This window comes from Pinus tabuliformis, chromosome 5_2 (assembly GCF_031772625.1).
Source record: "Pinus tabuliformis cultivar Carrire ecotype Pingquan chromosome 5_2, CPIR1, whole genome shotgun sequence".
In the NCBI taxonomy this organism is placed as follows: Eukaryota; Viridiplantae; Streptophyta; class Pinopsida; order Pinales; family Pinaceae; genus Pinus; species Pinus tabuliformis.
This window is the reverse complement of record NC_142306.1, coordinates 378345111-378633468: the sequence shown is the minus strand read 5'-3', so window position 1 is coordinate 378633468 and position 288358 is coordinate 378345111. Positions and strand designations below refer to the sequence as shown.

Genomic DNA, 288358 nt, shown 5'->3' with positions numbered 1-288358 from the left:
GCCAACATGCAAAGTATTGTACCAAACTTTTGAAAACTTGTTTTACCAGCATGAGGTAAAATGCTTATTTATTAATAAGACCAATTTTGCCAAATATACAGAGGCAGATGAGATATATAGAAAAATTATCAATATCTAATTACCAGATGAAGAAAGATGGGAAAAAATCAATGATTTACTATAGTAAAAGGATAGTAAGTTATAAATCTCTGGTAAAAAGTGAAACAACTGGGTAAAAGGATATTGACAGGTCAACAGGATTAAAGTGTATCATATGAAAGAGTATCAGGGGAAAGGATAAATTAAAATAGAGCATCCAACGTGAAAGCCAAATAGCCTAGCAGCATAAAGGGCTAAAAATCAAAGTCTACATCCAACAGAACCAAAATAAAAGGGACAACATGAAACAATTCAATAGTTGTCTCTATCTTCTTGCAAGAAGATATTTATTTTTCCTAGATTAGTTTTGAATACAGTTTCATATATTTTGTAACTCCTTTTGTATAAATACTTCAAAATTTGAAGTGTTAGGGTGGATTATTTTACATTTGTAGACTTATTTTGATCTTGAACCTAAGGGTGATTTTACCATTTTCAAGTCAACAAACTGGAGCAAGTAATAAAATCATTTCGCTACAAGTTTCATGAGATGAGCGATTTGCAGTGAAGTACTTTCTTTTTGTGATTTTCTTACTATTATGTTTTTTCATAATCTTAAATGTGTTCTAAATTATAAATGAATTAAATGGAAATATCACTGAGAATTTGTTTAATTACACTTTGTTTGTACAGTTAGTCATCTACATGTTTTTCTTTGATACCCGGATTTGAGAACCCTTAATTTCTCTCCCATCCTAGTTGATTTATTTCATTCTTTCCAAAATCCAACCAGGGAACCTTTAATTTCTCCCTAGATTTGATTTGAAGCCATTCACCATTTAGCCTTTCAGATCTGTAGTAACTTATCTATGTTGCCCTGTAGACACTGCTTTTAGAACTGAATCCAGTCTTATTTGTCAGACATCCGACTCCATAGCCCAATGGTAGAAGAAAAACCTCTGTTCATCTAAGTAAAGTGATCCCGCCACCAAATTTTCAAAACAAAACCCATGTGCAAGAAATAACTAGCCTAAAATCATCTTAACTAAAACAATGTTAAATTATAAAGAGAAAGCCCTCTCTGAGCATTAGGAAGGCTAGGTCTTGATCTCCAAAGTTGGTTTGTGGTTATCTTTGGTTTTTCTTTCTTCATACTTCAAAAGAAATATCAGAGTGATAACATTTCTGGCGACCATACTGGGGACTTCGATCTTGAGTCTCATAAAACTTTAAGGAAACCTTAAATTTAATCTTGAGCCCCTTAAGGTCATTATCTGAAGTAAATTTTCAAAAAAATTCATAAAAATAGTTTAAAAACTTAAAAGTATGGCTCCTAAGAAGATTCACTATACGAGGGCAAACCCAAATCCAAACCCTACAACTATAGTTGATGACCCAAAGAGAATTTTAAGACAACCAAAACTCAATCCAGTAGTATCAGGTGAGTTAGATCCAATTCACTCCCCGAGGAATTGTCAAGTTTAGAGGACATCCATTTTGATTTGTCATTTGACCTCTCATTATTCAGAAGTAGATATGATAATGCAATCCATGAAACAATATTAGACACTGGGTTTTTTCAGCTCATTGAATCAAAAAGGATTATTCATTCAGATTTAGATAGATTTGTCATTGAGACTTTTTACAAGATAGATGCTTGGGCTTGTAAAAGTATACATAATATAGGTGATTCTTACATTCAATAATCTGTTAAACTAGTTGCCCTTACTACTACCGCCCCTAGAGTTTCTACACAAACTTCAGTCACTGTAAATACCCCTTATTTTACCACAACTTCACCAATTGTATCTACCACAATTCAATCACCTAAAATAGTTATTAATCAACCATCCTCATCATCATCTAGTTCACCTCCATCAGTTTCAAGTCCTACCTCAAGCACCATGACTCTACACCCTAGTAAAGTCAGAATCACAACAATGGAAAATCGATATGTTCCTCTTGTTTTACCTGCACAACTCCATGCCATGCTTGCAGATTATCGGAGTAATATTTTCTTGTTTGATGCTACTAGTCATTACACTACCCAACAACATGTAAACAAGATCTCTGACTTTTTTGAGTTGCATGAGATAGATGAAGCAGATGTCCAAATGAGATTTTTTGCCCAAACATTAACTGGGGATGTTAAGAAATGGTTCAAATCCTTTCCTACCAACCATATTGCAGACTTAGCCAATTTTCATAGGTTGTTCATTGATAGATGGGAGAGAACAAAAAACCCATTAAAAGTACTTTCTGAATATGAAAACATTAGAAGAGCTCCTAATGAGTCAGTTCAGGACTATTGCATTAGGTATTATAGTATCTACAATGCAATTCTAGCCAACATTAAGCCTCCACTTGACCTAGCATTAATCAATTTTCTTCATGGTTTTGATGCTGACATGTCATACCAGCTAAGGGAAAGAAACCTTGAAACACTTGAACAAATGCAGAGCAATGCTTTTAGTGTAGAAGCCAACCTATTAGCTAAGAAAGCACAAATGAGGAATGAAAAGGAAGTTGTATTTAAAGAGGAAGCTTCCACTTCAGATGGAAAAGTAGATATTTTAGCTAAGAGTTTAGAAAGAATGATGGATAATTTAGAAAACATGGAGAGGAAAAATCAATGGGAGAATCAACAACAACAACCCCCAATAAGAAACCCAAATTTTAGGAAGAACCCTAATGCTGGAAAGAATGCTACACCAAATCAACAGATTAGGCCCCCCTTCCAAGAGAATTATGTTGAGGATTCACAGAACCAAGAAGGAGAGGATGATACCCAGATTAACTTACTAGAAACTAAAGAAGAAGACAATATTTTTCTTACTCAAGGAGAGTAGGAGTTATATATGGTTTAGCAGTTGCAGTTAGAATCTAGTAAAGCCTTTGATTTTAAACAAGGATATGAGTAAGTTATATATGAGGTACATAAATAATATAGATTGAGAAGTAAAAAGAATAACGAGACTCCCATTAAAAGATCCATCTAAACCCATACTAAGATAATAAAAGAAGCTCCAATTAACAAAGTGTTACAAATCCTCCCTAGGGGAACACCAGAGACTTCAACCCCTAAAATTGTAGATATAACCTCCACTAAAACCAAAGCAAAGACAATTACTGAAACAATCAAAATAATAGAAATCAAGGCAAATAGTAGAAACATAGACTGAAATTCCTAATATTGAGGAACATAATAAAGACACACAAACTTCACATATTAAGGAAGATCTAAATCAAACAAGCAAACATTATCTTGCTTTCAACATCAAAACTGAATTAGCAAAATTAAAGATCAATATAGTTGTTGCCTGGTCAAAAAGTATAGCCATTGGATATTCTACTCTGACTATCTAACGAGCAAGCTAGATCTAATTTGTCAACTTGTCCTGATGATGAACCATACTGGTTGGTTCGAAACGTGTTGACAAATGAAATATCATGTGATTTACGCCAAAAAATTCTCTCAAAAACGACATGGATCATAGAAGCCTCAATTCAACAAAATTAAAGGTATCAGTTCCTTTGACCATACTAGTAAATAATGAATCTTATAGGTCACAGATAACAGAAACTTTAAACATAGGAGAGGGAGAGGATTCTGTTAATCTGAATGATGATCAACCTGAACTGTTGTTTGGCCCTAAGGCCAGTGGTATTCATCAACAAGGGGGAGTTCATCCTTTTTACATTAGCCTAAACATTCATGATAAAATACTGCATAACGCAATGTTGGAATCAAGGGCATCCCACAATTTGATGCCAAAGGCAATAATGGAAAGACTGAACCTAGACCTTACTAGGCCATATATGAATTTGTTTTCTTTTGAGTCTATGGCGAGCTCGAGTATTGCAGCAATGACGGTGTAACTCTTGGGACTCCCTACATTACTTTTATCAACCTGGTACTTCATAACAAACTTGGAAGCGACGGTGTTGTATGCACAAGTACTAGCTCTTACTGCAGGCTGTCACTTGATCAGCTAGCACAAGTTCACTAGGAGCTTAATCCAACTTCTATGAGTTCTCAGAAGAAGCTTTTAACTATGATGGAAGAATTCTAACTCGAATGAGGCTAGTCTATTTGTAGAAAGAATATGAAAACCGAAAGGAAACACAAACCCTAGCAAACCCTAATTTTACCCACTAACCCTACTTTTGCAAGAAGAGAGATGAAACTACCGAAATGGATTCCATTGACTACTGAAAAGGTAAAATGATGTATTCAAGCTAATTTTGAAGGAAAATATGGAAAATTCTTCTTTTTGTAATTTTGAGCAATCTTATACAGAATTATTATGCTAGTGTTTTAACTATTTGTGATTGTGCAGAGGTTTGATGGTGAGGGGAGATGGAGTGGGCATTTGCAGGAGGTTTGGAAGGTGTGGAGAGGACCTATGGAGCCCCTAGTACCCTTCTAGATACTTCCACTATGATCAGACATTGAAAAATCACTCGCACGAACTTCTACAGGAGGCTACAGGGGATCTACAGGAAGTTCTACAAGAGGTTCTACAGGAGGAGGCCGAAAGTGGATTTTGGAGGTTTGAAGGTGAAAAAAATGGTGGGAAAAGGGAAATTAAGGCTGTATGGGGGTGTCAATAGGTTTAGGAATCTGTCAGTGAAGACCAAACATGAAAGAGATGGTTGGATTTGTTCAAAGGTCAAGGAAGCAATTTTGCACAAGAACGTAGAAATTAGGGCAGTTTGAGAAAGGATGGAGAATGAGTGGAGGAAATATTGAGAGATGGACAGGAGCGGGTTGTGTGATGGAAGAATGATAAGCTGGAGTGTTCTACAAGTGAGCTGCACACCTACTTTTCAGAATTGTCCCAAGTAAGAACTAAAAAAACAGAGTTTTACCTATTTTGACCTAATTCTGACCTAAAAACCAGAAAAGGGTTGAACAAAACTTTACGGACAAGAAATTATGCAAGAAATCCATGGAAAATGAACAATAATATATCTAAGCATGTAAATACAACTGATATCAACTTCTCCAACTCAAAATCTCACACTAGCAATTGCAGTCGAAAGCAAAAATAGTGTTTTGGTGGCAGCAAGAGTGCCTTGGTCTCAATTCATGGTCCGAAGGAGGGATAAAGGAGATCAAGGCCTACTTGGTAGCTTTTTTGTGGATCTTTTTCTATTATTGTAGCAAACTATCTAATCAACTTGAAGCAAGAACAACTATTCTAATCATTAAAAACTACCTAAGTAACAAAGCAATATTTAACCTAAACAACAGAAAGTATTTCATGAATGCAAGAAAAAAACATATAAATACACAAAAGAGGTGATGGGCACTTGGGTTGGGCCCAACCACAAGAGCTATAGCCCCCTAGGAAAGAACAATGCTAGTTCAAAGTTGGATTCACCTTCATTGATAAAAAAATAATAGTTATATCATAAAACTGTCTGCAAAAAGAGCTCAAAAATGAGCTGAGTACAAGGCTGCACTAAAGTGCGAAAATAAACTATCAAATGGCTAACATAATGAGGCTTCAAGCCTTCTTATTTATATAAGTGAGGACTCCCAATAGTCCTCCTAAACTTTGGGGACTCGGCTACCTAAAACTGCAGATAACAACAACTTCACTAGACCTCCTCGGTTGCCCCTTGGAATCATCATTTGTGGGTTGTTGTACTCCGAGCTATTGATGGAGAACTCGAGGAAGGGGTCATTTAATGTAGGAGATACCCCTCCTATAAGTCCTCAGCCCTGTTTCTTCGCGTTTGTCTGCCAATCTGGTCATAAATTCCTGGTCTTGGTCCAAAAATGTCCAAAAATATGCAATAAACACTCATTAGACTTTATGGTAAAGTGACTATCCCCATTCATTTAATTGACATAAATATACTCAAAGAAATGTACAAAAATATGGATAATGGTGGATGAAATGAAAATAATAGGCAAAATGAGCCCATATAGTTACCCATTTCTGGGGCTCATCATCACCCCCCGCTGAATGTGTTGCTCATCCTCTGAGCAACTAATCTAGTTCTTCATCTTTGATAGCTTTAACAACTTCCCTGACATCCCAGGCCTCTAAGGTGATGTCCTCTTCTCTATCATGAAAGCCTACTTTTCTGTCCACTTCCTCCCATTATTTCTGTTCCTCCTCCTCCTTAACCCCCTCCAATAGTCCTAGCAATAGTGGAGGACTGATCTTAAGACCAATCAAGTTGGCTTTCAAGTTTTACATTGATTTTTTGTATAGGGGTACTCTTCTCATAGCTTCCCTCATTGTAGTTGGGGAGTGATACTCCCTTATATTTAGGCTATGGGACAATGTATTCCATCTTCTTGTGCAAGCATGAAGGCAATTATCACCAAATAGTCTTTCCATATCTTCAAAGTGAGCAATATCCTATGCTTGCCTTTCAACATAGTCAGGTGCAATCTATGGGTTGTATGCAAGGTGCTGGTGGGCATATATGAGAGTTGAGGGATTTTCTGGTTCTTCCCTTATCATGAGGGGCTCACTTAGCTCCTTGGTCATAATCTTCTGAATTTCTACTGCTCTCTTTTCCTTGTGGCTTAACCAAGAAGCCTTAGCCATGAGTTATAGGTCTCCTAATGTAGCATTTGGATCCCATAGATTCATGTTAGGAAGTGCTAGGTTGTGTAAATAGCATTCTGCTAACTTGGCTTTATCTTCAGCTGAGCTATTATCACATAAATGCATAAACTAATTATAATTATGGAATGGGATTGTGCCGCTTTGGGCCAATGTTTTAATTTGGATTTGGAGCCATTGGTCTTTAAGATACAATGCATAGGATCTAGCTGGTTGTCTACGTTACAAGGATTCCATTGCCCAGCTAGGCATGCAGGCCATTTGGGCTTCTTTTTCGTGCAATTGTTGTCTTAAAATCTTCACATCATTTGCTGCTTCAGACTCTTTTTCTTGCAGTTGTTTCATTAGCATTTCAACGTCAACATGTGGCTCTCCCTCTTGTTATTGTTTCTCTGTTACTTCATTGTCTGTTAGGGGACCTTCTTGCTCTTGCTGCCCTCCCAAGATGGACATTCTATCTCCCTTATGAATTTCCTGTTGCTGTAATTGCTTTTTTAGCAGTTTATTTTCTTCCTGTAGTTGGGCTCTTTTACTGCTCTCTATGTGCCTTACCATGGCCAACACTCCTCTCAATTCCTTCAGCTTGTCCTCCATGTGCCCTATGTCTTTAACTCCTTTATCTTTAGCAATTTGCATCTAGGTGTGGGTTCTGACGCTTTCTTTTTCTAATTCAAAGAATAGAGGCACAACGAATTTTTGTGGGATGATCTTCCCACCTTCTAGCAGATTGTAATAGGAGTGTAAATTAGGCTGAGGGCTTGGTTCAGGTATTTCTTTAGCCTTGCCTTCCCCTTGTGGTTGTTCTGCTGCCTTCTCTTCTAATTTTTTAGTTTCTTTAAGCTTGGCTAGTGTTTCTTGTAGAGATGTTTCAGCTTCCTATAAAACTGCTTTTGAGTCCATCAACTTGATTCTTTCTTTCTAGATAGATGTTTTGGGACTTCCCCTCTCATAGGTGATAGAGATATTGGAGGGAGATTTTGCCCTCTTTTCAGTAGGTGTATCCTCAATGACAATTGGTTCCTTTGATGGTGTCTGGGGCTTGCCCACTTTAATCCTGGTGCTACCTTTGGCTCTAAAATACATAAAGGTTTGCCTTTTTCTTTTTCCCTTTTTTTTTGCTGGAGTGCTTAATGCACCAAGCACAGCTGCTGCTTCCCCTGCCAATGTTTTAGGGGATGTTTCCTTCTACTGTTCTTTTCCTTCATCTCCCGTAGCCTTTCCTATGTCTACTATTTCTGCTTGTGTCTCTGCTATCTCTAGTGGTGTCTTCTCTTTTTCTTGTTGGGTCCCTGCCTTGCCTATGGAAGTCTTCTTTTGGGATTTCTTGGGATTTTTCTTCTCAGCCTTCGTCCTTCTTCTCTTCTCTATTTTTGAGGTTGTCCTCTTTTCTACCTTAGGCTTAGTAGTAGTTTTGTCAAATTTCTCCTCTTCTTTCTATTTCTCCTTTTTTTTTCCTGATGTTTGAATTTCTTGTGCTTTCTCATTACTGTTCTTCTCAAGTTCCTCAGTTTGCTCCTCCTCTTGACTACTGGATGGGCTAATGTCCTCAGTCAAAGTTTTGATGTCATCATCTCTAGACATATTCCTGAAAATTTCCCAAGCTATGGGGATGGTATATGTGTGTAAGGCATCTTCTACCAACAGCTTGATGAGCCCATGGTAGGCTAGCTGGTCTAGTACCTCTGCATTTAGCTTGGTGCCACATTCTATAAAAGACTAGAGGATGAAATATGGGAGACTGAATTTTGTAGCTGGAGGTAGGTCCATCCCATATCTCAATTCATGCAACAACCTGAAGTGATAACCATAAATTATGCTAAACCTCCCTTCACATGTGATATACTTCATTATTTCACAACTGACTTCACTCCATAGAGGAGGCAATCTTGTCCTTCTGACCCCATTTTTATCCTCTACAGGATGCTCCTCAAGCTGAAAAAATGTCTTCTTAGCAACCTTTCCCAATGATTTCTTCTCCTTGCTCCAAGGGAGCCCAAGTGCAAGACCTGTGATTCTACAGACGAAATTAGGTGTAAGCTCTAGGGTCAGACCCATAAAACTGACTATAGCATGAGTTTTCGAATGGGGTCTTAGGGAGATAAAAAATTCTTCAGTCACCTCCTCATCATATCCACGAATTCTTTCAAAGAAGGGTATCCATTTTTCCCTGGTGAAGATGGCCACCACCTTAAGGTGCTCATACAATTTTCTGGAGTTCAAAAGTTCTTTTCTCATGAAACCTCCTGGCATGGTGTTCAGTGCTTTTTTAAAAATTTGCTCAGGTGAGAAAGCAGGCAAAACTGAAAACAGAGGGATAGCTGAATTTTGTCTTTTTCTAAAACCAGATAAGGAATTTTCCATGTGCTTTCTCCTTAAAACATAAAATTGCAATATTTCCCCTATTTCAAACTACTTTTATCCTGAATTTGATTATATGCTTTTGGAAATAATTTTTTTTTTTGATAGAACATAGGATAAATAACACAAGGTATTTTCAAAGAGTAGATAGATATGAAAATTCGATTTTTTCACACACAGGTTGGTTTCTACGATTGCATGTGTTTTCTTTATAGTAGAATGTGAGAAAGAAGAAGAAGACTTCAAATGCAGAGAAGAAAATAGAGAACTGTGTAGAACTCAGAGAAAATATGCAGGTAGACTTTTAATCTTCACTTTCCTTTCTTTCAACCCAATGTTGTGTTTTTAATCCACCACTTTATACAAATAAGTCATATGCAGAGAGGTTTCCCGAGCCTACCTCATTTCAAGCTCGAATTTTAACAAAAATCTCAAGTTTTCCTTCTGCAGAGCTATTCTCTTCCCTTCCTTTAGAAATCTTCCGGCTCCTATAGAATGCAGCAGTGCTCCTGTAGAGCCTGATAGGCGGGAGGGTTTTGAAAAAAATGGAAAAAAACTAGTGGAAGATGACTGTTTTCTGTTCTGGAAGTGGTAGGTCAATACTACAGTTGAGAACGTCGTGAATGAAGAATGAAACAAAGGGTGGCGGAGGCTTCGACTGCATTGTCCTTTAACTGTTAGCGTAATCCGTGGTGAGGAGGTGAGGTTGCTGGATGGGTACATTATCCCCATCTGGACCATTAGTCCTATGTCACGGTCATAATGGTTCTGCATGCCACCTGAACCGCTATCACCTCCCTTACTCCAATTATACGCCACCACCACTACCAGTCCCGAATGTTTTTTCCCGAATTGACATACCGCAAGTGCTGGATACATATCTGATTGGTAGCTTGAATTTGACAGGACTCATTTGAATTCCATGAGGGTGTATAACTGAACGATAGTGGCCAGTTAGCTAGCCACTGATTCCATTTAATCATGACCATTCCCACAGTTCATGTAGATTTGAAATATTATTCATGCAATCGAGGAATAGGTTTAGGCATTTACCTACCCAGTCTCTACTGTGTTATGCATATTTTTGACTTTGGCACTTCATTTCCTCGTTGTTATTGTTGCTTGCACTCTGCATGCTCAACCTTGGGCTTATGATGATGATCTATCATTCAAACATTGCCCCTTGCATGCTTCGTACATCCTTCTATGCTGACCCTGCCTCTAGAGTATGTTTCTCAAAGGGATCATCTGCTACAGGAATCCTGTAGGATTTCCTGTAGCTGCTTCTCCTTTTGAAATTCAAGCTAATATTTGAGTAGGGCTAAAACTACTGAAGAAGATCTCGACTAAAAAGCAATCACAGCTAGAAGGTATCAGGTAGGAATGAGTAAAAATGCTACTGATCTTATTTGTCATCAATTTTTTTTTCTTTGGTTTGCAGAATGAAAGAAACAAAATTTTTGTATGTGGTTGTGCAGGGACAAAAACAAGTGGAAATGTGGGTGTACAGGGATGGAATAGCGAAATAGGAAGATGGATGGTGGTAGGGAGGTTCATAAGCCTCATAGAAAAATTTCCAACCCTCGGGTCCTTTTCTAAGATTTATTTTGCCCTTTCTGTAGTTTCTACAGGATCTTCCTATAGAATACACAGAGTTTCCTATAGGATGCGAAATTTCAGAACAAATGAGACCAAAACTTGGGAAAGGATAACAGTGATGCCCCAGGGGATGGACTGTGAAGGGTGCAAGTAGTCTGGCCATGTCTTTTTCCTCTTGTGCGACCCTCCCGCAACCTCAAATGACCTTCCTGCAACCTGCAATTTATTCATAAGAAGTTAGGTTTCACTACCTGCCCTGGGCGCGTCCAAGAGGTTTTCACCCAGGGATGTTTTATTCCATTTTATTTTTTCTTCTATTTTTTCTACTTTTTTTTTTTTTTTTTTTTCTTAGGGTGTGGGTGGAGTGGAGACAGGGACCTGCTCCAATACCAACACTAATTTACCTAGAGTCTCAATGAACTCCTGCTTGGAAAGGGGCTTCCTGTAGATCTTCAATCTATGCCCATTGACGAGCATGGGGATGGATCCTTCATCAATGGTCCGAATAAGGACTGAACCGTTGTCATTGCATTTTTCTACTGTATATGGTCCCAGCCATATTGTCCTCAACCTGCCCTTGAAATCCTTGTATCTCGAATCAAACAACAGCACCCAATCTCCAGGTTGAAATTGTTTCTCTTTGACGTGTCGGTCATGCCATATTTTTCTTTGAAGTTGGACTATCTCTAAGTGAAAAAGGGCCTGCATTCTCTGTTCATCTCATCCATTTAGCTGAAGCAATCTTTCCTTTTGTGCATGGTTGAGATCTAGGTCTAACTGAGCTGCCCTCCTTAATGTGTTATATTCATTGGATAGCAAAGCCTTCTTCCCATAGACCAGTTCATAGGGTGTGAAACCTATGGTGGTTTTCCAAGAAGTTTTATAGGCCCAAGTGGCCTCAACCAATTGGTCTGCCCAATCTTTTTTGTTGCTGCGTACTACCTTAGTTAGAATCCCTTCCAAAGCTCTATTAGTGACTTCCACCTATCCATTTGCTTTCAAATGATAGGGGGTGGAACTTCTGTGCTTAATCTTGTGATATGTAAGCAGGTCTTCAATCAGATTGGAGGTAAACTGACTTCCTTGATCTGTGACTACTTCTCTTGGATAGCCAAACATGTAGAAGATATTTCCCTCAAAAAATCAACTACCTTTTCTTCTATTGCTGCTTTGATTTCCCTTGTTTCTGCCCACTTTGTTAGGTAATCCGTGCACATAATGATGTAAGACTTATGTTTTGAAGGAGGGTTGATAGGACCCACAAAGTCCATGCCCCACTTATCAAATGGCTCGAAAGTCACGTGAGGTTGCAAGGGCTTCTCATCCTTTGGAGTAGGTTTCCCCATCCTTTGACATTGGTCACATCCGCTGATGTATCTCCTGACATCTTGATGAAGAGTGGGCCAATAGTAACCTACCTACAGAATTTTGAAGGCAGTTCTCTTTGCTGCAAAATGACCCCCACAGGGCCCATCATGACATGTTAGGAGGATGTAAAAAACTTCCTCCTCCCTGACACATTTCCTCAAAATTTGATCTGGGCCAAGTTTAAAAAGATTGCCCCCAATCCAAGTGAATGGGGCACTTTTCCTCATGATCTTGCTCTTCTCTTTTGAGCACATATGTGGCGGAAACTGTGATGAAACCAAATAGTTTTCTATATCAACAAACCATGGAGAGAGTACTCAAATAGCAAATAGGTGTTCATCTAGAATTTGATCATCCACCATTCCTTCTTCACCTGCACGCAGATCTAGTCTAGACAGAAAATCAGCAACAATGGTCAAATCAAATTGCTGCAATAAAAGTAACCATTTAATGATACAAGCCTTTACATCAGTTTTATTCATAAAATACCTAATTCCAGCATGATCAGTATGTATGAATGTTTGACTGCCAATGATGTAGTGTCTGAACTTGTTTAGGGAATGTACTACAGCCAAGAGCTCTTTCTCTGTTACAGTGTAGTTTAATTCTGCCTTGGATAGGTTTTTACTGACAAAATATATGGCATACAGTGCTTCTCTTCAACTTGTCCTAAGGCCACTCCTATAGCCTTGTTCGAGGCATTTGTGTGAATGTGGAAAGGTAGGGCCTAGTTTGGACCTATCAAGATTGGGGCAATTATCAGCTTACCTTTCAAGGCATCTAGAGGCTCTTGACAATTGTCAGTCCATATGAACTCAACATCTTTTCCCAAAAGACCAAACAATGGAGAGGATAGCTTGCTAAAATCTTTAATGAATCTTCTATAATACCCTGCTAAGCCTAAAAAACTCTGAACATCTCTTACCTTTTGAGGAGGTGGGACCCTTTGGATGATAGCAATTTTGTTGGGATCCATCTGTAATCCTTTCTGAGAAATTGTATGACGTAGCACAGTCCCTTCATTCATTAGGAATTCACATTTATCAAGACTGAGGGATAGGTTCATCTCAATACACTTGGCTAAAACTTTCCTCAGGTTAGTCAAATCTTCTTGGAAGTTAGAACCGTAAGGGGTAAAGTCATCCATATAGATATCCACTGAATCATGAACCAACTGAGGAAATATGCTCAGTACTTGTCTCTGAAAGTGGCAAGAGCATTGCACAACCCAAAGGGAAGGACCCGGTAGGCAAAGGTACCCCATGGACAAGTGAAAGTGGTCTTATCTTGGTCTTCTAGGTTGATTTGGATCTGGTTGTACCCACTAAACCCATCTAGTAAGGAAAAGAACTTCTTCCCTGCTAAGCCATCTAACACTTGATCTATGAAAGGCAAAGGGAAATGGTCCTTCTTGGTGGCTTTGTTGAGTTAACGATAATCTACATAGATTCTCCACTTCCCAATTTTCTTTGGCACTATCACCAAAGGAGAAACCCATTCACTGTCAAAGATGGGGTAGATAAATCCTGCATCCAACAAATTTTGTAGTTCTTCTTTGACAATGCCCTTAAGTGCTAGATTCATCCTCCTTTGAGGCTGACTGACTGGTTTACAATCCTCTTTAATGTAAATGTGATGAGTACACACTAAAGGGTGAACTCCCTTCATCTCCTTATAGCTCCAAGAAAAAGCATCCAAATGGTTGTTCAATAAGTTACACAGCTCCTTCTCTTGAGAGGTGGATAGGGCTGAGTTAATCTTCAAGGTTCTTTCTAGGCCAAATTCCACATTCTTAACTTGGAGAGAGGTCGGATTAGCCACAAAGACATCAAATAAAGCATTGGCTTGGGTTTCTTCCACCAACTCTTCTAATGGAAACACACTGGTGGAGTGGATTTTGAATCAAATTCTGAATACGATCATCCTCGATTTGAGGATACCCCTTGGTAGCTTCCACTGCGCACAATGGTGTGGAGTAGACTTCATCCTCATCTTCCTCCTCCAACCAGAAAGGTAAGTCTTGTTCTAGCAGATGTTGGGTAGGAGGATATAGGACTAGCTGTTTGGACATATGCCCATTCTTAATGGTCATGCTCCCAACTCGGCAATTAATGTAAGCATCTGCAGTAGCTAACCAAGGCCTTCCCAGGATGAGATTATACCCACTGAGGTTTGCCGTTGGCTGAAGAATCAAGAAGTCAACAGGGTACTCCCAGGAATCAATGGAGACCATGACAACTTCCACAATCCCCTCAGGAGTCACAGTGGAGTGGTCTGCCAACTACAGTACTGTTGAGGTCTTTCTTAGGGAACCCTGGAGGTTGAGTTTGAGCATAGTGTCCCTGGTCATTACGTTAATGGCAACCCCTAGATCAATCAAGATGTGGGGGATTATGGTACCATTGATGTCTACATCGACTATAGGACTCCCAGGGTCCAGATATTTTCGACAGATTAGCTGTCCCAACATCAGGACGGATAGTTTTCCTATAATATTGATAGTTGGGGCATCTCTATTGTGCATGTCTGGGTGCCTGAAACACTTTTTGTTGATCAACTTTTTGTAGATTGGTAGATCTCTTATGGCCTAGAGAAGTGGTATTTTTACACAAATATTTTATTTCTCCTAGAAGTTCAGTTTCTTCTGGGGTCAGTTGTGTGGCTCCAGTTAGTCTCTCAGGAAAGGGTGGAATGGCTTTTGGATCACTTTCTTATTTTTCTTCCTCATCCTCCTTAGGAGGAGGTTGGCTATCTGGGAGGACCTTCCCATATTGTAGGTTTATCTTCTTAATCTCCACAGCATAGGTAGGGCATGTTGTTTCTCCAGTATATACCTGATGGGCTTGTCTGTTATTGGGGTTCGAGTTCGGTTCAACAAGTATTTGGGGTTGTCTTGGAGGAGCAGGAGGTAATGGTTGTGGTTGAGCAGGTGGTGGAGGAAAAAGAGTAGGAGGAGAGTTGTATTTGGGCCTCCACCCCTGATGAGGTGCATTCCACTGAGGTTGTGGCTGAGCGTGAGAATGAAACAAATGAGCAGTTGGTTGAGTATTATATTGAGATGGATACGACCAAGGAGGGGGTGTGGACCAGGAAGGATGAGCAGGGGGACCCAAAGAAGGAATGGGAGTGGCTTGATTGGTGTTGTAATAAGTCTGGGATGTCCCTTGCATTCCCTGATGGTAAGGTTTGGGTCCATGTGGCCTCCTTTGGTTCATGAAGTAGAGTGGTTCAGTGGCTCCTTCAGCCCCTTGGTACATAGCTTTAAATCCGGGTAAGGAAGGTCACTGATTTGTAGGATGGTCTTATTCACAGAAAAAACACACTTCTACATAATGCAATGGACATTCGTTTCTAGGATGCTTCCTATTGCACTTGAGACAAAAGACGACCAAAGCCCTCTCGGCTTCCTCTTACCTCTTTTGGATTTGCAAGGTATCAGTTTGCATGGCAATAGTCTGTCTCATCTCGCTTTTGAAAACTTCCATCTGATTTGCAAATTCAATTTTAAGGAATGAACGAGATAAGGGGGTACTAACTAAAGGTTGACTTCCCCTACCTCTTTTTCTGGCTGCCCTAGAATGGTTTCTAAACACAGTCTTTATGTCATCATAAGGTAGCTGGTAGATGTCTCCCCTAGCCAACAAATGGAGCGTATCTAGAAGGTCTTCAGGGACTCCTCTGAGCAGTACCAACTTCAGAGATTCAGGATCAAGTGTGCACCTGGCCCTTTTATAACTGATTTGAAACCTATCTTCATAGTCTTCTAAAGATTCATCACTTCCCATGGTCATTCGAAAGATTTTTTCTTTTGTATCCTTTGACCTACAGTAGTCGTAGTATTTGTTGTTAAAGGCTTGCTGCATCTGAGCCCAAGTTGTGATACTGTTTCCAAGTAACCCCATGAACCAGCATAGTGCTACATCCTTGAGGGTAGAGCTAAAGAGTTTCAAATTTTGCTCATCTTCTGCATAGTCATAGGTTCGACAAAGGATAACAAACTCAAACACGAAGGTATCAGGGTCTTCAATAGTCAATCCATGGAAGTGAGGTAAGGCTAAGGGACTTATGTTTCTCATCTTTGTGTCCCCATTGGTCTCTAGGATGGGAAAGGCACCTTCTATTCTCTCCCCATTTCCTCTAGCATTTCTGTTTTCAGCCATGGTCTTACGAGGAATGGTTTCTTGCTCTTGTTTTGTTATAGGATCTTCATATATCTCTGGAGGTTCACCTGTAGGTTCTTCTGGATCACTGCTACCAAAGAAGAGAGAAGGTTGACTTAGTGATATGGTGGGGGTGTTGGGTAGGCATTTTCCTGAATTGTCTCTGTTCCTATGAAGCATGAAAGGAAATCTCTTTTTGGGTAATTTTTTGTTTCTTTTTCTACTTGTACCTGCAAAAAATGAAATGGATTGACCAAAAATTTCAACTAACTAAAATCTATCTTGCTGAAATGAAAATGAAAAATTGAAATGAAAGCAGGAAATGACTAATCTATTTTGCTGAAATGAAATTGTTGAATTGAAATGAAAGTAGTAGAGGACTAATCTATTTTGCTGAAATGAAATTGCAGAATTGAAATGAAAGTAGGAAATAGCTAAACTACGCTTGCTGAAACAAAATTGCGGAATTGAAATGAAAGCAAGAAACGTCTAATCTACGCTTGCTGAAATGAAATTGTGGATTTGAAATGAAAGCAAGAAATGCCTAATCTACTTTTGCAGAATTGAAATGAAAAAAACTACTCTACTATTGCTGAAATAAACTACTTAGCAGAAGGTTGCAGTAGAAAATAGAAGAAAAGTAGTAATCACAAAATACTCTAATGCTTCCCCAGCAATGGCTCCAAAAATATGGTGAGCTCCAGTATTGCAATAATGATGCTGCAACTCTAGGGACTCCCTACTTGACTTTTATGAACCTGGTAGATCGTAACAAACTTGGAAGTGACGGTGTTGTATGCACGAGTAATATATCTTACTGCATGAAGTCACTTGATCAGCTGGCACAAGTTCACTAGGAGCTTAAGCCAACCTCTATGAGTTCTCAGAAGCTTTTAACTATGATGGAAGAAAGCTAACTTGAATGAGGTTAGTATATTTGCAGAAAGAAGATTAAAACTGAAAGGAAACACAAACCCTAGCAAACCCTAATTTTACCCACTAACCATACTTTTGCAAGAAAAGAGATGAAACTACTGAAATGGATTCCATTGATTACTGAAAAGGTAAAATACATGTATTCAAGCTACTTCTGAAGGAAAATATGGAAAAAACGTCTTTTTGTACTTTTGAGCAATTTTATGCAAAATTATTACGCTGGTGTTTTAACTATTTGTGACTGTGCAGAGTTTTAGTGGCGAAGGGAGATGGAGTAGGCATTTTGCAGGAGGTTGGAAAGGTGTGGAGAGGACCTATGGAGTCCCTAGTAACCTTCTGGAGACTTCCACTATGATTGGACTTCGAAAAATCACTCGCATGAACTTCTACAAGAGGCTGCAGGGGATCTATAGGAAGTTCTACATGAGGAGGACGAAAGTGGTTTTTAAAGGTCTGAAGGTGAAAAAAATGGTAGGAGAAGGGAAATGAAGGTTGGATGAAGGTTTCAACAGGTTTAAGACTATGTCAATGAAGATTAGACATGAAAGAGATGGTTGGATTTGTTCAAAGGTCAAGGAAGCAATTTTGCACAAGAACGTAGAAACTAGGGCAGTTTGGGAAAGGATGGCAAATGAGTGGAGGAAAACTTGAGAGATGGACTGGAGTAGGTTATCTGATGGAAGAATGATAAGTTGGAGTGTTCTACAAGTGAGCTGCACACCTACTTTTCAAAACTGTCGAAAGCAAGAAATTAAAAAAATAGAGTTTTACCTATTTTGACCTAATTTTGACCTAAAAACTAGAAAAGTTATAAAAAGAACTTTATGGAGAGGAAGTTATACAAGAAATCCTTGGAAACTAAATAAGAACGGATCTAAGATGTAAGTACAACTGATATCAACTTCTCCAACTCAAAATATCACACTAGCAATTGCATTGGAAAGCAAAAATAGTGTTTTGGTGGCAGCAAGAGTGCCTTGGTCTCAATTCATGATCCCAAGGAGGGAGAAAGGAGATCAAGGCCTACTTGGTAGCCTTTTTGTGGATCTTTTTCTATTATTGCAGCAAACTATCTAATCAACCTGAAGCAAGAACAACTGTTCTAATCATCAAAAACAACCTAAGTAACAAAGCAAGATTTAACCTAAACAACAGAAATTATTTCATGAATGCAAGAAAAAAACATATAAATACATAAAAGAGGTGATGGGCACTTCGGTTGGGCCCACCCACAAGAGCTATATCCCCCTAGGAAAGATCAGTGTTGGTTCAAAGCTGGATTCATCTTCATTGATCAAAAAATAATAGTTACATCACAAAAAATATCTGCAAAAAGAGCTCAAAAATGAGCTGAGTACAAGGCTGCACTAAAGTGAAAAAATAGACTACAAAATGGCTAACCTACTGAGGCTTGAAGCCTTCTTATTTATACAAGTGAGGACTCCCAACAGTCCTCCTAAACTTAAGGAACTCGGCTACTAAAACTGCAGATAATAGCAACTTCACTAAACCTGCTCGGTTGCTCCAAGGAATCATCATTTGTGGGTGGTTGTACTCTGAGCTTTTGATGGAGAACTCAAGGAAGGGGTCATTTAATGTAGGAGACACCCCTCCTATAAGTCCTCAGCCCTGTTTCTTTGAGTTTGGCTGCCAATCTACTCATAAATTCCTGGTCTTGGTCCAAAAATGTCCAAAAATTTACAATAAACACTCATTAGACTTTGTGGTAAAGTGACTATCCCCATTCACTCAATTGACATAAATATATTCAAAAACATGCACAAAAATATGGAGAATGGTGGATTAAATGAAAATAATAAGAAAAATGAGCGCATATAGTTACCCATTTCTGGGGCTCATAAGTCTAGCTAGGTTAAATGCCTTGGTCTAATCAATGACTTATGTGTAACTCTTGTCTAATGCCCTGCAAAGAGCATTTTAATGGAAATTGTAGTTGCAGACATCCCACCGAAATATGGAATGTTGCTATCTCATTCATGGGGAGAAAAACTGCAAGGATCCTTGCAGTTGGATATGTCTTATGCCACCATATTTGTTTTTGGCCAACCGAGAAAATTATATAGGGAAACCTTGATGAAATACATGGTCAATAGTGAGGAAAAACCACCAAACGTTCCCATATACTCCACGCATTCAGATATGGACTCGTTTATCTTATTCAATGCAAAAAATGATAAAAATGGAATCATAGCGAAAGACCTAACATATAGAACAACTGATAGTGAGAACATATTTCTTGAGTCACTTTGGAATTTAAACTTTAATGGGTCTGTCAATAGGTTAGGGGCTGGTGCAGGAGTGTGGATCCATAATATGGAGATTAATCATGCTGAGGGACATGCTTTCATATTGAACTTCAAATGTACCAATAACATGGCCAAATATGAAGCCCTAATTCTAGGGTTACAATTGGTTAGGAAATTGGGAACCAAAAGAGTTACCAACATGGGAGACTCAAAGCTAATTATTAAATAGATTAGTGGAGAATACTCTGTCAACAACACTAGAATTGGTTGATATAGGGACACTGTGCTAGACTTGATCAAAGATCTCCTGGTATCAAACTTTGTTGCCATTCCTAGAAAACAAAACTTGTAGGCCCACGGTTTGGCTACTTTTGATAGTACTTGTAAGTTTCCATTTCAACCCAACCATCAGTACACTACAGAAGTCAGACATAGGGCTATTATACCAGAGAACCTGAAGTATTGGCATATTTTCTCCCAGGATTCTCAGATTTATGATTTGATGAAAAATGAAGGTGAATTTCAAAATTGCAAGATAGATATTGACTATACAATAGACAATAATATAGAAACTAGCATAGATGTAATATTTCAGACATAGCTAAACCAACTAAATTTACTAGAGTATAAATAGATAGTTTAGAGAATGTAGAGATTGAAGAAATAATGAATGATGATCGTGAGATTCTTAATTTGAAAAATAATTTTTTGCCTAAAGGATTAGTACCTTTAGAAGATTTGTTTGACTCTAATGATGAAGCTAGGAAACCCAAAATGGAACCTCTGAGAGCTAGCATAGAAGAGGTTAACATAGGAACTGAGAATAAACCAAAACTCATCAAAATATAAAAATACCTGTAGAGGAAAAAGTTAAATACATAAATCTGTTTAAAGAGTTCCATGATGTATTTGCGTGGAGTTATGAAGACTTAAAATCTTATGGCACTAGCATAATCCAACACAAAATACCTCTAAAAGGGAGATGATAAACCTTTCAAATAGAAAATTAGTAGAATAAACCTATTCCTTATGCCCTCTATTGAGAAGGAATTTAAAAGAATATTTGATGCTCAAATAATAGCCCCCATTAGATACTCAGACTGGATTTCAAACTTAGTCACAACTAGGAAAAAGACAAGTGAAATTAGGCTTTGTGTAGATTTTAGAAATTTAAACAAGATCTCACTAAAGGATAACTATCCTCTACCAAAAATGGACCATATACTGCAAAGGGTAGTAAGTTCATCTAGAATTTCACTGTTAGATGGATTCTCTAGGTATAATGAGATCTTAGTTCAACCTGAGGACCAAGCCAAAACTACATTTACTACTCCTTGGGGTACCTTCATGTACTTGAAGATGCCTTTTAGATTAATGAATGCAGGTGCCACATTTCAAAGAGCTATGGATATATATTTCACCAAGGAGATCCATGATTTCCTAGTAGTATACCGAGATGACATCACAGTCTTCTCTAAATCTAACAATGAACACCTAGATCACGTGAGAAGAGTATTTATCAAATGTAGAAAATTTGGGATTTCTTTAAATCCCAAGAAAACACTCTTTGGTCTAGAAGAGGGAAATCTGTTGGGGCATATCATATCTAAAGATGGGATTATAGTAGATCCTACTAGAATAGAGGCCATTTTGACCATTACCCATCCTAGAAACATTAGAGAGTTATAGTCATTTCTAGGCAAGATAAACTTTCTTAGGAGATTCATTTCAAATCTAGCAGAACTGATTAGAGAGTTAAATAACATGCTAAGAAAGGACTCAACACTTAAATGGATAGTGGAGGCCAAACAATCCTTTAAAGCCATCAAGGAAGCCTTAACCAAGACTCCTGTCCTAATAACTCCTGATTTTAACAAGGATTTTATAATTTTTTCTTTTGCTTCGGAACACACCATTGCAGCAATATTGCTGCAAAATAACAACCAACGATATGAACAACCAATAGCATTTTTTTGTGAATCCTTAAGAGATGCCACACTCAAATACAATATCATGTAAAAACAAGCATTAGCCTTAGTAAAGGCTATCAAAGACTTTAGAGTATATATTCTGTATTCTCACATTATTGCTTATGATCCGAATTCTATAGTTAAGGACATTTTGACACAGAATGGGCCTAAAGGGAAATGAGGCAAGTGGATTGCCACAATATTGGAATATGACATAGAGAGAAAGCCAACTAAGTTTATCAAAGGCCAAGGTTTAGCCAAACCCATGGCTTAATCAAACTGTCAAGCCCTTAATATAAACTTCATTATTGCCCTTGATGATTAGGAAGAGATGGCGACTCCACTAATCAGTGAACCTATTACTAATTCACCCTAGTATGTAAATATTATATTTTTATTACAAATTTTACAAGATCCTCCTGGTTTGACAAGAACTAGAGCTATATTTTTGAAGATGAAGTCATTAAAGTATTGTATTATCGATAATGCATTGTTTTGGAACGACAATAGTGGTATTCTTTTGAATTGTTTATTGAAAAATGAAGCTGATAAAATCATGCAGGAGTTTCATGTAGGGGATTGTGGAGGACACTTGTACTGGAAGACTACTACTGACAAAATCCCAAGGACTAGTTTCTACTGGTCCACTTTGCTTGCAGATGTTAAGAAACATGTGTCCTCCTGCCATAAATGTCAGATAATTTAGGAAAAGAGAAAAATTTTACCCTTGCCTCTTGAACCAGTTTCTATTGAAATGCCATTTCAAAAATGGGGGTTAGACTTCATTGAAGAAATACATCCAGCCTCCTCAGCTCAACACAAGTGGATTCTAACAGCCACATACTATTTTACCAAATGGATAGAGGCCATACCTTCTAGGAAAGCCACAAACATTGTCATAATATCCTTCCTAGAGAGTAATATCTTGTCAAGATTTGGATGTCCCCAGAAGCTCATTACTGATAATGCAGCTACCTTTAAATCAAGGAGAATGATAGATCTCTATACCAAGTACCACATCACCCTTGGCCATTCCACAACCTATTACCCTCAAGGTAATGGACTAGTAGAGTCATCAAACAAAAGGTTGGCCAATATCATTAAAAATTTTCTGGAAGATAAAAAAAATGCATGGAACAAGAAGTTAGTCAATGCCTTATGGGAAAATAGACTGACTACTAAGAAGTCCATTCGAACATCACCCTATCAGCTGGTTTATGGGATGTGTTGTACCTTATGAAATCAATTTCCTGGCTATGTAGAAATTGTGCTTAAGACATTAATGTTTATAGATATTCTCACTTATTTGTCACTTAATTTTATGTAGTGTTCTAAAATGAAGGACCTGGGAAATCTACTTTTTAACCCTCAATACTTAGGTGACAAGAAAATATCAGAATTCCATTTGATTGTTGAATATAAATGATGAATGAAGAAAGATTGAATAAGTCATAGACAATATGCTATTTTACATAGGATCTACTATTTGTGACACTTGTAGAAGTTATAGATAATATGTTGTCTTACACAAAAACTACTGTCTATAACTTAGAAGAATTGCAGAGGTGTGAACTTCGAGTATAGGAGCACCCTTTTAAGAAATTTTAACTTCATTTACGTAAGCAAATAAAGACCTGCAACTTCATTACCATAGTTAAAGGAACAAAACATAAGATGACACATATTAGAGAAGTCAGAAAATCGTACCCAACAATGTATGGAAAACTTCTGATTCTTTCACTAATCAACGGTTGTATTAGAAATTCAGTGGCCTGGTATCCAGGTTCTCCAAAATTCGAACCTCTTATGTGTAAATTTTCCTATCTTTATACATTATAAGACAGTTGGTGATCACCAAAACTATCAAACTGCTTAACTATTCTCCTAACTGTCTAAAGTAAAAGTTATTACAGAATATTACATAAAGGATAAAAGACACCTTGTAAATAAAATAACAAGAAGTAACATAACTTAGAAAATTATGATGACTATTAGCTTTTCAGATCTGTTGCTTGGCTGCTGATGAAGTTTCTCTGTAGATGCTTTAATAATGATTAAACTATTTTAATCATAATAAATTGTATTTGACAAAACCCCGTGCATGGACCTAGGCCCACGTATGTATCGAGAGTGTTTTGATTGGCTAAAACACAAGGAAACCTAGCCAATCACTGACCCTTTGAAGTTTTAATCATCTCCCTCTAATTTTGATTATTTTTCTTAAACAACAAAATCGACTTATTTACGCGCAGCATAGTTTACCACAGAACCGAAAAGGATTAACAATCTGATTCATAAACCTGTCGAGTACACCTTAGCTGTACGTGAACCATCTGATCACTCATCCAATAAACGGTCTGATCCTTTGGAACTCATGAGACTTTAAACCTTTTTGAACAAAACCTTATCAAGTCTTCCTTTTCGACGCTCCATTGACTCTCATACGGACCTGATAGGAAATATAAACTGCCAATTAATGATCTATCTGCTCCGATTTTAGTGATAAAATCTGATTAATTTTCCACAAGATATCTATCGAATCCCGTCTCCTTCGATGGATGGCTGAGATTGGCCCAAACTTGAGTGAATTAAGCTTTATTTCATATGTCATCGCGTCCAATTAGTTACCCACCCGATTGTCGTCAGATCTGTGGCCTGTTGATCGAATGGCCTAGATCTTCTCGTGGGTTCACATCCAAAAGCTGTCCTGTCAATCAAACATAACTCTTTATTTCTTTTAAAATTTGTGGGGGTAAAGAATGTACAAGAGCTTCATTGAGGTTGAACCCCCACAGTAATTTTGGGCCACACATTGTGGTCAACCATACTAACATCACGCTCAACTGCAGGGGTTGAGCTTTAATTAATCCTCATGCTCATTTCTTCCTCGGAGCACACCTCATCGTACTCATCAAGTTATCACTCGATCGTGGCCTTTGAACCTACATGACCTTTAGACAATGGTTTGATTTTTCTTTCTTTTTTATTTTTCTTTCATTTTGTGATAAAACTGAAAATAATACTTAAATAACAATGGACGCTACAACATGATGGATGCAGGTTTTCGATCATTCTTGGGAGTGCCAATGATGAAGATCATCCAGGAATTACAGGTGGAACCAAGTGATATTCATATAAGAATAAATCAGACCATAGACCTGCAATATACCAGAGAGGAAGTATATGTAAAATCACAGGTAATCCAGGAAAAATTCAAGAAAGTCTTTTATAAAAAGACTAAAGAAGATGATTTTTACATAGGAGATAAGGTCCTTAAGTGGGATTCAAGGAAAGAAGAGAAAGGCAAGCATGGAAAATTTGAATTTTTTTTTGGCAAGGGCTTTATGTCATTTATGGCTACAGAGCCAAAAATGTCATTTTCTTAAGAAATGTAGATGGATCAGATCTACTAGGATGACCTGTTAAAGGTAGGATGCTGAAGCATTATTTTTCCACTAACTCACAATAGTTCACTTTACTTTGCATCATTGTACATAACATTGCAGAGTGTAGATTGGATTGGATGGTAATCCTTTGAAGTTGAAGCCCAGAGAGAAGGCCCTGAGCTTTGAAGGATTCATTGTCATAAGTATCAATAAAGTAGAATCACAAAAGGACACTTCACAAGGTAAGTACAGTCACAATTCAAAGGCTACTAGTCTTTAGAGTTCTTGACATTTCACCATAAAATTCCATCCCCATGTGGAGCCACTGTTAGAGTCCTATAGTGATAGGATTCATAATTTTGAATTGGCTGAACTTAAGTCTTGTAATATTGTACATATCTTTGCTTTCTGCAAATGTTTTCCATATTAAAACAAAAAAATGTAAAGAGGGTATTTCCTAAAAGAAATATCAAAGGAAAAAGAAAATAAGAAAGGATCAAAAATGAAAAAGTATGAACCCCAGACAAAAAATAGATCATGAAAGTGTGCAAGTCCAAGTGCCACTACTTACTTTATTGTCTTAAATAATCGTTGTGTGCAGATTGTCATATATGCCACAACCCATGATAGTCAAATTGTTTAATCTTGACTGCTTCATGCTTTGAATTTCATGTTTATAGTTAGAGAATTAAAATATGACCAAACTGTTTAATCTTGGTAGATTAGTTGCTAGGTAGAGAAATAAAAGGAGCTCATCAATTTAATTTGAGCCCTTGGAAGATATAAGGTTAGAAGTGGATAGTTTGTTACATAAAAGAAAAAGGAAAGAACTTAGTTTGCTAACTTAAGTGCACCCACCAAAGTGAATAAAAAATGTTAGGGTAGGTAAAAGGGTAGGTAGAAGAAAGGTTGTAGAAATAAAAGTCATTTGTAACATAAGCACTACTATCATGCTTAACTATGTGTTTTAGTGTGCAGGTTACAATTGTCAAAGTGAAAAGCAAGTTCATAAGCTGATTTGCCTAACTTCCCCTTCATTACATTTCAAACCCCACTATATACTTACTAATTTCCCTTTTTCCCTTTCATGTCTTATGGAAACCCCTTTTCCCTTCATTTTCACTCCTACCCCTTGGTTTCACACATTCCTTGGTCACTTACTTTCAAAATTCATTCCCCTAAGTGTGAAATCCTTCTCCCCTTTGAAAAATCATTTTTCCCTTTGATAAATTACCCAAAAAAATAACTAAACCTCTTACCCTAACATTTATTCCCCCCCCCCCCACATTACTTTATTAACCTCGGAAATTCATTTTCACCCGTTATATTCCATAAACCCACATTACTTCATAAACCCTCAATTAATATTTGGTTAATTACACTGAAGCACAATTAACTGTGGGCCCCGCTAATTCCTGCCCCCATCTCCCGTCATGGCATCTCTGCCATTTGATGACTGTTGGATCATCCACCCCCAAATCCAACAACCCTCACCCATATCATGCTCGCTCAATTCCCAACCTTTATCGGCCTCAGAGCACGTGATATGGGTGGTTTTTCTCAGGCCCATTTTGCTACATGTCAGCCTCAGGCATAGATCACATTCCCTCAGGAAAATACCACTAAACCCTCATAAGTAGTGCGATACCCTCGTATAATGCCTTCCTGCCATAAAGCAAAACTGCCACTGTTCACTTAATTTCCTCGCCAATTCTAACTGCTTTCAGTTAAAAGCCCTCACACCCCATTTTCGCCCTTTTTCACTTGTTTTCTTTGCGAAGCCTCCAAAGAACACATGTGCCCTTAGAGCTCCTGCGACCAATTACCAATTACCAGATACCTTCCGAAACTCCACCACAACACACCTGAAAGCCACAGAAGCCTCTGTAAACCTCCATTTAAAAGCAGTTTGCAGCCCCAACCATAAATTCTAGGTATTTAAGAAGAAAACCAGAACAACCCTCTCATTTAAAGATGTACACTAAATTCATGAAATAACTGAATGAATTTAATTGAATTACCTTTAAATTAAGAGTATTCCCCCTCCTAAAATACCAAAAGCCCTACCTACAAACTGCTAATACCCTACCCTTATTATAGAATTATCAAAACTTCACTTCCAATAGCTATATAAACCCAATATCGACAACTAATTACAAAAATGGCTGCTAAGACTTTTCTAGATGTCAGACCACTGACAACCCCTCATTTAGACATTGACCACTTGGCCCTGGCAGACAAAGACTCCCAAATCAAAGGTACAGCCACCCCACGCCACCTTCTGAGAATCCACTGTTGGGCCAAGGATAGGTTCCTTAACCACGCTGATGATATAAATCTTTGGGAATCCAATCTGCCCAAATTTACATTTCGAGAAGTCCATCCATTGGCAGACATAATACATTTTTGTCATGCCTATTACATTCCAAGCCATAAGGCTATTGAGGCACCAAACCATGAAATATTATTCACCATTACAGCTGAATCAATCAACCAAATGCTACAAATCCATCCTTGTCCTAATATGACCCATCTGTCCATTTGACACGTGTTGGACCTATACATCAAACTGGGCCTAGACAAGATCAAACAAATATTTCATAATTTCATCATTGAGGAGTGCCATACTCCTAAAGGCATTCAACCCTATGTTACCACTATTTTTTCAGAGACTAGGAGGAGAATAATCACCATTATTTGATGCATCCTAGGATTCACATCAGACGAATTTGTGGATGAGGTCATCATGGCTTTCTTCTCCATTTTCACTCCAAGCATGCCTACTACCATTTTGTATGATTATGCCCAATTCATTATAGATGGAATGCATGAACAACTCACTAGACTTCCCACTGAAAGAGTTTTCAAATACTCTTCAGTGTTGTTTCATATGTTCCTCTATTACGAGACAGATAAATTCCCTTTGAATATCCAGAAATTGGACACCAAGGGAAAGGAAAGATTAGTTATCTTCTGGACACCCTTGGTCCAGAAGTTTTCCACCTCATACAAAGACTTCATAGACTCTTTTGTATACGCAGTTATGAACACCCTGACTTCTAAGATTTAGCCTAGAATCAACCCAAAAATTAAAACAATACTACAACTTGCCAAGAATAGCAAAGTGGGAGACTGGTACCTCTACCAGAATCACACTGAAATCAGGATCTATGTTCTAAGCTAGCCCCCTACAAATTGCCTAAATACCTCCGAAGGAGAATATTTCCCCCTAAATAATTCAGGAAAATCATAAGTGCAGATGAGGTCAACTTCCTAGCTGCTAGGAAGAAGACATAGTTTAAGATGAAAAACCAAATGGGCCCATTCATATGCAACACTAGAGAGGCTGGATCCAAGGCTGATAAGGTTCTCCAAGAAATGAAATTCAGGAATAGTTTCATCTGGCATTATGACCCTCATGGGGTTATAAACAAGCTCAGACAAAAGGTCGAGTTGGGACCTTACATCCACTACCCAAGACCTGGAATTCAAAAGCATGATAATCAGTCAGAATGGGTAGAAAATACATTGATTGAAATGGACAACATAGTTGTGGATGTGGATAACACCATGATTGATTTAGAGAAACAATTTGACCAAACCTATTTCCTGCAAGTTCCAGAGTTGGGAAATCTAATGAAAATCCATCCTATCATTCGGACCCCTCTCAATGAGGAGAAAGATACTAAAAGAAACAAGGAGGAAGCATCAATTTCTTCCATGGAGACCACTCATGAGCAATTCAACTAAACAGAAGGCCCAAATTGAATCTCATGTCTGAACAGGAGGAAAAAATTGCATCGAAAGAAATCATTGACACTGAGGTGATGGGGCAGAGCAGTAAACAGACAATAGAGACAGTTGCATCACCAGAAATGTAGCAACCATCTACTTCCAACTCACAGATCATACAGAGACAAAAGAGTGTGGAGGTGTCTTCCTTTGTTAGGCTAGCTGACAAAGAAACAAATATCAAAGAAATAATTAAGGAAATAAAAATGAGGAACAAAAAGTTGAAGGTAGACACATATGCCAAGTACCTGAAAGTGACACCACCAAGCCAAAATAGATTGATGTCATCCTTTGACATCAAAGAAGGAAAAATGCAGGTGTCGTTGCTATAGCCCACTGTACAGTAGCCCAAAACCTCAGAAAACTACAAGAAGAGCAATTTTGAGGTCTTGGCCAGGGATGTTCATCCCATTGATCAGATCAAATTTCACAAGACTGGATAAATGATCTACTCCACCCTCACAACAAAGGCCATGGAAACATTCCAACTGAAAGATTCATTGGACAATGTGACAGCCTAGTACAAACTGGAAAATGCCTCCTCCAGTGCCAAAGACACCAGGATAAAGTCCTTCAAGGACCTGGTTATTGAAGCAAGACATGACCCAAAGGACATCAAGGCTTTTGAACAGTTAATCAAGAATAAGAATGAGGATATTGAAGCCCTCAAGAAACAACTCAAGTTTCCTTATTTATAGCACCCACAAACAAAGGAAGTCTTCGAAAGCCAGACAAATCATGAAGAGATGATGGACTTGGTGCTGCAACTCAATGACCAATTGAAGAAGATGGGAAAGGAACTAGATAGCTTGATTCAACTCAAACAAGCTAGTATTGATATTGCTCCTCCAATTATCATTCCAGGAGTGACCACAGTTGTACCTTCCACTCTGGTAGCATCATTATCTCCCACTGGTCCAATGGCCACTGTATTTCCAGCATCAACTTCGACTACATCAACAACATCATCAACTTCGACTTCATTAGCAAGAACATCAATAGCAGCGACCTCCACAAGTGAAGAAGCGAACAAGCTGGTCAGAGAAATGAAAGAAATGTCAATTTAGACCAATGAGATAAACAAATTGAAAGAGAAATTCAAAACAGCCTTGAGATAGATTGCAAACTTTCCCAAATAATGTATAAGGAAGAACAATAAAAGGTTGCAAGGATGAATGAGAGGATAAAGAGCCTAGAAAAAGAACTGACCTTGAGTGAACCAATAGGAAAAGCTAAAGAGAAATTGTGGGCCAATATCATTCTCTGTCAATGATATTTGGCCATCTATCCTAGCCATTTTTTAGCATATTAATTTGATTAAGGAAGCAATAGAAGCCATTGAAAGGGTCAAAACAGAACTTCAAGATATGCTAGAGGAAGCAATAAGAATCATCCACTTCCTCAACTCCAAGACTAAATATGAACTGCAAGAGCTTGAGATACCTGATAAGACAGGTACCATTTTAGAAGTCAGAAAAGTCACCACAAAGAGGAATTTGATGTTAAATTTAGAAGATAAGTGTCAGAACATGCCGCTAGCCATTGGCAGGTTCATGTCTAAGTTTGAGTTGTTGAAGGAAAAGGGATTACCTAATCCCTTAGTTATAAATGACAAATTAGTGACACATTCAGATTACAACAAGAAGATCAGAGAAGTTGCAAAGCACAAGTGATCACTTCATTTATGAAGTGGATGCCAACTTGCAAATTCTTGTACCAAACTTTTGAAAACTTGTTTTACCTGCAACATGAGGTAAAACACTTATTTATTAATAAGCCCACTTTTGCCAAATATACCGAGGCAGATGAGATATACAAAAACATGATCAATATCCAATTACTAGATGAAGAAAGATGGGAAAAACTCAATGATATACTATAGTAAAAGGACAGTAAATTATAAATCTTTGGTAAAAAGTGAAACAACAGGGTAAAAGGATATTGACAGGTCAGTAGGATTAAAGTGTATGAGATGAAAGAGTATCAGGTTAAAGGATAAATTAAAACAGAGCATTCAACGTGAAAGCTAAAAAACCTAGCAGCATAAAGGGATAAAAATCAAAGTCTACAACCAGCAGAACCAAAATAAAAGGGACAACATGAAACAATTCAATAGCTATCTCTGTCTTCTTGCAAGAAGATATTTCTTTTTCCTAGATTAGTTCTGAATACAGTTTCAGATATTTTGTAACTCATTTTGTATAAATACTTCAAAATTAAAAGTTTTAGTGTGGATTATTTTACATTTGTATAATTATTTTGATCTTGAACCTAAGGGTGATTGTACCATTTTCGAGTCAACGGACTAGAGCAAGTAATAAAAGCATTTTGCTATAGGATTCATGAGATGAGCCATTTGCAGTGAAGTACTTTCTTTGTGTGATTTTGTTACTTTTCTTATGTTTTTTCATAATCTTAAATGTGTTCTAAATTCTAAATGAATTAACTAGAAATATCACTTAGAATTTGTTTAATTAAACTCTGTTTTTCATAGTTAGCCATTTACATGTTTTCCTCTGATACCCAGATTTGAGAACAATTAATTTCCCTCCCATCTCATTTGAATTCTTTCATTCTTTCTAAAATCTAGCCCAGGGAACCCTTAATTGCTCCCTGGATCCGATTGGAATCCATTTATCATTTCGCCCTTGAGATCTGCAGTAACTTATCTATCTTGCCCTATAGATATGATTTTTAGAACTGAATCCAGTCTTGTTTGTCAGACATCTAACTCCATAGCCCAATGGTAGAAGCCAAACCTTTGTTCATCTAAGTAAAGTGACCCCACCACCAAATTTTCAAAACAAAACCCATGTGCAAGCAATAACTAGCCTAAAATCATCTTAACTAAAACAAAGTTAAATTATAAAGAGAGAGCCCTCTCTAAATATCAGGAAGGCTAGGTCCTGATCTCCAAAAGTGGTTTGTGGTTACCTTTGGTTTTTCTTTCTTCATACTTCAAAAGAAATATCAGAGTGATAACAAGACCTATGAAATATGGAATTAAGACTGAGGCATTAAAAGAATACTTGAAATTAAGGTATTGAAAGTTGATGCTTGGTAGTGTGATCCATCATAAGGTTGTTGGTTACATTGGACATTGTTGTCATATAATCATATCCATTAGACATTCTCTTTGTACAACCATTGAACATGTTGGGGACAATTTGTATTGCTTTGGATCTTCAATATCTGATAGGCATTCATAATGTGGTCAATTCCAATCATCTCCATCTATATAAACTTTTACTTTAGGAATGATGTTCAATTATTCCATATTTCATATAGAATTTGAGATTTGCAACCTCTTTTGTACAAGATACCTTGTTCGATCTATACTACTTCTCCACCAAACAATAACAACAAAGAGCGCAAACTTGCATTGGAAAAAATATTTTCTAATATAGATTTTAAACTTAATTCGTCTACTCTCTTTGGAGGTAGGAATTGATATGGATGAAGGATGCGTATTTTCATGAGGGAATACTTTCATAAATTAATTTAATGACATTAGTTAAATTTGATGATATCTCTGTAGAATTACTAGAGATCTATTATTAAATTATGGATTACTTAAGTTTTACTCTATTAAGGCTATAAATTGAGATGGATACTTTGTATCCCTTATTGAGTTTTCATTGGAGAAGTGAAGAATTAATTTTCATTGGAGAAGTGAAGAATTAAGTTACTAGGTTCTTGGTTTCATATTTTAAAAATCTTCCTTGTGCTTGGCATGTGTATTTTCAATGTGTCTAAATAAACATTCTCTTAATTTGCATGACATAAATCTCTAGATTTATAAATGTATATTAAGGAGAAAGGTATCCCTCACCATTATTATCATGATTTATGTCTAAGTATGTAAATGATAATATTTCCCAAAAAAATATAATAATGATAGTATTATTGGTATTTCACATAATACTTCTTCATTCCCCAATAATTTAATCAAATTCTGGCATCTATGTAATCCCTTTAGCCACTTCTAGTTTCGTTAAACTTTAATGTAATTTTAAAGAGTTTATTATTGTTAATACTACTTATATTATATTTATACATTTAATATATAATCCTAACAATGTTCACAATGGAAAAAGAAACTCAATTATAGCATGAAAATAAGATAAAATATATTATTTTTAATAATGATAAGACTTTGTTTTTTTTGAATTGGATCTATTTTGATTTTCAAAATGATTAAATTATAAAAGGATATACAAATTATAATATAGAATCAAATACAATATTACTTAACTTCTATAACCATATATATAAATTATAATATTACTTAACTTCTATAACCATATATATAAATTATAATATTAAATGAAATGGGACATTATTACTTAACTTTTAATAGTATTAGAGAGAACAATTTTACCTTCCACTATGAATGAGAACGAAGAATGTACCCGTATTTACATATTTATTTGACTATTTATATTTCCAAATGAAAGTCATATATAAAAAATTAAAATATTGAATCCAAAAAATTTAAAATTTATGAATGTTTAAAATTTTCAAAATATCAATATACATGAGGCTATAATTTTTTACCTCGAAAAAGTGCAAGCAAATTTGAATAGGAAGCACACCAAGGCAACGCAATCCGGCTTTTAAGCTAAAGTATAGACTTGGATATGAGATGCCTCTTACATAAGCTCCCATTTCTACAATATTGTATTACATGAATCTTAAAATAAAGTACTTAGGATTCTTGCTGACTCCAAGGCAGTTTATTGTAATTTGACTTTTCATTTTATCGTAATTTGACTTTCTAACATTTGAGGTCATTGTTCGTGAGATATCTGGTGTAAAAATCTCCGATATGTAAGCATATCGCACCATTTTCCAGCTAATATCAAGCTATGATGTTGACATTTGTAGGTTCTTTATAATTCTGATTAGCAGTTGCACAAACCATTGCCTTTCCATTCATTGCTCTTGTTGAATGAGGAGAGAAGATTTAAAGTGGACCTCTTTCCATTCTTATGATATCAATTCAAAAAATCATTGGACCTGTATGTTCATAAAATTTGAACTATCAACCTCGTTAGGCAATCAATTGACGCAAACATCTGATTCGTCATCAACGAGGTTGCCTTATTCAGAACTGGGTAAGCAATATCTTCTCCCTTGCAAGTCCAAACATAATCCAGTCTTCCCAGATGCCAGGTACATAGAATGCTACTTCATTCACACCACGACGCATTGATAAAGTGCAGTTCCACTCACTCTCACACAGGCTGTGCCATACAATAAAAAATATAAAAAATTGTGCTATTCAAACAACCTTGTTATCCTTCTATTGCCTAGGAAACATTACAATCCTATCTATTCCTACACACAACAGAACACAAAAGTCTTCTGTCATTATGAATAGTTGATAGTACATGCACTATCAATGAGTCACTCGACAAAGGAAGCAAAATAAAATTTACCTGTTTCCCTTTTTATACCTCTCTTTGAAAGAAAGTTTTCCTCCCATTTATGTTCTCTATATATAGTCAAATTTTACCTATTCAAAGGTCTTTTCCAAGGTTTTGATATGATTCATCCAATTAATTAAAATTGGCGCATTAAAATCATTTTGGCCCTTGACTTGTTCTATAATTCCCTTGGCATCTCTATCGATCTGTATCTAACCATTTTTTCGCAATAAACACACCCCAGAATACAATGATTTATGCCTTACTATTGGTTCCTTTTCCACCCTTCCACTAGAAATGATAGATTGTATTAGCCTTGATGTAAATAACAACTCCACATCCACATCCTCTATTAGCACATGCCCCATCAAAGAAGCCCACTGGATATGAATGCCATGTTTCTCTAACCTTGATACTCATGTCGCCTTTGCTTCTATGTATCTGTCCATTCTCGTTGAAATAGGTTATAGTATTATTAATGTCCTCTTGTACCTCCAATCTTTTCTGTTCAAAGATAATGACATTGAACCTTCTCCAAATAGTCCATATGATATATAAAGGTAGTGCCTTGAATTCACTGTCTTTGATCTAAATTATGATACTTGATGACAGCTTATGTACAACTCCGTTTGATGCAATTTTAAAAAATCCCATCACTCCCTTCTATATTTCCTTTGCATATAGACACCATCTGAAGAGATTATTATTATACTCCTCACCCTCCCCACACAAAAGGAAAATTCCCGAACCCTGAAACCCTCTCCTTTGAAGATTCTGCCATGTCAATGTCCTATTAAGAATGGCTAGCCAACAAAAATGTTGTATTTTATTATGGATGTTTCATTTCCATATGATCAAGTAAATAAGTGGGAATCCATATCCCTTCTCCACATCTGGAATATTCTTATATATGTATTTTACCACCTAGCTTCCTTTCTTAATTGTTCCTACCCATCCCATCCGGTCCTCATTATTGTTTAGAGCAATCCCAACATTTCCAAGGGTAGAGATATAATCCTCCCATTGACCAATGCATTCTAAAGGCAATTCCAATTCCTCTGCCTTATACCATTCTCGAAGATCCAACTGATTAGGTCTGTAATGAATAATCTGATTAAGATGACAAATCTATTTATTATGAATATGATTGAGAATAATAAATGGTAATGAGTGGTTCCCCACCATGCCCATAAGAGCATCTAATCCCACTTTAATCTTAGCTCCATCACCCACCCACGAGCACACATTTCCCATTAAGATTTCTAGCATTTTGAACATACTACTCCAAATAAATGATCTATGAGTTTTATTTCTTGCCCCATTAGTGATCCAAGTCAAAAATGATTGGCCATGCATATATTTTTCCTTAATAATATTAGCCCAAACACCTTCTCCTACACATTGTTATATATTGGGAAACATATTTATTTTCTCACTTTCAAAGGCTTAGTGAATGAATAGTTATATCGAAAGAATTCTAAGGTTTCTATCTTTTCGTGCCTTAGAATTTTTTTATTTAGTTTTGGAATTATTAAAGATCTATTCCTAGGGAGTGGTGTCACTTCTTATAGAATTGGCCAACCCTACACTTCATCCTGATTCCTGATTATCTTGACTACCTAGTTTGAAGCCAAAAAGACAAATTATGGCCATTAGTTGTGTTTCTTCAATTAATGTGGATTCACTAACGATCTAGATAGATAAAGGAGTAATCATAGTTCACAAGAATTGATTGCAGAAATGATTTCATAGGGTTTCTATAGCCTGAATGCAACAATGCTTATTTATAGGACAATTTTTCCCTGCAAAACGTGAAGGTTTTGACAAAATGTTTAATTATTTAGAATACAAACTATCAATATCAGTGAAACATCAGTAACTCGTATAGATCTCTATGGATTTGATAAAAATGGAAATGAACTCCTAAATGAAGCATATTGGTGTCAAATTTATCCTCCTGAATAGTCCAACCAGTAGAACAATGAAGACAACTTTCTTAAGTCACTGGAGAAATTCTTTCAAAAAAACACAACTACAACTAGTATGTGAATGTGTTGTGTACACTATAAAACCCTTCACAAAGTTTACATAAGAAATCTATTAAGTGCAGTCAATATGAGAATCTGACCTAAACCTGAAAATGTTAGTGTTAAATATAACATTGAGAGTTGTTTTTCGATGACCCTAGTACTTGTTGTAAGTCTTTCTTTTATTGTTGAATCTACTCTAAGGAGCTCTTGGACCTTGACAAGGATTGACAAGGATTGAGAGGTGGAAGACAAAGATGAGAATAAATTGGGAAATAGAAATGGGAGTGAATTTTCTCGTCACATCACTCGGTAAGTAGGATACAAACAATAGTAAATGACTAAACAAAAGTAAACTAAAACTGACTATGATAGCTAGAAGACAACATTTCTCCAACACGTTCCCTTAATTATAACAAAAAAAAGTTATGGTCTAAGTCTCAGCTACGTTTACATTGACTTAAAAACCTTAACATGGACTCCTGGGTTGGATTTCATTTTCCTTTTTTTCTCCTTCCAAATCCTGTATACTTCGATTTGCTTCAGCTTTGTATTTTTTTTTGTATCTTCAAAATTTGATTTCTTCAAGTAGATAAGCTCTTCCATTCTTTTAACATAGAAAATTATTTGAGGTTCTCCATAAATGTCGTCTACTTGTCAAAAAAACTACTTCTATGTGGATGTTGGAACATGCCATCTTTTATAATTTTCTCTTCATTATCAATCTTTTTATTATCAGTTTTCTACAACATGAATCCATAATAAAATTTTACTTGAGGACTCCAATACATGAAAATTTCATTAAATATTCATTTTCTACTTCGCTCATCCTATTTTCAACATTCCTTATTGCAAATTCTATCTAGACTTCTTCAAAACATGGTGTTTGAAGCCATTCTTCCAGGAAATTTAATTCTTGTTCAAATTTTGTTGCTTCTTCCATGTCATTTTCTTCATGATATCCTTTTATTGCAACTAGAAGATGATTGCACAGTTTTCCCGCACTCTCAAAACCAATGTTAAGTTTATATGAGATAACATCTACATAACCATATTGATTAAGTTATTTTTTCTCTGCAGCAAGAGATTTTTTCTCTTCCTCTTCCTTCTTTGCCTCTGGCGTTGCATCATAATCTTCATTTTGTAGTTCTTTCACAACTTTGTTGTTCCAAACATGTTTTCTTCCACTTGGATTCCATACACAAGTGGGATTCTCTCACCAAATAACAACATATCAATGAGATGTTTTTTTGCATTATTGCAACCACTCTTCACTAGCTAATTGTTGTTCATAAAAGTTAAGATCAAGAATTTTAATTGTTGAATCCACTAAACCATTTACTACGTCAATGCCAACTTTACTGTCATCAACAACATTTGTCGCTGGATTCACTAAATCATCGTCAACTTGTGACTGAGCATAATGACATTTACAAGAATCTATGTGCTCTTTCTTTGTGTCTAGTAACAAATTATTATCATTGTCTTCCACTTTCAAGTAGGATTCACCAAATCTTCATATTTCTATAGATCTACTACTATAGATCCACTTTCCTTTTCAATTTCAACTTGATTACTCCCACTTACACCAAAAATCCTCTTAAGGCAATCCCAAGCCTCCTTTTTTTCTTTTGCATCTATAATGAGGGAAGAATGTTGTCATATATGCCTTCCTTTATCAATTTTAATGCAAAGGCATTCTTTTCCCTCTTCGCTTCCAACTATTTCAAATAGATCTCAAACAAATCTTATTTTTTCTTTGAATTTATCATCCTCTTGGATTTTCATGTTTATTGAGCACTCGCTAATGACGATTCAATAAGGAAATATACCTGCAAACATAGCGACTTCCTACAATCAAAGGCCTATCTCGCAGCTATGCCTTTGTAGTGGCTTCTTTGCTACTCAACTGATACAAAATAAGGATTCTAGAGGCTGATGTACCTCATTGGACATTTAATCACTTTTTCCCAACCCTAATTTAGAGAAATTCCTTGAGATATTTTGATGGATAACACCCCAATAGGAACGTAAATACATTATAGAAAGCCTCGAACCACTTTGTCCCAACCCTAATTCAGAGAAATTCCTTGAGAATGTTTGATGGATAACACCCCAATATGCACATAAATGCAATCTAGAAAGCCTTGAAATTGCATAAGTGTGTTGCGGCATTGCACCCACTCATAAAAACATTGTTGGGAAGATTATTTGGGTGAAAAATTCACATATGAAGATAACAACATTAAGGTGATCTTAGACAGCCATGGGAGGAAATAGACAATCTAACACTTCTTGAAAGAAAAATAGAAAAAAACCTTCTATCAAGGTTTAGGGGATTAGAAAGTGCCACTATGTAGTTTCTTCTTTTTAAACATGCTACAAACACCACATTGCTCAACCAACATAAATATTTATCGTGATGTCATTAGAAGTAGTTCATTACCTTATGGACGATCTTCAATACAACCTTTTGCGGGGTTTTTCGATGGAACCATTCTCATAGTTAGAAGGTGAAACATTGTTATGGATGAAAACGATGTTGTAATGATCAAATGGGTTGTATTTTGTTCATGGAATGAAATTAAGATTCCCTTTTTCTTCCTTGGGATAGGTGTAATTAGCACTTGGAGACACTGCAGGCTAACTAAACTGTCATGAAAAGTAATGAATATAGAAGTAGAAAAGGGATGCATATATACTTGAATTTTTTTTTTGGGTCTAATAAGGTTTCCAATATTTATAAATTCTACAATTCACAAACATAGATTCTAGGGTGTTGGATTTGTATTTCCTTTATTTAATTTTATTTTGAGTATGGATTGTAATATTGCAATATTTTATTATTATTTATCATTTTTATTCTTTTTGTAGCCTTTTTAATAACTTTGACCGGGCATCATTTTCATCTACCTTTTAATGCACCTCTAGCAGTTTTATTAATTCCTTAATGCATTAACATTATTTTTTTTTTTAGACGAAGATCGGGTGCTATATATTAGACTGAAAAAAAGAAGGCAGATTGCCATACATAAGATGCTTTAAGAGCGTTTTGAATCCAAGGAATCACAAAAAATTTTCTTTCCTTGATTCGGACTTTAACTTGACTGTCCCTAGTGCTACTTATACTACTGTAGATTTTTATAAACTGCCGACCCCAAAATTTGCATCTGCAACACATGACTAGTCAATCTCAATGTGGCTCATCTTTCTTGCAGTTGATCCTTCTCGATCTTGGTCAGTTGCTACCGGCTTTTCGCTGGAGGAAGAAGTCGCCTCTTTATTTTCTAGCATGTACTTGAGGATAGAAATCCTTTCCTCTGCATGACTGCATCTATTTTGTAACTCGCTATACTGTTCATGAAGTGTGTGCACCCTGTGTAAAAAAAGATTCACCTCAGCTCTATATTTTTCGTGGAGGATTTTAGCCTGGTCTTCAAGCCTAGTTTCCCAGCTGCGCACTTGGTCCTCCAATGCTCTCTGTTGAGTGCAAACTTCTTCAAAATCGGCTTGCAGATCCCTATAATGAAAAAATTGCTCAGGACGCTCCATTGTGCCCTTTGAGTGGTTGCTGGAACTATGTCTTTGTTTATCTCCGTGCCTCTGAAGATTTATCTTGCTAACAGCTCTGCTCTCAAGATTGCTAATAGCGCTGGGGGCTTTAAACTCGGATTGACAGAAGCTATCACAGTTAACTTCAACTGGATTTTCGCTCTGTATCCTACGAGAATATGTTTCAACTGTGGGATGTTGAGACTGCATACCGAGAATATATAGAAAATTTCCCTGATTATAGTGAGGGGAAGGGGTTCTACGCATCCCAATATTCCTCTGCCCTTTCCGACACAAATCTTGATCAAGATCTATTATTTGATAGCGAGGATGATTTCCTTCTTTGTGAATCCTATTTCCCATGCTCTGAGCTGATTGCCTGATCGAATTTCTGATGCAGTTCCGTTCAACCTTATCTGTTCTGCCCTCTGCTCTGCTGATTTGCTTGCAGTGGCAGATTCTATTGGTTACAGTGCCCCAAGTGCTGACTATGTGCGTGGTCCTCATGGCAGTGGATGGGTGGACGAGATATCATTGCAGCTGAGCTGGCCTTTGGGGTGTTCACAGGCCTTGCTGGCATATTTGTCCGCATCTTTGTTGAGACCCCATAGGATATGGTAGTATCGGGCCTCCTCCAACATACCGTGCAATATCTGATTCCTGATGTTGATTTGTTGTAGAAGAGTATTTGGCGAGCTCTGCATTTTCACCATGAGCCGAATTATAATTGTAGAGTCGCCGAAGACAATCACCTTTTTGATGCCCAGCTTGATCAGTTGGGTGAGGCCTTGGAACAAGGCCAGTCCCTCAGCCCTGTTGTTGGAAAGTTCACCCAGCCCCCATTCATAATGCAAGATAGATTCTCCATTGGCGTTGCAGATGAGGCCTCCTGCTCCTGCTAGGGCAGGATTGGATTTTGAGGCACCATCGAAAAATAGGTAGAAACTGTTGCAATTGCTCAACCAGAGAGCAAATTCTTCTTCCTTGAGCCTCAGTTTCCAAATGTTTGTTGGCTCCTTTGCTTGCAGATTTCCTTTCCTTGGTTCCTGTGCGTTGATAGTGCTACCATATCCATAATTTATCAAGTTTCCTTCTTCTACACTGTAGTTGATGTCCTCGATTTTGCCTTGGGCGCGGGCTGTAACAGCTTCCACCGCTAAGCTCTTGGCTTTGTGACACATGAATCTGATGTTGTATCCTTTGTCTTGAAAAACCTTCTTGTTTCTGGCTAACCAGATACTCCAGAGAAGAGTTAAAGGTATTGTATTCCATATCCGCTGTGTTAACTTGCTCTTCTTGCTTTCCCATGGGCAAAGTTTCTTCCAGTTGTAGACTATTTCTACTATGGACGCTTTTGGATCCCATGTGACTGCCCCTACTGAGGCCATATCTTCCCAACATTTCACTGCTACTTGACATTCTATGAACAGGTGTTGCATTGTTTCTTCAGCTTGGCAACAATTTGGGCATCTGGAAGGGCCCAGAATGCCCCTTTTTTGAAGGTTTTCAGCTGTGAGGATCTTACCTTTCATGAGGAGCCAGAAAAAGAATTTAACTTTAGGAGGGGCTTCCGCCCTCCAAACCAATCTCCAGTGACTCCAGATGGCCTGAGGAAAGGCACTTTCACACAGTTGGTAATATCCAGCTTTAGCTGTGTAGAGGGTTCCCGTAGGATCCCATCGGTAGCTGTCTTTTTTCCCTCTTTGAATCGGAGCTTTACTGTGCAGATGGTTCTTTAGTGAGAGGACACTTGTTTCTAGGTCCCTGGGGTAATCCGGAAGAGTCCATCCAGTCCAAGCTTGGGAGGGATTTCCCTATTGCGCAATTTGAGCAAGACTCCAGATTCCTCTGCTGTTCAGCCAATTTATGGCTGGGGTTGCATCTATGTTGCATCCAATAGGGCGCTGGCCTAGGATTCTATCATTGGAGATGCTTATGATGTTCCCCCTCCTGGGATTTTTGAGGTATGTTCAACCATAAAGGGAATGATTTTCTTCCACAATTTCCAGATGCTGGAGCTGGCTCTGTTGGGGATGTTGTTCTCTAACAGCTGGAGTCTATTGCTGTTCAAATACTTGGCTTCTAGAACTGATTTCCACCAAGCTGTGTCACCTGAAATTAGTCTCCAAACAATTTTAGCCCCGAGAGCGAGGTTCAGTAATTTTGGAGACCTTATTCCAAGTCCTCCTTTCTCCTGGGGTTGGATAACATTCTTCCAATTAACCAAGTTGAACTTTTTCTTCTCCATTTTTCCTCCTTGCCAGAGGAAGTGTCTGAGGGCTTTTTCCATTTTATGATGGAAGGCCATTGGAGCTTGAATCAAAGAAAAGCGGTAAATGGGTAAAGAGATCAAACCTGATTTTAGGAGAACGAGGCGTCCTGCTGGATTCAGCCACATAGATCCCCATTGCTGAATTTTCCTTTTGATTTTGTCCAGGATTTCATTCCAAGAGTCAGCCTTCAGAGGTCCTATACTCACTGGCATCCCTAGATAGGTGAAGTGGCTCCAGTCTAGCTTGTAAGAAACCCCTAACGTGTTAGCAATGCTGTGAATGGTGTGATTTGCTGCATTCCATCTGTAGATGCAGCTTTTAACTTGATTGACTTTCCCTCCAGAATAATCCATGAATTGATCTAGGATCTTTTTGAAACGCCTTGCAATGGTATTCGAGGCTCCTCCCATCAACAGGGTGTCGTCTGCAAATTGGGAGTGGTTGATATTCTTTGTACCCTGCTCGAATTGGATGCCTGTAATTAGGCCTATTCTTTGATTGTGATCCAAGGCTTTGCTAAGGGATTCAGCCATAATAATAAATAAATAGGGGGACAAGGGGCAGCCTTGTCTGAGGCCTCGGGAGGATTGAAAGGCTGCACAAGGTCTTCCATTCACCAAGGGGGAGATCCAGGGTTTTGAGATACATGCTTTGATCATGTTAATGAAGGAGGTATTGAATCCCATTTTGTGTAAAACTGCAAACAGATAGGAGTGCCTTACCCTGTCAAAGGCATTGGCAAGGTCAAGCTTTAGGACAAAGCCTTTTTCCTTTCGACTAATACTAGAGTGAATGGCCTCTTGAACGAGGAGAATGGAGTCCGAGATGTGTCTGTTGGCCAGGAAACCTCCCTGATTTTCTGAGATTAGAGAGGAGAGATGAGGCTTGAGTCTTGTGGACAAAATTTTTGTGATTATTTTGTAAGCAGTATTGCATAAGGATATGGGCCGAAATCTAGAGAAGGTAGAGGGCTTGTTCTCTTTTGGGATTAGAGCTAAATATGTTGAGTTGGTATAACCCCCCAATTTGCCTTTCCTAAGGACCCAGCGTATCATCTTTAGAAGGTCCTTTTTAATCAGATGCCAGTATTCTCTTAAAAAACTAATTGGAAACCCGTCCGGACCTGGAGCTTTGTCCGGATGGAGACTCCAGATAGCTTTGCGGATTTCTTCCTCTTCAACTTCTTGGGTGAGCTTGCTGTTCATTTCATGAGTTACTTCTCGAGTCATGTATTGAAGAAGGCATGAGTAGTCTTCCTCACTTTTGTCCTCCGTTAGAAGATTTTTGAAGTGGGTGGTTGCAGCTGCTTTTATGGTGTCCTGGGTCTCATAGCTGTTCCCTTCGCTGTCTTGAATTGTGCTCACTGTATTCCTTGCTTTTCTGACTATAGCTTGCTTGTGGAAGTATAAAGTATTTTTGTCTCCTTCACGCAGCCATATCTGTCTTGATTTTAACCTCCATTTGATCTCCTCATCTCTTACTGTTTGCCGTAGCTGGGTATACAATTTTATCTCTGCTTCTTTTTCTTGATGGGAGAGTCCTACCTCTTCAATGGTTTGTTGTAAAACCTCGAGATCTTTTTTGATGACTTTTTTTGTCATCTCGGGTTCCTGATAGTTTGCTTTTGCCCATGATTTAAGGGCCTGCCTCGTTTGCTTCAGCTTTGTTTCCCAAATGAATGATGGGGAGCCTTCAACATGCTCGAGCTAGGCTTGCCTCACCACTTCTCGAGCAGCAGATATTCGGTTCCAGAGAGAGGAATATTTAAAGGGAATGGGTCCGAGCTGGCTATGGCTATGTAGGGTAAGCGTGATTGGGTAGTGGTCCGAGGCTGAGATATTGAGGATGTCAGACTGACCGTTGGAGAAGGAGGATAGGAATGCGATGTTAATGAGGAAAAGGTCAAGCCTTTCCATAATGTTGCCAGCTCCTAAACGCCTGTTGCTCCAGGTGTACCTTCGATTCTTGGGCTTTATATCTACCAAATCTTTCTCTTGCATTATTTGCTCAAGCCGGTTTCTAAAAGGGTTTGAGCTGAAATTTCCTCCTCTTTTCTCATTGGAATGCATGACCAAGTTTAGATCCCCTGCTAAGATGAGGTTGTTGTCATGGTCTTCTTCTAAGTTTGCCTCAAGGGTATTCCAGCTTACTTCTTTTTCTCTGTAGTGATTCGGTGAGTAGACATTGTATATTTTAACCTCTTTTCCATTTCCCCTGCTTTCCAGTTTTACACTTATCCAGTTCTGTTGAATTTTGGTGGAGTTGCAGCTCCACTTACTATTGTCCCACATTGTTAGGATGCCTCCCGAGGCTCCTCTTGCTTCGTTGGCGCAGCCACAGTATTGCTTTTGCTGGTTGATGAGTCTGCTGATTTCTGTTTGATCAAGCTTTGTCTCTTGGATAAGGATAATCTCAGGCTTTTCACTTTGTATTAGCTCCTTAAGGGCCTCTTTTTTGGAGGGGTGCCCTAGTCCCCTGCTGTTCCAGGAAAGCATTTTCATCATGATTTACCGTTGTTGTGGAGAGGTGCTGGCCTCTCTTTGCCTTTGTTGTTATTCTCCTTGTCCAAGATTCCAAGGATGTAGGATTCTATAGGCGTTTAAGATCCCATTGCTATATCTTTCTGTGCGCTTTCTTCTCTGTGTTGTTTAGCCGACTTCCTACCTGGTCCATGCTTTTTTGGGATGTCGCTGGACGCGCCATGGTCCTTAGATGAGCTTCTGGTGATCCTTGTTGAAATGGTTTCGGGGGAGGGCTGGGAGGAACGAGGGGGGGAGGAATGGATTGGCTGATCAGATGAGGGAGGATCCTGATTGGGCTCATCTTCAGAGAAGGCAGCAAAAGGATTGGATGAAGGAGGGATGGAGGGATCAGTGGGTCGAGAGGGGGAGGGGGGATCATTTGAAGGGGGCTGCTGAGAGGATGAGGGGGGATACTGGTGGGATGAGTGGGGATGAGAGGGATGAAGGTGGGAAGGTCCCGGGTCTTCAGAGTCTGCTTGCTTCAAGGATGAAGACGTTTTTTTCCTTTTGACCGTTTCCCATTGCAGCTCCTGCTCTGATGATTCGACATTTATAAGTTTAGGGCATCTATTAGCAAAATGTCCATATTCGTGACATACCTTGCATTTGAAGGGTATCTGTTCGTAATCCAGCTGTTGAATATGGCACCAGTCGTCCACTTTCAGCTTGATTGCTTCCGGTAGTCCGCGTCCCAGATCTACTTCAACACAGATTCGCGCACATGCTTGCATGTTATCCTTGGGTTCACTGCGGTCAATATATTTTCCAACCGCGTTTCCTATTGCCTTGACCGAATCGTCGCCCCAGCAGTGGAGAGGAAGATGGGGAAGCCTGACCCAAACAGGGATAGCACTCGGAATGTCTAGTTCTAGATCGAAGTCCGGGGTCCATTTGTTGAGATAGAGGCCCCTAGAATCCATGAAGTAAGGCCCGTTTCTGAAGATTAGGTCCTTATCCTCCTTGGTTTCGAAATGAAAGGTGAAGAACCCTCTGCCACAGAACCTGATAGATATTTTTCCTTGAATCTTGTCTGCCCAGTTTCGCTCAACCCATCTTTGCACAGTTTTGGGTGAGGGCCATAGTCTTGTAAACTGACCGATTAATCCTTTCTCCGCCAGTGAGATGGCTGCCATGCGAGGAATGGTCGGAGGCAAAAGAACTTCCTGAAGCACATCTAGTTTCTTTACGAACTTGGTTGCTGTGGGCCTTGGTCGTTGTTGAGGCAGCAATTTAACCAGATTTGAAAACGCATGTTGCAGATCTGGATCCCCACCAGGAGGATCCGGGGGTTCCATTGGGATGATCGAAGGTGAGCGGCAGCAGCGATCTCAGGCCGCGGGCAGGCTCAAACGCGCGCGCGCAGAGCAGCAGCAGCGAAGAATTTTCTTATATATATATATATATATATATATATATATATATATATATATATATATATATATATATATATATATATATATATATAGATATATATATATATATATATTAATTAGAGCTCAAGTGGATCAAACGCCCTACCACAGGGCCAAGAATGTTACTCGCAGAAACCCGTCATGCATTAACATTATTGGTTATTGTTTCTTCTTTGTTTATCTTAAATGTAAAAAGTCACTTATTTAAAATAAACATCACATGGTGAGCCTTTAATCCAAATACTTTGTTAAGCATTCTAATATTTTCTTTTGAGTTTTTAGATAGATCTAGTTGATGAACTTGAGTATTTGAAGGCTAGCCCTGAATAATTGATTTTTCGTTACCATCTGTTAATTTTCGAACTCCATTCATTTAATTCATGCTTGATGGGTTAGAGTTTATGTACTGCTGACTTCAACTCATAATTTATGCTAATCAAATGTAGTTGTAGTGTTACTTCCAAACATATTCTATTCAAATTTAGTTGTAGATTTACTTCTCGTGTCAGAATATTTCCTTACAAAAACCCATACATTGATGCGAATAAATTGTAGTTACAATTTTGCTTCTCATGTCTGAAAGTTTCTATCATTAAGTTTCTCCATATTTTACTATATGTGCTTCCATGTATACATTCTTCTACATGTTATAAGATATGATTATCTAACTTGGATTGACAAATAAATGTTGTGAAATTTAGCCCACTAGATAACCTAACAACCAGTACGGTGTACAATTTTTTCCTTTGTCTGAAATTTGTCATGTAACAACATGTGACATAATTTTTTTTCACTAATATGATGATGCATTTTGGATTGTTGGTTTTTGTCTTTTCTGATAGAGATAATACATTTAATTAAAGGGCGTTAGCTCAATGGAAGAGCACCTACCTTGCAACCAGGAGGTTGGTGTTTTGATTCCATCGTACTGTAATATGAATTAGTCACTGAAGAAACACAAATATTCACATTCTATATTTTGTTTCTAAAGAAAAAAATTTAGCGTCTATGGAGAGACAATAACTTGGATTAAAGATATAATGTCTCTATCGAGACAATAATACTTGTCTTCTATATTTTCTTTATAGAGACAATTTCTTAAGACAATAATTTTAGACAATTGAATTGTCTCTTAAGAGACAATAATACATGTCTTCTATATTTTCTTTATAGAGACAATTTTTTAAGACAATAATTTCAGACACCCACGTAAATAAAACATTTAAGATAATTTATAAGTTTTGTTTTGTCTCAAGTTAAGACAATTTTCTCAAGAAATGTCTTAAATATTATCTTAAAACACCCCTAGTAGTGTGAGAAACTAAAGTCAACCATAGTAAAAGATAGTCGACCTGGATGAAGTTGATTTGTGTTGATACACTCTTGTTGTGAGTAGGGATGTTAAAGCCACCAGTAAACTCTTCTTTCTAAAACTCCTTCCTCAACTCGTGGTTATACAAAATTAGAGTTCCTACAATTTCCTTCCCACATACTCAACACTCACATATATAGTTTTTATCTATGTTTATACTTCAACTAATTTAATATCACACCCTTTACTTAATCAAAAGAAAGTGTATCCTTATAGGATTAACTACATGTAACTAAACCCTACAACTTGATAGAAGGCCCCTCTTGTGACTTCCTCTCCTTTTCCCAAGATTCTTTCCTCTTGTGTGCTGGTGACTGCTTCCTTCCTCTAAGCGGATTCCTATGACACTGAACCATGTGGGATTCACTGGGGGAGAAATACTATACAATGTGGGTTCATATTGGGGAATATATATTGAGGAAGAAATGACATAATATATTGAGCATATAATAGGGGGTAAAGGGTTTTATATTGGTAGGTATAGAAAGTAGAGCTCAAAGTTAATGAAAAAATATAAAAGGGTATAAAAAAAATTATAATGAAAAAATGGATAATTAAAATATGTAATGAAGCTAGGGGTTTTTAAAATTAGGAAGATGTATTTGGTTCCTAATGGTAGGGGGTTAAATTATGTGACTTTAGAGGTATTTTCCAATATGTAGTCAAAATAAGGGTAATGTTGAGTATGCCATGAATGCACATGATATGTCAAGGTATGAAACACTTGATATTTTTGAGCCTACACCATTTTTATTTTTGCTGCATGAATCCCATGGTTTTAATTGAAATTAGTGTGATTTCTTCTCATTTATTATAAATTTCAAACCCCTTTTCTATGGGGTGAAATTTGAACCCTTTTATGGTATTATATAAACTAACCAATCTAAAAGGTCACAAGTTCTCCATTCCTTTCAATTTTCTTTATAAATATAACATAAATGTAAATTACTGAGGGTGCACCTAAAACACACTCCCTAAATTCCATTTCTTATGTCGATTAGGTATGCGATTTAGAGTTAATATCCCTCAGCTCATTATCAAATGAAAACAAGAACAACATTCAACTAGTCAGGTCAGCCAATCGGTCCATTCCCAAAAAAATGTTGAGCTCACCCGAAAGCCTAAGTGCTTGAAGGTCAGGGGATATATGCGATCACTGTCCTATTATGCATGCGTCCAATATTATTTTTCTGGCCCAGTTTTATTAACCTTGTGCATGATTATTTGTTTATTCTTCATCAATTGATGATCTAACTCTTATATATTCTCCAAAATCAACCTTACACTCATAAAACGAGAATCTCTAGAATTTTATGCCAACTCAAATTTCTTGGTTGACTTACGATTATACACAAATATTTGAATGAGGTTTACTTAAGCCACTCCTTCACTTCATTTCTTCTACCAAGCATATTTTCCAATAAAATCAATGGATTCTCTCATCTAACTATCCAAATTGAGTAAATTCAAAATTACATAGTGGAATAATACATAGAGTAGAATAATACCATATTCATTCCTTCATTGCAATTATGTACAACAAGACTTATGAGGTTCCTGTTTCAATATATTCTTGAAAATGCACTAGGAGTTTCTTCCCCTATCCTACAAACATCTCTTTTTTGTAAAATAACACTGCTCACAAAATATTTGTACAAGAATAAAGAATTAGACAACTAACCAAAACTACCAGATTTTCAATTCTACAATTGTTACATTGGAAAAAGCCAACTTGGCTAGCCACTAAAACAGCATAACAACATTGTATACCAATTGGAATTACTACAATGCAAAAAATGGCTATACTAAGAAAAAATATTCCCCCTACAATTTCCTAATTTCTGAAAAAATAAAAAATTCTCCTAAAACTTAAATGGCTATATTAGGCCTTAAAACAAACGATTTTCCAAGGGTGATTCTCTTGCACCAGACTCTGCAGGTGGAGAAAGTTTCTACATCCTAGTCAAATGTATTAAAAAATCTCCAAAATACCAAAAAAAATATTGTTGCTACCCACATATATGATCATGTTGTTGCTTCAGCCTTGATTTCAGCTTGACAAGATCCCATACTTGATTATGCAATGTGTCATTTACCTTGTTTACGCAATATTACATAGTTAGCTTGATATTGAATGTAATCTTTCTTTCTCAATCCCAAATTATTCTTTGTAGTTTCTTCACCCCTTCCACGTTGATGTAGTTCCCTCTAGCTGGCCAAGTGTTGAAACTGATCTCTTTGTCTTTTCCATTGTGTCATCTTTTAGGTACTTCGCTTATCAGCATCACTACTTCCTCCAGCTCCTTGTCTAGTCTACCTTCTTGCTAGTACATACTGCTTCTACATTGCCGTTATAAACTATTTTTATCATTCAACCTCATGAACATATCCCAAGATTGTAGGATTTCATTCTCCATCTCATTACATCCTTTGTTATTGGATTATGCCAACATATTCCATGTTTTATCTATGAATAATAAATAAAGCATGTGCTTATAATAGTAAATATCTTCCCCTTCATGGCCTTCAACAAAATACATCATGAAAATATATTGTCCCATATTCTTTGTTTGTAATTGAAATGAATAGTCATGGGAAAGACATGTCTCATGATCCTTCTAATCTTCTTCTAATAACATTTTTTGTGCCTCCTCTGCATCTTTTACTATGTTGTCCAAAGTATTCTTTCCACGCAAATGTTTTGAGGCTTTAAGCACCTCAACTCCCTTCAATCCATTCTTCCCACAGTATTCGTCTTTTGGGGTTAGTGATAAAGTGTATTCCCTAATGTTGGGTAAAAATTTTCTGGTCCTTTCTCTTAGGGAATGGCAGGTAAAATATTATTTTTCAGTGAAAAATTTTGTTTTCATACTGCAACTTCACATTTTCACTAATCCTTCTCTTCCTCATCAATGTTTTGTACAAGAATTGCAATATTCGTTTCCCATTTTTCTTCATTCATCTCCATGGTACATGTTTGCTATGTCAAATTTTTTGTTATCTTTATGAAAGGTCACTTGTTTCTATTCCCATAATTTTGAATTTTGGTCATATCTACACATACAACAAACATGTTACAGAAAACATTTTCTCTCCCCTGACTTTTTGTTGCAAATGTATGGGTCTTTATCTCATCAGGAAAATGAACCCTTCCTTAAACCCTTTCTCTACATCTTCCAACTTCCTGAATGATACTCTTGTCCTTTATCCACACAATCAGTGCTCGCCTTACATAATACTTCTCACCCATGTCTCAATCTGCTCCTTTTTGAGGTAATTCTATGTACCATTATTCATAACTTCCTTCATAATCCAACCTTTTTCTCTCCTTGATTTCTGTAGATAGTGGTGTCTCCTCTTTGTCAATAATAGACTCTTGGTTGTCCTCTTGTCCTTTGCTTCCTTTAAACTCCTTTGGATTTGATTTATTGTACTATACTCTTGGATTTTCACCATCTATCCCTCCATCATCTTCATACTTAACCAATCCACAAATATGATAAACATGTGGTTTCTTTTCTTTTCCTAATTTCCATTTGTCTTTAACCCGTAACAAAATATTTTTAAAAATTACCCAATAAAAACTCACTAAGATAAGACATAATGAGTCAATTATACCAATGATGTTATTCTTCCCCTCACAAACTTGGAGAGTGTTAGCCTAATCTTCTTCATGGTCTTCATCCGCATTTTCTTTATGAGATAACTCTATATATCCTCCCTCTTTGATAGTTACTTGAGTTTGTTCTGCTATTCAATCAACTTCCTCTTGTGGTTCTTAATTATCATAGCTTATTTCCTCTTAGAGTTCAACATTCTCCACAATCCTTAGCACCTGTTCATCTACATGGTACTTTGTACTAGAAATTTTAGACTCACCCAAACAATTAGACAAAATACATTAATTTATTTTTCCTCCTCATTTTATGTTGTTGACATTATTTTCTTGTCTCGAACCAAGAAAATCATCATTTCATCATCCACATCATCCTCTCCTAGCAATTATCCTTACTTTGGTAAATATATGTGAACTTCCTCTCCTTCATACTCAACAAACTTGAGTTCTTCCTTCACTAATGATTCACTCATGCTTTTCATTTGCAATATAGGCCACTTCATTTTCTTGCTTCTTTTTAGTATCCATCCATATATTTGGTCCTCTTGAAGCAAGTTTATCTTCTTGTTCTCCCTATTTCCATGCCTACGATATGCAAGGATCGTTAATTTCTACTCATCTTCCTTGCTTGAAATACTTGTATGTTAGAGATGGACCCTAACATGCCGCCCACCCCCCCAACCCCCCACAATTCAAAAACAAGCTTGTCCTCAATGTTAAGAGATGTCTAAGTTTTTGGAGAATAGTTGTTGGTTCCCATGTCACATCTTCTAGTAAGGTGTAATTCTACTTGATGAGGAATTTCTTGATAGTGTAGCCATGAATTTTTCATTGCTTGGAATACATGACCTTATCCAAATGGAGCCAAATAGAACCTCCGTCATCCAATTTAGGGAGTATGGTCTGAACCTTACAATTATGCCCCACGACTTTTTGGAGACAAGAGACATCGAAGAAGAGGAGGATTTTGGAGGTGGTTGGAGATGCCAATTTATAGGTGATAGAGCCAATACGTTGAACCACTTAATAAGGCCCATAGAATATCGGAGCTAACTTTTGGAAGCCATTTTCTTTGATATATTTCTAGTTAGAAGGCCATAGTCGAAGAAACACTTAGTCAACCACTTGAAAAGAAATTTATGAGCGATGTTGGGAAGATTTTTGCTTCATCAAATATTTCGCTTAATGGATATTATCCTTCAAAAGAGTGATCATAATGGCTGAGTTGTGAAGAATATTATCAACTACCTACACATTGGAAGATCTTGGGAGATAAGAAGTTGGCGAAGGTGGGAGTTGGAAACACACCACCTTATACAGTGTCATATTTATTTCTTTAACAATTAGTATTATACAACTATTCCATTAAAGGTAACCATTGCGCCCATTGATGATTTATGTCCAAAGAAAATCATCACATGTTGGTCTCCACAAATTTATTTACCACTTCAATTTGACCATCTGTTTGGGGGTGATAAGCTATACTCATTTGGATTTGTGTGCTACGTAATTTGAAAATCTCCTACAAGAAATTACTAGTGAAAGTGGGATCTCGATTAGACATAATATAGGTAGGCATGGAATTCTATTTGAAATTTTATCCATGAAGACATAAGCCACTAGAGCTAGTGTGAATGGGTGAAGTAGGGAACACAAGTGGATTTATTTGGAGATTCGATCAACTAACACCATGATGACTGACTTGTTTCCTCATTTAGGGAGACCTGCAATGAAATCCACTGAGACATTCAACCATATAAAGAAGGTAGCAGAAAGGGTTGTAAGGTTCCTAGTGTCTTCATTGTTTCACCTTTGTTGCACTGACAAATGTCACTTTCAACCACAAATGTAAGAATGTATTGTTTCATCCCTTCCCAAAAGAAAACTTGGCATGCACGAGCATAAGTCTTCAGAAATATCGAGTCTACTGCAATGAGTGAGGATTACAGGTTCGCTAGGATGCATCTTTTGATAGTGGAGTTAGGGGAGGGAACCAAAAGACCTTATATCACAGAATGTATTCCTACCAAATGTAACCCATTGGAGGGTTAGGATCCCCTTGTAACCTTAACTAGGAAAGAGATGGAAGGGAAAACCATTTTTTGTGTGCTTCCTCAATCCACGATGGTATGGTACAGGATAGAGATAAGAGGGTTCCATCCTCTTCATATTTCTTAGATAAGGAACCTACCACAACATTTTTGCAACCCTTCTTATAGACTATCTCATAATCATATCCCTACATTTTGGTAATCAATTTATTTTTTTGCATACAGGATAAGAATTTCCCTAATAAATAATTTATACTATAGTGGTTAGTTCTGATATGGAAACATTGTCGAAGAAAGCATGGTGACCAAGTGTCTATTACATTTAATATGACCATTAGGTCCTTCTAATATGTTGATTGACCCAAATTATTGGCACTTAATTGTTGGCTTATGAATGAGATTGATTGACCCTCTTGCAATAATAATTCTCAAATGTTGGTCCCTGAGGCATCACTTTTGATCAGAAAAGGATTTGTGAAATCTAGGAGGGCCAAAATTAAGGTGGAACACACGCCCTATTTGAGATCCAAGAAGTCCTATTGAGATGCTTCTATCTAGAGGAATGCATTTTTATTTAGAATATTGGTTAGGGGTATGGATATGAGCCCCATAATTTTTGACAAATTTGTGACAGTATCCCGTGGGACCCAAGAATCCCCACAAACTTTTCCATGTCCAAGGTTGTGCCCAATATTGCATTGCCTAAATATTTTTTGGATCCATTCGTACTCCTTCATGACCCACAATGTGTCCCAAGTATTCCACTTCTCCCATTCCAAAATAAAACTTGGAAAAATTTACAAATAATTTATTATGCTTTAGAAGTTTCAATATCCAGTCAACATGTTGCATATCTATTTCCCATGTTTTGTTGTAGATGAGCATATCATGAAAAATGACTAGGAAAATATTTTTGAGATATGGATTAAGAAGGCATTCATGAGACTTTTACAGGTGGATGGGGAATTACAAATACCGAAGGGCATAACCAAAAATTCATGGTGACCTTCATGGGTTTTGTAAGATATCTTGGGAATGTTTGGTACTTTCATTCTGATTTGGTGGTAGCCTTAATGAAGATCCAACTTGGTAAATAATTAGGCACCGTGGAGTTCATCAAGGATACCATCGACTATGGGAATTGGAAACTTACCCTTGATGGTGAGTTTTTTCAACGATGTAATCTTGGGTCACATGCACCACTCCTCATCCTTGTTCAAGACCATGACCACGAGGGACGAATAAGGGTTGATTCTCAAGCGAATCACAATTTCTTCTAGTAGTTCCTTAATAGTATTTTCAATCTATTTTTTTTTTTCAAATGGATACCTATAGGGCTAGACATTGGGCGGTTGGCTACTTGGAATGAAAGGATGCTATGATCATGCTCACCTCAATAACAGGATACTTCCTTGGGTTTTTTCAAACACTATTGATGGTGACTCAATACCTTTTACATATCTAGATGAATATTGGTAGGGCTTGATTCAATGTCCTAAATTGCATTTAACTGGGAAAATACACCATGGTGTCCCTTTTTAAAAATATTCTCCATTCTATGTTAGATGATAATAGTGGGGGCACTCTCTTGGAGCCCACAGAGCGTAGGAGTGTGTCCTTTCTATTTGAAGCTCATATATAGCTCTTCAAAGTCCATGGTAATGGGAACTATTGTTTGAAGTCATTAAACTCTAAGGATGATGTCTCAACCTCCCATTCTAATGGAAAACATGTATGTTTTAAAGTGATAGTCCCCCATCTAGAGCTTTATATTCTTAGAATGGCCTTTACATTTCATGTTCCCCCCAGATATAATGACCTGAAGATTGAATACTACCTGCACAAAACAATGCACAACCTCAACAAATTGTTTATGGAAAAAATTATGCATGTTGCCATTGTAAATCAATACCACCACTAATCGATGCTCAATAAGGCCTTTGACTTTAAATCTTTGTCCAAATGAAATATTTGCTAATGCATGTTATGATATAGTAGGTTCATTAGGTGTTGCTATAATACCTATTGTAGTATATTTGGGTTCCATTTCCTTGTCCACAGACAATTCATTATGTTGGTCCTCATCGTCAGAGCTGTTTTAAGTAGTGTTAATCTGAATGAAATTTATTTCCTTGAATTTCTGACCTAGGGAATTTCCATCACTATACTAACATATTCCTTCTCCTCTCCTTTCAGCCATTTTAGAGGGTGACACTTTTTCCACCTTAAGGGTTTCGGTGGGGCCATTAGTTGGGGTGGGACGAGCCTTTGATTTGACTGAAGGACAACTAGATTGGGTAAAAATAGAATTTTTCCCATCTAACTAAGCTTTGTGGCAAGATTCCAACCAGGTAGTCGGTTGATTCATTCTAGCATGTGATTGGATGGGTTCCTTGAGGCCACTGATGAACTTTCCAGATAAAAGTTGTCCCCTAGGTACTTTGATCTAGATGGCTAGTTGTTCAAATGTCATGATGTAGTCTCATAATGTACTACTTTTCTTTATCTTCCTGAGGCAACCCATAAAGTTAGAGTCCCTCTCAAAGTAGGAAAAACTGACTTTAGAGAACACATTCAAAGTTGGCTTTCTTGCGTAGCATTTCTATTGCAATTGGAACCACTACTAACATTATTGTTCCAAATAAAGAGCCCCCACATGGATTTTCATTTCATCATCCCAAATATTGTTGAGATGAAAATAATTTTCCATTTTTTCCACCCATACTACATGGTTGGAACTGTCAAATTTGTGGATTTCAGTCTTGGGTGTTTTATTGCTATAATATTGGTGACCTCCATGGAAATGATGATATCCCTCATATCAATGGTGGCTATATTTTCCTTCTAGGCTTCCATCCGCATGGTTAACCTCACTCGTGGATCTTTTATCCTTGAGGTATTTTTGTATGGGTGGCAAAGCCTCGTTAATAACAATGTGGTTTTTGGAAGTGAGGTTTTCTTCCAGGTCTTGAACTCTTTTCTCAAGGTTTTCCATAGCTTGAGCCCTCATACTTACCATACAATTGGCTTGGTCAAAAAAAATGTTACATAAAATTGGTATGACTACAATGGGTGCGAGACAGGGAGTTTGTTAATCAAGGTCACTTGGAAGCACTTCTAAAAATAATGGGACCAAAAGAAGGATGGATTCTTACTAACAGATGATATCACTGCAATCAACACATTGTTCTTAATCCTTTGGGTTTGGTTTCTTGCAAGAGAAATTTTTGGACACCAAACATTTTCTTTTACTAGAATAGGAGTATTACTCCGAGTTGATCAATATTGCGGTGGTAGAAATCCAAAAATCTTGATACTGTAAAATGTGTAGGAATTTGGAAGTCCCACTGGTCTATGTAATGACAAGAGAAACCCCAATTTATGGACATTGTAAAATATGATTTATACTGCGACGAAAAAAACCCCAACTACTGGATACCATAAAAACTAACCTGTACTATGATGGAATAAACCCCAACTGCTAGATACTACAAAAATTGATTTGCACTACTAAATTAGAAATCCCAGCTTTTGGATACTACAAAATGGGACAACCAATCGACAAAAGAGAGGGAACTATAACAACAAAAGAGTCTTGAATTCTATAATCATAATATCCATCAAGGGCCCAACAATATTACTTGGTCTAATACTTCAAAAGTGCTAACTAAGGAGGATGGACCATTCCCTTAGTTGTACTACCCAGGTATGATACGTACATGCAAGTAATCTCCGTGGACTATAGTATTAAGATAGACAATGACTTATCTAGTGTTAGTTTCAATGTAAACATAGGGGTCTTTCAATATACCATAGGTACTTCAAAGTGCAGTCCATGTACATGTGTTGTTTGATGCACTACTACTCAAAAGGGTACCAACAAGGGTTCTAAGGGAGTCCAATAGATGTGACCACCTCTTATAGTTCCTACATGTATTCTTCCCTAACTATAGGTTCTTGTGTGTAATGATACATATCTTTAGTTTAAAGACACAGGAACATGTCTCTAGCCTATTTTTTTTGTTGTTGCTAAAATTGGTGGTGCAACTAGCACGTGAAAGTTCTTTGATACTACTTGTATTATGCCTAACCTGCAAAAAAGATCAAAGAGAGTAATATGGAAGAAATACCACAGAAAAGTACACAACGTGATGATAGAAATAGAAATATTCAATTAAGATATTCTACAATGTTATTCACTTGCCTCTTCGAGGGGGAAACCTCCAATAGAGCATATTTAATTTACACCAACAAAAGATAACACATCTCTTACTATATTTGATGCTATATAGTTTCATGAGACCCAAAACCATAACTACTCATGCTCCCTTGCATAGTATAGTCTAACCACTTTATTTATTAACTGTGGCCAACTATAACTAATTGCGGTCCCTTTTTTATAATGTGGGACAACCATTTACAATGTTTATTTCCTTTATTTATTAGACCAACTAATTATGACTCTTATGGGGTTCCTTGAGTTTATTACATTAGTAAAGAAGTTAGGGTCGAACCCTAACAAATAACTTATAGTAGGTTTCAACTTGATCAAGGCACTAACCTTTAAAATGTAGTGGACTTCTTTTCATAATCTTTCAAACTTGATTCACAAGCTCAAAACACAACTAAATCAACCCATTCTTCAACCATCATTCTTCAACATCTTCTTGATCGCAAAACATGTTGACGAGTTCAACAACATATTAACAATAACCATAACCTCTTCTTCTAAAAAATATGTCTTCATGAACTTGCTCATTGCCCTTTTCTAATCACAAAAATTCTAACCAAATCCCCTTTTTAAGATTTAATTTTTTCTTCTAAATAAACCATAAGAACAACATAAAAATTAATTGTTCTACAAAACACACCTTTTTGGTCTTGTTCCTACAAAATGCACTTTTTAGGAACATGTCTACAAAATGCAAACCATTGATTTGTTAGTGATTAAAAGAAATGTACTTTTGAGGGAAAAAATAAATTTTGGCACCCTCGGCCAAACAGAAACTCCTAACCTCCTGTGAATTGACAAAACTCATCATCAACTACATTTCTATATTACTTATTTAGGGCTCACAAGGGATATTGTCATCAACACTTACGGTATTAATCAAGTCATACAATGAAGAGTCACATCATACCCATGAAACTAATCAAATCACATAAAAAAGAGCCACATCATATGCTATTAGTCACAATAGAGAGTCATGTCCTATATTTGGTACCAATCATATTATACCACTAAGAGCCACATTATCCTGGAAGAGCGATTTCATACACATTTGTGCAAATCATACACCGAAAATTGAGGTCATAGATATTGCACCAATCATATGAAGGGTTAGGCCATTTTGCGACGAGTGCCAAGTCAAAATTTATTTCACCAACCATGGAAGGCCAAGTCACACTGAAATGAGGGCCAGGCCAAAACTTGTTGTGCCAATCAAACAACAGAGAACTAAATAAAACTTCCACACAGAGTAGACCAAAACTTATTGCACCATTTATACCATAGAGAAAGAAATAAAACTTATCGCACTTACAATACCATATAGAACTAGGTCAAGAATTCATGAGGGCAAAACCAAAACATGTTGAGAAGTCATAACATAAAGAACTAGATCAATTTGCCATAAGGGCCAGGTTAAAAATTGGTATACAATTCATACCATAGAGGATTTGATCAAAATTATCATGTGAATAATACTACAAAGAACTAGGTGAAGCATCCACAAAGGCTAGACCAAAACATTTTGCGCCAATCAAACCATATAGATCCAGGTCAAACTGTAATAAGGGCTAGACCAAAACTTGTTGCACCAATCATAACACAAAGAACCAAATCAAGCCGCCATGAGGGCCAGAGAAAAACTTGGTCCAACAATCATACCACAAAGAGCCCATATTACAATGAGGGCTAAATCAAACTTATTATGTAAATCATACCACAAAGTCGATGAAACTTTTATAATAGAGAACCATATCATATCAGAGAAGATAATCTCAAAGGCCGCAACCTCTAAGAGACAAGAAATGCACTGCCTCATGCATTTCAAGAAGGCAGAGCCTTTCCTTGTTATACTAGGTTATTCTAAATTCCCTATCACCTCATTTCATGTGAATATGTATTTATATGAATACATGGGCCTATTTTGGTATGGGGTTACATCAAGAACCTTCATGGGACCAAGTTGTGTGACCCAAACCTAGGGGTCCATTACCATTCTTACGCTGGCATCGTCATAATGTGACAACCACCATGTCACACTTTTTTAGTGGTGCCACGTGTCACCAAAATTACCATTTTAGCATGCCACATGACACCTTTTTGTGTTTCCATGTCATCATAATACTCCACATCATCACCCTTATTCCAGTATCATAACCCCATCTGTCATTGTACTTCCACTTGTCCAATCTGAGTATGCCACCTATGCATCCAAATCTGTGGGCCACATCACAATCATCTACATTAGGAGGGTGCATTTGGCATCCATTTACACCTTCCATGTGTCATGATTTGATTTTCCCATGTGGTAGAAGTCAAATGAAATGGGGACCATGACCTCTGCTAAATTGTGAATAATCTATCAGTCCATTGACTGTTAATGAAATCTAGAACAAGGAGATGTATGTGGAGATGCATGATGTTTAAATCAATAATTAGTACAAAATTCCATGTGCCGTCTGCCATTGAATTCTTTGCAAAGATATAGATATGATCTCATGATGCAACATTTAACAAATTTGGTTTTTTTAATAATAAAAAAATCGTGTTCTTCCCATTTTTGGCATTGCTTCCTTCATGTTGACTTATCTTCTCATCAAGGAAGTGTTTGACCAAGTCTAATAGATCGCTAGAAAGGTCCCGAAGAGGATTATCAAACCATAACATCCATTGATTCATTTGAACATAATATCTTCAACATAAAATCAATAAACTTTGGGCAACTTCTTCATTAGTTGATGTGATCTTTCAAGTCATCAAACCAACATACTCAACAATTTTCTTCTTTTGACTTACCCCTTGACATCAATCACAACACTATGTCTAACATGTGTATTATAAACCAAGTAAAAAATGAGTTGTCTTTTTTTCTTAAGTCATTATGATGGTGAAATTTAATTAAGGTTTTATTGATAGTGAGAGACAATTTTTATAATTTGTGATATTGTGATATTTACATTTAACTTGCCCTTTACTAAAATTCGTTATTTTGTAATAAAATTGAAAAAAAAATATCATTAATTTGTCAAATATGTATTTAATTTACATTAATTTATCAAATGTGTATTTAATTATATTATTTACATTTACCATTTTTTTAAATTAAAAAGATAATTTTTTACTCATAAGCTCACTTTTTAATATATTTTAAAAAAACGTGCATATTCAATTTATTTATTTATTTCTTAATTATATTTTAATTATTTCAAAATTTAATAATAAATATTGAAATTAAATTTCATCTCTATAAAAGACCATTTTTATTTTTTTTGTTTTATATTTTTATAAAGCAAAAAATAGAATTATCTTTTTACAAAAATAATATTTATAAATTTCTCAAACATTTAAAAAATTTAATTAATTAAAATAAATAAATCCAAACAAACAATTACCACCATCTAGTAAAGAGTTCGGAAGACTAAATCTTTTTTGAAATTATAACACATTAAAAGTTAATATTTTAATTAAAAACCTATAAATAAATCGATGGTTATGGTTTAATTGATATTTTAAAATTTCAATCAAACTACAATCTCTATAGGAGGCTTAAATGCTTAAATTGATATTATTTTTCAATCTAGGATTTGAGAAAATGTATTTGGCAACTTCATATATTTAGAAGGCTTAAATTGACATTATTTTTCAATCTAGGATTTGAGAGAATGCATGACTCACCTTCATATATTTACGAAATGTTAAATAATAAATAATAAGTAAATTTCTTAGATTGATAATATATATAGCTCTGTTTATCAACTAGTTTACCTATTATTAGTCCCTGCCATCTGGCATCCGGCAGGGACTATAGTAACCGTTCGGAGGGCAGATAACATTAGTTTGCAGGGTTTTTTAGTGGTATTATTAGTTATATTCTAAAGTTTGCAGTTGAACTTCTGTTGGCCATCTTATTTGGCCTCTTCCCGAGGCGGAAGAGGCCGGACCATAGCTTAAACTGGTACTTACCCACAATCAAGTGGCCCTGACCGTGTGCGGTTTCGTTTTAATGCTGACATTAATTCCTTAATGTTTAATGTTAAGTGCGAATGGGATACATATGCTAAGTTGCTTGTTCTTTTGCAGGTGTCGGCCGTATGCTGAAGGTTTGCATGGAGGCAGCTGTCATGCCATGCAGATTTCGTGTGTTCGGTGGCCTTCACCGCCTCATTCCTATTTGAAGGAGCATTCCCTGCATAATACCAGATTGCAGAAACGTAATTCTCTGGCAGCAGCGGCATCTGCGCAATAGCAGCGCAATCCAAAAGAAGAGGCGAAGCCCGCAAGCGTCCAGGGCAACGCTTGTTTACCCATATCCGCCTTCACTTTGTGTTACCCTTTGATTATCTGCTCAGTTTTCTTCTGTCCATCCTTTTGAGCCTTATCTCTAAACTGCTGCAGGGTCGTGCGTGAAGATCAGTGGAGACGGCAAGGGGAGTCAGCTTATCAAGAAGAGCTGAAAAAACCATTGATATGTAAAGGTGAGGATAAACTACACTCTGTGCGTTCAAATTAGACGTTTTTACTACTGCTTTCAAATTAGACGTTTTTTCAGTAAAAGAACTAATAATAAAAATTCTCGGAAATCAAAATTTGCCAATATAGTAAGGAAATTTGCCGAAGTACACTTTGTGTTACCCTTTGATTATCTGCTCAGTTTTCTTCTGTCCATCCTTTTGAGCCTTATCTCTAAACTGCTGCAGGGTCGTGCGTGAAGATCAGTGGAGACGGCAAGGGGAGTCAGGTTATCAAGAAGAGCTGAAATGCGTTCAAATTAGACGTTTTTACTACTGCTTTCTGCTTTCAAATTAGACGTTTTTTCAGTAAAAGAACTAATAATAAAAATTCTCGGAAATCAAAATTTGCCAATATAGTAAGGAAATTTGCCGAAGTATGGAAATATTCAGCGGCGTGTTACCCTTTGATTATCTGCTCAGTTTTCTTCTGTCCATCCTTTTGAGCCTTATCTCTAAACTGCTGCAGGGTCGTGATGATACCTTTGATGTCGCTGAATTTTACAAAGAAAATCAATGCAATTATAGCGACGACGATAAAAAGGTCTAGAATATGAGGAATGCTAACTGAAAGAAGTAAATTATGCCTGGAAAGATTGAGATCGATATCGTCTTCACGCTGATTTGCATCTGCGGGCGCCGTATCCGTGATCGCTCTGCTGTGTTTCTTACTTGTTCCGCCGCCTTCTCCTGCCATTCTGCTAACAATATACTGTCTAAAACTACAATTCCCGCTTCTGGACCGCCAAGATGTACCGCCAATCCATATCGAATTACATTTAAGAGTTCCTCTGCCTTTCTAGTCATCCCAAAAGCCAACGAACCATTGAGGGCAATGTTTAAAGCCTCAATTCCTCCATGTCCACCATTGTTCTCAGTACTGTAGAAGCAGGGACGCGCATTTGTGTTGATGCAAGACTCAATATTGGCGCGGGCTTCATCCTATGCGGCTATACTTCCACCGGGATGGCTACGTCTCTGCAGATCCAGACGACCCACTGTGGGGAGGTCACGAATGGCGCTGGAATTTTACAAAAGTGCACGAAGGGAGGTCTGTAATGGTTTGTGTACGAAATTTAGGGTCTCTTTCATCAAAATTGCACTGTAAAAACTACAGTACTGGTTATTTTCGAAGATCCAAATCAAAATATAATTTATGATTCAACGTGATGTTCTCTTACCTCAGAGCTTTGAAGCAAATGCCGTGTGGTAATTCTGATACGAGTATGGCTCTGTATCTGCAACAGGAACGGGCGCAGTGGGTTTGTAAACAATTCTTTTATCGATGGCTATGGGCTCCCATGGCACCTTGGAAACAGGAGCAGGAATTTTAACCCTCGTCCTCTGTGGTTCTGTGGGGTCTGAACCTTTCTTAAAGGCAGGAATTTTAGTCCTCGTCCTCTGTGGCTCTGTGGCGTCTGAACCTTTCTCAATGATGGCCATGGTATTTGATAACGGCCCCGCCACTTCAAGACTGCAAACCTGCACGGGTCGAGTCATCCTCTGCGAGGGGTTATAATAACCTCTGCTTCCCGGCACCGGTTGGCCCATTGGACCAACGGCATTCATCTGCTGTTGCAGCTTGGAAGATCCTGCGTGCACGAAGTAGAGGGTTCTAGATTTGATGGGCACGTGGTTTGCATGCAAGCCTCGAGTAACATTTGTCGCTGTCGCTTTTAAAATATAGCTAAAATATTGACCCTTTAAACTATGCTCTTGTATTAATTCACATCAATTTGTAGTTTCATAGTTCCCCTTCATGATTCGTATAGTTGTTTCGTAATTTTAACGATATGTCGCCTTGTTATATTTAATGCGTGCAGTTGTGTCATAGTTTCTTTAATAAGTTATCACCTTTGGTGATTTTACTTTAATTCAATAAAAAAAATATTTTCTCTATGGGATGTGCTTCCTGCCTTCTGTTGATATATCTAAAAGAAACAACGAGTCGGCATTTGCGTTGAATTTTTATTTTTTCGTTCTAAGTGGATGTAATTATAATGATATTTTTATAGAGTTCAATGCGATTAGAACTCTGTCCTATCCAAATCACTGAGCAATCTCTACAGCTTTGGTGTTTATTTTCCAAGCTCGCTCATTAATAACCTGAAAGAGGCACAGTTTGCAGTGGGTAAGTTTATGACCGAGTTCAAGTTAGGATATTGAAATATGTACTATTTCAATTTTAAAAAATGCAAAATCATAATTATTTAAAAAATAATTACATAAAGGAAAACGAAAACAACTAAAAGTAATATAATCTGAATGCTAAAACTCTAGTTAGCCTAGTTTGACTGTCATTTCTTCACCTTACGTGCCGTAAACTCTAGTTAGCTTGTCAGAAACCAACCTTTATCCTTACATATATATTATCATCATTACCCCTCCTAAGTTCAACATAGTTAGTTCTTAACAATGATCTTTATATGTTATTTCCTTATAATGTATTGAATATCATTACTATACCCATACTCTCTCCATAACAACCTTGGCTCATGGATATAATATCTATTTGTATTATGAACTACTTCGTTCTCTTTTATTTACAGTTCAACCTATGTATTCAATTCGTTTACATGCGATATAAAAAAAAATCACCAAAACGGACTTTATAGATTACTTTTTTGCTACTGCCTTCTGCCAGGCGAGATCGATCAACGTGATGTAACGTGCCTGCTTTGGCAGGTTCAGTTTCTACGGTTAAGATTTTCTATTTAGATCTAATTGTAGGGAATGGTTAGGGTTGATATAAATGACTAAACCTACCTCCCACACCTCATTTGGTTCACATTGATCCCATTACACACAACCATAGGGCCACTGTTATTTTTCTAGTATCATAAGTTTGCGGCCTATTTCTCAGCCTTACAACTTCAACTAATGCATGTAGCAAGCAAGGTTTTATTTGTTGCTTGGAATCGCTAGGTATGCCTTTAATATTTCTATTAAAAGTTCAATTTGTCATTTTTCAGCGTTCATAAATTTGAAGTATTCCTCCTTGTATTTTCCATAGTTCTTCATTGTCAAGAAGAAATCGTTGAATTTAAAAGATTTGGATCTAGGGTGTGTTTTATGGCCAGTGACGTTGGGTTTTTTTATCAGTTGTTCTCCAGAGGTAAGCACTAAATGTTGTTCTTATATGCAATTCTGTTTCCTTAGTTCTTTAGGGTATTTTTACTAACCTATCCATCATACTATTTACAAGCGCAGTGCAGTTAATCATCTTTCAAGTTTCCTTGGCCATTCACACTGTTAACGATGCCTTGAGACGCTGCAAATGATCTCTGCATTCGTGCGCCACGCTAAGTCAACTTGATGCAGGGACTCGCTGCGTCGCAGCTGGCCTTGTTTATTATTTCAAAACACTTAATTAAAAGCTAATAAAAATTCATGATTTTCTTGAGAAAATTCATGATTTAAAACTTTTGAAACATATTTTAAACTCTCGATCACAGTTCCAATCGTAGGTTTTCAGGAAATGTATGGCAAACCTTCATAGATCCACGAAATGCTATGTTAGAATAGTAATTATATCTATTAGCGAAGAGTATGTACTATCTGTAATCGACTAAGTGTCATGTTATTCATAAAATCAATTTAAGCTTGTGAAACATACCCCAGATGAGGCCTATCATATTTAACTGGAACGATCATTTTGTTTAAAATTTTATAAGGCGGGAAAGCAAGTTTTGAACTTCGAACAAGTAGAGAAGAAAGATTAATCGACACCAAACTTTGGAGATTTCAGCGTCACCTCCGAATTTGTAATTCAATAGTAAAGCCATAAAGGGAACTTGCTTTTTGATATTGAAATACAAAATGATGGATATCATTCTGAAAGGGATTTATTGAGTATAGTAATGAAAGGGACCCTCGGCCTGCTACTCTGACATTTAATAAGGTCTTTCACACGCCTATGCCCTGGATATGAGTGATGGCGATCGAATTACAAATAGAAGCTGCAAAGAGTGCAAGGTTTGTAGTGAAAGATACGAGGAAAGATATTGAGCTTCTCGGTTCTGAAGGCTTAGTGAATGAATAATCGTCTCGAAAGCTTACTAAGGTTTCTATCTTTCCGTGCCTTCGAAATTTTTTATTCAATTTCCAGTGAGTAGTGTTATTTATATGGAATTGGCTAATTCTTGGGAAGCTTTTTTACCTTGCGGATTTCGCAGATCCAATGTGTATAGAATAATGTCAATAGTTTCCGAACTTAAGCTTCCGTATAGAATAATGTCAATAGTTTCCGAACATAAGCTTCCACGATTTATATCTTGATTTTGACACATGTTTTAGTAAAAATCACATTGCCGAAATTTTATGGAAGCGTCAGGACGATATATTTTTCTCCATACCAGTTAAATACACAGAATATGTAATGGAAATAAAGATGCTCATATAGTGGAAACTACATCCTGATTAACTTGACTAATTCCTAATCCCGAGCCACGGAGCTTGACCACATGCTTTAAAACAAGAACCTCAAGCGACAACGTCCCTGCCGTTATTTTCGAGATGGGCAATCCGTGTAATGTGCGTGTTGTTTCCTGTATTCTACTTCACTGCAAAATCAAAATCACATTCCTATACCCTTTGTACCCTGGGAGAGTATACCCTATGGAGAAACTAGAGACAAAAGAAAAATATTTTTGCATAAAAATGAAGTATACCTTATATATCTATACAAGTAAATTGTACGAATAAATTTTTCATTTAAGGCTAATTTTCGAACCATTCATGATCGTTCTTTGCACTGTGTTGTCATGGCTGGTCAGTCTAACACCACCCCACAATGGAAATGTTGAGCCTATTATATCATGAGGTGCATACGATCTAGGACCCTTACCTGCTCAAAATCAATAAAATAAAAAACAAAAGTTCAATCCAATGAATAGGTTGGTTAGGCCTTGCCTAATGGCCAACCTTTTCTTAGAGCTGTCTAATCAGATTGAATCAAGTTAGGTCACAGAAGAACAGATTTTGAATCACAAGCCTAAACAAAATGTGGGATATCGTCTAAATATTCTAATAGCAAGCGTACATGTCTCAGAAATGAATGTTCACTATTCCAGTATCAATTTTCAACTCATTGTCAACCAACGTAAGGGCATCCAAAATTTATGGCTTTATTATAAGATTCTGAATTTTCTTCATATGGATTTCACTGGACTAGCACATATTTTGGCCGACGTGAGGCACTAGTACAAACATAATGTAGTTTTTTATTGTCCATGAAAATCGCCTTGGTTACAAGGATGAGTTGGAAGACTGTCACAGGCTCCGGGTCACTTACATCATCATAGACGCACAACGAGGTTATTACTCTGCACACAACCTGACTGTAAATGCAATGTTCCGGAACTATTGATCTCATGTCATTCATCTGCAGGAATAAAAGTGCAGTAATAGAAATTAAATAAATTGCTTTTATTTTTCCATTGAAAACCCCACCGTGGTTTCTCCATTGAATGCAGATTATTTGGTGACCACACGCTCTCCGTGCATGTGATTTCCTCCTTGATGGGTTTAATATATCTTTATCTGAAACCCGCTAATAACGTCCTGGTTACATATATGTTTCTTGTAAGTGTATGCTTCCACATAATGGTATTTTAAATTAGAACAATTACATTTATCGTTATGGTTGATATAGCTGGATAAGTTTATATGAAGCACATGTACTATCATATTTATCAATATATATTTTATTAATTAAAAACCAGTTATGTAATTTTTAATTATTTATAACAACCACATTATTTTATATATATTTCAAATTATAATATAATTAACATATAATTATTCATATACCTTTAATATATATAACATAATAATAATAATTATCTATTATTAATAATATTTATTTATCATTCATATATTAAAAGTATATGGATAATTTTCAAGCATCTGTGATCCATATTACATTAAGAAGAGTCTCTTTGGTAGAAATTACATTGAAGAAACTGTTGCCAACGCATTTCGAACAAACTAGTATGGTTCATCATAGGACCACATGAAGATGCAAATCATAGCACATGCTCAAATAGAAGGTGATGTAGAGGCCAAAAGATCATGTAATGGCTAGTTTATGAAAATTAATATTTTAATAATAAATATTAAGATCAAATAATATTCATATAACGACTAGTTTAAAAATAGTAATATTGTAATTTATAATAATAATTAAAATTAAAAAAAATAACAACAATAATATTAGTATTAATTAAGAAATATGGAGAAAAATGTAAACATTAAGAAGAAACAAACAATCAAAATCAACCAAATAAAAGGAACAGAGTAAAATAAAATAAAATAAAACGAAATAAAATAAATAAAGAAGAGTTAAGGCCGGATTAATGAGTCAAGATCCTATGACAAAAATAATAATTAAAGTAGACTAAAATTAAGATTAGTATTCTTAAACTTGTCGTTAGAGGAATATTATTTGATTTTAATAATCATTATTAAAATATTAATTTTCCTAAACTAACTGTTATATGATCTTTTGGTCACTACATCGCTCTCTATTAATGTCTGTGCCATGGTCTGCATCTTCATCTCGTCTTGATGATGAACCACACCAGCGGGTTCGAAACACATCGACCAAATTTTCTCCTCTGTGCTTTCTATTGAAAAGACTCTTCTTAATGTTATATGGATAATATTAATGACATAGATGATATATTAAACTAAAATATATTATAACATAACATACTTGTATATAAACCCACAAGAATAATATTATGAACCCTTCAAATTAATATTATAAATCCAAAGAATTAATATTATGAACCCTTCTGATTAATATTATAAAACCAAGGGATTATTAATAGTATAAGCCCGAGGGATTAATAAACCCAATGACTAACATTATAACCTTGAAGAATTGATATTAAAAACAGAGGGGATTAATATTATAAAGTATTGGGATTAATAATATAAACACTAGAATAATATTATACCATAGGTATGTGAACTCTTAGACTAATAAACCCAAGGGATTGATATTATAAACTCAAAGTAATAATAATTCCAAGGAACTAATAGTAAAACCCCAAGGGATAATAAACACGAGGGAATAATATTAAATCCAAGGGATTAATATTATAAACCCAAAGTTTAGGAGCCCTAAGATAAACATTATAAACTCTAAAATAAACATGGCTGACAATGGTTGATTTTCATATTGATATAATCTTTGCTAAATGCAACGTTGGGCATTGGTTGACCATGGTTGACTTTCATATTGAGATAATATTTGTCACAATGTGATATTGGACCATGGTTGGTGATGACTAATAATATTTTTCCATTGCTAACAATGGTTTATCATTGTTGACCATGGTTGACAATGGTTGACCATGGTTGACTTACATATTGAGACAATTTGTGTCAAAATGTAACGTTGGACCATGGCTGACCTTGATTATAAACCCCGCTGATTTATGTTAAACCCAAGGATTAATATTACAAACCTTATGAATAATATTGTACCCTAGGAATATGAACTCTTAGATTAATAAACCCAAGGGATTGATATTATAAACTTGAGGGATTGATATTATAAACCTGAGGGAATAATCAACCCATGTGGTTAATAATAGACTACCAAGGATTATACACCCAAGGGAATAATATTAAACTCAAGGGGTTAATACTATAATACCAAGGATTATAAACCCAAGGGAATAATATTAAACTCAAGGGGTTAGTACTAGAATACCAAGGATTATAAACCCAAGGGAGTACTATTAAATCTAAGAGATTAATATTATAAACCCAAGGGATTATAAGCCTAAGGGGTTAATATTAAACCCAAAGATTGACATTATAAGCCCAAGGGATTAAAAGCCCTAGGATTAATTAAACCTTAAGATTAGTATATCAAATCTAGGATTAATATTATAAACCCTAATATTTTAAACCTAAATATATTATCATACATATTACTGATTAATATTATAAACTCAAGAGATTATTGATATTTTAAACTTGAAGGATTAATAAATCGAGGGGGCCAATAATATTATAAAATTAAGGGATTAATAAACCCAAGGGATAAAAAATTCTAGGATTAATACTATGACCATAATTGGTTTACCAATGTTTGACCATATTCATTTGTAAAGAATAGTGATAATAAACCCAAGTGATTTTAAACTCTAAATGTAATATTATGAACCAAAATAAAATCTAATTTATTCAATGTCACAATGCGACATTGAATAAATTGCAATGTAACTTATCATTGTGAAAATGATTGTCACACTGTGATGTTGGATAGATTTTGTATACCATTAGAACACCACACTATTAAGCCAAAAGGATTATTTGTTATAAAATCTAAGTTATTATTGATATTTTAAACCAAGGGATAAATAAACCCAAGGAACTAATAATATTATAAAATCAAGGGATTAATAAACCTAAGGGATTAATATTATAATCCCAAGGGATAATAAAACCAAGAGAATAATATTAAACCCTAGGATATATATTATAAACCCAAGGGTTTATAAACCTTAGGATTAATATTATAAACCTAGTGGAATAAAAGCCATATGATTAATATTATAAGCCCTACCGTTATAAACTTTAATATTATAAACCATAAACCCAATATTGTAGACCATAAGAAAACATAATCCCTTAACCCAATATTATAAATGAGAATATTAAACCCTAATTTACTCAATGTCGTAATGTGAAATTGAATAAACTGTTGACAATTATTGTCAGAATGTTTATTACATTGTGATGATGCATGTCACACTACGACGTTAGATATATTTTTGTACCGTTCTAATGTCACAATATTAAACATGACAAATGATTCATTATTAAACCTAAGAGATTATTGTTATTTTAAATCCAAGGGATTAATAAAACCAAGAGAATAATAATATTATAAACTCAAGGGATTAATAAATCCATGGGATCAATATTATAAATCTAAGGGATTAAAAAACCTATGGTTAATAATATAAGCACTGCAATTATAAACCTTAAGATTATAAACCCTAAGTACAAAATATAAATTAGAATATTAAACCCTAATTTATTCAATATCACAAGGTGACATTAAATAAATTGTAATGTAATGTATCATTGTCACAATGATTGTCACAAAGTTTGTCGCATTGGGACGATGTTTGTCACGATACGAAGTTAGATAGATTTTCATAAAATTCTAATGTCACAATATTAAACCGAAGAAATTATGGATTATTAATCCTAAGAGATTATTGATATTTAGAACCCAATGGATTAATAAACCTAGGGGACTAATAATATTATAAACTAAAAGGACTAATAAACCTAAGGGATCAATATTATAAACACAAATGATAATGAACCCATGGGAACAATATTAAATCGTAGGATTTATATTATAAACCCAAGGGATTAAAAACCCTAGGGATTTTATACCCTAAGATTAATATATTAAACCTAAGGTTAATATTATAAACCCTAATATAATAAAACCTAATATGTTATTATACATATTAGAGATTAATATCATAAACCCAAGGGTTTAATGTTAAAAATACAAGGGATAATAAACCCAAGGGAATAATATTAAACCTCAGGATTTATAGTATAATCTAAATGGATTGTAGACCCTCTAGATTAATATTATAAACCCCATGATTATAAACCTTAAGATTATAAACCCTAAACCCAATATTATAAACTACAATACTAAAGCCTAACTTATCCAATGTCACAATGCAACATTTTTTTTTTTTCTGAGTAAAGACTAATTCTATTAAGAAAAAGAAGAGTATAGTACAATCAAGCTTGCAAGCAAGGGAAGCAGAAAAGCAAGGGAGCCGAGGGAGATAGGCTCCACCTTGCTCCTTGGCGAAAAATCAGGAGAGGGCTATAGAGAGCATGGAATAACAAAGAACTGTAACGAAGCAGAGAGAACTACCGTGCTGGGGTTGTTACAGTCACACGACTTTTTTTTCCTTTTTTCTTGCTTACTTTGACCCAGTCAGTGGAGTTTGGCTGAGCCGAAACAAGTTGAAGACTGTTCTGCTCTGGCGGCGAAATATCCTTCTCAGAGTCTGAGGATGAAGTAAAATGAGAACGTTTCTGGGATAGCTGAGAGACCGAGGGGTTTGACGGATCGTTCAAGGGAGCATCCAGCGGAATCTCAATATTCTGCCCATCTGCAACAATTTCCTCCTCATCCGAACTGGAGGAATCTGAATCGTCCATAGGGGGAGGGGGCGCACAGGGGTTCCAACTTTTGGACTTGGGCTTGCGCTTTGGAGTCTTCTTTTTGTCGAGGTGCTGGGGACAGGAACTCTGGAGGTGTCCTGTCTGATGACAATGGCGGCAACGGAATGCTATATTCTCGTAATCCAATGTTTGAGTCCAATGGAAATCTCCATGCTTGAGATTAATCTGATCCGGCAGTCCTCTACTTATATCTATTTCTGCACACATTCTTCCATATGTATAGAGCGCATTTTCCCTCCGAGAAGAATCTACAGCCATGTAGCTTCCTAAAGATTCTGCAATTGCTATGAAGACCGAGACATGCCATAGATGCGCCGGAAGGTTCGGAAGCCTGACCCATATGGGAATCTTGGTGATAACAGCTGTAGAAGGGTCGAAGTCTGGAAACCAAGGAGTAAGAAAGAGCCCAGCCGAGCCCCAAAACCAAGGGCCTCCCGTTAAGGCTTTCTGGTAATCTTCATTTCGGTCAAAAACCACAATGAAGAATCCTTTTGAACATAAATATATCTGGCTTTTTTTAGTCCAATAGGTATGAATCCATTGGTATAAATCTGATGTGCGAGGCCATAGCCCATTGAATCTGCAAACAAGTGCGGATTCTGCAAAAAGTTGATGGCGCTCATCAATCCCAGGATGGGAAAGATTGATGGAAGGAATGTCCTCTGATTTGTCTACCAAAAAAGGCTTTGGAGCCTCAAATGGATGGCCTGCTGATGAAGAGGGCTGAGAATGGGCAGAATCTTTGCGGACAACATCTTTAAAAGAGAAAGAAGGGGCAGAGGAGGTCTGCCTGAAGGAACCCCCCCTCAAACGAAAAGTGGCTACAATAGAGGCATCCCTCTGAATGCTGTAATAAGAGAGAGGAAGGGTATTCATGAGTTGCTTACCCTTGTATATCAGCCTGAGGCAAGCTGAGGGGATCCCTAGCCGACCTTCCAGATTTTGCAGAAGGTCCTGCACAAGATCCGTTGGGCGTGCCCAATGCATGTTTGTCTTGCCCAGGAGGTTGACTTGGATCTGGAGAACCTGTGAATCTTCATGCAGATCTGGTTCAGATCTGGCTCCTCCTACCCGACCCCTGCACTTACCAATCTCCGATGAGAGAGAGCTGGAGCTTTGAAGGGCCTTCTCCTCCTGAACTTGCCGCAGGGAAATGAGCGGTGAGGAGGGGAGGGTCCAAAGATTAAAGAGTCTGTCAATGCGCTCCGCCCAGGAGGGCTTCCGGGTGATCCATCCAGGCAGATCCAGAAAGCTTGAAAAATTTTGCAGATCTAGAAGAGGGTTATGGCTGTTCTGGGGGAGCCAAAAAAGCACTGCCCAGAATGGGCTTCCTTCCAGAGCATAGAAATTCTTCCTGGGGGCCGCTGCTTGAGGATGGACAAGAGAATACTTTGCGCGATCCTCCTTAGCCGCTTCACTTTCGCTCTGATGGGGATGGTTTGCTCGGAAAGTAGCTGCACAGGTCCACGATCTGTCGGCTGCAGGGTCGAGGGCTGAACAGCTGAGGGGTGCTTTCAGTAAATGAGGGAAAGCAAGCATATTGGAGATGGAAAATACCAAAAAATCGTGGATGGAACGCGCCTCTCCGAAGGCTGGAGTGACAGAAGTGAGGTTGACCAGGAGCTCGTGGGAGGAACACTCCTTCCCTTCGTCTGCAGAGCCGTCTCGATGCCAGACGGCGGCCAAAATCATGGAGGCGGCAACACGATTAGGGTTCATCTTTCGGTTCCTACGCCTTCTCTCCTTCCACGCTATGTGCAAATGTATTGTTGTATGTCACAATGCAACATTGAATAAATTGCATGAAATGTATGATTACGAAAATGATTCTCACATTGCTTGTTGCATTGCGACAATTCTTTTCTTGTGACACTATGACGTTGCATATATTTTTCCAGCATTCCAACGTCAGAATATTAATCCCAAGGTATTATTGATTATTACACCCAAGGGACTATTGATATTTTAAACTAAGGGATTAATAAACTGAGGAGACTAATAGTATTATAAAATCAAGGGATTAATAAATGAAAGGGATTAATATTATAAACCTAAGGGGATAATATTAAACCCTAGGATTATATTATGGAGTAAAGTGATTATAAACCCTAGGATTAATATTATAAACCCAAGGGATTTAAAATCCTAAGATTAATGTTAGAAACCCTACCATTATAAATGTAAAGATTAGAAACCCCAAACCCAATATTTTCAACCACAAGAAACCCTAACCACTGAACCCAATATTATGAATGAGAATATTAAAGCCTAATTTATTTGATGCTCCAACGTAATGTTGAATAAATTGTTGATAATGATTATCACATTGTAACAATATTTGTCACACTATGACGTTGGATATATTTATGTACCATTTCAACATCACAATGTTTTAAAACCTAAGGGATTATCGATTATTAAATGTTAGGGATTGTTGATATTTTAAAACCAAGGGAGAAATACACCCAAGGAACTAATAATATTATAAAATGAAGGGATTAATGTTATAAACCCAAGGGATAATAAACCGATGGGAATAATGTAAAATCCTATGATTTCTATTAAAAACCCCAAGGGATTGAAAACCTTAGGAGTAATGTTACAAACCATATGATTATAAATCTTAATATTATAAACCCTAAATCCAATGTTATATACCATAATATTAAACCTTAATTAATTCAATGTTGCAATGTGACATTAAGTAAATTGTAATATAATGTATCATTGTGACAAGGATTGTCACAGTGCATGTCACATTATGACGACACTTGTCACAATGTGATATTGGATAATTTTTCGTACCATTCCAATGTCACAATACTAAACCCAATGGATTATGGGTTATTAAACTTAAGATATTAATGATAATATTGGCATTTAAAACCTAATATTATAAACCAAAATAAATCCTTATCGCTAAACCCAATATTATAAATGAGAATATGAAACCCTAATTTATCCAATGTCACAAAGTGATGCTGAATAAATTACTTACAATGATTGTCACATTGTTTGTCACATTGCGATGATTCTTGTTCCACTATGACGTTGGATAGAATTTCGTACCATTCCAACATCACAATATTAAACCTAAGGAATTATTAATTAATAAACTTGAAAGATTATTGATATTTTAAAACCAAAGGATTAATAAAGTCAAGGGAGTAATAATATTATGAACAAAAGGAACTAATATACCCAAGGATTAATATTATAAACCTAGGGATAATGAACTGATGAAAATAATATTAAAACTTAGGATTTATATTATAAAGCAAATGGATTATAAACCCTAGGACCAATATTATAAACTTGAGGGATTAAAAACCCTAAGATTATTAACCAATCATAATATATAAAGAAGGTCAAAATGACCCAATTTCTAATTATTGTCATTCGAAAAAATTGAATATTCAACTTCAACTACGAATTTCATTATTATGACCTAATAATGATTATTAATATTTAATGTTACAAATGCATTAAATTTGAAAGATTAATTTAATACTAATACTAATATAATTGTAAAATTATAATAAATTTAAATCATATATAATAAAATAAAACATTCTATTATCAATCAAATTTATACTAAACATATAAATTAATAATTTTAAAGTATTACTTTAACAATTTCAAAATTATTTATAAACTATCACTTTAATATTGACAAAGCACATAGTGTAAATTAATTTTTTAAGGATATTAGGGTTCTTTCTAAATATTTATACTATTTTAAAATTTCATCACATAATTGTAAAATTATTAACCATACATATTCTTATAGTGTTTCTCTTGGCTGTACAACCTCAATTCGGTAAGAAAATTATTGAATCCTTTTAAAAATATATATTTTATTATATTTGAAGAAGTAATTCCATTACTATTTCTCTATAATTTTATTCGATTGAATATTTAATATTATTGATTTTCTAAAATTATATATTCTATTGCCTTTGAAGAAAGAAGTCATTCCACTACTACTTCTCTATAATTTTATCTGATTGAACATTTAATTGGTTGCAACAATATCATAAATCGAATTCGAATTTGGATTTGGATGACTCTCATGTTTTCCAAGCCAATATATTTCTTTTCATATTTCTCAAAACTTAAAGTACATGAACCTAAATGTCGTGTAAATAACTAAAGATTCAAAGATATATTATCGTATATTAATTTCGAATAAACCTTTGTGGGAAAAACCTAATGAAATATTTGGCATAATTCAAATTTCTCAAATCAAGTCTAACAATAATTCAATCAAAAAATATATTCTACAAATCCACTTTACGAATGAACCATCTAAGAAACATTTTGAAAGAAATTAATATCGTAGTGATGCTGCATTCTTTGGTATGCTAGTATAGATGGTTCAAAAGAAAGAAAGTAGCAACCTAACAAATATAATTTTCACATAGTTTTCGAATAACTTTGCCACCGTCTTTAATATATTAATTTATTAGAAATCAAAGGACTAGCATTAGCACCATTTAAGATGGCGACATATATCTCATTTAGGATGGTGGAATATATAGTAATAGAGAACAAGCTATCTATAAAGTTAAGTAGATGTTCTTTTTACCCAAATTACGTTATTTTCACTAAAATTAGATTCATTACATAGTGCATATCATTTTAGAAGAAGGAATAAGTATGGATTAAGAAAAAGCAAAAGAAATTAGAGGTGAGATAATATTAAGAAATGTCATTTAAGTAAAATTATTTGTGGGATTATTGTATTGTTTATTATATTTTATTTTTAACCATGGTGAATTGGTAATTTAATGGAGTATTTTTTATACGGTCCAAGGTCAAACCTTATTGTTGCCACTATAACACCAAGAATATATCCAACAATGTGTGAGCCATATATATCAGGAATTTAAGACTTAGAAAGAGTCAAGAATCGTCGAGGGTGGGGGAGCCTACTTGTTGAGCCTTATCAAAAGGATCCAAATATATCCTCCAATGGCATTTGAAACCAGGTGGAGGGGATAATATTCCATCATGCCAACAACTTGGTAATTCCATAAGGAGACATTGTCAATCACCTTTTTGCAAAATAATGATGTGAAATTTAAATTAGTAAAATGTGAGAAAAGTTTGCAACACTTATTGATAGGTGCATATATATTGAATATTGTTGATCCAAATTAAGAAATAATTGTGTGCAATAATGCTTGCAAATAAGGGCTTAGCGGAGTTCTTATGAAAAATTCTTATTTTGTAGGTTATAAGTCTAATAAATTAAAAATCTATGAGTAAAATTGTCGGACTGCACGGGTAGGACCGTGTGTTTCATATATGGGGGTGAAGGTATAAAAGAAGGACTCTTCTTATTCTGGACATGATTGAACGGGTACTTCTTCATCTTCTTCTTCTCCTTCATCTGTTGGGCAAATGGGGGCATTCTATTCTTCGTTGGTTATGTGCTAAAATGGGGGACGTGGGATAACAGCAAACATAGAGGCAAAGAATCCCACTAATACCATAGAGTTGGTAGTCATGGTGCATACATTAAATGTTGTGGAGAAATTACATTGTGACAAATAGATTGGATTTGAATATATATCATATTGGTTTGAAATACTTATTCGAATAACCAACCTTTAATGTAATAAAATTAAGGTGGTTGTAATTCTTAATTAAATATGACTTCAAAATAAACCACATCACAGGAAAATGGAATGTGATGGTTGATGTACTGAGTAGCAGAAGAAGTGTGGTACGTGTTGTAGCCATAAACGTATATAGTATATATTTAAAAATTAAAATTTGAGGATGAATATACAAATTAAGAGTATATACAAGTGAAGAAATTTCCACGGCAAGGAAAGCTATAGCCAAGGCATAAAAATTATGAGCTAAAAGGTGATGGAATTGTTATCTACAGGGGCAAAATTTATTTGCCAAATTCACAATAGCTTAAAATTTTAGTTCTTAATGAAATTCATGGTGTTTATTATGCTAGACATGTAGGTCAAAACAAGACCATTATGTTCATAAAAAAATTATGTATTTTTCATTTGGCTTAAAGAGATATGTGGTTTCTTATATATCTAAATGGTTAATGTCCAAAGGAAAAAATATAAGCATGGAAACAAAGTTGGTTTTCTTTGAAAATTCTTATTTTAGGATGGAAATGAGAAAAAATCACCATATATTTCGCTACTAAATATTCATAAAAAAGAAGTAACATAATTCAATCATGCAAGTAGTGGACAAGTTAACGAAATCAACTCATTTTATTCCTATTAACATAAATCATAAGGAAATAGTCATACCAAAAAAGTATATGAACGAAGTGGCCAAATTACATTAAGTGCCAAAGGTTGTCACATCAAACAAATATTCTAAACTTGATACAAATTGTAGGAAAATAATATTCAGGTGGTTGGGTATATATTTGAACTTCAGTACAACCTATAATCAATAAAATATATGGGAAAATATAAATAGTTAATATAAATTGTTAATTATATTATTGAAGATATGCCTAGACTATATGTATTGGATAGACCATATCAATAGGAATATTTTATTCATAGTTTAATTTTCCTACAATAATAGGTATCATATATCAATAAAAATGAATCCATTTGAGGTATGATATGGTGGATAATGCAATACACTAGTTAGTTGGAAAAATTAAGTCGATAGAGTGCTTGGGCTAGAGATGCTAAAGGAAGTAATGGAACAAGTAATAAAATAAAATAGAATTTGGAGGCATCCCAAGACCCACAAAAGAGTTATGTAAATTGAGGTGGATTAAACGTAGAATTTCAAGTGGTTAGTCAAGTATTTTTCAAACTCAAGCTAAAGAGGAGGTCATTGAAATCAAAGAGTTGTAGAAAATTTGGAGTTATAGTTATTGACCTTTTGAGAGGTCATTGACATCGAAGAGTTGTAGCAAATTGGTAGCTAGATTTATTTACCTTTTGAGATATTGAGTATAATTAAGCCAATAGCATGTGAACTTACATTACATGTCTGCATTCATTTCTATAATGTATTTATGTTTCATTATTGAAAGAAAACGTTCATTATCCTGACCATGTTATTTATTGGAATATGATCTATTTGGATGTCAAAGAAGAATTTTGGGTTGAGTCATTGCCTATATTGGATTGGAAAGCCAAGGATATTCTCAACAAAACCACATGCTAGTAAATTTTGAGTGGATTTTCTACAACCTTAAGTACACTATGTGTAACTCAAGGATGCCATGTAGGAGACATAGTCACAATTGTTTAGAAATGCCACTATATAAATTGTATGTAATGCACCATGTGTAGTATTGTGCATTATGGATAGCATACACCTTGTCATCCAATATTCATGAGATAAACTAAAGTCGAAAATCCATTTTTCTATAAAAATTGAGTTTTAATATCCAATCAAATAGAAGTCATCCACATTAGAATAATTGAATATAAAGTTTTGAGTTCCTTTCAAGTATTTAAAAACTCTTTTTATAGTAGACCATTTCCCTTCACAAGGCTTATATCTCGAATGAATTCCAACAATAGATGAAAAGCATGGTCTAGTAGTAGTGAGGTAGATAAAAATTCTCATAAATTATCCTTACTTGGTTGCATCCTCAAAATAATTCCTTTCTTTTGATGTGAGCTTCAAGTTCTATTCCATCACAATAGATAAAGGTTTGCATTTAGTCATGCCAAACATATTCAACAATTCTCTGATCATTAATTTCTTTCAAAGAGGAATATGCAATTTGGATGTTAAGTCATTTCAATGACCAAGTAGCAAGGACAGTGTTCCAAATTTTTTATCTCAAATTCATTTTTCAACTCTTTATTTATAAATGAAACAAAGTTTTCATTATTTCCTATTATCAAGAGATCATCTACATATACCACAATATATACAATAATATTTCAAACTTTGTTGACAAATAAGGTTTTATTGTAAGTTTAAAGTCTCAAGAGTTCAATTTCAAGAGATGCTCGGTTAACTTTTCATACCACACTCATGGTGCTTATTTTAGGGCATATAAGGATTCAATAATTTCATATAATTTCTATTCATTTCCCTTCACAAATAAACCTTCTAGTTGAGCCATGAAGACATTCTCTTTCAAGTCTCCATTCAAAAAATTAATCTTCACATCTATTCTATGAATTTTCCATTCATTCTAAACTGAAAAGGATAAGAGGGATGGAATGCTGGTTCAATTTTTTTGTGGTGGAAAAAGTCACTTCATAATCAACACCTTATTTTTGTGTAAATCCTTTTCTCATGAGCCCTGGTTTGTACTTTTCAAGTGAGCCATCTAAGTTGTACTTTTTCTTGTAGATCCACTTGTAGCCAATGAGTTTGCTTTTGAATGGATGGTCTTCCAACTTGCATGTTTCATTCCTCACTAGAGCATCATAGTCCCTCTACATTGCTTCTTTCCATTCACCATGAGAAGCCTTGCAAAGAAGAATAACACATCTTAGGTTGTGTTGGTTGAAATGGAAAAGAGAGCTAGAGTTGAAAGAGTTGTTTAAGTGGTAAGTGGAATTGTTGCACTGGGTTTCAGAGGTACAATTTTCCCTTTGGGTGTCATAGCTCCAACTTTAGTGTAGCCTACTATTTAGTCCTATAATAGTAATGTCGAAGGATGGGAGGAATATTCTATGTTAGTATCTATGTATGTTTCAGTTAAATATACATTTTTTATGATTATGTGTTTTTTTATTACTAATTCCTATCTGCATTTATGTGCTATTTCCTATTGTGCTATGCATATTATAGGTTCATTCATATTCATGATTTAAGCATGTATATGTCGTTAGGCATGCAAATTTGATGTATATGTATGACATATTTACTTTTATGGTATTAGACCTATGAAATATGAAATTAAGAGTGAGGCATTAAAAGAATACTTGAAATTGAGGTATTCAAAGTTGATCCTTGGTAGTGTGATCCATCATAAGGTTGTTGGTTACGTTGCATAGTGCTATCATATAATCATATCCGTTAGACATTCTCTCTGTGCAACCATTGAACATGTTGGGGATAATTTGTATTGCTTTGGATCTTCAATATCTGATAGGCATTCACAATGTGGTCAATTCCAATCATCTCCATCTATATAAACTTTTACCTTAGGAGTGATGTTCAAGTATCCCATATTGCATATAGAATTTTAGATTTCCAACTTCTTTTGTACAAGATATCTTGTTCAATCTACACTGCTTCTCCACAAAACAATAACAACAAAGAGCGGCAACCTGCCTTGGAAAAAATATTTTGTAAGATAGATTTTAAACTTAGTTCATCTACTCCCTTTGGAGGTAGGAATTGATATGGATGCATCTTTTCATGAGGGAATACTTTCATAAATTAATTTAATGACATTAATTAAATTGATGATATCTCTATAGAATTAGTAGAGATCTATTATTAAATTACTGATTACTTAAGTTTTACTCTATTAAGGATATAATTGAGATGGATACTTTGTATCCCTTATTAAGTTTTCATTGCAAAAGTGAAGAATTAAGTTACTAGATTCTTGGTTTCATATTTTTAAAATCTTCCTTGTGCTTGGCATGTGTATTTTCAATGTGTCTAAATAAACATTCTCTTAATTTGCATGACATAAATCCCTAGATTTGTAGATATATATTAAAGAGAAAGGCATCCCTCACCATTATTATCATGATTTATGTCTTAGTATGTAAATGATAATATGTCCCAAATAATATAATGATGATAATATTATCGGTATTTCACATAATACTTCATCATTCCCCAATAATTTAATTAAGTTTTGGCACCTTTATATCATCCCTCTAACCACTTCTACTTTGCTTAAACTTTAATGCAATTTTAAAGAGCTTATTCTTATTAACACTACTTAGGTTATTTTTGTACATTTAATATATAATGATAACAATGTTCACAATGGATAAAAAAAACTCATTTATAACATGAAAATAAAATAAAATATATTATTTTTAATAATAATCAGATTTGTTTTTTTGTTTTAATTGGCTCTATTTTGATTTTCAAAATGATTAAATTATAACCAAATATACAAATTATAATATAAAATCAAATACAATATTACTTAACCTCTATAACCGTATACATAAATTATAATATTAAATCAAATGGGACAATATTACTTAACTTTTAATAGTATTAGAGAGAACAATTTTACCTTCCACTATGAATGAGAACAAAGAATGTACCCGTATTTACATATTTTTATTTGACTATATATATTTCCAAATAAAAGTCATATATAAAAAATTTAAATATTGAATCCAAAAAAATTTAAAATTTATGAATGTTTTAAATTTTCAGAATATAAATATACATGAGGCTGTAATTTTTTACCTCGAAAAACCGCAAGCAAATTTGAATAGGAAGCGCGCCAAGGCAACGCAATCCGGCTTTTAAGCGAAAGTATAGACTTGGATATGAGATGCCTCTTACATAACCTCCCGTTTCTACAATATTGTATTACATGAATTTTGAAATAAAGTACTTAGGATTCTTGGTGACTCCAAGGAAGTTTATTGTAATTTGACTTTTCATTTTATCGTAATTTGACTTTCTAACATTTGAGGTGATTATTCATGAGATATGTGGTGTAACAATCTCCGATATGTAAGCATATCCCACCATTTGCCAGCTAATATCCCCACATTAGTAGGTGCTTTATAATTCTGATTAGCCGTTGCACAAGCCATTGCAGTTCCATTCATTGCTCTGGTTGAACCAGGAGCGGGTTCAAGGTCCAATGGGAGAGAAGATTTAGTGAGAACCTCTTTCCATTCTTACAACACGAATTCAAAAAAGCATTGCACCAGTATGTTCATAAAATCCGAGCTGTCAACCTCGTCAGGCAATCAATTGACGCAAACATTTGATTCTTCAGCGACGAAGTTGCCTTATTCTGAACTGGGTAAGCAGTATCTTCTCCCTTGTAAGTCCAAACATAATCCAGTCTTCGCACATGCCAGGTACATAGAACGCTACTTCATTCACATCACAACGCATTGATAAAATGCGGTTCCACTCATTCTCACACAGGCCGTGCCATAAAATTTTTATTTTTCAAATTTCAGGCCTTTATTATCCTCAACGGTTTTTCAATAGCGTTAATGGTACTTCAAATTTTTTTAGCGGAGGTGTTAAAAATTTAAAATGATAATTGCAGTTACTAAACAAAGATCATTTTGCCACCTCCTTAAAACTCAATTTTCAATCACTTTAAGTTTTCACTAAGTTAGCCTCTCCATCTAGGGGCTAGTTCAATATGAGGCTCTATATTAGTATTGGAGATTGTAATCATTGTAGGCCCTCTTCAAGATTTTTCATTCAGGTTATCAGGCTTATTAATAATTAATATTATCATTAATTAAACTAATGAGAATGGATAGTTTAATGAATGTCTGCAAATTTATATATTTTTACTTTTATGGATAGAAATGATATTATAAAACAGGAATATTATATTTAAATGGAAGAATGTACTTATTAGTAATATACTAATTATAATTAGTATATTTACTAATATACTGATTATAGAAATGAATAATTTTGTAAAACCAATAAAACAAAAACAACCAATTCCATAGAAGATATTGAATATAAAACTATGGTTTTTAAATAATTTTCCTAAACTAAGTCATATGATTATATCTTACCTTATTCATTTGAGAAATGAAGATCAAAAGCTCTTCTCTGATGATCTTCAAAATTACATAGGAAAGAGTTATTAATCTCATATGAAAACATCATAGACCTCCTTGCTCACTTTTAAAATTATCATCGTTTTGAAATATTTAAAGTTTTAAAGATCCTTAAATCTCAATATATTTTAATTTACATTCATTTTTTCAACATATTTTAGCAGTTTATGTCAAAGGCAATTGATAATATGAGTGCATCAATCTGCATAGAGTTGTTACAGTTGTTTGATGTTTTACATGCAACAGGTTAATCATCAAATGATTATGCCATGGAGAGGGAGACGAACCAGCCCAAAGCGAGGTCAAGATGGAGTCCAAAACCAGAGCAAATACGGATCATGGAAGCTATTTTCCAATCTGGCGTTGTGAGTCCTCCAAGAGAAGAAATAAAAAGAATCAGAGCTCAGCTGGAGTTGTTCGGAGAAGTTGGAGATGCTAATGTGTATTACTGGTTACAGAACCGAAAGTCCCGATCGAAGAGAAAACCATGACTGCCAGCTGCACAATGATCTAAATCTAGGACTCAATCTGGGACCCTTTCTTCAACGTCATCTCCCTCAACATCAACATCTGTCCATTAAAACTGTCGCAAAAAAGTGTAATAGTCCAGCAAATTCCATGCACAGTAAAATTGGAGATGAATATCACTCCACTCCTGCAGTGTCAGTTTTTTCATTTGCCCTGTACAAAGAAATGAGTAAAACATCAACACCTTCTTTATCTAAAACATTGCCAAGCAGGCTAACATGTTGTAAATTTCTGTTTATTTCAAACACAAAAGAAATAGCACAAAGAACAACGCTCTGTTTCTAATACAGGATCTTTATTAGAAAACAACAAAAAAAAACTGTTACAAAATAGTCTTCCTCTTCAGAGGGATTACATCAGGAACGCTCCAGTTCCAGAAACCAATTTCATTATCTCAGAAAACTAAAGGTTCAGCACTGTTGTGCATTGCAGAAGAAAAAAAAAAAAAACTCATTCTCTAATTCTACACACTCGTTTTTGCTTTTGCACTTTTTTTTATATAATGAACAACACAAAAATATCTTACAATACGTGTTGCTTGTGCCCATACTTCCGTAAAATAGAAAACAATAAAATTAAAAATTTCACCTACATTTACCAACCGTAGTAAATATCATTAATTACACGGCTGAAAATATCTTATCGGAATTTAATGCATGGCTTATCATAATATCGCACCATCGCATCGGAGGAAGAGAAAAGATGTGCCACCGCTTCCATAACCGTTGAATCATGCGATTTGCGATATGCGATCAGATCGCATCGCGAAATCGCAATCGCAAACAATCAAAGGTTCGCAGTGAAGGTTGACAAGGAAATGTGCGATATGTGATGGGATCGCATCGCAGGAAAAAATCTGCAGGTTCGTTGAAGTAAAGTCGCTGCTGCTTTTCAACTATCAGCTTCCGGCAGTTTGAAATTATCATTCCAACAGTCCCCTTTAATTTTAACTGCTGGGTTTTTCTACATACCCAGGCATGTCCTGAAATGATTGAAACTTTTCTTTCCCAATGGTTTTGTCAAGATGTCAGCTAACTAATCCTTTGTTCTGCAGTGCTGCAAAACAATTTCACCATTGTTAACCAATTCACGTATGAAGTGAAATTTGGTGTCTATGTGCTTTGTCCTTTTATGGAAAACAGATTTTTTAGACAATGCTATTGCTGAGCTATTGTCACAGTAAATGGTTGTGCCCTTTTCTTGTTCATGACACAAATCTCTGAGAACTCTTCTCCGCCATACTGCTTGGCATGTTTTTGTTGTTGCTGCGACATACTCTGCCTTTGCTGTTGACAAAGACAAAATAGGTTGCTTCTTAGAAGCCCATGAGATGGCTCCCGATCCTATATGAAACACATATCCAGATGTGCTTTTCCTATCATCAACACTTCCAGCCCAATCACTGTCAGTGTAACCTATCAACATGAAACTTTCAGAAGAGGAATATAAAATACCAAACCGCTTCGTTCCATTTACATACCTTAGAATCCTCTTGGCTGCGTGCCAATGAGTCTCTTTTGGTCTTTCCATAAATCTGGAGATTAAACTCACAACATGCACAATGTCCAGCCTAGTTGCAGTCAAGTACATAAGGCTACCAACTATGCTCTTGTACAATTTTGGATTAAAATCCTTGCTACTGTCTTCTTTGGTCAATTTCAACCCAATTACAGTTGGAGTCACAGCTGCCTTGTTGTTCTACATGTTAAATCTCTTTAACACTGCTTCCACATATTTAACTTGAGAAATGAAAACACCATTTTCACTTTGGTCTACTTCAATTCCAAGAAAATATCTTAAGAAGCCTAAGTCAGTCATTTCAAATTCACTTTTCATGACTGCTTTAAAATCAACAATGAGAGAAGCATCATTGCTAGTAAAAATCAAATCATCTACATATAAAACAACAATAAGAATCTTACCGTCATTATCCTTTATGTAGAGTGTGGGTTCACCATCACACTTATCAAACCCATTGTCAATCAGATAAGCATCTATTCTGCTGTACCATGCTCTTGGAGCTTGCTTCAACCCATAAAGAGCCTTCTTCAGTTTGCAGAATTTATGCTGCTGGCCTTCAACTTCATAGCTTGGAGGTTGTTCAACATAAACCTCTTCTTTTAACACCCCATTCATGAATGCAGATTTAACATCCATCTGATAAATCTTCCATTTGTGTTGTGCCGCAATAGACAACACTGTTCTGACTGTTTCCATCCTTGCTACTAGTGTAGAGCTTTCATCAAAGTCTTTGCCTTGTTGCTGCTTGTAGCCTTTCACAACAAGTTTTGCTTTGTGCCTGTCAATCTTGCCTTCAACATTGCTTTTGGTCTTATAGACCCACTTAACTCCAATGGCATCTTTGCCTTCAGGGAGGTCCACTAACTCCCATGTTTTACTCTTCTCAATTGCACCAATTTCTTCATTCATTGCTTTAATCCATTTGTCTTCATTTACAACATATTCAAAATGAACTGGGTCATCAACATGACAATACAAAGCAAATAATGAATTCAGACCGGTATTGTTACTTACCTCTCCTTGTTCATAAATCTCATTCAGATTTCTGAATCTTGGTCTTCTTGGTGTGCTTGGAGTTCCATTCGAACTTGAAGGTATTTCAGATCCCTGTGATGTGCTTGGAGAAGCACTACCTTGACTTCTCAAGGCTATTCCAATTCCAGCTTGTGGTGTGGTTTGTTGTACTTGCTGTGGTGGAGGAGGAGCCACCAAGGAAGGATTATTTTCTGTTGTCCCTTCCTCTACTTCTTCGTGAGACACTATTGTTTTCACATTCACTGTCTTCTCTAAGCTTCCATACCAAGCTTCATCTTCAATGAACTGCACATCTCTGCTTACACTACAACAAAACCAGCGATTAGCGTCCCTTTTTACTTCTTTTCTTGCATCTAGAGCCCATTTTTGGTGCTATTTGCATCCATTTATCAAATATGGTGCAAAAATTGACACAAAATTTGCATCAAGTTTTGCACCAAATCTTACACCAAGTTTAGCACCAGGTATTGCAATAGGTTTTGCACCACGTTTTGCACCAAATTTTATGCCAAGTTTTGTGTCATCCTTTACACCAGGTTTTGTTCTAGGTTTTGCATCAAGTTTGGCACCTAATTTTGTTTGACATACTTTTGCATCCTCATTTGCATCCACTTTTTGCACCTACACTTGCATCAACTTTTGCATCGACTTTTGCATCCTTTTTTGCATCCTTTTTTAAATCATTTTTTGCATCCATTTTTTCATCCCTTTTGCGCCAAGTTTTACATCATGTTTTGTGTCTAGTTTTGCATAAAATTTTGCATCTACTTTTGTTGCATCCACTTTTCCCTCTTGTTTGGCATCCATATTTACATCCTCTTTTGCATCTATTATTGTACCCACTATTGCATCTAATATTTTTGTGCCACAATTAGCGCCTAGTTTGGCACCTCCTTTCGCACCCACTTTTGATTATAATTTTGCATCCTCATTTGCGTCTAGGTTTTCATCAACTACTACATCTATTTTTGCATCCCTTTTTGTATCCAATTTTCGACCGGGATTTGCATCGGGTTTTGTGTCTCGTTTTGCATCTACTTTTGCATCGACTTCTATTGCATCCACTTTTGCACACAATTTTGCATCCACTGTTGCACCCATTTTAAATTTCACTTTTTGCATCCCTTTTTACATCTTCATTTGCATCATACTTTGATTCTTTTTTTGCATCTATCATTACATCCACTTTTGTTATGCCACAATTTGCACCATGTTTTGCACTCACTGTTGTATCCACGTTTGCTTCCAATTTTGCATCCATGTTCACATCCTCTTTTGCATCAAATATTGCATCTATTTTTGCATCCACTTTTATGTCAGGTTTATGCATTGGGTTTTGCATCTCATTTTGTATCTACTTTTGCATCTACTTACATTATATCCATTTTTTGCATCCAATTTTGTTTTGCCTGTTGCATCAATGTTTGCTTCCACTTTTACATCCATTTTTGCATCTTATTTTGCATATTTTTTGTCTATTGTTACATCCACTTTTGTTGCACCATATCTTGCGCCTACCATTGCAACCACATTTGCTTCCACGTTTGCATCCCCTATTGCATCCACTTTTGTTTCATCCATTTTTTCATATACTTTTGTTTCCGTTGTTGCATCCACATTTGTTTCACCACAATTTGTGCCAAGTTTTACACCTACCATTGGACCCATGTTTGCTTCCACTTTTGCCTTCATGTTTGCATCCAAGTTTGCATTGACAACTGCATCTACTTTGGCATCCACTTTTGTGTCAGGTTTTTCATGTTGTTGTGCATCTACTTATGTTGTATCCACTTTTCATCCAATTTTACTTCTATTGTTGGCCCCATTTCTATGTTCGCTTTTGCATCCCTTTTCCAACACTCATCATATTTTCTGCATTGATGATATTCCTTATGGCATTGACAATTATGAACAATTGATGACAATGTCAATAATATTGACAATGATGAAAATGAAGATGATGGCGATGACATGAATTGTGATTATGATGATAAAGACGATAGTGGTTACAATGACAATGATGATGATGGCAATGATTATGATGATGACGATGCTAATGACGTTGGGGAATCTTCCCAATTTTAGATGTTGTCATTGTCATAATCATAAGCATTATCTTTGGTGTCATGATCATCATTCTCATCTAGGTCATCATCAAAAACAATAATGGCATGAATGATGATGATGCATGATTACAACAATGTCGATAGAAATTACATTAATGATGATGATGGGGATGATAAAAATGACAATGACGATGATAATGGTGGTGATGATGATCATCATCGATCATCTGTCAAAAATAGAGTTGTTATTTCTCTTACGTATATCAATGTGTCCTAAACAACCCTTTTCTAGCACTGATCACATTTTTTGGGTTGATGATATATCTTACAACATCTACAATTATGAACAATTGCAAACAATGTCCATAATGATGATGATGATGGCATGAATGGTGATTATGATGATAATGTAATGATGGCAATAAAAATGACAAGGATGATGGTGATGATGATGACAATGATTATGATAATGAGAATGACCTTACAATCTTATGGATTCGTGAACAATTACTAGTTTCAATACCATCTTCTGGATATGTATTACTATCATACTTTTTAAATTTTCTGTCTCTCTTGAGGTATCTTACTATAATGGTGTTGTCAACACTAGAAAGATATCTTGTTGTAATGGTGGTTCTAATGTTAGCACTAGCAAAGTTTAGTAGGGAGGATGCTACTACAAGAGGAATTCCTTCTAAGTGACTATGGCATTCAAAATGAGGCTTTATGGGCTGCTTGTTAACACATGTTCTCATGCTCATATAAAATTAATGTGAAAAGTTGCTTTAATTGGTTCCCATGCATAATTGATATTGATAATGGGGTGGTATAAAATTGTAATGGGCATATCCGTTAGTTAGTTATGATGGGTCAACAACATTGAAACCATCCAAGTGACATTTCACCTTGGAACAATCGTCGCTCGTGCGAAAACACGAAGTTTATGTAAATGAAAGTTGTGATTGTAGTGGAATTAAAACCATCGAGAAATATCAAAGAAGACACTGCCTACCAGTTTTGAAAGACACACAAGGCATTGAACAACTATTTGCGTTAGGATGTAGTGAGGGAATCGAAGGAAATTTGGCAGCCCTAAGTTGCCATTACTATTGTCAATCACACATTCAATAGTAACCATAAAAGGTAGCCACATATAAACAGAACCTCGAGGTGTTGACAGTCAGAATATATTGTAATAGCTTTGACGTATATATAGTTTTGTGTTTAGATGAGAATGAAGTGGGCTTCATCCAGGGTTCGGCTCAATCCTCGTCCATTCCATGCAGTGGTGTTTAATTCGCCAAGCAAGAGAATATTACGTGAGTGTTCAGAGTTAAATCAACAGAAATCAAGGACGTGTGATTGTCAAATTATTGCTCCTCCCTTATGATTGAGTGCTTGATGCGATGGTCATTATCCTTGGGTGATACTTTTATTCCCCATTTTCTATTGAAAAAGTAGTGTTTTTCTGTTCGATTATGATAGGATTGGATGAACGCCGGTTTGGGTGGATGTAGACCCATGTTTTTTTGTGGTGATCTTCAAATGTCTTGAGGATAAGAAAAAAATCCTTGACCAAGGTCCATGGTTTTGGGGATGAGTTGGTCTTCTAGTGAAGCCATGGTTTCCCAACTTCAATCCTCTCACTATGTTGCCAATGACTACTCTAGTATGGGTAAGATTCCCAGTTTTCCCATTCACTTTACCCATCTAGATCTCTTAGAAAAAGTGGGCAATTTCTTAACACAGGGTTCAAAATTATTACAACAATATACTCATTAATCACTAAATATGTCATTTGTAGGAATTGTAGTTAGGTGGGGAGGATAACACTCCTATCCATTTTTAAAGCTACACCCAATTAATAAGTTCTCCATGTGCCACAATAAATGCAATTTTTATGACTATAGTGACACATCCCTCGAGATTTCCTTCCACACAAACACTTTTATCCATGAACTAAAGAGTGACTATTTCATTATTATATTATACATACATGTTAATATAAGCATTAAAATTTGTATTCCTTTGTAAAAAATGCTAGTCCAAGAGATACATTTGATCACCTTGTCTTGTATCCAATATCTAATGTTGACCCCTATATCCTTAGATCTAGAGTGAAGGTTTCATTTCTAATGTTGTGTTTGAGCTTAAATTCTAATTAAATATTTGGGTTAGCCAAGGTCATTACTTAACTTAATGGCTTTGCAATATACAATGTATCATATTTTTTTTAAGTTCAATTGGTGAGATATGTCTGGGGGATTGAACTTTCGATCACTTGGATACACAAGGGCTTGCCAACATGCTTTTTTCCAATTGTGCTACTACCCTCAGAAAATATACAATGTATCATATTAACATCCACTTAAACCAAATTGACTTTTGGGACACATGTCTCTTTGATGATGAAGGGAATCCAATTATGTGATGTCAAACACATTCCCTCACAAACACTCACAAAGACCCTACAATTTTTAGGGTTCGAACCTAGGTTGTCTGTTATGAAACCAACTCACAAAAAGATAGAATAGATAGATCAACAACTTAGAAATCAGCCTCTTCGAGGGGGCAACCTCCTTTACATCACACAAAAGAACAATTATTGGATGATACAAATGACAAAGCCTCATTTCTATATATAGGAGTCTAAGGGGTCACAATATAATCAAAGTCAACATAACAATAATAATATAAGGGCACAAAAATAACAATAGTGGGCTTCTATGGGGCACAATAATAACAATATGGGGACAATAAGGGCACAACAATAACAATAAGGGCCACAATGACACTAGTAATGGGGGAATCACTAGTGTTATAGGGACCTAACATTGTCTATATCGAAACACTGTATAATTTTGAATTTATTTATTGTAGATTTGTACATAGATGGATATTCCTTTCTTTGCATTTATCTTTTAGACCTCTTGCTTTCACCAATTGATTTAGAGCTTATGGAGTCTCAAGTAGCACCAATCCCCTTGCTTTTATTGGATTGAATAACATGATTTCTCTTTTGAAATCCATAATATCTCATTCACATGCTTCCTATTTCTCCCATAAGACTTTAGCACAGACTCCATGATCATGTTTGTGTCCCTCTTAATAACGCACTCCTTGGAAGGGGCCATAAAATCTTTTATTAGGACTAAACTTGGATGTCTCTTCTTTCTTGCCCTTTGATTCTTCATTCAATCATACCACCCATCAACTTGTTATTTTTCCATTTTTCTTATAATGACCTTTGTTGTTGGGAAGGTGCCTTTCAAGTATTTTGTCTTTGCATATAGATACACATAAAGTATCATTATTTTAATCTAATGGACGTGGTTGTTAAAATCACCAATATTTAATTAAATATGCATTGTTATACCTTTGCTCAAGTCAACTTCAATTCAAATTCTAACACATGTGTGTATACCCTTCCTTGCTTAGTTTGTATATTGTTGTAAGTCCCCAATATATTTATGTTGGCTTTTGAAAGATCATCTCATCCCAAAATAAGTAGGGGGGATTCAATATTCAAATCCGGCAGAGTGGGGTTGAAGAAATGGATATTGAAGATGGATTCAATTATAGAAACTATATTTTGAAAAAAGGTTAGTTTTGCCCCAAAAACAAAGTCCCTCCTTTGAGACCTTGCCACAACTTCCATAGTTGTGAAATTTTACAATAATAGAACCTCTAGAGTAGAGGTTTACCATATACTTAGAACTTAGGTTCGAATTGATTTGATTCTTGAACTCTTTAGATGATGACTAGAGATCATTAAATATATAGTTTGAAGCGTTTGCTTGTAGTTATTAATGAACTTGTTAACCATCCATAGATGAATACTTCCCTTGCACATGTGCTTGATTTTGTCAATAATGAAAGAATCCTACTATGTTTTTGGAATATTCGACAAGACTACATCTTTAAAATAAAGAAGATTCAATTCTTAATGCTTTGCAATCCTGTAAGAGGGAGGGACAATCGAAGTCACGCAGGAGGAGGTATTCCCTTTGTTTAGCGAAACTCTACAGAGATAAAGCACTAAATGCAAGATTAACCCCTTGTTTATGTGATAATTAGGGAATATATATCTATTCTCTCAAAGATTAGTCTTATATATTCAAAAAGAATTTCTCATTTATTCTAAATAACACTTAACACTGTTTATAGAATAATTTCTCACCATTACAATCACAATAATCATTTTTCAAGGCAAAAAATACATCAAAACTTTTTGAATATGCAAGTAGATAATCTCCACAAATGAAGATGAAAATATATTTTGAGCATGTTTAAAGTGGATTAAAATATAATAATAAAAGACACAACAAAAATCTTGATACAATAATAGCTCAAATAATTATCTTTAACAAAAATCTATTAAAAATTACTATAAAATTATAAAATGAAATTAACATTAATAAATAGTCAATTAATTTATATAAAATCCCAATTTAATAATGAATAATTACTTAATTCTTTAAGTTCCACTTCAAAGAAAGCATTGACACATCAGCTAGAGAAGGTGCATTATTGTTTTGGAGTAAGAGAAGGGTGCATTATTGTTTCGGAGTTCTATGTCCGTCGCATCAATATTTTATTTGATGTCCCCAATTATTTTTCCAAAGTAAAACTATTATTCAGCTTAAATAATAGAATGTATAATATTTCAAATTCTATAAAATGTATAATATTTCAAATTCTTTGAAAATCCGTTTTACTGAAACACAAATATATGGCCGTCGATGACATGATCGGACGGTAGATATTCTATCCCGCCTTTAAATTCAAATCCTCTTGGTAGTTTGGCGCCATTGCGCGTATCCCTCTCAACGAGCTCAGTAGCTCGCATATGAACAATCATGGTTTGCAATCGCATAAACATTGCCCCAGAATCGATCCACGAGCCACCAGATCTCTCTCTGCACGACTTCCAACAGTTCATCTGCGTTTCTTCGTGGTCAAAACGATTTCAGAAAAGGTATTTTTCTGCAAGAGAGTGCTAAAATTGCAAAGCGCCATTATTTTCTTGTCGCCGTCATGAATCCTCTATGCCTTGTCCTAATGAAATTATTTAGAGTTATTGATTGGAAAAATTTGCCACATTTCAACTTTTTGGAAATATTTCAACTTTTTGCCTTGCAGTTCATTCCCCAATGTCACTTCAGGAGCACACAGGTAGTGATAAAACTTGGGTCTAGCATGCAACTGATTTCTCAGATGGGGAACTGAAGGAAGAACTCTTCTGCATTCATCTTGGCTCTGTAGACAGTGAGCACTGTTCTTAGACTCTTCTAATCCTTGTTATGATCTTTTCTTTCTGTCTTGTATTTTTCTTTGATAAAATCAATGTTTGAGTACCTATATTCTTGGATCATTTCATTGAAGGGTTGATTTTGCATATGTTCTTAGGATGCTTTTGTGCAGATTATAGTGGGTTGGTAAGGGATCCCCCTCCCCAAACACCCTATCAGCATAGTTAAGACTTGAGTTTAGGGTGGCTTTAATTATCTCTGGTAATAGAAAATGATACAGAGGATTGTGCATAACCCACCCCTTTTTGATTCCAATAAGCAGAGGTGGTCACTATGGTAATCCGATTTCAATTTGTAGTTAGAAAATGGGGTCACAACTTTCCATATTTTTTGTTTTGTTTTGTCTTTTTACATCAAACAATAGTATATTTATTAGAACCATAGTCAACTAAACAAACAGGAAACAATTTATTTGACAGGTGGAAGAAGTGATAGGCTTAGAGCAATTGAATTGTAGGGCATGCTTCTTGACAAATTGATGAACAGATGTCTCCTTACTTGAGATTTAGGTTGGCACCATGGCACCATCCTGTCCATCATTATACACTAATCTTGTCATTATCTTCTTCACTGTGAATGACTGGCCTGTTCCCTGCAAATAGATATGGGCATAGAGGAGCCAATCCAAGAACAGTAATCTCTAGCACAAGACAATATTAATGATCTAAATACCTAATCCTAAAGCTTGAGTTTGATTTTTCTCTACTGGTTCTGAATCTCTGATTGAGAATCTCCCACTCGTCATTACCAAACCTTCTCCTTCATCATTGGCATCAGCTGCACTGCTGAGGTACTTTGGTTGGTTGTCATTGGACTTGAGAGCTTGAAGTTTCAAATGATTATAGTAACAGACAGCCAGAAAAGCCAGTCCACACCCACTCAAGTTTATGACTGTAACCTTTTCATTTATTACAGACAAAGATTATGTTATGAGCAGCTAGTCCTTGACAAGACCAGCAACATTCATAGTCAAGGTTGAAGTCTTTCCTATCAGAAGAAACACTGCAAGATTAAGAGCCAAGGCACAAGCAAAAATGTCATGTAATCCAAATCAAAGGAAGAGACCCTGATTATCAGAAATGGGTATTCTACTAAGGCCCAGGGGGTGCTGAGAAAAACAAGGCAATAAGGAGCAAGAAAGATGTGATGGGATTCAACTTAATCCCTTTTGATGTTCGTGGAATTTTTATGAGAACCAATTGGGTAGTCTCACATGCAACTGCACTTAACTGGAGAATCACCTCCCATGCATTCATCTTGGCCTCCCCATAAGCTGAAATAGTAACTCCAATGGATATGGCCAACATATTGGCCTCGGGCTCACCTTTATAAGCTTCTTTCTTTAGGGAAACCACAATCAAATACAAAACAATGGGAATTAGAGCTTTCAGCATTTGAAATAATGATATTGAGAGGAAAACATAGGCAAAATTTGAAAACCAGAGACCCAAAGAATACACTTATCAATACTATGGGTTCAACGAGCTTGAAGACTCTTACAATAGCAACAACCAGTGTTGAGTAGAAACCCATGTGAATCATGGTGGGACTGATCACACTAAAGTTGTCAAGCAATGGCAACTCCAATGGATATGGCTAACATATTGGCCATGGCCTCACCTTTATAAGATTCTTTCTTCAGGGGAACTGTAATCGAATGCATATCAAATGGGCACAAGAGCTTTCAACATTTGAAATATCGATACTTTAAGAGACATGCACCAAGGGCTGCATCATTTAGGATTTGTACTCAGTTTAGGTGTCATATTCAAGGGGAAGTTGTTATGCTTTCCACCACTTCATAGATTGTTAGAGTGATGAAACAAAAGAGGCTCCCTCTTGAGGCTAGATTATGTCATTCATATCAGCTGTGTTGTTGATGTCCTAGCTCAGCCAGGTCTTGCCAAAACTCTGTTGAGGTTCAAAATTTATTATAAACTAAAATGTCTTCACAAGAATTGACCTCATAAAATGCCATAATCACAAGATATGCCATACATGGCTATGATTATGGCTCGCAAGACCCTTAGACTTTGAGCAATGAGGCTCGCAACATCACTTATGATTATGCACTCTACAATTCTGTGACCAGCTGAATGTCAAGCAATTGAACCGCGATTTAAATCTTATTTTGTCAGCAATAAGTACTATACTTTGTCTTTATTTAGTGTAGAGAACCAAGCACTTATTCTGCTCATCTATAGAAGGGACAATGGTTGTTTGCCTATGAGGTATAAGGAAATCCTATCAGATGTTTTGTATTTTCGTAAGGAATTGAATCATACTCCTGCACACTGTAACATTCATATATATCAACCTGTAGAGGCTTTAATAACACCTGGTATTCTGGTTAGTGATTTTATTGGACCTCATGTGCATATCCTACATGCACAGGATGGACTATTCATATGTTACAGGGTATTATTCTTATTATTTAGGGTGCACATCTTCAGGTGCTCAAGAACGATTACTAGAACAGTCAGTTAATTCTGCAATTTAAAGGATGAAAAAGGAGGTTATAGGAGTCTAGTTTTGGTTCTCATCCACAATGTCACACTAGTCTTCCTGGGCATGGTTCTCATGGTTTAATAGTGACTTGAGGAGTCATAATACCACAGATCACTAAACATGAACAGATAAGGTAGCCCAAGGACAATAGCCATCTTTACACATTAATTAACAGGTCTTACATTAATTATCCTAGGGGGTTTTAATACTTCCAGATGCTTAAAAAACAGTTAGCAGAGCATTCACATTACACATTCCAGCAATCTTTTCTATAAACCAACCAAATGCAGTCAGGAGAGCCCTCCTTTTAAACTATACAACCTTATTGTTAGTATGATCAACCTTATTTTAATATATAGTGTGACAAACCGTATGTGACAGGCAGGTTAATATTGTATGTGTTAGACTTGATTTTTCTTCTAGTTGATTATGAGACTCTGTACTCAAGGTCATAAGAAAAAAAAATCCAAAACCTTTTAGCTAGTGAAGTATAAGTTCCTGAAAGTTAAATAGTAACTATCTCTATCCAATTACCCACTGTGTAGGCAGGCATATCATTGATTTTAGCAAGCCTTAGCATTTTCATGTCTACCTGGATAAGGAAGCAAAATACAAACGAATAACTATCTTATCCCTGGTTGAACAGGACAGGTAAAAACCATTGTTTCCTTAAATTAGTTTCATCTTTTACCCCTATAATAAGTTATTGTGTCAGGTTTATGAACTCATCCCTGACACACATGAAAGTCACATGTAGTTTCAACAATGGTATTGATAAATTATAACAAATTCTTGTACAAGAACATTCTTATTGTCGTTGCCTCTCAATGCCAAGCAGATGTTGCAATGAGAATTTTGTCCAACCATCCAAAATAGTAAATACATAGCTCCTCCTTCTTCCTTAGTCTTATAGCTATTTCAATATGATTAACAGAGCAAAGATTTAACCATGTCCTTAACATTAGCACTGAGATGATATACACTAAATCCTGCCATAGTCACTCTAGCTCTCCATTTTCCAGTAACTTCATACCTCTCAATCCTTTCTTCTCCCTCACAAGCAATTATGTTCACTGTGTTGAACTCGAATGAGGCATCCTATCAAGAGGGTTATTGAGCCTACACAATGAGGGCATACAACACAAGAAGGTTATTGAACCTATATATCAAGTTTTCCTAGGTTGGAATTAACCACAAACCGCTCTCATTCCCTCCAGCTCCTCGCTTTATTGTAGCATAGCCTCACACACTAATGTGACCTTCCTTTTTAATGCTAGAAGGTCGGCTTGAAACTAGTGACATTGTCATGGGCATCTATCACTTGTAAACTCGGTCACAACTCCAGATACCTCAACAACTATTGGCATCTCGTCCATGGGTGGCTCCTCCTCAACAGATGGCTCTATGTGTGTAGGCTCTATCTTCTCCACCAAGGTGTCACTTGGGGCTATCAAAGAGGTCTCTAATAAAAGTGACTCACGTGCCACATCAGGTATATCAATGTGCTCCTCACCATCCCGTGGGCTCTCAGCATCATGCTCAACCTCCTCCTCTAGCTCTTGATATATGAATCTAGGTCTCCACCAACAAAAGTGCCCCCTGGTCTCACCCTCTAATTGTCTCTGTCCTCCCTGCTCCCTTGTAGGAGATCTGGTACCCTGATCGCTTTCCCCACATGATGTAGATGGTTGCACCCCCATGGTCTGCACACCCCTCACGTCTCTGCTGTAAGGGTGAGGATGGGTTTGCTCTGTCACCCTCCTCAACTGGGACAACCTCTCATCGTTCCAATGAATTCTACCCTAGAATTTATGCATACTGGGTTTCCATTGAGCCATGGGTTTGTCTCTGATTTCCCTCGTCATTGTGCACTCATACCCAAAGCTTCCATGATCTTCTAGCTAGTTTCTCACAGCTGGGCTAGGATCATGCTCTGATACCACTGTAATGTTCCAAACTTAAATAAACAGTGATATGCAAAGAAAAAATGGTTTACAACACAAAATTTTAAACAATCAACAAATGCTCATAAAAACTCCAGAAGTAAGAACTAGCTTTGCCATTTTATTAATCAATGGAGCAAATACAATAGTATGGAGAAATGAACCTAGGCTTGCCTCAATGGCAAGTGTGATGGAACCCAGGTGATAATATTGTTGAAAATAGCAACAAGAAATGATAAAAATAGAATCCATAATATTCGAATTTTAATTTGTCCTTGAATTAAAATTGTGAATTAAATTCGAATTTAGTCTCACCAGCTGCTTGGAAATAATTAATTAATTGATTATGGATTAATTAGTTAGAGAAATTCAAGTTAGAAGTTTTTCTGCAATCATGCAATAGTTAATCCTTAAATTAAGGAGATTATACATTAATTAAGGAGATAAGATTGAGTTATATTTGAGTTGTAATTAGTTAGCTTAGTTTACTGAGTTAAGTCCAGTTAAATTAGTTCCAAACTATTTGAGGAACTAATTGTGAGTTCAGTCAGTTAATGCATGCATCCAACTAGTGTACTCCAGATAATTGAAGATTCTCTCATCAAAAACTCATGCATGTCTATTCTGAGAAAGACCCAGTTGAGCTAAATGTCAAGGACACATTACTATCAGTTGCATGAGTTTTCCTGTAAAGGAAACTCATCCATGCAGAAGGAATAAGGTTCCTTGAGGATTGCGCAATTTTACAAGGTGTGAGATCAGTGTGAGTGATCAATGTTACACTTGGTAACAATAGGATCAACTAGGAGAAACAACGCAAGGAAATAGGAGGCTTGGAGGGTAGAGGAGAAAGTTTGTGAGAAGCCTTGTTTGCCTGTGAGCATCCATGAGGATTGTACTGAGAGCTGGCTAGCAGTGGGAGCTAAGGCTTTGTGTAATTCTGAGATATTTCCACCTTGTATGATAATACAGATAGTGGGGTTTTTAGCTAAGGCTTTACCCTGAGTATTCTTATGTGTTTCATGTGCATCAATTCTTCTTCTGGTTATATGTGTTCCGCTTGATCTTGCTCAAATCTATTAAGCTTCCGCAAGTTTGATTATAGAAGTAGATTAAAGTATTTTGCGTTAGTTATATTGCATTATTAGGTTGATCTACAGTCAAAATTTCTACAAATACAATGATCGCAAATGTTGGAAATGACTGCTCCTCTAATTCTCTGCGATACTAAGAAAACTACACTACTTGCTGGAAAGGGACTATAAGAAACTCCACCTACAATGCTTAGAAAATGCTGCAAATTTAACCTCAAGCTCCTTGAACAAAACCCACAAAAAGCAAAAAAGGGTTCGACCTATCTCCGAGCCAAAGTTAAACCCACAAAATGGTGTGAATTCCCCAGTTAACTGGTAATTCACCCTATTATAAGAATTAGGATTTCAGGCCCTAATAACATCTGGAAAATTCTGAAATTTTAACCATGGACTCCTCTCAAGAAACCCAAAAAAACCCACGAAGGAATTTCACTGGTTTAGACTTCTGAAATTCGACCCCCTTGGAGCCCAGCTTCAGCAGCAACTGCAAAACTCGGCCTGCTGGAATTTGCCTGTAAATCCTCTCGGAAATGGACCCAAAGTGTTGGACTAACCTCTGTTATGAATCCTTTGACTTCCCAGATGGGCTTTCGGCCTATGGCATCTGCTCCTTAGATCCAAGAAATCGCTGGATTGACCCTCTACGTTGTCCCCAAGCCCAGTAATTCAAATTGCTGGGATATTGGCTCTGCTGGCTCCAAAAATCATAAGAAATGTTGGCCCTTTTCTTCTCTCCCAGTTCTCTAACTCTCCCGGAAAATGCTTGATCACTGATAGCTCCAAACTCCCCCTGCGTATTCTCTGGCTAGCCAGAAATATGCACTCCCTATTGTGGCTGAATGGTAGTGCTATAACACACTCTCAAACTCCTGAAATACTTATGGAACTGCCTCTCTAGGGCAGGCACGAACGGTCCCTCGAAGTAGAGGTTGAATCTCTTGCTTGAGAGATTCATGGCTAAACAACCAGTTGACTCAACTAAATGGCAGGGCGAACAATGAAGTAATTTTGATTGCAAGGTGTAAGAATGAAACCAAATGAGAGCTCCCTCCTCCTTTTATCCTTGTGGGTCTTGCTTGTCTCATGTGGGCCCCTCCATCCAACACTTCGAATTCCCTCTAAGACATTTGAATGGCCTAGTTCAAATTCTCATGTGGGTGGCCCCCACCTGCCACTAGCAACCAAATTAAGTCAAATTTCCTCCTAAGTCCCTAAGTTGAAAATGCTGGGTTCTTTCCCTTAGCCAAAATTGTGCAAAAATGCGTGGAAACACCCTGTTACAAATTTGCTTGAGAAGGGACATGACAATTTTTATCATTAGAGTTCTCATTTTGACGTCATAATTTTAGTTAAGTCGATGACTATGTTTTCACCTACCAACCAATAACAGAATAAATAAAACCTACTTTAAAAAACAACATTTTAATACTAAATTTCTCAAACTATATTAATATAAGGTAATCTAAGGTATACAACTTTGAATGACACCCTATATATTAACTACTCAATCATTGAAAACAATCCCTGTATATGTCCCATAAGAATATAATAATGTATCTTTCAAATGTGTTTAGGTGGTTTCAAGATGGTTGGAAGGTATGTTAATAATGTATCTTTCAAACAAACCATCCCTATATGTGTCCCATAAGAACATAATAATGTATCTTTCAAATGGGTTTAGGTGGTTTCAAGATGGTTGGAAGGTATGTTAATAATGTATCTTTCAAATGGGTTTAGATGGTTTGACAAGATGGTTGAAAGGTATGCTTTTGCATTCTCCCTACCTAAGTTCAAATTCTCGATTAGACTCTAGTTCATTATGAAAATGCTATCGAAGTAGATGCCCCTTGTGAGTGAAACCTCCTTTATGAATACATCTTTAAACATATCAAATGTTGCTAAGTCATACATTTCTTGCTAAACACCTCGCATCACTTCAGTGGGAAATATGATGGTGGAAAAGAACTGAATAAGCTTGGGAAGAACGGGTGTGTACATTTTGCACGTCTGGGGTAGTGGAATCAGAAAAACATTTCATTTTGGAATGTGATGCATTCAAAGACATGAGAGAAAGTTATGGGAATATGTTAACATTGGTTTATTGGCACTGTCTTTTCAACGATGGGATTGTTCGAAGGTTGAGCAAGCTCATCATCAATTTGAATAAAAAAATGGAATTGCAAAAAATGAAAAACAAAATACTAATAGCCCCATAAATTATTTTTAGTCGATAAATATTAAAATATCATTTCATTTCCTTTCTCAAACCAAGTCATAATTTTCTTTCAAAATGTTGTCACTAAAATAAATCTATAATTACCTTAGTATCTACCCATTATTGATTCCTCGATTTAAAAAAACTAAAAAAGTTTCAAACAAATATACCGTTAAAGGGGCTTGAAGTGTGCATTTCCTCCCTACAATTGTATTAAATGTAATTGATATGTCCTAACGCATCCGGTACGAGGGTTTTAATCCGCTTCACCTATTTTATTTCGAGTAAAACGCCGTGGCGGGAGGTCGCGATACAACTCAACTCGAAAGGAATTGGATTTAGGATTTTTTCACTCTGCGGAGAAACAATGAAATCGCCGTGGCGGGAGGTCGCGATACAACTCAACTCGAAAGGAATTGGATTTAGGATTTGTTCACTCTGCGGAGAAACAGTGAAATTGCAAGGCAGGCTGGTATGGATGACAGAGGGAACGCCGCTCCAGCTGTGCAAGAAGGCGGTTATAGGGTCATTGTGAGAAACAATGAAATTATAATAGAGAGAGGGAATGTCGCTCCAGCTGTGTAAATCAAGCATGAAGGCGGTCTCAGCGTCTTTTTGAGAGACAACGAAACTATAATAAAGAGAGGGAACGCTGCTCCAGCTGTGCAAGAGGATCGGATCCGTTTGATGGTCAGAGGCCAGGTATTTGAATTATAACCTTGATAAAAATAAAAAGAGGCCGACGATGCTTTTTTGGGCAAGGAAAGCTTTTTAATGGTATTCTCAGGGTTTTTTTTTGGGTCTAAGGTTCTGAGAAGCTTTTCATAGGTTGCCAAAGCTATAAATTTGTCTGCTAACCTTTTGACCGTACAAATTTCTGTTTTAATATAGTATCTAAGTTCTGGTTATTAATTCTACCGGCTTAATATCTTAAAAAAAGGGTTTCTACCTTGCTTATATAACCATCATGAATGCTTCTGGTGATTTAGCTTTTCTGTTTTGCTCGCATAAATTCAAAGCTTGATCTCATATTTTGGTGACTTTCCCTTTTATTTTGGTATTCTTCGAGACTTGTGTTACATATTGTTTTTCTATTTGTTCAGGTTCCACCCAATTGTTAGCTTATTTTGATGCTTCCTATTATCACTTTGTCTCAAGCATGTCTTCCCTATTCTAGGAATACTAAAATGTAGTGTAGACTGATTTCAACACTCGTGGAGAATCCCTTGGCTTAAGAAGCTACGGATGGTGGGTATTTATTCCGACAGTCATCAAAGACTCGCACCAGATCCCAACTGCTTGAAACAGAGCATTAAAAGGTGAAATTTCCCACGAGGTTAAAACATGTCTCAGAGGGATTTGAACCTCCGTGGGTGTATGAAACACCCCTCTTTACGGGAACCAAGCTCCTATTGATTATTGTTAACTAATTGCTAAATTTTTGTCTAATTGTTGCTTTTTGTGGACTTCTGTCGAGTAATTTTACTATGATGAATCAACTAATATTACTTGCTGCATTTTATTTTGCTTTTGATCGATATTTGGATGCCATGGAATATCTTTTTTCTTTTTCATCTACTAACAGTTATGTGGTTAACACAATAATTTTATTTATCAGTAATCATCTGGAGATCCAATTCCTCAGTTTTTCTTTTCTTTGTTTCTTATTGGACCTAGATCTTGCCCTTCTAGGAGATATTTCTATAGAAGGCCAAGCAAATAATTTTAGATAAGATAATTGATATATATGGGATATGAAGGGCATGCTGCTACCCTCTTGAGCCTGGCAACGAGCTTTTTTAAATTTAAGGAAATAATTTGGATTTTCATGAATTTTAAGTGGGATAGATGTTAAATGGAAACTTTGTTCTCTTTTTTGTATTAAATGCTTGCTTCTAAGTTGCATAAATGTGTAAACATCTGAAAGTTTCTGAAACGCCTGAAAATGTGACCCCTTCAAAATGGAAATGTGGGGGAAACCCCATATTTTTTTTTTAACTAGAACAAGAACATTTGTATCAATGAAAATCTGCTTTGTGAATGCAGCAGTTACATCAAAGGAGGAACTATTTCCATTTGTTAATTCACAATCCTATCCATCTTTGGAATGCCCACTATGTCAAAATTTTGAGTTCCTTTATGTCAAAACTATTATTCCTATATGTATATACTATATAGGCACCAAAAGAACATACAAAATTTGAAAGCATTTACAGACCAACATGCTAATTCTCGGGAGGAGGGGTGACATCGCCGGGTCCAAATCCCCTCTTCTGAGGGGACACTGTTACATCTAGATCAGGAGAATCTTGAGCTACATTGCTAATGACATTGCTTGAGAAAGTGGATTCGGAGGTCTGCTTGTCGGGTGGAGTTTGTAGGCCTTCAATTTGTTGACGAAGACTAGAGAGTTCATCCTCAATTCTGTGCATCAAATTTCGATGTTCAACCAATAACTCCATAGCAATAGCCATACTAGATGAGGCACAAGGCAAAGAAAGTATTCTTGGGTTAAGGGTTTCTAGATAGTGGATAGCTAGAGGAGGCAAGTCACGTATGTGCATTTCAATATCCAAATTTTGTTTAATTGAACAACTACATAGGTTTATGGTAAGCCATTTGTGGCCATAAACCAAATTATTCCTCTTGAATGTTTTGGCCTTGGTACAATTCCAACCCTTCCACAAGGTGACAGGGGATTGCAGACCTGACTTGATAAGGAGGGATTAAGGATGAGTTTATTATGATTGGTAAGCCTGAGCCAAAATTATTAGAACTAAAATTGAAATTGAGACTAGATCAAAAATCAGTAAAAAAACAATAATGAAGAACTATTCAATCTGTCATGGGACTGTGCAGGTGGGTTTAGGTTCATCGAACATTGGTCTGGATTGGACTCAGTTGAAAAGGTGTTGAACTACTCGGTTGTGAATTGATTTAGGACCCTTCACTTGATAATTGCTTCAAATTGGTTGAACTTGATCCAATCTAAGTGGTTTTGATAACCTTGGTTTGAACTTTGAATGACTCTTTTTAGCACAAGGCGAGTGACCTAGTCTTCAATTTGTGAGTAAAAATGCTTTTGTTTGTGTTAATGCCTCTTGAAAAATTGAAATATGTTTATCCTTAGCTTTTATAGTTCAAGAATAGCTTGATAGCCTTCTAGGTTCTTCACATGCTTTGATATGGATAGGGATCAAAGGCCCTTTGATAGGGATAATGATAGGTTTTGCCTTTGAGCAAAAGGATAGGGATCACTATAAGGAGTATTCATCGAAAGACAAACCAAAATTGAACCTTTGGCCTCTCTATTTCAAGAATAGCTTGATAGTCTTCTAGGCCCTTCATATGCTTTGAGTGACAAAGGCCTTTTTTATGTTAACCATGGTTGAGATGATAACATGAGTTTGTAGTTTTAAGTCATACCATGAATTCATGCCGATAGGACAATTTTACACAAGAACCTTCGAGGCCTCATTTCTCTAAGCCACTAATAATTCAATTTTTGCACAAGGCCTAAGCTTGGGTATGCGTTTTGATAATCCCCATGGTCCCTAATCATTGGAATGCAATAAAGTTCTGATTTTTCTGTAAAAGCTCTTACTACCCTCCATTTTTACTCGTAGCCACAAATTGTTTTCTCCACTGATTGAGCGGAATTGGCAAGAGGAAGAATATATATGAATAGTAGTAAGGATTTTAGTAGAGATTTGGGATTTGGTAGCTAGGGTTAATGGCTTGGTGAATCATTTTCAATTTTCTTTTGAACTCTTTGGGTGACCATCTTGTATAATTATTTGAGGGACCTTTGAAAGTTGATTAGGATGCCCAGAAACTTAAATATTTGACTTGAATGTATTTGAATCCCTTACTGATCTGTCATTCAAATAGAAATGTTGGCTTTGTCTAAAACATTTGGTTTTGGTCCACTAAATTATAGTTCTAGAGGCTAAGCCAAATATTTGAAGACAATTTATCATGTAGGTTATTGATTTCTATTCCCCTACAAGATCTTGAGAAAAAAATCATCGACAAAGTCCCCATTGACTGGTTGCCCAATTCACTATTCAGGAGACTGATACCTTTAGTTAATCCTTGGCCCTTGTGAGAGATGAAATAACACAAGGCCCCAACTTCCATCTCACTTAGACTATAGGAGCTGATGAGTATCCTTGTTGGAAAAATTGAAAGAGTGCAACTTGTTCAAATTTACTACTGTTCATTGAGAGACATTCTTTCCTTTCAGAAAATAGTTCCCATGACACTAGGGAAGTTGGGGCCAACATTGAGATCCTCGAGCATAGCCAGGATGAAATGCCGCTCAACCCTGTTATATGCTTTTTGAAAGTTAATTTTGATGAATAAAGCGTTGAGGCTTGAGAATCTGAATCACTTGAATCTTTCCCATATGGCTATAATATTGCCCAGAATAAATCATTCCCCAATGAAGGCTATTTGTTCTAGATGTATGATCTTAGTAAAATGTGCTTGACATGCATGGCTAGGCCTTGGCTAGAATCTTGTAAGAGACATTGAGGTGGGTGATCAATCTCCAACTTGTGATAAGGTCCCTAGACTTGGGGATGAACCAAATGACACCTTTGTTTACATTGTTCCCTTAATGATTGTTATATAGGCGTTTTTCTACACTTGAAGCAAGTTTGGCATGATAATGTCCTAGGATGCCTTATAAAATTCACACAAAATTATCCAATCTAGATGTGTGTGACTGCAAAAAATGTTGCAAGTGAGCAGTTTTTAGGTGATAATAGATGATTTATCCTCTGCCGTATTTGGCAAGGTAGTTTTCAAAAAATTTCAGATCAATGACTACTCAAACATCCTTTTTTGGTTTCAGGAACCCTGTGAGCTATATCCATACAAAGTCTACATGACTACCTTTGTTCCTCAATAAGGCCTAGAGATTGAAATTCCATGTCGTAGTAAGAGACAAATTGTTGTTGATATCCTCCTATTTGTTGGGCTTTCCATTTGGAATACTGATTGTAGATATCTTCTTTGTAATCAATTTTGATGTTGAACACTTTCAAAACTGAATAAAGAGATGAGAACTGAATAAAGAGATGAGAATTGTTGTTGAGGAGGAAGAAGACAGGAAAATACAAGAGGTATAAGTCTTTTAAGATAGCAGAGATTGAATAATATTATTAGTAAAGAAGTAGCTAAGAAATCAGGTTAAAGGAAATACAATATAATACTCAACGATAGGAAGAAAAAGGTAAAAGAGAGTATTATTAAACATTGAAAAATAATCATAAAGACAAGAAGATTAAAAAGTTTTAACTAAAATAAAATTAAAATTGAATTGATGTTGAAGGTGAGAACGAGTAAACAAGAAAATGTAACTAAAAATAATATTCTAATTAACAAAGTTTGACATTGATAATAAATGAAAACGTGAATGGAATAAATAAACCAAAAGCGTTAATCAACAAGTAAATGAGAAACACGTGGGAAAGTAGAAGGGTAATAAAACATAAAGAAGTACCTAAATAACTTGAAAAAAATATGTAATGAAAATAACTAGGAAGAAGGGGTCAAATAATAAGAAGATAGGTAGATACTGAAAAGAGGGAGAAAGGATAGAATTGTAAAGAAAAGGGAAATAGATTAAACAAAAGATAGGAGAAGACAAAATGGTTATGGAGAAATAAGAATGAGGAAAAGGATGAAGCAAAGAGATTGAAAAAATAATAAATCTATTGAAGGGATAAGGAAAGTGGGAGAGGGAGGAGTGAGGAACAAAGGCAAGGGAACAAAGTATGTGAGATCTTTATGGGCAGAAATGTGATAGATGGTGGGCTGCTAAGGTTGAATGAGCTTGAAGCCATCTTCGCGATTCAGGTTATTGGGATTTCTTTTGTTCTTATAGTTTGTTAGTGTGATGGTTAATTTTGGCTAAATGTGTTGGTTAAGCCTAGTTTTATTTGCATTACCAGTATGGTAATGTCTTTTAGACCATGGTAAACAAATTGTTCACTCACTATAATTGTAAAAGTCCTAAGTAACTTCAACACCAAATGGAAAAACCTTATCAAAACATCAATCTTTGAATCCTACAATCTACAAACATATACTGCAGAAAAATAAAAACAATGAGTACACATATCTCAACTCTCAATCACATCTATCTTCTATGGAATATGGAAAGAAGAAAATACATCATAACAACTGAAAACCAAAAAATCGCTAACCAACACAGTGGCGTGCTGTGTGTTTTCTTTATAGAATAGGAAGGCAAAGGAAGATACAATATATCTGGTCACATGCATGAAGTGCTCAAGGTAACTCAAACAAACCCTAACCCCCATCCAATCACCTAGTGTGCCTAACTGCATGGATCCATGTGACAGTTAAGTATACCTCAACTGGATGATGAACTGGAACATGCAAGCGTGGATCCATGTGATAGTTAAGTATACCTCAGTTGGATGATGAACTGGAACATGCAAGCATGGATCCCTTTCCTTATGAACTGCACCCTTGCTCAACGTAATTCAAACAAACCCTAACCCTCATCCAATCACCTAGTGTGCCCAGCTGCATGGATCTGTGACAGTTAAGTATACCTCAACTGGATGATGAACTGGAACATGCAAGCATGAATCCCTTTCCTTATGAACTACACCCTTGCTCAAGGTAACTGAAACAAACCGTAAACCTCATCCAATCACCTAGTGTGCCCAGCTGCATGGATCTGTGTGACAGTTAAGTATACCTCAACTGGATGATGAACTGGAACATGCAAGCATGGATCCCTTTCCTTACGAACTGCACCCTCTACCCAAACTGGATTTTTACCCATGCAGGTATTTGTGCCCTACCTAAGAATAGACATCTGAAAATTCATTAACAGTGAACAATGGACAAGAATAGGAGAAAAATTGTAGACCAAGTACTCAAGATTTTTCATTAATATCAGACTGTTTGGTAATTACAGTCAAACCTGAGATTCAATCGCAGGGGCTCGAACCATGTTTCACTGAAGTTTTTACACTATTGAATTCTGTCTCCTTGAAAAATGCTCCCTAGGCCTGAGCATGCATGTACATGCTGTCCACAATAGGATAGAAATGAGGTGTAACTCCTTCAATATGCCCCACGCTGTCCACAATAGGATAGAAATGAGGTGTAACTCTTTCAATGTGCCCCGCATCAGAAAATGCATATTATCCATAATCGAAGGTGTCACCATTACCATGGCTGCTTGCCATCATCATTATCTTATAATAACCTCTGCAAGTCGTTGTTTTCCATTGAATGAATTAAGAATACACACTCTTTCAAATGCATGTGTCTTTTCCACGAGATTGCCCTGAGATTCACTGTTCACTTGCTGCTTGAGGAATCTGATCTGAGGTGTCATCATTACCATGGTTGCTTGCCCTCATCAATCTCCCATAATAACCTCTACAAGTTGTTGTTTTCCATTGAATGAATTAAGTATGTGCGCTCTTTCAAAAGCATGGGTCTCTTCCATCAGATTGCCCTGAGATTCCCTGTTCACTCACTGCATGTGGGATCTGATCCTGCATTGGTGTACACTTCCACATTCCTAGCTCTTGAAAATTTGCAAAAGGAGGTTTGAAAGAAGTGTTTATACTCTTGACCAAAATAGCAGACTCTCTGATCCCTAGCTGATGCAAACTTTAGCTGAATTGAGATCCCCTGCAATTCATGCAAAATATAGTTTCCTAGTTTCCTTGCAAGCTTTGTTTAAGGAATGAAAAACTGATTTAGAAGAAGAAATCATCTGTGCATGTGTATGCTAAATTTTAATATATTTTTCTGCTATTTATTGTTTTACAGCTAGTGTGTAATGGTAGCTGTGTTCAGAATTTATATTTCTCTGTTAATTAAATTCTGCAATTGATTTATTTGATTGAAGAACACAAGGACAGCGTCACTGAGGGGAGGAAAATTTATAATAACTTGTGATTATTAGGCATGGTGCATTGTTGTCATGGCTTGGGAGGTTTCCATCTATCAAACAACTCTCAATTCAAATAACCCTTGCAACCATGGAAACAAAGAGTCATTAGAATCAGTTTTGCAACCATGGTACTTTAAGATAGATTAACTGGATTTTTTGAAGCACCTACCACTTGAAGGGATGTGAGGAGGCATCTGGTGGACTTAGAGGGGTCCTAAAAGAATCCTTTGGTATGCAGGAGAAGTAACCCATACCTCGTTCAGATTTTACATTTTAGGTTTATTTTGCTTGAGCAATTTCTTTTTGTTAGCTCCACTGGTGGAGCCTTAATAATAAATATTAAGGATGTGGGTCCAAAGTTTGAACTGTAGTCACTGCTGTGATGATTCTGGTTCTGTTTCTTGGAGAATTAATGCTATTCTCAACCAAAAATAATTATGGTCACTATTCTCCCAAGGATATAGGTAACCTACCGGTGCCAAGAGGGCTGAAATCAGGAAAAGTGACAATACATCTTACCTAGATTATCATATTGATATTTACTGTGACTAGATTGATTCATTATCCTTTTGGCTGTACTTACCCATGGGTTTTATTTTGCTCTTATTACATTCCTGAAAGATTTTCGGAAGATCTCAAAGCGCTCTTCTTTGTTTAATCTGTTTGTAATGATTGTTTTCCAAAATATGCTTGCAAAAATATGCTTGATCTCGCAATTGACTTTTGCCCCCACATTCAGCAGAGTGGAGATGATATTATCAAAATTTCATTAGATAGGAAAGCAGATCATCCTCATTCGGGTGCCTCACATAGTATATCATACAATTGGATCCTTTCATGAGCTTGACAATTCCAACAATGAGCCAATAGCTTGCCCCCCCTGCCCCTCCTCATCAGGGTTAGAGGACATTGACATCATCCCATCACTCTCTTTTGCTTAGCACCAAGCTTTCCAGATTACCAGTATAGACTCTCCAATTGTATCTCTATGTTTATGCTACTTTTAGATTTCCAGTGCATTATATATATATATATATATATATATATATATATATATATATATATATATATATATATATATATATATATATATATATATATATATATATATATATATATATATATATAATCAGTTAAACTGTGTTTAGGTTGAGATCAGCTCCAATGGTTGATGGAAGAATGATTTGTCTAATTGTAGGATGTTGTCAATAGGTTTGTGCAAGGCTCTGTCTCACTAAGTGCCTTACGGAATAATTTTTACCCTTCACAAGTGGCTCCCACTCTCAACCCCTCTCCATTAAATCGACCCCTCTCCATTAAATTTGAACATGAAATTTCATGAGTTAAATCCAACACAAACTACTTGATCCACACTAGATAGGTTTATTCTATTGTTAAATTTGAAAATGACATTTTATGGGCTAAATCCGACACAAACTGCTTGATCCACACTTGGTAGGTTTATTCTATTGATATATATATATATATTTGTTATGGTTACACTTAAACTACACAATTGTCTTTGTTATATTTTTTTAACTTTATTTTTTCTCACTTTAGGAGTTACTTTTAAAACAATGCATTTTATTTATTCTATTGTTGTATAAATATTTTTGTTTTGGTTACACTTTAACTACACAATTGTCATTGTTATATTTTTAAACTTTATTTTTCTCACTTTAGGAGTTACTTTTAAAAAAACACATTTTATTTATATTGGATATATTTTTTAATTCCATTGATTTGTTTGTATCATCATTGGTTGAAGATCAGCGAAAGTAATGTGGTGTCTGTGGCAGAAGATGAGCTAATGCGCATTCTCATATTGATGCGAAACTTTGTGCCTGGATATAAGCAAATTGTTGAGGGTGATTGGAAAGTGGCAGCAATTTCTTACAGGTCATATGATCTAGAAGGGAAAACTATTGGTTCTATTGGTGCAGGGCGTATTGGCAAAGAACTACTTAAGCGTTTGAAGGTATTCATTCTTAGGATCTAGTACTACTTCATGATGTTGCAAACTTCTTTTCAAAAATCAGTGCTCCATAATTCTTACGCATGCATGTTGTTTGTTTCAAAATTTCAATCTAATAATAATAAACATTACATGATGTTGAATTGAATTGCGTTCCTTTGTACAGCCCTTCAATTGTAAGCTTCTTTACCACGACCGTCTTTCTATTGGACCCGAATTGGAAAAGGAAACTGGAGCAACATTGGAGACAAATCTTGATGAAATGCTACCTAAATGTGATGTACTTGTCATTAATATGCATCTTTCTGACAAAACTAGGTGCGCCTTATCACAATTTCATAAATAATCTCTCCCATTATTCACTCAAACATCAATAGCACCTATATATTTTGTACAACTTGTGAACAAAAACCTAATTATTGTTTCTCTTGCCCTTTCCTTTTGGTTACAGTAGGGGAATGTTAAACAAGGAAGGTATTCTCTACCAAGCCTAGCTTTTCTCTCAGAATCTTAACATCCCCTTTGCAAAGGGTTTCATTAGAACGACAACAACCAACATTTAAAGCATGTCTCCACCCATCCTAATTAGAAATACAATTTTGGGTTCTCTACTAATTTTCTCCACACCCATTTAATCTAACAATGGCCATAGAGCATGTATATTTATACTTGTGTGTTGGAAAGACCATTTTATACTTTAATGTTTATTATTTTTGTTTTATTATTATTACTTGAATTTCTTCTTAACAAGTGGTTGTGTTTCTTTTGGTTTTAGTGAAAGTATGGGCTCCAATGTTGGCTCTCTTATTATGGAGTATAATTCATCTTTGAGAATTTTTCAATTATTAAAGTAGGTTAGTCAATTGCTTAAAATATTAAATTTATTTCAAAAAGTTTTTGTTACTTTATAGGTTAGACACTGGCTTGAAATATTAAACTTATTTCAAAATGTTTTTGTTACTTTATAGATAAGGCGTAGATTTCTTGGCTCTATGATGAAAATAATGAAGGGAAAATACATGTTAATATGTTACTTGTGCTCTTTTACTGAAAAATACACTGTGAGAGAAAAATGTATATTATGCTAATTGAGGAATGTTTTTCACTTGTCGAACTTATAGTATTGAATTTAACACACTAACACTTTACAACAATGAACTAACAATATTCATGATGAAAATATCAATATCGAAGATTTATCTGCATAATGAAAAAGACAATATGGAAGATTCCAATCACGTTCCAAGGCATTTCTTAAAATGTGGATGTGACAAAAGGTTGTTGTGGAAGTTGTTGTTTGTATATGGAAAGTTTCTTGATCATTGTGTATAATCCTAATGTTGATAGATATGTCTACTAAATGCTTCCAGTTAATGGGGCATTGATTTGAGCATTCAATATATTTTTATTCTTTATCAAAGTATTCTTTTGTTGTATTTGTATTTTTCAATTTATGCCTTACGGCGTTTCCTTTGCAACATCTGGTGCAAATGCTAGTATATCTTACCTCATTTTATGGTTAACATTGTATAACAAAAACATGCGTTGTGTTATGTAATTAATACTAACATGTAATATTGATTTTTTTTGTCAGAATGCTATAGGTAATGATTGCCAAGACGATGATCCAAATTATGTTCAACATATATCCGGAGATGATGAGGATGAGGATGATGGTGGTGAAGGAGGAGATGATGATGATAGTTGTGGTGTTGGTGATGATGTGGATCAGAGTAATGAGGATGGTCAAGATGATCATGAGGATGATCTTGGTGGTGGTAGCTAGGCATGCACATGCATTGTTTTTTATGAAGAAATTATTGTGTAGAATGACATTGTTATGTTTAGATGGGTGTTGTGAATTTACCCTATATCAATGAGACATTTTGATTTTGTAATCATACGATGAGTTTGATTTATGTATGTTGTTAATTTATCGTAGAATAACGATATTCATGAAATATTTTGATTTGTTAATCATATTTGAATTTTACTTGTTTTGATTAAAAATAATACTGATTTTATTAGTATTATGTTGCTATTTTATACATGTTTTGAAAATTGTTAATGACACATTGTTATTTTTTGGATGGATGTTGTCACTTTTTCTTAAATTTCTTTACAAATGATTTTGAATTGTGATATCTGCTTTAATGATATTTAGAAACTATCATATATTTCACTATGAATCTATAAAGGGGGTCATATATGTAAAGAAAAATATACTCTATATAAGAAGTCAAATGTGGATGTAACCATGGATGCAAAATTGAAAGTAAAATTGGATGTTAAACTAGGAATTAATACAAAATGAAAACAATTGACATACAAAGTGTTTTAAATTAGAAGTGAAAAATTGTGCAATAGTTGACACAAAGAAGGGAAAAAAACATGGCATACAAAAGGATATCAAAGTGGGCAAAAACAAGGACACATAAATGGGCACCAAATTAGATGCAAAAAAAGACAACAACTAGATGTAAAATAAGATGCAAAGTTGAGCGTTAAAAAGAAGCAAAAAACGTTACAAATTAATATGCCAAATGATGATGCAAATAATGGTGTAAATTTGGGATGCAAACTTGGGTGCAAAAAAGGAAAATAAAAAAGATGTAAGAAAAGACATAAAACAAGATGCAAAATGGGGCTGAAAAAAGGTGAAACCAAGGATGCCATATTGGATGTAAAAAATGATTCCTAATCACATGCAAATTTAGGCTCAAACTCAGACACAAAATTATATGCAAATGTGGACACAAAATGAGGCAAAAAAAGATGCAAATTTGGATGGTGAAAACGATGTAAAACTAGACACCAAAAAAATGCAAAATTTGATGAAAAAGTCGGTGTAAATAATGGTGCAACATTGGACACAAGTAGACACAAAAAAATGGTGCAAAAAGGGGCATAAAATAGCTTAAAATTGGATGCAAAACTTGGTGCAAAAACAAATACAAAAGTAGACGTAAAAAATGGCTCTAAATTGAATGTACCATTAGACACAAAATAAGATGCAAAGGTGGACACAACACATGACTCAACATAAGATGCAAATATAAATGCAAATTTGGATGCTCAAAATGATGTAACATTTGTTGTGGGGAAAAGTATCCGACTCGGATGACCCTATCCCTACTCTAAAGGTGACAGTCTTTAGCAACAACTGAAAGTAAAGCTTTGATATTTTCCTTTATGAAAGTACAGAGAGAAGGAAGAAAAGATTAACCAACCTGGTGTCTTTCGCTTAGTCGATCCTTATCCTCTCTCTTTGTCTCTTGTTCCCAGCTCCTTGCTCTCTTTGCCGGTCCAGCTACACACAGATCCTGCACAAAACAAGAGAGGAAACTACAAGATACATGTACTCATAACTGATGCATGGATTAGAGTGAATCAAATATACAAGTAAATACAACACATCAATGCAATACAAGTATATAGGAGAACATGCAAAACTTTATTGATAGAAGTAACAGGGTTCTGAGAAGGTTACAACCATTGATGGCTCCAATCCAGCAGCACCTCCCCAGCAGCAAGAACTCTCCTCTTCACCTCTAGTAAAACAATCACCCAATAGCTCTAACTGTAAACCAATAGCACCTCCTTGCTTTACACAAAATTCCAGCCTCCTTAGACCTCATAGAAGAGCTCTATATATAGGAGAGAAGAAGAGAGGATGAGTCAGCTTGAGGCTGGCATAGAGCTGACTAGTGTCCTCTCCCTCTTCAGTTAATCTTCAGTTCTTGAGTCCACTTGGAGATCCTTGCTTACACATGGTGATCAAGTACCTCTTACTCATCACAGGGCGAATCTCATGAACCAATTGTCAGTTTGGAAGCTTCCTGGGCAGTTGACACTTTGCAGAATGACTGTGCCACTTGGCCAATCTCGCCCAGCGCAGGTAGCCTTCATTAGATTTGACTTCCAGTGCAGGTACAAGGAGGAGCAGTTGCATTCCAGCGCAGATGCTCAGTGGAGCAGCTGACATGATCCAAAATTAGCCTGTTTTGAAGTGTTTTCAGGTGGAGAACTGATTGGAAGTGCTGTTGTTTGATGACCTTGTTCTTTTAGGGGTAAGAACAACATGTTTAGGGACTGAGGATCCCTGTAATTATTGACATTTCATGCTCCATGTCGCGAGGCACAAAAATGTCTATAACAGTTGCCCCCTAAAGTATGAGGCCGTTTATTGGGTGAAATGCTTTATCTAGAGGGTCCGAAGTTCATTCCAGTGCTGAGGAGGCGCCCTGTAATACAATACAATACAATACATTATTTTTCATTTTGTTTTCATGATCTAGCTGAGGCGGGCATTCCCATGCTCAGCTTTATAAATACATTTTGGTACATATGACAGACGATCGTCTGATGGTAGACTGATAATTCTCTGCTGAAATTATCATCCTTTGAGTAGGATGATCATCTGCCGCAATGATGTACATGACAAATGCTTTTATATTTCCTGAATATGTATCGCAGCCCGGATGGATGAAACTAGATCCGGGGTCTTCAAACTCGTTCGATCTTCACTCTAAGTACAAGTCGATCCATGTGAGAATTTCGCTGAAGTCGAACATGGAAAGACATCGCTTGATTACCGGTCAATGATGAAAACCGTTAACAAGCGCGAGAGGAATCACTAATAATGATAATGACCCTCAAGGTACTGCAGTACAATTCACGTGGCGTGAATAAAGGACTTGGCGTCGAACGCCACGCAAAATCTTCTGGTCGAAGGGCATTGATGTATACCTGTCGCCGGAAGTGAGAAACTTGCCATTGAGGCATGCAAGCTTCAAAGTACTGATGGGGTTGTTCCTAGATCAACTTCTTGGATAATGAGCTGAAGTCGACAAGAAGCGATCCGTCAAAGGAGGGCCTTAATGAATCCCACATCAATGACACGGAACGGAGCTAATGATTTTAGTGGAGGTGAAAACAAACTGTGACATATGATTCAGGGTGGCGATCATGAATGGATGAAGGATAATGTATAGTAGTGGATGGGACATGGTTGACACTTTCAGAATGACCCCTCTTGAACATATAACGACACTGATGCGATGGATCAGTAGCATTACCCCAAATGTGGATGGTTTGGCGAGGACCATGGTGATGAGACCGGTGAATGAAACAACCCAACCCGATGTGGTACGGAGGAAAAGTGTCATGTTCAAGAGTGACTTGCTACCATTAAACTTTGATGTTCTCCCAATTTTTCCCCAGTCATTTCTGACCAGTACCTCTTTATTTTTGTCAAGCTTGAGGAGGATAACATATGCTTGTTCTATAACCTGCCCTTCGGGCAAGCCCATCGCTATGATTTAACGAGCTTAGCGATAGGGAAACTTGTTCTCGTCTAAAGACAAGTTTGTCGCTATTTAATCATTTTAACGAGTTTAGCGACAAGGAAAACTCGGTCCTTTTCATTTTTAGAGAGTCTGAAAAGGTACAGAAAGTTAACTCCATAATTCCTTTTTCGTCAGCTAATCCCTTAAGTCCGAAAAAGTATAAAACAATACAGAAGGGATGGCTGTTCGGTACTTTTAACGAGCCGAACAAGACAAGCGCTCGATCCTTTTGTGCAATAATCCCTCAGGTCCAAAAAGATTAAAATTTAGAGGAGGGATAGCGTTCCGGTCATTTAACGAGCTGGAAGGCCAAAACTCGGCAAACTTTTCATATTTTACGAGTCAGTGAAAAGAGCTCAAAGAAGACTCGTCTTTTGAGGAACGAGTGATAAACAGGGATAGCAGCAGATTCCAGGTACAAATTGGAATTTTCCAATCACGGCAGTGTCACAAGGATGGCTAGGTGAAATCACTCTTCGCAGCTGTTTCTCAAAAGAGGTAAACACACAAATGGAGGTGAATGATCGGCCAAATGAATAGTGGAGGTGATGGATGAAAACACGATCAAGGTTCTTATGGCTGATGAATTTACAATCTCAAAAGGTTATTTACCGGGATAGGTTCATTTTTTCCATGACCTTGAACTCTGGTGGAAACTTTTGCTCATACTTTTCTATTTTTTAACGAGCATAAATTCAGTCATAAAACTGCTCGAATTTTGCGTTTATTTTTTAACGAGCATGAACTATATGCTAAAACTGCTCGATATACCAGTCATAATAAGAACGCCTCCTATGAGATAACTATTTTTTAAGGAGCTTTATCTCATAAAGCTATGCTCCAATTTTGGCAAATTTTACTTTTGCCCCACAGGCTTTCTTCATGCAAGGTCGGAAACGGCTAATCCTACGAGTTTAAAGGGTTAGACCTATAGGTTTAAAGGGAGGACCTAAAATTTTAAAAAATAAATAGTCGTCCCTTGCTTACATTCCAAAAGTTTGCATGCCCCCAGGTACAGGATAGAATTTCGAGGCTGCCCCTCCTCTCCTCTACCTCTGCTTTTCTTTGGGTGTTCACAGTTATTTATCATCTTGCTAATCTAATGTTAACGATACTTGTCTTCTCGTTATTTTAAGGGGTCTTACGCAGTACTCAGGCTTCCCGTTGGCCCACTTTTAATAAACAGCTATTTGTGACAATAGAAGAACACTACTCAAAGACAAAACATTGGTATTATTGAGGGAGGCTTGCCTCTTTCTTATTATCCGAAGAGGGTTCTATTCGCTGCCGCAAATCAATCTCTTTCTTCGGCGGTGTCTATCATTGGGTTGTCCAAAGATGGTTACCCTCTGTCACAACAATATAGTCCCCTACTTTGTAGGCTGCCCCTGCTTATCCTTCAAAACATATGTTTTAATGGGCGAGGCTTGAATTCAAAGATGGTTACTATTCGTCGCGATAAGGGAATTCCTACTTGGGCATTGCCCACTTTTTTAGACAAAGGTGAATGACTCTTTTGCCAAACACATAACTTTAACAAAAGAACACTATTCCAGAACAACCCCACTTCCTTCCACGGACGGGGTACGGACTAGTCATATTCTTCTGCGGAAATTCTTCCTTATACCCGGGGTTTCTTCTGCCCGAAGCAGACCAGGGTGCATGCCCCCTGGGTCCTAGTCTTTCTTTCTGAATCACTCGCACTCATCGGGAAGGAGGACTGGGGGTGGAGGCGAATCTTGAGTGAACAGACCATTTAGGAATGGTATTTGACTATTTGCGATGCGAGATCCCGGAAACGAAAGTTGGTCTACGAGCTTGACCACCCTTCCTTCGTGTGGAAAACACATTACTCTAAAGAGTGAGGAGACTATCGCTCCCATGCAATAAATATAGTCGCGTCCAAGGAGTAGGTTATAATCCAAGGGTCCTTGGATGACCATCACGTTCAAATTAATGGTCTTCCCTTTCAATGTAACAGGCACATTGGGGAGGATTCCTAATGGTCGACTGGTTCCTTTATCAAAACCTGAGAGATTTCTCAACTCAGGTAAAAGCGTTGGGGAACCCAGTGCTTTCCAAGCAACAGAGGAAAGGATACTCACAGACGCCCCTTCATCAATGATAGTACCAGCCATAATCATTCTATAGATCTGGACAATGATTCTGAATGGTGTACTGGCTGGTAACCGGGGTCTGCCTAGTTGATTCCAATCAAAGGATACAACCAGGTTGCTCGGTGGTGGGACCGAATATACGGCCGGATATGACTCTGATGATGTTCCTTCCTGCGATAAAGGAATGGGCGCATTGCCCTGACGCTCATCGGAGTCGGTGCTGATGAAAAGAACCTGGATGGTGTCATCCTTATTCTCTTCAGTGAGGGTGTCGAATGAAGATGACTCTTCGGCGACGGTGTCATTTGAAGACTGGTCTTCAATGACGGAGTCATTGGACGATAGAACCTCTGAAGGAAGAACCGGGCCAACTGCCGTTTCGACCTTTAGACTTTCGTCTGGTCTGGATTCAGTAGGTTCATTCTCAATGACCGACACTTCAGCTGACCACTTGAGCGGGTCAACTGGATTTTCAATTATCGAGGGATTAGGCGCGAGTTTTCGGTATCCAGGAGGAAGTTGCAACGGTGAAACCGGGCGATCTTCCAAAACTCTCTTTGCCTCATCTAAGAATGGACATTTGTGGATGGCATGATTGCCTTCACACAATAGACAGGGTGATCTTGGTCCCCTTCTTCGTCCTTCACTCTCGTTAGTTGACGGATTGCAATCAACATGACCACCAGAGGTTGATGCTACCGGATTGTGCAACCTTGGGGACCAGTCCCTTAGTATCCGGGGAATACAAGGACAATCACGATGGAAGTGGATCCCTTTGCAAATGACACATGGCGATTTAGGCCCGGTCGGTGCAGTGTGTGGGTTTTTGTCAGCTTTCTTTTGCTTGCCCCCAGTCGCCTTCGCCAGAGGCTCCTTCTGCTTCTTTTCTCTCTTCTTCTTTTCCTTCTTCTCCTTGGGAGGCTGACTTTTGCCAGCTCTACCTTGCGAAGATGAAGGATCAGAGGAAGTATCATAAGAAGTGGAGGGCTGGTGGGTAGTTCTAGATTGTTCTGACTGTTGATTCGACTGCTCAGGATTAGTGGCGATCTGGACTACATTAGTTGAAAAGAGCCATACAGGGAGGCCGATTGTCAACCCTGGAAGTGACAATGTAGCCATATGAGGCGCACCAACATCTCCCCAAGAGGAGAAGGGGTTTGGACTTCCACCAAGGTTACTTCCTTGGTTGGTGGGCTCCATACTTTTCAACTGAAAGATCAACGTGGGAATAACAGGTGATTATGTTCCGCTTAAAATAAAATTTATTAACGACGCTTTTAGACACAAACTTGCTTTTTCATGTTTTAAGAGTCGAGAAAAAGCTAAAGATGACTCTAGTCGCCTTCGATGTTTTAACGAGCCCGAAGTGACAAATGCTCGGTTGGACTTTTTCAGTTATAGAGTTTGAAAAAGGCCAAAAGAAACTGCTCTGGAGATCTAGGCAGAGGGTGTGCCAAACCTTTCGCGAAACCACAGAATACGTTTTACGGTACGGGTGGTCGATCTTTGTGAATGCTGTGTTCACTGCATCGCGATCAGTAGGGCGGCCGACACGGTTTCCTAAGGATAAAGGATAAAAGCCTATAGGGGTCTCCCAATATACGCGACGGTACGCGGGAGCACAAGTCCGTGTTAGTGCCACCGACTCTCAGGAGGAATCACCCACCTTCGTAGAGATCGACAGTCACTATGTTTAACGACGCCGGAACACGTCTCTACCTAGACCTCTAGATGTTTGCGTTATGTTACAAAGCGTTGTTATGTAAATTGGGTTTATTTTAATGTTGATCTTGCTTAACAGTTTGCCTTTCAGGGTCGCCACGAGATGTATATATACAACTTCCTATATGCAATCTAAGATGAGAAGCAAATCTTTTCAATCTTTCAACTTTGAAAACCTTAATCTACTGAGGGAAAAGAAAGACACAACTTTTTCCACAGATCATAGAACACACACTAAAATGCACATTTTCCTAAATCGTCAAACACACAGTCAAATGCAAAATGCACAATGCATGTATTTCTTTTCGTTATCCTTAATGTTGATGTAAGACAGAAAGGAAACTGTTGTATAATTTTGAATCTAATTTCAAGTAGAAATAAACAAGCTTGTCCAAAATCAAAAAGACACCTTATGATCGACTTGTTTAAACACAGGAAATGTATAGATCCAAACCATAAAATGAAAAACAAACAAACTCAAACAGCCATGAACAGTAATAAAACTAGCTCTTAAGATCACAAAGACATTTTTACAGTTCAGGATCTAAGAGGCCACAGCTATACTGGTTCGCTTTTCACAATGGGAAACTGTAACTGAAACAAGAAATACTGAAAGAACATTCACAGTTTCATCACACAACTGAGGCGGAATAATGTCAAGGAGAAGTGGTTTACAGCAAGTACAATGACCAGCAAGCAATCAGCAAAAAATCAGTGAAAACAGGGCCAAGACACAATGGGAAAACTGAGCAAGACAATGGCTAACTGGACCAGCGCAGGCTCTGGTCTGTCAGTTTGACTCTCAGCGCAGTTCCCGAAGGGAGCACCTGCGCTGTAATGCAGACTGCCTGTGGACAGCCTGCTCTGGGACACGAGAGTTGCGTCTACAAAGTTTTCCGGGTGATAAAAAGCTCAAAAATGCACTGTTTTTGCTGAAATAAAAAGCTATAGGTCAAGTACAGGCTAAGGGATGATCAAGAGGATGAAGATCTATCACAAAGAGTAAAGAGTCTTTTGTAGATAAGCTCTTCAAATCTTGAATTTGCTCAGCAAATGAGCAAGAGTAACAGTCCCTCTACTTCGCTTTTGATATAGTCAAAAGCTTTTCGATTTGGTACTCTTTTCTTCAAGAAATGAATAGCAAAATACTACAAACACCAACAAGATACTAGGCTCCCCAGCGGAGTCGCCAGTTTGTTGTGGGGAAAAGTATCCGACTCGGATGACCCTATCCCTACTCTAAAGGTGACAGTCTTTAGCAACAACTGAAAGTAAAGCTTTGATATTTTCCTTTATGAAAGTACAGAGAGAAGGAAGAAAAGATTAACCAACCTGGTGTCTTTCGCTTAGTCGATCCTTATCCTCTCTCTTTGTCTCTTGTTCCCAGCTCCTTGCTCTCTTTGCCGGTCCAGCTACACACAGATCCTGCACAAAACAAGAGAGGAAACTACAAGATACATGTACTCATAACTGATGCATGGATTAGAGTGAATCAAATATACAAGTAAATACAACACATCAATGCAATACAAGTATATAGGAGAACATGCAAAACTTTATTGATAGAAGTAACAGGGTTCTGAGAAGGTTACAACCATTGATGGCTCCAATCCAGCAGCACCTCCCCAGCAGCAAGAACTCTCCTCTTCACCTTTAGTAAAACAATCACCCAATAGCTCTAACTGTAAACCAACAGCACCTCCTTGCTTTACACAAAATTCCAGCCTCCTTAGACCTCATAGAAGAGCTCTATATATAGGAGAGAAGAAGAGAGGATGAGTCAGCTTGAGGCTGGCATAGAGTTTACTAGTGTCCTCTCCCTCTTCAGTTAATCTTCAGTTCTTGAGTCCACTTGGAGATCCTTTCTTACACATGGTGATCAAGTACCTCTTACTCATCACAGGGCGAATCTCATGAACCAATTGTCAGTTTGGAAGCTTCCTGGGCAGTTGACACTTTGCAGAATGACTGTGCCACTTGGCCAATCTCGCCCAGCGCAGGTAGCCTTCATTAGATTTGACTTCCAGCGCAGGTACAAGGAGGAGCAGTTGCATTCCAGCGCAGATGCTCAGTGGAGCAGCTGACATGATCCAAAATTAGCCTGTTTTGAAGTGTTTTCAGGTGGAGAACTGATTGGAAGTGCTGTTGTTTGATGACCTTGTTCTTTTAGGGGTAAGAACAACATGTTTAGGGACTGAGGATCCCTGTAATTATTGACATTTCATGCTCCATGTCACGAGGCACAAAAATGTCTATAACAACATTAGATGCAAGAGATGGTGTTAAAAATGATGCAAAATTGGATGAAACAAATGACGCAAAATATGGTGCAAAATGAGATGGGAAAAATGGAGACAAATCAAACGTAAATGTGGATGTAAAAAATGGTCCAAAAAAAGATGCAAAAATGGGCACAAAAATGGATGCAAAATTTGGTGCTAAATCAAATTCAACACATGGTGCAAAGATAGGCACCAAAGCTGGTGCAAAAATAGAAGCAAAAACTAGTGTAAGACTAGATACAAAACCTGGCGTAAGACTAGATGCAAAAACTGACACAAAATGGATGCATAAAAAGACGTTAAATTGGATTCAAAATACAGTGTAAACTTGATGCAAATGATGGTGCAATAATGGAAGCAAAGTATGACACAAAATAGGAAGCAAAAGAGAATGAAAAATAGATGCAAAAAATGACACAAAACTAGAAGCAAAACCTATCATAAAATAAGATGCAAATCTTGGTTCAAAATTTGACGCAAAAAATGATGCATAGTTTGGTGTAAAAAATGATGCAAAATCTAGCGTGAAAAAGGATGCAAAATCAGGTGCAAAAAAGGACGCTTTAAAAATTATACAATAGAGCCAGATTTAGTGCCAGGTTGCTCATCACAATTACAAAAAAAATGCACTAAAATCTCGCGCTAAATCTGGCGCAAATCGCTGGTTTTGTTGTAGTGTTACTATCAATTTCTTGGGGGATGGATTATAGAGTTTGTATGCTTTTGACTCATCACAATAGCCAATAAAGACACACTTCTACCCCTTACTGTCAAGCTTCTTTCTTAGCTGATCCGGTACATGTGCATATGCCACACAACCGAATACTCTCATGTGAGTGACAGTTTGCTTTTGACCACTCCATGCTTCTTCTGGTATTTTGTTCATGACAACTTTAGTTGGGCATCTATTCAAGATGTAAACTGCGCAAATGACAGCTTCTGCCCAATACTCATGCGGCAAGTGTTTTGCCTTTAGCATACTTCTGACCATGTCAAGAATGGTCCTATTCTTCCTTTCGGCAACATCGTTTTGCTGAGGTGTATACCTCGTGGTGAACTGCTTTTGTATGCCATTCTCTCTACAAAAATGCAGAAATTCTTTGGAGATGTATTCTCCTCCTCTATCTGTTTTGAGCACTTTGATATAATGCCCACACTGCTTCTCAACAAGAGTTTTGAAGTGGCGGAATTTCTCAAACACTTCGCTCTTTTGTTTCAACATATACACCCATGTCTTTCTGGTGTAATCATCAATGAAAGTTAAAACATATTTATTTCCGGAAAATGATGGTATTTGCATCAGTCCACACACATCAGAGTGAACAATTTCCAAGGGTGCTTTTGCCCTTATACTCTTCCCTGCTGGAAAGCTTTCTTTGTGTTGCTTGCCCAAAATGTAGCCTTCACAAAGGCTATCCGGTTTCTCGATCAATGGCAATCCCTTTACCATTCCCTTTCTATGCAACAGATTCAGGTCTCCGAAATTGAGATGTCCAAATCTCAAGTGCCACAACCAATTCTCATCTTTCACTTGTTCTTGAAAGACTTCTTGTGTTACAGCTGCAATAGCTCTTCCTTCCTTCAAATCTGCCTTGAGTTTGAGAGGAAACATTCTATTGTTGGTCATCTGCACTTGTGCGATGATCTTCTCACTTGCAGGTATGTCTCTGATTATACACATATCATCTTTGAAGAACACATTGTAACCTTTGTTAATGAGCTGTCCAATGCTCAAAATATTACATTTCAGATCGGGTACATAGTATACCTCTCGCACAATCATCTATTCTCCATTTCTTGCTTGGATACTGACTCTGCCCTTACCCTTGACAGATATCTTACTATCAGTTCCTGTTGTTACCTCAGATCTCACATTTTCATCCATATTGGCAAACATTGCAATATTTCCAGTCATGTGATTACTACAACCTGAGTCTAAGAACCAAAAATCTTCTTGTTTATCTTGTGCAATGTTACATGTTAACAACACAATCTTTGGATTCTTATCTTCTTCATTTGCAAAATTAGCATTCTGCCTACTATTCATGTCATTTTGTTTTTTTCTACATTCATTAGCATAGTGCCCATATTTCTTACAATAATGACATTGGACTTGGGATTTGTCATACCTTTGTCCATGAGCTCGTTGTTTGCTTGAACCTTCATCTTGGTTCTGATTGCAGCTCCTTCCGCTTGTGCTTGCAAGATTATTTTTGCCTCTATTTTGGCTTCTTCCACGACCTCTGTTAGTTTCTCTGCCTTGACCTCTTCTTTGGCCAAAAGACATCTGAGTCTTGAATGCTTGCTCAAAAGAGGAATCTGTTCCTCTACTCAGTCTGTGTTCATGAGACATAAGAGAAGCACTCAGTTCATCTACTGTGAACTGTGAGAGATCCTTTGTTTCTTCTATTGCTACCACAACAGCTTCAAACCTTGAGGGTAAACATCTCAAGATCTTCTCTACAATCCTTCTTTCTTCAAGAATCTCACCATGAGATCTTATCTGGGTTATCAGCCCAATAACCTGAGTGAAAAATGAATCTATTGTATCAGATTCCTTCATGCTGAGTGTTTCAAAGTCTCTCCTCAACATCTGCAACTTTGCAGTCTTCACCTTCTCCATGCCTTGATAGGCAGTTTTGAGAATATCCCATGCCTCCTTGGATTTTTTTGCTGCTGCTATCCGTGGAAAAACACTTTCATGTACTGATTGGAAGAGAAAAAAGAGGGCTTTGGCATCCTTCTTCCTGTCGCTCTTCAACTAGTCTCTTTCTGCTACTGTCAAAGCAGCCAATGCTGTCGCATCTGCCGGTTCAGCATAGACCAATAACTGTAATTTTTTCCATTAAACTGTGGCAGTTGGGAATTTGTCAAACCAGTTCCAGCATCTGCCATCTTAACCTGTATAAATAAAGAAGAGATACTGACTGTATAATAAAAAGCAAAGAAAACTTTCTCTGCTTGATAAGCTTCTTACAGCTCCTACAGTGAAAAACAAACTCTGTTTTTGACTCACTGAGTGCCTAGACTAGCTCTGATACCATGTTGGAAATTTCTGTTTATTTCAAACACAAAAGAAATAGCACAGAGAACAACGCTCTATTTCTAATACAAGATCTTTATTAGAAAACAACAAAAAAAAACTGTTACAAAATAGTCTTCCTCTTCAGAGGGATTACATCAGGAATGCTCCAGTTCCAGAAACCAATTTCATTATCTCATAAAAGTAAAGGTTCAGCACTATTGTGCGATGCAGAAAAAAAAAAAAAAAAAAAAAAAAAAAAAAAAACAAGCAAACAAACTCGTTCTCTAATTCTACACACTCGTTTCTGCTCTTTCATTTTTTTATATAATGAACAACACAAAATATCTTACAATACGTGTTGCTTTTGCCCATACTTCCGTAAAATAGAAAACAATAAAATTAAAAATTTCACCTACATTTACCAACCGTAGTAAATATCATTAATTACACGGCTGAAAATATCTTATCAGAATTTAATGCATGGCTTATCATAATATCGCACCATCGCATCGGAGGAAGAGAAAAGATGTGCCACCGCTTCCATAACCGTTGAATCATGCGATTTGCGATATGCGATTAGATCGCATCGCGAAATTGAAATCGTAGACAATCAAAGGTTCACAGTGAAGGTTGACAAGGAAATGTGCGATATGCGATGGGAACACATTGCAGGAAAAAATCTGCAGGTTCATTGAAGTAAAGTCGCTGTTGCTTTTCAACTATCAGCTTCCGACAGTTTGAAATTATCATTCCAACATAACATTGGAGATCAATATTGCTTCTCTTCTGCTGCGCCACTTTATTCATCGTCCGGAAATCATGATGATCTGCATACACCATCATCTGCTCCGTCTAAAACTTTATTGAACATGCCATGCAGGGTAACATTGGAGATTAATATTGCTTCTCTTCAGTTGCGCCACTTTATTCATCTGTCGGGCGTCATTATGATCTGCATACATCAACATCTGTTCCGTCTAGTATTTCTCTGAACTTTTCTAACAGTCCAGCCAATGCCATGCAGGCTGACATTGGAGATCAATATTGTTTCTCTTCTGCTCCATCGGTTCATTCATCTGCCGAGCATCATTATGATCTGCATACCGTGCACGATGAAATGAGTCATTATAATGAGCTCCGTAACATGGAGGAAATAGGAGCGGAAGCAGCTGCAGCAGCAGGGGGTCCAAGCACACTGAATGAAGGTACATGCACTGATATCACTGGAACAATATCATTCTCGTGTCTTGACATGAAGCTGCAAACGTGCATGTACACACACGGATTGTCGTGAACGTTAATAAGTTCTCTCGGCCATGTCTGATATTAATCTTGGTGTGCAGGAATAGGAGGCGTGAAAGAGGGCTCTATCACTAACCCCAACCCATCAATAACTGTATTCATCAATGACGTCCCAACTGCAATCCCCTCAAGGCCTATAAATGTCAAGGATTTCTTTGGGGATGATTTGTTTCTGTTCCATTCCTCTGGCGAGTCTGTTCTGGTTAATGAATTTGGACTGACAAGATTGGACCATGAAGCTACGTATTTCTTGGTATTCTATATATATTCTCCTTCTGTATAATCAGCATGAAGTCAATTATATGTCAAAACATTGACTGTAAAAGAGAAGTCGATTCTCACTTTTTGTGTGCCTATGTTTGTTTTTTATTCTTGCAGATATGAAGGTTGTTTTATCAGTGGTTTCAGACTACTTCATGACAAACTCTAGATAAAAATCAAACTTGAATTGAAAAAGAGGGAGTTATAACTTACAGGTGAGTACTGCACCTGGAGACTGCACTCAAACAAAGAGAACTCTCTTTGTACACTCTACATCATCAAATGAGCAATTACATCATTAAGCACATTACTAGAGATCATGAAGTTGCAACCAAACTCCTAAACTCTAGGAACAAATCCTAAACTAAGGAGATATGTTACCACTGGTGTAACCATTTCTCCAATAATACAAAATAATATTAATTATTTTCAACTCCCCCCCTTAATGGAGAAAGGATTAACCTGAACTCCTAGCATCCCTCTAAACAATTAAAACTTTACACGCCCAAGAGGCTTAGTAAAAATATCACCCATGTTATCACAAGTTTTGCAATATTCAACACATATCTCTTTTGATAGTTTCTCTCGATGAAACAAAGCTAAAGTGCTCTGCCTTTTGCTGCTTCATGCTATGACCCCGGATCCAATGCTTAATGCGTAACCTGTGATAGATTTTCAATCATCCAAGTCACCTGCCCAATCGGAATCTAAAAAACCTGCTAGAATAACATCAGAAAGTGTCAATGTACAAAATGCCATAATTATTAGTACCACTAAGATACCTCAACATAATTTTTGCTGCGACCCAGCGACTTTCGAGTGGTTTTGACATGAACTGGCTCAACACACTAACAGAATATGCCAAATCTGGTATAGTTGTAGTCAGATATATCAAACTGCCAACTAGCTGTTTGTACATGGTAGCATCGACCTCTTTAGTACCGTCATCACCGCTCAACTTTAAGTTCTACTGTAATGGTGTTGCTGCTGATCTGTACTGCTCAATTCTTAACCTTTCCAGCAAGCTTCTGGCATACTTCCCTTGAGTAAGAAAGATTTGTCCAGAGTCTTTCCATCTCATACACTTGTGACATCTGATTTCTTTGATCAGATTGTTAGCATTCCATGTTATGATCATTTCATCTACATACAAAGAAATCAAAATAATTTGCCTCTGTTTATTAAACTTGGTATACATATTTGGATCACTCAAGCTCCTATGAAAGCCATGTTGAACAAAAAACGAGTCAATTTTCTCATACCACGACCTGGGTGCCTATTTTAAACCATAAAGTGCCTTTTTCAATTTACACACAGGATGTCCCTGCCCCTTTTTCACAAAACCTTCAGGCTGTACTAAATAAATTTCTTCCTTCAAGTCACCATTCAGAAATGCAGACTTAACATCTAGCTGGTGTAGCTGCCATTTTTGTTTTGTTGCTAAGGAAATTAGCATTCTAATGGTGTTTAATTTGGCTACAAGAGCAAAGGTTTCATCGAAATCTATTCCCCCTTTCTGTGAGTAACCCTTTGCTACCAGTCTAGCTTTAGGTTTCTCTATACTCCCATCTGCATTTATTTTTGGTTTATACAACCATTTGCATCCTATGGGGATTTTACCTTCAGGCAATTCAACCAAATCCCAAGTATGGTTTCTGTTTATTGATTCTATTTCCTCATACATTGCAGCCCTCCATGCATCAGAATTACTTGCTTCCTTATAATTTGTAGGTTCTACAATGTTTAAAATCATTGACATTAATGCATAGTCTTTCAATTTAGAAAATAATCGAGTATTCCTACTTGATCTCCTTGGTAGGGGACTTACCTCAAATCTGTCTATTTCAGCATTTTCTGGGCTTGCATTATTGATTACATTTCCTGATACTTCTTCTTCTTGTTTCTGCTCGTGCTCTTCATCTTCCTCACTATTTTCTTCCATTAGCAATGGAATGTCCCAATCACTGTTAGAGTCATCCTTTCCATCTTCAACCTGTTCTAGTTCTAACATTGTAAATTCCCCAGGATTCCCAAGATTGAAAGGACCAACATGTTCGCCCTCCATAAGTCACATAAGGCCTTCAACCAGATTAGAAACGAACTAGAAGCTCTGTGTCTATTCCCCATTTCCATAGACTGTCAAAGGCTCCTTGCGCAAAGCCTGAGCAACAAAATTACTTACAACTCGACCATAATCAAGGCACATTCGCGGACCGTATGTATTGAAAATTCGAGCAATCCGAACCTCAACATTTGATCTCCTGTGATAATCCATAGCCAGAGTAAAAATATCAGCCATGTTATCACAAGTTTTACACTATTCAACACATATCTCTTTTGATAGTTTCTCTCGATGAAACAGAGCTACAGTGCTCTGCCTTTTGCTGCTCCATGCTATGACCCCGGATCCAATGCTGAATGCATAACCTGTGATAGATCTTCAATCATCCAAGTTACCTGCCCAATCGGAATCTGAAAAGCCGACTAGAATAACATCAGAAGTGTCAGTGTACAAAATGCCATAATTACTAGTACCACTAAGATACCTCAACACAATTTTTGTTGCAACCCAGAAACTTTCGAGTGGTTTTGACATGAAATGGATCAACACACTAACAGAATATGCCAAATCTGGTCTAGTTGTAGTCAGATATATCAAACTGCCAACTAGTTGTCTGTACATTGTAGCATCGACCTCTTTAGTACTGTCATCACTGCCCAACTTTAGGTTCTGTTGTAATGGTGTTGCTGCTGATCTGTACTGCTCAATTCTTAACCTTTCCAGCAAGCTTTTGGCATACTTCCCTTGAGTAAGAAAGATTTGTCCAGAGTCTTTCCATCTCATACACTTGTGACATCTGATTTCTTTGATCAGATTGTTAGCATTCCCTGTTATGATCATTTCATCTACATACAAAGAAATCAAAATAATTTGCCTCTGTTTATTAAACTTGGTATACAGATTTGGATCATTCAAGCTCCTATGAAAGCCATGCTGAACAAAAAATGAGTCGATTTTCTTATACCACGACCTGGGTGCCTGTTTTAAACCATAAAGTGCCTTTTTCAATTTACACACAAGATGTGCCTGCCCCTTTTTCACAAAACCTTTAGGCTGTACTAAATAAATTTCTTCCTTCAAGTCACCATTCAGAAATATAGACTTAACATCTAGCTGGTATAGCTGCCATTTGTGTTTTGTTGCTAAGGAAATTAGCATTCTAATGGTGTTTAATTTGGCTACAGGAGCAAAGGTGTCATCAAAATCTATTCCCTCTTTCTGTGAGTAACCCTTTCCTACCAGTCTAGCTTTAAGGTTCTCTATACTCCCATCTGCATTTATTTTTGGTTTATACAACCATTTGCATCCTATGGGGGTTTTACCTTCAGGCAATTCAACCAAATCCCAAGTATGGTTTCTGTTTATTGATTCTATTTCCTCATACATTGCAGCCCTCCATGCATTAGAATTACTTGCTTCCTCATAATTTGCAGGTTCTACAATGTTTAAAATCGTCGACATTAATGCAGAGTCTTTCAATTTAGAAAATAATCAAGTATTCCTACTTGATCTCCTTGGTATTGGGACTTACCTCAAATCTGTCTATTTCAGCCTTTTCTGGGCTTGCATTATTGATTACATTTCCTGTTACTTCTTCTTCTTGTTTCTGCTCGTGCTCTTCATCTTCCTCACTGTTTTCTTCCATTAGCAATGGAATGTCCCAATCACTGTTAGAGTCATCCTTTCCATCTTCAACCTGTTCTAGTTCTAACATTGTAAATTCCCCAAGATTCCCAAGATTGAAAGGACCAACATGTTCGCCCTCCATAAGTCGCATAAGGCCTTCAACCAGATCAAAAGCGGACTGGAAGCTCCGTGTCTATTCCCCATTTCCACAGACTGTCAAAGGCTCCTTGCGCAAAGCCTGAGAAACAAAATTACTTGCAACCCGACCATCATCAAGGCACATTCGTGGACAGTATGTATTGAAAGTTCGAGCAATCTGAACCTCAACATTTGATCTCCTGTGATAATCCATAGCCAGACTTTCGGCTGTTCTCTTACCCTCCTCATAGCAACTATGGACTCCGATGGGATTAACAACATCATGCTTTATCCGTTCAAACCTCGGATTGCCAAAATGATGCAAAACATTCTCCTTCCTTCCTATGAAGAAATTGTCGACAACAATAACACTGTCACCTCTTGCCATGAGCTTGTCAAGTAGATGACTGCCAACAAAGCGAGCTTCGCCCGTCACGACAACTCGCAGGGACTTTCTCTTCAAACATAGGGTCACTTTAGCCCCCGAATTCACCGTCGAACCTGAATGATTCTGAGCAAACCGAGAAACAGGAGCCTCATAAACAACCCAATGAGGTTTGTCGGGCACAAACCTTCCATTCTCATTAACATTAGAAGCCAAAAAACTAGGATGAAGGATAAACAAAGTCGATGCGATGGAGATTCCTATCAAAATAAACAGCAGCCACTACTCCCTGAGCAAATAATCTACTGGCCTAATAATAGACCACGACTTTTCTGGCTTAAGAGTGTACTCATCACTGTTATTCATATTAGACTGATAAAATTTCTGATCCTCTCATGAATAAGTCTTCAATGAGCCACCACCGGGCAAGTCCGATCTGGTGCCAGCGAACAGATCAGGAACACCAATGCACCACCACCGGGCAAATCCGATCTGCTACCACCGAACAAATCAGGAACTCCGATGTGCCACCACTAGGCAAATCCGATCTGCTACCACCGAACAGATCACGAACTCTAATGCGCCACCACCGGGTAAATCGATCTGCTACCACCGAAAAGATTAGGAACTCCAATGTGCCACCACTGGGCAAGTCCAATCTGTTGCCACCGAGTAGATCAGGAACTTCAATGCACCACCACCAGGCAAGTCCGATCTGCTGCCACTAAGTAGATCAGGAACTTCAATGCGCCACCACCGGGAAATCCAATCTGCTGCCACCGAGTAGATTAGGAACTCCAATGCGCCACCACCGAACAAATTCGATCTGCTGCCACCGAGTAGATTAGAAATTTCAGAGTGCCACCACCGGGCAAGGACGATATGCAAAAATTGCAGATTTTCCACAGAAAAAGAGGTTGGCGCTTCTCAACAGCGAAATAACCGCGCCGAAAACAAAATCAATGCATCTCACAAAATTGGTGTGACTCAGGCTTGATTTTCCACGCCAATAGCAATTCCTGGCATGGTGGTGCGATTATCACTCTCAAAACAGTGCCAAATGGCGCGATCGTTCTTTAATAAATAGCGCCAACCCTTTCTTTCGATCAAAAAAGGCGCGACTGTTCGCGATGAAACCGCGCCAACACTTTCTTCTACTCAGAGATGAGCAGTCATCTGAGACCTGTCTTCAGGTGTTACTGCAGTCCACCTGATTCTACGAATGCTTCTGTACACTCCACCGCCACTACAGTTCTTGCATCCTAAAAAAATAAGGTTATCCCTACTCTGTGCTTTGATACCAAGATAAAAATCACACTTGAATTGAAAAACAAGGAGTTACAGCTCACAGGTGAGTATTGCACCTTGAGGCTGCACTCAAACAAAGAGAACCCTCTCCGTACACTCTACATCATCAAATGAGAAATTACATCATTAAGTACATTACTAGAGATCACGAAGTTGCAACCAAACTCCTAAACTCTAGGAACAAATCCTAAACTAAAGAGATACATTACAACTGGTGTAACCATTTCTCCATTAATACAAAATAATATTAATTATTTTCAACTACTCTTGCTCCTGGTTCTTCTATAGCCCTATTCAATCTTGGCTAACTTCCACAGCTTAACCTTTGATATGTTGCACCTATGTATTTCATAAATTTGCCATCGCTTGAATAATAAGCGTGTTGCAGTGTACGCAGGCTCATGATCGTAGTACAGGCTATTGACTGCTTCCCGTATTTCCCTTATATTCGATTATTCTTTTGTAATTAGGGCTTGCTCCACAATTTCAGATATGCAATTGTATCATTACGATAACCTGCTTCCCGTACTTCCCTTATATTCGATTATTCTTTTGTAATTGGGGCTTCGCTCCACACTTTCAGATATGCAATTGTATCATTAGGATAACCTGATTCTCATACTCCCCTTATATTCAATTATTCTTTTGTAATGGGGGCTTCGCTCCACACTTTGAAATATGCAATTGTATCATTAGGATAACCTTAATTCTAAGGTTCTTTTATTAGGAATAAAGTGCAGTCCATTATGATTATGTCCATGTGATGGAAACATGTCAATGTGATTATGCAAGTATTGCACTGTCCCAATTTTTTGTGTGTATGCTTGCTGATGGCCAAAGTCGCCTGTAATTTAGTCCCGTGTCCTCTTTCTCTATCGACCTAAAAGCGTCACGAGTCAAATCGCTTATTTTTTATTTATTATATTGATAACAATGTTTTCAATAAATCTTTTTTATTTATTATGGTAGAAGTGCAATTTTGTGGAAAATTTTATAAAAAATTACTTTTCATGGTGCATGGTTGGAATTTTGTTGTTCGTTATTATAATACAGTATTGCATAAACTGTAAAAAATGATAAGGAGAACATTGGGTTGAGCTTTTACATAACCCTTTGTAGAAAATTATATCACTGGTTTTTGAATTATTGGTAATCCTCATGATTAAGCCATTTTTTTTATTTTATTTAATTTTTATTTATTGGTAATATTGATGATTAAGTTTTTCTTTAATACTTAATTAATTTTAAAGAAAAAATAATTTAAATATTGGATAAAGAAAAATTTGAGGTTAAGTTTTGATTTGTGTTATTTAAACTAGTTTTTTGATGGTATTAACCCCTATGGCACTTCAATTGTGCAGGGGTTACCTATCAAGCTTGTGATTTGAATAAATTTCTATTGGATTTTAGAGAAATTAGACTGGAAAAACCCACAAGAAAAACTTCCAAAAAGTCTCACTAAAGATAGATTTGTTTTTATCAAAATTGTCCGAAACTCCCCAAACACACAATAAGTTCATATTCTCAACCCTTTACATTCCATTATTATGTAGCATCCATAAAACCACTAGCGTCTATTTATTTTTGGCATATATATTGTTTATGTTGATTTGTTTCAATTTTATCTTTGAAGAAAAATATATATTTCAATCTTGTAATTTAAATTTCAAGTTTGGAAAACTTCAAATTTCAATTTTCATGGTTTCCATTGGTGTGAGAAGTGAAAAAAACTACTAGCATGGTGTTTCAAATTAAGTGTTAGCCAGAGACCCGATAATTTCCACGGTCTTATCTACCATTCTCCGCTTCCGCTCCCTCTCATTTTAGAAGTGTGGATCTTCTAGAGTGGCTGTTGCCTGAATTTGAATGCTTTCTAGCACTCTACAAATTGAAGGCGAGGGACTTTTTGATTACAGTAATGAAAAGGAGCACATGACTTGCTATTGTTCCTTTTAATAGCCTCTTTGTTACGTCTATGCCTTGCCTATAAATGATGGTCATTGAGTAACTGGAAGCACCCATAAAGAGTTCAAGGTTGGTTGTTATATATTTTTTTTTCCAGTAGAAAAAACGATACTCATTAGTATTAAAGGTAGTACATATGACAAATTACAATATCATGCTTTCCATCATTGATTTACAAAAAATGTCAATGTTTCAACTACACATAGCTTTCTCTCTAAAAAACTCTTAATACCATCCTACACCTTTCGTTACCCAACATAAAATATACAAACACTACTACATAAAGGGTGGTTTTAAGACAATATTTGAGACAATTTTTGGGTAAATTGTCTTAACTTGAGACAAAAAAGAACTTGTGTATTGTCTTAAATATTGTCTTTAAACGGGTGTATAAGAAATTATTGTCTTAAAAAATTGTCTCTATAAAGACAATATATAACACAAACATTATTGTCTCTTAGGAGACAATTTCATTTTTTTCTCTCTTGAGACAATTTCATTTTTGTCTCTCTAGAGACAACACTCAGATTAGAGATAATATGTCTTTAATACTAGCTATTGTGTCTGTAGAGACAATATTAAACAATGAATCCAGAAATATCTCACCATTGAAAAGAATCGATATAAAAAACATTTAATTAAAACTAAACTACAAAATCATTGATTAATTCATGTTAGCGCACAGTGGAATCGAACCACCAACCTCCTGCTTGTAAGGTAGGCTCTCTTCCATTGAGCTAGCACACTTTAGAGTATTACGTGAAGAGTTATGGAAATCCTGAAAACTACATTTATAGTAACTGTGTAAGTGTGTAAGTGAATCTTTAGAATTGGGAGAAAAAGGAACATTCAACAAATATTAAGTTACTAGCATTTTCACCAAAAGGTGCAAGGGCATGTTGATAGTGTTTCATGGTTTTTTGACCCTTCAAATATACATATATATAGAAACAATTGAAATACATGCAGAAGGATATGTAGTCTTGGAAATGAAAATGGTGCTAAAGGATAGGTGGGCCCAATAAAAAAACCATCAATGGTTTGAGAGACCCTTGTTCCAATTTTGAAAACCCGAAGTGGAGGAAGGAAACCCCAAAAAGAATACAAGGTGTATATGTTATATAAGGAAAGTAGAGTGTCTTTTCTGAATAGTGAGTTGTGGCCTATTATGTCCCAATAACCAATGGTTGCTAGTAATAGACTATCAACTAGCATTTGCACCAAATGCTGCAAAGGAAACGTTGTAAATTGTTACCACATATGGATGAAGAAAATAAATGAAAAGTGATATGTTAGGTGATCTAACTTTAACCAAATCAATTTCACCATTAAAGAAAATTTATACAAATGCCTCAATGTTATACAACTTCCATACATTACCTTTGTCTTAAGGCGTGCTTCTAAAAGCTAATCACTCTAATGGGAAGTGAAATCTTCATGTCATAGATGAAGAACACAAAACTCTTTTATTATGTACCAAGCACTTGTCTGTACAATGATTCAATACAATTCTTCTTCATTTTGATCGGTTGCCTTTTTCGTTGGATCAAAAGGCTTCTTGAGGATAAAGGCCGCAAGGTGGCAACATGCTTATTGTGAAATATTCCTATCAAAACCCCGATGACAACATCTAAAACAAATGAAACGGGAAGGAAATGAAAGTGATGGTGGGCACTAGAGATAAGGAATGGGATCAGCAAGGAGGGATGTTAGAGGGAGGAGGCGGGAGAGTTTGAAGGGGCCCTTTTCCGTTCTTTACTACCCACGCCACACTTTCAGTCCCGACGATGTGTGAACCTCCAAATGGTAGTGCATGAACCACAAACCTACATATATTCCATGGATATTGAGTAAGCAAACATTATTATAATTTGCATCTATGCAATGATATGATTTAATACAAAGTTGAATGGGAAATGAGTTAAGATTGTGTGAATATTTTGTAGGCATTACTTGGATTGTTTGCATGGAATCTGATAGCAGGCCAACCTCCTTTGGGATCTACCACAATTTTTCTCTCAACAGGGTCAATGAGGTTAAAGTTGGGTGCATCTGTTGATTCATTGTAGTTTCCAACACCTTGGCCCACCACAAAGAAATTGAAACCATGGAGATGGACAGGATGGTTGTCTGTGCTGAAGATGCTGGTGTCTTGAAGAATTAATTGAACAATTGTGTTGAAGGGAAGGACTTTTACTCTAGTCCCATTCACAGCCTGTGTATTATTGGGTGGAGTGCCAGTGTAATTGAATGGGAATGGAGGATTGTCTGGAAAATTGGTCTTATAGACTCCTTTCATTTACTTGAAATAGTGGGACTGAAGAAGAGCAGTGTTTGGGAGAACAAAAGAAATGTTGTTGACAGAGGCAGTGAATCTTGTTCCAATGGGTGCCTGGCATGTGGCATTTCCCATCCCCTTTGGACAAGGATTCAATCCCAGACCAACTATAAAGAAAATCTTCTTGTCCACTGTTTGAGGAACTAGTGTAGGGAATTACGAGTTAGCCCAGCTTCTCAATTTTGCACTAAAGTTGGATGCAAAGGAAGTGTCATTAAGGGTAGGAAGTTTAGGCATCATAACGATAGAAGAAGTATTAGAATTGGAAATGTTGTAGCTCACAATTCCTACAACAGTGGAGTTATCAAATGTTCCACCACCTGTAACAAATGGGAGAGCTGCTATGTAAAATTGTTTAACTCCTCCAACGTTAACAATAACATTAAAAGTGAATAACACATTGGTGGTTTGGATGGGTGTTATAACAAGAGTGTTTGTATGGAAAGGCTTCACATAAACAGCATCTACTTCCACCATAATCATGTTGTGATTTGCAATGGAAAGGAAGAGCTCATCATTGAGGGAAACATTGATGATTTGAAGGAGATATGTCTTCCCAAGATTGACATTTAGAACAAATGTATCTACATAGCATGCCATGGTTAGTAAGTGAGTGAGATCCTCTTTTTGTGGCCAATATATCAAACAAGCAAAAACTTTAAATACAATTATCATTACCATTGGCGCAATTGTACAATGATATAGGAAATCCATTTATAGTGAAGGCACCTGACACATTTGGACCTCCTCGTATTTGGAGGGCTTGCTGAATAACCTTTTCAGTATCTACATTCCACCATTCTCCTACAAGGTGCTATGTGTAAAACCATTAAATTCCATCTCATATTATCTCTGGAAATTGTTATAAGGTATAGATTATCCACAAAAGGTATTAAGATATATGAACTTACCTAGAATAATGGTGACTTCTTTGGATGGCCTAGGAAATGGGTAGGGAGTGTGTGGCTTAGGATATATAATGATGGCACCATGTACACTAGCGCTTAACCAAGAAATGTGTGTGTGCCACCATACAGTTCCTCAATGTCTTGTGATGGTCAAGTTGTAAACATAACTCATTCCAGTTTGAATTGGACATTGGGTGATATAACCAGGACCATCTTCCCATCCAGACCTCAGCTGTCGAATCTCATGCCTGCATGCAAAAACAATATACATGATATCTACAACTATTTAGTAGTTGCATGCAAGCTAGATAAGTACTATTATCACATATAGAAATCAATCCATAATAATCATCAAAACACTTACTTTATCATACATATCATAAATCTCTCCTTACTAAAATTTAAAAGAACCACAAATATAGTTACCAATGAATAGTCACATTGTCCTTAATGTGGTTTACGAGCTTTATAATTACTTGATCTCCCTCCTGAGCAAAAATTATAGAACCTGGATACTATCCATTCACGGTGATCAAAGGTTTTGTGTTGCAAAGACGTATAGCATCACCTTGCCTCAACTGCAACCCAATTCATGTACAATTAGGTTAATATAATCAAACACTCGAACACCCCAGCAATCACCAACATAGTATAAATGATTTTCACTCTATATGGTTACATTGAACTTGTAATTCCTGGTTGTCTACCAGTGTTTTCCCGCTACTATATCTAGGTTATAAATGAGGACCAATAGGATGACAAATAAGAAATACTTCACAGCCGCTGCCTGGGAAGGGAAAGGGTAGGAAAAATGTATTTGAGCTCAACATTTTCCTCCTGCTAACTTAACTTAGAAACTATGAAACCTTAGCTTGAATATCATTGTGATCAGCTGGGAAGCCTTGGAATTTATACATGCACCAAGATTTCCCTGAAGATTGCCCCTGAAGATATAAGGTTGCGGGGTATAATTTGGTGGTGAATTTGTTAGGTCCCTATAATATTAGTGATTACCCCATTACTATTGTAGTTGTATCCCTTATTAATATTGTTGAGCCCCTATTGTCCCCATATTTGTATTACTATGCCTCATAGAATCCCTCTATTATTATTTTTGTGGCTTTATATTATTATTGTTAGGTCGGCTGGGTTATATTGTGACTCCATAGACTCCTATATATAGAAAGGAGGTCTTGTCATTTGAATCATCCAAGAATTGTTCATTTGTGTAATGTAAAGGAGGTTTCTCGCTCGAAGAGGCTGAATTCTAAGGCGTTGATCTCTCTTTTCTATCTTTATGTCAGCTGGTTTCATAACATTTGGTATCAGAGCTTTGGATTCTAGGGTTTCGCTGCTCCAAATAGGTCATTGTGGCATTTTCGCTATAACTTTTTTTCTGCGATGTTTCAGAAGCGAAAAAAAAACCCATTTGAGATGAAATCACACTGAACCTCAGGTCCAAATTTTAGAGCTTTTAGCGCTATATTTGCAGAGATATGATCTGAGAAAGTTGGTCTTTTTGTAGACTACTGAATTACATTCCAAATAGGTGACCTGGGGAAAATCGTCATAACTTTCTCCCTGAGCATTGGATTGAAGTTTTGTAAGAAGGTAAAGAAAGAGGATGGATTGTAGTTTCTTGTATATATCTTTTAGTGCCATAGGTTGAAACAGTAACATGTGGCACTTTATACAAGTTCGCTCTTCTGGAAAGGTCTATAATCAGGTCATCTTGGGAGATTGTGCATAACTCTTCTTGGAGAATCCAATTTGGATCAGATTGGTGGCATTGGAAAGAGGACGCAGAGGGATACTAAAAGTTGCAATTTCAGAACTGGATGATCTGAAATTACAGAGATACATTAGATTCAATATCAAAATCCTACAAAGTGAAAAGAGGTGTGTAGTTTTTTTTAATTTTTTCTTAAGCTTGGTTTGAAAAATTAGTTTGAAGAAATTCAAAGGGCATAGTAAAGAATTATTATCGGTAATTGATGCCCTGAGGAAAGAAAATGCAAACACCTAGTAAGCAACCTAAAAGCTCTAGTGTGACTCATGAAGAAGGGGAAGAAATGCAACATGATATATCAAAATTACGAGACCAAGTGCAATAAGTGTCACTTGCACAAAAAGTAACAGAATCTAAGATGAAAGATGTAGAAGCTAAAATGGATGGTTTAAAGAAAGGTGTAGAAGCTAAGATGGATTGTTTAAAGAAAGGTGTAGAAGCTAAGATGGATGGCATGGAAGATAAGATGAATGGCATGGATGCTAAAATGGATAGCATGGATGATACGATGGAAGAATTGAAGATAAATATGAATAAGTTGCTACAAGAAATGGTCACTAACGGTGAAAGTGTAGTAAAGGAAACTCATGATGAGAACAAAAAAAATGTTAATCATGATTCCATAGACTCTAATGTTGGATTGAAGACCCACCATATTCCAATAATCGATATGAGGAAGTTTGATGGCAAGGATCCCGCAACATGGGTATTACAGATGGAGTAATTTTCGATCTTCATAATGTGCAAAACACACAAAAGGTACGTATTGAAACTTTGTATTTGGAACCAAATCAGTTTGTATGGTATCAATAGCTTTGCTCTCGTAAACAAAATATCACTTGGGGAATTTTTACAGAAGAATTGACAACACATTATGAGGATACAAAAAGCGACACTTTTTTTAGCCAAGTGATAAGTCTCAAACAAAAGGGTTCAATAATGGAGCGTATTGAGGAGTTCCAAAAATTGAACATAAGGGTAAAAAATATTCCAGAGGAGCATAGGATTGATGTGTTCATAGGAACTTTAAAGGATAATATCCAACATGATGTTCGCCTTTGGGAACCTGATTCATTAGAGAAGGCATTCAGGTTAGAAAGAAAAATGGAAAGCAAAATTATGGCAACCAGGAAGCATACAAGTCACAACTATAAATATGGAAGTGTTGTTACCCCTAGCCTTCCATAACCTATAAGGTTGACACCACAACAATTGGAAGAAAAAATAGAAAAAGAGCTTTATTATAGTTGTGATAACAAATACACTAAAGGTCATAAGTGTGCTGAGAAGAAATTATTCTACATAGATTGTGAAGAGGAAGAAAAAAAGGAGCATGAAAGGTCAAAGGAAGAGGATATACTCTAGGAACAAAGCCTAGATAAAGAAGAAATGAATCCGACCATATCTTGTAATGTATTGACTGGAATTACCACTCCTCAAACCATCAAGATAGAAGGACAAATCGAGAAGAAAAAGGTAATAGTGTTGATTGATTCACGAAGTACCCCCAATTTTATTCATTGTAAGGTAGCAAAAGAATTGAATTGCTTCCTATATCCAACACGAGAGTGTCAAGTGATGATTGCAAATGGAGGAATGATAAATTGCTTAGGAAAGTGCCATAATATCAAGCTATCCATGCGAGAATATGTATTGACTAGTCCAATGCTTTCCATTCCAATGGGAGGAGTTGATGTTGTACTAGGAGTCCAATGGCTACAACCCTTGGGTACAATAGCTTTCAATTTTGAAGAACTTTTCATGAAATTTTCTATCGAAGGAAAGGAAGTTGAATCAAGGGGTATTGCAGGGAAACCGTGAAAGATAATCAGATCTAACGATATGACAAAGCTTCTAAAAAAGGAACGAAGAGGTGTAATTGCTCAATTATGTTCGCTAGATGTTTCCACATCAGAATCATATATTTCTCCAGATCTACAAAAATTCTTGGACAATCATTCCAAGGTATTTGAGACTCCCACCTATTTGTGATCATGATCATGCTATTCATCTGATTCTAGGAAGTGTTCCTCCAAACATCAGGCCGTACAGATATCCCTATGGCCAAAAGAGTGAAATTGAACGTATGGTTGCAGAAATGCTAGAGGCTATTATAATTCAACCGAGTCAAAGTTCTTTCTTTGCTCCAGTAGTATTTGTGCACAAGAAGGATGGATCATGGCGCATGTCTCCAAATTATAGGGAGCTCAACAAGCTCACTATTAAAGATCAGTTTCCCATTCCTGTCATTGATGAATTACTGGATGAATTGCATGGATCAATTTACTTCACCAAGTTTGATCTTCGTTCAGGATATCATCAGTCAAAATGAAGACTGAAGACATTTCGAAAATAGCATTTAGAACTCATGAGGGTCATTATGAATTTCTGATCATGCCTTTTGGCCTTACAAAATACACCTTCTACATTTCAAGGTTTGATGAATTCCATTTTCAAACCCTTCCTTAGAAAATTTGTGTTAGTATTTTTTAATGACATACTAATCTACAACAAGTCTTGGAAGGATCACGTTGAACATGTTGACAGGGTGATACAACTATTGGAGGAGAAACAACTATATGCAAAAAGATCCAAATGTTTCTTTGGAGTACAAGAGGTGGAATATCTGGGTCATATTGTATCTCATGAAGGAGTTAAGGTAGACCCTAGCAAAATTAAAGCCATTAGAGAATGGAAAATCCCCAATTCCGTAAAGCATCTGCGAGGATTTCTCGAGTTGACAAGGTATTGTCACAAGTTTGTTAAGAATTATGGGAGAATAGCAGCACCTCTAACAACATTATTGAAGAAAGATGCATTTTCATGAACTCCAGAAGCAACAAAGGCATTCAAACATCTTAAAGAGGCAAAGTGCCAAGCACTAGTCTTAGCTACACCGGACTTCACAAAAACCTTTATTGTGGAATGTGATACTTCAGGAAATGGAATTGGTGCTGTTTTAATGTAAGATGAAAGACCCATTGCTTTTGAAAGTCATCCAATCAAGGGAAAGCTTTTACACAAAGCTATTAATGAGAAGGAAATGTTGGCAATACTACATACACTTAAGAAATGGTGACCCCACCTAATGGGAAGGCACTTCAAGGTAAAAATGGATCATGATAGCCTTAAATACCTTTTAGAACAAAAATTATCCTCTGAACAACAACAAAAGTGGGTCACAAAGATGTTGGGTTATGACTTTAAAATCATCTACAAAAAAGGGAAGCAAAATGTGGTGGCAGATGCACTCTCAAGAAAGGATGAGGATGTGGAATCATTGTTGTGCACCATTTCTATTATCCAACCAGATTGGATAAATGAAGCAAGGGAGGAATGGAAGAATGATGAAGAAGTATGGGAACTTATTCGAAAGTTACAATAAGATTCCAGTACATCTGATACATTTAGCTGGCAAAATGATTAGTTATGGTACAAAGATCGCTTATACCTCTGTAAGAATTTTCAACTCAAACAAAAAATTCTTATGGGAATGCACACTTCTCCCTTAGGAGGGAACTCAGGATTTTTAAAAACTTACCACAGGGTTAAGAAGGAATTTTTTTGGGATGGCCTTAAATCGGATATTCAAAAGTTTGTGGCAGAATGTTTGGTTTGCCAGCAAAATAAAGTTGAAACAATTAAGACCCCAGGTCTATTACAACCTTTATCAATTCCAAGCCAATGTTGGGAGGATGTTTCAATGGATTTTATCACAAGTTTACCCAAGTCTGAGGGAAAGAGTGTCATCATGGTGGTAGTTGATAGAATTACCAAGTATGCACACTTTTGTCCATTATCACATCAATTTAAAGCTAGTACAGTTTCTACTGCATTTATGGAAACAATTCAAAAGCTACATGGAAACCCAAAGATTATTGTAAGTGACAGAGATCCCATTTCAACTGGAAATTTTTGGACAGAATTATTTTCTTGTCTTGGTACTCAGTTAGCTCATAGATCATCTTATCATCATCAATCTGATGGACAAACTAAGATAGTAAACAAATTTCTGGAAGGATATCTTCGTTGCTTTGTATCTGATAAATAGACACAATGGGTCAAATGGTTGCCTCTAGCTGATTGGTGGTATAACACTTCCTTCCATACAGAAACAAAAATGACCCCATTTATGGCACTTTATGGATATCAGCCAGCATCCATCACATCATATTTAAGAGAAAATTCTAAGGTTCAAGCAGTGGAACATCACATCGAACATCAACAACAAGTCCTCAAACTCTTAAAGGATAACCTCGTGGTGGCACATAATAGAATGAAACAACAGGCAGATCAACATTGCAGCAAAAGAAGTTTTGATGTAGGTAATTGGGTATTATTACAGCTAAAACCATATACACAAATGTCCCTCAAGCAAGTTAAGAAGGATAATAAATTATCACCAAAGTATTATGGTATGTATAAGATGTTGCAAAATATTGGTACTATGGCTTACAAATTGGAGCTTCTTGCAACATCTTGAGTGCACCCAGTTTTCCATGTTTCATGATTAAATGAGGTTATAGGCGACAATCTCCCAGTTCAAACAATATTGCCAGAACTTGATGAGGAAGGAAAAATTATATTGGAACCAGAAGAAATTACAAAACAAGAACTCGACAGCTACGAAATCGATCAAGTTTGGAGTATCTCATCAAGTGGAAGAACTTATCCGCTGAAGATTCCACATGGGAGGATGAGAATTTTATACAGAAACATCCAGAACTACTCAAGCATTGAGGACAACACTTTTTTGAAGGAGAGGGGCGTGTCAGGTCCCTATAATATTAGTGATTTCCCCATTACTATTGTATTTGTATCCCTTATTAATATTGTTGAGCCCCTATTGTCCCCATATTTTTCTTACTGTGCCCCATAGAATCCATCTATTGTTATTTTTGTGGCTTTATATTATTATTGTTAGGTCGGCTGGGTTATATTGTGACTCCATAGACTCCTATATATAGAAATGAGGTTTTGTCATTTGAATCATCCAAGAATTGTTCATTTGTGTAATGTAAAGGAGGTTGCCCCCTTGAAGAGGCTGAATTCTAAGACGTTGATCTCTCTTTTCTATCTTTTTGTGAGCTGGTTTCATAACAGAACTGGTGGAGTAAAAAATAAGAAAATGGACTCACAAACAACCTTAGACATTGCAAAAAGAAAACCATTGCATAATTGCTTTTATGCAAGTGTGCTGTCTCAGCTAAAAGAATTGTTCACTATAAGAATGAATGAATGTAATTAAGTTCAATGGAGATTAATGTGAAATCGAAAGACTTAATGTAGGGTTAGGAAATCCATGCTTTTCTGGAATGGCACAAGGTCCTATATATGAGTTAAGATATGTTAACCATAGGATCATAAGCTCGCTGAGGACCACCATGAAAAACCTGTCTCCCGTAAGTTGGTAGCACATATGGATGAAGAGCATAACTGAAAGAAAAGTGATATGTTAGGTGATCTAACTATAACCAAATCAACTTCACCATTAAATCAAAGTTGTACAACTTCCTTTCATTACCTTTGTCTTAAGGCATGCTTTTAAAAGCTAATCACTTTAACGGGAAGTGAAATCTTCAAGTCATAGATCATATATAGAAGAACCCAAAACACTTTTATTCTGTACCAAGCAGTTTGTTTGTACAGTGATTCAATACAATTCTTCTTCATGTTGATTGGTTGCCCTTTTTGTTGGATGAAAAGGTTGCTTGAGCAGAGAGACCGAAAGGTGCAAACATGCTTATTGTGAAATCTTCCTAAAAAAAACCCAACGTCAACATATAAAACAAATTAAATTGGAAGGAAATGAAAGTGATGGTGGGAACCAGAGAGAAGGGAGGGGATCAACAAGGACGGAGGTGGGAGGGGCGAGGCAATAGGGTTTGAAGGGCCCTTTTTCGTTATTTACTACCCAATCCATCTTCATTCCCCATGTTGTGTGAACTTACAAATGACAGTGTGTGAACCACACCCCTGCATATATTCTATGGAGATTGAGTAAAAAAACATGATTATAATTTTCATCTATGCAATGATATGATTTAATGCAAATTTGAAGGGGAAATGATATGAGATTGTGTGAATATTTTGTAGGTATTACCTAGATCGTCTGCATGGAATTTGATAACAGCCCAACCTCCTTTGGGAACTCCCACAATGCTTCTCTTAATAGGGACAATGAGGTTAAATCTGGGTGCGTTTGTTGATTCATTGTAGTTTCCAGCACCTTGGCCAACCACAAAGAAATTGAAACCATGGAGATGGACAAGATGGTTGTCTATGCTGAAGATATTGGTGTCTTAAAGAAATAATTCAATAGTTGTGTTGAAGGGAAGGACTTTTACTCTAGTCCCATTCATAGCCTATGTATTATTTGGTGGAGTGCCAGTTTAATTGAGTGGGAATGGAGGATTATCTGGAAATTTGGTCTTATAGACTCCTTTCAGCTACTTGAAATAGTGGGATTGAAGAGGAGTAGTGTTTGAGAGAAAAAAATAAATGTTTTTTACGGAGGCAGTTAATCTTGTTCCATTAGGTTCCTGGCATGTGGAATTTCCCATCCCCTTTGGACAAGGATTCAATCCCAGACCAACTATAAGGAAAAATGTCTTGTCCAATGTTTGAGGAACCAATCCAAGGAATTGTGAGTTAGCCAAGCTTCTCAGTTTTGCACTAAAGTTGGTCGCAAAGGAAGTGTCATTAAGGGCAGGGAGTTTAGGCATCATACCGATGAAAGAGGTATTATATTAGGAAATGTTGTAGCTCATAACTCCTACAACAATGGAGTTATCAAATGTTCCACCACCTGTAACAAATGGGCGAGCTGCTATGTAAAATTGGTTAACTCCTCCAACATTAACAATAGCATTAGCAGTGAATAACACATTGGTGGTTTGGACGGGTGTTATAACAAGAGTGTCTGTCTGGAAAGGCTTCACATAAATTGCCTGTACTTCCACCACAGTCATGTTGTGATTTGCAATGGCAAGGAAGAGCTCGTCATTTAGGGAAACATTGATAATTCGAAGGAGATATATCTTCCTAGGATTAACATTTAGAACAAATGTATCTACATATCATGCTATGGCTAGTAAATGAGTGACATCCTCTTTTTGTATTGAATATATCAAATAAATAAATAAAATTAAACACAATTATCATTACCATTGGAGCAGTTGTACAATGGTCTAGGAAATCCATTTATAGTGTAGGCATATGACACATTTGGACCTCCTCCTGTTTGGAGGTCCTACTGAATAACCATTTCAGTATCTGTATTCCACCATTATCCTACAATTTGGTGTGTGTAAAAACATTAAATTTCATCTGGTATTCTCTCTGGCCATTGTTAATGTCCAGATTATCCACAAAAGTTATTTAGATATATGAACTCACCTAGAATAATGGGGACATCTTTGGATGACTTGGGAAATGAGTAGGGAGCGTGTGGGTTAGGATGATGGAACCATGTACACTAGGTCTTAACCAAGAAATGTGTGCGCGCAATGATAGAGATCCTCTCTATCTTGTGATGGTGAAGTTATAAATGTAACTCATTCCAGTTTGAATTAGACATTGGGTGATATAACCAGGACGATCCGCCCATCCAGACCTCAACTGCCGAATCCCTTGCATGCACGTAGAAACAATATACATGATATCTACAACTATTCAATACACAAAAGAAGAGACCTGGTTTCACAATGACGAGTTCCCCAAAGCTCTCCTCTATTGTTAACAGAGACGAAGATCAATTGCCACCTGAGTATACATGTTATATCGGTGAAATTGTTCTCACCTAAAGACGTGTCACATTACTTAGCCTAACCTGCAAGCCAATGCATGTATAGTTAGGTTAATATAATCAAACACCAAGACACCATAGTAAAAACCAACATAGTATAAATGATTTTCACTCTATATGGTTACATTGAACTTTTAATGCCTAGTTGTGTGTTAGTGCTTTCCCACTACTATATCCAGGTTTTGAATGATGACCAACATGATGACAATTAAGAAGCACTTCACAGCTACTGTCTAGGAAGGGAAAGGGCAGAACAATATTTTAGAGTTCAACATTTTCCTTCTACTAGCTTAACTTAGAAACTATGAAACCTTAGCTTGAATATCGCTATGATCGGCCAGGAAGCCTTGGAATTTATCAATGTACCAAGATTGCCCTGAAGATTGCCCTTGAATATTGAAGGTTGTGGGGTATAATGTGGTGGTGATTTTGTGCAGTAAAAAATAAAAACACACACTCACAAACAACCTTGGACATTAAACAAAGAAAACCATTTCCTAATTGCCTTTGTGCAAGTGTACCAATTCAGCTAAAATAATTGTTCACTATAAGAATGAATGGATGTAATTAAGTTCAATGGAGATTAGTGTGAAATTGAAAGACTTAATGTAGGGTTAGGACATCCATGCTTTTCTTCCATGGCACGAGGTTCTATATATGAGTTAAGATATGTTAATCACAGGATCATAAGCTCGCTAAGGACCACCATGAAAAAAATGTCCTTGTCCATGAAAAACTCTCTCCTTTCTAATTAACTGCCATTGCCATGTATTACTGTAATTTCATATTTGATTTCATTGATCGAGAGAGAGACTACTAGTGGTCTCAATGTATAACTAGTTTTTGATATGATATCGTTTGTAACCTGTGTGGTTTTGCAGACCCAGCTGCCAAAATCATCGCCCTATCCCCCAAGACTCTCATGGCCACAAACAGATTTCTGTGAGAAGTCTGCAACAATGATTTTCAGAGAGAACAAAACATGCAACTGCACAGGGCTCTTTATATGTTTCTCCCAATACAAAATTATCATTCCCTATTCTGTCCCTGTGTATAATCCATGCAAAAAGTGAGAAATTGTTAAGCATCTATAAAAGCTAGCTAGTCCTGACTCCTCACACAAAAGAAGAGACCTGGTTTCACAATGTCCAGTTCTCCAAAGCTCTCCTCTGTTGTTAGTAGAGACCAAGATCAATTTTCACTGGAGTATACAAGTAATACTCAATGAAAATTTTCTCACCTAACTACATGTCATGTTACACAGCCTCACCTACAACCCAATGCATGTATAGTTAGGTTAATATAATAAAACACCCGATCACCCTAGTAAACACCAACATAATATAAATTATTTTCACTCTATATGGTTACATTGAACATGTAATTCCTGGTTGTTTACCAGTGTTTTCCCACTACTATATCCAAGTTCTGAATAATGACCAGTAGGATGACAATTAAGAAGTACTTCACAGCTACTACCCGGGAAGGGAAAGGGCAGAACAATGTCTTTGAGTTCAACATTTTCCTCCTGCTAACTTAACTTATAAACTATGAAACCTTACCTTGAATATCATTGTGATGAGCTAGGGGGCCTTCGCATTTATACATGTACCAAGATTTCCCTAAAGATTGCCCCTCAAGATTGAAGTTTGTGGGGTATAATTTGGTGGTGAATTGGTGGAGTAAAAAGTAAGAACACGCACTCACAAACAACCTTGGACATTGAACAAAGAAATCCATTTCTTAATTTCTTCTGTGCAGGTGTACCAATTCAGCTAAAAGAATTGTTCACTGTAAGAATGAATGGATGTAATTAAGTTCAATGGAGATTACTATGAAATTGAAATACTTAATCTAGGGTTAGGACATCAATGCTTTTCTTCCATGGCATGAGGTCCTATATATGAGTTAAGATATGTTAATCATAGGATCATAAGCTCCTTGAGGACCACCATGAAAGAAATTTCCGTCCATGAAAAACTCTCTTCTTTCTAATCAACTTCCATTGCCATGTATTACTATAATTTCATATTTGAGTTCATTGATTGAGAGAGAGACTACAAGTGGTCTCAATGTATAACTAGTTTTTGATATGATACCATTTGTAACTTGTGTGGTTTTGTAGACCCAATTGCCGAAATCATCACCCTATCATCCAAGACTCTCATGGCCACAAACAAATTTCTGTGAGACGTCCGCAACAATGACTTTCAGAGAGAAAAAAATATGCAACTACACATGGCTCTTTATATGTTTCTCCCAATAAAAAGTTATCATTCCATGTTCTATCCCTCTCTATAATCCACGCAAAAAGTAAGAAATTGTTAAGCATCTACAAAAGCTAGCTAGTCTTGACTCCTCACACAAAAGAAGAGACTTGGTTTCACAATGTCGAGTTCTCCAAAGCTCCCCTCGGTTGTTAGTAGATACCACGATCAATTTCCACTGGAGTATATAGGTAATACTCAGTAAAAATGTTCTCACCTAAAGACGTGTCACATTACATAGCCTCACATGCAACCCAATGCATGTACAATTAGGTTAATATAATCAAACACCCAAACACCCCAGTAATCACCTTGACATAGTATAAATGACTTTCACTCTATATGGTTACATTGAACTTGTAATTCATGGTTGTCTGTCAGTGCTTTCCTTCTATTGTATCTAGGTTCTGAATGATGACCAATAGGATGACAATTAAGAAGTACTTCACAGCCGCTACCCAGGAAGGGCAAGGGTAGAACAATGTCTTTGAGTGCAACATTTTCCTCCAACTAACTTAACCTATAAACTATTAAACCTTAGCTTGAATATCATTGTGATTAGCTCAGAAGCCTTGGCATTTATACGTGTACCAAGATTTCCCTGAATATTGCCAACCTGGTTGTCTACGAGTGCTTTCCCGCTGCTGTATCCAGGTTTTGAATGATGACCAATATGATGAAAATTAAGAAGTACTTCATAGCCACTGCCCGGGAAGGGAAAGGGCACAAAAATGTCTTTGAGTTCAACATTTTCCTCCTGCTAACTTAACTTATAAACTATGAGACCTTAGCTTGAATATCACTATGATCAGTTGGGAAGCCTTGGAATTTATACATGTACCAAGATTTCCTTGAAGATTTCCCCTGAAGATTGAAGGTTGTGGGGTATAATTTGGTGGTGAATTGGTAGAGTAAAAAATAAGAACACGCACTCACAAACAACCATGGACGTTTCACAAAGAAAAACATTGCCTATTTTCTTCTGTGCAGGTGTTGCAACTCACTAAAATAATTTTTCGCTCTAAGAACGAATGGATGTAATTAAATTCAGTGGAGATTTGTGTGAAATCAAAAGACTTAATGTAGTGGTAAGACATCCATGCTTTTCTGGCATGGCATGATGTCCTATATATGAGTTAAGATATGTTAATCATAGGATCATAGGCTCGCTGAGGACCACCATGAAAAAATTGTCCTTGCCAATGAAAAATTGTCTCCTTTCTAAATAAAAATTCTTTCAATCATGTTAAGGCCACACATGATGTTTGTATTAGAAATTTCAACTCAACAAACTACTCAATGAATTCAGAGTGTTGACAAAATCTTGATTAAAGCTTTGGGGACCATTTTTCATTCTTGGAACTTAAACTTGATTGGGAGGAGTTTTGTCCATCCACTCATGATTTACACTGCCTAGTAAAAATAAACTAGGCATTACTTGCTAGTTACTTCTTAACATCATCGCCAAACTAATAATTTTTCTATCCTTATAAGGTAACATCTTGATATAGTTTCCAACTTTATTATTCAATTAACATTCAATATTTGATGCGAAGTTTGGCCATGAATGATCTATCATCAACTTGTATATTTCCTTGTATAAATGAAAAATATATAAAACAAAATCTTCTTTATAACATTTCATGTGATTTTCTTTATTATTTCCTAATATTTCTTCAATTCCTTGCTATTTCCTATGCATGTGTACCCCATATTTCTTTCCCATAGTTGGTACAACCATTCTTGTTTCTATCAACTAATTTCCTTCCATTTCCAGTTTTTTTTCTTTGGGACAAGTAATTTTATGTCCAATGCAGGCTATAAAGTTATATAGGGTAGGCAAAGACAACAAAATGTTAAAAATGAATCTATTATACATGACATTTTACAATCAACAAACCTTAAAAGGCTACCCACAGTACTTCATTAACCATGAAAGTAATTTGGCTGGAAATTATAAAAACATTAATTGGTCATTCCTCTTAAAAGTTATAAGAAAGTTTGAATTAAGTGGAGCATGGATCAAAGATTGCAAATATCCTTTCTCATTTGCAATTCTAGTCAACAACTGACAATTTAATTTCTTTGATCTATCATCACTATTCTTGTAAGGTTGGCTCGAGCCAACAAATCATCTTAGTAAAAAAATTTATAACACTGAGAAAAGCAAAGAAATATATGGTAATTTAGGTTTTCGAGTAATCATCAAAAATTCAAAACATTTTTGTTCCATGTAGAATGGGTAAAAATACATAAATTTAAAATATTTAATGGGAATACTTGATAAGTAAAAATAAATTTGACTCAATTTTCCCATGTTCTACACAAACTGTAAAGTAGTAGGTACAAGTGAATATACATTTTACCAATTTTGATAAAATTTTACCCACACATTAAAGTAGGTGTCTTCACTGAAATTGTGGTAATTTCCAAAGGTCACTTCACTCTTGCAATTCTTTTGTCCTTGTATATGGACTAAAAGATCAAATAATTCAACCAATCAGAAAATATATGTTTTATAGATTGACCATACCATATAGTAGGCTAGGATAGAGAAATCTCTACTCATCTTTTCTTCCACTGCCCTTCCCCTACCTCATGAATCTACTGCTCCTCTCACCACAACCATTCTTGGCCATTAGAGCCAACGGTCGCCCCGCCCACCAACCCCTTTTTTTTATTTATAGGGCCTTATAACAACCTGATGAATCTATCTATATCCACATTTTTCCGATTGCCACTAGCAGATGGGCAAGGGATAAAACCACATTGGAGTAATTTATGTTAACACACTATGCTTAACTGAATTCATGACATAAAAACATTAAATCTCAAATCAACCTCTAATTTTGTAGGTTTGTATTGTAACATGCATATTTTCCTTCAATATTTTATCCCACTATGTAAAGAGTAAATCATTCTGCTTATAATGACTGCATAAAAAGAGATACAAAAAGCCTACTAACCTTATCAATCTTTTCAAAATAATTGACTAGATCTGGGAACCAGCCTTTGATCTAACAACCAACAATAGCAAGTCAAGCCGGCATCTTACAATAGCCTGTTCGACTTTGATGTGCCTGGAGGGATTCCCAAGCCTAGGATTAGAATTGGTGTTGGGAACGAATTTCCTTTGTGGCTGCAAATGCTGAGAACGAAAAGGATGACGCTACTAATTTTGATGGTGTTGATAGTGTATTTCATTTTTGGCATCGTTTGAAATAAATGGAGATGTGTCAACACCATTGTTCTATTTTCCTCTCAATTTATTCCTATAATCTCCCTTGTTTATGTTCCTACCCTCAATGACTTGGCCATTGGAAGCGGGTGCTATCGACCACTGAGACGCCATAAACAAATATTGTCTATTAAATGATGCCCCATTCTCCATAAAGATCTTTTCATAATCTGCAGCCCTTGTGGAGCGTTCATCACACAAGCACCCCATCAAAATAATTACAAAATGCACACCAAAAGCTCTCGTCTAACAAAACCCAAAAACCGCCAAAAAAATCCTTGAAAGCATAGAATTTGAACTTAAAAATGAACAAATATATAAATAGAAAGGCTTTCCTTTCTAATCTTTTATCTTTAATGAGTGAGTCTTTGGTTCAAATCTATTAAAAGAAATAATAAAAGTTGCAGACAAAAAAACCGTGAGTAGTTCTCCTCATAATTTTGTGCAAAGAATAAAACAATCCGCGTTGCATCAAGACATACCTCGTCCTATTCCTCTAGTATTCTTCTTCTTAAACACACATAAGAGTGTTCAAACCCCATGATGTGCAACCAAATTAGCCACTTGGAACCAATAGATATAATGTACTTTATGGCACGAAAATTCCATTTTCTTTGAACCAACACGTTTGAATCCCATAAATAGAGTGCTTCAATAAAAGAAACACTTCTCACCAATGAGGTGAAAATATGAACCAAACTTAACAACTCCCCTTCTAATTCCCTCGAGCGCATGCTGACTTCGAAAACCATGTTTTTCTTGTTGATAACCCCCTAGATCTGAGGAGTTCGTGGCTACCATATGGTGAAGGTTCAAATCCTTCAAAGTTCTATGACTCCTGTGAAGTCCATGACTGCCATTCAAAATCCCTCAAATATCTATGTCTAGGTCCATATATATGCACATACAAAATTATTGTGCAACTCTTCATTTATTTCCACTCACCCAGCCTCGTGACCTGCACGCCTTGTGTGTCAACTCCGCATATCGCTTCTGCCATTACAGGTTATTTTTCTTCCTCATTTTATTTATTTATTTCAAAATAGGCCCAATTTTAAAATCAATCCCCCTTCTTCATTTTGGTCCTTCTATATTTCCAAATCAAGCTAAATTCCCAAATTAGGGCCCTTGTTACTAGCAATTATATTTGAGTTATAGTTTAAATTTAGAGCTATGTTTCTTATTTTCTTCTTTTGCCTTCAAGATACATTTTTCAAGATTTATTTTTTTTCTTTTTTTCTCCTTTCAAACATTGTTACTCCTCTATAGATTGATTTCTACATCAAGCCTAATCTCTGAATTGAGGATCCTTCATTCCTTCGTAGCCAAACCTTCTACAAATTTCCAAATTGGGCTCAATTTTGGAATTTGGGCATTCTCATACTTTTCTCTTCGAAACCTTTTTCCATTTGGAATTAATGACATTAACATAAAGTTTGCAAATAAAGTCCTTCTACCATTCACATCACAATTCAAACATTTTGGTCTAACTCTCAAACATAGCAAAAGGACAAAATATATTTATAAGCCAATTACGTATAAAAAATATTCAATGGAATTAGCTTGATTAAATAATTGATTTTATTTGGATAACAATGTGCACAATTTTCTAGGCATACTAACACAGAAGTACCTTTACATATGAATTACCCTTATAAAAGTAGCAATTGATATTTTTTGAAGGGAGTTTGAGTAGTATTAAGGAGAGTTTAAATGAACAAAGGAACCTCATGTTGATGAGAGAGTTTGAATAAAGAAAAGAAACCAAGGACACCTAAGTTGTACGAAATGATGGAAAATTCAAATTAAATGTGAAATTGAAAGGAAAAAAATAAATTATTAACAATTAAAATTAAATTCTTATGAGTGCAATAACAATATCAAAGCCATGAATTTGTGGCGCTACCCATAACCTTCAATGTTGTATACAGTCTATCACATATACATCTCTAGGTCTATAATTCCATGTCGATCGTTACCCATTACATCGCCTATTTGTGGTAAGATTTTTCTGTAGCTCTATCATTGCGTTACCTCTATTTGCAACCATTTCTCTATGTGTGTGCAGTTCTGAATTACCTATTTCTACTGTATCCAACCCTAGGGGCTCTACAACACATAATCTTCTATCGAATCCAAGTCTAGGTGCTATAGAAAATGACATAATCAAAACCACAAAACCAATTATAGAAAATGACATAATCAAAACCACAAAACCAATTAAACGACATAATGAAAACCACAAAACCAATCTAAAATGAGACAGAGTAGATTTTAGATACCCTGTCCCTTCCCATCAGTGCAATGCTGGACATCGGTTTGCTGCCATTAACCAAAACAAATATGGACATGGGATTGCAGAAACTAATACAAGAAGATCTAGACCTGGGATTGCTGAAATGAAAGGGCTGGGGTTTTTGAGAGGAAATGTACCTGGAATAGAAGCCTCATGATTGTTGAGAGAGAGCATTGATCGTTGGATTGATCGTTGTTTCCAAATGGAGGTTCCTATCCAACACAACAACAAAAAATTAAAATATTGAATGAAACCCTCAAGGAAATGCTGAATAATTTTGACAGAATGAATCGAAGGTATAGGAAAATCCTCAAGCCATATAACGATTTGTATAATTTGAACAATGAGATTTAAAAAAAATCACATTCTAATTACAGAATCTGTGGATGAGTTTATATTGACTGTAGTGGAATAAAACCATCAAACCCTGACTGGGCACCTTGACGGTATCAAGAGGGTTTCACCATATTGAAATAACCTAACCACGACTGTCAGGAACATAGGATGATTGCTCAAACAATACTATCTCTATTAAGAAGCAAGGAACCAACCCGAGAAAGAGACTTAGTGTTAGAAGCAGACTACTCTCAACCCACACGCATACCATCAGGGTGAAGGTCATAGAGGAAATCTCACATGTTGAACATTGAACCAGAAATAGGTCAATTAATGAGAGGCATTGTTTTAAACACAATGTAAAATAAAGAAAGACAAAGACTCATTTTGCAACCTAGGGCACTGTCTTTAAATTCGGTGGTGCCATAGTTACTGCGAAGGCATAAGAAAACGGTTAATTCAAAACCTTATACGCAATCTCAAAGTTTGTGTCTCTATGAGCCTAAGCATGGAGAATACATCATCTGCTACAACCACCATTACTCTACCTAAGCATTAACGAGCGAGGAATGGGGAAACTCTGTGATCAAACCCTCCATTCAACCCAAGCAACCAGAAATTAACCCGGAATATTCCAACTGGAACGTATGTAAGATATTAGGCGTAGTAGGAGACTCTACCTAATAAGAGTTTCATCGTCTTCTCAGAAACCCTCGCGATATTGCTGGCCACCTTCAACCCTAAACTCACTGCTAGAATTCCCATCGGACGCGGAGCTTCAGGTGAAATTGGTTTCCTCAACCAACCCGCCTAGAGCCTTACCATTACACCTGAAGCCTTACCATTAGATCATCAAGCTATGATCACACAATGGATATCAGTACAACTGTTGAGGGGACAGAACTCTCTAGAGAGCACCCTTCGGATTTATAAATAAATTACTAAAGGTTGGTACTGTCCAGATTTATATACATCGAAGTTTTAAATGTTAATTAAACAACAAAGACAACAAAGAATGTAATGATAACGACCCTACATAATAACATGGATATGAGTAAATAATTGCAAAGCATGAAGTTAAAAACATGTAAAGGGTTAGGTTAGGATGGTAAATTCTTTCAAAACGTTTATATAACATTAACTTAAATATCCTTAATCCTTACCATAATACTATTACCAGGTAGTGTATCAAAATTTATAACATTCATATGATAAGAATATGGTTGAGAGTATTTTTGTTGGTATTTTTATAGTTATTACAAGTGGTATGAGAGCCAAGGTTCCGACACCATGGCATCTTTGGAACTAAAAAACAACATGTGAATGAAGACAGAGACAAAGAGAGATAATATACAAAGCGGAAGTATACCACCAAACACACCAAAAGCATCTTATGTAGGGGCCGATCCTAAAATGTGGATACGAGAGAGGAGTCTCACGAGAGCAATGTATCATTGTTAGAAAGAGTGCAACACTTGCGCGCATAAATGATTAATTTAACAACTCACAATGAGAAGCTCACACAAGAACACAAGAGAATTTGAAGAATTTGTCCAACGAGGATAACGCGGAATTGGCATGAGGACGAGATGAAGATGAAGAACGATGTTGCACCTATGTATTTCATAAATTTGCCGTCGCTCGATTAATAAGCGTGTTGCAGTGTACGGAGGCTCATGGTCGTAGTACAGGCTATTAACTGCTTCCCGTATTTCCCTTATATTCGATTATTCTTTTGTAATTAGGGCTTCACTCCAACACTTTGAAACATGCAATTGTATCATTAGGATAACCTTAATTCTAAGGTTCTTTTATTAGGAATAAAGTGCAGTCCATTGTTATTATGCAAGTATGCATATGATTATGTCCATGTGATGGAAACATTTCAATGTGATTATGCAAGTATTGCACTGTCCGAATTTTTTGCGTGTATGCTTGCTGATGGTCAGGGTCACCTGTAATTTAGTCCCGTGTCCTCTTTCTCTATCGGCCTAAAACCGTCAGTTGTCAAATCGCTTATTTTTTTATTTATTAGATCGATAACATTGTTTTCAATAAAGCTTTGATAAGTGGTTCTAAAGCTCGGTCTTATCGCTTCTATTATCCAATTAAAACTTTCCGTTTGCATATATTAACCTGAATATGTTTTATGGTACAGTTCAATCTTGTGGAAAATTTTATAAAAAGTTACTTTACATGGTGCATGGTTGGAATTTTGTTGTTCCTTATTATAATACAGTATTGCATAAATTGTAAAACATGATAAGGGAACATTGGGGTTAGCTTTTACCTAACCCTTTGCAGAAAATTATATCACTGGTTTCTGAATTATTGGTAATCTTCATGATTAAGCCGTTTTTAATATTTAATTAATTTTTATTTATTGGTAATTTTCATGATTAAGTCGTTTTTTTAGTTTTAATTGATTTTAAACAAAAATTAATTTAAATATTGGATAAAACAATTTATTTAAGTGAATGTTGCTGAAAATTTCGAGGTGAAATCTTGATTTGTGTTATTTAAACTAGTTTTTTGATGGTATATACCCCTATGGCACTTCGATTGTGTAGGGTTTACCCATAAAGCTTGTGATTTCAATAAACTCAGCGTGTAATTTCAATAAATTCATGTTGAATTTTAGAGAAATTAGACAGGAAAAACCCACCGGAAAAACTTCCAAAAAGTCTCACTAAAGACAGAATTTTTTTTTATTTATCAAAATTGTCCGAAACTCGCCAAACACACAATAAGTTCAGATTCTTAACCCTTTCCATTCCATTATTACGTAGCATCCATAAAACCACTGGCATCTATTTATTGTTGGCATATATACATTTGTTTATGTCGATTTGTTTCAATTTTATCTTTGAAAAAAAAAATTTCAGTCTTAGTAATTTAAATTTCAGCTTTGGAAAAGTTCAAATTTCAATTTTCGTGGTTTCCATTGAAAGAGAAGTGAAAAGCACCACCAACGTGGTGTTTCAAATTAAGTGTTAGTCAAAGACCTGATAATTTCCAGGGTCTTATCTACCATTCTCCACTCCCACTCCCACTCCCTCTCATTTTAGAAGTGTGGATCCTCTAGAGCGGTTGCTGCCTGAATTTGAATGCTTTCTGGCACTCTACAAATTGAAGGCCAGGGACTTGTTGATTACAATAATGAAAAGGAGCACATAACTTTCTATTTTTCCTTTTAATAACCTCTTTCTTATGTCTATGCCCTGCCTATAAATGATGGTCATTGAGTAACTGGAAGCACACGTAAAGAGTGCAAGGTTGGTCGTTATATTTTTTTCTTTCAGTAGAAAAAACGATACTCATTAGTATTAAAGGTAGTACATACGACAAATTACAATATCATCCTTTCCATCATTGATTTACAAAAAATGCCAATGTTTCAGGTACACATAGTTTTGTCTCTAAAAACCTCTTGATACCATCCTACACCTTTCATTACCCAACATAAAATATACAAAATTTTGCTATTCAAACAACCTTGTTATCCTTCTTCTATTGTCGAAAAAACATTATAATCCTATCTATTCCTACGCACAACAAAACACAAAAAGTATTGACTCTCATTATGAAAAGTTGATAGTACATGCATTATCCATCAGTCACTCGACAAAGGAAGAAAAATAAAATTTACCTGTTTCCCTTCTTATACCTCTCTTTGAATGCAAATTCTCCTCCCATTTTTGTTCTCTATAGATAGTCAAATTTTAGATGTTGAAATGTCTTTTCCAAGGTTTTTATACGATTCATCCAATTAATTAAAATTGGTGCATTGAAGTCATTTTGGCCGTTGACCCATTTTATAATTCCCTTGGCATCGCTATAGATCTATATCTAACCATTTTTCCGCAAAAAATACACCCCATAATGCAATGATTTCTGCCCTACTATTGGTTCATTTTCCACCCTCCCACTAGAAATGATAGATTGTATTAGCCTTGATGTAAATAACAACTCCACATCCACATCCTCTGTTAGCACATGCCTCATCAAATAATCCCACTGGATATGAATGCCATGCTTCTCTAATCTTGATATTCCCATCGCCTTTGTTTCTATGTATCTGTCCATTCTCATTGAAATAGGTTATAGCCTTATTAATGTCCTCTTGTACCTCCAATCCTTTCTATTCAAAGATAATGACATTGCACCTTCTCCAAATAGTCCATATGATATAAAAAGGTAGTGCCCTAAATTGATTGTCTTTGATCTAAATTCTAATACTTGATGACAACTTATGTACAACTCCTTTTGATGCAATTTTAAAAAATCCCATCACTCCCTTCCATATTTCCTTTGCATACAGATACTATCTCAAGAGATGATTATTATACTCCTCATCCTACCTACACATAAGGAAAATTACCAAACCCTGAAACCCTCTCCTTTTAAGATCCTGCCATGTCAGTATCCTATTATGAATGGCTAGCCAACAAAAACATTGTATTTTATTCAGGATGTTCCATTTCCATATGATCAGGTAAATAAGTTAGAATCCATATCCCTTGTCCGCACATGGCATATTCTTATATATGTCTTTTACACACCAGCTTCCCTTCTTAATTGTTCCTCCCCATCCAATTCGGTACTCATTATTGTTTAGAGTGATCCCAACATTTATAAGGGTAGAGATATAATCTTCCCATTGACTAATGCATTCTAAAGGCAATTCTAATTCCTCTGCCTTATACCATTCTTGAAGATCAAACTGGTTAGGCCTGTAATGAATAATTTGTTCAAGATGACAAATCTCTTTATTATGAATATTATTGAGAATACTAAATGGTAACGAGTGATTTCCCACCATGCCCATAAGAGCTTATAATCCCACTTTAATCTTAGCTCCATCACCCACTCACCAGTGCACATTTCTCATTAAGATTTCTAGCATTTCGAACATACTACTCCAAATAAATGATTTATGAGTTTTATTTCTTGCCCCATTAGTGATCGAAGTAGAAAATGATTGGCCATACATATATTTGTCCTTAATAATATTAGCCCAAATACCTTCTCCCGCAGGTCGTTATAGATAGGGAATGATATTTATTTTCTCACTTTCAAAGGCTTAGTCAATGAATAGTTATATTGAAAGAATTCTAAGGTTTCTATCTTTTCCTGCCTTAGAATTTTTTTATTTAGTTTTGGAATTATTAAATATATATTCTTAGGGAGTGGTGTCACTTCTTATAGAATTTTCCAACTCTACGCTTCATCCTGATTCTTTATTATCTTGACTTCCTAGTTCGAAGCCAAAAAGCCAAATTATGGCCTCTAGTTGTGTTTCTTCAATTAATATGGATTCCCTACCAATCTAGATAGATAAAGGAGTAATCACAGTTCACAAGAATTGATTACAGAAATGATTTCATAGGGCTTCTATAGCCTGAATTCAACAATGCTTAGTTGTAGGACAATTTTTCCCTGCAAAACGTGAAGGTTTTAATGAAATGTTTAATTATTTAGAATACAAACCATCAATATCAGTAAAACATCACTAACTCATTTATATCTCTACCAATCTGATCAAAATGGAAATGAACTACTAAATGAAGCGTATTAGTGTCAAATTTATCATCTTGAATATTGGTCCAACCAGTAGAACAATGAAGACAACTTTCTTAAGTCACTGGAGAAATTCTTTCGAAAACACACAACTACAACTAGTAAGTGAATGTGTTGCGCACACACTAAAATTCTACACAAAGTTTACATAAAAAATCTATGAAGTGCAATCAATATGAGAATCTGACCTAAACCTAAAAATGTTAGCATTCAATATAACATTGAGAGTTGTTTTTCGAAGACCCTAGTACTTGTTATAAGTCTTTTTTCATTGTTGAATCTCCTCTAAGGTGATCTTGGACCTTGACAAAGATTGACAAGGATTGAGAGACAAAATACACAGACAAGAATAAATTTGGAAATAGAAATGGGAGTGAACTTGCCCGTCACATTACTCGGTAAGTAGGATACAAACAGTAATAAATGACTCAACAAAACTAAACTAAAACTAACTATCATAGTTAGTAGACAATAAGCGGCGATTGGAATTATTTCTCCAACACTTTCCCTTAGTTATAACAACAAAAATTTATACTAAGATGTTTATTGGTCTAAGTCTCAACTAGGTTTACAATGACTTAAAAACTTTAACATCACCTCTTGGGTTGGATTTTATTTTCCTTTTTTTTTTTCCTTCTAGATCTTGTATACTCTGAATTGCTTCAGCTTTGCATTTTTTGTTTTATGTTCAAAATTTGATTTCTTCAGATAGATCAACTCTTCCATTGTTTTAACATAGAAAATTATTTCAGGTTGTCCACAATTGTCCTCTACCTGTTAAAAAATCAGCTTGTATGTGGACTGTTGGCACATGCCATCTTTGATAATTTTCTCTTTATTATCAATCTTTCGATTATCAATTTTATACAACATAAATCCATAATAAAATTTTACTTCAGAACTTCAATACATGAAAATTTCATTAAATATTCATTTTATACTTCATTCATCCTAATTTCAACATTCATTACTTCTACTTCTATGTAGACATATTCAAAACATGGTGTTCGAAGCCATTATTCAAGGAACTTTAATTCTTTTTCAAATTTGTTGTTTCTTCCATGTCATTTTCTTCATGATAACCTTTCAATGCAATTGGAAGAGGATCGCGTAGTTTTCTCGTACACTCAAAACCAATGTTAAGTTTATATGAGATAACATCTACATAGCCATATTGATTATGTTATTTTTTCTCCGCAACAAGAGATTTATTCTCTTCATCGTCCTTCTTTGCCTCTCACGTTGCATCATAATCTTCATTTTGCAGTTCTTTACCAACCTTTGTTGTTTCAAACATGTTGTATTCCACTTGGCTTCAATACACAAGTGGGATTCTCTCACCAAATAACAACATATCAAAGAGATGTTTTTTTGCATTTCGTGCAGCCACTCATCACTAGCTAATTGTTGTTCATAAAAGTTGAAATCAACAATTTTAATTGTTGAATCCACCAAACGATTTACTACATCAATGCCAACTTTACTGTCATCAACAACATTTGTTGTTGGATTCACTAAATCATCGTCCAATTGTGACTGAGCACAATCACATTTACAAGAATCTATGTGCTCTTTCTTTTTGTCTAGTAACACACCATTATCATTGTCTTCCACTTTCAAGTGGGATTCACCAACTCTTGATATTTTTATTGATATGCTACTATAGATCCACTTTCCTTTTCATTTTCAACTTAATTACTCCACCTTACATCAAAAATCCTCTTAAGGAAATCCCAAGCCTCCTTTTTTTCCTTTTCATCTAGAATGAGGGAAGAATGTTGTCATCTATGCCTTCATTTATCCATTTTAATGCTAAGGCATTCTTTTGCCTCTTGGCTTCCAACATGTTCAAATAGATCTCAAACAAATCTCAATGTTGCTTTGAATTTCTCATCCTCTTGGATTTTCTATTTAATTGAGCACTCGCTAATGACGATTCAATAAGAAAATCGATTTGCAAGCATAGTGACCTCCTACAATCAAAAGACTATTTCGTGGCTATGCTTTTGTAGTGGCGTCTTTGCTACTCAACTTCTACAAAATAAGGATTTTAGAGGTTGGTTTAATACCTCGTTGGACATTTAGCCACTTTTTCCCAAGCCTAATTTAGATAAATTCCTTGAGATATTTTGAAGGATAACACCCCAATGGGAACATAAATACAATATAGAAAGCCTCAAATCACTTTGTCCCAACCCTAATTCAGAGAAATTCATTGATAATGTTTGATGGATAACACCCCAATATGTGCATAAATGCAATCTAGAAAGCCTTGAAATTTCTTAGGTGGGTTGGGGCATTGCACCCACTCATGCAAAAATATTTGGGAAGATTATTTAGGTGAGAAATTGACCTATGAAGATAACACCACTAAGGTGATATTAGAAAGCCATGGGAGGAAATAGATAGTGTCACACTTTTTGAAAAAAAAATAGAAAAAAACCTTCTATCAAGGTTTAGGGGATCAGAGAGTGCCACTATGTAGTTTCTTATTTTTTCAACATGTCACAAACACCACATTGCTCAATCAACATAAATATTTATCCTAATGTCATTAGGAGTAGTTAATTACCTTATGGAAGATATTCAATACAACCTTTTGTGGGGTTTTTCGTTGGAACCATTCTCATAGCTAGAAGATGAAACATTTTTATGGATGACAACAATGTTGTAATGATCAAATAGGTTGTATTTGGTTCATGGAATGAAATTAAGATTCCCTTTGTATTCCTTGGGATAGGTATAATGAGCACTTGGAGACACCGCACGATAACTAAACTATCACGAAAAGTAATGAATATAGAAATTGAAAAGGGATGCATATATACTTGAAAATTTATTTTTGATCTAATAAGGTTTCCAATATTTATAAATTCTACAATTCACAAACGTAGATTGTAGGTTGTTGGATTTGTCTTTATTTTATTTAATGTTATTCTAAGTATGGGTTGTAAGATTGCAATATTTTATTATTATTTATCATTTTTATTCTTTTTGTAGTCATTTTACTAAATTTGATTAGGCATCATTTTCATCTACCTTTTAATGCACTTCTAGTAGTTTTATTAATTCCTTAATGCATTAACATTATTGGTCATTGTTTCTTCTTTGCTCATTTTAAATGTAAAAAGTCACTTATTTAAAATAAACATCACATGGTGAGCCTTCAATCCAAATAGTTTGTTAAGCATTCTGAGATTTTATTTTGAGGTTTTAGATAGATCTAGTTGATGAACTTGAGTATTTGAAGACTAGATCTCAATAATTGTTTTTTCGTTGCCATCTGTTAATTTTCAAAATCCATTCATTTAATTCATGTTTAATGGGTTATGGTTTCTGTACTGCTTAATTCAACTCACAATTGATGCTACTAAAATGTAGTTGTAGTGTTACTTCCAAACATATGCTATTCAAATGTAGTTGTAGTTTTACTTCCCATGTCAGAATACTTCCTTACAAAAACCCATACATTGATGCTAATAAATTGTAGTTATGGTTTTGATTTTCATATCTGAAAGTTTCTACCATTAAGCTTCTCCATATTTTACTGTATGTGCTTCCATGTATACATTTTCAGTGTAAAAAGTATCTTTATATCTAAATTTCATAGAAAAAAGTACCTAAGGGTTGATGCCCTCACAATTGTATGTTATCTATATGATTTGAAGAGCATTGTTTGCACTATTGATTTGCTTATGCCCTTTACTATGGAAACATTTATGGCTTAAACATAAATTATTCTATATGCTATAAGATAAGATTATCTAACTTGGGTTGACAAATAAATGTTATGAAATTTAGCCCACTAGCTGACCTAACAACCAGTAGCATGTACAATTTTTTCCTTTGTCTGAAATTTGTCATGTAAGAACATGTGACATAATTTCTTTTCACTAATATGACTATACATTTTGGAGTGTTGGTTTTTATCTTTTATGATCGAGATAATACATTTATTTAAATGTTGTTAGCTCAATGGAAGAGAAATTACCTTGCAAGCAGGAGGTTGGTGGTTTGACTCCATCGTACCCTTATATGAATTAGTCACTGAAGAAACACAAGTAGTCACATTCTATATTTTGTTTCTAAAGATATTTTTTTAGTGTCTCTAGAGAGACAATAACTTGGATTAAAGATGTAATGTCTGTATCGAGACAATAATTGGGATTTGTCTCTTGAGAGACAAAAATAAATTGTCTCTTAAGAGACAATAATACTTGTCTTCTATATTGTCTTTATAGAGAAAAAAATTTAGGACAATAATTTGAGACAATTGAATTGTCTCTTAAGACACAATAATACGTGTCTTCTATATTTTCTTTATAGAGACAATTTCTTAAGATAATAATTTGAGACACCCGCTTAAAGACAATATTTAAGATAATTTATAACTTTTCTTTTGTCTTAATTTAAGACAATTTGCTCAAGAAATGTCTTAAATATTATATTAAAACACCCCTAGTAGCGTGATAAACAAAATTCAACCATAGTAAAACATATTCGACCTCGATGAAGTTGATTTTGGTTGATACACTCTTATTGTGAGTAGGGATCTTAAAGCCACCAAAAAAATCTTCTTTCTAAAACTCCTTCCTCAACTTGTGGTTATACAAAATTAAAGTTCCTACAATTTTGAATCTTTTTTTTTGTTTAGATCCTCAGATACCTCTCTTTGTGTTCATCCTCACACAAAATTATAGTTTGAAACAAAATTTCCTTCCCACATACTCAACACTCACATATATAGTTTCTATCTATGTTTATACTTTGACTAATTTAATATCACATCCTTTACTTCATCAAAAGAAAGTGTATCCTTATAGGATTAACTACATGTAACTAAATCCTATAACCTGACAGAAGGCCCCTCTTATGACCTCCTCCCTTTTTCCCAGGATTCTTTCCTCTTGAGTTATGGCGACTACTTCCTTCCTCTAAGCGGATTCCTATGCCACTCAACCAAGTGGGCTTCATTGGGGGAGGAATAATATACCACGTGGGCTCATATTGGGGAATATATATTGAGGAAAAAATGACTACAATAGGGGGTAAAGGGTTTTATATTGGTAGGTATAAAAAGTAGAGCTAAAAGTTAATGAAAAAATATAAAGGGGTATAAAAAATGTTAATGAAAAAATGGATAGTTAAAATATGTAATGAAATGAGGGGTTTTCTAAATTAGGAAGATGTATTTGGTTCCTAATGGTAGGGGGTTAAATGATGTGACTTTAGAGGTATTTTCCAATATGAAGTCAAAATAAGGGTAATGTTTATTATGCCATGAACACATGTGATATGTCAGAGGTTCATTGAGTGAAGTCCCCGTGCACTCACCACACTGAATAACCCTTAAAATTTCAAGGTGTGAATCACTTGATATTTTTCAGCCTACACCATTTTTATTTTTTTGGTGCATGAATCCCATGGTTTAATTGAAATTCGTGTGAATTCTTCTCGTTTATTATAAATTTCGAACCCCTTTTCTACTTGGTAAAATTTGAACCCCTTTTTGGTATTATATAAACTAACCAATCTAAATGGTTGCAAGTTCTCCTTTCCTTTCAATTTTCTTTATAAATATAACATAAATATAAATTACTGAGGATGCACCTAAAACAAACTTTCTGAAGTCCATTTCTTGTGTTGATTAGGTAGGCGATTTAGAGTTAATCTTCATCAGCTCATTATCAAATGAAAACATGAACAACCTCAAACTAGTCGGGGACGTCCAGTCGGTCCATTCCCAAAAAAAATGTTGAGCTCACCCAAAAGCCTATGTGCTTGAAGGTCAAGGGATATATGCGGTCACTCTCCTATTATGCGTGCGTCCAATATTTTCTTATTGGCCCAAATTTATTAGCCTCGTGCATGATTACTCCTTTAGTCTTCATCAATCAATGATCTAACTCTTGTATCTTTTCCAGAATCAACCTTACACTCATAAAATGAGAATCTCTATAATTTTATGGCAACTCAAATTTCTTGGTTGACTTGCCATTATACACAAAGATTTGAACGAGATTTACTTAGGCCACTCCTTCACTTCATTTATTACACCAAGCATATTTTCTAATAAGGTCAACAGATTCTCTCATCGAACTATCCAAATTGACTAAATTCAAAATTACACAGTGGAATAATACATAGGGCAAAAAAATACCATATTCATTCCTTCATTTAAATTATGTACAAGAAGACCTATGAGGTTCCTATTTCAATCTATTCTCCAAAATGCACTCGGAGCTTCTTCCCCTATCCTACACACATCTATTTTTTGTACAATAACACTACTCAAAAAATATCTCTACAAGAATAAAAAATTAGACAACTAACCAAAATAGCTAGATTCTCAATTCTATAGTTGTTACATTGGAAAAGGCCCACTTGACCAGCCACTAAAAAAACATAAAAACTTAGTCTACTAATTAGAATTACTACAATGCAGAAAATGGCTATGCTAAGGAAAAATATTCCCACTACAATTTCCTAATTTCTGAGAAAAGAAAAAATTCTCCTAATACTTAAATGGCTCTATTAGGCCTTAAAACAAAGGATTTTCCAAGGGTGATTCTCTTGCATCAGGCTCTGTAGGTGGAGAGATATTGGACATCCTAGTCAAATGTATTCAAAAACCTCCAAAATACCAAAAAGCGTGTTGTTGCTACCCACATATATGATCATGTTGTTACTTCAGCCACGACTTCAGCTTGACAAGATCCCATGCTTGATTATGCAATGTGCCACTTGATTTGTTGATGCAATCTTTCATAATCAACTTGATATTGGATGTCCTCTTCCTTTCTCAATCCCAAATTATTCTTTGTAGTTTCTTCACCCCTTCCACGTTGATGTAGTTCCCTCTAGCTGGCCAATTGTTGAAACTGATATCGATGTCTTTTCCATGATGCCATCTTTTAGGTACTCCCCTTTTCAACATCACTACTTCCTCCAACTCCATGTCCAATCCACCTTTTTGCTAGTACATATTGTTTCTTCTTTGCTGTTATAAACTATTACTATCAGTCACCCTCATGAACATCTCCCAAGACTGTAGGATTTCATTCTCCATCTTATTACATCCTTCATTATTGGACTATGCCAACACTTTCAATGTTTTCTCTATGAATAATAAATACAACATGTGCTTATAATAGTAAATATCTTCCCCATCACAACCCTCAAAAAAATATATCTTGAAGAAATATTGTCCCATATTCTTTGTTTGTAATTGAAATGAATGGTCATCGGAAAGATGTGTCTTACACTCCTTCTGATATTCTTCTGATAACATTTTTTGTGCCTCCTCTGCATCTTTTACAATGTTGTCCATAATTTTCTTTCCATGTAAATCTTTTGAGGCTTTAAGCACCTCAACTCCCTTCAATCGATTCTTCCCATAATCTTCTTTTTTTGGATTAGTGATAAAGTGTACTCCCTAATGTTGGGGCCAAATTTTCCATTCCTTTCTCTCAAGGAATGGGATGGTAAATATTATCTTTCAGTGAAAATTTTTGTTTTCATACTGCAACTTCACATTTTCAGGAATCTTTCCCTTCCTCATCAATGTTTTGTACAAGTATTGCAAGATTATTTTCCCATTTTTCTTCATTCATCTCCATGATACATGTTTTTTCATGTGAAATTCTTTGTTATCTTTATGAAAGGTCACTTGTTTATATTCCCATAATTTTTAATTTCGGTCATACCTACACATACAACAAACATGTTATGGGAAAAAAGTTCTCTCTCTTGACTTTTTGTTGCAAATGTATGGGACTTTGTCTCATCAAGAAAATTAACCTTTCTGTGAACCCTTTCTCTACCTCTTGTAACTTCCAGAATGATACTCTTGTCCTTTCTCCACATAATCAATGCTCGCATTACATAAGACTTCTCATCCATCTCTCAGTCTACTCCTTCTTGAGGTAATTCTATGAACCATGATTCGTAACTGCCTTCATAATCCAAACCTTTTCTCTCCCTGATTTCTTGAGATAGTGTTGTCTCCTCTTTGTCAATAATAGACTCTTGGTTGTGTTCTTGTCCTTTGCTTCATTTAACCTCCTTTGGGTTAGCTGTATTGCATTGTACTAAGGGATTTTCACCTTCTCTCCTGTTGAAGCCCCGAAAATCGGGTCGACAACAAGGGGGATACCCACCCGGTCCGGACCTTGGTTGGCAGCTCCTTATCCATTTGGTATAGCAGGTCCGACTGGGGATAATGGGACCGGTTTCCCAATCTAAGGGGTGTGTGTGTGTGTGTAGAGTTGGATGATGCTGATCTAGGAGTACTTAAAGCTAATTTAATTCAAACTTCTAAACTAACTCTATGCTACTGTAATCTAATAGGAAGCAACACATCTAATCTACGCTAACCCGGGGTATATTTCTTCTATTATGCGATCTAAATATATTTCGAACAATAACTGGTAATAAAGATCATTCAGCTATCATAAGAATAGAAATCAATTAAGATAAACCACTCTGCATAAAAAGTTAAGCAAAACAGTTGTGAACAACATATCGCAAAATAAGTTATTCATATATCAAACACAAATAAATGACTCCACCGTACAGAAGTGCCAAATGGTAACCCACACATTCATGCATTAACATATAAACAACTGAAAACTGCATATCAATTTAAGAATATAAGCAGAAATGGTCAAGAGATAAAAGTACCATTTATGACTGGTTTCACTCATAAGCTTCAAGCAACAACGATTTATCTCTACTTGTTCTAACATCTACTAAGAGTACAGAAGTGCAACATCAGTAGCAGATATCAAATGCAAATATTGATAAACCTCGATCCAACCATTCATCAAAAACCCCCTCCGAGGGTGCAAAAGTGCATGTTCTGAAGAGAAGTTTTTTGACAAATTTCTGGACCCTTCTCCAAATGCCTGAGAAGGATTTAAATACTGCTAACTAATTAATCTTAATTACATAAATTTAGGACACGGTTTTAAATGACCGCCCTTCTACTAAAGCAAAATTATTTCTAAAAATTGAATCTAATTCCTAACCGTTTCTGTATTTGCTCCTTAGTGTTGTAAGCATGTAACATTCGCCTGGGAAGAGTCTGCTGGTCATCTTCTCCTTTCGCTTGAGCTACGAAAATAGAAATAACAAGCGCTAGCACCACTTTCTGGCAAATTCGAAGATATTTTCGAAAATCTTCCTTCTGGCTTGGTGTATACAGTGTGTGTATACTTGGTAATAACCCAAATTTCTCTCAAACTGATTCTTCTTTTGCTATTTCAGTTTCCGGCCTTGCGAATGACTGAATAATTCAGGGACTTTTCTCTCTGAACAATTTTCTGTATTGAAAACTGCCTTCGTCCTTTGTTTCGGGCTTTTCTGGTGTGTTTTCCCTCTTTTGCGCCTTTTTCTTTTTGCTTTACCGGGTATAAGCTTCAGGATCTTTTGAAAACATGCTGCTTTTGTCCGCCTTTGATTCTGAGTTTTGGATGGCCTATTGACATCAGTATCTGTTAAGTGATACTCTGGAGTCTGTGGTCCTGTCGCATTCGGCATCCGTTTGTGAAGGCATCTCTTCTCTGTTCTCCGAGCATCGACGCTTTTCCCTTTTCCTTAGATGTTTCCTGCACATTGCTTTATGTTATTTGCTGTCTTACAGTTTACGCAAAGGAAAAGAGTAAATGAAGAAAAGATTGACATGAAATCTTTAAGCTCTAATGAATGCATAATCATGACACCCATAATGAACTGACTCTTCGAAAAACACAATGCCATCCTTCCTGGATACTTTGGCGTACAATCATTAAATTCCTTTAAGGCACGCACCCAATTTTTGGTCTACAGACATCTTTCCTTCAATACTGTGATGGGGAAACTTTGCGATGGGTGGTTTCTGCGACTTGCATCGCAGTATCAAGGATCGCGTCATCAAGATGTGTTGTCGCAGAGATTGACGATCGCATTCATCGTAGATCGCAACATCGCAGACCGCAGATCGCAGATCGCACTTAGTAATCAATCATTGTGTGCCGCTTATACGATGTTGCGATATGCGACGTCGCATATCGGCCGTCGGAGATTCTTTAATTTTTTTCACTTAAGAGTGCTTCATAATATATGTGATCCGATGAATTTCGCGTCACTTCTTCGCAGCTTATTATGCGCATAGGAAAACGTTTCACTCTCTTCTCGTGATGCGATACAGCTTTTAGGGAGTGAAAAATACAAAAACTTTAATAAAATGTTTTATTTAGATTTTTATTAAGGGTCCCCATTTGCTTGGTGTTATTGCTAATACCAAACAAAGAGGGGGGTTGTTGGTGGCCACAACAATGGCGGTTCACTATGAAGAACCAGTTATCTCTGCTTTTCTATTGAATTTTCACTTCCAAAGCAGAAAAATTTTCATACGTCTAAATTTTGTTCTGGACAGATAGAGTACATTATGCCTTATCCTATCAATGATATTTTGTCTCAACCTTTTCATATTTTGATTGTTTTTTTTCCTCAGGCTTAGTCCTTGTATTCACACCAGACATTACTTGGTCTTTTAAAGATAAAATAAGGTCTTCTCTGCGTGCTGGCTTTTAAAATATGCTCATTTGTCGTAGGTAGAGCCTCTGCTACCCGCAAGCGTCCATAGCCTCGACAGGGTTACCTGTTACCCAACAATGATCCTTTGTCCTGCTTAAGGTTATTTACAACTTTGACACTTTTTTCTTTTTTATTCTCTAAAGAACAATGTCTTGGTTTGGTGTCCAAATTATGACACAGTCATTCACTTGATTTACACTTTTGCTGAACAAGCTCGCTCGTGATGAGACCCCTTGTCTTTTGATTGCAACAATCTTGAGTCGTTGCCCTATTTTGGTGGACAGTATTGGCAAAGTCAGCAAGTTATAATATTTGTGATCATGATAAGCCGGCTCATGATGAGACCTCTTATTCTTTGAGATACAGTGTTTTCTCGGATTGTTTCTCTGAATGTTGCGATTTCCTTTAGCAGGGAGGAAGTCATTGTTTTTCCTTAAGAAAGCTCTGGACGACAATAATAGAGTTTGAAAACAGCAGTTTTACAGAGAATATTTATTTTATTATTGATACCTTTCATTGTGCTGATATAAAACAATTTTTTACCAAAGGTTGCTTTCATCAAAGTTTTTGAAGTTGAGACTAGTATCATATCTAGGCTAAAGTTAACTCTACCTATCAATAATAAAGATCAGATTTTTTTCGAAAATTTTTTGCTACTTATACAAGCGAAAAAGCTCAAAATCTGATAGAGAATTGGTGTCTTTTTCATGAACCCCTTTAGTAACCATCTACAACTGGTTTTATTTATAAGAAAGAGAAAAACAAATAAAAACTAAAACTATCCTACAAAATAGAAGAGTGATCTTCTATGGAAAATATATTTTAAGGCTCTGTCCATTAACAGGCAAAGAATCCCTTCGACCTGCTAAATCCTGCAACACAAACGTTGATGGGCCTATGACTTCTACAATCTGAAAAGGACCAAGCCCCATCTTCTGAAATTTTGTATGTTTGCCCTCTTCTTCATGAGCCTTATCCCATTTCAAAACTAAATCTCCCATCTGAAAATTCTTTCTAGTCATTATGCTTGAGTCAAAAGAGGATTTTATCAGCGCTTGGTGATGAGCATGGGTTTTCTTAGCTTGTTCTCGTCGTTCTTCTAATTTAATTATTTCCATTTGTCTTAGTTGTATGGAGGAAGTAGATACCTCATCGATGTGTTGTACTAAAGACAAAGAGGGGATGACTAAGTGAGTTGGAAGAACCACTTCTTTCCCATAAACTAAATTAAAGGGAGAAGTGCCGATTGAAACTTTCTTCGTTATCCTATCTGCCCATAAAGCATTCACCAAGGCTTTGTGCCAATTCTTTTGGTTTTGGTCAACTGTTCTTTTAATAATCTTGATCAGGTTTTTATTTGTCGATTTAGCTAATCCATTACCTTGCGGATAGTAGTTGGCCGAATATTTCAGCTTGAACCCTCTTTTAAGTGCAAACTCAGTCATTGTATTTCCAGAAAAGTACGAGGCATTATCAAACATTAAGGTCGTTGGCAATCCAAACCTAGTGATTATAAATTGATCTATGAATTCAATAATGTTTTCAGAATTAGCTATCTTGAGAGGAACTACTTCTACCCATTTAGTAAAATAATCTGTTGCTGTGAGGATGTACCTATGCTGCTTAGAAGAGTGAGGAACGATCTCACCTATTATGTCCAAGCCCCACTGACTGAATGGTTGTTCGATGTTTACCGGTTGTAGTGGCATGGACGGTTTCTTTTGTCTCCCTGCAGCAGTCAGGCAGACTTGGAATTTCCTCACGTAACTGTCTGAGTCTTTGAACAGCGTGGGCCAATAGTATCCTGCACGCAACATTTTATGTGCAGTAGCATCTCCAGCATAGTGTCCGCCTGCTGGTCCATCGTGGAGTTCCTGCAAAACCTTTTCGACTTCAGTTTTCTCAAAACACCTAAGGAGCACAGAATCATAATTCCTTTTAAACAAAACATCATTTATGAGCTGGTATTGTTTAGCTTTCAATCTCAGAGCTCTTTTCTTAGTGTGATCTAGGTGTGATGGAGCATACCCGTTCTTAAGATAATAAATGGTGTCAGCATATAATGATTCTGCATCGTTTAGGCTTACCTCATACATCTGTACCTCTTCAGATGAATTCTCAGGAATTCGCAATGCTCCAGCCAACATTTTGCAGAAGCCTTGACCTCTTACAATGCTTGCTGGTTTGATCTCAAGATCATATTCTTGTAAAGTGGTGATCCAATTTGATCTCTTTTCACCCACATCCTTCTGTATTAGAAGATTTCTTACCACTAGAAACGGTACTATGACCTTAGTATGGGCTTTAAGTAAAAAAGGTCTGAAATATTTGATCACTTTGAAAACAACATATGCCTGTTTCTCCACGTCTGAATAGTTAAGTTCAGCACCTTGTAAATTCGAGCTAAAAATTGCGATTGGGGCTTCCGCTTTCTCTTGATTTGCTTGAGTTAGAATCGCAGCATATGATTTCTCTCAGGCAAATGTGTATAAGATAAAGGATTATGAAAAATTCAGGGTTACTAAAGATGGAGCGTTAATGATAGCTTGTTTGATCAGGTTGAATGCTTCATGCTCATCTTGACCCCATTTAAAATTTGAATTCTTTTTAATCATATTTTGCAAAGGAGAAACAGTCCATGAAAAATCTGGGACAAATCTCTTCACAAAATTGATTTGACCAAGGAAAGATTACATGGCTTTTTTGTTATGAGGTATGGATATTTCAGAAATTTCTTTGATTCTGTCAGGCTCAATGTGAATACCAGATTTTGACACTATGAATCCTAGAAGTTTTCCTTCACTTAATGCGAAAAAAGATTTCTTTGGGTTAAGTGAAATCCCATACCTTAAGCATCGTTGAAAGATTTGTTTCAAGTCTTTGAGATGATCGCTTCGCTTCTTGGAGTACACTGTTATATCATCCAGGTAAATCACTACAGTTTTATTGACTAAACCCTTGAATGCGATGTCCATGGCTCTCTGAAATGTAGCGTCGGCATTGATCAAACCAAATGGAATATTCCGATATGCGTATGTGCCCCATTTAGTTCGAAATGTGGTTTTTAACTGATCATCGGGATGTACCAGCACCTGATTGTATCCTGAAAATCCATCCAAAAAAGACATTAATTCTGAGCCTGCTACTGCCTGTAATATCTGCTCCATAGGTGGGAGGGGAAAATTGTCTTTTTGACAGGCTTTGTTGAGATTCCTAAAATCGATACAGATTCTAATATCTCCATTTTTCCTTCTAACGGGTACCATATTGGAGACCCATTTGGAATGTCTGACGGGGAAAATTATTCTGGCTCTTAATAACTTATTTAGCTCAGTTTTTATCTGATTTTCTAAATTGGGGTGAATTTTTCTGAGTTTCTGTTGGACAGGTTTTTCATTGTCAATCATAGGGATAGTATGTTGAATGATAGAAGTGTCGTATGTCTTCAGCTCATCGTAATTCCAGGAAAAAACATTTTTCTATTGTCTCAAAAGACGGATATACGCTAATTTTTCTTTAGAAGATAGGCTGTGGCCTAGATTAACATTTTGTGGTTTATCATCGGTTCCTAGGTTCACTAATTCGTAGTTCAGAGTTGAACTGTAGAGCTTAGAATTGGCAGACCTTTTAAACCGACTTTTCAAATCATATAAGTTTTCTAACTTAACCATCGATTTAGGTATAGCATTATCAGTGCTATTTTGTTGTATTTGTCGAACATGATGGTCTTCGTCAATTATTTGATTGGAGTAGGATCCTTCAGAAGTGAGGAAATTTACAATGTCAGGATCGTCATTGAATACTCTCCAGTTTGTAATGTTGTCAGGGATGAACGGTTTAAAGATTAATTCTATTGAGAATCTATCTGGACTAAAATCTTCAGAGGGAATAAGTCTAAAGGCTACGTTAGCTAACAGGTCTGCGCTCGCATTTTGGAGTCTTGGGATGGATGAAATATCGAATGCTATGAAATTTGCAGTCAGATTTTGTACTAAAGATTCATAGTGTTTCAAATGACTTGATAGGCAATGTATGGTGTTACGTACCTGTGTGACAACAATCTCAGAATCTCCTAAGAGTTGAAGGTACTTAACGTTCAACCCGATTGCTTTGTATAGGCCTTGCACCAAGGCCTCGTATTCCATTGTATTGTTTGTGCAACCGAACTCAAGTCTGCACGTAAGCATGGTCTTATTTCCTTCTGGGCTAATCAGGACGCATCCTGCTCCTGCTCCTTCGTTAGATTTAGATCCATCAAAATATAATTTCCAAAACAAAGATGTATTTACAGGTTTATCTAAAAAATTAACACACTTTGAATCATTAGTTTGGGAAAAAATTTCGACTCTGGACAAAACTAAATTTTCTAAGTAAGGTGAGGTATGAGCATTGAAATTGCCAAGGAAAGAATCTACCGAGTAATTACCTATGATATTGTTGTTGTATGCTATTGCTTCATTTTCTCCCTCAAATTCCGTCACTATGTACTTCTGGTGTAACTCTCGTTCAACCTTTATTTGATTTGGTTTACCATTGTAGGGTAACCACATGTGCGACCAGTCGGTTGAGAAGTAGCCATGGAGTTTTTCGGACCAATCCCTGCTAAGAATCAAACCATAGAATTCTAGGATATCAGCTACTAGAATGTCAATAACCTGACATACCTTTGGGTTAGACGACAATATTATGGTCACTTGATTAAGTTCACCAATCACTTCGACCTGAGATCGATCAAGCTGAACTATGCGCACTGCGGATTTTTGTGGTTGAACATTCAACTTGCCACATATTGATCTGGGTAAAATATTCGTTGAAGCACCAGAATCTACCAAACAATTGTGCACATTTTTATTGAAAATTTCATAAGTGAGAAGAAAAGGGGGAGTGTGAGACCTTGATCTTCCTCCAATTAAAGCGATGTCATTTGGATCAACCTTATTGATCGTGTTGGTTGGAGGTCTTCCCATGTTGTGGGAAGCTACAGCTGTAGGCAAATATGTAGTAGGCAGGACGTGTAATTCTTTCATCATTATCTTCTATTGATGTTTCAATTTGCTCAATTCATAAAGAGTGATATTAGCCCTAGTATTTTTCATGTAATCAATAATATTGTACTCCATTTCATCCGACACAATCAGTGTTCTTGATGGAGGTGTTTGGTCTGAATAGACTGGGCTAGATTGAGTCGCTTTAGTGGTATTTTTCTTTGTTGCGACTTTTTCTTTTGCTGCAGGGCTTGCGCCCTTCTGCTTGGGGGTAGTTTGGGGAGTTGATGAGGGCGATTTACTCTCAGAATGGTATTTAGATTTTGATTTAAGTGCCATTCATAGTTCGGGCCCTCCTTCTAGCGCCAAATATGTTGAAGCCCCAAAAATCAGGTCGACAACAAGGGGGATACCCACCCGGTCCGGACCTTGGTTGGCAGCTCCTTATCCGTTTTTTATAGCGGGTCCGACTAGGGATAATGGGACCAGTTTCCCAATCTAAGGGGTGTGTGTGTGTGTGTAGAGTTGGATGATGCTGATCTAGGAGTACTTAAAGCTAATTTAATTCAAACTTCTAAACTAAATCTATGCTACTGTAATCTAATAGGAAGCAACACATCTAATCTACGCTAACCCGGGGTATATTTCTTCTATTATGTGATCTAAAGAGATTTCGAACAATAATTGGTAATAAACATCATTCAACTATCATAAGAATAGAAATCAATTAAGATAAACCACTCTGCATAAAAAGTTAAGCAAAACAGTTGTGAACAGCATATCGCATAATAAGTTATTCATATATCAAACACAAATAAATGACTCCACCGTACAGAAGTGACAAATGGTAACCCACACATTCATGCATTAACATATAAACAACTGAAAACTATATATCACTTTAAGAATATAAGCAGAAATGGTCAAGAGATAAAAGTACCATTTATGACTGGTTCCACTCATAAGCTTCAAGCAACAACGATTTATCTCTACTTGTTCTAACATCTACTAAGAGTACAGAAGTGCAACATCAGTACCAGATATCAAATGCAAATATTGATAAATCTCGATCCAACCATTCATCAAAAACCCCCTCCGAGGGTGCAAAAGTGCATGTTCTGAGGAGAAGTTTTTTGACAAATTTCTGAACCCTTCTCCAAATGCCTGAGAAGGATTTAAATACTGCTAACTAATTAATCTTAATTACATAAATTTAGGACACGGTTTTAAATGACCGCCCTTCTACTAAAGCAAAATTATTTCTAAAAATTGAATCTAATTCCTAACCGTTTCTGTATTTTCTCCTTAGTGCTGTAAGCATGTAACATTCGCCTGGGAAGAGTCGGCTGGTCATCTTCTCCTTTCGCTTGAGCTACGAAAATAGAAATAACAAGCACTGGCACCACTTTCTGGCAAATTCGAAGATATTTTCGAAAATCTTCCTTCTGGCTTGGTGTATACAGTGTGTGTATACTTGGTAATAACCCAAATTTCTCTCAAACTGATTCTGCTTTTGCTATTTCGGTTTCCGACTTTACGAATGACTGAATAAGTCAGGGACTTTGCTCTCTGAACGATTTTCTGTATTGAAAACTGCCTCCGTTCTTTGTTCCAGGCTTTTCTAGTGCGTTTTCCCTCTTTTGCGCCTTTTTCTTTTTGCTTTACCGGGTATAAGCTTCAGGATCTTTTGCAAACATGCTGCTTTTGTGCGCCTTTAATTCTGAGTTTTGGATGGCCTATTGACATCAGTATCTGTTAAGTGATACTCTGGAGTCTGTGGTCCTGTCGGATTCGGCATCCGTTTGTGAAGGCATCTCTTCTCTGTTCTCTGAGCATCGACGCTTTTCCCTTTTCCTTAGATGTTTCCTGCACATTGCTTTATGTTATTTGTTGTCTTACAGTTTACGCAAAGGAAAAGAGTAAATGAAGAAAAGATTGACATGAAAGCTTTAAGCTCTAATGAATGCATAATCATGACACCCATAATGAACTGACTCTTCGAAAAACACAACGCAATCCTTCCTAGATACTTTGGCGTATAATCATTAAATTCCTTTAAGGCGCGCACCCAATTTTTGGTCTACAAACAGCTTTCCTTGAATACTATGCTGGGGAAACTTTGCGATGGGTGGTTTCTACGACTTGCATCGCAGTATCAAGGATCGCGTCATCAAGGTGTGTCATCGCAGAGATTGATGATCGCATTCATTGCAGATCGCAACATTGCAGATCGCAACATCGCAGATCACAGATCGCAGATCGCACTTAGTAATCAATCATTGTGTGCCGCTTATACAATGTTGCGATATGCGACGTCGCATATCGGCCGTCGAAGATTCTTTAAGTTCTTTCATTTAAGAGTGCTTCATAATATACGGGATGCGATGAATTTCGCGTCGCTTCTTCGCAGCTTATTATGCACATAGGAAAACATTTCACTCTCTTCTCGTGATGCGACACAGCTTTTAGGGAGTGAAAAATACAAAAACTTTAATAAAATGTTTTTTTTGGATTTTTATGAAGGGTCCCCATTTGCTTGGTGTTATTGCTAATACCAAACAAAGAGGGGGGTTGTTGGTGGCCACAACATCTCCCTACATTATCTTCATACTTAACCAATCCATAAATATGAAAAACATGTGGTCTCTTTGCTATTCCCAATTTCCATTTGTCTTCAACCCATAACAAAATATTTTAAAAAATCAACCAATAAACGCTTAATAAGAGAAGACATAATGAGTCAATTACACCTATGAGGTTATACTTCCCCTTACAAACTTGGAGAGTGTTAGCATAATCTTCTTCATCCACATTATCTTCATGAGATAACTCTATACATCCTTCCTCTTTGATAGTTCCTTGAGTTTGTTCCCCTATTCAATCAACTTCCTGTTGTGGTTCTTCATTAGCATAGCTTAGTTCCTCTTAAGGTTCAACATTATCCACAATTCTTGGCACCTGTTCAGCTCCATGTTACTTTGTACTGGCAATTTTAGACTCACTCAAGCAATAAAAAAAAACATTAAATTAATTTTCCTCCTCATTTAATGTTGTCGACATTAGTTCTTGTGTTGAACCAAGAAAATCATCATTTCATCATCCTCTCCTAGGAATTATCCTTACTTTTCTAAATAGATGTGAACTTCCTCTCCTTCATACTAAAAAAAATTGTGTTCTTGCTTCACTAATGTATCATTCATGCCTTTCATTTTCCATAGAGGCCACTTCATTTTCTTACTTCTTTTTAGTATCCATCCATATCTCTAGGCTTCTTGAAGCAAGTTTATCTTCTTGTTCTCCTTATTTCCATGCCTATGATATGCAAGGATAATTAATGTCTACTCATCTTCCTTTCTTGCAAATCCTGAACATTAGGGATGGACCCTAACATGCCCCCCCCATTCAGAAACAAACTTCTCCTCAATGTTAAGAGCTATGGAACTTTTTGGAGAATAGTTGTTGGTTCCCATGTCACATATTTTAGTAAGGTGTCATTCTACATGATGAGGACTTACTTGATAGTGCAGCCATGAATTTTTAATTCCCTCGAACATAGGACCTTATTCGACTAGAGCCAAATAGAACCTTCGTCATCCAATTTAGGGAGTGTTGTCTGAACCTTACAATTATGCCCCACGACTTTCTGGAGGCAAGAGACATGGAAGAAGAGGAGGATTTTGGAGGTGGTTGGAAATGACAATTTATAGGTGACATGGCCAATACGTTGAACCACTTAATAAGGCCCATAAAATATTGGAGCTAACTTTTGCAAGCCATTTTAATTGAAATATTTATGGTTAGAAGGCCATAGTCAAAGAAACACTTGGTTAGCCACTTGAAAATATATTTATGAGCAACGTTTGGAAGAATTTTTCTTCATCAAATATTTCAATTCATCGATATTATCCTTCAAAAGAGAGAGTAATGGCTCAGTTATGAAGAAGATTATCAACTACCTATACTTTGGAAGATCCTGGGAGATAAGAAGTTGGTGAAGGTGGGAGTTGGCAATAAACCACCTTATACAATGTCATATTCGTTTATTCAACAATTAGTATTATACAACTATTCTATTAAGGGTAACCATTGCACCCATTGATGATTTATGTCTAAATAAAATAATCACATGTTGGTCTCCAAACATCTATTTACGGCTTCAATATGACCATCCATTTGGGGGTTATAAGTCATGAGCACCAGTATTATAGCATTAATGCTACAACTCCTGGGCTTCTGTTGTGGCCAGCAACAACCCCCCCTTTTTCATTTAAGTGTTGTCCAAAATACTAAATGAATGGGGACCCTTAGTTAAAATTTAGGAAAAGCAAGAGTTTCCTTTCTTCAAAATAAGGTTACCATCGTAAGTTTAGGAAGATCTTTTGAATACTTTAAAACCTAAGTTTATGATAAGAAAAATCTTTAAAAAGGCGCATCATAAAATGACAGAAAAACACCTCAATTTGGGTATAATCCTGGTATGTGAAAGAATTCTCGTACTAAGTAGTATATCGCATCACAATAAGGTAATGCCAATGAGAAAGACTTCAAGATTTTCCGATTTGCAATAACCCCGATCGCAAGATCGCATATCGCAGGGAATGGGCTAACGAAATATGGCAAGCATAAAACTTCTGCGATCTGCGATGTTGCGATATCGTGATAAAGCGATGGTTGTGATATTAAGCCAAATCAACTCTGCGATGTTATATTTGTGAGTCGGTACGAGAGCGCGACGGTGCAATAATGCGATGTCGCAATCTGCGACGATTGCGAACCAAATCGGAAAATCACTCCATCACGAATCTTTCGGGCACGCTATTCAAGAAAAGCCACTTACCATAATCTGACTCAAGATCATGCGCTTTTAATGATAATAAAGAATTAGTTGTCATCTAATAAATGTAGATGCGCGCTTTTGCAAAGAATTACTTCACGTAAGGTGGCATATTTGATATATATGCTGCATTTAAGACTCTCCCATCACCTTTCTTGATCAGTCATTTCCATTTGTGAGCTGTAGGAACGAAGAATGAAGGGCGATAACAAGCCATACGCAGGAAGAAATGGGAAAGAAAAATAAGGCTCAGGGCTCTGAGGTGAAGGAAATGGCACCTTTATATATAGACACAGCTTGTAGCAGAGACACAGGGATATCGACGTGGGAAAGCATGTACAGACTGCTTGAAGAAGAAAACCCCAGGATAAATGAGAATCATAAAGAGTTGCTCTTCAACAAGTGGGACGATCAAATCAGGGAAGCGAAACAAGCAGCATAAATAGCGGCCACGACAGCAAGCATTCTTGTCGACTGTGTAAATAAAAATTTTCATAGAGAAAACTTAATCGCAGAGACCACCCCGGGGTGTTTACCAAATAAACTATGACTAGAAGCAAAATGGAAGCAGAAGGCGCAAGAAAATAAAAAAGAGGTCTAAGCACTAAACAGGTTAAATTGGGAGTGTTACTGGGCATACTTGGTGAAGCCACATAGTCAGCAGATGACTGTGAAATGTATCATAAATGCGGCCGAGAAAGTGGTGCCAGCTCTCACAGATTTTGTTTTCTCAGCCTAGCTCAAAGCAAAAGTCAGCCAGCCCACTCTCCTCAAACCCATGATGAATACATGCAGCTTTAAAGATCAGATTCAGAAGTAGCTTTATTTAGAATGTTGTTTTTTCTTAAAAATTAGATTAGAAAAGGGATGGTCATTTGAAAACCGCATCCTAAATTTTGTAAATAAACTATTATTAGAATTAGGAAGTAGTATTTAAACCCTTCTCATGCATTTAGAGAAGGGTCCAGAAATTTGTCAAAAACTTGTCCTCAGAACATGCACTTCTGCACCCTCAGAGGAGGTTTTGATGAATGAATGGATCGAGGTTTATTAATGTTTGCATTTGATATCTACTACTGATGTTGCACTTCTGTACTCTTAGTAGATATTAGAACAAGCAGAGATAAATCATTTTATCTCTTGGCCATTTCTGCTTATATTTTTAAAGTGATATACAGTTTTTAGTTGTTTATATGTTATTGCATGAATGTTTGAGTTACCATTTGGCACTTTTGTACGGTGGAGTCATTTATTTATGTTTGATATATGAATAACTTGTTATGCGATATGATTTTCACAACTTTTTTGCCTAAATTTTTATGCAAAGTAGTTCATATTAATTGATTTTCATTCTTATGATAACTGAATGATCTTTATTACCAGTTATTATTTGAAATCTCTTTAGATCGCATAATAGAAGAAATACATCCCAGTTTAGCATAGATTAGATGTGTTGTTTTCATTAGATTACAATATCATAGAATTATATTAAAGTAGCTTAGATTAGAACTCTTAGATCAGCAACATCCAACTCTGCACACACACACACCCTTAGATTGGGAAACTGGTCCCATTGTCCCCAGTTGGACCCGCTATACCAAACGGATAAGGAGCTGCCAACCAAGGTCCGGACCGGGTGGGTATCCCCCTTGTTTTCGACCCGATTTTTGGGGCTTCAACAACTTCCTACTTTACTTTTATCAACCCAGTAATTCATAACAAACTTGGAAGCGACGGTGTTGTATGCACAAGCACTAGCTCTTACGGCAATCTGTCACTTGGTCAGCTGGCGCAAAATCACTAGGAGCTTAAGCCAACTTCTATGAATTCTTAGAAGAAGCTTTTAACTACGATGAAAGAAAGCTAACTCTACGGAGGCTATTCTATTTGTAGAAAGAGAAAGAAGATTGGAATGTAAGGAAAACCCTAACAAACCCTAATTTATCCAACTAACCCTACTTTTGCAAAAAAAGAGATAGAAATTGATGTGATGAGTGCCATTGACTACTGAAAAAGGTAAATTACATTTATTCAAGCTACTTCTGAAAAGAAATGAGAAGAAAACATCTTTTTGTGCTTTTGAGTGTTTTTATGTGAAATTATTATGCTTGTAATTTATCTGGTTGTGATTGTGCAGAGGTTTGGTGGCGAAGGAAGATGGACTTGGTTTTTGCAGAGGTGGAGGAAGGTGTGGAGAGGTCCTAAGAAGCCCCTAGTACCCTTCTAAAGACTTCCATTGCAATTGGATTTCGAAAAACCACTTACTGGGAATTCTACAGGAGGATGCAGGGGATCTACAGGAGGATCCACAGGAGGAGGTCGAGGGCTATTTTTGGAAGTTTTGAAGGTGGAAAAATGATGGAAAAGGGGTAACTAAAGGTTAGATGAAGGTGTTGAGGTGTTTGAAGCTTGTCAAGGAAGATCAAGAGGGAACATGATGGTTGGATTTGTTCAAATGGAATGAAGGAAGCTTATGGAGAAAAATGAAGAAATTAGGGAAGATTGGTGAAATGTTGCGAATTACTTGGGAAATCTATGGGAAGTGATCTGAAGTGTCCTGCAAGAGATCTTCACATCTACTTACAAAAACTTTCAAAGAAAGGACTAACTATACCATGAAAACAGAAATTTCTCTAGCTTGACCTAATTTCTGACCTACAAATAGAAAATGCTGAACAGTAACCCTTGAATAGAAAAGCATGCAGAGATATCTATCATAAAATAACAATAAATGATCTAGGCAACTAAATTTGAAGCAACACATTAACCTTTGAATCAAGTCATCACACTAGAAATTGCATGGAAGAGCAAAACTGTGTTTTTGGTGGTAGCAATTGTGTCAAGACCTCAAATTGCGATCCCATGAAGGGAGAAAAGAGATCAGGGCCTGTTGGTTGCCTTTTTGAATCTTAAAATATCCCTATATTAACATATTTCAGCAACTAAAACAAAAGCAGCTATGCAAACCATCAAAACAAACCTATTCTAACAAGGCAAAATAAATCTATCTAACAAAAATTAACCTATGAACTGAAGTAAAACATATAAATACAAAGCAAGAGGTGTTGCGCAGCTTGGGTTAGGCCCTAACCCAAGAGCTTAAGTCCTCTGAAAGAGATCAGTACTGGCTCAAGAAATATTTCATCTTCATTATCAAAAATAATAGTCACATTACATGAACTGTTCTAAAAAAGAAACTCGAAAATGAGTTGAACAAGTGCTGCACAAAAGTGCGAAAATTCTACTAATAACTGGCTAACCTACTGAGGCTCTAAGCCCCCCTATTTATACAAATGGAGTCCCCTAATATTCCTCCTAAAATCAAGGAGCTCAGCTTCCCAGAACTAGAGATAACAATAGTCCTTCTTTACTTGCTCGGCTGCCCCTTGGATGCATCAATCTGGACCTTTGTGCTCTGAGTTGCTGATGGAGGATTCGAGGAAAGGGGTCATAAATGAAGGAAACACCCCCCTACAAATCCTCTTCCCTATTTTCCTTGAGTATTTGCTACCATTTGGTCATAAATTCCTTGACTTTGTCCAAAATTGACTAAAAAATCTACATAAAGCACACATTAGACTAATGGAAAAATGACTAACCCAATTCACTCTATTAGCGTAAATATATTCAAAAACATGAAATAAACTAATGAGGATTGTGGATTAAGTCGAATTAAGAGGCAAAATGGGCCCATATAATTACCCATTTCTGGGGCTCATCATCACCCCCCTACTAAATGGGTTGCTCATCCTCTAAGCAACTAGTCTAACTCTTAATCCTTGATGGCTCTGATAGATTCCCTGACATCCCATGCTTCTGATGTGATATCTTCCTCTTTATCATGGAATCTTGCCTTTCTATCTGCCTCTTCCACTATTTCTATTCTTCCTCCTCTTTCACTCGTTCTAGCAGTCCTAGCAGTAGCGGAGGACTGAATTCGAGGCTAATCCAATTGGCCTTCAAACTTTACATACATTGCTTATACAGTGGCACTCTCCTCATGGCTTCCCTCATCCTGTTTGGGGAGTGATACTCCATGATCCATAGGCTATATGGCGATGTGTTCCACCTTCTCATGCAGGCATGAATGCAATCATCTCCATACAATCTCTCCATGTCATCGAAATGTGCAATAGCCTGGGCCTTCTTATCAACATATTCAGGGACACTTTGAGGATTAGCTGCAAGGGGTTGGTGGGCATAGATGAGAACCATGGGGTCTACTGGTTCTACTCTAACCATAAGGGGTTCATTCATCTATTTTTCCATCATTTTCTGGATTTTTGCTGCCCTTTTCTCTTCATGGCCATCAGCTGCAAGTCTCCTAACACAACATTGGGATCCCATAGGTTCATATCAGTAAGGGCCATGTTGTGCAAGTAAAACTCTACCAGCTTCGCTTTATCCTTAGCTGAACTATGATCACATAGATTCATGAATTGGCCATAATCCTTAAAAGATATTGTGCCCCTCTGGGATAGTGTCTTCATCTAAAATTGGAGCCACCGATCCATGAGGCACACTGCATATGATTTGGTTGGTTGTCTGTACCATAATGCCTTCATAGTCTAGTTGGTCATGTAGGATAATTGGGCTTCCCTTTCCTGTAGCTACCTTCTTAAGATCAATGCCTCATTTTCTGCATGGGGTTCCCTTTCCTGTTCCTATCTTATAAATGTCTCACTGTTTGCCCAGGGTTCCTCTTCCTATTGCTGTCTTTTTAAGATTGATAGCTCATTTCCTCCCTGGGGTTCCCTTTCATGCAACTTTTTCTTTAACATTTCATTTTCTGCCTCCAATTGAGCTCTTCTGATGCTTTCTGTATGCTTTACCATGCTCAATTCTTTGCCCATTCCCCTCAATTTGTTTTCCATGTGCCCAATGTCTTCCACCCCTCTTGATTTTGCAATCTCCATCGATGTATGCGTCCTTACTCTTTCATTTTCTAGCTCAAAGAAAAGGGGGACTACAAACTTTTGTTGGATGATTTTCCCCTTTTCCAGAAGGTTCTAGTAAAAGCCTAAGTTAGGTTGAGGGTCAGGTTTTGGTATCTCTTTTGCCTTATCTTCCTCCTTGGTCTGTTCTTCTGCCTTCTTTTCAAGATTTTCAGTTTCTTGAAGCTTTGTCAATGTCTCTTGTAGAGCGGTCTATGCCTCCTGTAGGACAATTTTAGAGTCCATAAGTTTGATCCTGTCTTTCCAAGTGGAAGCTCTAGGGCTTCCCCTATCATAGGTATTGTGGGTTTTGGATGGAGATTCCTCCTTTTTTGCAGTAGGGGCATCTTCAATGATGATGGGCTCCTTTGAAGGTGGCTGAGGCTTCCCTATTTTTATTCGGGTGCTTTTTTGAGCCTTGAAGTACATGGATGGTTATCTTTTCCGTTTTCCTTTTGGCTTGGCTGGAGTACTAAGTGCAACAAGAATAGCTACTACCTCTCTTGCTAGTATCTCAGGAGACACTTCTTCCTACTTTGCTTCTTCTTCTCCATCTGTTGTTTTTGTTGTTTCTGCTGGTTTTGCTTTTGCTGTTTCTAATTTTGTTTGCTCCTCTACTTGCTTAGCTTCTACTTTTCCTGTGGCAACCTTTTTCTAAATTGTCATAGGCTTCTTCCTTTTAGTTCTCGGGCTCTTCTTTATCTACTGCTATTTTACACTTTTCTGCTTTTTATTCTTTCTTCTTCTCTACTTTAGGCTCATCCTTGGCGGTGTGATGTTTCCCTTTTCCTATCTGGTTTCCTTCTTTCTCTGTGTGGGGTTCCTCTTCTTCCATTTGAGTGTTCTTTTCTTCTTCATGGATTTTCTTCTCAGCTTCCCCCTTTTGTTCCTCCTCTTCACTTTCAAATGGACTAAGGTCATAGGTGAGTGTTTTTATATCATTCGAGTCTTTAGTCATGTTTCTAAAAATCTCCTAAGCTATGGGGATTGTGAAAGTGTGGAGGGCATCCTCCACTAGCAATTTAATTAGCCCATGGTGAGCCAATTGGTCTGGAACCCCTGCCTTCAATTTGGTGCTAGATTCTATTAACGATTGGAGGAGAAAATATGGATAGTAAGTTTTCTGGATGGAGGAAGGTCCATGCCATATATGAGTTCATGTAACAGTCTGAAATAGTACCCATAAACTATTTTGTATCTTCCTTCACAGGAGATGTATTTCATAATATGATAACTAACCTCATCCCATGGACAAGGTATACTTGTTCTCCTGATGCCATTCTTGTCCTCCACAGGATGTTCATTATGCTAGAAAAAGGTCTTCTTGGCAGCTTGACCCAATGGTTTTTCTTCCTTGCTCCAGGGTAGTCCAAGTGGGAGACTTGTAATCCTGCTGATGAACTCTGGGGTGATTCCTATAGTTAAACCCCTGAAACTGACAGTGGCATGGGTTTTTGAGTGAGGTTTTAAAGACAGTAGAAATTCCTCTGTGTCTTCATCATCATACACATGCAACTTTTCAAGGAAAGGCATCCAATTTTCTCTAGTGTAGAGGGTTACCACTTCTGGATGTTCATGCAGCTTAGTTGAATTTAGAGGCTCCTTCCTCATAAAACCCCCTACCATGATGTTTCTGATTCTATTAGAATATCTCAGTTGAAGAGGGAGGCAGCAATTTTCAATCCCGAAAATAGTGGAATAGATGAGGTTTTCTTTCAAGAGATAGGGAGAGAGTTTTGTAGATTTTTTTAAAAAACAAATTTCAACTTTCCTTCCTTCCAAAATCTGTTCTCTAGACTCACATTACTTCTCTGTCTATTTGAGGGAAACAATAGCTTAAAAAACAGAGAACATACAGAAGTATGTTTTTTTCTTTTTCAAAATAAGCAGATACCCAATGCAAGTTCACTATTTACAAGCTTGATTTTCTAGAGTTGCATCATTTCTTTACATAGGAGAATACCATGGAGGAGAAGGAGACAGTCTTTCAATGCAAAGAGCAAATGGAGAAACTATATATATATATATATATATATATATATATATATATATATATATATATTTCAAAAACACAGACAGACTCTGTTCTCACTTTCCTTCCCTTTTCAACTCAATACCTCGATTGGAATCACAACACCTTTTGTATATATATGGAAATGCAGAGTGGGTTTTACTGAGCCTACCTTTTTCAACCTGAATTTGTCATGAAATCTTGAATTTTCCTCTATGGTGCTGCTCACTGGCCTTCCTGTAGAAAGGCTCCTGTAGGACTGTGTTTTCGCTCTTGTAGAGCCCGATAAGAGGAGGGGTTCTAAAACTGACAAAGAGCGACTGTTTCGAGGCTCTGGAGGTGGTAGGTAGTTTTCTAAATAGCCAAGAACTCATCGACACAAATGAGAACAAAGGTAGTGAAGGTGGTGAACTATAGCGTACTTAAGCTTACGGGAGCATTCTACGATGACGAGGTGAGGTGGCAGGAGGGTATGTTACCCTCATCCAGACCGTTGGTCCCTACTTCAGTGTGATGATGAAACTTTTATGTCACCTGTCGCAATTATTTCAATCATTCCCGTTAGATGCTGCCACTACCTGTTTTGAGATTTTTCTCGAGTTGACTATACACACGTGATATTGCACCCACTGAGCGTTGTTTGAACTGGACGAGGGTGGCCAGTTAGCTGGCTACCGATCTCGTTTAATCAAAACCATATCACTTGTCCATGCAATTTTTAAATTATACTCATGCAACAGAGGAACGGGTTTAGTCACTTACCTGTTAGTCAAGAATTATGTGCTACCGTGTTGTTGCATGCTCAGACTTTGGCGTTCTATCCATGGATTTATGTTGTTGGCACCCATGGCTTCTAAATTGGTGGCTCGGCTACCTCGTATTGGTGATCTTCAATCAGGACTGGGCTCCTTGCGTGTTTTATACATCTCTGGTTGCATTGACCTTGCCTCTAGAGCTTGATTTTTAAGGGGATCAGCTGCTACAGGAATCCTGAAGGATTTCCAGTAGTTGCTTCTCCCTCTAAAACTTTTGGCTGAGGATTGAGAAGGGACTGGAGAGGTAGCTGAGGAAGGTTTTTTCAGTCAAGGAAAAGCAGCTGGTATGCACTCGGTACGAGTTAAGTTAAGGATGTTGCTGGTTTATTCTTCATTTTTCAAAAGAACAAAAGAAACAAGATTTATGTGTTTTCTGTGTAGGGAAGAAAGAAGCGAGTGAAAATGCAGCGATGCAGGTATGGAATGGAGAGTTAGGAGGATGAATGGTGGTAGGGGGGTCCACAGGTCTTCTAGACAAGTTTCTAGCCCTTTGATTCTTTTCTTGACTTGATTTTGAGCTCTCTGTGATCTCTAGAGGAGCCTCCTGTAGAATGCACAGAGCCTCCTGTCGGATGCATAGTTTTCCAGAGGAAGTGAGACCAGGGACTAGGAAAAGATAATAACGATGGAGAAATGGTCTATCAGAGGTGTATTCAGGTTAGCCATGCCCCTTTTTCTTCTGTGGCCCTCCTGCAATCTACAATGCATTCAAAAGAAGTTAATTTTTCTGTTCTTTTTTTTTCTTTTTTTCCTTTTTTCTCTTTTTGGTTTTTTCCTTTTTTTTTAAGAGATAGTTAGGGCACCTCCAAGAAGTTTTCACCCTCACTGTCTTCCCTGGGCACCTCCAAGGGGAGGTTTTCACCCAGGGATCTTTTAATCTCCTCATTTTTCTTTTCTATACTTTTTTTTTAGGGTGTGGGTGGAGTGCAGGCAAAGATTTGCTCCACTAGCAACACTATTTTACCCAGATTCTCAATGAATTCTTTCTTGGAGAGGGGTTTCTTGTAGATTTTCAACCTATGCCCATTGACAATCATGGGGATGGCTTCTTCATCGATGGTCCTAATCAAAACTGAACCATTGTCATTACACCTTTCTACTGTGTACGGTCCCAGCCATCTTGTCCTCAGTTTGCCCTTGAAATCTTTATACCTTGAATCATACGGTAGCACCCAATGTCCTTCTTGGAATTGTTTCTCTTTGAGGTATTTGTCATGCCATATTTTCCTTTGAAGTTGGACTACCTCTGAGTGGAGAAGGGCCTACAATCTTTGTTCATCCAATCCATTTAGATGGAGTAACCTTTCCTTTTGCGCATGGCTAAGATCTAGGTCCAGCTAAGCTACCATCCTTAGTGTGTTATATTCAAATTCTATTGACAACAAAGCCTTCTTCCCATAGACAAGCTCATAGGGTGTGAACCTTGCGGTGGTCTTCTAGGTGGTGTTATAGGCCCAGGTGGCCTCAACTAATCAATCTACCCAATATTTTCTACTACTGCTCACTACCTTGGTCAAAATTTGTTCCGAAGCTCTGATAGTGACTTCCACCTATCCATTTGCTTGTAGATGATAAGGGGTGGAAGTTCTATGCTTAATTTTGTGATGTGTGAGCAGGTCTTCAATCAGATTGGAGATAAATAGACTCCCTTGATCTGTGACTAATTCTCTTGGATATCCAAACTTATAGAATATATTCTCTCTTAAGAGCTCAGCTACTTGTTCTTCTGTTACTGCCTTGATCGCCTTTGTTTGTGCCCATTTTGTCAAATAATCAGTGCACATGATGATGTAAGATTTCTGCTTTGAAGGAGGGTTGATAGGACCCACAAAGTCCATGGCCCACTTCTCAAATGGCTTGAAAGTCACTTGAGGTTGTAGGGGCATCTCATCCCTTGGAGTAGGTTTCCCCATCCTTTGACACTAGTCACATTGGTTGATATATCGCCTTACATCTTCATGAAGAGTGGGCTGATAGTAACCTGCTTGGAGAATTTTCAAGGCAATCCTCTTTGCTGCAAAATGGCCCTCACAGGGCCCATCATGACACGTTAGGAGAATGTCAAAAACTTCCTCCTCCCTGACACATCTCCTCAAAACCTGATCTAGGCCAAGTTTTAAGAGATTGCCCCCAATACAAGTGAAAGGGTCACTTTTCCTCACGATCTTAGTCTTCTCTTTTGAGGACAGGTGTGGCGGGAACTGTGTGGAAACCAAGTAATTTTCTATATCAAAAAAACATGGAGAGAGTACTAAGATAGCAAACAGGTGTTCATCTGGCATTTGATCATCCACCATTCCTTCTTCCCCTACAGGAAGATCTATTCTAGACAAAATATCAGCAACAACATTTTCCTTACCTGGCTTATCAACAATGGTTAAATCAAATTGGTGCAATAAAAGCAACCATCTAATAATGCAAGCATTTACATTTGGTTTGTTCATTAAATACCTAATTTCAAAATGATCAGTGTGTACAAATGCTTGATCGCTGGTGATGTAGTGTCTGAACTTATTTAGAGAATGGACTACAACTAGGAGCTCTTTTTCGGTTACAGTGTAGTTTAATTTTGCCTTCGACAAGTTTTTACTTACAAAATATATGGCATAAGGCAAATTCTCATAAACTTGCCCTAAGGCTACTCCCATCACTTTGTTCCAGACATCTGTATGAATGTGGAAGGGTAGGGCCCAGTTTGGACCTCTCAAAATTGGGGCAGTCACCAGTTTACTTTTCAAGGTATCCAGAGCTTCTTGATAGTTTTCATTCCATATGAACTCAGCATCTTTTACCAAAAGACCAAACAATTGAGAGGCTAGCTTACTAAAATCCTTAATAAATCTTCTATAATACCCTGCTAAACCTAGGAAACTTCAAACATCTCTTACCTTTTGAGGAGGTGGGACCCTTTGGATGATTGCAATTTTGTTGGGGTCCACCTGTAATCCTTGCTGAGAGATTGCATGACCTAGCATGGTCCCTTCAGTCATTAGGAATTCACATTTTTCAAGACTGAGGGATAGGTTCATTTCAATACACTTGTCCAAAATTTTTCCCAAGTTAGACAAAGCTTCCTAGAAGTTAGAACCATAAGGGGTAAATTCATCCATATAGATTTCCACAGCATCATGAACCAGTTCAACAAATATACACAATATTGTTCTCTGGAAAGTGGCGAGAGCATTACATAATCCAAAAGGAGGGACCCAAAATGCAAAGGTACCCCAAGGACAAGTGAATGTGGTCTTATCTTGGTCTTCCAGGCTGATTTGGATCTAGTTGTACCCGCTAAACCCCTCTAGGAAGGATAAAAAATTCTTCCCTGCCAAGCCATCTAACACATGATCTATGAAAGGAAAAGGAAAATGTTCCTTCTTGGTGGCCTTATTTAGTTCCCGATAATTGACACAAATTCTCCACTTCCCATTTTTCTTTGGCACTAGCACCAAAGGAGAGACCCATTCACTGTCAGAGATAGGATAGATGAATCCTGCATCTTGCAATTTTTGCAGTTCTTCTTTGACAATGTCCTTAAGGGCTGGATTCATCCTCCTTTGAGGCTACCTGGCTGGTTTGCATTCTTCCTTAATGTAAATGTGATGAGTATAGACTGAAGGGTGCACTCCCTTCATCTCCTTATAGCTCCAAGCAAAAGCATCCAAGTGGTTTCTTAATAAGCTACACAGTTCTTTCTCTTGAGAGCTGGATAGGGATGAGTTGATTTTCAAGGTTATTTCTGGGCCAAATTCCATATTCTTAACTCGGAGGGAGGTTGAGTCAGCCACACAGAGATCAACTAAATGATTGGCTTGGGTTTCTTCCACAAGCTCTTCCAATGGCAAGATGCTGGGGGATCGATTCTGAATCAAGTTTTCAATAATATCATCCTCGGTTTGTGGGTTCCCCCCTATGGTAGCTTCCATTGCACAGAGTGGTGCGAAATAGACTTCATCGTCATCTTCCTCTTCCAACCAGAGAGGTAAATCATGTTCTAACAAAGGTTGGGCAGGAGAATATAGGAATAGCTACTTGGACATATGCCCATTCTTGATTGTCATGTTCCCAGCTCAACAATTCATGTAGGCATCTGCAGTAGCCAACCAAGGTCTTCCCAGGATGAGACGACACCCAATGACCTTTGCCTTTGGTTGGAGAACCAGGAAATTAGTAGGGTACTCCAAAGAATTGATGGAGACCATTACATCTTCCACAATCCCTTCAGGGGTAATGGTGGAGTGGTTTGCTAACTGTAGTACTGTTGTGGTCTTTCTCAAGGAGCCTTGAAGGTTGAGCTTAAGCATAGTGTCCTTGGTCATCACGTTAATGGTATCCCCTAGATCAATCAGGGTGTGGGGAATTATGGTGCCATTAATGTGGATATCGACTACAGGTATTCCAAGGTCTAGATATTTCGGACAGATTACCTGCCCCAACATTAGGTCAGGTAGTTGTCCTATGACATTGATAGTTGGAGCATCTCTCCTGCGCCTACCTGGGTGCCTGAAGCACTTCTCCTTGATCATCTTGTTGTTTATAGGCACATCCTTTATGGCTTGGAGAAGTGGTATCTTTACACATAATTGTTTCAATTCTCCCAGAAGTCCAGTTTCTTCTGAGGTAGGTTGTGTTATTCCAAATAATATCTCAGGAAAGGGTGGAATGGCTTTTCGTTCGCTTTCCTCCTTTTCTTCCTCATCCTCCTTAGGGAGAGGCTAGTTATCTAGGAGAACCTTCCCAGATTGTAGGTTAATCTCCTGAATCTCCACAGCATAGGTTAGGCATGATGGTTCCCCACTATATACCTGTTGGGCTTGTCTGTTATTCGGGTTCAGGTTCGGTTCAAAAGGTATTTGGGGTTGCCTAGGTGGAGCAGGAGGCAATGTTTGTGGTTGAGCAGGTGGTGGAGGCAAAAGAGTGGGAGGAGAGTTGTACTAGGTCCTCCACCCCTAATGACGTGCATTCCACTGAGGCTGCGGTTGAGCATAAGAGTGAAATGAATGGGTATCTAGTTGAGCATGGTATTGAGATGAATATGACCAAGGAGGGGGTGTGGACTAGGAAGGATGAGCAGGGGGACCCCAAGAAGGCATGGAAGTGGCTTGATTGGCATTGTAATATGTCTGGGATGTCCCTTACATTCCGTGTTGGTAAGGTTTGGCCCCATGTGGCCTCATCTAGTTCATGAAATAGAGTGGTTCAACGGCTCCTTAGGCCCCCTGGTATGCAACTTTAAGTCCGGGTAAGGAAGGGCACTGATTCATAGAATGGTCTTCTACATAGACTGAACACACTTCTATAGAGCTCAATGGAAATTTGTTCCTAAGATGTCTTCTGGTGCACCTAGGCAAAAAATGGCCAAGGCCCTTTCTTCTTCTTCTTGTTTCCTTTTGATATGCAAGGTATCCATTTGCATGGAAAGAGTCTACATCATCTCGCTCTTGAAATCTTCTAGCAGATTTCCAAATTCACATCTAAGGGATGAACTGGATGAGGATGTACTAGCTAGGGGTTTACTTCCCCTACCTCTCTTTCTGGCTTCCCTAGAATGATTTCTAAACATAATCTTTATGACTTCTTAAGGTAGTTGGTAGATGTCCCCCCCAGCCAGCAAATGGAGGGTATCTAGAAGGTCTTCCGGGACTCCTCTCAGTAGGACCAACTTTAGAGATTTGAGGTCAAGTGTGCACTTGACCCTTTTATAACTGAGCTGAAACCTCTCTTCATAATCTTCTGAGGATTCATCGCTTCCCATGTTCATTCGGAAGATTTCTTCCTTGGTATCATTTGACCTACAGTAGTCCTGATATTTTTTATTAAAGGCTTGCTACATCTAAGCCCAAGTTGTGATGTTGTTGCCAGGTAACCCCATGAACCAGCACAATGCTGCATCCTTGAGGGTAGAAGGAAACAATTTCAACTTCTGCTCATCTTTTGCATAGTCATAGGCTTAACAGATCACAACAAATTCAAACAAAAAGGTATCAGGAGCTTTGGTAGTCAACCCATGGTAGTGAGGTAAGGCTGAAGGACTTATGTTCTTCATTCTAGTCTCACCATTGGTCTCTCAGATGGGAAAGGTACCCTCTACTCTTTCCCCGTTCCCTCTAACATTTCAATTTTCAGCCATGGTATCAGGAGGGATGGTTTCTTCCTCTTCTTCTGCTATAGGATCTTCGTATATCTCTGCTGGTTCATCTATAGGTTCTTTTGGATCACTGTCATAGAAGAAGAGAGAAGGGTGACTTTGTGATGTGGTGGGGGTGTTGGGTAGGAATTTTCCTGAATTATCTCTATTCCTATGAGGCATGAAAGGAAATCTTTTTTTTTTTTTTTTTTTTTTTTTTTTCTGCTTGTACCTGCAAAACTGAAATTGATTGAACAAACAAATTGCAACTAATTGAAATGAACTTGTTGAAATAAAATGGTAGAATTGAAATGAAAGCAAGGAATTGACTAATCTACTTGTGCTAGAATGGAAATTGCAGAATTGAAATGAAAGCGAGGAAATGACTAATCTACTTTGCTGAAATAGAAATTGTAGGATTGAAATGAAAGCAAGGAAATGACTAATATAATTTCGTTGAAATGGAAATTTCAAAATTGAAAGGGCTAATCTACTTTTGCTGAAATGGAAATTGCAGAATTGAAAATGAAAGCAAGGAAATGCAGAAATCGAAAGAACAACTACTCTACTTTCGCTGAAATAAACTACTTAGCGAAATGTTGTAGTAGAAAATAGAAGAAAAGTAGTAATCACAAGATACTCTGATGCTTCCCCGACAACGGTGCTAAAAGGTGGTGAGCACCAGTATTGCAACAATAATGATGCAACTCCTGGGCTTCCTACTTTACTTTTATCAACCTGGTAGTTCGTAACAAACTTGGAAGCGACAGTGTTGTATGCACAAGTACTAGCTCTTACTGCAGGCTGTCACTTGGTCAGCTGGCGCAAGATTACTAGGAGCTTAAGCCAACTTCTATGAATTCTCAGAAGAATCTTTTAACTGTGATGAAAGAAAGCTAACTCTACGGAGGGGATTCTATTTTCAGAAAGAGAAAGAAGACTGGAATGTAAGGCAAACCCTAGCAAACTCTAATTTATCCAACTAACCCTATTTTTGTAGAAAAGGAGATAGAAACTAATGCGACAAGAGCCATTGACTACTGAAAAAGGTAAATTACATTTATTTAAGCTACTTCTAAGAAGAAATGAGAAGAAAACATATTTTTGTGCTTTTCAGTTTTTTTATGTGAAATTATTATGCTTGTAATTTATTTGGTTGTGATTGTGTAGAGGTTTGGTGGTGAAGGAAGATGGACTTGGTTTTTGCAAAGGTGGAGAAAGATGTGGAGAGGTCTTAAGAAGCCCCTAGTACCCTTCTAAAGACTTCCATTGCAATCAGATTTCGAAAAACCACTTACAGGGAATTCTACAGGAGGCTGCAAGGGATCTACAAGAGGATCCACAAGAGGAGGCCGAGAGCTATTTTTAGAAGTTTTGAAGGTGGAGAAATGATGGAAAAGGAGTAACTTAAGGTTAGATGTAGGTGTTGAGGTGTCTGGAGCTTGTTAAGGAAGATCAAGTGGGAACATGATGGTTGGATTTGTTCAAATGGCATGAGCGAAGCTTATGGAGAAAAATGCAGAAATTAGGGAAAATTGGCGAAATGTTGGGAATGACTTGGGAAATCTATGGGAAGTGAGCTAGTGTTGGATGCTTTATGGATGTATGGTGAGTTGAGGTGTCTTGCAAGAGATCTGCACATCTACTTACAAAAACTGATCAAAGAAAAGACTAACTATACCATGAAAACATAAATTTCTTTAGCTTGACCTAATTTCTGACCTACAAAAAGAAACCCTTGAACAGAAAAGGATGTAGAGAGATATATCATAAAATAATAGGAAATGATCTAGGCAACTGAATCTGAAGCAACACATTAACCTTTGAATCAAGTCATCACACTAGAAATTGCATGGAAGAGCAAAACTGTGTTTTTGGTGACAACAATGGTGTCAAGACCTCAAATCATGATCCCAGGAAGGGAGAAAAGAGATCAGGGACCTATTGGTTGCCTTTTTCAATTTTAACCTATCCTTATATTAACCTACTTTAGCAACTGAAACAAAAGCGGCTATGCAAACCATCAAAAGTAACCTATTCTAACAAGGCAAAATAAATCTATCTAACAGAAATTAACATTTGAACTGAAGTAAAAACATATAAGTACAAAGCAAGAGGTGTTGGGAATCTTGGGTTGGCCCCTAACTCAAGAGCTTCAGCCCTCTGAAAGATATCGGTACTGGATCATGAAATATTTCATCTTCATTATCAAAAATAATAGTCACATTACATGAACTGTTCTAAAAAAGAAACCTGAAAATGAGTTGAACAAGTGTTGCACAAAAGTGAAAAAATTATACTAATAACTGGCTAACCTACTGAGGCTCTAATCCCCCATATTTATACAAATGGAGTCCTCCAACAGTCCTTCTAAAATCAAGGAGCTCGGCTTCCCGGAACTAGAGATAAACAACAGTCCTTCTTTACTTGCTCGGCTGCCCCTTGGATGCATCAACGTGGACCTTTGTGCTTCGAGTTGCTAATGGAGGATTCAAAGAAAGGGTTCATAAATTAAGGAGACACACCCCTACAAATCCTCTTCCCTATTTTCCTCGAGTATTCACTACCATTTTCTCATAAATCCCTTGACTTTGTCCAAAATTGACCAAAACATCTGCATAAAGCACACATTAGACTGCATGGCAAAACGATTAACCCAATAAACTCTATTACCATAAATATATACAAAAACATGCAATAAACTAATGAGAATGGTGGATTAAGTCGAATTAAGAGGAAAAATGAGCCCATATAATTACCCATTTCTGGGGCTCATCAATAAGTTGTACTCATTTAGAGTTGTGTGCTACATAATTTGAAAATCTCCTGCAAGAAATTACTAGTGAAGGTGGGATGTTGATAAGACGTAATATAGGTAGGCATGGCATGCCATTTGAAATTTTATCCATGAAGAGTTGAGCCACCAGCGCTGGTGTGAACAGGTACAGTAGGGAACAAAAGTTTATTTATTTGGAGAGTCGATCAACTAACACCCTAATGACTTACTTGTTTCCTCATTTAGGGAAAACTGTAATGAAGTCCATGTAGAAATTCGACCATATAAAAGAAGGTAGCAAAAAAGGATGTAAGGTTCCTAGTGTCTTCATTGTTTCACCTTCGTTGCACTGACATATGTCACATTCAACCACAAATGTAAGAATGTATTGTTTCATCCCTTCCTAAAATAAAACATGGCATGCACGAGCATATGGCTTCGGAAATATCAAGTGTACTACAATGGGTGAGGAGTACAGGTTCGCTAGGATGCATTGTTTGAGAGTGGAGTTAGGGGAGGGAAACAAAAGATCCTTATATCGCAGAATATATTCCTACCATGTGTAACCCACTGGAGGGTTAAGATCCCATTGCAACCTTTGGATTAACTAGGAAAGAGATGGATGGGAAAACTATCTTTTGTATGACTCCTCAATCCATGATTATATGGTAAACGATAGAGATAAGAGGGTGCCATCCTCTTCAAATTTCTCAGAAAAGGCACCTACGACAACATTTTCGCAACCCTTCTTATAGACTATCTCATAATCATACTAGTACATTTTGGTAAGCCATTTATTTTGCTGCATAGAGGATAAGCATTTCCCCAAGAAATCATTTATACTATAGTGGTTATTTCTGATATTTAAACATCGTCCAAGAAAGCATGGTGAACAAGTGTCTATTGCATCTAATATGGCCATTAGTTCCTTCTCATATGTTGATTTACCGAAATTATTGGCACTTAATTATTGGCTTATGAAGGAGATTGATTGACCATCTTGCAATAAGATTTCTCCAATGTTGGTCCCTGAGGCATCACATTTGATTAGAAAAGGATTTGTGAAATCTGGGAGGGGAAAAATTAAGGTGAAGCACACGACTTGTTTGACGTCCAAGAAGTCCTATTGAGATGCTTCTGTCTAGAGGAATGCATTTTTATTTAGAATATTGGTTAGGGCTTTGGGAATGAGTCCATAAATTTTGACAAATGTGTGATAGTATCCCATGAGACCCAAAAATCCCGTAGACTTTTCAATGTCCAAGGTTGTGCCCAATCTTGCATTGCCTTAATTTTGCATTGCCTAAATCATTTTTGGATGCATTCATACTCCTTTGTGACCCACAATGTGTCCCAAGTATTCCATTTCTCCCATTCCAAAATAAGACTTGAAAAAATTGACAAATAGTTTATTATCCTTTAGAAGTTTCAATATCCATTCAACATGCTGCATATGTATTTCCCATGTTTTGTTGTAGATGATTATATCATGAAAAGTGACTAGGAAAATATTTTTGAGATATGGCTTGAGAAGGTAATTCATGAGACTTTGAAAGGTGGATGGGGAATTACAAATACCAAAGGGAATAACCAAAAATTCATAGTAACCTTCATGGTCTTTTTAAGATATCTTTGGAATGTCTAGTACTTTCATTTTGATTTTGTGGTAGCATGAATGAAGATCCAACTTGGTAAATAATTGGGCACCATGGAGCTCATCAAGGATACCATTGCCTATGGGAATTGGAAACTTATCCTTGATGGCAAGTTTGTTCAGGGCCCTAATCTTGGGACACATGCACCACTCCTCATCCTTCATTAAGACCATGACCAGAGCGGATGAATAAGGGTTGATGCTCGGACAAATCACAATTTCTTCTAGTAGTTACTTAATAATCTTTTCAATATCATTTTTTTTTCAAATGGATACATATAGGGCTAGATATTGCGTAGTTGGATACTTAGAATCAAAGGATGATATGATCATTCTCACCTCAATAACGGGCTACTTCATTGGGTTTGTTGAAACAATATTGATGGTGACTCAATACCTTTCCCATATATGGATGAATATTGGTAGGGCTTGATTCAATGTCCTAAATTGCATTGAACTGATAAAATACACCATGGTGTCCCTTTTTCAAAATATTCTCCATTGTATGCAAGTTGATGATAGTGGGAGCACTCTCCTAGAGCCCATGGAGTGTATGAGTATTTCCTTTCTATTTGAAGCTCATATATAGCTCTTAAAAGTCCATGATAATGGGGCCCATTGTTTGAATTCATTAAACTCTAAGCATGATGTCTCAACCTCCCATTCTAATGGAAAACATGTGTGTTTTAAGGTGATAGTCTCCCATCTAGAGATTTATATTCTTAGAATGGCCTTTGCATTTCATGCCCCCCCACCTATAAGGACCTAAAAATTGAATACTACCCATACAAAACAATGCACAACCTCAAAAACCTATTTATGGAAACAATTATGCATGTTGCCACTGTTAATCAATACCACCACTAGTCGATGCTTAATAAAGCCTTTGATTTTAAATCTTGGCCGATAAGAAATATTTTCTAACACATGTTGTGATATAGTAGGTTCATTAGGTGTTTCTATAATATCTGTTGCAATATATTTGGGTTCCATTGCATTGTCCACAGATAATTCATTAGGTCAGGCCTCATTGTCAGAGCTATTTTTAGTAGTGTTAATTTGAATGAAATTTATTTCCTTGCATTTGTGATCTAGGGAATTTCCATCACTATAGTAACATAGTTCCTATCTTCTCCTTGCAGCCATTTTCAAGGGTGACACGTTTTCCACCTTAACGGTTTGGGTGGGGGCATTCGTTGGGGTGGGACAAGCCTTTGATTTGAATGAAGGACAACTAGATTGGGTAAAAATAGAAGCTTTCTCATCTAACTAAGTTTTGTGGCAAGATTCCAACCAAGTAGTTAGTTGATGCATTCTAACATGTGATTGGATGGCTTCCTTGAGGCAACTGATGAAAATTCCAAATAAAAGGTGTCCCCTGGGTCCTTGACCTAGATGGCCAATTGTTGAAATTTCATGATGTAATGTCATAATGTACTATTTTTGTTTATCTTCTTGAGGCAACCCAGACAGTGAGAGTCCCTGCCAAAGTAGGAAAAATGGCTTTAGAGAACACATTCCAAGTTGGATTTCCTCTGTAGCTTTTCAAATGCAATTGGAACCACTGCTAACATTATTGTTCCAAATAAGGAGCTCCAACATGGAGTTTGGTTTCATCATCCCAAATATTGTTTAGTTGAAAATAATTTTTCATTTTTTCCACCCATCACTACAACAAAATAGGGAATTTGCACCATATTTAGCCCCAAATTTTAGTGTATTTTATTTCTCAATTGGGATGACCAGCCTGGCGGTAAATTTGGCTCTATTGTACAATTTTTAAAGCATCCCTTTTTGTGCCAAATTTTTTTTATGCCAAAAGTTTCATCGTTTTTTGCATCATATTTTGGACCAGTATTTGCATTTGGTTTTACAACATGTATTTCTTCTAGTTTTGTGCCATCTTTGCAACTATTTTTGCATCATTTTTTTCTTCCCACTTTGTGCCATTCTTTGCTTTTAATTTTGTACTTATTTTTACATTTATTTTTGTGCGAGTGTTTCTGCATTTTTTTGTACCATTTTTTGCATCCAATTTGAACCATATGTTGAATTTGATTTAGAGCCAGATTTTTCATCCTTTTTTTCACCATTTTTTGCATCCACTTTTGGGTTTTATTTGTGTCCCTTTTTTCCATCCTATTTTGCACCATATTTTGCATCTAATTTTGCATCATTTTTTGCATCCAATTTAGCATCATTTTTAACACCATTTCTTACATCCAATTTTGCATCCTTCTGAGCATCTAAATCTGCATCCTATGTTGAACCATGTGTTGTGTCCACCTTTGCATCCCATTTTTTGTCTAATGTTCTGTTTAATTTTGAGCCATTTTTTTCATCTTCTTTTGCATTTTTTTTTGCATGAAGTTTTGAATCATTTGTTGTACCTAATTTTTCATCCAATGTTGCATGCAAATTTGAGCCATTTTTATGCCCATTTTTGCACCATTGTTTCTACTTTTATGTCGAATTTTGCACCATTTTTTTATGTCCAATTCCTTTTTGGTGTCTAATTTTTCATCCAAATTTTCATCCTTTTTTTCTCCCACATTTTGTGTCCACATTTTCATCTCACTTTTAATTTGAATTTTCATCTAGTTATGCATCATTTTTTGCATCCCTGGTTTCACCCTTTTCTAGTCCCATTTTGCATTTTGGTTTGTGTCTTTTCATACATATTTTTTTCACCCAATTTTTCATCCTAATTTTACACCATTCTTTGCATCATCATTTTGGTGTCCATTTTTACATCCTTGTTTGTGCCCAATTTGGTATCATTTTGTATGCTATATTTTGTTCCCTTCTTTGCATCTAGTGTTGCACCATATTTTAATTCTACTTTAAAACCCTTTTTGTGTCATTGTTTGCATCTTGTTTTGATGCCTAGTTTAACATCCAATTCTACTACCAATTTTGCATCCATGGTTACATTGGATTCTTGTTTAGAGTTCTAATTTTATTTCCATTTATGACTCTCTTTATGGGTTCATTTCACTAATTTCAATTACATAGTGAAATATATTACAGTTTCTAAATATCATTTTTCTATAGGATTTAATGCATGGTTAGATGAACATAAAACCCTCTTAGTTTATCACAAAAACCTAGGACAGACCGAGTACGAGAAAGGTTCTTCTAAAGTTTAGGATTCTTAGTAGATCAAGATGTAGTGTAGAGATTAAGAAGAAGAGAAGGAATTTCTATGAATCATCACATGTAGGTATTGTTGGAGTTTTTAGTGTAGCTGGGAAGTGCTCCTAGCTAGCTCCAAAGCTTGGTCCTACACTTAAGAGAGAGAACAAAGAAATCTTGACAACATAATATCTTGAGAACAAAAACTATCAGAAATATATAAATATTATTGAATAAATAAATATAAACCAAATCCCATACATTCATTAGTTAAATAAAAGAAGTAAAGAATGAATAACAACACATGGAAGGAAGAACAACAGATCTATATTAATAAAGGAGTTGGAGGAATGTTACAACCATCAGATGTAGTTGCAACAAAACCTCCCCCAACTCCTAGCTCCAAAACTCTCCCTCTCAAGATAGATCTCAACAACGTGACAATACAATAAGTCCCATCCTTTTCTCAATGGCAAAGCCTCCAATATATATGAAAGTGAAGGCTATGAAGATTTCCTGAATTCCTCATTAGTTCAATTTGGGAAAACGATTTTGGATGAATAATATTTCCTCATATAAAAATGGATTTTCCACATTTTAGATGCTTTTGTGCTTACGAAAAATCTTCCCCATGCTTTATGGCTCTTTCCTACTTTTGTATGCTTTTCTTTTTTAGGAAAAATCTAAAGATGAGGATAAAGAGATCATATTCCACCATACCAATTTCCGAAAGCGAACAAGAGTGTCAAATTATAGTTAACTCGAGCCTCCTCGCTGAGTGAGAATCTTGGTAAAAAAAGTTAGATGAAGGGGACAACTTGCTATAGACTAGGATAAATTTGTCCTCATGGTACATAACTTGTATTATAGTCTTATATAGTCTAGGAGAAAGAGGTATTTCAACCAACAACGTAGTATTCTACTCCAAGTTCATGAGGAGGTATTTTCATGTATAAAACATTTAAGAAGATATCACAATTCAAATTGATAACTTAATATGTGCAACCAAATTTAAGGTTAATTGACAACATTCATAAAAAAGATAGTAGTATCCTCATATATAACAATTATCCATAAAAAAATCATTGACAATTTTCAATATACATATATGACCACTAAATCAACCCTTATCGCATATATCATTATTCCAAGGTAAACTCACAAAATTACATCCAAAAATAGTAATGTCATCATACATAATGATTCTCCATCAAAAGGCATTGATAGTTTGGAACACATATATAAAGTAACAAGATAACACTAATAATATCCCCATAATCTTTAATCAAGTCAACTAAGATTCAAATGTGTGATTATCATATCAAAATGTTTTGTGAACACCATTATTCTAAGGTAAATTCACAAAATCTATAAAAGTATAAGAATCTCATCATACACAATAATTCTTCATAAAAAAAAATGTACACAATTTTCAGCACATTCATAAGGTAACAAGATAGTATCGATAGTATCGTCATCATTATTCGAATCAACTAAAATTCAAATGTATGATTACCATATTAAGACATCCCAACTAAATATAAAAAATAATGCATGGCTAGCTAGCACCACGAAAATCATAGTCAAGATCATCCTCGTGATCATTTACATGATCATTATCTTGACCATCTTGATAATCTCATCCACATAATCATCACCAATGCCATCACCATCCTCATCATCAGCATCTATAATATATGATGTAATATAAACGTAGTATGTATCATCATCATCACAGTCATTACCTTTTGCGTTGTAGGAAAAAAACAATATTACATGTTAGTACTAATTCTATAGCACAATGCATATTTTTGCTAGAATACAACTATGGTTTAAGATATATCGGAGATCCAACTAAGATTATAATTGTAATTCACATTAGGTAGTAGAACCATTTTTTATCCATATGAAGTAGGTACCTATTTGTTCTTCATATTATATTGTGAACTTTTCTTATGATGTTCGTACACAATTGGTAAATTAAGAGTTACTTGAAGGTTTAGTTCAAATTACAATTGTAATTCTGATTAGAAATAGAATAAATTTTAGCCAAAAAATAATTTCACATGAAAAAGTAAATTGTTTTTAATGAAAAATAAGTCGCATACAATATGAATGTCACATGAAATATTGAGTTGTTTTTAATGCATGTACTTTTTTCTATGATAAAATGGATCCTGATGTTCATTCAAGAACAAATTCTCACAGATAATTACTTCATTTTGTGCATTATCACACTAAATCCATTATACCTAGTCATGACAATGATTCCATTCAAATTGCTTTGAACTCCCTAAATATAATGTAAAATATAAAACTCCACAACCATGACCATGACTGCAACCCCCTCCCTTGCCTCATCCACCATCAGAGACAATGAAGTTGGAGTTATTACCATGATAGAAACCCCTCCCTTGCCTCGTGTCAACCATCAGAGACATTGAACTTGAAATTAAGAGTGCTCATGTTTTCTTTGCTCTAATTAATCTCCAAGGAATCAAACCTTGATCAATATATCAAGGATTCCATCAAGGAATAGATATATCATAGGCAAAGCTCAATAGTATTTTCTAAAAGAGTGTGAAATAACACTTATCTATGTTTTATGAAATAATTTGAGTGAGTGGAATGAATGGTGAGAAACACTTACGAGAGAAAGGAAGATTTTTGGTTTGTCCTTATTTCTATTATTATTTTTGCTTCTTATAATGGATGGAAGTGTTAAAAAAAATCTAAAAAATATTTTTAATTAAAAAAAAAATATTTTCTTATGTTTCATCTTTTTTTTAGTATATATTTAGTTTTAGTATTTTTTTACTTTCTAAAAAAAATATATATTTAGCTTTTGGTATTTCTTTTTATAACAAAAATTATATTTTGTTTTTATAAAAATGGATTTTAAACATTCCATTCATGCTAAATTTATGATTTTATGATACAAGTTCAAATTATATATATATATATATATATATATATATATATATATATATATATATATATATATATATATATATATATATATATATATATATATATATATATATATATATATATATATATATATATATATATATATATATATATATATATAAGTAACTTAATGCCATGTGTTGTGTTGTTGAAATGGGTATTATACATCTCTTCCTTGCTAAGTTTGAGATTTTCAACTTGCACCTAATAAAACAATAAAGTTAAAATAGGTTTACCTTTGTCCTTTGTAGATCTTTGTCCCTATTAATCTTGGTCTTAAGAGATTAATTGTCTTATGGTGGCCTTGAGTGGTCACTTCAATTAGTTGCATGTTTTTTAGTTTTCTATTAGTTACATTTCGTAGTCTTGATAACATGTTATTTAATTTATGAAAATGTGTTATTGTCCATATTATTGTTAAATATTAATATTAAATATGTTGGTTTTGAGGATGGTTTAGCAAAAAGTTCCCAAAAGGTTTATAGATTATATTTTATAATGTAGTGATTCATTTGTCGTGTCAGTGCCTATCGGTTCTGCCAGTCGTCAGTGATCAAATATGCTTTTACAAGGTTTTTTTTAGGGTCTCAAAGTCAAATTTTTACCATTTCATTAGGCTTTCAAAACAAAATTTGGTCACTACCTAGTGTGTCTAGGTCTATTGTTGCTCCTTTTAAAATTTGCATGTTCCGGTAATTTTCATCGCTTAGTTGGATGTGCCACCACTGAAAGGTCATCATCATCATCATCTCAGTCATATCATCATGGTTATCATTCAACTCAGTGTCAACATTAGGTCATTAGGGTCAAAGTAATCAAAATTCGTCATCTCATTCATAAATCCAGCAAATAAAGGAGTAGTAATAGGTATTTTTCTCAAAAAAATTTGTTTCAAAGTGTAATTATTTCAAATATGATTTAATAAGTTCTAAAGCTGCAAAGTTGCATTGAATATGCCAAAGCTACATAGTTTTGGAAGCAAAAGTGAAAAAAATATGGTGGGCCACCTCACGACTATGAATAAATTGACTTCCACAAGCTACAAAGGACCAAAACACAAGTTCATTTGTGCATTCCAACCCTCAAAAGATTGAATTATTTCATATAGAGTATTGTTCTTTCTCTCGTGCTCCATTTTTGGCATCCTTTCTGTGCTTTTGAAAATGGAGTAAAATCATTCATTGTAGAGGTTTTCTCCATAAATTTATAGGTCCAACACATCATAACAAAGTAAGTGAATTTCATTCACTCCTCCTTCATCCTTCCTTTCATCATTTTTCTTAGCAAGAGCCAGTGAATCACCCTCTCCTAGGGTTTTGTTGCACTTTTGGTATCCTAGTCATTTTACTTCATTGTTGTGGTAAAACCCTACTTTTTATGCTCAAACACCCTCACCTATACTCCATATACCTCCCCTAACCTTTTCCCATTCTCATTCCCCTCATTTCCCTCACTTTCCCACAAACCCTAGCCTATTGCTATACTTTTGACACTTTCCTAGGCTAGGGTTGTGTTTTGCACTTTACTACCCCTTCCCCTCACTCATTCCTAGGAATTCAATTTCCCTACACTCCCTAACACCTATACCTACCCCCCAAAATTTCCCCAATAATTTAGAAAGCCTCTAACCCCTTCATTTCCCTCCATCTACAAGATTGTCTCAAATCCCCTATTTTCCCAAAACTAAACCCTAATTCTTCCTCCTAGTGAGCTAGGGTTTCACCTTGGAAGCAGAGGCCATACTCACTGAAAAGAAGAAGTAAAATAATTGAGCACATGTCTGAAGAGTTGATCCATCTAACATTAAAGATATTGGTGCCTCACAAACTCATCAAGAGGTCATTTGTGACACACATGGACGATTTTGCTTCAAAGTGTGTTTCTGACCAAATGGAAATGGACTTGACAAAACTGGAAGAGTTTTTTGTCACTAGAACAAGAAGGGACAAAAACGTCATTCACGTTTTACAAAGGTATCATATATTGGGAGATATGAAAATTTCTTGGAGACATATGTCAAAAAATAAAAAAAATTCAAGCTAATTTCTTGTTTTAGTCATGATTTTGTGGCACAGATTCCGAGCAAATGAAAATGAATTTCTAGAAAATATGAGATGTTTTCTTCAAAACATCCTTATCTACCAAAGCCTATCTCAGGTTTCCAGAAATCTTTATGTTTAGAGAGATATCTCTCCATCTTTTAGCCCTCTTTTTGCAAAAAACCTAGAAATTTTGACACAGTTATTTGCACAGTGCCTAGGTGCTACACTTTTTCCTTAGCCATCCAAATGCCAAAAAATTTATATGCATGGATAGATAATCAATCCTACATGTCAGATATCAAATCTTTCAAGCTTTTAAGTAGACATATTGGGAGAAATTGCTCAAAAAAAGGTCAAACAATCACTTTCTGCCACTGTTTTGAAGGAGGTGCCACACAAATAGGAGTAGTCTTGGGAAAATCATTTTTTCTCCTAGATGGAGTATCCAAATCACCTGCTTGAATAGTCAAATGATAACTATACATTCACATATTTCTAATGAGCTATTAATTTCTCAATGTGGACCATGGGAAGGCCTCCAAAATTCTCCTTCACGATGGCAATACGCAAATGCCTCAGTGCGCTACGCAAATGCATGTAACAATCGTTTCTTAGCATGTCGTCGCCAGATCTTTATTTGATGATGTAATTTCAGTAATTTCAAGTCTTAGTGATTTAATCATAAATAAATTAGCACTATAGGTTATTTTTATGTTTAACTAGGCCTCATAAATGAATAATAACTCAAATCAAAGTCTAAGAGAAGAGTTTGTTTTTTACCTTCTCAATCTCACTTGTGGGTTGAGAGATTCCTGGTAACTGTTCCACCACACATGGACTTGACTGCTGAATGTGGGGAAAATATTTATCTTAGTCTATATGTATCATTTTCTCAGTCAAATAGAAGGGTTGGACATTTGAGGAGAGATCTCTTGTAACTTATGCTTCAACATTTTCACGAAATCAAAGAATAGTTGCAGCTATTATCTAGGGATTCATGTGCAATGAGTTTGTGATCTTGTTTCTTCTTAGTTATAGTATCATATGATAGATATTCATATATTCTTTCTATTAATTAGTTTCTTTAGTGATTTTTCCTAAGTTTATAAGAGGAATTCTTGTATTTAATCTTTGTTTTGATGGAATTATCACTATATGTTATTTTCTTTCTAGCTTAATGAATTCGTAACATATACGCTCCTTAAGTATTCTTATTTATTTTGAAACACTACACTACATTGAAAAACATTAAGCCATCACAAAAATATTTCTATCTTGCTCCTTTATATTTCTGTTGTTGTTACTCCTCAATCTTTTGACCTAGTTACCTAGTTTTCATCCATTCTTCTACATCAAAACCATAAATTTTCAAACCTATATGAGCCTAGCATATCTAGCCTAAAATCCCTTTATACTCCATTCAATTCTTTAGCTGTGATCTCATAGAGAGAGACGTCTATGGTTTGGTAGGGATAGCTACTGAACTGAAAGCTTGGTCCGTGGTTACCTCCATCGATTCCACTCAGCCTGGGACATTGTGGGGGATGACAGGTTGATGAAATTGTTTTGGATATTTTTTTTTAGTATATTAAATTGTATGTGAAAAAGTCAAAAGTCACCTCTTTTAGAGATTTTAATTGGTCAATTTCACTTAAGGCCATCAAGTTCACCATTCAGTCCTAGGTTAAGGAAATATAGGAGTCATGAATTGGCATTGTCCAAGCACTTAAATCTTGAAGCATGTTTTTTTAGTCACATTTTATGAGCCTCAGTATTGCAGCAATGACAAAATTTACCTTATCAACCTAGGGTTTCATACAAACTTGGAGGTGACAGTGCTATATGCACAACATATGCAACATTATACTCATGTCACTTCTCAACTAGGGTGTTAGACCACTAGGGTTCAAGAAAAATCTTCTATTTACCAGAAGGATTCTGACTATTGAAAGTGAATGTAAAGCTATTTGTAATGCAAGAATGTAAATTCTTGTCTATTTAGGAAATGAAAGTTATTGAATGGTAAATTTTATGAAATTCCATAAATCATCTAGCTAGGAAATGATACAAATTACTTGCGAAGAAGAACTAGGCTAACCTTGCAATTTATCATCTAGTTATTTAGACTTCTTGGACATGGAAAGTTGTTCTATCATTTTAGGATTCATATATGCATGCACTAAGTATCTCATTTTATATTTACATAAAAAGATTCTTTTAATTGCTAAATCCAAAAGTACAAAGGCTATGCTATTTTGTCTGATCTTCCAAGGAGGAAAGGCATGTGAAAGTTGATCTTAGGTAGCAACAATAGCCATGGAATCTAATATGAGGACCTAACCTATTCTTTTCCTACCATATTTGGTCAAAATAGGGTCAAATAGGCTGCTACAAGAGACCTTATAGTTGCTATAGGAAACTGCTATAGGGAGTACTAATATGCTACAGGATGTCCTAGTTTGCTACAGGATGTTAGCTAAAGGGCTTAGGAGGGAAATGAAAGTGAGATTAGGAGATGGATAGATGTATGAGAGTGATAGAAGTTGTAGGGAAGGTGCACATTTCCCAAAACTAAGCCCAACACTCCAAGGGGTATGGATTGACCTAAAGTTGCTGCTCAAGATGGTTGCAAAATAGAGTTTTGGACTATGGGTTGGTATGCCTCTGTAGAAGGTGGAGAAGAATTAGGTGATCTTTTTTGGATGAGAACCTTCCTGCAAATCTATAACCCCTGCAAGAAAACCTGCTTCTCTTTTCATTTGTTCATCACTAGATGTCTACATGGAAATAATGAATTAAATTTGAGGAAGCTGATTTTTTTTACTGATAAGTACTAGATCTATGAAATGGAATTCTCTTTGAGCTACAAAAACTTAAAGAGACAAGATAAAAACTGCAGGTGCTTCCAAGAAATCATAAACAATGATCTATCTAAGAATAAAACCTAATCTATCCAATAGTTCGAAGACAAATTTTGTTTTTGGGGTTGTGAGAGTGGGGCCCTCTAATCATGATCCCATGAGGGATATGGGATAGAGGCCACTTTCACAAGATTTTCTAAGTAATTTCCTTTACTAAACTACACCACTGATCTACCTCTTCAAACTAATGGAAATAAGGTTAAGCAATAATTCAAATACTTGTTAAGCTAAACAAAGCATAAATAAATTTAAGTAGCTAAATATCATTTTAATATAAGAATATAGATACAAAAAGAGGAAATCCTGCTGCTAGGGTTGGGCCTTAACCCAAGAGCTTCAGCCCTCTGAGTCAACTCAATGTTGGATGAAGGTATAATTTCTCATTATCACCAGAATGTAAAATAAGACATAATAATAATAGTAACAATGTTTCATCTCAAATCACCTCTTGGATACAACAAAACATTGAATCCTAATGAGTCCCGTGGCTCTCTTCTTTATACAAAACTAGAGCGCTCAACATCTCCCTAGAAAATAGGGATACTTGGCTCCCTTACTCGAGAATCACTCTTCCTTAACTATCACTAGCTTGCTTGCCAATGGACTTAGCTTTCTTGGCTTCTAGTAACTCCGAGTTGATGAGATATGGTGGAGAAATCTTCGAATGATTTGAGGATTTAAGGAGGGAGACCAATCTCCTAAAATCTCTCTTTCTTTCCCACACCAATTTCTTGCACTTAAGTCAACCAAAAACTGCTCCAATTCCTGCATTTAACACATATTAGGCCACATGACATAGTAACTCACCTTCACCCTTCTCAAGAAGAAAAATATAACAAAATATGTAAATAAATGTGAGAAAATTCAATTTTAATAACATGGATAGTCGCATTGTGACCCATATAGTTTATTTATTGATGAGCCTCATCAACATTATACTACCTTTCTGTGTAAACTCTCTATGAAAATAGTCTCCTTGAAGATGAGGGCCCTCGATATTAAACGAAAACAAAGACTCCCAAAATAAAAATGGTAGGCAAGGCACCCATCAATAATGTTGATATAAGAAACAAAAACATTAAGTGAGGTTCTATCTCATATAGTTAACAAACGGGGAAATAATCTCCAAGTAGTAGTGATTGATGCTTAGAGATACTTGGGAGGAATGGCTATTATTTGGAATGATAAGGACATCAAGGTTACCAATATTTTTACCTCTTTTCACATTATGACAATACAATTTTAGCTAATTGACATCGACAACTACTACCATGTATCCAATATATATGACTCCAATATCGCAAATGGAAAACTTATATTTCTCAATTCTATTTCTAGCACAAGTAATTTATACCCCCCATCCCCATGGATTATTGGGAGTGACATCAATATTATCAAGTATCTCAAGGAAAGAAAGGATGAATCACAATGTTAACCAAGAGATTTTGTAAGCTATACCATCAAAGCCCTAAATTAGTCTCCATTAACTTTCTCAAGCAATGAGTCTCTGACCCACACGTGTGGATAAATAAGATTTAATACATGTGTCTATAGTGACAAACTTAACACACTGTTCTAATAACTCCGTAAACTTAAATATTTCACTCCATCACATAAGCTTGACCATAGTGTTACATAAGTAAACCAAGAGTAGACATGAAACCTTTAGGCAACAAAGATTCCCTAGATTCTCAATTAGGTGCTTAAATGATGAAGTTAAAATTCAAGGGGAAAAAGTACTTGATGATTTAACCATCGCAAACATGTGATTAGGTGTGACTAGGAGTGTATGTATTCATATTTTTTCCAAAGAGGGAGTGAATGCATGAGTTACTATTCATTGGAGCTTCTTTTTCATGCCTTTTGATTTTCTTATATAAAGGAATTAGGGAATGGGGTTTTCATAAGTTTGGCACAACTCATAGATATAACATTTACATGAATTTTCACTTAAACCTTAGAGTTTAGACATAGATACATCATTCTAGTGTATCATTAATTATTTAGGATTTCACGTTTTGATTTTATTTCATCACAAATGAAAAAAGAAAAATATTTTTTCACAAATCTATGAATGCTTAATCATAAAGCCATCATGTGACGAAAACAAATTAATGATGTTATTCTCTATGAAAATGTTGGATATTCTTGAGAAAAGCTTATGCTTGTGGATGTCTCCTCGCTAGTTGAGAGGGACTGAGGGTGGACACAATGTTATCAATGTGTCATGTACTATGGCTAGGACTAACAGTCATAAGCCTAGTAAACACACCAGTAGAGAGAATGGTGGATTGGATAAACATATGGGACCAATAGTCTTTGAGAATTTGTACTTTCAATAGGAATAACCACCATAAGTCAAGTACATTAATCCAAGCTAAGAATAGTCATGAGGATCGACATTTCCTGGTGTCAAATATTATGACAGTGGATTAGGAAATGATCATGGGAGGTCATATTTGGTAAACATTTTGGTGGGGTAAGTGTGTAGAGAGGTAGTGGTGTCCAAATTTATGCCTCCCAACATTATGCTCTAATCTAATGGAGAGATAAAACTTGTTAGTCAAGGCTTCGTTATTTTGACAATGTTGACTATGGTGATGTAAATAATTGTTGATGCTTATCAATCCAGATCCATTCTTTTATGAATATTTCAACTCGAGAGTACTTTTTTGTCTCATTATGAGTACCTCCCTATTTTAGAGGGAGCGTTGAAAAATGTAACTAGTGTCGGTCTTCATAATACAATAAAATGTTATTTTTGTCATTAATATATATTATTGTATTCATTATTATTATTTAATTTTGTTCAAAGCATGTTCTTCATGCTTATAGATTCAAAAAGAAATTATTTTGAGTCAAGTCCCATTTGGAATTTTGAAAGAAAAAGAAAAGTAATTTTTATTTTGAGTTAAAGAATCAACACAAGACCAAGCCGACCCTCCTTGAACAAGTCAGCCTGAGAGGCAACTATTTTACCCTCTTGGATCGTTATATATATCAATCAACTCGATCACTTGGAATACCAATCACTTACCATAAAAAAACATTGTTTCTTGTGGCAAACAAGAAAAAAATACAATTGGAATTAAAGGGTAGATAAACTATGATATTTTCAGCCTATTTCCGCACACACATGTGAATATTTTGTGGCTTCTCTATGAAAATTACAAGTCTAAACTTCATCCTTCACTACAGGTCCAAAATTTTTGTGATTTGACATATTTTAGAGTGTTTAATCAATGCTTATTTTTTTTTACTTTGACTTGTTTGGAGGAGACTTGGAGTAGGGTTGACTTGGATATTTGTGGAAATCTTGGTCTTGGTGTTGGGTATTGTATATATCATTTTGATCTAATTTTATAAGGGAAGTATTTTTTGGTTTTCCCCCTTATGGGGTTCTTCCCTAGATCATAGCCTAATTATTGGTGTTCTTTGTTTTCTTGTGATATTTACGTTTTCCATTTTTGTGTAATTACTTAATGAAGAAGACAACCTAAGTAATAAGAAGCAAAAAAGCATTCACAATTAATTATCAAGTTAAGATAAATCAGTCATTTGCTTCTAACACTTGGCTTCTCAACATGAAGTAGGGTAATAGGTTCAATGACATCCAACCTGCAATCTATGATGCGAAATCCTCAATAGTCTCTCTGAAGAAAGATGTCCTATTGACGGGCTTAAGAAGAGGTATGAGGCATCACCAATTTTATTGTTGAAGAAGTTTAAATCTTGGTTTTTCAGTTTTGACCCTATGTAGGAAAGAAAACATGAAAGGAGGTGATCCCCTTGGAAGAGTTGAAAAGAGGAAGGCCACATAAGGCCTTATATAAATATCTAAATCCATGGACCTCCCTCATAAATAGAGTTAGACATGTATTGAAAGAGAGTAAAAAATAACATTTCCAAATCTTGATAAAGATAATAAACATACCTTCAATCTCATAATAAATGGGTCATCTACAGATGAGGTGACCCTCTAACTCCATCTCATGTATATGGAAAAGCTAATAGATATTATTGAGGAGAGAAAAATATCCCAAGAGAGACAAAATGTAAGAAGTATGATAGTAATACGTATGCAAAAGGTTATCTTGAAAATATTAATTTCATGAATCCATGACTATAAGGTCGTTGGCATCATCATAATCATTGTCATCATCTTCATTATTGTAATCATTATTGTCATCAATGCATTATCATCATAATCACCATTCATGTCATCATCATCATCATGATTATGGACATTGTCTTCAATTGCTCATAATTATAAGTGTCATAAGAAATATCATAAACCCAAAAAATATTACGAGTGCTAGAAAGGGTTGTTAGGGGACATGATATATACAATAGAAATAACAACTCTTCTTTTGAGAGATGATCGATGATCATCATCACCATTACCATTATCATCATCATTATAATTTTCATCACCCCCGTCATCATAATTAATGTAATTTCAATCATCATTGTCATCCTTGACATCATAATCGTCATTCATGCCATTATTGTTGTTGATGAAAACCAAGATGAAAATAATGATAATGAAGATCAGATGATGATGATTTGGAAGACGACACGAAAGATAATGATTATGATTATGACCATGACAATATTTAAAAATTGGGAAGATTGGCCAAGGTCATCAGCGTCATCATCATCATTGTCATTATAACCCCCATTGTCTTTACCATCATTTTCATTGTCATTATCATCATAATCACAATTCATTTCATCGTCATCATCATCTTCATAATTATTTAAATTTTCATCAGTTTTTCATAATTTTCAATGTCATAAGAAACATCGTCAATGCAAAAAATATGATGAGTGTTGGAAAAGGGATGCAGAAGTGAACAAAAAAATGGGGGAAAAATAGACGTAAAATTGGATGAAGAGTGGACACAACATAAGTATATGCAAAAAAAGATTGAAAAATTGACACAAAAGTGGATGAAAAAGTAAATTCAATAGTTGATGAAAACTTGGACACAAAATAGGATGCAAACATGGAAGAAAAAATTAGTGGAATAGTAGGCATAAAACATAACATGAATTGTGGTGAAGCAAATGTGGATACAACAATGAACGCAAAAAATGATACAAACTTGGATGCAAAAAGGAGGAAAAATTGGATGAAAAAAGGATGTAAGCATGGCCCAAAAATGGGGGCAGCAGTGGACACAAAATTAGATGAAAAATTGGATGCATCCGAAGTGGATGTAAAAGCAAATGCAAAATGGGATGCAAACATAAACAATATTTGATTCAAACTTGAACACAAAAGAGGATGCAAATGTGGATGCAAAAATGGAAGAAAAGGTGGGTTTCAATGAAAGGCACCAAATATGGCACAAATTGTGGCACAACAAAAGTGGATGAGAAAGTGGATGTAATAACAGACACACAAAAAAGATGTAAGACAAGATGCAATAAGGGATGTAAAAGTGGATGCAAAGATGGGTGCAACATGTGAAATAGAATTGGATGAAAAATATGGATGTAATGGAAGTAGAAGAAAAATAATATACAAAATGAGACGCAGAACCCAACACAAACATGGATGAAAAAATAGATGCAATATTTGATGTAAAAGAGGATTGAAGATGGATGCAAAATTGGAAGCAAATGTGGGTACAACAGTAAGTACAAAACATTGCACAAATTGTGTCACAATAAAAGTGGATGTAATGATAGATACAAAAACGGAATAAAACGAAGATGCAAAATAAGATGAAAAAAGGGATGCAAAAGTAGATGTAAACATGGGTGCAACAATGGATACAAAATAGTATGAAAAAGTTGATGAAAAATTAGATGCAATATGAGACACAAAACCTGGCGCAAATCTTGAAGAAAAAGTGGATACAAAAAGCGATGCAAAAATAGATGTAAAATGCGATGAAAACCTAGACGTATATGAGGATGCAATCGTGGATGCAAAATAAGAGGCAAGAAAGGGTGTAAATGTAGGTGCCAAACAAGGTGCAAATTATGGCACAAAAATATTGGATGCAATAGTGGACACAATAATAAATGAAAAAGCGGATGTAAATATGGATGAAAAACAAGATGTAAAAGTGGGTGCAACAAAAGTAGATGAAAAACTAGACACAAACCTCGAAGCAAAACTTGGTGCAAAGGGGATGAAAAACTTGATGTAAAGGGGATGCCAAGAATTATGAAAAAATGGATGCAAAAAATGATTTAAAAAATGATGCAAAAGAGGATGCAAGAGATGATGGACATGTTGATGCAAGTGTAGGTGCAAAAACGAGATGCAATAGAGGAAGAAAAATTTGGTGAAACAAAATTAGGTTCCAAACTTCATGCAAACCATGGTGCATAGGATGGCACAAAACTTGGCACAAAACTTGGCATAAAACTTGGCATAAAACCTAGTGCAAAACTTATTACAATACTTGATGCTAAACTTGGTGTAAGACTTGGTGCAAAACTTGGTGCAAATTTTGCATCAAGGTTTGCACCATACTTGATAAATGGACAAATAGCACCAAAAATGGGCTCTAGACGCAAAAAAGGAAGCAAAAACAGATGCTAACCACATGGTTTTGTTGTAGTGTATACTTCATGGGTGGAACTGTCAAATTTGTGGATTTTAGTCTTGGGTCTCTTATTGCTATAATATTGGTGACCTCCATCGAAATGATGATACCCCTCATATTAATGGTGACTATATTTTCCTTCTATGTTTCCATCGACATGGTTAACCTCACTCATGGATCTTGTATCCTAGAGGTGTTGTCATATGGGTGTCAGAGCCTCGTTAAGGACAATGTGGATTTTGGAGGTGAGGTTTTCTTCCAGGTCTTGAACTCTTTTCTCAAGGTTTTCCATAGCTTGAGCCCTCATAGTTACCATAAAATTGGCTTGGTCTAAAAAAAATTGTTACATAAAATTCGTATGGCTACAATGGGTGCGAGAGAAGGAATTTGTTAATGAAGGTCACTTGGGAGCACTTCTAAAAAATTTGGGACCAAAAGAAAGATGGATCCTTATAGCAGATGGTACCAATGTGATCAACACATTGTTTTGAATCCTTTGGGTTTGGTCGCTTGCAAGAGAAATTTTTGGAAGACCAAACATTTGTTTCTACTCCAATAGGAGTATTACTCTTAGTTGATCAATATTGCGGTGGTAGAAATCAAAAAATCTTGATACTGCAAAATATGTAGGAATTTTGAAGTCCCACTGGTTTATGCAATGACAAGGGAAACGCCAATTTATGGATATTGCAAAAGATGATTTGTACTGTGACGAAAAATGCCCTGACTACTGGATACCATAAAAACTAACTTACACTGTGATGGAATAAACCACAACTGCTAGATACTGCAAAAATTAATCTGCACTACAAAAGTAGAAACCCTAGCTTCTCGATACTAAAAAATGGGACAACCAATCAAAAAAAGAGAGGGAAGTATGGTAGTAAAAGAGTGTTGAGTTCTATAATAATAATACACATCAATGGTCCAACAATAGTACTTGGTCTGATACTTCAAAAGCGCTAACTATGGAGGATTGACCATGCCCTTAGTTGTACTACCCGAGTACCACAGGTACATGCAAGTAATCTTCCTAAGTACTTTTCTCCATGGACTATAGTAGTAAGACAAACAATGACTTATCTAGTGTTAGTTTCAATGTAAGCATTGCGGTCTTTCAATATACCATAGGTACTTCGAAGTGCAGTCCATGTACATGTGTTGTTTAACACACTACTACTCAAAGGGGTACCAACAAGAGTTCTAAGGGAGTCCAATAGATGTGACCACCTCTTGTAGTTCCTACATGTATGCTTCCCTAACTTCAAGTTGATGTGCGTAATGATACATATCTATAGTTTAAAGACACAGGAACATGTCTCTAGCCTTTTTTTTTACTAAAATTAGTGGTGTAACTAGCTCATGAAAGTTATTTGATACTACTTGTACTATGCTTGACCTGCAAAAAAGATAAAAGAGAGTAACATGGCAGAAATACCACAAAAGGGTACACAATGCGATGATAGAAATATAAATATTCAATTAAGATATTCTACAATATTATTCACTTGCCTCTTCGAGGGGGAAACCTCCAATAGAGCATAGTTAATTTACAACAACCAAAGATAACACATCCCTTACAATATTCAACATTATATAGTTTCATGAGACCCTAAACCATAACTACTCATGCTTCACTGCATAGTACATGTTAACCACTTTATTTATTAACTATTACCAATTATAACTAATTGTGGTCCCTTTTTTATAATGCGGGTCAACCACTTACAATTTTTACTGGATTTATTTAATAGACCAACTAATTATGACTCTTATGGGGTTCCTTGAGCTTATTGCATTAATAAAAAAGTTAGGGTTGAACCCTAACAACTAACTTATAGTATGTTCCAACTTGATTTAGGCACTAACCTTTGAAATGTAGTGGACTTCTTTTCAAAATCTTTCAAACGTTATTCAAAATCTCAAAACACAACTAAATTCAACCATCAATCTTCAACATCTTCTCAATCACAAAACATGTTGTCGAGTTCGAGAGCATATTAACAATAACCATAACCTCTTCATGACCTTGCTCATTTCCCTTTTCAAATCACAAAAATTCTAACCAAATCCCCTTTTTAAGATTTAATTTGTTCTTCAAAATAAACCATAAGAACATTGTAAAAACTAATTGTTCTACAAAATGGACCTTTTTGGTATTGTTCCTACAAAATACACTTTTCAGGAACATTGCTACAAAATGAAAACCATTGATTTGTTAGTGGTTAAAAAAAATGTAATTTTGAGGAAAAATAATTTTGGCATGCTTGACCAAACACAAACTCCCGACCTCCTATGAATCGATAAAACTCATCATCAACTCCATTGTTGTATTACATATTTAGGGCTCACAAGGGATATTCTCATCAATACTTACAATACTAATCAAGTCATACAATGAAGAGTCAGATCATACCCATGAAGCTCACCAAATCACATAACAAAGAGCCACATCATATTCTATCAGTCACAATAGAGAGGCATGTCCTATGTTTGCCACCAATCGTATTATACCACTAAGAGCCACATTATACTCTAAGAGCGATTTAGTACACATTTGTTTCAATCATACATCGAAAAGCAAGGTCATATAGATTGAACCAATCATATCAAGGGTTAGGCCATATTACGACGAGTGTCAGGTCAAAACTTACTGTACCAACCATGGAGGGCCAGGTCAAACTAAAACGAGGGCCAGACCAAAACTTGTTGCACCTATCAAACGGTAGAGAACTAAATAAAACTTCCACATAGAGTAGACCAAAACTTATTGCACCATTCATACCATAGAGAAACAAATAAAACTTAATGCACTTAGAATACCATATAGAACTAGGTCAAGCATCCATGAGGTCCAAACCAAAACATGTTGAGAAGCCATACCATAAAGAACTAGATCGATTTGCCACAAGCACGAGGTTAAAACTCGTTATACAATTCATACCATATAGGATTTGATCAAAATTATCATGTGAATGATACCACAAAGAACTAGGTGAAGCATCCAGAAAGTCTAGACCAAAACATGTTGCACCAATCATACCACAAAGAGCCCATATTACAATGAGGTCTATCTCAAACTTATTATGTCAATCATACCACAAAGTCGATGAAACTTTCATAATATAGAGCCATATCATACCGGAGAAGACAATCTCAAACCTGCAACCTTTAAGAGACAAGAAATGCACTGCCTCGTTCATTCCAAGAAGGCGGAACATTTCCTTGTTACACTAGCTTATTCTAAATTCTTTATCACATCATGTCATGTGAATATGTTTTTATCTGAATACAAGGGCCTATTTTGGTATGGGGTTGACATCAATAACCTTCATGGGACCAATTTGTATGACTGAGACCTGGCGTCCATGATCATTCTTATGCTGGCATCATCATGATGTGACAACCACCATGTTGCCCTCTTTGAGTGGTGCCACGTGTCACCAAAATTACCATTTCAGCATGCCACATGGCACCTTTTTTTTGTTTCCATGTCATCACAATACCCCACATCATCACCCGTATTCCAGTATCATGACGCCATGTTTCATTGTACTTCCAGTTGTCCAATCTGAGTATGCCACTTATGCATCAACGTTTGTGGGCCACATCACAATCATCTAAACTAGGAGGGTGCATTTGGCATCTGTTTACACCTGCCATGTGTCATGATTTGATTTTCCCATGTGGTAGAGGTCAGGTGACATGGGGACCATGACCTCTGCCAATCTGTGAATAATCTATCATTCCATTCACTGTTAATGAAATCTAGAACAATGAGATCTATGTGGAGATGCATGACGTTTAAATTCGTAACTAGTGCAAAAGTCCATGTGCCATCCGCCATTGAATTCATTGCAAGGATATAAATATGATCTGATGATGCAACATTTAACAAATTTGGTGTTTTTAATAATGAAAAAGTCATGTTTTCCCCCCTTTTGGCATTGCTTCCTTCAAATTGACTTATCTTCTCATCAAGGAAGTGTTTGACCAAGTCTGATATATCACTAGAAGGATCCCAAAGAGGACTACCAAACCATAACATCCATTGATTCATTTGAACATAATATCTTCAACATAAAATCAATCAACTTTGAGCCACTTGTTTATTAGTTGATGTGATCTTTCAAGTCATCAAACCAACATACTCAACAATTTGCTTCTTTTGACTTACCCTTTGACATCAATCACAATACTATGTCTAACATGGGTATCATAAACCAAGTAAAAAATGGGTTGTCTTTTTTCTTAAGTCATTATGATGGTGAAATTTCATTAAGGTTTTATGGACAGTGAGAGACAATTTGTATAATGTGTAATATTTACATTTAAGTTGTCCTTTCATGGAATTCATTATTTTTGTAATAAAATTGAAAAAGAAAATGTCATTAATTTGTCAAATATATATTTAATTGACATTAATTTGTCAAGAAAGTAATTAATTGACATTAATTTGTGAAATATGTATTTAATTATATTATTTTCATTTACCGTTTTTTTTTAACTGAAAAGATAATTTTTTACTCATAGGCTAACTTAAAAATATATTTTCAAAGAAACTTGCATATTCAATTTATTTATTTAAAAAAAAATATTTTTAAAATTTTATATTTTAATTATTTCAAAATTTGATAATAAATATTGAAATTGAATTTCATCTATGCTTTTGTATATAACAAATTTTTTTCGGGTAAAGCAAAATAAAGCAAAAGTAATATTTATAACTTTCTCACACATTTAAAAATTTAATTAATTAAAATAAATAAATCCAAACAAACAATTACCACCATCTAGGAAATAGATCGGAAGACTAAACGTTTTTTGAAATTCTAACACCATTAAAAGTTAATATTTTAATTAAAAACCTATAAAGACTTTGATAAAGATGTTTGTTGGCTTGAATCGATGGTTATGGTTTAATTGATATTTTAAAATTTCAATCAAGCTACAATCTCTATAGGAAGCTTAAATTGATATTATTTTTCAATCTAGGATTTTTTCAATCTAGGATTTGAGAAAATGTATGAGCCACCTTCATATATTTAGAAGGCTTAAATTGACATTATTTTTCAATCTAGAGAATGCATAACTCATCTTCATATATTTACGAAATGTTAAATAAAAATAATAAATAAATTTCTGAGATTGATATATATATAGCTCTGTTTATCAACTAGTATACCTATTATTTATTATTTCAAAATACTTAATTAAAAGTTTAATTTTTATAAAAACCAAGTCGCGTGTTATTTATTATTCTAAAATATTTTAATTAAAGTTAATAAAAATTCATGATATTTTATGAAAATTCATGATTTAAAACTTTTGAAACATATTTTAATCTTCGATCACAGTTCCAATCGTGATATTTGACAGATTCACGAAATGATATGTTAGAATAGTATGGCACACCTTCATAGATTCACGAAATGCTATGTTAGAATAGTAATTATATCTATTAGCGAAGAGTATGTCTGTAAGCGACTAATTGTAATGTTATTCATAAAATTAATTTAGGCTTATGAAACATACCAACCTTAATCGATGCCAAGCTTAGTTTTAAACTTCGAACAAGTAGAGAAGGAAGATTAATCGATACCAAGCTTTGGAGATTTCAGTGTAACGTCCGGATTTGTAATTCAATAATAATGCCATAAAGGGAACTTGCTCTTTGATATTAAAATACAAAATGATGGATATCATTCTGAAACCCTACGTATCGAAGGTGAGGGATATCATTCAGAAATGCTTTCATAGGGTTTCCATATCCTGAATGCAACAATGTTTCGTTGCAAAACATAAAGGCTTCCAAGAAATGTTCAATTATTTAGAACACAAATCATCAGGTTTAGAAAAAAGACACTTATTTGTATACATTTTATGGATTTTCTAAGAATGGAAAAGAACAGCTAAATGAAGCATATTGGCCTAAAATTTATCCTCTTGAATGTGGATACAGCTAGTAGAGTAGTGAAGACAAATTTCTAAAACCATTGGAGAGCTGCTTACAAATCTACAGCCTGAGCCAGTAACTGAATGTCCTGTCAAAATACTCAAATTGAATGAGATTAGTAAACACTAAAAACCTTACATAATATTTATATAATCAATATATGAAGTGCATTCATTATAAAAACTGACCTGAACCTGAAAAATGTTAGTGTCCAGTGTCACGCTGAAAATTTTCTCTAGGAAGCCCGAGTGTCCTTTCACTATTGAGTCTCCTCTTGGAAGCTCTAGGGCCTAAGCCATACTAAAATTTAAATGTCTTCTTTCTATTTTTGGCGAGCCCTCCAGTTAGGAAGCCCTAAGGATGGTTGGGATTCCACTTTATGTATATAACCTACTGATGTTTCGTTTTCATTGAAGTTGACCACATGCTTTAAAACAAGAACCTCAAGCGACAACTGCCCTGCCGTTCTTTTGGAGAGAGGCAGTCTGTTCAATGTGCGTGTTGTTTCCTGTATGCCACTTCACTGCAAAATAAAAATCACATTCCTATACCCTTTTTACCCTTGGAGAGTATACCCTATGGAGAAACTAGAGACAAAAGAAATTTATTTATGCATAAAAATGAAGTATATCTTATACATCTATACAAGTAAAATGTACGAATAAATTTTCATTTAAGGCTAATTTTCGAACCATTCGTGATCGTTGTTTGCAGTGCGTTCTCATGGCTGGTCAGTCTAACACCACCCCACAATGGAAATGTTGCGCCTATTATATCATGAGGTACATACGATCTAGGACCCTTACCTGCTCAAAATCAATAAAATAAAAAACCAAAGTTCAATCCAATGAATAGGCTTGTTAGGCATTGCCTAATGACCAACCTTTTCTTAGATCTGTCTAATCAGATTGAATCAAGTTAGGCCATAGAAAAACAGAATTTGAATCACAAGCCTAAACAAAAAGGGAGATATCGTCTAAATATTGTATTAACAAGCATACATGTCTCAGAAAGGAATGTTCGCTATACCAGTATCAACTTTGAACTCATTGTCAGCCAACGTAAGGACATCCAAAATTTATGCCTTTATTATAAGATTTTGAATTTGTTTCATATGGATTTCTCTGGACTAGCACATAATTTGGCCGTCGTGAGGCACTGGTACAAACATAATGTAGTTTTTCATTGCCGATGCAAATCACCTTGGCTATCAAGGATGAGATGGAAGACTGACACGACGAGGTTATTACTCTGCACACAACTTGACTGTAAATGCAATGTTCAGGAGCTGTTGATCTCATGTCATTCCTCTGCAGTAATAAAAGTTAAATAAGTAGCTTTTATTTTTCCATTGAAAAGCCCACAGTGGTTTCTCCATTGAATGCAGATTATTTGGTGACCACATGCTCTCTGTGCATGTGATTTCTACCTTGATGGGTTTAATATATCTTTATCTGAAAGCCACTAATAACGTCCTAGTAATAACATATATTATTCTTGTTTAGTATATGATTGAGATAATACTATATTAAACTAGCACACCTACATTTACCACTATTGTTCATATATTAGTATTTTAAACTAGCACAACTACATTTATCACTATAGTTGATATAGCCTTAGGCTTATATAAAACACATGTACAACCATATTTACCAATGTAATTAATATACACAAATAAACATATATCAACTAAAATAATAATTACTAATTATATTTTGTTAATTAAGAACCAAATATATATATATATATATATATATATATATATATATATATATAATTAACACATAATTATTCATATACATTTAATATATATAACATAATACTAACAATTACTTATTATTAATAATACTTCTCTCTCTCTATATATATATATATTAGAAGTATATGGATAATATTAACGATATAAAACAATATATTAAACTAAAATATTTTATAACATAACAAACATATATATATATATAGATATACCAAAGGGATTAATATTATAAACCCTTCAAATTAATTTTATAAATCCAAAGCATTAATATTATTAACCCTTCTGATTAATATTATCAATTCAAGGGATTATTAATATTATAAGCCCAAGGGACTAATAAACCCAATGACTAATATTACAAACCAGAAGAATTAATATTAAAAACACAGGGGATTAATATTATAACCACCATGAATAATATTATACACTATGTATGTTAACTCTTAGATTAATAAACCCAAGGGATTGATATTATAAACCCAATGTGATAATAATTCCAAGGAGTTGATACTAAAACCCCAAGGGATTATAAACCCGAGGGAATAATATTAAACCCAAGGGATTAATATTAAACTCAAGGGATTAATATTATAAACCCAAGGTATAGAAGCCCTAAGATAAATATTATAAACCCTAAAATAAACATGGTTGACCATGGTTTCCTATAGTTGCTTCTCATATTGAGATAAACTTTTTCAAAATGCGACATTGAACATTGGTTGACCATGGTTGATTTTCATATTGAAATAATCTTTCTCACAATGTGATATTGGACCATGGTTGACGATGACTAACAATAGTTTTCCATTGTTGACAAATGGTTGACCATTCTTGACAATGGTTGACAATGGTTGACCATGGTTTATTTACATATTGAGACAATGTTTGTCACAATATGATGTTGGACCATGGATGACCATGATTATAAACCCAAGGAATTTATATTAAACCCAAGGATTAATATTACAAACCTAATGAATAATATTTTATCCTAGGAATACTAACCCTTAGATTAATAAACCCGAGGGATTGCTATTATAATCCGGAAGGATTGATATTATAAACTCGATGGAATAATAAACCCAAGGGATTAATACTAGAATACCAAGGATGATAAATCCATGAGAATAATATTAAACTAAAGAGGTTAATACTAGGATACAAAGGATTATAAACCCAAGGAAATAATATTAAACCCAACGGATTAATATTATAAACCCAAGAAATTATTAATATTAGAAACTCAAGGGATTAATAAACCCAAGAGATTAATAGAACCAAGATTTTATTAACATTGTAAACCCAAGGGATTAATAAACCTAAGGGATTATAAACCCAAGAAATTAGTATTAAACAGTAGGATCAATATTATAAACCATGGGATTAATATTAAACCCTAAGATTAATGTTATAAACCCAATGGAATATAAACCTAAGCGATTAATATTAAAACCAAAGATTGACGTTAGAAGCCTAAGGGATGATAAACACTCGGATTAAATAAACCTTAAGATTTTAAACCTAAATATATTATCATACATATTAAGGATTAATATTATAAACTCAAGGGATTATTGATACTTTAAACTTAAAGGATTAATAAACCGATGGGGCTAATAATATTATATAATTAAGGGATTAATAAACCCGAGGGATAAAAAATCATAGGATTAATAGTATGGCCATAATTGGTTTACCAATGTTTGACCATATTCGTTTGTAAACCAAAGTGATAATAAAGCCAAGTGCTTTTAAAATTTAAACCTAATATCATAAACCAAAATACAATCTAATTTATTCAATGCCACAATATAGCATTGAATAAATTGCAATGCAATTTATCATTGTGAAAATTATTGTCACACTATAATGTTGGATAGACTATTGTACCATTGTAGTGCCACAATATTAAGCCCAAAGGATTATTTATTATAATATCTAAGGTATTATTGATATTTTAAACTAGGGGATAAATAAATCCAAGCAACTAATAATATTATAAAAATAAGGGATTATAAAACCTAAGGGATTAATATTATAAACCGAAGGGATAATAAAATCAAGAGAATAATATTAAACCCTAAGATATATATTGTAAATCCAAGGGTTTATAAACCCTGCGATTAATATTATAAACCAAGTGGCTTAAAAACTCTATGATTAACATTATAAACCCTACCATTATAAACCTTAATATTACAAACTCTAAACCCAATATTATAAACCCTAATTTACTCAATGTCATAATGTGAAATTGAATAAACGGTTGATAATGATTGCCACAATGTTTGTCACAATGCAACGATGCATATCCCACTACGACATTAAACCTAAGATATTATTAAAATATTTATAATCCAATGCATTAATAAAACAAAGAGAATAATAATATTATAAACTTAAGGGATTAATAAACCCGAGGGATCATAAACCCTAGGATCAATATTATAAATAGAAGGGATTAAAAAACCTATAGGGTTAATAACATAAACCCTCCAATTATAAACCTTAATATTATAAGCCCCAAGCACAAAAATATATATTAGAATATTCAACCCTAATTTATTCAACAACACAATGTGGCATTAAATAAATTATAATGTAATGTATTATTGTAAAAATGATTGTCACAAAGTTTGTTGCATTGCGACGATTCTTGTCACACTATGACATTAGATAGATTTTCATACAATTCTAATGTCACAATATTAAACCTAAGAGATTATGGATTATTAATCATAAGAGATTATTGATATTTAAAACATGGTGGATTAATAAACCTAGGGAACTAATAATATTATAAACTAAGAGGATTAATAAACCTAAGGGATCAATATTATAAATACAAATGATAATGAACCCATGGGAATAATATCAAACCCTAGGATTTATATTATAAACCCAAGGGATTAAAACCCTAGGGATTTTATACTCTAATATTAATATATTAAACCTAATGTTAATATTATAAATCCTAAGATAATAAAACCAAATATGTTATTAGACATATTAGGGATTAATATCATAAACCCAGGGGATTAATTTTAAAAATCCAAGGGATAATAAACTAAAGGGACACTAAACCCAAGGGAAAAATTTTAAACCCAAGGGAATAATTTTAAACCTCTGGATTTATAATATAGTCTAAATGGATTATAAACATCCTAGATTAATATTATAAACTCTACGATTATAAACCTTAAGATGATAAACCCTAAACCTAATATCATAAACCACAATACTAAACCCTAATTCGTTCAATGTCATAATGCAACATTGGATAAACTGCAAGTAATGTATGATTGCGAAAATGATTCTCACATTGATTGTTGTACTGCGACAATACTTTTCTTGTCACACTATGGCATTGGACATATTTTTCTTGCATTCCAACGTCACAATATTAATCCCAAGGGATTATTGACTATTACACCCAAGGGACTATTGATATTTTAAACTAAGGGATTAATAAATAGGATACTAATAATAATATAAAATTAAGGGATTAATAAACATAAGGGATTAATATTATAAAAACAAGGGGATAATAATAAACCCTAGGATTATATTATAGAGAAAAGTGATTATAAACCCTAGGATTAATATTATAAACCCAAGGGATTAAAAACCCTAGGGTTAATGTTAGAAACCCTAGCAAAATTTAAAGATTACAAACCCCAAACCCAATAATTTCAACCAGAAGAAACCCTAATCGCTAAACTCAATATTATGAATGAAAATATTAAACCCTAATTTATTTGATGCCGCAATGTGATGTTCAATAAATTGTCAATAATGATTGTCACATTGCAATGGTTCTTGTCACACTATGACATTGGATATATTTTTGTACCATTCCAACATCAGAATATTTTAATACTTAATGGATTATGATTATTAAATCTGAGGGATTGTTGATATTTTAAAACTAATGGATTAATACACCCAAGCGAATAATAATATTATAAAACGATAGGATTAACGTTATAAAACCAAGGGATAATGAACCGATAGGAATAATATTAAATCCTAGGATTTGTATAAAAACCCCAAGGGATTGAAAACCTTAGGAGTAATGTTATAAACAGTGTCATTATAAATCTTAAGATTATAAAGCCTAAACGCAATGTTATAAACCTTAATATTAAACCCTAATTTATTCAACGTCGCAATGTGGCATTAAGTAAATTGCAATATAATGTATCATTATGACAATGATTATTACATTGTGATGATTCTTGTCAAAATGTGACATTGGATAGATTTTCTTACTGTTCCAATGTCACAATACAACATTGGATAGTTTTTCTTACCATTCCAATGTCACAATATTAAACCCAACAGATTATGAATTAATAAACCTAAGATATTATTGACATTTTAAACACAATATTATAAACCAAAATAAACCCTTATCATTAAACCCAATATTATAAATGAGAATATGAAACCCTAATTTATCTAATGTCACAATGAGATGTTAAATAAATTGGTTACAATGATTGTCACATTTTTTGTCACATTGTGATGATACTTGTCCCATTGTGATGTCGGATAGAATTTCATACCATTCCAACATCATAATATTAAACCTAAGGGATTATTGATATTTAAAGCCAAAGGATTAATAAACCCAAGAGAATAATAATATTATGAACAAAATGAATTAATATACCCAAGAAATAAATATTATAAACCCATTGGATAATGAACCAATGTGAATAATATTAAACATTTATAATTATATTATAAAGCCAAGGGATTATATACCCTAGGATCACTATATTATAAACATGAGGGATTAAAAATCCTACCATTATTAACCACTTCCATTAACCAATCATAATATATGAGGAAGGTTAGAATGACCAAATTTCCAATTATTGTCATTGGAAGAATTTGCACATTCAACTTTAACCATGAATTTCATTATTATGACTTAATGATGGTTATTAGTCTTTAATGTTAGAGTAATAAACATGCATTATATTTGAAAAATTAATTTAATAACAGTAATAATAATATAACTGTAAAATTATAATAAATTTAAATCATATATAATAAAATAAAACATTTCATTTTTAATCAAATTCATAGTTCACATTTAAATTAATAATTTTGAAATAGTAATTTAACAATTTCAAAGTTTTTTATCCAGTATCACTTTAATATTCACAAAGCACCTAGTGTAAATTGATTTTTTTAAGGATATTAGGATTATTTTAAATATTTTTACTATTTTTAAATTTCTTCACATAATTGTAAAATTATTAACCATACATATTCTTATACTTCTCTATATAACCTCAAATCTGTAAGCAAATTATTGAATTTTAAAAAGAGTCATTCCATTACTATTTATTTATAATTTTAAATTTCATTTGTTCGAATATTTAATATTATGGAATTTTAGATATCATTTTTTGGGATGCAAATGGGGTAGGAAGTTAAGTGGGATTTATTATGGGGAAAACTCCACAGTTAAGTGTGCTTGAACTAGAGGCGATCTAGGATGGGTGACCACCCGGGAAGTCCTAGTTACCAGTGCAAGCCCTGGAAGTGATGATTGACACCACATGATTTATTTCACTAGTTTCAATCCCACTTGTTCACCCCTGTGAGCATCACCAAATGCAATGAGTACTAAGTGGAATTTTCAAAAATCATGATAAATTAGTTAGTTATGACTACCTCTCATGGAAATGGTCATAGATGAATGACTTACTTAATGCAGTTGAATCCCAACAAATGATATCTAATTTTATGCACTGCGAAAACCCCCAATATTTAATTCAAAAGAGTGAAGGGAACTCTACATGAATGGTTCATGAGGCACAATACTTGCTAAGGTTCTGGAAATGGGGTAGCAAGCTAAGTGGGCTTGATTGTGGGGAAAATTTCAAAATTAAGCGCGTTTGAGCTAGAGGCGATCTGGGATGGGTGACCTCCCGGGAAGTCTTGGTTACTGGGTGGAAGCCCCAGAAGTGATGATTGACACTATGTGATTTATTTCACGAGTTTCAATCCCACTTCTTCACTCCTGTGAGCATTGCCCGATGAAATGAGTGTTAAGTGGACTATTCAAAAATCATAAGAAAATAGTTAGTTACAACTACCTCTCATGGAAATGGTCATAGATGACTGACTTACTTAATGCAATTGAATCTCAAAAGATGATATCTAATATAATGCACTGTGAAAACCCCCAATGAAACTTTTTAAAACTATATATTTTATTGTCTTTGAAAAAAAATTCCATTCCATTATCATTTCTTTATAATTTTATAAAGATTGAAAATTTAAGTGGTTGCAACAATAACATAAATCAAATTCAAATTGGGCTGACTCACATGTTTTCCAAGCCAAGATATTTCTTTTCATATTTCTTTTCATATTTCTCAAATCTTAAAGTACATGAACCTAAAGATCATGTAAATAACTAAAGATTCAAAGTCGTATATTAATTTCGAATAAACCATGGTAGGAAAAACATAATGAAATATTTGGCACAATTGAAATGGCTCAAATCAATTCTACCAATAATTCAATCAAGAAATATGTACAAATCCAGTTTACGAATGAACCATCTTACAAACATTTTCAAAGAAATGAAGATCGTAGTGATGCTACATTCTTTGGTGTGCTAGTATAGATGGTTCAAAAGAAAGAAAGTACCAACCTAACGAATAGAATTTTCGCGTAGTTTTTGAATAAGTTTTTCATTGTCTTTAGTATATTAATTTATTCGAAATCAAAGGAGTCGCACGAATACCATTTAAGAAAGCGGCATATATCTCATTTAAGATGGTAAAATATATACTGGGAGAGAACAAGCTATCTGTGAGGTTAAGTACATGTTCATTTCACCAAAATTATGCTCATTACATAGCGCATATTATTTTAGAAGAAGGAATAGGTATGGATCAAGAGAAAATAGAAGAAATTAGAGGTTAGCTAAGATCAAGAGATGCGTTTAAGTAAAATTATTGGTGAGATTATTGGAAACTACATAATATTTATTCAAAGTGTTTCAAAGATTGTATCATGTATCATTTTTTTTTTAATCATGGTAAATTGGTAGCTCAATAAAGTATTTTTGATAACAATCCAAAATCAAACCTTATTTTTGCCACTATAATATGAAGAGTATATCCAACAATGTGTAACCCATATACACCAGGAATTTAGAACTTAAAAAGAGTCAAGACTCTTGGAGGCTGGGGGAGCTTACTTGTTGAGCCTTATCTCAAGGGTCCAAATATGTCCTCCAATGGAATTTGAAACTCGGTGGAGGGGACAATATTCCATCATGCCAACAACTTGGTCATCCCACATGGAGACATTGTCAATCACCTTTTTTCAAAAGAATGATGTGAAATTTGAATGAATAGTAAAATTTGAGAAAAGTTTGAAAAACTTATTGATAGGTGCACGGATATTGAATATTGTTGATCCAAATTAGGAACTCATTGTGTGCACTAATTCTTGCAAATAAGGGCTTAGTGGAGTTCTTATGGAAAAATCTTATTTTGTATGTTATAAATTAAAAATATGTGAGTAGAATTGTGCTACTAATACCATAGAGTTGGTAGTCATGGTGCATATATTAAAAGTTGTAGAGACATTACCTTATGGAAAATAGGTTGGATTTGAAGATAGGTAATATTGGTTTGAAATACTTATTCGAACAACAAACCTTTAATGTAAGAAAATTAAGGTAGTTGTAATTCTTGATTAAATCTGATTTCAAAATAAAGCACATCACAAGAAAAAGGGAATACAATGGTTGATGATGGTTGACGCACTGAGTAGTAGAAGACATGCGGTACGTATTGTAGCCATAACCATATATAGTATATATTTAAAAATTAAAATTTGAGGCTAAATATCTAAATCAATGGTATGCTCAAGTGAAGAAATTTCTACAGCAAGGAAAGCTATAGCCAAGGCATAAAAATTATGAGCTAAAAGATGATGGAATTCTTATCTACAGGGGGAAATTTATGTGCCAAATTCACACTAGATTAAAAGTTTAGTTCTTAAGGAAATGAATGGTGTTCCTTATGCTAGACATCTAGATCAAAGAAATACCATTATGCACATAAAAATTCAGTATTTTTTGTTAGGCTTAAAGAAATATCTGGTTGCTTATATATCTAAATAGTTAATGCAAAAAGGAAAAAAAATAGCATGGAAACAAAGTTGGTTTGCTATGACCATTCCTATTTTAGGATGGAAATAAGAAAAATTCACCATATAATTGGTTACCAAATATTCATAAAAAAAAAAAGTAACATAATTCAATGATGCTGGTAGTGGACAACTTCACAAAATGAACTCATTTTATTCCTATTAGCATGAATCATAAGGAATTAGACATTATATATATGTGAAAGAAATGGTGAAATTACATTAAGTTCCCAAGGTTGTTGTATTAAACAACTATTCTAAACTGGATACAAATTGTAGTAAAATAGTATTTAGGTGCCTAGGCATAGATATGCACTTCAATAAACCTATAATCCAACAAAAAAAGGGAATACATAGATATTTAATTAGAATATCGAATATATGCTTAGACTGTATGTATTTGATATACCATATGAATAAGAATATTTTATGCTTAGCTTAATTTTCCTACAATAATAGATATCATACATTAATAAAAATGAACCCATTAGAGGTATTATATGATGGAGAATGTAATATGTTAGTTAGTTGAAAAAATTAAGTGGATAGAGTGCTTGGGCTAGAGATGATAAATGAAATAATGGAACAAGTAATAAAATAAAATAGTATTTGGAGGCATATCAAGAGCCACAAAAGAGTTATGAAAATTTGGGGTGGATAAACCATAGAATTTCATGTGGATAGCCATGTATTTTTCAAACTAAATCTAAAGAGGAGGTCATTGTAATCGAAGAGTTGTATAAAATTGGTCGCTAGTCTTATTGACCTTTTGAGAGGTCATTGACATCGAAGATGTGTAGAAAATTGGTAGGTAGATTTATTTACCTTTTGAAATATTGAGTATAATTAGGCCAATATCATGTGAAATTACAGTATCTGACTGCATTCATGTGTATAATGTATTTATGTTTCATTATTCAAATAAAATGTTCATTATCATGACCATGTTATTTATTGGAATATGATATATTTGGATGTCAAAGAATAATTTCGGGTTGATTCATTTCCTATATTGGATTGGAATGCCATGGATATTCTCAACAAAAGCACAAGGCTAATAAAGTTTTAGTGGATTTGTTACAACCTTAAGCACACAATTTATAACTCAAGGATTCCATGTGGGAGACATACTCACAATTGTTTAGAAATGTTACTATATAAATTTTATATAATAAACCATGTGTAGTGTTGTGCATTATGGATAGTAGACACCCTGTGATCCAATATTCATGAGATAAGCTAAAGTCGACACTTCATTTTTGTTTTCTATGAAAGTTGAGTTTCAATATCTAATCCAATAGAAGTCATCCACATTAGAATAATTGATATAAAGTTTTGAGTTCCATTCAAGTATTTAAAAACTCTTTTTATAGTAGACAAATTCCCTTCACAAGGCTTATACATATATCTAGAATGAATTCCAACAATAAATGAAAAACACAATCTAGTAGTAGTGAGGTAGATAAGGCTTCTCACAAATTATCATTACTCGTTTGCATACTCAAATTCATTCATTTCGTTTGATGTGATATTAAAGTTATATCTCACTAGAGTAGATAAAAGTTTGCATTTAGTCATGCCAAACATGTTCAACAAATCCCTGATCATTGATATCCTTCAAAGAGAAATATGTAATTTGGATGTTAAGTCATTTCAATTACCAAGTAGAAAGGAAGGTGTTCCAAAACTCTTATCTCAAATTCCTTTTTCGACTCTTTATTTATAGATGAAACATATCTTTCATTGTTTCCCATTATCGAGATATCATCTACATATACCACAATATATACAATAGTCTTCCAAAATTTCTTAACAAACAAGGTTGTATTGTAAGTTTAAAGTCTTAAGAATTCATTTTCAAGAAATGCCTGGTTAATTTTTCATAGCACACTCATGGTGCTTATTTTAGGCCATATAAGGATTCAATAAATTCACATAATTCATACTCATTTCCCTTCACAAATAAACCTTCCAGTTGAGGCACGATGACATTCTCTTTCAAGTCTCCAAATAATAGACACTTTCCTTTTGTGTAAATCATTTTGTCATGAGCCTTGGTTTGCACTTTTCAAGCGAAACATCTAATTTGTAGTTTTCCTCTAGATCCACTTGTAGGCAATCAATTCTATTTCGAATTGAGGGTCTTCCAACTTGCATGTTCCATTCCTCACTAAAGCATCATACTCCCTCTACATTGCTTCTTTCCGTTCACCATGAGAAGCCTTAGAAAGAAGAATAAATCGTCTTAGGTTGTGTTGGTTGAAATGGAAAAGAGAGCTAGAGTTGAAAGAGTTGTTTAAGTGGTAAGTGAAATTGTTGCACTAAGTTTCAGAGGTACAATTTTCCCTTTGGGTGTCATAGCACCAACTTCAGGGTGGCCTTCTATTGAGTCCTACAATAGTAATGTTGAAGGATGGGAGGAATATTCTATGTTAGTATCTATTTATGTTTTAGTTAAATATAATTTTTTATGATTATGGGTTTTTTATTACTAATTCATATGTGCATTTATGTGCTATTTCATGTTGTGCTATACATATTATAGGTTCATTCATATTCATTATTTAAGCATGTAGTATATGTTAGTAAGCATGAAAATTTGATGTATATGTATGACATATTTACTTCTATGGTATTAGACCTATGAAATAAGGAATTAAGAGTGAGGCATTAAAAGAATACTTGAACTTAAGGTATTCAAAGTTGATGCATGTTAGTGTGATCCATCCGAAGGTTGTCGGTTACATTACAGAGTGCTATCATATACTCATATCCATTATAAATTATCTATGTACAACCATTGAACATGTCAGGGACAATTTGTATTGCTTGGATCTTTAATATCTGATAGGCATTCACAATGTGGTCAATTCCAATTATCTCCATCTATATAAACTTTTACATTAGGAATGATGTTGAAGTATTCCATATTTCATATATAATTTTAAATTTCCAACCTCTTTTGTAAAAGATACCTTGTTGGATCTGTAGTAGTGCTCCACCAAACAATAACAACAAAGTGCGGCAACCTGCCTTGGAAAAAATATTCTCTAAGATAGATTTTAAGCTTAGTTCATCTACTCTCTTTGGAGGTAAGAATTGATATGGATGAAGGATGCATCTTTGTATGAGAGCATACCTTGATAAATTAATTTAATGACATTAATTAAATTGATGATATCTCTATAGAAGTAGTAGAGATCTATTATTAAATTACCGATTATTTAAGTTTTACTCTATTAAGCCTATAATTGAGATGTATACCTTGTATCTCTTATTGAGCTTTCATTGGACAAGTGAAGAATTATGTTACTAGATTCTTGGTTTCATATTTTAAAATCTTCCTTTTGCTTGGCATGTGTATTTTCATGTGTCAAAATAAACATTCCTTTAATTTGCATGACATAAATCCCTAGATTTTTAGATGTACATTAAGGAGAAAGGTATCCCTCACCATTATTATCATTATTTATGTCTTAATAGGTAAATGATAATATGTCCAAAATAATATAATGATGATAGTGTTATTGGTATTTCACATAATACTTCTTTATTCCCTAATAATTTAATCAAGTTTTGGCATTTTTATGTCATTCCTGCTTTAGACGCTTGGGGTTTTGGTTAAACTTTAGTGTAATTCTAAGGAGCCTATTGTCATCAATACTGGTTATGTTATTCTTGTACATTTAATATAGAGTCATAATAATGTTTACAATGAAAAAAAAACACTCATTTATAACACGAAAACAAAATAAGATATATTATTTTTAATAATCATAAGAATTTTTTTTTGTTGAAATTTGTTCTATTTTGACTTTCAAAATGATTAAATTAATACAATATATACAAATTATAATATAAAATCAAAACAATATTTTATATATATATAATCAAATCAAATCAAATGGGACAATATTACTTAGGATTAGAGAGAACAATTTTACCTTCCGCTATGAATGAAAACAAAGAATGTACCACTGTTTACATATTTTTATTTGACTATATATATTTCGAAATAAAAGTCATATATAAAAAATTTAAATATTGAATCCAGAAAATTTAAAATTTACGAATGTTTTAAATTTTCAAAATATCAATATACGTATAAGGCTGTAATTATTTACCTAGAAAAACCGCAAGCAAATATCAATATACATTTGAGGCTGTAATTTTTACCTCGAAAAACCGCAAGCAAATTTCAATAGGAAGCCCACCAAGGCAAGGCAATCCGCGTTTTAAGCTAAAGTATAAACTTGGATATGATATGCCGGACATACGGTAAGGATTGCCTCTTACATAAGCTCCCAATTCTACAATATTATATTACATGAATTTTAAAATAAAGTACTTAGAATTCTTGTTGACTCCAAGTCAGTTTATTGTAATTTGACTTTTTATTTTATCGTAATTTGACTTTCTAACATTGAGGTCATTATTCATTAGATATGTGGTGTAACAATCTCCGATATGTAAGCATATCCCACCATTTGCCAGCTAATATCCAGCTATGCTCATCTAATTTCGATTCATTCCGTTAGTAGGTGCTTTATAATTCTGATTAGCGGTTGCACAAGGCATTGCAGTTCCATTCATTGCTCTGGTTGAATCAGGAGCAGTAGCACAGGAGCGGCTTCAAGGTCGAACAGGAGAGAAGATTTAGAGAGAACCTCTTTCCATTCTTACAACATGAATTCAAAAAAGCATTGGACCAGTATGTTCATAAAATCCGAGCTGTCAACCTCGTCAGGCAATCAATTGATGCAAACATCTGATTCTTCAGCGACGAGGTTGCCTCATTCAGAACTGGGTAAGCAATATCTTCTCCCTTGCAAGTCCAAACATAATCCAGTCTTCCCAGATGCCAGGTACATAAAATGCTACTTCATTCACATCACGACGTATTGATAAAGTGCGGTTCCACTCATTCTCACACAGGCCGTGCCATCAATTTTTCTTTTTTCAAATTTCAGGCCTTTATTATCTTCAACCGTTTTTCAATAGCGTTCATGGTACCTAAAAACGTTTTCGCGAATGTGTTAAACATTATCCCTCGTTATAAAAATTTAAAATGAAAATCGCAGGGACTAAAACCTCAATTTTCCATCACTTTAACTTTTGACTAAGTTAGCCTCTCCTTCTAGGGGCTAATTCAATATGAGGCTCTATATTAGTATTGGAGATTGTAATCATTATAGGCCCTCTTGAAGAGTTTTCATTCAGGTTATCAGGGTTATTAATAATTATAATATTATCATTAATTACATTAAATGAGAATGGGTAGGTTAATGAATCTCTTCAAATTTATATATTTTTATTTTTATGGATAGAAACGATATTATAAAACAGGAATATTATATTTAAATGGAAGAATGTACTTATTAGTAATATACAAATTATAATTAGTATATTTACTAATTATAGAAATGAATAATTTTGTAAAACCAATCAAACAAAAACAGCCAATTCTATATAAGATATTGAATATAAAACTATGGTTTTTAAATAATTTTCCTAATCTAAGTAATATGATTATATCTTACCTTATTCATTTGGGAAATGAATATCAAAAGCTCTTCTCTGAGCATCCTCAAAATTACATAGGAAAGAGTTATTAATCTCCCCTTGTATGATGATTGTTCATATGAAAACATCATTAACCTCCTGGCTCAATTTTAAAATTATCATCGTTTTGAAATATTTAAAATTTTAAACATCGTTAAATCTCAATATATTTTAATTTACATTCATTTTTTCAACATATTTTAGCAGTTTATGTCAAAGGCAATTGATAATATGAGTGCATCAATCTGCATAGAGTAGGTGCTTTATAATGCTACATAAGCTCCCGTTTTTACAATATTATATTACATAAGTATTGTGGGGCATACAGTAAGTATTGCCTCTTACATAAGCTCCCGTTTCTAATATATTCTCCTTTTGTTTAATCACCACGAGGTCAATTATATGTCAAAACACTGACTGTAAAAGAGAAGTCGATTCTCACTTTTCTATTCTTGCAGATATGAAGGCTATTTGGTCAATGCTTTCGGAATACTTCATGACAAATTGCTGCTCCTGGTTCTTCTGTAGCCCTATTCAATCATGGCTTAGCTTCCACAGCTTAACATTTGATATGTTGCACCTATGTATTTCATAAACTTGCCGTCGCTTGATTAATAAGCGTGTTGCAATGTACGCAGGCTCATGGTCGTAGTACAGCCTATTGACTGCTTCCCGGATTTCCCTTATACTGCAATTGTTATTGTGCAAGTATGCATATGATTATATATGTCCATGTGATTATGCAAGTATTGCACTCTCCCAATTTTTTGTGTGCGCTTGCTGACGGCCAGAGTCGTGTAATTTAGTCCCGTGTCCTCGCTCTCTATCGGCCTAAAAGCGTCAGGAGTCAAATCGCTTATTTTTTTATTTATTATATCGATAACATTGTTTTCAATAAAGCTTTGATGCGTGGCTCTAAACATCGGTCTTATCGCTTCTACTATCGAATTATAAATTTCCGTTTGCATATATTAACCTGAATATGTTTTATGGTACAAGTTCAATCTTGTGGAAAATTTTATAAAAAATTACTTTCCATGGTGCATGGTTGGAATTTTGTTGCTTGTTATTATAGTCCAGTGTTGCATAAATTGTAAAACATGATAAGGAGAACATTGGGTTGAGCTTTCACATAACCCTTTGTAGAAAATTATATCATTGGTTTCTGAATTATAGGTAATCTTCATTATTAAGCTATTTTTTTAAATATTTAATTAATTTTAGACAAAAATTAATTTAAATAATGGATAAAACAATTTATTTAAGTGAATTTCGTAAAAACATTTGAGGTGAAATCTTGATTTGTGTTATTTAAACGAGTTTTTTGATGGTATATACCCCTATAGCACTTCGATTGTGCAGGGGTTACCCATCAAGCTTGTGATTTCAATAAATTCCAGTTGGATTTTAGAGAAATTAGACTGGAAAAACTGACAAGAAATATTCCAAAAAGTCGCACTAAAGACAAAAGTTTTTTTTAATCAAAATTGTCTAAAACTTCCCAAACACACAATAATTTCAGTGTCTTAACCCTTGCCATTCCATTATTACATAGCATCCATGAAACCCCTGGCATCTATTTATTTTTGGCATATATACATTTGTTTATGTTGATTTGTTTCAATTTTATCTTTGAAAAAATATATTTCAATCTTAGCAATTTGAATTTCAACATTGGAAAAGTCCAAATTTCAATTTTCGTCGTTTCCATTGGCGGGAAAAGTGAAAAACACCACCAACTTGGTGTTTCAAATTAAGTGTTAGCTAAGGACCTAATAATTTCCAGGGTCTTATCTACAGTTCCCCGCTCCCACTCCCACTCCCTCTCACTTTAGAAGCATGGATCTTCTAGAGTGTTTGTTGCCTAAATTTGAATGCTTTCTTGCAACCTACAAATTGAATGCAAGGGACTTGTAGATTACAACAATGAAAAGGAGCACCTGACTTGTCATTGTTCCTTTTAATAGCCTCTTTCTTACATCTATGCCTTGCCTATGAATGATGGTCATTGAATAACCGGAAGCACTCGTAAAGAGTGCAAGGTTGGTTGTTATATCTTTTTTCTTAGTATAAAAAATGTTGCTCGTTAGTATTAAAGGTAGTACATACAACAAATTACCATATCATCCTTCCCATCATTGATTTACAGAAAATGTCAATGTTTCAGCGACACATAGCTTCGTCTCTAAATAAGTCTTAATACCATCCTACACCCTTCGTTACCCAACATAAAATATAAAAAAATGTGCTATTCAAACAACCTTGTTATCCTTCTTCTATTACCCAGAAAACATTACAATCCTATCTATTCCTACACACAACAAAACACAACAAGTCTTGACTGTCATTATGAATAGTTGATAGCACATGCATTGTCCATGAGTCACCAGACAAAGGAAGAAAAATCAAATTTACTTGTTTCCCTTCTTATACCTCTCCTTGAAAGAAAATTTTCCTCCCATTTCTGTTCTCTATAGATAGTCAAATTTTACCTGTTGAAAGGTCTTTTCCAAGGTTTTGATACAATTCATCCAATTAATTAAAATTGGCGCATTGAAATCATTTCAGTGCTTGACCCATTATATGATTCCCTTGGCATTGTTATAGATCTGTATCTAACCATTTTGCCGTAATCAATACACCCTATAATGTAATGATTTCTGCCCTACTATTGATTCCTTTTCCACCCTCCCACTAGAAATTATAGATTGTATTAGACTTGATGTAAATAACAACTCGAGATCCACATCTTCTGTTACCACATGCCCCATCAAAGAAGCCGAATGGATATGAATGCCATGTTTCTCTGATCTTGATATTCATGTTGCCTTTGTTTCTGTGTATCTGTCCATTCTCGTTGAAATAGGTTATAGTCTTATTAATTTCCTCTTGTACCTCCAATCCTCTTGTTCAAAGATAATGATGTTGCACCTTCTCCAAATAGTCCATATGATATATAAATGTAGCGCCCTAAATTGAATTTCTTTGATCTAAATTCTCATACTTGATGAAAGCTTATGTACAACTCCTTTTGATGCAATTTTAAAAAATCCCATCACTCCCTTCCATATTTCCTTTGCATACAAACACTATTTGAAAAGATTATTATTGTACTCTCACCCTCCCTACACATAAAGCAAATTCCCAAACCCTGAAACACCCTCCTTTGACCATTATGCCATGTCAATATCCTATTAACAATGGCTAGCCAACAAAAAAATTGTATTTTATTTGGTATGTTCCATTTCCATATGATCAGGTAAATAAGTGGGAATCCATATCCCTTCTCCGCACTTGGCATATTCTTATATATGTCTTTACCACCCGACTTCCATTCTTAAGTGTTCATACCCATCACATCTAGTCCTCATTATTGTTTAGAGTGATCCGAACATTTCTAAGGGTAGATATATAATCCTTCCGTTGACTAATGCATTATAAAAGCAATTCCAATTCCTCTGCCTTATCCCATTCTTGAAGATCCAACTGATTAGGACTGTAATGAATAATCTGATTAAGATGACAAATCTCTTTATTATGAATATGATTGAGAATACTAAATGGTAACGAGTGATTCCCCACCATTCCCATAAGAGAATCTATTCCCACTTTAATCTTAGCTCCATCACCCACCCACCAACGCACATTTTCCATTAAGATTTATAGCATTTCGAACATACTACTCCATCAGTGATCCAAGTCTAAAATTATTGGCCATAAATATATTTTTCCTTAATAATATTAGCACAAATACATTCTCCTGCAGGTTGTTATATAGTGGGAAAGATATTTGTTTTCTCATTTTTAAAGGCTTAGTGAATGAATAGTTGTATTGAAAGAATTTTAAGGTTTCTATCTTTTCATGCCTTAGAATTTTTTTATTTATTTTTACAACTATTAAAGATATATTCTTAGGGAGTGGCATCACTTCTTATAGAATTGGCCAACTTTATGCTTCATCCTGATTCCTGATTATCTGGACTTCCTAGTTCGAAGCCAAAAAGCCAAATTATGGCCTCTAGTTGTGTTTATTCAATTAATGTGGATTCCCTAACGATCTAGATAGATAAAGGAGTAATTATAGTTCACAAGAATTGATTTCATAAATGATTTCATAGGGCTTCTATATCCTGAATGCAACAATACTTATTTATAGGACAATTTTTCCCTACAAAATGTGAAGGTTTTGAGGAAATGTTTAATTATTTAGAATACAAACCGTCAATATCAGTAAAACATCACTAACTTGTATAGATCTCTATGGATTTGATCAAAATAGAAATGAACTTCTAAATGAAGCATATTGGTGTCAAATTTATCATCTTGAATATTGTTCCAACCAATAGAACAATGAAGACAACTTTCTTAAGTCACTGGAGATATTCTTTCGAAAAAACACAGCCATAACTAGTAAGTGAATGTGTTGTGTACACACTAAAACCCTACAAAAATCTTACATAAAAGATATATGAAGTGCAATCAATATGAGAATATGACCTAAACCTGAAAATCTTAGTGTTCAATATAACATTGAGAGTTGTTTTTCAAAGACCCTAGTACTTGTTTTAAGTTTTTTTTCATTTTTGAATCTCCTCTAAGGAGCTCTTGGACATTGACAAAGATTGACAAGGTTTGAGAAGCATAACACAAAGATGAGAATAAATTTAGAAATAGAAATGGGAGTGAACTTTCTCGTCACATTTCTCATTAAGTAGCATACAAACAGTAATAAATGACTTAACAAAACTAAACTAAAACTAACGATGGTAGCTAGCAACCAACAAGTGGAGATTAGGATTATTTTCTACAACACTTTCCCCTAATTATAACAACAAAAATTTGTACTAAGATGTTTATTGGTCTAAGTCTCAGCTACGTTTATAGTGACTTAAAAACTTTAACATCAACTCATGGGTTGGATTTCATTTTCCTTTTTTCCTCCTTCTAGATCCTGTGTACTTTGAGTTGCTTCAGGTTTTTATTTTTTATTGTATGTTCAAAATTTGATTTCTTCAGGTAGATCATCTCTTCCATTATTTTAACATAGAAAATTATTTGAGGTTGTCCAGAAATGTCCTCTACTTGTTAAAAAATTTGCTCGTATGTGGACTGTTGGCACATGCCATCTTTGATAATTCTCTCTTAATCATCAACCTTTTGATTATCAATTTTATACAACATAAATCCATAATAAAATTTTACTTCAGGACTCCAATACATGAAAATTTCATTAAATATTCATTTTCTACTTCACTCATCCTATTTTCAACATTCATTACCGCAACTTCTGTGTAGACTTCTTCAAAAGATGGTGTTCAAAGCCATTCTTCAAGGAAGTTTAATTCTTGTTCAATTTGTTGCTTCTTCCATGTCATTTTCTTCAAGATATCCTTTTACTACAGCTGGAAGATGATCGCACAATTTTCCCACACACTCAAAACCTACGTTAACTTTATATGAGATAACATCTACATAACCATATTGATTATGTTATTTTTTCTTTGCAACAAGAGATTTATTCTCTTCCTCTTCCTTCTTTTCCTCTAGTGTTGCATCATAATCTTCATTTTGCAGTTCTCTACCAACATTTGTTGTTGCAAACATGTTGTCTTCCACTTGGCTTCCGTACACAAGTGGGATTCTCTAACCAAATAACAACATGTCAATGAGATGTTTTTTTGCATTATGTGCAGCCACTCATCACTAGCTAATTATTGTTCATAAAAGTTAACATCAACAATTTTAATTGTTGAATCCACCAAACCATTTACTACGTCAATTCCAACTTTACTGCCATCAACAACATTTGTTGTTGGATTCACTAAATCATCGTGCAATTTTGACTGAGCACAATGCCATTTATGAAAATATATGTGCTCTTTCTTTGTGTCTAGTAACACACCATTATCATTGTCTTCCACTTTCAAGTGGGATTCACCAACTCTTCATCTTTCTATAGATTTGCTACTATAGATCCACTTTCCTTTTCATTTTCAACTTGATTACTCCTCCTTACACCAAAAATCCTCTTAAGGCAGTCCCAAGCGTCCTTTTTTTCCTTTGCATCTACAATGAGGGAAGTATGTTGTCATCTATGCCTTCCTTTATCTATTTTAATTCCAAGTCATTATTTTACCTCTCGGCTTCCAACTTGTTCAAATAGATCTCAAACAAATCTTATTGTTGCTTTGAATTTCTCATCCTCTTGGATTTCATATTTATTGATAACTCACTAATGGCAATTCAATAAGAATATCAACCTGCAAAAATAGCAACTTCCTACAATCAAAATCCTATCTCGTAGCTATGCCTTCGTAGTGGCTTCTTTGCTACTCAACTTCTACAAAATAGGGATTCTAGAGGTTGATGTACCTCATTGGACATTTAATCACTTTTTCCCAACCCTAATTTAGAGAAATGCATTGAGATATTTTGATGGATAACACCCGAGTAGGAACATAAATACAATATAGAAAGCCTCGAATCAATTTGTCCCAACCCTAATTCCTTGAGAATGTTTGATGGATAACACCCTAATATGTGCATAAATGCAATCTAGAAAGCCTTGAAATTGCATAGGTGGGTTGGGGCATTGCACCCACTCATAAAAGCATCGTTGGGAAGATTATTTGGGTGAGGAAATCACCTATGAAGATAACACCACTAAGGTGATCTTAGACAGCCATGGGAGGCAATATATAGTCTGAAACTTCTTGAAACAAAAATAGAAAAAAACCTTCTATCAAGGTTTAGGGGATCAGAGAGTTCAATTATGTAGTTTCTTCTATTTCAACATGTCAGAAACACCACATTTCTCAATCAACATAAATATTTTTCCTAATGTCATTAGGAGTAGTTAATTACCTTATGGTATATCTTCAATACAACCTTTTCTAGGGATTTTTGTTGGAACCGTTCTCACAGTTAGAAGACAAAACATTGTTATGGATGACAACCATGTTGTAATGATCAAATGGGTTGTCTTTGGTTCATGGAATGAAATTAAGATCCCCTTTGTCTTCCTTGGGATAGGTGTAATGAGCACTTGGAGACACCACAGGCTAACCAAACTATCATGAAAGTATTGAATATATAAATAAAATAGGGATGCATATATACTTGAGAATTTGTTTTGGGTCTAATAAAGTTTCCAATATTTATAAATTCTACAATTCACAAACATAGATTCTAGGTTGTTGGATTTGTCTTTATTTTATTGAATGTTATTCTGAGTATGGATTGTAAGATTGCAATATTTTATTATTATTTATCATTTTTATTCTTTTTGTAGTCTTTTTAATAAATTTTATCGAGCATAATATTCGCCTACCTTTTAATGCACTTCTAGTAGCTGTATTAATTCCTTAATGCATTAACCTTATTGGTAATTGTTACTTCCTTGCTCATTTTAAATGTAAAAAGTCACTTATTTAAAATAAACATCACATCGTGAGCCTTCAATTGAAATATTTTGTTAAGCATTCTGAGATTTTATTTTGAGTTTTTAGATATATCTAGTTGATGAACTTGAGTATTTGAAGGATAGCCCTCAATAATTGATTTTTCATTGCCATCTATTAATTTTCAAACTCCATTCAATTAATTCATGTTTGATGGGTTATGGTTTATGTACTACTTACTTCAGCCCATAATTGATTCTAATCAAATATAGTTTTAGTGTTACTTCCAAAAATAAGTTATTCAAATGTAGTTGTAGTTTTACTTTTCATGTCAAAATATTTCCTTACAAAAATCCATACATTGATGCTAATAAATTGTAGTTATAGTTTTGCTTCTCATGTCTAAAAGTTTATACCATTAAGCTTCTATATATTTTACTATATGTTCTTCCATGTATACATTTTTAGTGTAAAGTAGATCTTTATATCAAAATTTCATAGAAAAAAATACTTATGGGTTGATGCCCTCGCAATTGTATGCTATCTATATGATTTGAACAACATCGTCTGCACTATTGATCTGCTTATGCCCTTTGCTATGGAAACATTTATGCCTTGAACATAATTTATTCTACATGCTATAAGATAATATTATCTAACTTTGGTTGACAAATAAATGTGAAATTTAGTCCACTAGTTGACCTATCAACCAGTAGCATGTACACTTTTTTCCTTTGTTTGAAATTTTTCATGTAACAAGATGTGACATAAATTTTTTTTCACTAATATTACTATACATTTTGGATTGTTGGTTTTTATCTTTTCTGGTTGAGATAATATAGTTACTTAAAGGGAGTTAGCTCAATGGAAGAGCACCTACCTTGCAACCAGGAGGTTGGTGGTTTGATTCCATCGTACCCTAATATGAATTAGTCACTGAAGAAAAACAAATATACACATTCTATATTTCGTTTCTAAAGAGAATTTTTTAGTCTCTCTAGAGAGAAAATAACTTGGATTAAAGATATAATGTCCCTATTGAGACAATAACTGGGATTTGTATCTTGAGAGACAAAAATAAATTGTCTCTTAAGAAATAATAATACTCGTCTTATATGTTGTCTTTATAGAGACAATTTTTTAAGACAATAATTTGGGACAATCGAATTGTCTCTTAAGAGACAAAAATGAATTGTCTCTTAATAGAGAATAATACCTGTCTTCTATATTTTCTTTATAGAGACAAATTTTAAGACAATAATTTGAGACACCTGCTTAAAGACAATATTTAAGATAATTTATAGGTATTGTTTTGTCTCAAGTTAAGACAAATTTCTCAAGAAATTTCTTAAATATTATCTTAAAACACCCCTAGTAGTGTGAGAAACAAAAGTCAACCATAGTAAAAGATAGTCGAACTCAATGAACTTTATTTTGGTTGATACACTCTTGTTTGAGTAGGGATATTAAAGCCACCAACAAACTATTCTTTCTAAAACTCCTTCCTCAACTCGTGGTTTTACAAAATTAAAGTTCCTATAATTTTGAATGGTTTTTTTTTCGTTTAGATCCTCATGTACTTCTCTTTGTGTTCATCCTTACACAAAACTATAGTTTGAAACAAAAATTCCTTCCCGAATACTAAAAACTCACATATATAGTTTCTATCTATGTTTATACTTTGACTACTTTAATATCACATCATTTACTTGATCAAAAGAAAGTGTATCGTTATAGGATTAACTACATGTAACTAAATCCTATAACATGATAAAAGGCCCCTCTTGTGACCTCCTCCCTTTTTCCTAGGATTCATTCCTATTGTGTGCTGGCTTCAATGGGGGAGCAATACTATACCATGTGGGCTTCACTGGGGGAGAAATACTATACCATGTCGGTTCATATTGGGGAATATATATTGAGGAAATAATGACATAACATATTGAGCATATAATAGAGGGTAAAGGGTTTTATATTTGTAGGTATAAAATGTAGAGCTCAAAGTTAATGAAAAAATATAAAGGGGTATAAACAATGTTAATGAAAAAATGGATAGTTAAAATATAAAATGAAACTAGTGCTTTTTAAATTAGCAAGATGTATTTGGTTCCTAATGGTATGGGTTAAATGATGTGACTTTAGAGGTGTTTTCCAATATCTATTCAAAATAAGGGTAATGTTTAGTATGCCGAGAATGCACACGATATGTCAGAGGTTCATTGGATGAAGCCCCCGTGCACTCACCACTCTGAATAACCCTTAAAATTTCAAGGTATGAATCACTTGATATTTTTCAGCCTACACCATTTTTATTTTTTGGTGCATGAATCCCATGGTTTTAAATTAAATTAGTATAAATTTCAAACCACTTTTCTACTGGGTGAAATTTGAACTCGTTTTTCGTATTATATAAACTAACCAATATAAATGGTCATGAATTCTCCTTTCCTTTCAATTTTCTTTATAAATATAATGTAAATATAAATCACTGAGGGTGCACCTGAAACACAATGCTTGAAGTCCATTTCTTATGTCAATTAGGTAGGCGATTTAGATTTAATCTCCCTCAGGTCATTATCAAATGAAAACAAGATCAACCTCCAACTAATCAGGCTTAGCCAATTGGTCCATTCCCAAAAAAATGTCGAGCTCACCCAAAAGTCTAAGTGCTCGAAGGTCAGGGGATATATGCAGTCACTCTACTATTATGAGTGCATCCAATATTTTTTGTCGGCAACCTCGTGCATGATTATTCCTTTAGTCTTCATCAATCGATGATATAACTCTTGTATCTTCTCCAGAATCAACCTTACACTTATAAAAAGAGAATCTCTAGAATTTTATGCCCACTCAAATTTCTTGGTTGACTTGCAATTATACACAAAGATTTGAATGAGGTTTACTATGAGGTTTACTAGGCCATTCCTTCACTTCAATTCTTGCACCAAGCAAATTTTCCAATAAGGTCAATAAATTCTCTCACTAACTATCCGAATTGACTAAATTCAAAACTACATAGTGGAATAATACATAGACCAGAAAAATACCATATTAATTCCTTCATTGAAATTATGTACAACAAGACCTAGGAGGTTCCTATTCCAATCCATTCTCGAAAATTCACTGGGAGTTTCTTCCCCGATCCTACGCACGTCTCTTTTTTGTACAATAACACTACTCACAAAATATCTCTACAAGAATAAAAAATTAGACAACTAACCAAAACTACCAGATTCTTAATTCTACAGTTGTTACATTGGAAAAGACCAACTTGGCCAGCCACTAAAACAACATAAAAACTTAGTATACTAATTGGAATTACTAAAATGTAGAAAATGATCATAGTAAGAAAAAATATTCCCACTACAATTTCCTAATTTCTGATAAAAGAAAAAATTATCCTAGAACTTAAATGGCTCTATTAGGCCTTAAAACTAAGGATTTTCTAAGTGTGATTCTCTTGCATTAGACTCTCCAGGAGGAGAAATATTGGACGTCCTGGTCAAATGTATTCAAAAACCTCCAAAATACTAAAAAACTTGTTGTTTCTACCCACATATATGATCCTGTTGTTGCTTCAGCCCCAACTTTATCTTGACAAGATTCAATACTTGATTGTGCAATGCGCCACTTTCTTTGGTGATGCAATCTTGCATAGTCAGCTTGATATTGGATGTCCTCTTCCTTTCTCGATACAATTATTCTTTGTAGTTTCTTCACCCCTTCCACGTTGATGTAGCTCCCTCCAGTTGGCCAAGTGTTGAAACTGATCTCTCTATCTTTTCCATTGTGCCATATTTTAGCTACTCCCCTTATCAGAATCACTACTTCCTTCAACTCCATGTCCAATCTACCCTCTTGCTAATACATATTGCTTCTTCCTTGTTGTTATAAACTATTGCTATCAGTCAGCCTCATGAACATCTACCAAGACTGAAGGATTTCATTCTCCATCTCATTACATCCTCTATTATTGGAGTATGCCAACACTTTCCATGTTTTCTCTGTGAATAATAAATATAGCATGTGCTTATAAAAGTAAATATCTTCCCCATCATGGCCTTAAACAAAATACAACATGAAAAAGTATTGTTCCATATTCTTTTTTTGTAATTGAAATGAATGTTGATGGGAACGACTTATCTCACACTCCCTATGACCTTCTTCTATAACATTTTTTTGTGCCTCCTCTACATCTTTTACTACGTTGTCCACAATTTTCTTTCCACATAAATATTTTGAGGCTGTAAGCACCTCAACTCCCTTCAATCCATTCTTTCCGTAATATTATTTTTTTGGGTTAGTGATAAAGTGTATTCCCTAATGTTGAGGCAAAATTTTATGGTCCTTTCTCTCAGGGAATGGCATGCTAAATGTTAACTTTCGATGAAAAAATTTGTTTGCATACTGCAAATTCACATTTTCAGCAATCCTTCTCTTCCTCATCAATGTTTTGTACAAGAATTGCAAGATCCTTTTCCCATTTTTCTTCATTGATCTCCATGGTACATGTTTGATATGCGAAATTATTTGTTATTTTTATGAAAGGTCACTTGTTTCTATTCCCATAATTTTGACTTTTGGTCATACCTACACATACAACAAACATGTTATGGACATTTTCTCTCTTGAAATTTTGTTGCAAATGTATGGGTTTTTGTCTCATCAGGAAAATGAACCCTTCCTTGAATCGTTTCTCTACCTCTTGCAACTTCTTGAATGCTACTCTTGTCATTTCTACACACAATCAGTGCTCACCTTACATAAGACTTCTCATCCATGTCTCAGTCTTTTCCTTCTTGAGGTAATTCTATGTACCATGATTCATAACTGCCTTCATAATGCAACCCTTTCCTCTCCTGGATTTCATGAGATAGTGGTGTCTCCTCTTCGTCAATAATAGACTCTTTGTTTTCTTCTTGTCCTTCCCTTCCTTTAACCTCCTTTGTATTAGCTATATTGTACTGTACTCAGGGTTTTCACCATATCTCCCTCCATCATCTTCATACTTAACCAATCCAGAAATATGAAAAACAAGTGGTTTATTTTCTTTTCCCAATTTCCATTTGTCTTCAACCCATAACAAAATATTTTAAAAAGTTACCCAATAAACACTCAATAAGAGAAGACATAATGAGTCAATTATACCTATGAGGTTATTCTTCCCCTCACAAGCTTGGAGACTATTAGCCTAATCTTCTTCATGGCCTTCATCCACATTGTCTTCATGAGATAACTCTATACATGCTTCCTCTTTGATACTTGCTTGAGTTTGTTCCCCTATTCAATCAACTTCCTCTTGTGGTTCTTCATTAGCATAGCTTAGTTCCTCTTAAGGTTCAACATTCTCCACAATCCTTAGCACCTGTTCAACTCCATGGTACTCTGTACCAGAAACTTTAGACTCACTCAAAACTCATCATTCCATCATCAACATCATCCTCCCCTAGGAATTATCCTTACTTTGGTAAATAGATGTGAACTTCCTCTCATTCACACTCAACAAACTTGAGTTCTTCCTTCACTAATGAAGCATTCATGCTTTTCATTTGCAATAGAGGTCGCTTCATTTTCTTACTTCTTTTTAGTATCCAGCCATATCTCTGGGCTTCTTGAAGCAAGTTTATCTTCTTATTCTCCGTATTTCGATGCCTATGATATGCAAGAATCATTAATGTCTACTCATCTTCGTTACCTACAAATCCTGCACCTTAGGGATGGACCTTAACATGCACCCCCCCCCCCACCATTCAGAAACAAACTTTTTCTCAATGTTAAGAGACGTTGAATTTTTTGGAGAATAGTTATTGGTTCCCATGTCACATCTTCTAGTAAGTTGTCATTCTACTTGATTAGGACTTTCTTGATAGTGCAACCATGAAGTTTTCATTCCCTTGAATACAGGACCTTATTTGAATGGAGCCAAATAGAACCTTCGTCATCTAATTTAGGGAGTATGGTCAGAACCTTACAGTTATGCCCCACGATATTTTGGAGACATGAGACATGGATGAAGAGGAGGATTTTGGAGGTGGTTGGAAATGCCAATTTATATGTGACAGAGACAATACGCTAAACCAAATAATACAGCCCATAAAATATTGGAGCTACGTTTTGGAAGCCATTTTCTTTGAGATATTTCTGGTTAGAAGGCCATAGTCGAAGAAACACTTTGTCAGCCACTTGAAAAGAAATTTATGAGCGATGTTGGGAAGCTTTTTGCTTCATCAAATATTTCGCTTCACGGATATCATCCTTCAAAATAATGAGAGTATTGACTTAGTTACGAAGAATATTATCAACTACCTACACTTTGGAGGATCTTGCGAGATAAGAAGTTGGTGAAGGTGGGAGTTGGAAATACACCACCTTATACAGTGTTATATTTATTTCTTCAAAAATTAGTATTATACAACTATTATGTTAAGGGTAACCATTGCACCCACTGATGATTTATGTCCAAACAAAATCATCACATGTCCATCTCCAAACATTTGTTTTCCGCTTCAATTTGACCATCCATTTGGGGGTGATAAGCTCTACTCATTCAGAGTTGTGTGCTACATAATTTGAAAACCTCCTGCAAGAAATTACTAGTGAAGGTGGGATCTCGATTGGACATAATATAGGTAGGCATGGCACGCCATTTGAAATTTTATCCATGAAGACCTAAGCAACCAGCGCTGGTGCGAATGGGTGTGGTAGGGAAAAAAAAGGTGGATTTATTTGGAGAGTCGATCAACTAACACCATGATGACGGGCTTGTTTCCTCATTTAGGGAGACCTGCAATGAAGTCCATGGAGACATTAGACCATATAAAATAACGTAGAAACAAGGGTTGTAAGGTTCCTAGTGTCTTCATTATTTCACCTTTGTTGCACTAACAAACATCACATTCAACCACAAATGTAAGAATGTATTGTTTCATCCCTTCCCAAAAGAAAACGTGGCATGCACGAGCATAACTCTTCATAAATATTGTGTGTACAACAATGTGTGAGGAGTACAGGTTTGCTAGGATGCATTGTTTGAGAGTGGAGTTAGGGGAGGGAACCAAAAGATCGTTATATCACAGAATATATTCCTACCAAGTGTTACCCATTGGAGCATTAGGATCCCCTTGTAACCTTTAGATTAACTAGGAAATATATGGATGGGAAAACCATTTTTTGTGTGTTTCCTCAATCAACAATGGTATGGTAAAGGATAGAGATAAGAGGGTGCCATCCTCTTCAAATTTCTTAGAGAAGGAACCTACCACAACAGTTTTGAAACCCTTCTTATAGACTATCTCATAATCATATCCCTACATTTTGGTAAGCCATTTATTTTGTTTCATAGAGGATAAGCATTGCCCCAAGAAATAATTTATACTATAGTGGTTAGTTATGATATGGAAACGTCATCAAAGAAAGCATGGTGACCAAGTGTGTATTGCATCTAATATGGCCATTAGTTCCTTCTCATATGTTGATTGACCCAAATTATTGGCACTTAATTCTTGGCTTATGAAGGAGATTGATTGACCTTCTTGTAATAATATTGCTCCAATGTTGGTCACTAAGGCATCACATTAGATGAGAAAAGTATTTGTGAAATCTGGGAGGGCCAAAATTAAGTTGGAACACACGACCTGTTTGAGATCCAAGAAGTCCTATTGAGATGCTTCTATCTAGAGGAATGCATTTTTATTTAGAATAATGTTATGGGTTTGGGAATGAGTCCATAATTTTTGACAAATTTTTTATAGTATCCCATGAGACCCAAAAATCCCCACAGACTTTTCAATGTCCAATGTTGTGGCCAATCTTGCATTGCCTTAATTTTGCATCGCCTAGATCTTTTTTGGATCTATTCATACTCCTTCATGACCAACAATGTGTCCCAAGTATTCCATTTCTCCCATTCCAAAATAAGACTTGGGAAAATTGACAAACAATTTATTATCCTTTAGAAGTTTCAATATCCGGCCAAAATTTTGCATATGCATTTCCCTTGTTTTGTTTTAGATGAGTATATCATGAAAAACGACGAGGAAAATATTTATCAGATATGGATTGAGAAGGTAATTCATGAGACTTTGAAAGGTGGATGGGGCATTACAAATACCAAAGGGCATAACCAAAAATTCATAATCACCTTCATGGGTTTTATAATCTATCTTAGGAATGTCTGGTACTTTCACTCTGATTCGGTGGTAGCATGAATGAAGATCCAACTTGGTAAATAATTGGGCACCATGGAGCTTATCAAGGAAACATCGACTATGGGATTTGAAAACTTATCCTTGATAGTGACTTTGTTCAAGGCTCTAATATTAGGACACATGCACCACTCCCAATCCTTCTTTAAGACCATGACCAAATAGGATGAATTAAGGTTGGTGCTCGGACGAATCACAGTTTCTTCTAGTAGTTACTTAGTAATATTTTCAATCTCAATTTTTTTTTTAAATCGATACCTATGGGGCTAGACATTGGATGGTTGGCTACTTGGAATAAAAAGAATGCTATGATCATGCTCATCTCAACAAGGGGCTACTTCATTGGGTTTTTTCAAACACTGTTGATGGTGACTTAATACCGTTTTCATACCTGGATGAATATTGGCAGGGCTTGATTCAATGTCCTAAATTGCATTGGATTGTGAAAATACACCACGGTGTCCCTTTTTCAAAATATTCTTCATTCTATATGAGATGATGATAGTGGTAACACACTCCTGGAGCCCATGGAGCGTATGAGTGTGTCCTTTCTATTTGAAGCTCATATATAGATCTTATAAGTCCATGGTAATGGAACCTATTGTTTGAGGTCATTAAACTCCGAGGATGTCACAACCTCCCATTCCAATCGAAAACATGTGTTTTTTAAGGTGATGTTCCCCCATATAGAGCTTTATATTACTAGAATGGAATTTACATTTCATGGTCCCCCTAGCTATAAGGAAATTTTATCCATGAAGACCTAAGCAACCAGCGCTGGTGCGAATGGGTGTGGTAGGGAAAAAAAAGGTGGATTTATTTGGAGAGTCGATCAACTAACACCATGATGACGGGCTTGTTTCCTCATTTAGGGAGACCTGCAATGAAGTCCATGGAGACATTAGACCATATAAAATAACGTAGAAACAAGGGTTGTAAGGTTCCTAGTGTCTTCATTATTTCACCTTTGTTGCACTAACAAACATCACATTCAACCACAAATGTAAGAATGTATTGTTTCATCCCTTCCCAAAAGAAAACGTGGCATGCACGAGCATAACTCTTCATAAATATTGCGTGTACAACAATCTGTGAGGAGTACAGGTTTGCTAGGATGCATTGTTTGAGAGTGGAGTTAGGGGAGGGAACCAAAAGATCGTTATATCACAGAATATATTCCTACCAAGTGTTACCCATTGGAGCATTAGGATCCCCTTGTAACCTTTAGATTAACTAGGAAATATATGGATGGGAAAACCATTTTTTGTGTGTTTCCTCAATCAACAATGGTATGGTAAAGGATAGAGATAAGAGGGTGCCATCCTCTTCAAATTTCTTAGAGAAGGAACCTACCACAACAATTTTGAAACCCTTCTTATAGACTATCTCATAATCATATCCCTACATTTTGGTAACCCATTTATTTTGTTTCATAGAGGATAAGCATTGCCCCAAGAAATAATTTATACTATAGTGGTTAGTTATGATATGGAAACGTCATCAAAGAAAGCATGGTGACCAAGTGTGTATTGCATCTAATATGGCCATTAGTTCCTTCTCATATGTTGATTGACCCAAATTATTGGCACTTAATTCTTGGCTTATGAAGGAGATTGATTGACCTTCTTGTAATAATATTGCTCCAATGTTGGTCACTAAGGCATCACATTAGATGAGAAAAGTATTTGTGAAATCTGGGAGGGCCAAAATTAAGTTGGAACACACGACCTGTTTGAGATCCAAGAAGTCCTATTGAGATGCTTCTATCTAGAGGAATGCATTTTTATTTAGAATAATGTTATGGGTTTGGGAATGAGTCCATAATTTTTGACAAATTTTTTATAGTATCCCATGAGACCCAAAAATCCCCACAGACTTTTCAATGTCCAATGTTGTGGCCAATCTTGCATTGCCTTAATTTTGCATCGCCTAGATCTTTTTTGGATCTATTCATACTCCTTCATGACCAACAATGTGTCCCAAGTATTCCATTTCTCCCATTCCAAAATAAGACTTGGAAAAATTGACAAACAATTTATTATCCTTTAGAAGTTTCAATATCCGGCCAAAATTTTGCATATGCATTTCCCTTGTTTTGTTTTAGATGAGTATATCATGAAAAACGACGAGGAAAATATTTATCAGATATGGATTGAGAAGGTAATTCATGAGACTTTGAAAGGTGGATGGGGCATTACAAATACCAAAGGGCATAACCAAAAATTCATAATGACCTTCATGGGTTTTATAATCTATCTTAGGAATGTCTGGTACTTTCACTCTGATTCGGTGGTAGCATGAATGAAGATCCAACTTGGTAAATAATTGGGCACCATGGAGCTTATCAAGGAAACATCGACTATGGGATTTGAAAACTTATCCTTGATAGTGACTTTGTTCAAGGCTCTAATATTAGGACACATGCACCACTCCCAATCCTTCTTTAAGACCATGACCAAATAGGATGAATTAAGGTTGGTGCTCGGACGAATCACAGTTTCTTCTAGTAGTTACTTAGTAATATTTTCAATCTCAATTTTTTTTTTTAAATCGATACCTATGGGGCTAGACATTGGATGGTTGGCTACTTGGAATAAAAAGAATGCTATGATCATGCTCATCTCAACAAGGGGCTACTTCATTGGGTTTTTTCAAACACTGTTGATGGTGACTTAATACCGTTTTCATACCTGGATGAATATTGGCAGGGCTTGATTCAATGTCCTAAATTGCATTGGATTGTGAAAATACACCACGGTGTCCCTTTTTCAAAATATTCTCCATTCTATATGAGATGATGATAGTGGTAACACACTCCTGGAGCCCATGGAGCGTATGAGTGTGTCCTTTCTATTTGAAGCTCATATATAGATCTTATAAGTCCATGGTAATGGAACCTATTGTTTGAGGTCATTAAACTCCGAGGATGTCACAACCTCCCATTCCAATCGAAAACATGTGTTTTTTAAGGTGATGTTCCCCCATATAGAGCTTTATATTACTAGAATGGAATTTACATTTCATGGTCCCCCTAACTATAAGGACATGTAAATTGAATACTACCCACACAAAAAAGTGCACAACCTCAACAACCCGTTTATGGAAAAAGTTATTGATGTTGCCACTGTTAATCAATACCACCACTAGTTGATGCTTAATAAAGCCTTTGATTTTAAATCTTGGTCGAGAAGAAATATCAGATAATGCATGTTGTGATATTGTAGGTTAATTAGGTGTTTCTTTAATATCCATTGTAGTATATTTGGCTTCCACTTCATTCTCCACAGACAGTTCACTAGGTTATGCCTCAGTGTTAGAGCTATTTTCAGTAGTGTTAATCTGAATGAAATTTATTTCCTTTCATTTGTGACCTAGGGAATTTCCATCACTATAGTAACATAGTCCCTATCTTCTCCTTTCAACCATTTTCTAGGGTGACACTTTTTCGACCTTAAGGATTTGGGTGGGGCCATTAGTTGGGGTGGGATGAGCCTCTGATTTGAATGAAAGACAAATAGATTGGATAGAAGTAGAAGTTTTCTCTTCTAACTAAGCTTTGTGGGAAGATTGAAAGCAAGTAGTCGGTTGATGCATTCTAACATGTGACTGGATGGTTTCCTTGAGGCCCCTGATGAAACTTTCCACATAAAAGGTGTCCCCTAGGTCCTTGATCAATATGGCCAATTGTTCAAATGTCATGATGTAGTCTCATAATGTACTAGTTTTTTCTATTTTCCTGAGGCATCCCAGAAAGTGAGAGTCCTTGCCTAAGTAAGAAAAAATGGATTTAGAGAACACATTCCAAGTTGGCTTTCTTGTGTAGCATTTCTAATGCAATTGGCACCACTACTCCCAAATATTTTTGAGTTGAAAATAATTTTCCATTTTTTCCACCCATACTGCATAGTTAAAATCGTCAAATTTGTGGATTTCAGTCTTGTGTGTCTTATTGCTATAATAATAGTGACCTCCATGGAAATGATGATACCCCTCATATCGACGGTGGCTATATTTTCCTTCTAGGTTTCCATCGACATGGTTAACCTAACTCATGGATCTTTTATTCTTGAGTTATTATTAAATGGGTGTCAAAGCCTTGTTAAGGATAATGTGGATTTTGGAGGTGAGGTTTTCTTCCAGGTCTTGAACTCTTTTCTCAAGGTTTTCCATAGCTTGAGCCGTCTACATATAATTGGCTTGGTAAAAAAAAATGTTACATAAAATTAGTATGGCTACAATCGGTGCAAGACAAGGAGTATGTTAATGAAGGTGACTTGAAAGCACTTCTAAAAAATTTGGGACCAAAATAAAGATGGGTGCTTACAAGCAGATGGTATCACTATGATCAACACATTGTTCTGAATCCTTTGGGTTTGGTCCCTTGCAAGACAAATTTTGGACCACCAGACATTTTATTTTACTCCAATAGGAGTATTACTCCTAGTTGATCAATATTGTAGTGGTAGAAATCCAAAAATATCGATACTATAAAATGTGTAGGAATTTGGAAGTCTCACTGGTTTATGCAACCACAAGAGAAACCCCAATTTATGGATATCGCAAAAGATTATTTGTACTACGATGATAAAAACCCCAACTACTGGATGTCATAAAAATTGACATGTACTATGATGGAAGAAACCCCAATTGTTGGATACTACAAAAATTGATCTAGACTAAAAAGGTAGAAACCCTAGCTTTTGTATACTACAAAATGAGACAACCAATAAAAAAAATAGAGGGAAGTATGTCAATAAAATATTGGTGAGTTCTATAATCATAATATACATCAATGGTCCAAAAATAGTACTTGGTCTAATACTTCAAAAGCCCAAAATAAGGAGGATGGACCATGCCCTTAGTTGTACTACCTGAGTACCATAGGTACATGAAAGTAATTTTCCTAAGTGTTTTTCTCCGTGGACTATAGTAGTATGACAGACAATGAATTATTTAGTCTTAGTTTCAATGTATACATAGGGGTATTTCAATATACCATAGGTACTTCAAAGTGCAGTCCATGTACATGTGTTGTTTGATGCACTACTACTTGAAGGGTATGAATGAGCGTTCTAAGGGAGTCCAATAGATGTGACCACCTCTTGTAGTTCCTACGTGTATGCTTCGCTAGATGTAGGTTCATGTGTGTAACGACACATACCTATAGTTTAAAGACATAGGAACATGTCTCTAGCAAAAAATATCAAAGAGAGTAATATGGTAGAAATACCACAGAAAAGTACACTATGCAATGATAGAAATAGAAATATTCAATTAAGATATTCAACAATATTATTCACTTGCCTCTTCGAGGGGGAAACCTCCAATAGAGCATAGTTATTTTACAACAACAAAAGATAACACATTCCTTACTATATTCAATGTTATATAGTTTCATGGGACCCAAAACCATAACTACTTATGCTCCCTTACATAGTACAGGTTAACCACTTTATTTATTAACTATGGCCAATTAACTAATTGTGGTCCATTTTTTATAATGTGGGTCAACCACTTACAATTTTTACTGGCTTTATTTATTAGACCAATTAATTATGATTCTTATGGGGTTCCTTGAGTTTATTACATTAACAAAGAAGTTAGGTTCAAACCCTAACAACTAAACTATAACAAGTCCCAACTTGACTGAGGCACTACCTTTGAAATGTAGTTGACTTCTTTTCAAAATATTTCAAACTTGATTCAGAAGCTCAAAACACAACTAAATCAACCCATTCTTCAACCATCAATCTTCAACATCTTCTTGATCGCAAAACATGTTGATGAGTTCGAGAGCATATTAACAATAACCATAACCTCTTGTTCTAAAAAATATGTCTTCATGACCTTGCTCATTACCCTTTTCAAATCACAAAAATTCTAAACAAATCCCCCTTTTAAGATTTATTTTGTTCTTCAAAATAAACCATAAGGACATCGTAAAAATTAATTGTTCTACAAAATGCACCTTTTTAGTCTTGTTCCTACAAAATTCACTTTTTAGGAAAATTTCTACAAAATGCAAACCATTGATTTGTTAGTAGTTAAAAAAAATGTACTTTAGAGGGAAAAATTAAATTTCAGCACACTCGACCAAACACAAACTCCTGACCTCCTGAGAATCGACAAAACTCATCATCAACTGGATTGTTGTATTACTTATTTAGGGATCACAAGGGATATTCTCATCAATAATTACAGTATTAATCAAGTCATACAATGAAGAGTCACATGATACCCATGAAGATAATCAAATCACATAACAAAGAGTCACATCATATGCTATCAGTCACAATAGAGGGGCATGACCTATCTTTGGCACCAATCATATTGTACCACTAAGAGCCACATTATACTCAAACAATAATTTCATACACATTTGTGCCAATCATACATCAAAAAGTGATTTCATATAGATTGCACCAATCACATGAAGGGTTAGGCCATATTGTGACGAGTGTCAACTCAAAAATTATTGCACCAACAATGGAGGGCCAGATCAAAACTTGTTGCACCAATCAAATCGCAAAGAACTAGGTCAAGCATCCATGAGGGCCAAACCAAAACTTGTTGAGAAGTCATACCATAAAGAACTAAATCAATTTTCGACAAGGGCCAAGTTAGAACTTGTTATACAATTCATACCATAGAGGATTTGATCAAAATTATCATGTGAATAATACCACAAAGAACTAGGTGAACCATCCACAAAGGCTAGACCAAAACATGTTTCACCAATCATACCATATAGATCCATGTCAAACTGTAATAAGGACTAGGCCAAAACTTGTTGCACCAATCATAACACAAAGAACCAAATCAAGCCACCATGAGGGCTAGAGAAAAACTTGGTACACCAATGATACCACAAAGAGCCCATATTACAATGAGGGCTATATCAAAATTATTATGTCAATCATACCACAAATGCGATGAAACATTCATAATAGAGAGTCATGTCATACCGGAGAAGACAATCTCAAACCTGCAACCCATAAGAGACAAGAAATGCACTTCCTCATTCATTCCAAGAAGGGAGAATATTTCCTTGTTACACTAGGTTATTCTAAATTCCTTGTCACCTCATGTCATGTGAATATTTATTTATATGAATACAGGGGCCTATTTTGGTATGGGGTTGACATCAAGAACCTTCATGGGACCATGCTGTGTGACCCAGACCAAGGGGTTCATGAGAATTCTTATGTTGGCATCGTCATGATGTGACAACCACCATGTTGCACTCTTTGAGTGGTGCCACGTGTCACCAAAATTACCATTTTAGCATGCCACATGGCACCTTTTTGTGTGTCCATTTCATCACAATACCCCACATCATCACCCTAATTCGAGTATCATGATGCCATGTGTCATTGTATTTCCACTTGTCCAATCTCAGTATGCCACCTATTCATCCACGTCTGTGGGCCACATCACAATCATCTACAGTAGGAGGGTCCATTTGGCATCCATTTACACCGACCATGTGTCATGATTTGATTTTCCCATGTGGTAGAGGTCAAATGACATGGGGACCATGATCTCCGCTAAACTCTAAATAATCTATCATTCCATTCACTTTTAATGAAATCTAGAACAATGAGATCTATGTGGAGATGCATGATGTTTAAATTGGTAACTAGTGCAAAAGTCCATGTGCCATTTGCCATTGAATTATTTGAAAAGATATAGATATGATCTGATGATGCAACATTTAGCAAATTTGGTATTTTTAATAATAAAAAATTTGTAATTTTCCTCTTTTTGTCATTGCTTCCTTCAAATTGACTTATCTTTTCATCAAGGAAGTGTTTGATCAAGTCTGATATATCACTAGAAAAGTCACGAAGATGACCATCAAACCATAACATCCATTGATTCATTTGAACATAATATCTTCAACATAAAATCAATAAACTTTTAGCCACTTCTTCATTAGTTGATGTGATCTTTCAAGTCATCAAACCAACATACTCAATAATTTGCTTCTTTTGACTTACCCTTTGACATCAATCACAATACTATGTCTAACATGCGTATTATAAACCAAGTAAAAAATGAGTTGTCTTTTTTTCTTAAGTCATTATGATGGTGAAATTTCATTAAGGTTCCATGGACAGTGAGAGACAATTTGTATAATGTGTGATATTTACATTTAAGTTGCCCTTTCCTGGAATTCATTATTTTTGTAATAAAATTGAAAAAAATGTCATTAATTTGTCAAATATGTATTTAATTGACATTAATTTGTTTTTTTTTGTAAGCTAAGGTGGAACCATTTCTATTATAACAGGTTAAAACCAGTGCATACATACGATGGCCTCAACCTGCCCTGAAGGGAAATAGGGTTTGTTGGCCATCTGAAGTTCTTAATGGCCATCCAAAAACAAAATTTAATGAGTCTGTTTGTCCATGCTATATATACTAACCATTCAAAAAAACTAACACTGTTTACTAGCTGCATTATAAAAGATAACAGAGGGTAGCATGCTTTTCAGCTTCCTAACTAAGGAGAAAATAAACATATCTTGAATAATCATTCTTCCACTGCGCTCGGCTGATGCTCCTCCTCTTTTACCTCCTAAGTAAGCTTCTTTAGCTGCTACTGTATCTTGTCGAGCTTGCCACCTTGCATCATAATGGTTATCTGAAGGTTGTTTATCTCTTTCTTTAGATTAGGAATGCCTTGGGCTAATTCAGCCATCTCCATGGCCACCTACTCCATAGCCTTAGCCAACAATTGCTTCATGACCCAACACACATGTAAGGCCTATTTATATAGGGACATACGACATCTGGTATATCCAGGGTCTGGTAACAGGTATTCCCAATCCTCCATCTCAAATTCTGACTGTTCCTGGGTCGCCTCCTCTTCCAGATGCTAGATTATTCTCCTAATGTATGCATGCATGTCTTTGCAATAAGCCCTCTCTGCATACTACACCTAGAGATTCATCGTTTTCCTTCCACATTTGGTTCCTGCTGTTTTGGTGCGTCCCTGTTCCTGATGACCAACTTGCCACTGTCCTATTCTCCCTCTGCGGCCCCTTCCTCGTCCTGCTCTGCCTGCATTGTATTCCCTTAACCCACTTCCCTGTCCTAATTCTTTGGTTGGTGCTCCCATGTTGGCTTCCTCTTATTGGCTCCTGACTTTCCTTTCTCCTATATCCTCTGGTGCTTGTCTTGTTTTCTCCATAATTTTCCTTTTACCTTTATCGCTTTTTCTTACATGTTGTTGACTATCCCATTCCAGGTCATATATCTCCTCTATGTTTGCCTAGGTTTGTTCCTCTCCTTCCCATTAATCTGTCTTAGTGCCTTATGCTCGTGAATGTCTTCCTCCCCTATTCCCCGGCATTACAATCCTCTTCATTCCATCCTCAAATTTCTTGCTCTGAGTTTTCCGCAACCCCGGAGGTCGACCCTATGTGGTTTCTCCTGCTCCTTCTATCACCTTTTCTTTCCTACCTCCGTTCACCTCGAGGATGCTCCTTTCATTTTTGCCCTTATGCCTCCACCCATATCGACTCCCACTGACCTACCGACCTCTTCTGATCTGTTGTACTGCCTTTCTCTACTACCTACACTCACCATAATAGCCCACTCCTTCTCGGCTTTCCCTTGTGCGTCCGGGTCCTTGTCCCATCACCATTCCGCTGTCACCTCCACCACCTCTGTGCTTGAGATTATTCCTCCTGTTGCAATTTAACATGATGTCCAGTCTACCTAACTTAACATCCACCTACCGCGATCTCCTGCTGTAAGGTGGCTCATAATTTCCACCCCTCATCCTTTTACTGCCTTCCTAGCTCATCATATTAACCACCCCGATTGGGGGTTCTTTCCCCTTCTCCTTATTGCATTGCGAGTTCATTATCCTGAGTGATTATTAGGTCGAGCATTTCCCATCCCGGTTTGTTCGTGACTATTGGCCATATGCTATCCACTTTACCTTCTTTGCATCCCCAATTTTCCAGAAAGTCTGCAGCTTTGTTTCCTTCTCTCTTTACATGGCTGATGATTTTATAATTGATCTGCTTCAGTATGATAGCCATGTCTTCAATTAACCCTGTCATCCTCTAGCTCTTGGCCACCTATTCCTAGTCTTTCCCATTGTCAAGTTTCCTAAGCATTCCGATTACAATCTGCGAGTCTCCTTCAATCTCCAGGTTCCTATATCCATTTCTTATTGCTATTTTAATACCTTGGTATATGGCCATCATTTATGCTTCATTGTTGGTCATTATGCCTCCTTTGTCTGCGTACACCCATCTGGTGCGGCCTATACTCTCTCTAAAGATGCCCCCAAACCCCGCAAGGCCCAGGTTTTCTTTTGAAGCCCTGTCGAAGTTCAATTTAATGAAGTTTTCCCCTGGATATTTGAACTGTACCTGGCTTTGTATCTGCATTCTTTGGTGTCCTTCCTTCCATGGATAGATCATGTTGTATTCTATATTAAGTCTGGCTAAGATTCTTTTCTCCTCCATATTTGTGTTCCATTCCTCCTCCTCCTAGTTCTCATCCAGAATGGTTTCTCTTATTGCTCTTTGAATTTTTTCCCAAGTCTTCCCAAGTGGACTATTTTTTTCTCGAAATATCCTTTGATTTCGTTCTTCCCACAGAAACCATATGACAAATCCTACAACTAAGCTCCATACTCTCTTTGCTATGGAACATGAAAAATGGCGTTTTATCAATTGGCATATGGTCTTCTTTATGTCATTCGGATCTCTGTTAGATTTTCCAAAGAGGTTCCTTACCCCATCCCATTGGAACTGGGCATAAGGACAGAAATTCAGGAGGTGCGCTTGGGTATCATTCTCTTGTTTACAAAGTCTGCATCTGGGGGGACCTTGAAAACCTCTTTTTTGCAGCTTGTCCCACGTCAAGATTCTCTCTTTCCCTACTAACCAAGCAAAAATTGTTACTTTCAGCCACCATTTATTCCTCCATATTTGTTTCCGATCTATGTTTTTCTCTTCTCCTTCTTGCCAAGTAGCTAGATAATATGCTTCCTTGACAGTAAAGGTCCCTTTTGTAGATTTTCCCCATATGAGTATATCTGGTCTCATGTTGTTCTTTATTCTTCTTCCATCCATGTCTTTTGTTAGGGTCTCTTTCTGAACTTCATCAATATTTTCGTCCCATTCATCAAGTTTTCTCCAGATCCGCCAAGTTTCATTTGCCTCATCTTATTTCCAGTAATCTTTAACCAGCTTTAATCCCATCCTTGTTTCCTTCTGGTAAGTGTTCTGTATGTTTTGAATATCAACCATTCTGTCCCTTTGCTGCCATGCCTCCTCCCAGAATTGAGCTGTACTTCCGCTCCTGATTTCCCAGAAGGTAATTTTGTTTATGAGCTCCCTGTTTTGGCTTGCTAGGTCCCAGATTGAGGATCCTTTTGGCACTTCTTCCACTCTAAGGATGCCTTCTGTTGTTGAGGGCATGCTATATTTTTGAGTCCATATTTGTTTCCATATATCTTGTACTCCTCTCATCCACCTCCACCATAGTTTTTCCCCCAAGACTTGATTTAGAGTTCATAGGTCCCTGAGGCCCAATCCTCCTTTTTCTTTTTGTTTCGATATGCCTTTCCATGAAACTAGGGCCCATTTCCTTTCCTGCTTGGGTCCTCCCCACAGGAATTTTCCAAAAATTTCCTTCATTTTAGCGCAAGCTCCTTTGGGGGCTGCCATCACCGATAGAGGGTAAATCGGGATGGCTTGGAGAATTGATTTCAAGAGTACCAATCATCCTGCTATATTTAGCGCTCTGAAGGACCCATTTCCCAATCTTTTCTTAAGTTTGTCTATAATTTGAAACCAATTTGATACTCTTGAAGAGTTTAGAGTTAGATGGTTCCCGAAATATTTTGTAGGAAACTCTCCGGTTCTAAAGCCCAAAGTTCTGGTCAAGTGAGATTTAATCAGTTCTGGGGTGTTGAAGATGAACGTGCATGACTTTTCTTTGTTGGTTTCCATCCCTGAAGCTTCCATGAATAGATCCAGGATCTTTTTCACTCGTTTTACTTCGTTTAATGATACCTCACAGAATAACATGATATCGTCTACGAACTGATGGTGGGTGATAGGCATGTTATTTCCCCATAACTGAAGTCCCCTTATCTTTCTTTCCCTTATCTCTTTTTTAATGTATCTTCCAAGACCATCTCCCGCCATAATAAACAAAAAAGGGGATAAGGGATCCCCCTGTCTTAAAACTCTGGTGGCATTAAAAGTCGAGGTGGGAGTACCATTCAATTGGATAGAAAAGTTTGGCATTGATACCATCCTATATATCCATTCAATCCATCTATTACTGAAACCGAAAACCCTGAGCGTTGCCTTGATGAAGTTCCAATTGAGGCAGTCATAGGCTTTTGATAAATCCAGCTTTATCATCATTCCTTTCTCCTTTTTTGTTTTAGAGAATGAATCACCTCCTGGGCTACCACCAGCCCATCGAGGAGTTGTATTCATGCAATGAAACTGGTTTGTTCCGGGGATATAATGTTCACAAGGATAGGTTTTAATCTTTTAGCTATCAGAGTTGCAATAATTTTATAAATAACATTACAAAGGGCTATTGGGCGAAACCCTTGGGTGTTCTTAGATTTAGACGATTTAGCGATAAGAGTAAAAAGGGTAGAGTTAAGACTTGGCCATACCTTTTGATATCTTCGCGACTCCTCTACAACTTCCAAAATATATTGTCCTAGGAAATGCCAACTTGCTTGATAAAATTCTGTCGTGAAACCATCTGGTCCTGGTGCCTTATTTTTCTTCATTCCTTTTACTATTTCCTCTATTTCTTCTAGTGTTTCTGCTCTCATCAGTGCTCTATTCTGTTCTTCGGTTACCATCTTGGGGATTTCATTGCAAATTCTTCATATAGCCTCGCCCCTATTGACCCTTAGTTCTGTCAGCACATCCTTGTGATAATATACTAAAACTTGTTCCATTTCTTCATGTTCTGTTACTCTTTGCCCTTCCCTATTTAGAATGGAGAAGATTATGTTCCTTTGCATGTGTTGAACCATTGCTTGGTGGAAAAACTTGGTGTTCCTTTCTCCTTCCCGTAGCCAATTTACCCTGGACTTTTTTCTCCATAGGATTTCTTCCTGTTTTCTCCTTTCTTCTACTTGACTGATCAGTATTCCTTCTTCTCTACTCTTTTCTTCATTTCGTCCTTCTGTTATGATATTCTGTTGTAATTATTCCATTTTTCACTCTAGTCTCTGCTTCTCCATACAAATGTTCCCAAATTCTTCCTTGTTCCATTTTTTTATTTTCCCTTTGAGTTCCTTGAGCTTTAGCTGGAAGGTATGCATCTTATTTCTTCCTCTTTGTTGACTTTTGGTCCACCAATCCTCTACTTTCGTTATGAATAGGTTATTCCTGAGCCAGAAAGCCTCGAACCTAAAAGGGCGTTTGTGGGGGTATTTTTTGATATCTATTTCCAGTCTTATAGGCCAATGGTCTGAACCCATGGCTGGTAGAATTTTTGCCTCTATAAATACATCCCTATTTAAGATCTGCTCTGAAACTAAGAATCTATCCAGCCTTGATGCTATCTGATTTCTGCGTCCGCTACGATTATTCCATGTGTAAACTCCATTTGTTGTCAGAATATCTACCAATCCTTGCTCTAATATCATTTCACTGAAAACCTCCATGTCTTGATCTGGTTTACTTTTTCCTCCTTTCTTTTCTCCTAGGGATTTAATCATACTAAAGTCTCCTCCTACCATCCATGGGGTCCTAGGGAAAATTATGCGGATAATTTGCATGTCCTTTAGGAAATTTTTGCGTTCCCTTGGAATATGCGGGCCATAAACTCCCATGATGAGCACCCACTCTGAGGACCCTATCAGTATGAATGAACCTGAAAGGATTCTAGGGAGACTGACCCAATCTTTGACTTGCACCTCTTCTGGATTCCATAGGATTGCCAATCCTCCAGCTGTACCGGTCGCATCTTGGGCCATAACTTCATATTGAATTTTATATTTTTTCACTATCTCTTCTAATTTTTGGCCATTAATATTTGTCTCTTGTATTATCATTATACTAGGTTTGTCTTTCTTCACTCTTTCCCTCAGATATCTTTGTTTCCCAATACTGTTGAGGCCTATGATGTTCCAGCTTGTTACAATCATTTATAACTTTTTGGATGTTGTTGAAATACCTCTGTTGGGTCCCTATAATACTAGTGATTACCCCATTACTATTGTAGTTATACCTCTTATTTATATTGTTGTGCCTCTATTACCCCCATATTGTTATTTCTGTGCCCATAGAATCCCTCTATTGTTATTTTTGTGGCTTTATATTATTATTGTTAGGTCGGCTGGATTATATTGTGACTCCTTAGACTCCTATATATAGAAAGGAGGTTTTGTCATTTGTATCATCCAAGAATTGTTCATTTATGTAATGTAAAGGAGGTTTCCCCCTCGAAGAGGCTGAATTCTAAGGCGTTGATCTATCTTTTCTATCTTTTCTTGAGCTGGTTTCATAACATTTGGTATCAGAGCTTTGGATTCTAGGGTTTCGCTGCTCCAAACAGGTCATCGTGGAATTTTCGCTATAACTTTTTTCTGTGACGTTTCAGAAGTCGCAAAAAAAACCCATTTGAGAAGAAATCACGCTGAACCTTGGGTCCGAATTTCAGAGCTTTTCGCGCAATATTTGCGGAGATATGATCTGAGGAAGTTGGTCTTTTTGCAGACTCCTGAATTACATTCAAAACAGGTGACCTGGGGAAAATCGTCATAACTTTCTCTCTGGGCATCGGATTGAAATTTCGTAAGAAGGTAAAGAAAGAGGACGGACTGTAGTTTCTTGTGTGTGTGTTTTAGATTCAAAGGTTGAAACAGTGACTCGTGGCACGTCGTACAAGTTCGCTCTACTGAACCAGTCTAAAAGCAAGTCACTGTGGGAGATTTCACATAACTCTTCCTTGGAGAATCCAATTTGGCTCAGACTTGTGGCATTGGAAAGAGGACGCAGAAGGCTACTACAGGTTGCAATTTCAGAACTAGATGATCTGAAATTACAGAGATACATCAGATTCAATATCAGGCTTCTATAAAGTGAAAAAAAGGTGTGTAGTTTTTTTTTTATTTTTGTGTAAGCTTGGTTTAATGGAATTCAAAGGGCATAGTAAAGCATTATTATCGGTAACTGATGCCCCGAGGAAAGAAAATGCAAACACCTAGTAAGGAACCTGAAAGCTCTAGCATGACTCATGAAGAAGAGGAAGAAATGCTACATGATATATCAAAATTACAAGAACAAGTGCAACAAATGTCACGCTCACAAAAGTTAACAGATGCTAAGATAAATGGCGTGGAAGCTAAGATAAGTGGCATGGAATCTAAGGTAAATGGCATGGAATCTAAGATAAAGGGCATAGAAGCTAAGATGGATGATTCGAAGACAGATTTGAAGAGAGACATGGCAGATTTGAAGATAGATTTGAAGACAGACATGGAAGAATTGAAGAAGTTGCTACAAGAAAGGGTCACTAATGGTGAAAAGGTAGTAAAGGAAACTCATGATGAGAACAAAAGAAATGTTAATCATGATTCCATAGACGCTAATGTTGGATCGAAGAATCACCATATTCCAAAAATCGATATGAGGAAGTTTGATGGCAAGGATCCCGCCACATGGATATTACAGATGGAGCAATTCTTCGATCTCAATAATGTGCAAAACGCACAAAAGGTACGTATGGCAACTGTATATTTGGAACCAAATCAGTTTGTATGGTATCAATGGCTTTGTTCTCGTAAACAATTTATCACTTGGGCAATTTTTACGGAAGAATTGATAGCACATTATGAGATACAAAAAGCAACACTTTTTTTAGCCAATTGATAAGTCTCAAACAAAAGGGTTCAATAATGGAGCACATTGAGGAGTTCCAAAAATTGAACATAAGGGTAAAAGATATTCCAGAGGAGCATAGGATTGATGTGTTCATAGGGTCTTTAAAGGATAATATCCAACATGATGTTCGCCTTTGGGAACCTGATTCATTAGAGAAGGCATTCAGGTTAGCAAGAAAAATGGAAAGCAAAATTATGGCAACCAGGAAGCATACCACTCACAACTATAAAGACGGAAGTGTTGTTGCCCCTAGTCTTCCACAACCTATAAGGTTGACACCACAACAATTGGAAGAAAAAAGAGCAAAAGGGCTTTGTTACAGTTGTGATAGCAAATACACTAAAGGTCATAAGTGTGCTGAGAAGAAATTATTCTACATAGATTGTGAAGAGGAAGAAGAAAAGGAGCAAGAAAGGTCAAAAGAAGAAGATATACTTCAGGAACAAAGCCTAGATGAAGAACAAATAAATCCGACCATATCTTGTAATGCATTGGCGGGAATTACCACTCCTCAAACCATCAAGATAGAAGGACAAATCAAGAAGAAAAAGGTAATAGTGTTGATTGATTCAGGAAGCACCCACAATTTTATTCATTGTAGGGTAGCAAAAGAATTGAATTGCTTCCTATATCCAGCACCAGAGTGTCAAGTGATGATTGCAAATGGAGGAACAATAAATTGCTCTGGAAAGTGCCATAATATCAAGCTATCCATGGGAGAATATGTATTGACTAGCCCAATGCTTTCCATTCCAATGGGAGGTGCTGATGTTGTACTAGGAGTCCAATGGCTACAATCCTTGGGTACAATAGCTTTTAATTTTCAAGAACTTTTCATCAAATTTCTACGGAAGGAAAGGAAGTTGAATTAAGGGGTATTGCAGGGAAACCAGGAAAGATAATCAGCTCTAATGGTATGACAAAGCTTCTAAAAAGGAGCAAAGAGGTGTAATTGCACAATTATGTTCGCTAGATGTTTCCACATTGGAATCATCTATTTCTCCAGATCTCCAAAAAGTCCTGGACAATCATTCCAAGGTATTTGAGACTCCCAAAGGTCTCCCACCTATGCGTGATCATGATCATGCTATTCATCTGATTCCAGGAAGTGTTCCTCCAAACATCAGGCCGTACAGATATCCCTATGTCCAAAAAAGTGAAATTGAACGTATGGTTGCAGAAATGCTAGAGGCTGGTATAATTCAACCGAGTCAAAGTTCTTTCTCAGCTCCAGTAGTATTGGTGCACAAGAAGGATGGATCATGGCGCATGTGTCCGGATTATAGGGAGCTCAACAAGCTCACTATTAAAGATAAGTTCCCCATTCCTGTCATTGATGAATTACTGGATGAATTGCATGGATCAATTTACTTCACCAAGTTGGATCTTCGTTCGGGATATCATCAAATCAGAATGAAGATTGAAGACATTCCGAAAACAGCATTTAGAACTCATGAGGGTCATTATGAATTTTTGGTCATGCCTTTTGGCCTTACCAATGCACCTTCAACATTTCAAGGTTTGATGAATTCAATTTTCAAACCATTCCTTAGAAAATTTGTGTTAGTATTTTTTGATGATATACTAATCTACAGCAAGTCTTGGAAGGATCATGTTGAACATGTTGACAGGGTGCTACAACTATTGGAGGAGAAACAATTATATGCAAAAAGATCCAAATGTTTCTTTGGAGTCCAGGAGGTGGAATATTTGGGTCATATTGTATCTCATGAAGGAGTTAAGGTAGACCCTAGCAAAATTAAAGCCATTAAGGAATGGAAAATCCCCACATCCATAAAGCATCTGCGAGGATTTCTTGGGTTGACAGGGTATTATCGCAAGTTTGTTAAGAATTATGGGAGAATAGCAGCACCTCTAACAACATTATTGAAGAAAGATTCATTTTCATGGACTCCGGAAGCAACAAAGGCCTTTGAACATCTTAAAGAGGCAATGTGCCAAGCACCGGTCTTAGCTACACCGGACTTCACAAAAACCTTTATTGTGGAATGTGATGCTTCAGGAAATGGAATTGGTGCTGTTCTAATGCAAGATGAAAGACCCATTGCTTTTGAAAGTCGTCCAATCAAGGGAAAGTTTTTAAGCAAAGCTATTTATGAGAAGGAAATGTTGGCAATACTCCATGCACTTAAGAAATGGCGACCCTACCTAATGGGAAGACACTTCAAGGTAAAAACGGATCATGATAGCCTTAAATACTTTTTAGAACAAAGATTATCCTCTGAAGAGCAACAAAAGTGGGTCACAAAGATGTTGGGTTATGACTTTGAAATCATCTACAAAAAAGGGAAGCAAAATGTGGTGGCAGATGCACTCTCAAGAAAGGATGAGGATGTGGAAGCATTGTTGTGTGCCATTTCTATTATCCAACCAGATTGGATAAACGAAGCAAGGGAGGAATGGAAGAATGACGAAGAAGTGTGGGCACTTATTCGAAAGCTACAACAAGATTCCAGTACTTCTGATACATTTAGCTGGCAAAATGATTCGTTATGGTACAAAGATCGCTTATACCTCTGTAAGAATTCCCAGCTAAAACAAAAGATTCTTATGGAATTGCACACTTCTCCCTTAGGAGGGCACTCAGGATTTTTAAAAACTTACCACAGGGTTAAGAAGGAATTTTTTTGGGATGGCCTTAAATCAGATATTCAAAAGTTTGTGGCGGAATGTTTGGTTTGCCAACAAAATAAAGTTGAAACAATTAAGACACCGGGTCTATTACAACCTTTATCCATTCCAAGCCAACGTTGGGAGGAGGTTTCAATGGATTTTATCACAGGTTTACCCAAGTCTGAGGGAAAGAGTGTCATCATGGTGGTAGTTGACAGACTTACCAAGTATGCACACTTTTGTGCATTATCACATCCATTTAAAGCCAGTACAGTTTCTACTGCATTTATGGAAACAGTTCAAAAGCTACATGGAAACCCAAAGATTATTGTAAGTGACAGAGATCCCATTTTCACTGGAAATTTTTGGACAGAATTATTTTCTTGTCTTGGTACTCAGTTAGCTCATAGCTCATCTTATCATCCTCAATCTGATGGGCAAACTGAGATAGTAAACAAATGTTTGGAAGGATATCTTCGTTGCTTTGTATCTGATAAACAGACACAATGGGTCAAATGGTTGCCTCTGGCTGAATGGTGGTATAACACTTCCTTCCATACAGCAACAAAAATGACCCCATTTATGGCACTTTATGGGTATCAACCACCATCCATCACATCATATTTAAGAGAAAATTCTAAGGTTCAGGCAGTGGAACATCACATCGAACATCAACAACAAGTCCTCCAACTCTTAAAGGATAACCTCGTGTTGGCACAAAATAGAATGAAACAACAGGCAGATCAACATCGCAGTGAAAGAAGTTTTGATGTAGGTGATTGGGTATTCCTACGGCTACAACCATATAAGCAAATGTCCCTAAAGCAAGCTAAGAAGGATAATAAATTATCACCAAAGTATTATGGTCCGTACAAGGTGTTGCAAAAGATTGGTACTATGGCATACAAATTGGAGCTTCCTGCAGCTTCTCGATTGCACCCAGTTTTCCATGTTTCATGTTTAAAGAAGGTTATAGGTGACAAGCTCCCAATTCAAACAATATTGCCAGAACTTGACGAGGAAGGAAAAATTATATTGGAACCGGAAGCAGTCACAGAAACAAGAACTCGACAGCTACGAAATCGATCAATTTCAGAGTATCTTATCAAGTGGAAGAACTTATCCGCTGAAGATTCCACATGGGAGGATGAGAATTTTATGCAGAAGTATCCAGAACTACTCAAGCGTTGAGGACAACACTTTTTTGAAGGAGAGGGGCATGTTGGGTCCCTATAATACTAGTGATTACCCCATTACTATTGTAGTTATACCCCTTATTTATATTGTTGTGCCCCTATTACCCCCATATTGTTATTTCTGTGCCCATAGAATCCCTCTATTGTTATTTTTGTGGCTTTATATTATTATTGTTAGGTCGGCTGGATTATATTGTGACTCCTTAGACTCCTATATATAGAAAGGAGGTTTTGTCATTTGTATCATCCAAGAATTGTTCATTTATGTAATGTAAAGGAGGTTGCCCCCTCGAAGAGGCTGAATTCTAAGGCGTTGATCTATCTTTTCTATCTTTTCTTGAGCTGGTTTCATAACAACCTCTGACAGAGGTATGACTCTTCCTGAATTCACCAGGGTCTCCCCTACCACCTGTATAGTTTCACTCATTGGACGCCTTCCTCTTTTTCTACTTCCTTTGCCAGAACTACCCATTCCTATACTCTGTGTTTCCTATGTTCATGCTTGCTCCATAGGACTTGTCATAAGTGCTTCCTTCTTCTCCATCTATTTCTGAAACATTTCCTTGTATAACTGTTTTTGCTCTTCCGATATGAACCTTTCATCCAGGTTCCTCCAATCCTGTAACAGCCTTTTCATGACGCACTCCTATTCATTTCCATTCTTCTTTTGTGGGTCAATCTCCATCTGTGTTTGTTCCGTGTCTACATTCTCCTCTATCCCTTCTTTTCCAAGGTTTCCTTGATTTGGGTCTGTTTCCTTTATGTGTTTATTCGAATCCATGGGTTCTTCTACATTTCCTTCCTTTTCTGTCTCTCTTTCTTCTTCCTATAATATACTGAACTTATTTTGACATTCGACCGATACAGATTTAGGGGTTTGTGGTTTGCTTGCCGTCTGTTTCCCGGGCCTCCTTTTTCTTTCGATTTCCTGGAAACCCTCCTCCGCTCCTTCTGTTCCTTCTGTGCTTCTTTTTTCTGCTTCTGCTTTCCTTTCTGTGTCTTTCTCAACATTCATAGGGAATTGTTTAAAGAGATGTCCATATTCGTGGAACCTTCTACACATGAACGGTATATGTTCATAATCCATTGGTTGTTGTCATACTTCGTCATGATATTCTAGCTCTATGTATTCTGGCAGCGGGTCTGATATGTTCATATATACACATATCCTTGCATAGGATGCGTATCTCCCTCTTTTTGTTGATTCTGATACTTTGACAAAAGACCATATCGTATTGCCAATCCCCTCCAGGATTTCGGGGTCCCAGAACTCTATTGGTAGGCCAAACAGACGGACCCAGACCGGTGTTGACAGCATCTTTTCTTGATCAGGGTTGTAACTGTCCTCCTAGTGTCTCATGAATAGACCTGCGTTGTTCATGAAATACGGTCCTCCTTCAAAGAACCTTTCCTTGTCTTTTAGGTTAGCAAATATCAATGTAAAAAAGCCCTTTGCCCCGGGCTTCAGGTCGATATGACCTTTCGGCTTCCATATTTGCTGTATCCACCTTGCCAGGTCCTTTTCAGCCAGCGAGAACCCTATAAATTTACATATCAGGGCATGGTCTCTCATATAACATCTATACTCTTCGAGTTTGTTATTCGGGATCACAAACCTCAGCTTTTTTAGGGCTCTGGGAAGGCATATGCCTCCTAGTCTTGCTTGCCATTGGTTTCCCATCACCGGCGCCTCCCTACTCTCTCCCCCTGGTTCCCTTCGTGGTCCGCTTCCGCTTGTTTCTCCCGCTGTTACATTTTTGTAGGAGGGGATCTCTCCCCTCCCTGGATCCCCGGCCATGGCTCCTTTCAGCTCCTTTTGGCTTTGTGAGCCTCCCTATCTCCCTTTTGCACCACTCTTTATTTTCTTGGTTTCCGGCTGTTCGTCCTTTGCCCTTATCTCCCCTGTTGTTCCTCTTTCAGCGTTTTCGTTGCAAACCCTAGTGTTTTAGAAACCCTCGCCATTTCCAGATAGTAGCCAATTGACATTAATTTGTGAAATATATATTTAATTATATTATTTTCATTTACCATTTTTTTAAATTGAAAATATATTTTCTTACTATAAGCTAACTTTTTAATATATTTTAAAAAAAACTTCCATATTCAATTTATTTATTTAAAAAAACTTATTTTTAAAAATTTATATTATAATTATTTCGAAATTTGATAATAAATGTTGAAATTAAATTTCATTTAGTTTTTTTATATAATTTTTTTTTTGTGTTTTTTTATAAAGCAAAAAAATAAAAATATATTTTTAGAAAAATAATATTTATAAATTTCTCGCAAATTTAAAAATTTAATTAATTAGAATAAATAAATCCAAACAAACAAATAACGGAAGACGCAACCTTTTTTGAAATTGTAACACGATTAAAAGTTAATATTTTAATTAAAAACCTATAAAAACTTTGATAGAGATATTTTTTGACTTAAATCGATGGTTATGGTTTAATTGATATTTTAAAATTTCAATCAAACTACAACCTCTATGGGAGGTTTAAATTGATAGTATTTTTCAATCTAGGATTTGAGAAAATGTATGTGCCAACTTCACATATTTAGAAGGCTTAAGTTGACATTATTTTTCAATCTAGGAATTGAGAGAATGTATCATGAAATGTTAATTAATAAATAATAAATAAATTTCTTAGATTGATAATATATATAGCTTTGTTTATCAACTAGTTTACCTATTATTTATTATTTCAAAATACTTAATTAAAAGTTTAAGTTTTATAAAATCCATGTGGCGTGTAATTTATTATTCATAAAATCAATCTAAGCTTATGAAACATACCCGAGAGGAGACCTTTCATGTTTAAGTGGAACGATCATTTTGTTTAAAATTTGAACTTCGAACAAGTAGAGAAGGAAGATTAATCGATACCAAATTTTGGAGATTTCAGTGTCACCTCCGAATTTGGAATTCAATAATAATGCCATAAAGGGAACTTGCTTTTTGATATTGAAATACAAAATGATGTGTCATTTTGAAACCCTACGTATCGAAGGTGAGGGATATGAGGGATATGAGTGACCCTCGGACACGCGTATGACCTGGATATGAGTGACGGCCATGACAAGTAGAAGTTGCAAAGAGTGCAAGGCTTGTAGTTTATCTGCATATTGAGTTTCTCGATTCTGAGCTTAGTGAATGAATAATCGTCTCGAAAGCTTACTAAGGTTTCTATCTTTCCCTGCGTTATTCAATTTCATAATTATTAAAGCTGCATTTCCTATTGAAATACTACTTTCAACTGTACCACCAATTAAAACAACAAATTGAGACTAGATTTTTCCTTACACGGTGCAGATTTTGTTTTCCGGGGTTAAGTACATCAAACATTTAAGAACACGAAAATCATGGCAGAGTTGGTAAAAATAGTAAACACCACGTTTTGTTGTGAACGTGGAGAATGTACCGCAACATCCAGAAATTTCAGGAATTAAACTTATCTGTCTGCTCCACCATACCTTGTTTTAATTTCTAGTCTTGTCATAAAAATTTTAAGTAGTTTCTTTTACAGTACACACAATGTTTTTTTTGTTGACTATGTAATGCAATATGTAGCACGCAGTAGTGTATGCAAGAAGTTTTTTTTATACATAGCAGTGTTGATTTTCAGCAGAAAAACAATGGTTTTTTTTGTAATGCATAGCAGTGCAGAGGCAGCGGTGTTAATTTTTTTTGGAAACAGAGTGTTTTGTAATGCACAACAGTGCAGACACAGCAATATCAATTTGAAAGCAGAGACAACGTGAAATCTTTGGGACTACATCTGAAACGTTCCTACTGTAATCCCTCTTTGAGAGGAAGAATTTTGTAACAGCAGTCTTGTTAATTAATACAAGTATTTTTTCGTTCAATGCTGAAACACCATATTCAAAAAATAGTTTCTCGCCATCAAAACAGAGTGTTGCTGAAACTCCAATTTCAGCATTGCTGAAACACTGTTGCTGAAACTCAGTTGACAAAACTGCATTGCTGAAACACTGCATTCAGCGAACGATTTTTAATTTCTTGTGTTAAAACAGAGTATTATTCTCTGTTTGTCTGTTCTAGAATTATCAGAAATTCACAACATGGTATCAGAGCTTGTCCAGGCTCTTTGAAGATGTCAAAGAAGCTGAAGGAAGGATTTCTTGCTGCAGTAGCTTTTCCAACAGAGTGAAGACTTAGTCAAGAAAGAATCCAACGTATTTCTCAAGTTTGTTTTTGTGTTATTGTTGAAGACAGTCAACTATTTTAAAAACACATTCAAGTATTTTGAAGCATAGTTAAGAGTGCAAGAATGGCTGGAGCCAGCACTAGCATGGGTATTTGTAATACTCAGCTCCCACAATTTAATGGAAAAAGCTATGACTATTGGGCAATATCTATGAGAGTTTTGCTTGCCTCCCAAGACTTATGGGGATTTGTTGAGTATGGTTTTAAAGAACTAGCAGATGAAGATGAGTTTAACTATTTGACTCAGGCAAAGAAAGAACCGTTGAAGAGCAATAAGAAGAAGGATTCAAAAGCCCTCTACTTTTTGTATCAAGTAGTGCATGAGAGTGTATTTCCAAGGATAGCAGCAGCCAAGACATCCAAAGAAGCATGACAAACTCTCAAGATAGCCTATCAAGGCATGGAGAAAGTGAAGACAACAAAACTACAGTTGCTGAAGAGAGACTTTGAGAACCTCTGCATGAAGGAGTCAGATAATATTGACTCATTCTTCACACATGTAATTGGTCTGGTCACACAGATAAGGTCTCATGGAGAGATTCTTGAAGAAAGGAGGATTGTGGAGAAACTATTGAGGATCCTACCTTCAAGGTTCGATGTGATTGTCACAACCATAGAAGAAACAAAGGATCTCACAAACTTCTCAGTTGGTGAACTACATGCATTGCTGATAACACATGAGCAGAGATTGAGTAGAATGAAAACCCATCTCTTGAACATGTCTTTAAGACTCAGATGTTCTTTCGAAGAGAAAGAGGTCAAGGTAGAGGAAACAAGAGAGTAAGAAGAAGAAGCCAAGACAGAGGTGGAAGAAGCAATCCAGCAAATGTTCAAGAAAGAGGCAGCAATCCAAATCAGAACCAAGGCCAAGGCAGCAGCCAACAAGGTGGACAACATCATGCTCATGGACAAATGTATGATAAATCCAATGTCCAATGTCATTATTGTAAAAAATATGGGCATTATGCAAATGAATGTAGGAAGAAGCAGCATGATATGAATAATAGAACTAGTGCTAATTTCACTAGAGAAAATATCAGCCAAGAAAATTTGTTTTTAGCTTGTAATATAGCTGAAGAAAAGAGTGAAGATGTATGGTTTCTAGACTCCGGTTGCAGTAACCATATGTCATGAAACATAGCCCTGTTTTCTATGTTAGATCAGAATGTGAAGTCAAAAGTCACACTAGGGACTGATAGTAAAGTTTCTATTATGGGGAAAGGAGAAGTAAATGTCTTAACAAAGAAAGGTGAAAAGAAAACCATAGTAGATGTTTATTATGTTCCTCGAATGAAATGTAATCTCGAAAGTATTGGACAGTTTGTTCAAAAGGGGTACAATGTTTTCTTTGTGGATGTTGTATGCACCATCATGGATAAAACACCCAACAAACAATGTATTTCTGAAGTGAAGATGACAAAGAATAGGATGTTCCCTCTCAGAATGACAGCAGATTTGAAAAATGGAGAAGAAATAGTAGCTGTGACACAAGAGGCTTTCCAAAGTGAACCAAAAAATGAAAATTGGTTGTGGCACTTGAGATTTGGACATCTCAACTTTGGGGGTCTTAACTTGTTGAGTAGAAAAGGAATGGTAAGAGGATTACCATTGATAGAGAAACCAGACAGCCTTTGTAAAGGTTGTATCTTGGAGAAACAACACAGAGAAAGTTTTCCATCTGGGAAAAGCATAAGGGCAAAAGCACCCTTATAGATTTTGCACTCAGATTTATGTGGACCGATGCAAACTCCATCACTTACAGATAACCACTATATTCTAATATTTGTTGATGATTTTACTAGAAAAACTTGGGTTTATTTCCTTAAGAACAAAAGTGAAGTGTTTGAAAATTTTTGCAATTTCAAAGCACTTATAGAAAACCAAAGTGGGCAGTGTATCAAAGTTTTAAGAACTGATAGAGGAGGTGAGTATATCTCCAAGGAATTTCTACATTTTTGTAGAGAAAATGGAAATCATAAGCAGTTTACCACTAGGTACACTCCGCAGCAAAATGGAGTTGTCGAAAGGAAGAATAGGACAATAATGGATATGGCGAGGAGCATGTTAAAAACAAAACATTTTCCAAATGATTATTGCACTAAAATTGTACATTTTGCAGCGTATATTTTGAATAGATGCCCTACAAAAGCAGTCATGAACAGAGTGTTGGAAGAAGCATGGAGTGAGAGAAAGCAAAGAGTCACCCACATGAAGGTTTTTGGATGTGTGGCTTATGCACACATTCCAGATCAGCTAAGGAAGAAGTTGGAAAACAAAGGGCAGAAATGTATTTTCATTGGATACAGTGAGGAATCCAAAGTTTACAGGTTGTATAACCCATCCACCAAGAATCTTATTGTGAGTAGAGATGTTCAGTTCATTGAGGAGGAAGCTTGGGATGGAAGCATAGGGAAGACAATAAATGTTAAAAGCTCTCTGTCACATGATGAAGATGATGAGGAGATGGCTGAAATACATCCCCAAACAGCAGCACCAAAACAAGGGCAGCAAGAGACACCCTTGAGGAGAAATGAAAGTGCTTCTCCAAGCACACCACAAGGAGGAAATTCAAGTGATTCTTCAAGCACTTGTACACCAAATGAAAAAGGTAAGAAGTTCAGAAATTTAAGTGACTTTTATGAACAGGACGCAACAAATGAAGGTATGAATTCTTTCTTCGCTTTATATCGTCATGTTAATGACTCTGTTCATTTCGAAAATGCAATTAAAGATAGGAAATGGATATAATCTATGGATGAGGAGATCAATGCCATAAAAAGAAACAAGACATGAGATTTAGTTGAACTACCAAAAGGAAACGAATTCATTGGAGTTAAATGAGTCTAGAAGACCAAGAGTAATGCTGAAGGAAAAATAGAGAGGCACAAGGCAAGGCTGGTTGTCAAAGGATATAAGTAGTAGTATGGGAGAGACTATGAGGAAACTTTTTCACCGGTGGCTAGAATGGAAACTGTAAGAGCAGTGATGTCCATAGCAGCACAAAAAGAATGGAAAGTTTACCAAATGGACGTGAAGTCAGCATTCCTATATGGAGTGTTAATGGAAGAGGTTTACATTGAACAACCTCTAGGCTATGAAAAGAAAGGCCAAGAGCACAAAGTATGCAGATTGAAGAAAGCTCTTTATGGACTGAATCAAGCACCAAGAGCATGGTACAATAGGATAGATTCCTATCTACTGGAAAATGGATTTGAAAAGTGTGAAGGAGAACCCACCCTCTACATCAAAGAAAATGATGGTAAAATACTAATTGTTGGGTTATATGTTGATGATGTTATTTTTACAGGTAATGATGATTACTTTATTGAAAATTTCAAAATAGTCATGAAAGAAGAATTTGAAATGTCCACATGGGTTTGCTAAGATACTTCTTAGGAATAGAAATAGAACAAAATGGAAATGGGATTTTTATTTCACAAGAAAAATATGTTAATGAAGTGTTGGAAAGATCTAACATGCAGAAGAGCAAAGTAGCAATCGCTCCCATAGTGATGGGATTAAAACTCAGCAAAGAGGACAGCAACAAGGATTTTGATCCTAGTTTATACAAAAGCATAGTTGGCAGCCTCATGTATTTGACTGCAACTAGGCCAGGCATAATGTATGCTGTTAGTTTAATTTCTAGATTCATGGAGAGGCGAAAAGAAGCACATTGGCAGGCAGCAAAAAGAATTTGATGTATGTTAAAGGTACTAAAAGGTTTGGCATTTTATATACTACTTCAAAATGTTCAGATTTAATTGAATACACTGATAGTGATTGGGCTGGAAGTGTAGATGATCGGAAAAGCACATCTGGTTATGTTTTTCACATGGGTTCAGGATCCATTTCACGGGCTTCTAAAAAACAGCCTATTGTAGCGTTGTCTACAGCAGAGACAGAATATGTGGTAGCTACAGCAGCAGCATGTCAAGCAGTTTGGATGAAAAGGATGTTGAGTTTATACGAAGAGAAAACAAAAGGAGCAATGATTTTTTGTGACAATAGCTCAGCTATTGCATTATTCAAGAATGTTGTGTTTCATAAGAGAGCGAAACACATTGACACAAAGTTTCATTACATCAGGGAATTGGTAAACAACAAAGAAATTGTTTTACAACACTGCAGGACTCAAGAGCAGGTTGTTGATATTCTGACCAAACCATTGAGACAGAAAAGTTTGAGTTCTTGAAGAAATTTCTGGGTATCACTGATAACCCAGCGGTTGAAATTAAAGGGGAGTGTTGAAATACTAATTTCAACTGCAGCACCAATTAAAATAGCAAAACGAGACTAGATTTTTCCTTACACGATGCAGATTTTATTTTCCGGGGTCTAGGACATCAAACATTTAAGAACACAAAAATCATGGCAGAGTTGGTAAAAATAGTAAACACAAAGTTTTATTGTGGACATGGAGAATGTACCGCAACATCCAGAAATTTCAGAAATTAAACTTATTTGTCTGCTCCTCCATATCTTGTTTTAATTTCTAGTCTTGTCATAAAAATTTTAAGTAGTTTCTTTTTACAGTACACGCAACGTTTTTTTTTGTTGACTATGTAATGTAATATGTAGCATGCAGCAGTGTTTGCAAGAAGGTTTTTTATACACAACAGTGTTGATTTTCAGCCAAAAAATAGTGTTTTTTTGTAGTGCACCGTAGTGCAGAGACAACAACATTAATTTTTTTTTAGAAACAGAGCTTTTTGTAATGCACAACAGTGCAGACACGGCAATATCAATTTGCAAATAGAAACAACGTGAAATCTTTAGAACTGCATCTGAAGCGTTCCTACTGTAATCCCTTTGTGAGAAGAAGAATTTTGTAACAGCAGTCTTATTAATTAATACAAGGTTTTCTTCTTGCAATGCTAAAACACCATATTTAGAAAATAGTTTCTCGGCGTTAAAACAGAGTGTTGCTGAAACTCCAGTTTAAGCGTTGCTGAAACACCGTTGCTGAAACTTAGTAGACAAAACTGCGTTGCTGAAACACTGCATTCAACAAACGATTTTTAATTTCCTGTGTTAAAACAGAATGTTAAAAACAGAGTATTATTCTCTGTTTATGTGTTCCGGAATTATCAGAAATTCCCAACATTTCCAGGGAGTAGCGTCATTTATATATAATTTTCTAATTCTCATGAAGCTTTTTGACATTGCGGATTTAGCAGATCCAATGGTTATAGATTTCTGAATTTAGATTTCGTAATCTATATTTTGGTTTAGATTATTTTCTGAATTTAGATTTCTGTAATATATATTTTGGTTTTAACATGAATTTTTATTGCAGCATCGGGACAAGATGTTTTTCTCCATCACATTGCTGAAATTTTATGGAAGCGTCAGGACAAGATATTTTTCTCCATACCAGTCAAATACACAGAATATGTAATGGAAACTACATCTTTGTAATCTTAACTTCCTAATCCGAAGCCATGGAGCCACAGTGATGACTTCTATTGTGTGTGTTAAACGAAATTAAGTTTTAGGGTGTTGTTAAAAGAATTATATTAATGTGGATTTCGAGCAATCTGGATAGATCAAGGACTACCGAGAGTTCCTAATAATTTATTTCAGAAATTTCATAGGGCTCCCATATCCTTAATGCAACAATGTTTCTTTGTTGGACATTTTTCTCCCTGGCAAAACATAAAGGCTTTGAAGAAATGCTCAATTATTTAGAATACAAATCATCAGGATTAGAAAGAAGACACTAATTTGTATACATTTTATGGATTTTTTTAAGAATGGAAAAGAACAACTAAATGAAGCATATTGGCCTAAAATTTATCCTCTTGAATGTGGATACAGCTAGTAGAGTAGCAAAGACAAATTTCTAAAGCCACTGGAGAACTGGTTACAAATGTTCAGCCAGAGCTAGTAACTGAAAGTCCTGTCAAAATACTAAAATTGAATGAGATGAGTAAACACTAAAAACCCTACAGAATGTTTGTATAATCAATATATGAAGTGCATTCATTATCAAAATCTGTCCTGAACCTGAAAAACGTTAGTGTCCAATGTCACGCTTAGAACCATCTCTAGGAAGCCCTGGTGCCTACTCTATGTCGTTTCACTCGAAGCCCTGGTGAATAAGCCCTACTAAATGTCTTCTTGCTATTTTGGCGATCCCTCCGCTTAGGAAGCCCTTCGGATTGCCGGGATTCCACTGTATGTCCATAACCTACTGATATTTCGTTTTCATTGAAGTTGACCACATGCTTTAAAACAAGAACCTCAAGCGACAACGGCCCTGCGGTTATTTTCAAGATAGGCAATCTGTGTAATGTGGGTGTTGTTTCCTGTATTCTTATACCCTTTGCACCCTTGGAGAGTATACCCTACGGAGAAACTAGAGACAAAAGAAAAATATTTTTGCATAAAAATGAAGTATTTCTTATATATCTATACAAGTAAAATGTACGAATAAATTTTCATTTAAGGCTAATTTTCAAACCATTCGTGATCGTTCTTTGCACTGTGTTCTCATGGTTGGTCAGTGTAACACCACCCCACAATGGAAATGTTGCGCCTATTATATCATGGGGTACATACGATCTAGGACCCTTGCTCAAAATCAATAAAATAAAAAACAAAAGTTCAATCCAATGAATAGGTTTCTTAGAGCTGTCTAATCAGATTGAATCAAGTTAGGCCATAGAAGAACAGATTTTGAATCACAAGCCTAAATAAAATGGGAGATATCGTCTAAATATTCTAATAACAAGCATACGTGTCTCAGAAAAGAATTTTCACTATTCCCGTATCAATTTTCAACCCTTTGTCAAGCAACGTAACGACATCCAAAATTTATGGCTTTATTATAAGATTTTGAATTTGCTTCATATGGATTTCTTGGACTAGCACATAATTTGGCCGACGTGAGGCACTAGTACACATATAATGTAGTTTTTTATTGCCCATGCAAATAGCCTTGGCTATCAAGGATGAGTTGGAAGACTGTCACAGAGGTCACTTACATCACCATAGACACATGTCTGATATATTAAAATATGTCAATTATATGCTCATGACGACCCCACCACATGCACCCAGTGTGCGAGTGTGGAGAAGAAGTAGAAGCTATTTTAATTCCCGTCTACTTTGCATGCAAAATATTTTGTAGAGATGTGAGGTAAAACTTTCGTTACTACCATGTTTTATATAAACATACTCTACAGGTAGTCTTCAACCGTAAACCCTCTGCTTCAATTACTCCTTTCGAATTACAACCCACTTCTTTTATCTCCAAATATATAGTGTCTCCACATACCAGACACATTCGATTTGAATTCATACTCATACCATATGTATGTTGTAATTCATGTATTATTAAATTCTAGTCTCTGCATATACCATTTTCTTATACCCTCGATATTTAATTAAGCATACATCGATAGAAAATTACATCTTAGTAATCCAATTACTATTTTCCATAACTAATATTATGGTCAAACTAACATCTTAAAATATTTATTACCATGTTAACAAAACACAATCTTCACAAACACAATATATTAACATTATTGTGATTTAAAAAAAAAAACTGAAATGTTACCATCTTAATAAAACACAATCTTCGAATATATGTTGAAGATTATTGTTATAGTAACATTACTGTGATATAAAAAACTGAAATAGAGTGAGATGGCCTGCCTCCGAACCATAAAACAGAAAAGGAAGACGATTTCCGGACTTCCAGAAAATTGATCACGGCAGTCATGCCTTCTATTGTGCTAAACTAAGTTAAATATGGAGATACTAGTAGAGGAATTGAAATTGAGGGGTTATATCCCGAATTGGAGGGATTATCAAATTGAACACATATTTGGTAAACAATTAGGCGAACAAATTCAAAATATTAATGAACGCTAGCACCCAAATAGAATCATCCAATACGGAAAAGCCTTCCAAAACCCTGATAACCAAAATGGGTAAGGCTCCAAAATTCCGCAGATTCAGTTTAATAATGCTCCGAATGTCAATACCACCAAAGGCAGTCCCAATTAAACAGCACCATACAGAATCTGAAATCTGATCCCTAAGCCGTAGCCCATTTGAGATAATGTGTACGGCAGAGTCAAAATTACGGATCCAACCTCCAGTATTTTACGAGACAGAACAAGGTTTAAGGCAGTAAAAAGAATCAAATACATATCACCCACTATGCAGAGATTTCAACTCAAAACCTTTAATAACGGCAACCCAGATTTTCAAATATTTATATTACGCTTTATTTGAAAATCATGTACACACTAAACCTGTCCGGTCCGGTGGTATAAACATAAGAGACATTGTGCTTTCGGTTCGGCTCTTGATGATCATCATGATGATGAAAAAATTTAAATGCCAATTTGACTGGCTGACCTTGAAACACACCCTTTGATTTGATTTCTGAGCATCCATCTAATTTATTAATATATCGTTGTTGTTATTATTATTATTCTTCAGCATTATTCTTCAGCCTACTACTGACTTGCAAGAATAAAGACGGAATCCTGATTTGCACCATTAATTAAAAAAATTTTGAAGTTCCCGTGTTGGGAAAAATTTTATACGATTCTAAGCTGCGAGCTGAAGAACAACCTATTTCAAAGTATTCGAATCCAAGGCAGAGATAAAATGGCTCTGATACCAACTGTTAGAAAACTAATAAACTTAAACAACGATTCTACATGCGGAAAGAACTGAAAAGAATCACTGAAACTTAATGCCCAGGGATACGAATTACCTCCAGCCATTGGTGAAACTGTTGATGCAATTTCCTTCTGAAACACCACGCTCCAGCTGCGCATGCAAAAAGGAAAGAAGACAACTAATCTGAAGGCACTTCCAAGCTCTGCTATCTCAGCTAGATGGTGTAAAACTGAAGGGGATTGAGATATTAGCTTGGGGACCAAACAGACGAATATATAGCTAAGCTTCCATCAAGCTTCTAAAAGCTATGTGTTAGAAAAACCACAAATCAAGGTAGAGATCAGATCAAAGTGATGGACCACTTTAGTAGCTCCCAATTATAAATTTAGTAATTGCAGTTGATTTTCTTAACTTAAGGAAACTACTGCAGTTGGTTTCCATAAGTTAAGAAAAGGTGCAATTCCATAAATCAAGGCAGCAATTAATGGAAAAATCAATGGAGCTTAACATAGAGGTCACTTACATCACCATAGACACACAACTAGGTTATTACTCTACACAGAACTTCACTGTAAATGCATTGTTCAGGACCTTTTGATCTAATG

The 288358-nt window shown here is 35.9% G+C and overlaps 2 protein-coding genes, 1 long non-coding RNA gene and 2 pseudogenes across 4 annotated transcripts; 2 read left to right on the top strand and 3 right to left on the bottom strand.

The window, feature by feature from the left end:
* Positions 1-40036: 40036 nt before the first annotated feature.
* On the bottom strand, positions 40037-43407 carry LOC149159043 (uncharacterized). Its single transcript, XM_089434168.1, has 2 exons — positions 41509-43407; positions 40037-41347 (listed from the first exon to the last, which is right to left on the bottom strand). Exons 1-2 carry the CDS (start codon positions 43405-43407, stop codon positions 40037-40039), a joined length of 3210 nt encoding a protein of 1069 aa, XP_089290294.1.
* Positions 43408-62373: 18966 nt separating this feature from the next.
* LOC149159042 (uncharacterized) lies at positions 62374-62905 on the top strand. Of its 2 annotated transcripts, none has more exons than XR_016261741.1 (2): positions 62374-62566; positions 62763-62905. It is a non-coding gene; the product is annotated as an uncharacterized LOC149159042 (long non-coding RNA). The 2 variants fall into 2 exon arrangements; XR_016261740.1 differs by having other exon boundaries at positions 62446-62566; positions 62702-62905.
* Positions 62906-111460: 48555 nt separating this feature from the next.
* On the top strand, positions 111461-113683 carry LOC149159041 (formate dehydrogenase 1, mitochondrial-like). Its single transcript, XM_089433436.1, has 2 exons — positions 111461-111640; positions 113232-113683. The coding sequence occupies exons 1-2, from the start codon at positions 111473-111475 to the stop codon at positions 113421-113423; spliced, it is 360 nt and encodes a 119-aa protein (XP_089289562.1). The 5' UTR covers positions 111461-111472; the 3' UTR covers positions 113424-113683.
* Positions 113684-131575: 17892 nt separating this feature from the next.
* On the bottom strand, positions 131576-132271 carry LOC149159040 (UDP-glucuronic acid decarboxylase 2 pseudogene; annotated as a pseudogene).
* A 4600-nt stretch (positions 132272-136871) lies between these two features.
* On the bottom strand, positions 136872-276197 carry LOC149159039 (laccase-12-like; annotated as a pseudogene).
* Positions 276198-288358: the final 12161 nt, after the last annotated feature.

Excerpts from the sequence above, each read along its gene's own strand:
- LOC149159043 (XM_089434168.1), bottom strand. The coding sequence starts at position 43,407 with ATGACAAAAAAAGTCATCAAAAAAGATCTCGAGGTTTTACAACAAACC. Across the intron at positions 41,348-41,508 it reads AGAAAATCATTCCCTTTATG|GGAAATCCCTCCCAAGCTTG; the intron begins GTTGAACATACC and ends ATTGCGCAATAG.
- LOC149159041 (XM_089433436.1), top strand. The coding sequence starts at position 111,473 with ATGCGCATTCTCATATTGATGCGAAACTTTGTGCCTGGATATAAGCAA. Across the intron at positions 111,641-113,231 it reads AACTACTTAAGCGTTTGAAG|AATGCTATAGGTAATGATTG; the intron begins GTATTCATTCTT and ends TTTTTTTGTCAG.